This window comes from Anopheles gambiae, chromosome 2 (genome assembly GCF_943734735.2).
Source record: "Anopheles gambiae chromosome 2, idAnoGambNW_F1_1, whole genome shotgun sequence".
In the NCBI taxonomy this organism is placed as follows: Eukaryota; Metazoa; Arthropoda; class Insecta; order Diptera; family Culicidae; genus Anopheles; species Anopheles gambiae.
The window spans coordinates 48,263,712-48,497,581 of NC_064601.1; the positions used below are offsets into that span (position 1 = coordinate 48,263,712).

The 233,870-nt window shown below is 43.4% G+C and overlaps 21 protein-coding genes and 4 non-coding genes across 40 annotated transcripts; 11 read left to right on the forward strand and 14 right to left on the reverse strand.

Moving 5' to 3' along the window:
* Positions 1-5,578: 5,578 nt before the first annotated feature.
* LOC11175992 (uncharacterized) lies at positions 5,579-55,408 on the forward strand. The gene is made up of 10 exons (XM_061652470.1): positions 5,579-6,459; positions 16,364-16,384; positions 24,912-24,959; positions 31,753-31,826; positions 34,638-34,840; positions 43,153-43,180; positions 45,135-45,219; positions 45,313-45,519; positions 50,574-51,003; positions 51,343-55,408. Exons 1-9 carry the CDS (start codon positions 6,390-6,392, stop codon positions 50,768-50,770), a joined length of 933 nt encoding a protein of 310 aa, XP_061508454.1. The 5' UTR covers positions 5,579-6,389; the 3' UTR covers positions 50,771-51,003; positions 51,343-55,408.
* On the forward strand, positions 38,764-42,646 carry LOC1270869 (uncharacterized). Its single transcript, XM_309621.2, has 2 exons — positions 38,764-41,923; positions 41,984-42,646. Exons 1-2 carry the CDS (start codon positions 40,973-40,975, stop codon positions 42,242-42,244), a joined length of 1,212 nt encoding a protein of 403 aa, XP_309621.2. The 5' UTR covers positions 38,764-40,972; the 3' UTR covers positions 42,245-42,646.
* A 4,150-nt stretch (positions 55,409-59,558) lies between the features above and the next one.
* LOC3290956 (uncharacterized protein DDB_G0271670) lies at positions 59,559-75,250 on the forward strand. Of its 3 annotated transcripts, XM_560072.5 has the most exons (6): positions 59,559-60,223; positions 62,325-62,452; positions 72,178-72,750; positions 73,062-73,158; positions 73,661-73,863; positions 73,953-75,250. In XM_560072.5, the coding sequence occupies exons 2-6, from the start codon at positions 62,369-62,371 to the stop codon at positions 74,643-74,645; spliced, it is 1,650 nt and encodes a 549-aa protein (XP_560072.5). In that variant the 5' UTR covers positions 59,559-60,223; positions 62,325-62,368; the 3' UTR covers positions 74,646-75,250. The 3 variants fall into 3 exon arrangements, with proteins under 3 accessions (XP_560072.5, XP_061500460.1, XP_061500461.1); XM_061644476.1 differs by lacking the exons at positions 59,559-60,223; positions 62,325-62,452 and adding an exon at positions 70,187-70,813; XM_061644477.1 differs by lacking the exons at positions 59,559-60,223; positions 62,325-62,452 and adding an exon at positions 71,426-72,040.
* Positions 74,704-77,607, reverse strand: LOC1270872 (dipeptidase 2). The gene is made up of 2 exons (XM_309624.5): positions 76,683-77,607; positions 74,704-76,610 (listed from the first exon to the last, which is right to left on the reverse strand). The coding sequence occupies exons 1-2, from the start codon at positions 77,490-77,492 to the stop codon at positions 76,089-76,091; spliced, it is 1,332 nt and encodes a 443-aa protein (XP_309624.4). The 5' UTR covers positions 77,493-77,607; the 3' UTR covers positions 74,704-76,088.
* Positions 77,608-78,080: 473 nt separating this feature from the next.
* On the reverse strand, positions 78,081-80,451 carry LOC1270873 (THO complex subunit 1). Its single transcript, XM_309625.5, has 2 exons — positions 80,328-80,451; positions 78,081-80,240 (listed from the first exon to the last, which is right to left on the reverse strand). The coding sequence occupies exons 1-2, from the start codon at positions 80,373-80,375 to the stop codon at positions 78,156-78,158; spliced, it is 2,133 nt and encodes a 710-aa protein (XP_309625.5). The 5' UTR covers positions 80,376-80,451; the 3' UTR covers positions 78,081-78,155.
* Positions 80,452-81,075: 624 nt separating this feature from the next.
* LOC1270874 (plastin-1) lies at positions 81,076-109,641 on the forward strand. 8 transcript variants are annotated; one of them, XM_309626.5, is made up of 6 exons: positions 81,076-81,184; positions 82,001-82,425; positions 104,867-105,766; positions 105,841-106,051; positions 106,139-106,417; positions 106,505-109,641. In XM_309626.5, exons 2-6 carry the CDS (start codon positions 82,342-82,344, stop codon positions 107,203-107,205), a joined length of 2,175 nt encoding a protein of 724 aa, XP_309626.5. In that variant the 5' UTR covers positions 81,076-81,184; positions 82,001-82,341; the 3' UTR covers positions 107,206-109,641. The 8 variants fall into 8 exon arrangements, with proteins under 8 accessions (XP_309626.5, XP_061500467.1, XP_003436705.2 ...); XM_061644483.1 differs by having other exon boundaries at positions 81,081-81,184; positions 82,004-82,425; XM_003436657.2 differs by having other exon boundaries at positions 81,150-81,259.
* Positions 95,949-96,070, reverse strand: Trnal-caa (transfer RNA leucine (anticodon CAA)). The gene is made up of 2 exons: positions 96,033-96,070; positions 95,949-95,993 (listed from the first exon to the last, which is right to left on the reverse strand). It is a non-coding gene; the product is annotated as a tRNA-Leu (tRNA).
* Trnak-uuu (transfer RNA lysine (anticodon UUU)) lies at positions 96,492-96,564 on the forward strand. The gene has a single exon. It is a non-coding gene; the product is annotated as a tRNA-Lys (tRNA).
* Positions 97,644-97,716, forward strand: Trnak-uuu (transfer RNA lysine (anticodon UUU)). Its single transcript has one exon. It is a non-coding gene; the product is annotated as a tRNA-Lys (tRNA).
* On the reverse strand, positions 98,469-98,585 carry Trnal-caa (transfer RNA leucine (anticodon CAA)). Its single transcript has 2 exons — positions 98,548-98,585; positions 98,469-98,513 (listed from the first exon to the last, which is right to left on the reverse strand). It is a non-coding gene; the product is annotated as a tRNA-Leu (tRNA).
* On the reverse strand, positions 107,891-110,642 carry LOC5667617 (uncharacterized). The gene is made up of 2 exons (XM_001688148.3): positions 110,159-110,642; positions 107,891-110,087 (listed from the first exon to the last, which is right to left on the reverse strand). Exons 1-2 carry the CDS (start codon positions 110,251-110,253, stop codon positions 109,820-109,822), a joined length of 363 nt encoding a protein of 120 aa, XP_001688200.2. The 5' UTR covers positions 110,254-110,642; the 3' UTR covers positions 107,891-109,819.
* Positions 110,643-112,119: 1,477 nt separating this feature from the next.
* On the forward strand, positions 112,120-114,531 carry LOC5667618 (coiled-coil domain-containing protein 96). 2 transcript variants are annotated; one of them, XM_061644489.1, is made up of 2 exons: positions 112,120-113,968; positions 114,056-114,531. In XM_061644489.1, the coding sequence occupies exons 1-2, from the start codon at positions 112,657-112,659 to the stop codon at positions 114,388-114,390; spliced, it is 1,647 nt and encodes a 548-aa protein (XP_061500473.1). In that variant the 5' UTR covers positions 112,120-112,656; the 3' UTR covers positions 114,391-114,531. The 2 variants fall into 2 exon arrangements, with proteins under 2 accessions (XP_061500473.1, XP_001688201.3); XM_001688149.3 differs by having other exon boundaries at positions 112,126-114,531.
* Positions 114,532-114,774: 243 nt separating this feature from the next.
* On the reverse strand, positions 114,775-125,276 carry LOC1270877 (DNA topoisomerase 1). 3 transcript variants are annotated; one of them, XM_309629.6, is made up of 8 exons: positions 125,083-125,276; positions 122,007-122,272; positions 120,739-121,915; positions 120,493-120,617; positions 118,670-119,799; positions 118,337-118,587; positions 118,069-118,250; positions 114,775-117,979 (listed from the first exon to the last, which is right to left on the reverse strand). In XM_309629.6, exons 1-8 carry the CDS (start codon positions 125,113-125,115, stop codon positions 117,877-117,879), a joined length of 3,267 nt encoding a protein of 1,088 aa, XP_309629.6. In that variant the 5' UTR covers positions 125,116-125,276; the 3' UTR covers positions 114,775-117,876. The 3 variants fall into 3 exon arrangements, with proteins under 3 accessions (XP_309629.6, XP_003436707.2, XP_061500463.1); XM_003436659.2 differs by lacking the exons at positions 120,493-120,617; positions 120,739-121,915; positions 122,007-122,272; positions 125,083-125,276 and adding an exon at positions 119,909-120,198; XM_061644479.1 differs by lacking the exons at positions 120,493-120,617; positions 120,739-121,915; positions 122,007-122,272; positions 125,083-125,276 and adding an exon at positions 119,891-120,172.
* Positions 125,277-125,459: 183 nt separating this feature from the next.
* LOC1270878 (low molecular weight phosphotyrosine protein phosphatase 1) lies at positions 125,460-126,470 on the reverse strand. The gene is made up of 2 exons (XM_309631.6): positions 126,343-126,470; positions 125,460-126,036 (listed from the first exon to the last, which is right to left on the reverse strand). Exons 1-2 carry the CDS (start codon positions 126,377-126,379, stop codon positions 125,588-125,590), a joined length of 486 nt encoding a protein of 161 aa, XP_309631.5. The 5' UTR covers positions 126,380-126,470; the 3' UTR covers positions 125,460-125,587.
* Positions 126,471-126,676: 206 nt separating this feature from the next.
* Positions 126,677-130,594, reverse strand: LOC1270879 (RUN domain-containing protein 1). The gene is made up of 3 exons (XM_309632.6): positions 127,500-130,594; positions 127,334-127,431; positions 126,677-127,254 (listed from the first exon to the last, which is right to left on the reverse strand). Exons 1-3 carry the CDS (start codon positions 129,375-129,377, stop codon positions 127,050-127,052), a joined length of 2,181 nt encoding a protein of 726 aa, XP_309632.6. The 5' UTR covers positions 129,378-130,594; the 3' UTR covers positions 126,677-127,049.
* A 113-nt stretch (positions 130,595-130,707) lies between these two features.
* On the reverse strand, positions 130,708-132,660 carry LOC1270880 (zinc finger protein 595). Its single transcript, XM_309633.6, has 2 exons — positions 131,029-132,660; positions 130,708-130,955 (listed from the first exon to the last, which is right to left on the reverse strand). Exons 1-2 carry the CDS (start codon positions 132,348-132,350, stop codon positions 130,844-130,846), a joined length of 1,434 nt encoding a protein of 477 aa, XP_309633.6. The 5' UTR covers positions 132,351-132,660; the 3' UTR covers positions 130,708-130,843.
* Positions 132,661-132,682: 22 nt separating this feature from the next.
* On the forward strand, positions 132,683-135,056 carry LOC1270881 (DNA-dependent metalloprotease dvc-1). Its single transcript, XM_309634.6, has 2 exons — positions 132,683-133,221; positions 133,301-135,056. Exons 1-2 carry the CDS (start codon positions 132,820-132,822, stop codon positions 135,011-135,013), a joined length of 2,115 nt encoding a protein of 704 aa, XP_309634.6. The 5' UTR covers positions 132,683-132,819; the 3' UTR covers positions 135,014-135,056.
* LOC3290957 (uncharacterized) lies at positions 135,056-142,351 on the reverse strand. The gene is made up of 6 exons (XM_560082.4): positions 141,213-142,351; positions 140,957-141,082; positions 137,462-137,553; positions 136,976-137,235; positions 136,715-136,899; positions 135,056-136,642 (listed from the first exon to the last, which is right to left on the reverse strand). Exons 1-6 carry the CDS (start codon positions 142,082-142,084, stop codon positions 135,196-135,198), a joined length of 2,982 nt encoding a protein of 993 aa, XP_560082.4. The 5' UTR covers positions 142,085-142,351; the 3' UTR covers positions 135,056-135,195.
* Positions 139,794-140,875, forward strand: LOC3290958 (aprataxin). The gene is made up of 3 exons (XM_061644491.1): positions 139,794-140,080; positions 140,177-140,402; positions 140,497-140,875. Exons 1-3 carry the CDS (start codon positions 139,868-139,870, stop codon positions 140,697-140,699), a joined length of 642 nt encoding a protein of 213 aa, XP_061500475.1. The 5' UTR covers positions 139,794-139,867; the 3' UTR covers positions 140,700-140,875.
* Positions 142,352-142,467: 116 nt separating the features above from the next.
* LOC1270883 (CAAX prenyl protease 2) lies at positions 142,468-144,338 on the reverse strand. The gene is made up of 2 exons (XM_309636.6): positions 143,885-144,338; positions 142,468-143,769 (listed from the first exon to the last, which is right to left on the reverse strand). The coding sequence occupies exons 1-2, from the start codon at positions 144,283-144,285 to the stop codon at positions 143,016-143,018; spliced, it is 1,155 nt and encodes a 384-aa protein (XP_309636.6). The 5' UTR covers positions 144,286-144,338; the 3' UTR covers positions 142,468-143,015.
* On the forward strand, positions 144,336-149,699 carry LOC1270884 (SH3KBP1-binding protein 1). 2 transcript variants are annotated; one of them, XM_061644481.1, is made up of 7 exons: positions 144,374-145,046; positions 145,127-145,362; positions 145,430-146,545; positions 146,628-146,747; positions 147,540-147,560; positions 148,190-148,458; positions 148,551-149,699. In XM_061644481.1, exons 1-7 carry the CDS (start codon positions 144,913-144,915, stop codon positions 149,232-149,234), a joined length of 2,580 nt encoding a protein of 859 aa, XP_061500465.1. In that variant the 5' UTR covers positions 144,374-144,912; the 3' UTR covers positions 149,235-149,699. The 2 variants fall into 2 exon arrangements, with proteins under 2 accessions (XP_309637.5, XP_061500465.1); XM_309637.6 differs by lacking the exon at positions 147,540-147,560 and having other exon boundaries at positions 144,336-145,046.
* On the reverse strand, positions 149,535-154,016 carry LOC1270885 (uncharacterized). Its single transcript, XM_309639.4, has 2 exons — positions 153,446-154,016; positions 149,535-153,369 (listed from the first exon to the last, which is right to left on the reverse strand). The coding sequence occupies exons 1-2, from the start codon at positions 153,514-153,516 to the stop codon at positions 149,739-149,741; spliced, it is 3,702 nt and encodes a 1,233-aa protein (XP_309639.4). The 5' UTR covers positions 153,517-154,016; the 3' UTR covers positions 149,535-149,738.
* A 1-nt stretch (position 154,017) lies between these two features.
* Positions 154,018-156,409, reverse strand: LOC1270886 (transmembrane and ubiquitin-like domain-containing protein 2). Of its 3 annotated transcripts, none has more exons than XM_003436660.2 (3): positions 155,796-156,409; positions 155,392-155,699; positions 154,018-155,316 (listed from the first exon to the last, which is right to left on the reverse strand). In XM_003436660.2, exons 2-3 carry the CDS (start codon positions 155,585-155,587, stop codon positions 154,277-154,279), a joined length of 1,236 nt encoding a protein of 411 aa, XP_003436708.2. In that variant the 5' UTR covers positions 155,588-155,699; positions 155,796-156,409; the 3' UTR covers positions 154,018-154,276. The 3 variants fall into 3 exon arrangements, with proteins under 3 accessions (XP_003436708.2, XP_309640.6, XP_061500474.1); XM_309640.6 differs by having other exon boundaries at positions 155,847-156,238; XM_061644490.1 differs by having other exon boundaries at positions 154,018-155,699; positions 155,796-156,250.
* Positions 156,410-156,646: 237 nt separating this feature from the next.
* On the forward strand, positions 156,647-166,186 carry LOC1270887 (5'-3' exoribonuclease 2 homolog). Its single transcript, XM_061644480.1, has 3 exons — positions 156,647-156,874; positions 157,001-159,479; positions 164,854-166,186. Exons 1-3 carry the CDS (start codon positions 156,800-156,802, stop codon positions 165,444-165,446), a joined length of 3,147 nt encoding a protein of 1,048 aa, XP_061500464.1. The 5' UTR covers positions 156,647-156,799; the 3' UTR covers positions 165,447-166,186.
* A 29,713-nt stretch (positions 166,187-195,899) lies between these two features.
* Positions 195,900-223,949, reverse strand: LOC11175880 (thyroid transcription factor 1). The gene is made up of 6 exons (XM_061644655.1): positions 222,398-223,949; positions 221,238-221,479; positions 214,816-214,970; positions 210,530-210,625; positions 199,205-199,291; positions 195,900-198,791 (listed from the first exon to the last, which is right to left on the reverse strand). Exons 1-6 carry the CDS (start codon positions 222,694-222,696, stop codon positions 198,099-198,101), a joined length of 1,572 nt encoding a protein of 523 aa, XP_061500639.1. The 5' UTR covers positions 222,697-223,949; the 3' UTR covers positions 195,900-198,098.
* Between the last annotated feature and the right edge of the window lie 9,921 nt (positions 223,950-233,870).

The window sequence follows — 233,870 nt, forward strand, 5'->3', positions numbered from 1 at the left end:
GCAGGTTACTCTCGCGAATGATTGGGGAATGTTTTCGTTCGCCGTCATCAAAATGAGGCACCGATCTTTTTTTCCAAACCGACTCTCACCGTGAAGCGCCTTATTGAGTGCACTACATTTTCCTTGGCAATGGAATGTGTGGGAGCTTTTTCCTCGCGCAGATGAGTTCCATTCCAACCGGCGTGGGAGGCATGCGAATGGAGGTTCACTGTAAAATGTCCGATAAACCGAAAGCAACAAAACACCGACTTTGAATACGGTTATTGACAGCAAAATAAATTGAACCGACGAATGGGTTGATAGTCGCTCCAATGTCATTGAGTGAAGGTGGTTAACGCTGCTCAACTGTTGTACCATTTCTACTTTTGAACTAATGCAGCAGAGTCAAGGGAATGTCGCCGTAGAGCGATTGCAAGTGAAAGTCGTTCAAAAAACATTTAAAACGGGTCAAATCGACCATGAACTTGTTAATTTACCTAAATGATATTTCATTCGTATGTATTTGATTGGGAAGAAGTATGTTGTGAAGTTCCAGCTACACATACTTCCAATGTGAAAGAAATAATTTGTAATTAAGGAAAATATGGTTTGTACAATTTTTAATAATTTGTAAATGTAACGATCAAAAGGTAAACCGTTCTTCAGTACAAGGATCGATAACTTGCCTAAATATGCTTCTAACAAAAATGCGTTGCAAAAAGCGGTACAAAACGACATTAAATAATATTTTACCTCTTTTTCTTCTTTGGCACAACAACCGCTGTCGGTCAAGGCCTGCCTGTACCCACTAGTGTAGTGAGCTTATTTTAACCATAGCAGGATAGTCATTCCTACGTATGGGGGCACGGTCTATTCGGGACTTGAACCCATGACAGGCATGTTGTTACGTCGTACGAGTTGACGATTGTACCACCAGACTGGCAAATATTTTACTATTATATATTTATATTTTACCTGAATATTATACTATTTACGTATAAAACATTACTACAAGTAGAATTCAATCCGACATAAATGAATCAAAAATATTTTTTTAAGAAGGCCACACTGAATCACCTTGTGTTTGCCTATTCGAAATTGCATACATGCTATTGACATTTGGTGACACTCAGAACCATTCGTTTGCTCTCCACCAGAGAAAAAGCCAAACCGAGAACTTTTCCCACGCACTCAAAACATAGTGGAAAATGGACGCATGTGCAGTAGATTACCCTGTAGCTGAACCTTTCAATCCGGCCGCTACCGATAAGTGGACAACTTTCCCCTTTTACGGAGCACGCTGTCCGTAGTAACATACATCGTTTCGCAGCTGACAAAGAGCCATACAAATACACCCACACGCCAAGTCTGAAGCGTGCATTCACACGCGGAGTCTGCCATCTCGGTCGCGCTTCAACGTATGCTGGCAGTCTCTATCGCACTCTTTCTCCCTCGAACTGTGAATTGAAGAGGAGTGCTGCATTTTTGGCACAACCGTATCGATTCGAGGCGGTTGCGTGTAAAGCTCAGTAAATGCATTTGTAAAAGCTCGTGCACTAGTGCACTTCGTCATTCGCAAGCGCACTTCATCCTTACTGCATTGTTACCGTTTTCTGGGTGGATTTTGATGAATCAACCACCTCGTAAAAGCTCTTTGCTCATCTAGCCCAAGCAGATTTTTTCTTTACAATTTCGCTTGTTTCCAACTATTTCGGTGTCTATCTGTTTTATCTGTTAATGACTTGAGGTTTGAAAAGTTGTACGACCGCCGTTGGTAACTTTTGTTACTATAATTTCTTGCATAACTTTACAACGATTGCAATCATGGTATGATGATTTTCTATCTTTTTCTGCTACTCCATGATGCATTTTTCCCAAATTTGATAAGAAATGACAATAACGAGACGCCATGAAAGGGTATGCATTTATAAAGCGCACACAACACCATACAGACACACACACTCACCGACGTATGGGAAGCATCATCAGTAATGTCGTAGAGTTTTATATTCCATGCTCGCAGTGAGCCGATATTTTGCTTCCATTCGCTGAAAACGACAAAACTCAACTACGCTAATAATCGTTGCGCCAGCCGGCAACCACAAAGCAATAACCGACGGAAATGTTTAATGGAACAGGCGAGGGCTGAAGCAGAACGCTTATGGCATTCCCGCTCGATACAAACCCCCTTCTTATACCCAATCCCACCTCGGTAAATATGGATTCGCCAAACGATTCACTTCGATCGTCTTTGGAGAACACTTCACTTCAACTTTACTCCTGCACTATTCTCTCGTGCAAGTGCAAACATTTGAAAGGAAATGTTTTGGAAAGAACTAAAATAAAACACTTCAGAGTTGAAGGAGCACGTCGAGGAAAATCAAAATCACTCCACAAGCAAATGGCCGCCTGCCGGGCTCTTCACGATCCGGTTTTGATAGCGAACAATCTCTTCAAGGTTTTCCGTCTGTTAATTGATCATAAGCTTAACAGTAAAAAATGCTTTCTTCCTTACTGAAGTGGAACCTTCTTTTGCCTAGTAATTATATGTTGCAAGGCTTTGATAAGCGCATTGTTAAAGAAGGAAAATGCAAACCGGAGGTTAACCGTATGAAGGGAAATGTGTTATAGAAAATTTTAAAAAACATATTAACTGTCATAATCTCCTTTGCAGTAATGGAATTTGAAAACATTTCACACAAATTTAGGTCACCAAATCTTGCGCCAAAGTTAGACACTCTATAAACGATCTACATAAAACAGTGGCCATTGAACTGTCGAAAGGCAGCCTATTCATGTAAATCCATACACCACTAGACCTGAACCATATACAATATTTGTCATTCTGCACTAACCCAATTCACTCACAATGTGATGGTAAGATGGCATGAAAAAGAAATCGTGTGCAACACGGTTCTCGTTTAGGATGGAAAGCATGTCTACTGCATGTCATTTTCATGGAAACACGCTTTAGAACACGTAACATGTCTGCATCAAACATTTTTCCCTCAATAAGTAAGACATCTTGAAGAGTTTGCTGTCTATAAACAATTGCAAATATAAGGGGGTTTTACGACACTAGCCAGCTGTTGTATATAGAGTTTGACACTTGGCGGCTGAAATCATATCATAACTCCATGCAAAACTACCCTCAGATTTTCAGTCTAGATTATTTCAGTCTCAAAAATATATAAACAATCGCCGATTCGTGACAAGCTCGATTAGGTTGATCAGGTTGAGCCCAGGAATAATTGATTTTTGTTTGCTGAAACATAAACATTGTGTCAATAAAGGTTATAAATTGTTTGGATCGATATTCTAAAATTTATTAAAAGTACTATAACACATTTCAAACCCAAACCTCATTGTAAGCATCTTGCCAGTTTTTTTTAAAACTATTAATTGAGCTCCTTGTAACCTGCAAGTACTAAAATCCTAATGCACTTAATAATACATCAATACTTTTCAATCATGCCTTTATACATTTTATCGAACTATCATTTTAAGAGCCAGTCTCGTAGTACAATCGTCAACTCGTACGACTTTAACAACATGCCTGTCATGGGTTCAAGCCCCAAATTGACCGTGCCACCATACGTAGGACTGACTATCCTGCTATGGGGGGATCAAAAAGTCACTGAAAGCCAAGCTCACAGGTAGCGGTACTGGCAGGCCTTGACCGACAACGGTTGTTGAGCCAAAAGAAGAAGAAGAAGATCATTTTAAGAATTAATTAGGCTTGTTACAAAAAATTACATTAAATATACGAATAAAGGTCGCTGGAATGAAATATTCTCTATTATGACTACACATCTAGACACGAGCAAATGTATATTAATAGTATATTAATGTCTTCGTTAACATTGAATAATATTGAAGAAAATTCATTCTATTTTATATACATGATTTAAGAAGGCTAATGACGCGATTTTGTCCAAACCTGCCATGTACCTTGCTAATAGGTGGTTCTGCTGCCTTCTGTTTCTCTTCTGTCTAATTTCAAACAATGTACCAATGGACCTTTAGCATTCCACAGCTAATGATGCCGTTGTTTTGTAGGTCAGTCGTGTTTCATTCTCCAGACGTCTTGTACCCAATTTAAATGTCCTCGCTATTCGAATCCTTTCCAATCAATGGCAATATAAATGTCCTCGCACAAGTTTAAGCTGTTTTTCGACACAACATCGTAATGGAAGATAACGGAAGATGTCGCCACCGAAGCGCGACGCGAAGTTCAAACATCAAAAAGCTTCAAGTGTGCTTTTGAAACGATGCTTTTAAAAGCACTATCATGTCCCAAGTGCTTTATAAAATGGCAACATTTGATAGTATTGAAAATTACTTATTGCAGCTGTTGCAGACAATTTACCTTAATGTACCATTAAATGTAAATTTATTTATTTGTGTTATGTTTTTATCGCCCGTAATTCATCCGCCAGACTTCATAATCATAATCCTAAAACATGCAAATAAATTTCAAGCTTTTGCCTTAACTGGTATCTTATATAATCGCATTATCTCACTGACTTGCATAAATCTTCTCTAACCCCTGACTGTGCCCTGCCTGTTCCATTGACCTACAAAAATGTGGCATTGCGCGGCTGCAGCCTGATTCCAGCATTCCAGCCAATGGGCAAATGACCTCGTTTCATTGATAAAAATCCACCACCGAAGCAAACACCCGAAGTGCACCGAGACGAACACCGTCCGAATGTACTTCCTGCTAATGGGTTGGGAGAAGGGCTGTTTTTGCGATAGCACCGGGCCTGAACGGGGAAAAGGATGCATTTCTCCGGTGCTCTTGTATCTGATGCACGCCCTGCATCAACGAACCAGACACCCGACCCGAGTCGATTAAATGAACAAGGCGGAGCCGTTTCTAAGCAGTTATCTTATATTCTGATGAAACGAATGAATTATGCAAATGTTCATTCGTTGATGGAGGCGCATGCGTTCTAGTTTGAGGTGTGCTCACAGTGAACATGGGAAGGGAAGTGTTGCCAACTCGGTTGTATTTCATTAAACAAGCAAATCGATTAAACGATTTAAAAAAAATTAAAGCGATTTTCTTTTATTATTTTTTGGATTGTTATATTTCGGGTTAAAATGAACAGTCCAATTCAATTAAAATGTATGTTAATTGTATTTGTTATAATTTTTTTATAGTTGTTAAATTAGCATAACTTGCTTGAATTCTCATTTTCCATGATAATTGTGTTTATTGCTGTTATGCATAGGGAGGAGATAAAAAATATCGATAAAGTACTATGGCGATGTATGATATTCAAACAAACAAAAAAAGCTCACTTCATTTAAAATTTCTGCTGTCCGCGATTTACTGACATGTACTGTACATACGTGCAAAAAATTTTTCATATTTGTTTGATTTGATGTACATTTAAAAAAATCAACGTATTTTAGTTTTTGAAACATTCCACAAACTTATTGTTAAAAAATACTTCATTCATGAAAATTACCAGACACTCCCTAATGTTGTCACTTCTCTCGCGTATGAGAGTTTCTCGCAAGTCATCTGGACGGTTGCGTGTTCATTTCAGATTCCTTCACAGTATTAGCCAATCCACGCCACAAAAAAGCGTACCGATCTCGGAGGCACCCAATCATCCTGTCAGTCTAGTTTCGGCCGGCAGCAACGAAACAGCAAATGGATCAGGGAGCCGACAGACTGACCGTAACCTGCAGTACCGTATCACGCAGCACGGCTGCCCATCACTGTAAAGAGTGTTGCAGAGCGTAAAAGGTGAACGAAGGAGTTTGGGAAAACCAACAGACCAGCGCATTGAATCAGTCCCAATTATTGGAACCCAACAAGCTCCAGTGCAGTTAGTGTTCGTATGTGTGTGTGTGTGATGCTGCCGGATAGTTGGTTGATTGCGTTTCACTAGCACGCTCTAGACTACTATCTACAACTCTCAGCTGTTCGCATCCTATCCTTACCGCACAAAGTTGACAATTTGTTGCGCTTCTACTAAATCGTGTGATGCTCTAACCTGACACGTTATCTGCTTCATTGGTGCTCGATAAATCAAAGCAAGTCGCTGTATATGCTCACTGATGTGCACTGTTGTGTTAAAAGGCGTCAAGCATACAAATATATCGAATGCGACACTTTACGCATAGTGCTTATACTTTGAGGCTCATTGAACCCACTCCGCTAGATATACATAATTAGAAACAGGGAATAAAACATCAAAGTGTTGCCGTTAGTATTATTAACACCATATTCAGTGATCGTGCGTGATCGACAGTGTTTATTTGTTCGTCTCAAAAGCACATAAAACGTGTTGTTTGCGCCTCTGGAAAATTGTGTTCTATTACATCGCCCTATCCGTTAAACGGGGCGTAAAAAAGGCCTTCGTATCTTATCGGACAGCCAGCACCATCTAGCCATGTTTTCCCTGTGCGCTAAACCTGCCAGTGGCAACGGTTCCTCCAGGACGTCCCAACAGCTACAGCAAGGTAAGCATCGTGATAAACGATCTTACGCTTAAAATTAAACAGGTTTACGCCCTATCCTTCCCACATTCCCTTCATGCTTGAGCCACTGCTGCTTCCAGTTGCGTTTTCGTAACAGCAAATAACAGCACACTTCAATCACCCCCAAGGTACAATTAATCCGGGCCTTTCATAGCAGTCCATCTGCTTGTCATCGGCTGGTTCATCCATCACAGGTACGGGTGTACGTGCGCTCCCTCCATCTACAAATTGAGTGTTTCCGCGTGCTTAGTAGATCAGTTTAAAAAAAAATCAAGCAAAAGATGCAAAACGACCCACCGAGCCACACGATTCTTGTGTCTCAGGAAGCTAGAAAATCTGCATACTCGCTTCCTACCCTCAGGATCTCTATCCTTCCCTCTCTCTCTCGCTGTGCTTTATCCGTACGATGTTTTATGATGCCGTGATTTATGGATGTGATTATGAGTTCATTACGTTCGCGAATTGCCTTTTAAGCGGGCCCGATTTGCTGCCTTACCTTTATAATATCCTACCGCCATAGTGAACGCCTTCGCAAAGTGGAATGCCACACGGTGCCCCATTTTACTTTAAACTCACTACCCTTCGTTCTTTATAGATCAACAGGGAAATGATGCAAATAATGATGATTATAACAGGGCAATCCTTCCCAGCCTTCCCGGCACACCTTGGGGATTATCAGCTTCACCTTGATGCTATTCGGAAACAGGACGGGCACCTTCAGGGCGAATGCGGTGCCAAATTATGCGTGTGATCAATGGCAGTGATTAGAATTAACGACGTTTAATCCGTGCACAACGAAGAAGAAGGAAAAAATAACTGCAAAAAAGAAGAAGAAAGCATTAACAAGATCTCGTTACACAAATCAAGGGAAGCTGGCAAACGGGTAGGGACGCAGCAACAAGAAAACAGAAGGCACACATAATAAAACGCCTTCACGCTTTATCTAACCACCCGTGACCGGTCTGGTAATGTGCATAAATCCTTCACCCGTTCCCGATACTCACCATCGCGCGTTTCGCGCGTTCCGGATCGATGACACCGGCCAAACTCTTGGACCATCTAGATTCTGAATGAGCTTTAATCCTTTTGCAACCTGGTGGTGGTGCTGCTGCTGCCGTGTCGGTGGCATGTTTAGCGTCCACGCGACCACCCTGTTCCGGCTCAGTGCGCCAACTTTTGAGAACGTTCATTAAAATTCATTTTAACTATCAAACGCTACCATAACTTACCCACATCATGGTGCCGTTCGGGGTGAGAAAGCACTTCCGATCTTGTTAGTGGATCGTATTTTCGTTTCCCGTCTCCCGTGCTTGTACGCACGTGAACGTAATCGTTGTTTCACATGCGCACGATTCTATAATCGCTTGGTCGCCATCTTGCCTGTGACCGAGCGTGGGCGATGGTCCGTAACAGCAAGGATTGGTTATAAAATTGCACTTATAATTTTCGTCCCAGCATCGCAAAGGTTTTCTTTTTTCCTGCTGCGCAAGAAACAAACAACGACGAAATGTTTACCTTGATGTATCAAATAATGGCACTTGCGAAAAAAAACAAAGTGTCCGCTGCACTTGCAATACAAAACTTGTTGCACTGGTTTTGTCTAGTTTGCTGCTTTCTAGCACCATTTAGTCTCCTTTTGCTTAACTACTATACACTCACACAAATGCGCTTTTCGATTCTCTTTTTTCGTAGCTGTGCCATTTCATGTCCTTGCGGACGCAAAAAAGCAGTAACAAAAAAAACTGACATTGTCATTATTTTGTCATCCATTAGAGATGTTTTGTTCTGCCGTCTCGTGCTCTAAACATGCGACAAAGAATCATTTCCGCTTGCTTCCTGCTATCCATTCCTTGATCGAAAGCAAGCGTTCCTTTACAGCCGCGTGCAGGAAATACGATGAAAAGCTAGCACATTTCTAGATGTACTGGCAAACTGTCGCAAACCGTTAATGGAACAGAACGTGAATGTTGTGCCAACTTTTCAATGAAATCCCTGTTTTTGCTGTTGTTGATTTCTGTTTTCATTTTGTTTTGCAGTTTTTCAGGCTGCCGGTAAAAGGCAAATCGTTCCAAAACGATTTGATTTTTCGTTGCTATTTTTTCCATTTCTCTCTTTCTCTCTCGCTCTCTCTCTCTCTCTCTCTCTCTCTCTCTCTCTCTTGCTCTCTCTCTCTCTTTCTCTCTCTCTCTTTCTCATTCATTCAATATGCATGAAAAGCACACTATTCTTACATTGAGTAAATGTTTTCTTTGCTTTCTTCATTCGCTTTCCGAGTTGCATTGGATTAAAAACATTTTCCAATAACTTCAACGCAGCGCAAAAATAAAACAAAGCTGTCCTTCGGGATGGGATGGCAAGGCAACAAGCCAAGCTCGACGGCCAAAGCTGCCCTAGGGACCAATGAGGGGCCAAAAACTTTTACTAGCATTTTCGCAAAGCACTCTCGGGAACACAATGCATTATTTGCTGAATATGAGATACCAAAAAAAAATCTTTTCCTCTTTCTTAAAGGCAACGATTCTTATGACTTTAAACCGAGAAACAAAAAAAAAACAACCGAGAAGCACGGCCAAGAATTTATACTCTCATTAATATTTCCTAAGATTTTGTCTTTTATTTGATCAGAGCTTTCGGCGGAAAAGAAAAGCCTTTTACAGCCACCTTTTACCGGGCAGGTCGATAGCTGAAAGCGAACCCGGCACGCATCCCAAGAGTAACAGCGGTCATACCGCTCACGCGAGCAACCAGTTTTTTTATACCAGCTCGGAACCAAAGCATAAACACTTAAACGGACGACTACGGTGCGAAAAGCAAAACAAAAAAATGCTCAACGGTTAAGGGTATGAAAAAGGGACGTTTTAGATACACCTGCGTTTTGAGCAAAACAATCAGGCTTTGCTTTTGTTGTAAACGATACAAAATTACATTTTTGACTTCGCATCTTATGAACATTAAGAAATACATACAAACTCACTCACTCACGCACACGGAATACGGTTCGCGGTTTAAAAATGTTTTTTTTTTGTAATGTGAATCATGAAAATGTTCCACATACCTGTGTGGCCCGTCGTCCGTTGGTCTGCCGTTGAAAACATGGGCTGGCAAGCAGATTACAAAACTTTCATCTTTACGATGGCGTTGATTTTTACAACAGTATCCTCCGATGAGCAGAAGATAATGAAAGTTAGGGGAAAGCGGGGCAAAATGGGCATGTTAAGCAATTTACTGAATATTCCTTTGAATATTCCACAAAACACAATTTTTGTTTCATTATGGTATACCTCCACCATTTATCTATGGATTAAAATTGCCACATATAATGAAAACAACTTAAAAACAATAAAATAATGTAAAATAAAAGTTGATGTTTTACGAGAAGCTATTTTGACACACGGGGTAAAATGGGCATAGCCCTGGGGCAAAATGGGCATATGTAAACAAACTGTGAAACGTCAAAACACTGGGGCAATATGGGCCACAACAACTGCGCTTAGGTAATGGTCTATGCTTTTGCGCACGTTTCGTGAAATGTATTTTTCGTTCTATCTTTTGATTTGCTGGTCAGAAAAGCCCTTGAAATTCTTCCAAAAATATGTTATCAAAATTATAACAGTTTTTACACGTTTAAATCTACAAAATCGAATGTTTTGAAGCTGTGCCTGTTATCATTATTGAGGCGACAAATACAACACCATAGCCTCACCACGCGCCGTATGTCAAAAGCATCTGCCCATTTTGCCCCAAGCGTAACTGCCCATTTTGCCCCACGTGAAGCATTTTTGTACTTTTTATTATATTAGTAAAAATACGCATTCAATCGCCTTGCTTTCTTCAGACAAATTGTAAAGAAATATCATATCTTTAAAAATATATCATGAAAAACTTCAACGCATCCCTGTGACACACGTTTAAGCTTATTTTCGAAGTGGCAAAAATTACATCAATATGCTGCTAAACCTTATTTTGCATTTTTCTTAGTTATTTGTTATGTAAGGGTTATGAAACTTACATGGTGTTCATAGAACACTCTAATGAATACATTTTGAGCATTGGAAAGCATCTTTGTAGTCAAATAATGCTTAAATAGAGGGTGCCCATTTTGCCCCACATGCCCATTTTGCCCCGCTTTCCCCTACTTTTTTCTATGGTGTTTGTTTTTTTTTGCATAAGCTTCCTCTGCATGCGCACACAGAGATGGCGAGTGTACGTCAAACAGTTCGCCAACAAAAAGTCCCGCTACTAACCAACGGACGAAACAAAAAAAAAACAATATCCACCACCACATCATTGAGTTTCCACGAGACCATTTGTTTCCACCTTTCTCCCGGGGCGGTAAGAATTCATACGGCCGCAGAACAGCAGGGCGTAGAAGCCAAATCATGTTTAAAATGTCCACGGGCCGGCCATTTCTGCACTGTACGCAGCCAGAAATAATTGCTATGAATCAGCAAAGTCGGCCGGTGTTATTAGCTTACGTTGACCGCGTTGCGTTTCCCACTTCCCTGCGGTATAAAGTCCCAAAATGGACAGCATTGTATAATAGGGTGTTTTTTGCTGGTTATTGTTCTCAGACACCACAATACATCATGCTGGGCCACTTTAGCGTTGCATTTTTTTCGGAAAAAATCCTACTCGCTTGGGCAGCAACGACATTTCTAAGCTCCTGAGCGGAAAAGAATGGAAAAAAGGAATCACAGCGAGAAAGAGGGACTGAAGGACTAACATGTTTTGATAACTACTCACAGAAAACGTCTTTCCGCTTCCAGCTCGGACGGTGACACATTGAAAAGGACCGTACAAAGCTTTGTAAAATATTATGTATGAGCTTCCGCTGTACGCTCGAAAGTGGCTTCGATTTCTTCTTCTGCCGGGCGCAACACGAATGCCATTATTCAGTTCTACCTTAACATCTTCCTTGGCATCTTCTGTCCATTTTGATCCCTTTCTGTTGAATGTTTTCAGCAGTTCATTACGTGCAATTGTTTCACTCCGTTGCCACCGATTGTGCTGGATTGATTTCCGAGTGTGCTTTGCCGCCCGGCCACGTGCCTTCCAGTGAGTACGGCATTAAAATCGTTTTATCGAGCCGCGCTCGTAGCCCAACCCGCTTTCCATCATTTCAGGCAACGTACTTTGACAATGGGAAAAAACTTTTGCACAACGAACTTTGGAGCTGAGCGCACTTTCCCTACCCTGACCTACTTCCAGCTCGGTAAGCAGCCTCAATGATGCTGACATTTGCGGAAGCTACGTTGATTCAAGCAGCCGGTTTTCACGGAGGACGCATAAGAAGATGCATGCATGCAACCACAGCGAGGATACAACTTTTCCAACGGGTAACAAACATGCAGTTCGAATTGCCTTGAATCTTCTGAAGACACACGCACGCATACACAAACGCACGGGTTAGCATAATGCCGTCTCAAGCAGGATGGCAAGCAATCGTCAGGAACCATCCAAGCGAGGGTCATTTTACGCTCCAGTGGCTAAAAGAGTAGCAAAAACGGCATCTCATCTCGTTTTTTCTCCAAGCTACTTCTTGTGGGTGCAAACGAGCATACAGTCCTGCATGCTAGGGCGGCCTAGACTGAAAAGTACGGCAGCATATTAGCATAGAACCGCAAGCGCAAATCTAAACATACTTTTATCCAACCACATACCAATAGCGAATTGCTGTGCTGTAAAAGAAGGATCAGCAAAAGCTTTAATGCCACATTTGGTGGTGTATTGAAAATTAGTGGTTGATGCATTTTGCTTCCTTCTTCCCGAGTGACCACTGCCTTTCATATCGTCGGATTTTGAATCAATCAATACACAGCAAACGCACTCGGCTTTTATTATTTGCCGCCGGGATGATTGCATTATCTGTCCAGAGCATCCATTACCTCTCCACCCAACCACTTTAGTATGAGACAATCTGTTTCGTCAAGCACCGCCACACACAACGTTGTGGTTAACCGCGGTGTAATATGTAACGTGTAACCGATCCTTTCATATAGCCTCCCAGCGGTGGTGGGATAATTGTGGTTCGGAATCTCGACAAGGTTTCTCAGGACTTTTAGCTAATTTTTTGTCCGAAAATCGCCGTGTCGTTCGTAACATTATCATGTTTCTTGGAAACCTCACAACATAACATATGCTTACTAAATTGTCTCGTTAGCCATATCCTCATCCTTTTCAATGTTTCCACCAGCCCCGCACAAATGATATAATGGTGTGAAAATGATAGGCATAAGCTTGCTCAGACTGTTACCTTACCTGGAACTACTTTAGGACATGGGTGAAAATCCGTGCTTTCTGGGAACGAACCTGAACCTTGGAAGTATTTCCAAATGCTACCGATACAGGTGTGTCGATCAGTAAAACAAATCTGTTTCCGATTGCCCGATACCGAATCGTAGCCCAATCGCCGCCGGTAGCGTTTGGGTGCTCGCTGCTTTGAAACGACGAAACGACCACTTTTCGGATGAGCGACTCTGAATGAAGTAATTACAGCTCAGCCACCAGTATCCCTCCCGTGTTGGGCTGCAAATCCGAAGCCATGGGCTGTGGTGGAGCCAAAGCTCTCCGACTTTGCTACGAGCGATTGGCTCGCAGGCTGACCCGAGAAGTACTAACCAGGAATGCAGGGTTGCCGATGGCTGGTTGATTGGTTTTGCATAATCAACCAGCGCAACCGAAGGCATTTCAAAAGGAATGGACCAATCCAACCTCACTGTGTCAGTAAAGCGATCTTTACTACGATCTTCACACAAACGCACACACACCATCACCATCCAGCCATCGATTGATGTTCAAAGTATGAGAATGTTAATGAACTGAGCGGTATAGGAAAACAGGAATATCTTTAAACAGAAACCACGTTACGGAGCGTATTGGGGAGAGCAGATGCCAGCAGCTTTCCCTCCGTCCGAAGAGCCGGATATACGGATATTCGTTTCCCGTATCACACAGTAGCCTATCAGAGCAGGTTCAGTTGATTACGATCTGTCGATTGTTTTTCGAGTAGCTTTTGAACAATCTCTTGCTAGCTGTTGAACAGTTGGGCCATGCTTGAGGACCAAACACACAGCCAGTCCGTTGTGTAGGGGATGCGTACAAACTACACAATCACTTACAAAGCAATTTTTCGAACAAAGCTACCACTCATGCTGGAAACCCGCTTTGATAGCTTGCAATATGCTAATGAACACAGTACTTGCACCTCGAACTCTCGCTGATTTTGAAGCATGGCTGTGCTTTACAAAAGTATATCGCAGCTAGATCTTTTCTCGGTCTTTTCGAAGTGGAGATCTTTAGGTGAACTAGTACCGTGACCGAAGCTTTACTTTTATAAGAAGGAAAGACTTGAGGATGTCGTGCCTAAGTAGCACACTCAATTTATTACATTATCGGTTTATCGATAACACTGCATCGTGTAAGTAATTGTTAATGTGGTCAAGGCAGCCATCGAAAGTTTTGTTGTATCGCAGATTTCGATTTCGAACTTATTTTGCAGAAATTAATGACGGCCATACTTAAACATAAATATGGTCCATTCATATATTGAGTACAAAATGCCAATATTTCCATGTCTATTCCACGTCTGCGTTTAATGCAAAATAGTTACGGTTGCTTTTTAGTCATCGTAATCATCTTCATTGTTTTGATAAGTTTCTTAAACTATATCCCAAAATTTATCCAATAATATCAAAATTTGCTTATAAATCGACATAACGATTGTAGTTTTGACATTTATTTATTGATAATCAAATTATTGATTCCTCTTATTTCTGGCGTAATGACACCTTCGATTTAGCCAGTCTACACAAACTTCTTATTAGTACTCCACAATTGATTTATTAGTCCACGTTGCAGGGTCCTAACGGAAATTAAACTCGTGTGGACACATGATGTACAAGTGATACACAGGATAAACAAAGCTGCAAATTAAGATTAAATAAATAGCATGAAGGTAAAACGTTCCACAACGCCCATACAAAAAGGGCCACAGCATAAATTGTGTGAAGATATATGTTTTGAGAAGAAAAAATACAAATAAATTTAGTAAAAAACATTTAAAATGTTCACCTCATCTTCAGCAAGGATATCGTGTGATATACATTTTTGGATAACTGGTTGCTTTTAGAGCAACATGCAACAAACCATATTAATCCTAGATAGAAAGCCCTATGATTTTTTGCCCTTTTAAATTAACCTCAAACACTCAATACCTCACACTAGTGGCATTTCCCTATCAACGTATCGTTCTAGGCGTGGCGGGCTGATGCTTATTTTACGGTAAAATAAAGATTTCAATTTTTCACTTGTTTGCTAAGGTACGCTCGGATCGTACGGCTTTGACCTTGTCAAAAATTCCTAACGGAACGCTTTCTACCGGTTCTTTCACCCCTGACCAACTCTTCAATGATCAAGCTCATTCGTAACATTTTTTGTTTGGTTTTTTCTTACGCGTTTCTTGTACATTTTTCCAAAAAAAAAACCCGAAAGAAGCACGCAAAATATTTGCCAAGAACTAAGGGAAAGCTTGCCCCGAAAGCTTTACCTTTTTGCTCAGGCACGCTCTTGTTCATGCTCAAAGCCGAACCGAGGAAAACAGGCGTCGAAATGGAAAAACGGGTCTTCCGAGGGTACGCACAAAAAAACAGTAGCAGTACGAACAGTACGAAAATTTCAAAATGATACCCATTTCCCATCCTGCATACTAAAACAGTGCCAAATGTTTACCGAGTGTTTTGCCACTTCTAAACGGTACCGTCGCCACGTTGAATATCTTCACCAGCCCTTCCTATAGCGCTCGAGCGTGGCTGAGAATTATTCCTTGCGCGAAAAGGAAAAGAGTTTCGATTGGACGACACTGTTTGCAATGAATGAAACGGCGCGAACGCGACTGTTGGTCATTTTTTATTCCACACAATCGCAACAACGCCCACAACGGTCCTTCGCCTTCGCTCGCGTAAGTTCGCTTGTTTCAAGAAACTTCCGGAGACAGTGTAGTGTACGCAAGGCTTTCCTAAATTGGCTACGCACGTCTTTGGAGTCGTGTATTTTGTGCATATTTTGTGTATTTTAGACGTTGTAGTATATTTGAGGAACAATTTGATTGCAAATATTTCACATTCCAGCCGCGCCTTGGTATGCATATTTATAGCACAACACACGCTGTCTCCGGGGTCATAGGATGCTCCGCTGGAGAACACAAGCGTCAAATAGCCTATAATATGTAATGGGCCATGGTCATAACAGCTAACGAATTCAGCCATGTTTTCAAAAGCATCACTCCCCCCTCGCCGCACCATATTGCAGACAAATCGGGTACAACAAATGATGACACTTTTCCCTACATTTTCCCTTCTCCTGCCAATCCCATTACGGTTCCATCCCGTGCACTGAAACGGGTGAGATAGCTCATTTGCATTTGTTTGCTGCCGGTTTATGTTACGCTTTACCACATTTCGGGGACATGAAGATACGACTTTTCCTGCGGCCGAACAGACATTATGTCGCCGCATAATGTTTTACTGCGTTAGCAAACTATCAAAACGGATCAGTAGCAACTTTAGACCAAAACGAACCCGCTAAAAAGCGACGTGCGACCAAAGTTTTAGTCCTACGATTTAATTACACCGTTGAAGCAGCATTTGGATCCAAACTGATTCGGAATGTGTGCAAAAAAAAGAGTGGGGAGATGTAGGATTTGGAAGTGGGTGTTTACCCCAAATTAGCCGAATTTATCCTGGTTTAGCTATAGTTGGACCATCTGTTTCATCCCCGTCGAACAAGCATGGCCTGATGAACCAACTTACGTTAGCTTTCAACCATAACTGTAATCAATCTTGAATGTCACGTATAACAGTTTTTTTGTCTTCTTTTTCTCTCTTTTCAGTAACCTGCAAAAGTTGCAACTGTAAGTATAAAAAAGTTTTTGAATTTTATTTTTCCTTTTATGATTATGTCTCTGCTACAACGGTGTACCTCTTTTGAACAGAAGTTATTATTTATGGCATAAACCAAAATTCGTAAATAACGTGTCACAAAATACAATAGCACATACTGCATAACTGTAGTTATTTTTTGCATTTAGTTTTATAATGGGCCGTTCTTTAGGCTTATAAAGCATTTTTGAAGTTGTTTTTCATTAACACATTTCAGTAAGAAAGGTTTTACAGGGTTGCGAATCATATGATGGAATAGTTCAATCGCTTAGGACAACGATCGGCAGTATGTATTAATTACATTATTTCTAGACGATGATAAGAAAAGCATTTGAAAACAGACTAGAATATTAAAAAATAGCTTTTTCATAAGAAATCCGTTATCGATTTATCTGTCATGACATTATTTCATCGTAAAGCATTTTGAAACTATTTCAATGTACATTTGATCCCTACTGAATAAAAAAAGTACGTTTGTTTCGATTTATTTTTAAGCCGTTAAGAACCCCATTTCAAACCCCCATTTTTTTCGACATGGGAGGAGGACCTAATTAATATTGCGATATTGCTCTTTCTTTGTTGTTTTGACTGATCACACATTCGCGCGCACTTTTTCCGATCCCAGACTGATGAATCATTACAATTAGTTTTAATAATATGAATTACCAATTATGCGAAAGCACCTGCTTCCTAAAAAAAAAATTAATCTTAATGCGGTTTTCGTGGCTGTTATGAGTCATATGACACACAATTCGCATTATTCCGTGTTTTTTCTTGAAAGAGGCCAAAGAGCGTCTCTCGCCTATATTTATAGTTTTCCTTCATCCTTTCGCCATCGCGATACTTCCACCTTCGCATACCACACTCGAACGCGCTATACGCATTTCGCTATAAGCCTACATTCACTACAACCAATGCTGAACCATGCTTAAATGATATAATCACTTCGAATCATTAACCAATTTTTTTGATTATAATTTTTTTAATGTTATAAGTTATGCGGAAACTATAAAAAATACATTTTTCTGGTCCGTGGCTCGAGTTCATTCACTGAATTTGGTCCTTTACCTCAAAAGTTTTCCAACCGGTGGCTTAGGGAATGTTGCAAATCGATAGTGAAACAGTGAATTTGTGCAAGCATACTGTGGAGGTTTGCAATCATATAATGGAATGTTTCAACCGAATAGGGGTATTTTGAAATCATGCTAAGGAGCTGTCATTAGATTCTGGTAGCTGCTGTAAATATCCCAACACATTTTAGTTTAATTTTAATTATGACTAAGCTGCAGGACTAATTTAGTTTATCATATATACAGATGAATGCCACGCAAACACAACTGAAAAAGATGTTGTTTTAGAAATCACCATCACTTAGAAGCTGTTTCGAGAGGCTACCACAGTCCAATGGCAGCTCTACTGTATGCTCGCAAAATTCCACTATTCGGTTAAAACATTCCCCTAAGCAATTTAACTATTCCATTATTTGTTGGAACCCTGTATGTTTCAAAAGTACGATTGTTCCATGCTAAAGCTAGAATGTTTTTAGCCATAACAATGGCTAAATGTAAATATTCACCTGCCTTAGCTCACTAACCTCGGACATGGGTTAATAAACTTTTCAAATTTCCGCTGATGAGGTACCCATTGATGCTGCACAATAAAATGAAACAGAAATTCAAGAAAACTTCCGTGTAACTAGTTTTTGCAAACTGCTGAAAGCAATCCACTTTCATCAAGGTTCCATTTTCCATTTTCCAATTTTTCTTATTTTTCATTTGATCTACTTACAGCTTCTTTAACGTTTACCGTTGCTATCAGCATCGTTAGCCCTCGTGATGGAAGTCTTTTTTTCATCTTTTCCTTTTTTGCATTATCCCTTTCCATACCGCCCTGTCACGCCATACCGAATTACACGGTGCATAAGGCTCAGAACGATGTGGTAGATCATGCTGGAGTCTGAAAATGGACTGTAAAGCAGATAAATAGAACATGAAAATTGCATTTTTTAACTGCACGTCATTCCCTTCGTTCCGTTCTTTTCCCATATGCAGAGTGACGGTCGCTTTGACATTAAGCATTCAAAGCATTTTCCAGTTCCAGCCCTAATAGCAAAACAAGATTAAATCGTCAGGGCCAAATAGGACTAACAACGCGCCTCCTGCTCTTTTCACCAATCAAACGGAAAGTGTTGCATGACGCGGCAGCACTGTTACATTTAATCGCATGTTTTCAGATAAATTGAATCGCAGAAACAAAAGTATCCTACAAACTTCATTTTGCACAGCTGAACCATTTTCCGGATAAATAACTACTACATTTGTCGAGCAATTTTCCATTCCATTTTCTTTTTTTCCATTTTCCACCATACAGCTACCTGCATAACTCGTAAACTATTTATCATTATCCATTTGAAGTGGAATTTTGAAATTTGAAATACAGTGACACCATTTTATAAATTATACACTTTTCGATGCTATTTAGCAGGTATGTCAAACAACGTTGCGGGCCTTTTGTCAGTTATCTTTGATGTTCACCATGGCGGAGACATGCGTGTAGGCATGTTTTTAAGATCTGCCTTTGATTTTTGTCAGTTCCTTCTCATTTTTTGTGACAAAATTTTTGATATAGAGCTTTTGCATCATATTGGTATAAAAAATTTCGATGGGACGCAGCTGAGGGATTTGGAAGTTAGCGTATTATGGTGGCCTTTCGAAATTCCGTCGAAATTTCCTTAAAATTATCGCATTGAGTTTTGGGGTCATTGCTTGAAACTGTTAAGCCGATTCGCGCCATTTTTGCTTCCTGACATGTATGCTTATGTTACGCAGGTACTATTTCACTGTTTGGCCGGTTGCATCCCGACCAAACGAACGCAGCGATGTAGTGACATCGGTCTTCATTTCCAGTACCATTTGTTACTTCTTGTCGTTCGGGGTCGTAGGCCATTTGAAAAAAATGTTGATCTACCTTTTTGGACATCACAGTTCGAGTTCGACCGATAGAGGTGTCTAATTTTGTATGCTAACTCATGGAATACTATTATTAAAAGTGCTATTAATGTTTCGTAAGTGCGGGTGTTATTTGCCAACGTAATGCAGTTCTTAGCATGAACTATAAATAGATTGTAGGTTATGAGATTATAAAAACGGGTGTGCTTATGTTGATCCACTTAAAGAGGAGGTTTCAACTTTCAGTTTTAGTAGTTCGATTAGCGGAGACTGGAAAAAATTACTAATAGGGACTTCTTTGGTTAGGTAATCGTAAAGATGGCATGTAGCATGTGTTGTCATTAGTTCATTTGCGGCGACACTGTAAAGTCAATGTTCTCATATTTTCACCCATTTTCAGACTTTAGGGCTTTCTAGACAAATGACAAATGCAAAACATGTATCAAAATATCACTTTCAACAAAACATCAGGTAATTTTTTTAATGTGAATTTTGTGAAATCGACTGAAAGACGGATATTCTCTTTGAACAAAATAGCCACATAGCTAGCTTATATTGGTCGATGTAGTGCTATAATTATGAGCTATAATCATATAAAAAATCTGGTGTCACGGTGTTTGTTGCCAGCAACCTCCAAAACGGCTGGACCATTTTCAACGAAACTTTGCACACACCTTATGGTGGCATGAGATTAGGTTTTAACGCTTACAACATTTTCAGATATTACACTAAACATATTTTAATTACAATTTTCTAACTCCCATACAAAGGACAAGATTGTTGTTGTTGTATACAGCACTTTGACACTCGATGTGAAGTGCAGTTTACACTGGCGTTGAAAACCCGCAAAACAAATTCGAGCAGTTTGCAAGCTCGCATGAGGCCTCGCAATCGCGATAGCGTTATAGCGCCAGTGACCTCGCATGAAAGCAGGTTGTGAGAGTAAGAAGTTTTTTCGACCATAGTTTAGCAGTTATAATAAGAGCACACCATATTATATCCTGCATTAGAGCAAATTATAGCCTGCTAATGACTATAAATGTTATATTTTTCCTTGCAAAATCCGCAAAAAGGCTGTTAGTAATTATTTAGATAAAAAATAAATAAAAGTTAAAACTTGAAAAAATTCGAGGAGGACATACTACTCGCAACCCTTACGATAATCAGCGGGAAGCCTTGCGGTGTACGATGCTGTCACAAATATCCCAAGTGAAAAAGCAGAGATGGTATATTTTAGTTATCTGAGAATAATGAATACAAAAAAGATTTGTTATTTCGCTTTGACATATTTGAACTTTTACGTTTCAAACGAGCAAGTTTACTTGCTTCGATATTCGTATTATAAAATACCGTTCACATTTTTGGTTACTGAAATTTACCGTTCATCTCGCAAGTGTAAACGACGTTTTTCATTACAGCGTTTTTTCGGTGCTATTGAATGACGAACAGTTTTTTATCTACACAGTCTGAACTCACTGGTTGAGTTTCGATTCCCTACCGATTATTGGATATGTGCTTTTTAGATGGCATGTTTCTTCATACAACAAATTTCTGAAATTTTTCTCGGCAGGATTTTTGTGAATTTTTCAAAAACCGGGTTTTCCATACAAACGCACGCTTTTTAATTGAACTCTCAGCCAATTATCGAGCGTTGAACTTAAAAGCATGCCAACTAAAAAGCGTTCAACTGTTGAATTCTATATATGGTATATGGGTCCAATAAACTCCGTGCTAAACCAAAACCTCAGTGGTATCCAAACGGATGATTGCCTTAACAGATCTTAATTACCTACGCTTATTACGACAGTTAAGAAGAATCGAAGATAAAATCACTGTAATCATTGTAATCATTGGTTTTGTACTCCTCGGATTGCATATTCTTCTATTTTTAATGAAAACGAGATATCAATTTTATCCCGTGTGAAACCGGGTAAATCAGCTAGTTTGTTTGATAAAAGTCAATGATATGAACACATACAAAAAAATAAATGTGTATTCAAATACCTGTATTTACAACTTGTAATACTTAATCGTCAACTAATACTATGTTGGGTAAAACAAGGTTTACTAGGCCAGCTAGTTTCCCATATTGTTTACATGTTTTCTTACGTCACGTTTGTTACTCAAGCTCTACCAACTCCTCACTCTCATCCCTATGCTCAACTGCGGCCCACGGGAATATTTTTAATCGTAAACCGGCCCGCGACCCCAAAACAAGTTTGGCATCACTGCTATTGTAGTCACAGTTGCTAAGTAGTTCGATCACGTTTCATATTAGGTTGTCAAACGAAAACGTGATTACCTAATGGGAAGCGAAAGCAACAGCTTGATAAATCATAAAACATCCCATGATGCACATCTTAAATAAAGGTTTGATGTTTTGACGTTCGTACTTTGAGTTTTTCATAAATCATTCCAACCCAGCAAATTAGGACTAATTATTATTTTGACTATGTTATGTTTATAAACATATAAATAGATTAAATAAGATATAATACATAAAAAAGAAACAATTAAATTAATCCATTCTTTGCTATGCATTGGGTTAACTTACTTCTGAAATATTTCATATATTTATGTGGGGAAGATAGTTCGTTTTTTGTAAGTTCAATGTAGATTGTACAAGTATATGTGTTCGCACTGATCGTAACTCATTATGCCGATCTTTATAGCATTATATCTCTTGCTCGAGCTTCTCTTGAAAGATCTTCTCTCTCCTACTACCATCGGACCCGCTCACGCTCACATTTATATTACAATATCGATAGACGGGCCTGTTTCTACAACACAGGACGGATTCAATTCCTTTACAGACCCAAGCTAGAAAAGAACATTTAGTGGTGTGGTACATAGTATAGGAAGCTTGATTTGACTACGTTGGTTCTTTACACTAAGCATAAGAAGCAATAACACAAATAGCAGGATTGATAACACAAATAAAAATATGAAATCTTTTGTTAAAAGCAATGGAATTTTTCATCGGGAGAAAGTCAAAAAAGTTTTTGAAGCTTGTGCAACTGCCCATTTATCATTCCATTTCATTTTATAAAACATTTTCACAAGCCATATAATTCATGTGACTCTTTCAATACCAATAATGCCGCCCAGCTCAGACCGCGCAGGCAAGTCGAAGTCCCCGCGCAAGCACACGTTAAAAATATGTGAAAAGTTCATATCTAATTAATGTAAATTGAACTGCCCTCGTTTCATTCCTCCGGCGCGCTATCCATCACGGTCCGTGAAGGACACGAAACAGTGTTATGAAAATATTATGAGCGAACGTACATCAACTGGCGAACACGGACAACTACCAAACCTTCACCATATCGAGCGGAATGAGTGAACACCGACGCTTGACCGTTACAACTGCGTGACGAAACGATGTGTCCCAAACTTGACCGAGGACTTTGCTACAACATTTTCGCAATTTTCAATAGCAAACTGGGGCCCTTTCCTATACCACTAAGCTGCTGATGGAAGGGAAGGATGGGAATTTCACCTCACTTGAATAATGTTTTTTGCGTTTTGGTTTTAGTAAAATTGTACGAATTCACTTTGTTTTGTTTTTGCGTTTGGTTTGGTAATGGTGCTGCCAACGCCTCTGCGTTTTGCCATCTCATTTGAAACATTTTTATTCATTTGTTGGCAACATTGCTAGTATCGCTGCCGTTGACATCCTAAGCCACGAAGCTTAAAGGAGAGCTACCAACTTTAATGAGATTGTTTGTGGCGTTGGTGATTTACAGACTCCCACAGGACGCCACCCGCAATGGTGCGCGTTTTATTCCCACCTTTTTGCTGCGCTACGCTTTGTTTTGCTTTTCATTTTTTCGTCAAAAATTAATTATTACGTTACCTGTGATAATAAGCGCAAAAAATACGGACCAACATGATTGACGGAATAAGTATGTAATATTCGAAGGCGTAGAAAGAAATCAGAAATGCTTCAAATTACGCAAAATCAATTACGATCAATATTTCATCGAGTTTCGTGGAAATCAAACACTCCGGAAATTGTTCGATTTATACCTTGTTCCAATACACGTTTAACAAGTATTGCTAAAATTAGCAATACTGTGCATTTCTTGCAATGGCACTTATATCATAATTATTTCGTGGGAATCAATCAATAAAATCAATTGATTTCTTATTGGATTAAATTACACATTTTCGTTTTAATTGCAAATAAAGCTACACAGCACAGCACAAGCAATCAACGATTGAATCTAAATTTTAATTAATAATCTTTTTTTTTACATCAAATATGTCTTACTTTGCTTAAACTAATCATTGTTCCGTTTATTTTCCAGCCATTTTTGTAATTATATTACAACGTTTAATTGTAATTATAACGTTGATGATTGGAGAGTAATTTTTTATAACTAACATGTTTTTGTTTTCTAAAATTTGAACATATACGAGCAGATTACTAGGAATCAATTATATTTTCTAATTGGAAGACAAAATACATGTTATCTTTAGCTTTATCGTATTTTATAAACTTAAATTCGACAAATAATCTAAAAATAACTTTTTTATAAATATTGTACTTCGGAAGTTTACAGTTGCATGAAAATGGGACTCGGACTGGGAGAATTTAGCATTTCTTTAACCATTTCCAGCCCATTTGTTCATTTATTTGATAACTATTAAGACTTAACAAGACGAGATAGAGGCAAGATTTTCGGTTATAGTTATTTTAACATAATAGTCGTTTAGAAAGTAACCTAAATTATATAGTTTAGAAGATAATCTCTGCCATGAACTTGATTGATTAGAAATTTGAGAGATTTGAAAAAATGAAAAGTTTTCATAGTAATTACTATAGTGAAAAGCATAGTAAAATGCGTAGACCATGATATTTTCATCTTTAAAACAAAACATGTGTAATTGATGTATGTTCTGAATTCACAACATGATACTAAAGACTAATATTGACACACAGCAACACACCGGATAATCCCACTGAACCATTGGCCACTGAAGCTTCCTCTATTGATGCTCCCGATTTGCTTGCCTCTATTTGTCCATATGTACCTTTCCGTGGCCTCCGTCGCCGTCCTCCTCTAGACGTGGAAACACGACATACATCGTATTGTCATAATGAACCTTTTCTATCCTGTTTCAGATGGTTTAACTACTATCATGATCTTTTCGATTTCAACTCCTCCTTTAGTTCTTTCCGCTCTGGTGCTCTTACATTGCATCCGGCTTCCTAATATTCCTTTTTACTTCATTGTGTTTTCTTCCTGCTTATCAAAGTTTATGAATTTATTTCAGCCCCAAATCTTTTTTATATTGTTTTTTCATGATTTGCATTCTGGAACTCCGGAACTTTCTGGGCCGGTTTCGTGGAACAGTCGTCAACTCGATAGATGTAGTAGTGGATTTATTAAATAGGAATCGGAACTATCTGCTGGTAAAAGCCTTCTTCACGATGGCTATGTATTTATTTTCATAATTTTTTTTTCAATCATTTATGATACTAGAATAAATTTATAAATTTGTATCATACGCTTTCACGCATGTTATTTCTCTATCTACATTACAGCTACCGTGGGGAAACAGATCAAAGGAGGATATTTACTGCGCTACAAAAGTGAGTATTTAATATTCACCTCTACTACTACCCTTTATCTTACGGTTGCATTGTATTCCACATACTAGGGACAAACCCGGCTCATGCTGGAAAATTCCAACTTTTATATATCAAATGTGCCCAAGCACTTTGTTCACACTCTTCCAAACAATCCCGTAAGCCCTTGCATGCATGACATTTCATTGCAAAAATGTTCCGTTAAAAAAAAAACAAAATTCCATTTCTTGCGTTCAATATTCTTCTTTGGAAGCATGGCGCTGAATTTTTCGCAAAAAATGTAGTCCAAGACATCATCCGACCGAGACCGGGGCAAAGCGAAACTTCGCTAGATCGATAGTACAGCCTTTCAATCAACCGGCATACCTGTGTTAGTTACGGTGTACGAAGACTCATTCTTCGAAGTATTCAAGTGCCCTCGTAGTACAATCTGAAACTATCCGTGTGTGTGTGTGCGTGTGTAGGTGTATGTGGATGCAATGGTGCAGCATAACGTACACCATGAATCTTCTACGACTTGGCCGTTGGCGTAGCAGACACCCACCATCAATCACCATTTTTATCCCGAAGAATGATGATGCGCTCCACATGCCGAGCCATCACGAGCGCTTCCTATGGAATATCAATGTGATTGTGTGGGGAAGCTTGTGCAGAAAATTTTAGGTAGTTGAATATCAATTTCCAGAAGGACGGTCAGATACCGTCACAAGTTGTCACATAGGAAGGTGCTCTTATTGCACGAAACACGTGGTAAAATGGGCCTAGCTTTACTCAGTAAGAAAAGTCGTTCATTAAGCGGTCTAAAAGACATATAGTTGTTAAACAATCGTCGAATATAAAAAGCTGCAATTTTAATTGTCTTCAAGGAGACACAATTTCCAGTTGTACAGCGATTAGATGACATGACCATCGCTCATTACACTTTGCTGCTGCCATTGCTGTCAAGCCCTGGCGTATCGTTTGCATCCATGTACAGCTTGCCTTCTGCGTGGTCGTATGAATAATAGTTTCCATTTGAGCCAGCCCATTTCATGGCCTTAACAAGTCGACCCAACCTCCCCTCATATTCATTCCCTATAAGCTAGACGGAGCGCGTTCGGGTGGATTTATGCGAGCGACCAAATTAAGATAAAACATCTCTTGGTTGCCAGCGTTATTGTGCTGCAGCGAAACTGGTAAGTGTGAGCATCTTCCAGCCATCGCACTGGAAGAACATGAACCTGTCATCAACACAGATTCCCTTTCTCTCTGCGTCAGTACAACATTGTACGGATGTGCATCGCTTGAGAGGCAGCTGTTTCCCTTCCTTGCTCTGTAAACTCCCTCCAACCCAAGATACAAGATAGAATGACAGTTACCGACCCTAGACACGGTTGAGCAAGCGATTGTTCTTGCTTTCATACTGTCACTGTCCCTATCGAGCACGGGTTGAATCTTCATGCCCCTGATTCAGTACAACAGTGATTTTTTTTTTTGTTTAGGTCTTTTCCTTGCCTACCGATTTCTACCCTGCTCGGAAACAAGCTCGGGAAGAAAAAGGACGAGGCAGCAACCGGAAGCCGGTGCCGGAAGAAAGAATGAACCATCCATTTACGCCGCCAGTCAGCCATACCATCCGGGGGCTGAGGGGGCTTTACCACCAGGCAATGAATTCGCGTCTTCGCCGCGGTGCACATTTTCCCGGGGGCGTTTATGATATAATTTGATTGTCGCAAAGTTTACGCCTGAACCACCACCGCGCCACGCGTCGGCGAAAAGACACTGATGGATGGTTGCATGGATGGGCAAGTGTGTACGGGTGGTGAGGTGAAAAACATGTAATTGATTGTACAGCAAAGGCATGACGTGCGCAATACCGGCAACGGTGCTGACGCTAGTGCCTTTAAAACTATATCGAAGGGTTGTCGCGCCAACACACCTGCTCCTGGGCATTTAGGAATGTATGGAATGTATTTAGCACACCGTTGATGTTCTCGAAACGTACAATCCATTACGTTCACCTGGAGCACTTGGGGGAATACCCGATAAGAACGAATATTTTGCACTAAACTTTCCAGCTAATGAAGTTAGATGGGTCTTTTCGCAGAAGCGCACTAATCCCGAGAGGCTCCCGACGGCAAGCGCACGAACAAACAACCAACAAACTATTGACTAAATAACTTCCAGCGAGTCAAGCTCATTATTCAACGAAGCATCATACAAACCGACGCGAATCAGGTCAAGATAATCCGGGCTAGCGAAACATCTACCTCGCATGATTCCAGTGTTCCAACTGGTACTTAACTGTTTGTCAAAGTTCAACCAATATCAATCTTCCACGTATCGCGGAAATGGGAACGATGGCAGGCACCACTACCTGTCAACAATCCGGCCAGACGCGCAATTCTAGACACTCCCTAAGCCATCCAACAGAACGTTCTATCACGATAGGTTAATGCTGTGGAATTAACTCATCAGCTGGGTAAAGCGCTGTACATACACCGATTATGTGTTCCGATGTACATTCGCCATTTCTCCCGGTTCCTACAAGACTCCCCTACAAAGACACACTCCATCCAGGCTCACATATTGCGAGATGTGAAAAAGTTCTCACGAAAAGTAACACAAATATTGATGCAGGAGACTTTGCACACAAAAGCGGTACGATAAGCCTCGAACAAGTTGGGCTCCGTAAGATCTCGGTTTTTTATTGTACAAACAGCAAGTATACGTTATGATCCTAGCGTGTGCAATAATTTCGAGTCCAAACATACTTGAACTGTTTTTGAGTTTGATTTTTGGATTCTGGTCCCACGATCCCTGAACCCTCACACACCAAACATTTCCCTCCACTCCCTCGGTGAAGTGATGCTGAAAATTCAACGAAACGTTTGAATAATCGAAAAATCCATGACACCTTTTCTGGAAACAACTCTGCCAGGTGATAACGACAACAGTCCAAATGCCCAGCATCATATCATCCACTCGACATATCGTGCGTGTTGGAGTGGAACTAAATTCTATGAACGCACCACCGATGAAAGCAGGCGCCTTATCATTCCGCGTGGGGCAATGATGGTTGTACCGGCTACGTAGAAAAATAAAACGAAAAACAAGGCAGCACAATCCTGAGTGTGCGCGTGCGACAATGCAACCGTCGTCTTCGTCTAACCGTCAGTTCGTGAGACACCAAACAGTAACACTAATTGACAACCGAAAGCGAATGCTTGTCAAAAAACAATGTAAACATAAGACGATTCCCACAAAAGCATCACACCATAAAATGTGTACTCCACCGGTACTACAATGTTTTTTTTTTTGTATTCTTTATTCAGATGGTTTCAAGTTCGTTGTGTTCAAGCTTTATTTTTGCTGTTACTTTTACGCTTTTGCACCAACACTCAACACTCTCATCGCGATGATTAATGCAGACGCGCAATATTTTATGCAAAACTTCCAATGTGTATTCGTATTGACAAGTCCCTTATCTACCTTTATGATTTGTGTGAGGTTATAGTTATTGTTTTCCTTTCTACTAAAATTGTAGATTTTTAGAGTAAAGTTGTGTTAGAGATTTTTAGAGTAAACCAATGTAGAACATTATAGTTAAGCCATCGTATGATGAATCAATGTTTTTTATTATTTTTTTTGTCTTGGCTAACACTAAGACTAGACATGAGAAGATTATGTTGAGTAGTAAATGTAAAGAGTTACCTTTTCCAATATTAGTCACTAGTAGGAATTAATTAAATTAATTAGAGTTAATTTGGCTTGAAGTTTTATTTTATAACCATTATACTTATATTTTTCTTTTGTCTTTTAACTCAGTTCCTCATACACTTCATCAGTTTTAACTTCATATTTTGTAAATACTTACATAACTTAACGTAAAATTAATTTTATGTCTCTAGTTACTAATTTAATATTAACTTATGGAGATATTTTTACTTTTATTGGGCATTTATACACTACTATTTACCATGATCATTACAATTTTCTATATAAATCAGGACTTTATCAGGACTCTCACCTACTAAACCGTACTACTGATGACTTTTATGACTCTTGAAACTTTATATTTCCTCCTTATCTTTAATGGCCTTTATTTTGACGCTCTAACTATTAGTATTATTGAAAGATTGTTTCTTGTTTGTTATAAGTAAACAATTTTGCCAGTTCTTTACTTCTTTTTTCTCTAGTTGCATGTTTTCTGAAAAATGATTTGGTATTAAACATAGTTTCTCCGGTCTCAAAAGAAATTTGCCATCACAAATATACTGCTATATCTTTGTTATATCTTTTCCAACATAGAGCTAAAAATCATGTTTTGAATTGGCCATTCATTAACATGATGAAAATATTTATATAGAACACTATTTGCAATGATTGATCCTTTCTTGTCGTATTTGTTAAATTTTCCTTTTATAACTCGCCTTATTTTTTCAATGACTATTTCGTTATCTTTCGATAAATTGGCTTCTGTCCAGAATTATTAATACAGTGACGCGCAATCTGAACCAAGCGAAACGATCCTCTGGCATATTTTTCATTGAAGGGCCAATTGCACTCACAGCAGCATGATTGATGGTACTTTCCCCGATTTGTGTGGTTCTTCATGTCACGTCCAAACCTTATGGATAATGCGCTCTTCTTTTTCCCTGCCACTAATCTCAACTCACTAAATGCATCAACTCGGTCCCCTGTCCGAAACACGGCACTCCTCCATGTGGACCGCCCTACAATCTGCCCAGTGAGTGGAACAAAAGCAAATCATACAAACCCTTTTCTTGGTGCAGCTGACTGCTGCTGTCCAGCGTCATCATTAACATCATCGATCCAATGCTATGATTAATGAGGGAAGCTACCTTTACTTTGCATCCAAGTTGACGGTCTAGCGAAGACGGAACAGTGCGCTTGTCACCTCAACACACTGGACACCTACATCCAGCCTCTGTAGCTTGAACTTCTTTTTATTCCACCTTCGGGCATACCTTTTTGCCGAGCCCCGAGCATAGCACAAAAACTCGTTTCCAAAGATTTACCATAAAACCGGTGTCAATTTTCATTTCCCAAAGGATATGGCATCCTAATGACATGCGGTGCCGGAAGCCATCTTCTCCGAAGTCACGTCTGGGGTTCGTCGTTTCGCCAAAGCTCAGAGCCCGTCTGTCGCAAGCGCAAAGCTTCTCCGTTTGCTACGGAGCGTTCGCATCCCATTCCTGTGGATGGTGTATGCCGCTAGTTGATGAGAGCGAAGTGATAATAAATTTAATTAAACATCAGGTAAAGAGAACCAACCGTGCCCTGCACACCGACATGCTCACTAACGCACCGTTGGCTACCGAAAGATTGACGCGATCGAACGACATCGGCAGCGTGTGTGGTTGTGTACGTGTAAAAAACGAATTTTTCCTTCCGATTAAAGGTTAAAGTGTTTTGACCTCAAAAATTGACATTCACCTTATGGCATGGAAGCGCGGAGGAAAATTGGCCTCACGAAAGATTAATTGGTTTCCTCCTCAGTAGCAACTAGTCAAGCGCCGATTGCAGCTTTCAAGACCTCACATTTGTCTCAAAAGTACTTAAAGTTTGAAAACATGGAAGGAAATTAAACAGGATGTGATTACCATTCTGTTGAGACAGTTTTATATGCTCTCAATGTTTCTACAAAACATTAAAATCATCCAACACGGTTATTGTCAGACTGACAGAGAAGATGGACAGCCCGGCGGCAAGAAAGTTCCCTCGGTCAGGAGTTATGATTATACTCCGCCTCTCTGCCACGAACAAATTAAAGTAATTTTCGAAAAATTTCAGTTCTCCGCAATCTTAATGGGCAAAGTGTTGATGAGAAATGTGTGGCAAACGGAAGTCACTCTTTCTCTCCTAGGGCTTTTGTGGTGTACCGACTCCGGCTAATTCCATCGTGTCGATACACGCGACCTGCCGCAAAGAAGCTGCCATGTTCTTATTCTTCCGACGAAGCAACGCAAATGCAAACTCGTTCAAAGAAAGAAGTGACCTTGAAACCAGGATAAACTTCGTTCCGATTTGCTAAGGGTCCTGCACTGAAACAATCGACCTTCCCGATCCCACAGCTCTCTTTCCGTCCTGTTTGCCACTTACTGAAACACATTTTCTTTTGTTATCTTTCTGTAAGGAGAGGAAAACCTCTTCAATGTTCAAGGAAGGCAACCTATCACTGGTCTGTAGGCGCGTGTGTGTGTGTGTTTTTTTTACAAATCATGTATCCTTTGTGTTGCATCATGTATCTAAGCGATGTTGAAATCAATTGCACAACACCCATTCCCGATCACCAACACAGTGACACAACCACAACGAGGCTTTATGAGTTTCCAATATAGATGATGTATGTATGCGCTTCCTCATCGTGTACCATCATCGGAAAGCATCAGGCAGTACTGACCAGCATAAACTGTAGGGTTCAGAGCGACATACCCTTTTGCTTTCTTTTCAGGTTGTTGGGAATTCTTATTTAATTGAATATTTCAGCAGCACCGTAAACATGAGTCAGTAGAAAACTCATCCCCCACTGGGTTCGCCATTGGGCTTTTGTTTTTGGGGTTTGTTTTGCTTCATTGATACATTGAGCCGACGGAATCGGGTTAAATTGTTGTCCGCCTTCTATGAAAACATTCTGATCCGGTATATCTTTTGTTCAAAACAGTGACAAAAGTTTCCTTTCAATGAAATCCTTTTTCTTTCCATTCTTGGCTCGTCTTTAATGGGTACACTTTGTTACAGAAGGGTAAAAAGATTAAAAGATATTTGTTGTCTTCATTCTATTCATTCACAGAACAAGTCCTATGGAGCCGCTGGTCGGAGGAATGGGTTGTGCTGTACGATGACTCCACCATGGCCTGGTTTACGGTAAGTTCTTCCCGTAGTCAGACGATGTTTGTGCTCCGCCTATCAGATGCTGAATACCGCGCGTTCGGATGGAATCACCCAAATCTTCTGGTGTTAATATAATAAAAGAAAATGCCACTAGCTAACAGAATTGTATTACAATAATCATTTTGTAGTTCTTACTCCTCCAAAGGGAAAGTAAAAACTCGACATAGGACAAACAAGTCTACCATTACAGCGCCCAAAAGTAATGCCATTTCACCAACCGTATAATGGTTTCCTTTTCCCGAGTGAACACCCGCACGCAACAAGCAGCCATTTCAAACGGATAAATCAAATCCACTCACTCCCAGCCACTATTCCTGTGAAGCTGGCGAAACCCGTCGCATATTTTCTCACGTTCGAGGTTTTTTGTTTGCTGTCTGTTTTCTCTTCATACATGCTTTTCTGGCTTCTATTAAGCTTATTTCACGTGGAACTAACTTCAACAAGGATTGTTTTCGCAGGTACCAATAGCTGGACACGGGCACGTGCCAAAGCACAGCATCGTAAGGGTGTTGGTTGGATGGTTCACTTCTTTTCAACCACATGCGTGTTGACAATTTCATTTCCAGCTGCCGCTATTAATTTCGTCTCCATTGTTTGCACTCTAACCGTAGAGCTTTAAGTTATCATAGCCTGGTCAGGATGTTATAGTGAGCATAAAGCTTGGCATTGCTTGAGTATGATTCAAATGGTTGGCTCTTGTTTGATCAAGTTTGTTCAATGTTAGACACGAGCAATAAAAACTGCTCCTGCTCATCGTAAGCACTAGTTCTGTAACATTGTTTCTTGGTGGTTGAGTTAAACCTAAGAATACATTTTATTTGTGCTGATCATACAAAACATATTCAAATAACACTACATAACTGTTGCGAGTGCATTTCAGTTGGCTGAATATTTTATGAACCATCCAACCAGTGTATAAAAAAAAATGGACATGTTTCATGGGGTTTTTTTTAACTCGAGTCCTTACTAAGCAAATGTAGCCTGACTGCTTGATGCTTTTACTAGCAAAACCGGTCAAACAATAAACTGTAAGCCGCTGCATATTTATAGCTCCCGGTGTACCGAAACACGGCTGGCCACCAACCTCCCGTGCATGCAAGCACTAACCACACCAGCCTCTCCATCGTTAGAAGCTTGTGTAATGCGAGCAAGGAATAGGAAATAAATTTCAATTCCTCACCAACCACCGGATAAGATTGTACCACGGCCGGGATTCCGCATTTTTCTACGTTGCATCAGGCAACACACAAGCAAGTTGAAATTTGTACTGCCTAGACCTAACTCGACACGACGCTTTCCGCGCCGATGGTGGTCCGTTGGTGGGTAGTAACTATGTAACGCTCAAATCACCAACAGCGAAAGTCTTCCTCGGGTCTGACTCAACCAAAACTGCTTTCTGGCGGGTGTGGATCAGGAAAAGATAGTACGATGCATCCGCTGTGGAAAAGTGAAAAACTTGCTCTTAGATTAAATTACATGCATTAAACATGCACGTGTACTCGGTTCGTTTGTCGTAGCTGGGAAGCCTTGCCTGTGCGTCAAGCCACCGACGCGTATACTACCTTACCAATTCCTCCACCAAAGGTGCTGAAAGGGATTGCACAAGATTTGCTCAACAAGAATCAAGCCAAAAAAAGTGTGGCTTTGAATTAGATTAACAAATTATTCGACATGCGATCTGAGAATGAAGAAACACAGCATTTCTGTTGAAAGGCCAAACTTTACCGGATATCTTTGCTCTTAAGTCTTGTTTACATTAAGATACACGAGATCATCACCACATCGAGCGTCGTTGTATAGTTTTGTAATAATTCTTAAATCTAAATTCCGAACATGGCAGTTTTTATACAAAATTTGCTATAAAAACACCATTTTTTATTTCTTTTTAACAAACATTCAATTAGAACTGCTCAAGCCTAAGACTAATATGCATCGACACAATGATTATAAAAAATTTATTCGGTAATGTTAAATAATTAGCACTGGCCCGTTCAAGCCTATTTGCCCTAGTTCAGCCACACGGATGAGTTATGGTTATGTAATATCTCCAAGTTAATATCATAGTCTTAAAGTGACTTATAGTGACTAAAAAATGCTGATTTATTTTACAACTAGAATGATCGAAAAATAATACATAATTTTCTCAGCGAAATATTGGTTTCAACGGTTGACTTGCAGCATGAGAAAAAGGGCGAGCGTGGCATTGTCCTTTTTGAAAATCAAGATTGTCCAGTGAACATACTGCGGTATAATCAAAATAGAACTCGATACAAGTAACATAGGGAATGGAATCAACTTGTCTCAGTTCATACACTCCAGCTTCTCAAACATGCTTCAATAGCGGAAGCAATGCCATACATCATAATTAATAATTGGCTCAAAGTCTCTATAAAAATAAACAAAAAAATCAAAATGAATGCATTTCTTGACCAAGTGGTACTAATGTGTGCCTGGCATAAGTCAACACACGTTTTTAAATTTTTCTATGTACTAAAAAGCACTTTAAAATCAATAGAGCTTCTGCTTTCCCTCCTCATCGTTTTCATCCTGACTGTCTGATGGCTCTTCAACTGCATCGAGAATTGATTCGATTCATAGAAATATAAAGCCGGAAATCCTTTCGAACCATTCCCCATTATCGACCGTTCACTATCCTCGCGCTCGAAACGATTTTGCAAATGAACTACCCGAACCACGTCCTTCTTTTGCCAGTGAAAACCCAATTAATCATGATTTCATTTTCCACTTTTCACATGTACATCTCTTTCCTTTTCCCTCCCCCAGGAACCGGGCCGCTCGTCACCTGCCGGCAAAATTCTAGTCAAAGAGGCACCGGAAATGCTTGCAATCGCACACTGGACCGGTCAGATACCTCGGCGGCCACCTCTCCCGGATGGCGTCAGTGTGTCGCAGTTGATAGCGCTCGGGTCGCGCCGGAAGCGTTCCAAAGTGTACTGGATGATTGCAAAATCGGAAGAGGAAGTTAGGTAAGCGTGGAACGGTGGTTTGGTTGCGCCCTTCAAGAATGGGTTTGTGTCGTGGAAAATCTCCGCTTTATGTTTGATGAAAATGAAGAAAAAAAATCGCCCATTCAATTAAACTAAGGCAAACGGGTAAAGAGGCGAAGAGGGAAGAGTATGATCAAACACACGTGTCACATTTCAGACCGTTACATGAAACGGGATATTCAGTAAGGTTACTCCAAAGTAGATCCGGATAACTCAAGATTTTATAGATTTTGAATCTCCTTGGATGTGATACATTGTTTATCAAAAAAATGTTGATTATGTTGCCTGATTGACAATCTCAGTTCGATCTCTGTGAAATTATCGCATCGAAATGCATCGTGTCTGAGTTCCACCACCATTACCCTCAGTGGCGGATTAACATGAGTGTAGGCCCTAAGCAGTCCCATGAATATAGGCATTTCTGAAGTGTGAAGTAAGAAGTTGTATGAGTAATTCTAAACTAGAGAATGATTGTGAGGCAAATTTACTTGTGGGAGGGGGGTGGGTCCTTTTTTGGGGCCCCTTGTGGCCTTGGACCCCCTCGCGGTCGCTTAGTTTACTTAGAGCTTTATCCGCCCCTGACTACACTACCTCTAAGCGACACTGATGAAGCAAGACCGAATTCACGCGGTACATTATCAATTTAAATGACTGTCCAGTCGATCAACAACACGCCCATCACATTGAAGAAACTACAAATGCTGCTCTACCTACCACAGAAACAATTAGCTGCACAAAACCGACCGATGATGATCTATTGTAATATTTCGCCAAAACTAATCTAAACTGCAGGAAAACCCCGTCCTGAATAGTTATGATACAAACACAAACACAACCACAAACACCAATATGAAAGTATGGCTTTACTTTTCTATTATCAAACCGCATGTAACTACAAAAAACATGCTCGTGTTGCTTAAATCTATGCTTCCTACCGATAATATTACTGTTCATCGCCTCACGAAGCGAGATGCAAATATGGATAAGATATCATTCATATCATTCAAAGCGGGCATTCCAATTTCGCTAAAAGATGTCGAGTTCCAATCTACTACTTGGCCTTCCACATAAACCGTCCGCAAGATCGTTGATTACGAATTATAGAAGATCTCGTTTCGATTCTGCCCAGTTTGGATCAAGTACTTCATGTCATGCACCTATTCCTGATTCTGAATCGTTGTCGACCTCAACGTCTAATTTTTTGGCAAATCAACACCGGTATCCTTTGGACGGATCCTTTGGACCGTTTCTCCTGAATAAAACAAAACACAGTCTCCTCTTGGAGGAACTCTTCCGGTGTCACAGATGACGGAACTCCTCGAAGCGATCCAAATAGAGTTTCCAGTCACACCACCGCAGCTTTCGCCTTTGATAGACCATCAATCCCTGCCTGGCTCACCCCAAATCAGCTCTTTGGTCAAAATGTTATCAACCTGCTGCCAGTAGAGCACTTTGTGGTTTACTATCAAAATGTTCATTGTCTTCGTATCAAATTAAATGAGCTACGGCTCTCTACTGAAGAAATGGAGTTTAAATTGATAGCCCTAACTGAAATGTGGCTTAATGAGCCAATACCTTGAAGCCTCTTCATTGACTGTGAAGCTTATAGTGTCTATCGCTGCGATCGAAATATCCTTACCAACGACCGTTCCCGTAGAGGGGATGTTTTACTTACTTGCTGCAACCGTTTCCCCTCCATTGCACTTAACACCAATCAATCCGCTCTCGAAGCACTTTGGATGCGTGTATCAATTTCGCGATTTCATCTATATGTTGGGATATTCCGCCATATTTAAGCACTGATGGTGAACACCTTGAAACGTTATCTGATTTTATGCATATGTATGCACGAATGGAACCAAATGATCTACTTCTTCTGCTTGGAGATTTTATCGAACCGGCCTTGACATGGTCATTGATTAACACTAACTGCTTAAACAACTGTTCTATCATGCTGGATCCTGCTTCCTGGGTGTTATTTTTACATGATCTTTACCAACGTAATGGTGTGCATAATCGGATGAATCATTATCTGGACCTGGTGTTTACCAACCCTACTGCCGCTGTTTGCTGTTTATTGTTTTATTCTATAATAACTTCTGCTCTTCTTTCTTGCACTTCTGTTTTCCGCTGTACTCCTAAACCCTCTCAGTCTGATACCCTCGTACCCTTCGCCGTCTGAAACAGGATAGAAAAAGGTATCTTTTTGTTTATCGTCGTAATCCAACCATCCATAATCAGCGTTTATTCAAAAATGCAGCATCAGCCCATCGGTTATAGAATAGGGCTCAATACGAGTCGTATATGTATGTACTTGCAATTGCGATTTCGTTCAGATCCTTCTGCGTTTTGGCGGTTTGTTAAGTCTCGCAGGAAATGTAATACGTTACCGAACGAAGTGTACCTAACTTCTCAGACTACCAACAATAGTGCTGACATCTGCGAACTTTTTACCACACATTTTTCTAATATGTTCGAAGAGCCTATTGATAACCCTAACCTCATGGTAAATGCCCTCACCCCTACTCCCGAAAGCGTTTTAAGTTTTCCAAGCATAGTTGTTATTAATGAAATGGTTGAACAAGCTTTATCAAAGCTAAAAAAAATCTTACTGCCCTAGTCCTGATGGTATTCCTGCCTTTGTACCATTGCATTGCATGGATACACTTGTTCCATACCTTGCAAAGATTTTTAACCTTTCTTTTTCGTCAGGAATTTTCCCAGCCCTATGGAAATTTTATTGGTTTTTTCCCGGCGTTAAAAAAGGGTTGCAAAAATTCAATTTCTAATTACAGAGGCATTACTCAAACATGTGCGATAGCTAAGGCCTTCGAGTTAAGTATTTATCCTTGTTTGTTTCATAGTTGACGTTTCGCTATAAGCATGAAGTTCCATGGTTTTATGCCCAACAGATCAACCTCAACTAGTCTCATGTGCCTTGTGTCTAAAATATTTCATAATTTTGAAGCAAATTAACAACTGGACACAACATACAAAGACTTTAGAGCTGCTTTTGATAGTATACAACACACTGTTAGCTAAATTACTCGGGTTTGGGGCATATTTAATTGCATGGCTTAGTTCTTATTGAAAAGGTCGAAACCTCAAAGTCAAACTAAATTCATATTTTTCTACGATTTTCTGATGTACTTTAGGTGTTCCACAAGGTGATGTTTTAAGTTCTTTATATGTTTGCTTCATTCATTAATGATATGTGTTGTTATTTCTTTCTCTCATGCTCGTTGTTTTATTTACAAGCTCTTAAATGTTTCTGTGTCTCGTGTTACGTCTATTCGTGACATTGGGGAAACATTTGATAGCCGCATAAATTTCAAACAACATTTGGATGAACTATTAGCGAAAGCCTATCGAACCCTGGAGTTCATTCTCCGGACACTGTCCGATTTTAGGGATCCTTCTCGCTCCAACGTCCAATTTTGGAATATGCTAGTATTGTATTTATTCTTTCTAGCATTGGGGTATATACTAGAATTGAGAATGTCTAAACACATTTCACTAGAGTAGCTTTTTGACGAATGTTTCATCACACACATGTGATGAAACCTATGAAACAAGTTTACAACTGTTTGACTTACAAACTTTATGTCATCGGCGCCATGTTAGTCAAGCCTGTTTTATTGATGGCCTGCTTACATCCTCTATCGATGCACCCGATTTGCTTGCTTCTGTTTGCTTGTCCCGCTGAGAGACGGAGACGTCGTTGACATCCGTTATCTGTGGAAGCACGTCATACGTTATATTGTCATGATGACCCTTTCCTGTGCTGTTTCAAATAGCTCAAACACTTTAACTTTGATTTAAACTCTTCTTTAAATTCTTATTAATTTAATAAATGAATGAGTTTTAATTAAGTGAAATAAAAGTTTTTGAGTTGTCCATTCGTCAAATCCACTGTCTCTCGACCTGCATAAAAGTTAAAAAAAGAAAAATGTTTCATTCAATCAGCTTCGACTCTTTAAACAAAAGGTTTTCTCCTACAATCTACAAACGTTTAGTCAACGCTGCACACGCAATTCCTAAATCCGTTTCTTCGTTTAAAAGTATCTCTGACTTGTTGAACTGCTGACGGTGTTGTTGCCGAACGAAATCGTATCGTTCAGCTCAAACCAGCATCAGCAACCGTTTGCTAAGCACATAGTCTACCACATCTTTTGCCGTTTTCTTTCTCTCTCGCTCAATATAAATAGCTATTTTCCTAATCACAACGCGTCCTACGCAAACAAAACTTGCGAAACGGAAACGTCGGATACGAAACTAAATATTCATCGCATCCTGTGCAAACTGACTCTAATTCAACTCGTCGACTGCTATGTGCCTGTAGCATGACTGAAACAGCCACCTGGTCGGAAGGTAGCTGTTGGAAAAATGTACGCCAATGTTAAATCTTTCTCTCCTAACACCTAAGCTCCAAGTGCTCGAGCGTAGATTAATTTTCATACGATATACCTGCGTATATGAAATGTCTTTTAACAAACAGTGGCCTGCATTGAAACCTCCTCAGTTCACGATGAAGCATTTCTGGCGAGGCTACGAACAGAAAAATCTTCTAACAATACAATGGAGATTACACCCCACGAGGCGCAATCAGGAAGCTTCGCCCAGTCAGTGTGCGATCGATGTTTGAGTTTTGCGCCGACGAGGTTCCGAAGGGGATTTGGCTCATGACGCAGCAGGGTCCGGACGAATTTGTTGACATAAATTAGCGATAACATGTTCGTCCGGCAGCGTTGTCATTTCAGCACGGCGACGGCAAACAAGCCAAACAAATAGCCCCGCCGTTGGAGATGACACCCTGGGTTCGGTGTCGTCAATGGTGACGATGGAAACAAATATGCGAAAATTGGAGCGCAGAGACAATACTTTGCACGCTGTAAATACAAACGATGATGGTGCCGGGCAAACTTCGATTGCTATTTGCACGATGACCTTGCTGCTAGGTAGTCAGGGAATAGTGAATTGCCATGGCTCTGCTTCATGATGAGCTAAATGTTCATCTTGAAAATGGACGATAAAAACCATTCTCTTCTCCACGCATGAATTGCGAAACAAAACGATTAAACTTACCATGCAGTCGTGATAACAAACTCAATCAAAATTCCCTACGTGCATTTTGCATGTATGATTGTTATCGCATGATGTGTGCATTTGTGTGTGTATCAATAACATATGTGCAAATGAATTAGAGATTGTTGGCAATTTACACGAATATATTACACATGAACTTCTAAAGAAAAAAAATCTCTGAAAGTATAATTAAAAGGTAATTTGTTGATTAAAACACAATCACAGAATTAACTTAACTTACCTTAACAAAAAAGTAAAATGTAATCATATTGCTAGATTATGTCAATAATATAAAGCTGGGCTGGATTATAACTGGTCAAAGTCACATTTAAAATGGATAGGATGCTACGGCTATATCCTTCGTGGAATCTTCAATCAATCACATTTAAAACACAACTTGCTACCGCACTAACTTTGACACTAAGTAAAATAAGGGTTTCTTTTCTCGGAAGAAATGTATTAATCCTTTTTGCACATTATACCTTGCCAAACAGCAAGGATTCAACAGGGCAACGATTTAAGGCTATCGATACGTAATAGATACGACAAAATTTAATAACATACCTCCTGCTGTTGGGTTCCTCACATTGTCAACGTCCTTACAATGCTGACGTGACGCACATAAAAGCAATGGAGCGCACAGGTTGGAGAAGCAATTAACTTCCAGCCGTTCGCCTTCCAGCCTACAACTGTCACTCACTCCGCCTATAAGCTCAATGGAGAAAAGGAAAAGTTTTAATTTCCTCTATCTGATCAATCTGCCACCAGGTTGAGTTTCGATGCGCTTGGTCACAATTATCCAATTCAAACTTGGAAAGAAAGTAAAAAGTTGCTCGTAGCTAAATGTGACTTTTCTCACACTTGCTTGGAACTTTGCACCGCGCGCAGGCAATATAATTTCGCTGTCACAATAACATCCCTATCAAAACATTGAACCAGCACGTTCATTCGCTCGCAAGTAGCGCCGGCCTTTGGACCATTGAAAGTATCGGTTGATCTGTGTCAAATAACAAGAACCACCACACCATGTCCGCTTTGGTGCATCTAGCAAAGGATCACATTCAACGCATCGCCGATGGTGGCCAGTTTGTGATCGTCAACGGTATGGATCGGTTTATCGGATTTTTTGCGTGGGATGTGAAACTAAACGCAACCTGGCTGAAGATGACGCTGATTGTGTTTGCCGTTGGGTACGAAATCACCGCCATAGCTGCCATGGCGCTGGCCTCAGTAAAAGGCGTCTTTACGGAGAGAAGCTTCACTATGAGCTTCGTCACAATGACTGGGGCCATGTGTATCGTGATTTGGTTGTCGCTGGCCGCCTTCCGTCGCGATCTGACCGGAACAGTCAAGTTTCTACAGCATCGTCAGTGTACTATTCACAGACAGAGCGCAGCTCGCAAAGCTCTGATGGACCGTGTCAACCGGTATCTGTGGCTGTTCTATCTGCAGAACATAGCGCAAGTATTTTTTTGGATCAACCTCCTAAGGAACTGCAGCCCGTTGGCGGTGTTCGAGCTGTCGCTGCTGGACAGTGTAAATGTGCTGTTGTACCCACTGGCAATGACACTTATGTCATTGATGTTCATTCACACAATAATGATCGTGTCTACGTTGCTAAGTGCCCTAACGCTTGAGTTCTACTGGTTGGGACAAGAGTTTGAGCAGGTGTTTGCCCAGTGCAATACGTTTGCCGCTACCGCACGGAAGCGTTACTGGGATGGGCTAAAACGAAGGATCGACACTTGCGTTATTGAGCATCAGCGACTGCTGGGACAGATCAGCACACTGCGCAACAATTTGAAACTTTATCTGCTGCTGAATCTCGTTGCCGATTTTTCGCTCATTACGTTTGCCGGCTGCCAGATGGTCATCTCCAGCGAAGGAGATCAGCATCTGTACAGTATTCTTGCTGCGTTGACCGCATGCCTGAATATGCTCAATTTCGGTGGGTTGTGTGATTTGCTCAAGATTCAGGTACGTTGTGCGGTGCGGGAGCTTTCGCTATTCCGGAATACAACTTTCCACATTTTACAGGTGCATGCAATCAAGTTTCGCTTGTACAGCTCCCAGTGGACGGACTACTTGCGCCCCGTATCGGGGCCCCTCTATCCGCGCTGCCGACGCATCCGGTCCAGCATACTCATCGTGATGACCCGGGCCGAGCACGAGCTGCGCATCAGTTGTGGCAGCGTCTACGACATGTCCCTTGCTACTTGCTGGGCCGTGCTACAGTTCAGCTATTCCGTGTTTACCCTTCTGCTAAGCTTCTTCGAAAACGAACCGAGAGTCCAGTGAGAGAGGTTCCCAGGTTCGAACACATCGCACTACCTGCTAGCTGGGAAGTGTTCATGCATCCGCATAATGAGCCCATTATTGTTCTGTATTTTTAGTAAAAGTGTTTTTAAGTGACGGTGTCCAAAAATAAACACACAATCACACACACACCACCGGAAGCTGATCGAGGTCGTAGCACGTGCGTCCATGGTGAGGCACGTGCTAGAAACACGTCGCGTTGAATATAAATTGAAATTTTATCCTTGGCAGCTTGTAGTGCAGCGAAAGTTGTATGGGTTAGTTTTCATTCATGCAACAGTCCCCAAATAAACGTGAGATGTATTCACCACGAATACCTAGTAGCGAGGTTGAGCGATAAGAGTTACGAAATAAAGGAAAACTTATATTTTTGCCATACTGTAACTATACTCGGACCAAAAGAAGCTTTTGAATAGACTTCAAATAGATTTTTCCCCTTTTTTTAATTTTGATGAATATCCGAATGGTTGAATATTGCACAAATATTCATCAAAATCCATCGCCCGCATCGGACTGGAAAGTGTCCGTCCTTTCCTAGGTCCATCTCTCCCCGAACATTTCGCAAAGCTACTGTTGTTGTTCTTCAAACTAGTCATCTTAACTTTTTCGACAAGAAATCCAAGACGACAAGAAATCCATTTTGTCTCGGGTAAACAATTCTTGGTCCCAAAGTTTCCTCTTCGCTAAACCGCCATACCGCCAGCGGGAACGGCCAAGCAATGAATCTGGTGAAAAATCAAACCAGCTTTGTTGACTTTCCCTTTGCCCATTTTGCTCCTAGGTTTTACTCCCTTGTAGTCCCATTTACAATGTCTGTGCCGCAACATTATCCGTACTCGGAATCGGCATCTTATTTCACTCATCGCATCTTTCCTATCTTGTTTTCACAGCGACTGGATTGCTGCCATCACAAAGACGGTAAGTTTGAAAGCTTTTTAAATATTATTTCGTTTTAATTTTATTCCAGATTTTCATATCAGATAATCTTGGCAAACGGTCCTCCAACTGCTTTCGAGTTCTAATAATTAATTCACCTTAAAGGCTAAAGTGTCAACTCAAGTCGCTCTTTTTTCCTCGTTGGAAAGCTCTCGTCCTAAGCTGATAATTTGCTACAAAAACCTTACTATCATACTATCGACCGTATTGTATTTACTCGTATGAATCGTATGTTAGTTCACATAATCTCTGAACTCTCGGTTAACCTTCACCGTGAACGATTGGATAAGATACCTTCCAAAAGTGTACTAATCCAGTTAAAGGTACATGCCAAATCACCGCATAAAACGGAAAAAGAGAGATCAAGAAGGCCATCACGCTTCATATCGAATAAATCTATTTCGTTTCATTCAATTCCAACATTCGTACACTGGACGCTTCATCGATCTGCCTCCAGCATCCAGCATCACATTCAATTTTGGTTGAACTCACCACTAATAGTTCTACCGCATAGCGTTGTTGTACGGTAGTTCGTTCTGGCCTTTTTGGAATCATTGCTAATCTCGGTCCAAAATCTCTGTGCAAAGTGGACCACTAGGATTTCCTTTAGTAGATACACGGAACCGTGCTGCACAGCAGCGAATTGAATACCACAACATTTATTTTATTTTATCTAGCTACGAGATTAGCTATGTCTAAAGACAATGTTACAAAGAATCTTAAGGTTAAGAGCGTTGTTTATATATCCTTTGTTTCCTTCGCTAAAAGATTACACGGTTTTTGGTATCAGACGAAATAATCACTAGTTTTGTTAATTCAGCGTGTTTAGTTTCAATGTGTTTTTTATTAATCCACTCTCATTTTTTTATGTAATACATATTAATACCCTTCTAGTTGATATTTTACATGAAATTATACTACCAAAACTACTCATTAAGTTATCTACGGTTTCATCATAAAGCTTATTATTCATAATTTTCAAACTGTCCTCGTGCTCTGCCCCTTTTTTTAAATGACCAACAAAGGTTATGATGAAAATTTAACTCAATTTCAGTACAAATTTTTTAACTCAATATTTGTTATCACTTTTCAAACCGTTCATTCAATACTCTTAAGGTATTGTTATACACACGCATAACTACATCGTCTTTCGTCTTTACAAAAAACAACACTTTAGCAAAGGATTAAAGACAAAAAACACTCCCCTTGCGATGATGCTGGTACTGGTTGATGGGTTTGTTGGAGATGGTATACCCGTGGTGTGGCTAATACAAAAAAGTGGAAAATACGATTTGATGTAACCAGATACCAGCTTTTACCATTACTTGGTCGTTTCATCTTATTTGTATTCTTGGCAAACGATTCAACAATGGAAAAAGCACGGGAAAGTACGCGCGTAATCAGGATTTACTTGCAAGTCGAACTGGTTTTTTGATAAAGCTTCAGCTTCAGCTTTTCGAAGCGAATGCCTTAAATGGAAAGCACGCCCAGTAGCTGACCCAAACCTACATTCTTTCCGCCCATTTCTTTCCCTTTTATCCACTAATAGGCTCAACTACGCTCATAGGTTCGGAGCACCAATCTTCGTTAATTCCTAATTGAATTTTTCCTTTATCTTTCGTATCAGTCCGGGTTTTTGTTGTTTTCCAAACACCCTACCTGGGTTACTGTTTTCCATTTCAAACCTAATTTTCTACGATTGTCTAATTTTTCAATTGAAGTAAATGAAAACACGCTGTCGTTTTGATATTAATCATTCTCCTTATTCTCATTCTCATCATTCTCCATTCTCTATTCTCCTTCAGTCTGGATTTTTCATTTAATAATAGAGGTTATTTTTGTGTCATTTATAGATGACTTTAACCTTACTAAAACTCATTTCACATCTTATCTTCATGTATACATTAATACGTATTATGGTTGGTTTCTTGTGCAGCTTCCCCCACCGCCACAAATTGAGCTGGTTGTCGATAAACCACATCTGATGGGCGTTTTACGAAGACCTATTGTACGGATACGACGTGAGTTGCGCCTAATAGGGTCCCCAGATACCATCGCTTGGTCCTACTGATGCTCAATGATATTTGTTTTACCTTTTTTTGCAATACTTACAGCTGCAACCAGCTCAGAAGTGTCTGCCCGGCGGAAAAATCGCCATACAATCGAACATAACACGACCAAGGTGAAGGGTGAGGCAGCAGTTGCAATCATCAAGAAAAACGCACAGGATACGACCGATCCGAAAGGATCGCTGGCTTGTGCTTTGCCCTGGGGCCATGGTTGGGGTTGGGCGACCCTACCCAATGGTATCTGGAGCGGTGGTAAGTAGCCGATTTGATTTTATTGTACGCCATATAGGCTGTCTAGGTCATCGTATCCGTTGATATCTTAAATAATTCTAACTGGACCAATTAAAAAAGTTTCCAAGATAATAATAGTTCGATAACAATTCTGACAAAATCGCGCCACAAATATGCCAGAACAGGAATTTTGATTTTCTTTTCTATTTGTATGCATACTTAAATATCTTAGCATCTTGTTTGCATAGTTAAATATTTGAGCATAACAGATCATTCACATAACAAGCACCAAGCATAACACTGTTGTAATTTAAAGGTTATGGTACGAACATCAAATCTACCTTGAGAGGTTTGCCTCCATTAAAATAAATACTATCCAAAAACACAAGTTTGTGACCAAATTGTTATTTTAAACTGTTTAAACCAGAAAACTATATGTCCTTATTTGTATAATTCTAGGCTCCCTGTATATCTTTAGGTGACGATTTTTTATAAAGCTTGTCTAGAACTCTTATGTACACTGTTTTATCTGGAAAATATAATAGAATTCTCCCTATTGTTTATTCACCTACACATCCATCACAAATAATGCATCCATTCCTTTGTATTAAATCGATTTGTCACTCAATTGAGCAACAACAGCTAACCTAGAATCCGGCCAGCGCTAGACGACCACAAAATCACACCTTCAAAAGCGTTTCCGTTCCGTTCGCAAAAGCGGATTTAGCCTTCCTAGGTCAGCACAGGCCCACATCGTGGCGATCACGACCCATCGTATCAAAGTCATCGATGTATGAAAATTGATTTCTACCACAGAAAAGAAAGTAAATTGAATTCGTGATGCTTATATTCTCTCTCGATCGAACTACCTTCAGCAGTCCGTTGTTTCTTCACGGGCTGTTTGCTCCCGCTCACAGTCAATCCTTATTCCAATCGTCCCAAAAATTGAAACATCGTTTGATCAAAAGCAAAACATATGGGTGATGATGATGAATGATGCTCCTGCTCCCATGCCAGGACTACAAAACCTTCATCTTTCTACAAATCACATCAATTTGTTTTCTTGTGCACAGAGTAAAAAAAGCAAACTGATTGAAAAGTGGAATTGCCCGTGGAACACGAGCAACCCATGAAAGCAGAAGCATATTGAACTGTGGTGTAGAGCACTTCCGAAAGAGCTCGTTCAATCAACAAAACAGCCAAATCAACGCTCCTGGCGAAAGAGTAAAAAACACATACACGAAAGGTCTAATATTTTTTATGTATTCACTCGTTCACATTTTGATCGAACCAGGCAGAAGAAATTGCGTAAATCATCCCTATAGATGTACAAAAATTAATGCAACCATTGGACGCATCGAAAATAACTGCCTTGCTTGTTCTCTAATGACATGGCAATAATTGTCAATCAGTGCAGAGTTTGTGCTATCAATATCGATTTTTTTAAATCAAGAAGATATTGATTTTCATTACAAGAACGCTTTTTTATGAATATCCGATTCGCTCGATTTCCACAGCTTTACATATAAAACAACTAATAGGTGTAGATAAAAAAAACACATGTCCATTGCTCAAAACAAAGGGTAAATGCAACCAATGTGGAAAGAGTCCATTGCGGAAGAATAAGATTGAACCTTGTTTTCACATGATTTATTGATTTGTATGTAACAATTTGGCTTGATACAACATCTACAGCAGAACTTAAAGATGTATTAAAATAATGAAAAAACATTAATGCTCTGGCGATATAACATAACGTAAAATAAAATTTGGTACCTTTTCAAAAGGTAAGATAAAATTAAATCAAGCTTTTCGTCATGTATTAGGAAAAACAGTCAGAACAGTGCAAGTAGACAAAAATGTAAAAGAAATTAAGAAAATGAACATTGTTTTCAATTTCCACTATTTTTAATAATCATTTTAACATCCTTCAAAATGCCGCAAGATCAGCTAGCAGTTTCCATTATTTTTTACTTTTAAAATAACTTACATCCTTGCTCAATCAAGAAAAGCCACAGTCACACCCAACAATAGGAACGATCCTCCTATTTAAGAAACAAATGCTGCACCCAAGTAATTACATTGCCACGCGTTAATAACAAGTCAATCTGGATTAATGTTTGTTCGCTCGGTATCATTTCACGCACCGTCAATTTATGCTATTGATGAAAATGAAGCTAATACCATCCACTGTCCCTAAATCCGTTGGATTAACTAACCGAAAACTTTTCCTCCATGCTCTGTGCTTCCGACACCGTTTGCATCGACACATTTCTTACTTTTGCCATTCGGACGGCAAACTGTCAGCCGAACAGAAAGGAAAGTTTGATTGAATTCCGACCATCCCCAGCACCAGGCTAGTGCACCAAACTTTTCGAACCGCATCATGATTCTTCTTGCAGCGGCGACCAACGGACACCGATCCACTGTTCGTGCAATTAGTGGCAGAAAGCAGCATATTAATCATCAAACAAAGCTATAGGCTGCTTAATACCCCTCAGTCCGTCTTTCCCGGAATGTCCTTGTTTTTTGTGCGTTCGGCTATGAGAGGTTCGCGCATCATGCGATTGAGAAGAGCAAGAAAAGAAAAACAAATGGGAGTAGATTTCGTAACAAACATGATAAAAACAGACTGTTTCTCATTATTGTTTTTACCTCTATTCCTTCCTATTCTAAGACACAACGGTGTCCGACCTACTCCTTGCGGCATTTTCCATCCTACCAGCCACGTGTGATCTATGTTCCAGTTTCATCCACGCTAAAGGAGGTGAAAAAAAGTTTTACCCTAAAGCAGCGCTCTCACGCGCCAAATCCTTCGGAGCGATGAAGAGCTCAAAACTTTGCTCACACCACCAACATCACCCACTCGAAAGCTGCGTGATAAAATGCAATGGTGATGAAACCGCGAAGCGATTATGGTGATCCGCTGACGATGACAACGCTACAAACAACAGGAGGAGAAAACCCAGCATAGACACGTTTTTCCCGCATTCTAATGTGTTTCTATGTCTCAAGTCTTTCACTGTCTCCGGCTTATGGCACACGCAAGTGCAAATGAGGCAGAGCACGCAACCGAAGGATAAGATCTGTACGATGAGTGGAAGAATAGAAGAAACCCCCGATGAAGATGATGTGGATGATGGGGATGATGACGGTGATGATGATTATCATGTTTCATGGGTTGACTTTGATTACACTCCTTTGGCAATGTTGTTGTTTTTTTTTGCGTTAACAATCTACGAAAGGTGGTGAGCAGTTAATAGATGAGAAGATGAGATGGTAAAGATGGGCTGAGCTTGTGCAAAGAAGGCGCAGGTCCATCAAGACATATTACCCGGCCGGGGAGCACAACAAGTATACCCAAAGTTTGATTACTCTGGCACACCAACAATCGTTTTACATGCGAAGGATTTCATTCCTCTCGGTGACTTATTCTCGCATAGAGTGTTACTGTGTTTCCTTTTTTCAGTGCAATCAATGGTCATGTTTACTGTTTTGTGAACATTGAGTCCAATCGAATGTAAACAAAACACATTGTATGGAAGGTCGTAATAGATCAAACGCAAATGGGACCAAGGTTAGGCAAATTTACATTCACATAAAATAAATGGATCAAATTACATCGATAAGGATACCGATGAATGTTTAACCGGCTAATTGATATGCTCGGATAGACTTGCCGAGAGACCGATGGATCCCACTGGTCCACAAAAATGGGCCGCTTAACAACAACCCTCGAGACTTCAAGTGGAGGTAGCATGCTTTTTTGCTCAAGAAACAGAATTCAAGAGCAGCCTAGTAAACTACGCTCCGGGTTTTGAGCTAAAATGTGGTTTTCCCTGGAGAGACAATAAAGAAGGACGACAAAGAAACGTTGATCAAGGATTTTTGTTCAGATGTTTTACTCAATCGCATACCGTCTACATGATCCAGAGCACGGACAGAGAGAAAATTCAAACTGAACGCTCCATAAGAACGATACTGTTCAGGGCATGTGATTGACAAATTTATTAGAAAACTTTTTACACGTTTTTCCTGGTTGGTTCCATTTGAAACCGATAGAGTGGGATTACGTGAAAATGGATAAGGGGGTTTTCTTTCTTATTTGCGTCTTTTTTCTTTTATTGCGGTATAACGAGTACCTCAAGCTAGAGCGACTCGTCTGCATTCAACTTCATCAATCAGAAAACTTTGACAAATATTAGCTGATTTATTGAGTCTGAGCAACAAAAATGTTTAAAAACAATAGCTGCAAAACACAGATAAATCTTTTACATTCGCGCCGAATTTGTCGCTGTTTTAGATGATTTTATCGAAGTTCATTTTAATAGAAATTGTGAAGTTCATTTTATAGTCATCTTAACATCGCATATCATTGAGTGTGCACTATTTCTGGTCAACTTTGTGCTCAATCTTCTCAATCTTCCATCTTTAAACATTGAAATGAGTAGCTTAACGTGAATGCGAATAGACCAAATCACCTCTCATTTGTACGTAATTTTTTATAAAATAAGTAAAACTAAAAGCACAAGTCGTCATACTTTAAATTAATAAAGTAAATAAAACTTAAATTATCTCAAGGGACTTTCCACATATATTAATCTTACTGTTTGTTTTCGGGTTTTATTTATTAGATTTTATTAGGGTTTATTTAGGTTTATTTCATAGCCTAAGTTCGTACAGTTTTTCTGCAATTAATTATAATACAAACTGAAAATGTGCAAATATCTTACAAACTGTTGCATGATTCTCAGAATCTTGGTAGTATAGAGGCTTTATGAATTTTAAAGAAGTGCAGACCGACGAACCATTTTTTTTAAATAATCAGGCTAAAGTTACTATATTACCAGTCATATTCGCGTATTACCAAATCTCAAAATCTTCTCATAATATCCAGCATTTCGAGAAAAATCAAGTGGTTACTATTCCCCTCTAAATTTTGGGTAACTTCTAAAGCCAATTAAGTACTCTAACTGATATATTTCTACCAATAAAATAATAGTATTTAAAAAAAATGATTAATCAAACTAATCCATCTCATTTGCTCCCATACTCTTGCTTTTGAATCTCTCCAGCACTAACCTGGTCGCAGTGCGACGATTCGATTACTCTACACGCGCTACCGACGACTCACTGTACCAACATGATAGAAACACCGTGCGCCGGCGGAATTTACCACACCGACATCGGGCCATTCGATTTCCACGGCATCGAGGACGTCGGCGGTGAAGACTTTGACTATGCGATGGACTGTGGAGATTTCATATTTTAAGCTCATTTCCGAGCATCTTTGCGACAGAAAAGATTGCTAGACGTGAGCGCGTCTAACGTCGAATGCCCCCAGTCCAGGCAGCATCTAGCATCTTTCCCACATGGATCTGTCATTAATAGTATATGAACCAGATGTTTTACAGTGTGTTAAATTAGATGTACATCAACAAAAATCAACAAGGATTCTCCATGTTCCCAAACTACCCATATTGCCTATTAGGGGGGTGTGAAAAGGTATGTAGAATTATCTAAAACACTGTTAGTAGTGTATCACGGACCTATTTACATTTTAACCCTTTTTCAGTTGAAAAAGCACTCTTAGGCAGCTTTATTTTCTTAAGATTAAGTGTTTAAAAATCATTCAGCACAGAGTGAAGCACCGATGGATACTAAATGTATTATTGTTGACTTTGTCAACAAAAACCATACAAACTTAATTTAATGATCATCAACTGTTAATGGAATAATGCACTTTTGGCACATTTTTTGCATTTCTGTGTTGCATACAATTTTGCGTAGCTCGAATCTCTGTCTGTTGCTCATCCTAATATTCACCCTTATCTTCCCTTGCAGCTTACTCACAACAATAAAACATTTCTGGTGCCCAGTTTCAATGTATCCACCGATAGTGTGTAGTTAGTACTGCCGAATGTATGCAACAAAGTACACAATCACATGATACCAACGGCCCACGTAAAGGTACTGCCGAATTCGATCGAATGTTAGAACAAGGATGAGCGATAATCACCAATAGAGTTATGTCGTTCGTAACTGCAAATCTCATCATTGTAGCTTTGCCGGAGAAGGAGGAAGCAAAGTAGGGAGATTCCCTCCGTGGCCGTGTTTAAAACCACTCCACACGAACCTGCAGAGCCTATTGTCCCACGTAGACTGTATATGCTTGTAACGTCATTGTATAGGGTGAACAGAATCGGTGTATTATGTAGACATCCTTGGCCCGGTGTCGTGTTTCGTACAACAGTTACTGAGTGTATGTATGATGGAGTGATAATGATTGATGTTACTGCCTGCACTTCCCTCCCATCCCACCGTGTGCAAATACGTTGCGACACTCCATCACATCTCAACGCAACGGGAATTGTAAGGGTTAGCGGGATTTATGAACAAGAAGAAGAAGAAAACATCAAAATCAAACTGCGTCATCTTAACGCAGCGGGAATGTAAGGGTTAATGGGATTTATGAAGAAGAAGAAGAAAATGTCAAAATCAAACAGCGTATTTGAAGACGCGAACGGTTTGTAATAAATTTTGAAGAAATATAACACCGAATCCAAAAAGCATCTAAATTTAACATAAAACAGTATTGCCTTCCCAAAAAAACAATTAGATAATTCCTGTTTAGAAGTATTGATAAAAGATGCAAACGATCGTTTGATACTTAGCATTCAAATAATAGCAACATTCTATATGCAAAACTGTTGGGCGCAAATGAACCACATACGAGCGGAAGCGTAGCAAAAGTGGAGAAACAAATCAAAAGTAGGTTTAAATGGCTCCTTTCACCCTGACGTTGATAGGATGCGACATATTATTTACCACTCTTGAAATATTCCCGTTTTTGCGATACTCTGCAAAAGAGCGTTCTACCGAAGATAAAGATTTAAACATTGTTGCTGATGAGATGAGATGATTTTTATAACAGAATTACACTTACAAAGAAGTCATTATTTACCATTAGTTCACTCTCTCAGAATGGCGGTGTAATGCACTGCTCGCGGGGAGATTTGTCTAGTGTTTAGAGTTAAGCGATTTTGCTGGGTGGTAAGAAATGCTTATGAAGCAGATCGACAAACAACGCGTACAACAAATCCAAAGACCAATTAATTCTTTCTACCTGTTTTTTGTGAGATCGTTACTCTACCTACTACCTACTCCTAGCAGCTAGTTCGTACAGATGCGTAAGGAGATACGCCACGCAAGCGCGTCCTTATGTCAGACAATTTGTGGTAAAGCTTAATTCTACATTAACTTAACATGGGCCGGTGCCTGTCCAGCCTTTGACCGGACCGGGCAGACCGCAATCGATTGCAGTGGATAACATTAATTCATAACTTGGGAAACTAGAAGCAAAGTGCAAATTTAAAACACACACTTATATGCATCGATCGGGATGTAAGAATTGAAGATTTTTAAACAAACACTCCCACACACATACGTTAGTAAGACTGGCAAGCAGGCGCTGGAAGCGCTTTTTCAACTAACAAAGAAAGAAAAATAACCAAGCTATGCAAGCAATGTGTCAGTTCGAGATATATGTAAGTTTCATTAGATGCAGAGTTTCCAAAAATGTGTAGACATGCTAACGTGCACCAGAAGACTGCTGTCCTCCAATTGGGATGAGGCCATCAGTCTTCGGAAATCGCGTAGTATATTTTAACTCCGAACAATACAATATACTCCCGAAAATCAGTCCCCTCCCCCTGCTCCTAACTAGGTGATAGACAACCTCGGGATGTGTCGAGCTAGCAAGAGGTAGCCAGCAGCTTAATTAAGATTATATTTAAACAAAATACACACACAAAATACGGGTAGAACCTAGCAATCCACTAAACTCCGAACATGGTAGATCGGAAATCATTTTTGAGTACCATTTTTATTGCGATCGCGGATGCAAAATGCGTCGGGTAATTATTGCTAGGAAAACGGGCAACATACAGAGAGTATCCAGCTCACTCACATAATCAAGCTCCAAGCTCCAAGCTCTGACAATTCAGCTCAAAGACCCAGAAACAATAATAGTTGTTAGAGACGCTATTCCAGTATATATAGGAGCAGCGTCGATTTAGAGGTCCTATAGGAGGAACGTATTACAGTAGCATTACAACTAGCCTAAGTAAATGTGTCACCAAAACCATGGAAAACCATATACCAGGAGCAAGTGCGTTGTAAACCAGCCGCTACCGTACCATCCAACCAAATGCATGTAAGCCTAATCAACAAAATACACGGTGTGATATGCAGCATAACAAAAGAAATACGTTGACAATGTAGATTACGATACAATCATGACAAGAGGTATGTGTGTATTTTTGTGTGTAGTCGTCGTGCCTGGTGGCAACCATTAGGTGATGCGAATGGAAGGAAACGAACAAAATCCCTCTCGTATGGAAATTGAAGTGTAGAACACTGCATTAGCAAACACAAAGGTAATTGTAAATGTTTTAGGCATGTTTCAATCGATGTTTAAAACTTATCGACCTTTTAAAGAAACCAGATCGCTAGACGGTAGCGGGTGCGTGACGCATCAATAAAGTGCAGCCCAATCGTATATGCCACATTAAAGCCCATTAACCATATAAACAGCATTAACGCTACTTAAACCACACATAGATTTATATATTTGCCTGCAGAGGAAGCGAGCTCAATTATAAGCATTCAATGTAATAGAAAAGAGAAAAAAATGAGCAAGTGTGCGTTTCCCTTTCCGTGCTAGAGATCCCGCGTGATCAAGCCCCTAAAACGATCGCTGGACGATCGGAGTAAGGTTAGGCGATAGGGTTTGTTGATTGTCGTTAACACTTGATGTTTGTGAGATGTCTTGTACTAGCACATACACGTACACACTAATCATCGATGTCACATTACAGATTCCGGTGCTCTTAACCATACTGGATATTCGGGAAGATTTAAAGAAACCCAAAAAATTCACCACAATTTCTTAGCCTTTGGAAGCCACCGTGCCGGGCGGAGGAAAGGTGTGCAATAAAGCAGTATGTTTTAAGAACGATAAAACTTTGATGAACTTTGATGAAACCGATGAAAAAAACGGATTACTCCAGCACACCCTCCATTTTGATGCCCATTTTGCACTTCTTTAGAACACTCGGCGCTGTTGAGCAGCGTGGCATGTAAAGGAGATGTCGCACTCCTTCCCCATTCCAAACCCCCTTCTAACCCGTTCTTACACCCTTCCCAAGGTTGAACCGTAATTTCGTTGAGTTAGCCAATGTGTTTCGCCCATCGCACCTTTGTGCGCTGCGGATGGCTCATTTTACCTCCAATAACACCCCAATTGCCTGCAGTGGAAACTTTCAAACTTGCTATCTAGCTCACTGGGCTGTAATGCACTCCTCGTTGTAAGTGTAGATCGAACAGGGCAAACTATATTCACAACCGTTTATTTTCATTTCTACAAAGCGTAGGTAGAATAGGAACAAAATGTCATCCATCCCCAACAAGTTCTCAGTTGGTAGTGTTCAAATAACATGCTCCCATTAGTTTGTTAGTATGCCATAACAATTGACTGCCCCTCTATTTTGTGAAATAAACCCAAGTTATAAATTAGCAGAAAAACCCCCATCAGTTTTTTTGAGTGAGTGAAATATACGAAAAACGCAAATTATGCGCCAAAACTTCACGAACGGGTAAGTTTATCTAAAAAAAAATTGTTCATTTTAGAGAGGTTCAATGTTCGTAATTCGAGAAAGAGCATCGATTTTCTTCCAGACCATCCAGAGTTAATATATAAACAGTGCTGCAAAATGTCATGAGCATCGCGTGATGATCACCACCGACAACAATAAACACATCCGTGGCAACTTAATGCTCATTTCTGATACTCAATTAAAGTGCGTCATGACATGCCGAACACAACATGCCAGTGCTTGAGTCAAACGCGATACTCTGACTAACACGCTGAGCTTAATACCGTCACAAGCATAATGAACAGTGGCCTTTTCTGGCAATAAACAGTGCTGCCAAATGCCACTGTTTCAGTCACTTCAACAACCATGACATACACTCTCACATACACAACTGTGATGATCAGGGGTGAGACTCAAACAGTTGGTGCGACCATCACATGCTTGGTGACATTTTCAACTCTTGGTCACTCACTTGATCATGACATTTTCTCCCATGACAATCACGACATTCTTGGAACATACTTGGCGAATGGTCCCAAACAACATAATGCAAATGAGCATGCTTTCTCGCTCTGTCTGCTTTGATGTCTGATGGTGCATGTCTGATGGTCTGTTAGGTAGAACCAAAGTGAGTTGATATATCAGGTGGGCTTATCCAGTGCAATTTGACGTCTAAAAACGAAAATAGGAAGAAAACCTGGTTTGACAGTTAGATCCATAACAAACTGGGTGCTTTGATGATTCCGTGCACTTTTTTCTACGTTTTATCCCAAGTTTTCACAATTTTATACGATATTTGAGAACAATCAGAGGTCTGTTAAATGAAACAAAATGATATATTCAATAGCACTGTGATAAGTTCCTTACTTTAAGTATGATACCGTATTTGGTCCGATTGGTACACTGCTCCTTGCTTGCTGACTGAACGGATTCAATAATTGTTTCCTATATATCAGATTTTGCTATGGAAATGTGTTGTTGTAATCCAGTAACCTTCAGATCATCATTTTAATCCAAGAACTGGCCGTCACGTAAGTTTTTTTAGCTTCTTTCTTCGTACTACGCCTGAGTAAAACCACATACCATTTCTGCGAGATACTGTTAAAACTTCAAGACATACTATATTTTGTTATGGAACAAATTGTCTAATTGTGTGTCGATGTATTGGTGAGGAAGAACACTATAAGCCCACCTGATATGTACACTCACTTTGGGTAGAACAGTAAAACATTTGAGCGAAAAAGCATGCTCATTTTGTTTCTTGGAACCTCTCTCACGCATCGCAGATCTCCCATGACTACCGTAATGACCACCGACAGAAAAGGCCGTGACCAAGTGACTAGCCAAGAGATGGTTGCACAAAATGTCACCAAGCATGTTGTTGTGATTAGAAAAATGAATTAAAAGCTTGCTTAATGTAAATTAGCACCTTGATGAGTACAAAGCTGGAAATGTGTTATTAATAGCTTAGGCCAAAACAATTTGATAAAATTGCCAGATAAATTGTTATTTGCAGAAAAATAAGAGACCATTTCAACGGGAGAAGACGTATTAAGACGTGTTTCCAACCATTTCCACCTCGGATTGACCGTCGTAAGACGCACCGTACTCGCCGGACATGATTTATTAAGCATTATTATCATCCTTCCCCGTCTGGAAAGTCCCATCATATTGTTTAGCCAAATCGAAGCAGCAGGCTTAACTAACAAGTCTCGAGGATAATATAATGTAGAGCGTGTGTACCAATCAGGTTATATATGGATATGTTGAATATCTATGTCATCTATATACTATGTCATCAAGATACCGACAAATACAAATACTAATTGCATTTCAAGGTACCAATTATGTCTACAGTGTCCCTAACAATTTACCATAGCTGAACTAATTGTGTGTATAGGCCTATTATATATTTACACCAACAATCATTTCTGACATGTGATGTGGTTAATCACTCTGAAGTGTTACTTTCTTAATCAACTGGTAACACAAGGACTATTCATGCTAGAATACATTCAATATTACCTGGCATTCCTTCATATCGCCGGGAAGCTACAAGAGACGTAGAGGTGGACAAAATAGGATCCAGTGCTTGAATCGCTTTAAATAAAGAATCGTAGCCATTATTCAATATGTAACACTTTAGGCTTCGAAAATAACAACGAGAAACGCGCTACATGTGGGTCCTTAGCTATAATTTTGTAAGACATGATGAATGGGGATTTCTATGGAGATTGGCAGGTAGAGAGTTCTGGTTTCTAAGGATTTTGTATAAAATTTTGAACTCCCTAGCTGTTAATTGAAGATTTGTCAAAGAACACTGGAAAGACCGACCTGCTGTAACTTATCGACGTTCAGACATACTAAAAAAAGGCACATTTTCGATTAATTGTAGTTAAATTTTGATGTTGTTTAATAACTAACATTTTGTTGACCAAAATGATGTTTTCAGATAATATGATGGTTAGATGTCTTAAAACCTTTAATCTCTTACGGTGCTGCTTTTAGCAAAAACGTAAAAGATGCCAAACATTTTGGATACACATTTTAAAAGGATGGTATTTTACAAACGGATGTGGTCAGTACAGAACCAAATGACCAAAGCTCAAATATTTTTAAACATTCACATTTGATTTTAAAAATCAATCCGTTACGTTGGAACATAACTTGACTATTTTAGAGCGAAAATATAGTTTTTTTTTTATAGCAAAAATTGTGATATTGCCACATTTGGTACACTAACCCTATTTGTTTTCTTGAGATAAGCTACTTTTTCAGTAAGATCCTTGTTAAAATAAACGTACCCTAGTTTATTTTCCTTTCTCCTGATTTTCGTACTGAAATATACATTTACTATTGCCCTTCAGTAATGTAATTCCATGTCTGAGTCTTGAATATCTCGAGTAGGAGATTCTTTATCCAAGCTTCGTTCAATGCCTCTCTTTATGTTCCTTCCTTTTCCTTAATACTCGGCGTTCTTTATATATCCCAACTGGTTGTACGACTATTGGTCCTATTGATGCACTAGTACGCGCAGTGAGTATTTTCAACAGCTTGTCCAACCATTTTGACCATCGACTAAAATCCTATTATTTTTATAATTTTTTCCTATTAGTATTATTTTTGTATGTGTTTGTTGTATTATTTATTTTTTTGTCCTTGTGTAGCTGTCAGTTAAGTTTAAGATTATTGCAACTTTTTTCTTTTTCTTTTAATTTATTCGTTTTTTCATAAATATTTTTTTAAAATTTTAAGAAATAATATTTAGTTGTATAGCAAATTACTTGAAAGCCCTTATAGTAAAACATACATACATAAAATACACTGAAAAAAAACGAACATTTAAATGTAATATTAAATAAAATAAATATATTATAAATATAGGTTTTTCATACTAACGACGTTTTTTTATAAATTAAAAAATCTTCTAAAAATACAAATAACATATTTTAGGAAAGTGTTACAGGAATACACTTTTAAAATCGTTAAAAAAAATGTATTTCTGTGAAACCTTCCTAAAATATGTTATTTGTATTTTTGGACGATTGTTAAATGTATTTGTTAGTACAAACAACCTTTTTTTCGAAATGTCTATAGCTATGATTTGTCCCTAAATTCGTTTTTGTGAGTCATGTGGTCCTAAAGTTTTGAAAAAAAATATACAAAGATGTGAAATAGTTTAGCACAATTCATACATTCACTGTTTTTATCTATCTCCTCCGGATTTTACACAAATCACGAAAAACAACTGTCCATATAATTATGATAGGCGCTGTATAGTGCCTGGTTTGCTTTATTCGCATGGATAAGAATATGTTGATTTTTACTTGTTATTTATTATATTCTTGGAAGTCTATCTTTGTATTGACTGCCTTTCTTTTAATAAATAATTGCATTATTAATTCATTCATAAACAGTAGCACGGGACTAACACATGTAATTCTTGTCAGAAACTAAGCGATTTAAAAACAATCAACTTATTCGCATGTGTTTCATTAAGTGTTTTGCGTAAAAGGGCATCAGTTGGTATTGTCAGAGTTCGATTGAAATGGGACAGACTCTTTCAAATCGTCTTTCGCACCATTTACACACACATACACTTAGCAGAAAGTGATCTATCCGGGCTAATCGATTGATCGCAGAGTGCTTCTTGCTTGATCTTTACGCCCGGTTGCCGGTACACAGACGGCAGCGAGAGCGGGCAGATCACCCACACGCATGCAAAACACACCCCACCGAGGAATGGACGAAGGGTGAACCGGGACTCGGTGAGTAAATTCCAACCCCAACGCTGCGAAACACGTCGCGAACCCCCGGTACGCGAGAGCGCTGCCAACGCTGGTACAAATGGGCGCGAGAGCGCGAACACTACCACCCCACTGTCGTTCGGAAAGGTATGGCAAAAGAGAGCGAACACAAACAGAATCATAAAGCAAAAACAAAAACCAAACTAAGTAGGCGCAGTGTGCAGAGCTCTGTGTTGTCGCTGTTGCGTGCCAGCCAGTCCCATTTCTGTTCTGTGTTCACCAACTTCGTAGCTTTCCGTGGTCGTTCGAGATAGTTTGACGGCGACAGTGAAGAGGTAAAGTTCTTGGCGTGCTCGTGCAGTTTCCGTCATTTCGTATTTGTACTTTTTCGTTCGTTCACACAATCTCTACTACCCGTCTAGCTGTGCGGCAGATCGGTGGTAGTACATCGAGTGTCATCTTAGAAAAAAAACAAGTTTCACCATTCGATCCGCATCGTAACCTCCTAAACCACGGGTAATTGGAGGCTGCCAGTGAAGAAACCACAAATACTGATCACTGCGCAAAGATTTTGGGGCATTTTTTTACTTTGGTGTATAGCAGTGTGCTTGTGTTAGGGTGTGATCAATCTAGTGACAACCGGGGAGAATCGAAGAAAGTGTGTGATCGTGTGTGCTTGTGTATATGTGTATGAGTGTGTTTACTTTTACGGAATCCGATACGCATCTTCGAGAGCGTTCGTGAAATCGCAAAGAACGTCATCGCCGCCGCCAAAGCTGACTCATCATCCTCCAGCCAAAGTTGAAACGCGTTTCATTTGAGGTATGTCCAACAGCGCCCAACATGCATTTCAAAACAAAATGGTTGGGGTTAGTTGATTGGTATATGATTAATTACAGCGAAAATCTTAATTACACCGTCCTTACGATCGCGTAGTCGCGTGGTCTTAAGTATACTTGAGTCCAGCTAGTACAACGTTAGATTCGAAGGTTTCTACATATGAGTGCGACTTAAGCATTATTGAAACCATGACGCATTGATAAGAAGATGATATTATACTGTAATAATAAACCCAACGAAATATCGATTGCTTTTATGCACCCTGAATCATCGTCGGTCCTTCAGCGCAATACATTTATATTCCAGGTCAACGTCTCTCTTTCGACAGTGACAGCGACCATGGCTCCACCGAGAACCCGTCGCTGCAAGGACTGTTGTTGGTTTTGACAGTATGCTCGGGGGACTGCCACAAAGGTAAACGATGACACCTAGCCCCGAAACGAAATACCGAAAGCGCCACAGTCCACAGCAGAGTTTCAGGAACAAGTACCTTAGCTTCTGGGTGCAAGGACGATGGATGCACACTTTGCCGGTTGTTGAAAATGAGTTTACATAGTGTCACCGGTGTGTTTGCAGCGCTCCACGCCTACGCCAACTGCTGTACCTGTGGGTGTAGCTCGTCCTTGCACCGACAGCTTCGACGGAGAGGCCATCGCACTGCCTTTTTTCTCTCCACCCGTGTGCCTTTCACACGCGGAAGTCTGGACTGAGCAATAGCAAAAAATAAGTATAATGTCAGTCTCACCCACGCCCATACAAAACTCGGTTCCGTAGCGGCATTCCGTCAGGTACGGCTCACTGGCTGGGGATTGGATGTGGACCGTTTTTATGTGAAGCTCTTTTCCTATCTTTATTACTCTGCTATTGGCAGGTATGAGCTCACTTGCTTATCTCACAAGTGTGCCAGAGTTTCGCTAAATGTCAAACAAATCTTGAAAAGCAATATTTTCGTTTTGCGATTAGTATGATGCGCCTTTTTTAATTGCTTTCATTTCACACCCGCCGTTAATCCTGTTAACCGGCTTATGAAAACAGCTTTACCCGTTTTGGTACGCAATTGAGAGCAGACCTTATGGCTGGCATGATGTCAGAATCGTTTGTCACAAATGACCAATACGCCTCTCCAACACGTTTCTCACTTATTTGTGCCCTTATATGCAAGGCCAATTTATTACGGAACTCCTGCCATTGGATGTTCCAGCCCCCACGCCGTAAGTTCAAGCAACATGTAAAAAAACCGACCAGATTAAACATGAACAATCCATATAAAATGCGATGTGATCTGCACCAACGACCGACGAATGAAATAAGCCTTAGTCTCTTTCTTCCGCCTTGATGACACACGATTGTTGTCGGGAGAGGCCTCCAGTAATGCGCCCCCAACAGAAACGTCGCAAGCAAGGCGTTGGCGGCCACCAGTTACCTATTTCGGCGTCGCACCGTCCGAAACCATAAACGGACTATAAAATACGCTCCGCTCTTCGAACCAAATCGAACCCGGCCGACCGACGCAAAGTCGTGCGCTCGCATAGCCCCGCACATTGGGTAACATTGGGCCTCTTCGGCCTCCTCCTCCTCATCCTCCTCCTTCGATGATTCACAATAATAATGTTTAACGTGACATCATTTGCATCCGAAGGTGTGTTGTGGATCCCGGTTCGATTGTGTTTTCATTTTTCGTTTACCGGCTTTCATCGAATGTACGCGAAGACTTAATTACTGAACACCCCTAAGAGCATCAAGTAAAGCCGGGTCGAACAAAAAGGCTCTCACGCAACGCTACGCTAGGATATGTAGGTTTGGGTGTCAACCACCCCACCCGCTGGTCGAAAGTTTCGGTTGTCCTAATTATTCGACTCCCTTGGCCGTTGTAGCGAATCTGCTTACTTTATTTTCCCTTTTCAAGGACAGCCCTTTTCTCTCACCCTGCTCTGTGGAGTAGGATCACAATATTGGTCACAATGTCGATGGAGCGTTTGGAGAGGGGTTAAGGGCGCCTGGCATGCGACCCTTCCGGTTTTGATTACCATTACAACGATGAACGCCCAACTAACACGCACTTTAATTTTGTTCACCTTTCCAGCGAACAGTACATAAAGGACTCCGCTTCCCGGAAACGCACCCAACATGGATAGCCGCGGCCCGACGACAACGGCTCGAGCCGGTGCACCCACCGCCGTCGGCGGTACGTCAAGGCTAGCACAGATGCAGGTAAGCGGTATTGTGGTCCCACGTGGCCCTAAAACGGCTTGCAGGTCACCAGTGGCAGCACTAATAAATTCATAAGCGTCAATAAACTGCCTTTTGGTTATCGCTACAGCCCTATCTCCTGACAAATGTGGGACAGCTTTTGATCTACTTTAGGGCTGTTTGTACTTTTTGAATATATCAAATCATTGTCCGTTATACAGATGGTAACGAGTGTTTGAGTTACTACTACGGAATGGTGTCTTGGCATAAATTGTACCGGCAACATGTCCTGAATGCAATTCTCGAATAGACGAACGTGCGTAAACTCGACTGAATACTATGTATAAAAGAAACTCTACATTTCACAATTATGGACTTGTTTAGAGTTGGCTTATGGATTTTTTTCTAAGATTTTGCGGTAAAAACCTTCATGGAGATTGGTTCAATAAATGAACAAATATGCCAAAGATCACTAATACATTAAGTATTACTTATGTTTTACTGTATGCAGTGTGCATCTCGCTCCTTTCTATTTTTCTGGGCCCTTCTGAAAAGGAGTTATGTTTTGTTTAGATTTTATCCATAGCTCTAGAGTCTCTTCTACCGTTGGGATAGGTGATTTGGATGAGAAGCGGTCCATTTACCTTACAAAAGTCTATGTTTTTCACATAAAACCATATGGACTAAACAACAAAGTCAACGAACACAGAATTCTTATAAGCAGAAATGTCAAACATACGGGCCGCGGACTAAGGTTTCAATCCAGCCCACGAAGAACTTTGGTTGTTATTTGAATTTATTAGAATTAGATTATAAGACAAGAAAAACGGGAGTGTGAATTTTGATCCACTCAGGAAGAATGTTTCAAGATTCAGTCTTAGTAGTCTGATGGTCTCTCGAACAAAATGGCTACATAACTTGCATTTCAATATTAGCCGATGTAATGCTATAATTATGAGCTATTGTTATAAGTCACTACCGTTGTGAAAAGGTTGCATTTGCACTTCGTGTGCCTATTAAATGGCTTAAGTTTAGCACACAAGCTCTAAATATTAATATAATGGTTATGTTTGGTTTTCCATGAGTTTATTTTCACACTGATCGGATTTTTCACACTAGCATTACCGAAGAATATCTTCATCGATGTTCCAAGGCGATATTCTGATGCGTGGTTTAAATAACTGTTCAGGAAGCCTCATATTTAAAGTTATGCATTAAAATGATTAAATTTCCGAGCTAGAGCGATGAAGATAATAGTAAATATCATGAACTTTGCTAAGTATAATTTTATTTTCATGTTCTCTACATTTCTACATAATCAATTATGTATGGTGAAGAATTTGCCGTTCATGGATTTGTTAGAGGCTACAAAAAATGCAGGCATGATTCTAGATTTGTTTGATGCTACAAAAAATGCAGACATAATACTAGATCCAAGAATAAGTCTTTAATGAATTTTATCGATCGAAAGCACCATGTGGTTGTAGTGGGTGAAAGAGAAACCGACATTTGACCATAAACTAAACATTATTATAATTTTTAGAAACAATTTTTAAAATCTTTAAAACAATTACGGTCGGTTTGCATCCTTCCACAACTGACACACTGGAATACCCAAACTGCACAAAGCCACCCGTTCAACCTGTTGCAGTCCGCGGGAAAGTTTTTACAGTAAACCGGCCCGCCACCAAAAAGAGTTTGACATAACTGGCTTATAATAAACAAAACCTTTAACAAATCAGAAATATGTGAAAATATGTGGAAGAAGTGTTATATGTGGATGCGTATGAAAAAAAGTTCTTTATTTTCATAGAGACTTTAAACCGATTGGCATCGTTCGCCTCTTTTAATAATTTAATTAATTATATACTTAACTTAACGTTGTTCTTAGCAAGCCATTTGTGGCTTGTAAATTACCTTATACTGGGTATCAAAATAATGTACAACATGTTTGCAACGATTCCTATCTAAACATGCGTAAGCGATTCGATTGTTACTTGCAAAATAAAATTTATCCATAAAAATGTTACAATTTTGACCTCAGCCACCTAAAATATACTGCTGCTATACGCTACATGCGCTGTAACAGCTGAACACAACCATCCCACCGTCCTTGGCAGCCAGTTAGATGGATCGCAGCCGTGCCTGTTTAATGTAGGATCCTCCTACGTAACAGCGTTGTAGACCGTTGCTCGAAAGCATTCCGGTTCCGTTTAGACCCCGCTTAGCTTCCAGTCCCGCGTCCTCCCTTGAGCCCCTAACTCCCTCGGTCGAAAGCCGCATGTAGCCGCCGTGAACGTGTATCGCCCTGGGGGTTGACTCAACTTGTTGCCCGGTTTAAGCCCGACCTTACATCCAAACGTGGAACGACAAATGGTTGCATTTGATGGTTGCATGTACCGTGCCGCCAACCGAACGCTGGTGATTCACGCGCCTCACAGTGTGAGCCGAAATGGTCAGTGTCTGGACATAAAACACTGGCGGCAATTCTGCACTCCAATATTAACATCGTCCAAGCACTGTACTGTACTGCCAAAAACGATTATGAACACTTCTTGGGCTGGCAGTAAAAAGGCAGTATTCAGCTTTCACACATCGAGCGAATGCGCGGGAGCATAGATTGATTGAGATGGGTTGCATACGGTGCTGTATTGAAGGGCCGTACCGTAGCCCGTATTAACAGTGAATATTCCAAACAAAAACTATTTCAAGTGATCGCAAGCTAGTCGGACCCCGTGCTGTAGGCGGAAGCTTTATACGGAAGTATGTGAGCTACAGATTCTACGCATTGCAAAACACGGTTCGCTCGAGTGAACACCAGAAGTGTTGCTTATTTCGTCTTATTTTGAATCGTTTTCAGTCGATGCAGTCGACTGTTTCTGTCCCGCATTGTACACTCGTTCACCCTCGCCTATTACGAATGCGTTTAATGGGCAGGTTAAATGACAAATCGACATTGATTTTCGCTCCATCGAATCAGTCTTCCGTGAAGATGATGGTAAGCAGCGATCGTTATGTATTTTGTGCACGTGTGACGTACTTTGAAGCTGTACAACTGAAATCAATACCAAAATTATTAAATAAAAAAAAGAATCACAACAGTGCGTGCGAGTTCTTGCTGAGTGTCGATGCAAGCAGAGTAATGAAAAGCTGCATTGTTTGCAGCTGTTGCGCTCACACAGAACACGGAACCTATTAAGTTAACGCAATGCAATGTAATACTTCTCCTTGAAAATCCATGGCAACGTCTCGTAAATTGACCCATTGCACAGTACTAGCAACAGAAAACATGACACAAAACAGCGTCCGCCTTGCAGTAAATCATATGCATTTTATCGCTCACATAAAACCTACCCTCGTGCAACTGCACTCACCGAAGCTTCCGAAACCGTCTGGCCAGACAAGAATTGAGCTGCCGATGAGTATATGTGCATGTCATGTGCGGTCCAGTCTTTTATCCATCGCTTAATATAGCGCGAAAAAGATTTCCGATGGCTCTAGCGCTTTTAGCCCCACTGACCTTGGCATCTGCTGTCGGTGTAATTGTGTTTGCACTATACGCACTTAAACATCCCAAAGACATAAAGGGCTCTTGTGCGTTTTTGCTTTCCCGTTACGTACCATGAAAACGCTATCATTCTGCGGTGTGACAGGGTTCGACAAACATTTGATAAAATGCGCCTGATTGTAGCTAAATTAAACAGACTGTGGCTTACTTTTCTGAAATACTCCCTCATTATTTTTAAAAAATATTACGATCGATTAAAAAAATGTTTCTTCACGGAAACTCAATATTCAATACCACAATCCCTTTCCTAGATGACTGAATCGTGCAGTGACAGCACTTGGCCCGCGGTGCCACACTTTGCCGACCCCTGATATACAGTAAAAGAGGAAAAACACAAACCTCGCGCCCGTCGGTCGTAGAAATATTGATATCAAACATGTTATAAAAACACCATACGTCTACGCACACACACATACACACCATAGTACCCTATTCGAGATAGTCTAGTCTCATAGTCATAATTGTCTTGGCTAATGGAGCCACTTGGTGGTTAGTGGAACATCTTCAGCCTCGACTGGAACGAGCTGCGATATTTTATCGGGTCATCAATTTGTTCAAGTTGTGTGAAGGATCGATGCTGGCCAGCATACCATTTAATGGGTTGTTGGTCGGTACAAGCCAGAATCTTTATGGATACATTTTTCGGGCTGTGGGTGAACGCTGTTCGAATTTTATTTAGTAACACTCCGGAGCAATTTTTATTACGTTACAAGGTCATTTCACAGCTTAAGTGATTCTTTGCGATATTGTTTCCTTGCTGCATTTCTTACCGTGTATTACGGTAAATTGAATGCTGAATGCTATTTTATGATACTTTCATTTAATAGTGGATCTTGCGTTGATCTAAGCTAAACGAGGCGGATTGAAGTTTTCCTAACAATAATGATGGATTTGAAGCGATTACGGCGTATTCCGTGACAACTGTGCCACAGAACAGAACAGAACAGATTCTTCATTGTGGAATTTATCTTTATTCTTCATTTTTTTCAAATTTTGCCTCTGGCATTATTATTGAAGTATCATCTTTAAACAATCAACATGACTTCTCACACTAAAATGCAACGAAATAAACAGCACTACACGCAATGCGGCATAGCCGTGAACGCTCTTTGTCAAACAATCGCTACCGGAACGGAGATATGCAGCTGGAACAAACCATGCGATTGTGCGCCTTCAAGGTCTAATCGAACAAGCAATATGACGCTTCTCACCATTCGTTGGCCATAAATTGACAACGATGCGGTGCGGAAGAAAGCTAGGGTGCAAGGGGAATAACGAAGACACGCTCTTCCCGTGCCGCTGTAATCATCACCATTCAGCTAAATATGGTAAACGATGATCAATGGCCATTACACGGAGGAGGCAGCCTCCAAAAGGAATGCCATATATGAGAGAATAATTAATTTAAACAAGTGTCATTGAAGCAGCTTATTCACTTCGTAAACTTTGCAGCTGACACCAAAAGACCAAAACTGATTTTTTTCCAGCTGCTGGTTATGGCAGCCCACTTTGCCCACTTATGAATTCCAATCTTTGGCTATGCAGTGTAAAGTTGAAATGGGGATTACCGTGAGTTTGGCAGCTAGTTTTGCCTAAGGCTGGGTGTGCGTTGACCACCATGGAACCCGCCTACGCCTACGGGACTACTGGATGAAGTCTAGTTTGTGCGGCTATTATTGCAATCTAGACCAGTCAAGCAAGCTAGAAAACGAACGTTGTATACTTTCCCGTACACATCGATAGCATTACCTATAACAACCGTTTCCATACTACAGTGTCTACCACAACTATATGGACAGTCGTTTTTCGCGATTTGCGAAAATCCATATAAGCTAGATAAAAACAGTAAATGTACAAGTTGTGCTGAATACTATTTAACATCTTCGTATTTTTTTTTTTTTTTTTTACACATTTTTACACGACTTATGACGAAAAAACAAATTTATGGTCGTACCACAACTATAAAGATACTCCGAAAAAAAGGTTTTATGTGCTAACTAACGCATTTAAAAATCGTTCAAAAATTTAAATAACATATTCTAGAAAAGTTTTAAAGAAATACATTTTTGAACGATTTTTAAAAAGTGTTTTTGTAACTTTTTTTAAGCCTTTATAAATTTTATAAGAGTAATTATCTTTTTTTTTAATATAAAAAAATCACTAAAAAATTTTGTTTCGCCCGCAATATTTTTTTTTATGTATGTATGTATGTATGTAAAAAGATTTTTAAACATTATTTTGAAATTGCCATGAGAACCTTATCAATTTTGTGATCAACGGTTCAAAACAGATCCGATCAAACAAAAGCGACATAAAAACCTCAACAACGATTTTTTAGCATAATCTAAATAACTACTGTTGTTACATACATAGTTAAGGAATATAATCCTAGCCTGATATATTTTTCCTCGCACCACCCACTTCACCATCGATGTTCTCTTAGACCACTACAAAGTCGCCGGTACCCGTCTGCTTGTAGAGTATAGTCGTGAATTCGTTAGGTAGTTTATGATCCTAAATAAGAACTGGCAGAATTAGTAATGTGGTATTTACATGTATTAGATAAGCATTTGTAATGCCGGTAAGAATATGTGCAAAGAGTAATACTCTAGGCCCATTGCAATTGAAAATCGTGTTCGTCTGCACTTCCTCCATAACATTTACGGGCACCTGTTGAAAAGCAACAAAGATGCGTTTTATTTTAATTGTTCGATTCTTTTTCAAATTGACATGAATTTGCGTTGGCGAAAATCGTATACAAAACATTATATAAAATACCTGGATTCTTACTTTACTGTATTTCTTCTATACAAAATTTCGTACGCGATTTCCACCATTCCGAAAGTTTGGCGGCTAGAAATAATGTAAGATATTTGATCTCGGGTTTTACCATAATTGGATTGGACATTGAACCATCAAAAGATTTTTACGAAAATGAAAGTTGTAAGAATACGGTGTTATGAATTATCATACTAAGAGATGTTCAATAATTTCTATACGAATAGGTAGTTTATTCCCATCTTTCAAAATTAGCCAAATCCTTTCGCTGGCCGGAATGAATGTTGCTGGACTATACGGTCAAAAGCGGAATCATCAATTTTATCATTTAATATTTATTAGTGTTTTCTAATATTCATATTTATATATGCGTTCAGTGCTGTTCAGTGTAACAAGCTGTTTCACTGATGTGTTATTGCTTTTGTTGCTTACTATATCTACTCCCAACAAAAATTAATCAATTAAAGTAAGACAATTTTAAAATTATATGTATAAAAAATAGAAATGTGTTGACGTAATTCATGACAGAGTGTTGGGAAAACTACTCCAAATATCTTACCCCTATGCAAAACCCATCTTGTTTGATTTGCGCGATATAAACATTCAAGCAATATCTGATCGCAGCTCATTTACCACCAGCAAACTGTACGATGCGTTCATTATTAAAATTACACTGCAGAAGCGCGGATGCGTCTTTGTCGGTGGAGATTTCTTGTCCGATGATTGTTTGACATCATTAAAATAAATATGCTGTGTAAACTCTAAAGTGGATGTCTATCCATACAACATTACATTCTTCCATTGAAGGCTTGAAATAAAGTAGTATACCTGTTCTCTTGGGGAAAATTGCTGTGCTAAGGTCAGGCAGGATGTCATTACATGACTTGTTAGCACCTGATCCAAATAATGAAGCCGATGTACCTTGTGATCAAATAGACTCCAAACCGCTCAAAGGACAATATTCAAAAGCCGGCTACGTACACTCCGCCATTAATGTAGACCAAGTGACTAAAGAAGTGCCAGCCAGACTTCAAACGCTGAAGAGCAATGAATCCACATTGAAATCTGATACCTTGAAGGATATCAATCACTTTCATCCAATTAAAATAAACAGGTATCTGGACCGTGGGCCGTATCACAGGTATTTCAGAACGGTTTAAATAAATTTGTAAGATTAATTTCGAACGCTTTCCAACGACTTCACCTGTTCGTTCATCGAGTAATTGATGTTCGCTTCTCGTTAGACAAGTATCATTTTAAAGAAGAAAAAGCAATTTTGATAAAAAATTGAATTACAAATTCGTCTGAGGGTTATTGTTTTTACTAATTTCCTAATCTTGCAATGTGTAAATCTACATTTTTCCGGCTCCGAACGGTACAGAATTAATCATAAATGAGTTCTGTACACCTTGTTCCCTCATGATAAATGCCTTGCCTCCATTGGATCAATCGATATTTAAATCGTCTATATACCTCGTATGCAGTTGCTTTCGCCTCACTCATGCTGTCACTCATTAATGATTCAGTGTTGTGCTCTGCTCCACCCCGACCACCATTTCACCGTAACACAACCCATCCAACACACCACTATCAGTGGACACGATTTCAGTCCTTTGTCCATGCCAAATCGACTGACATGTACTTGCAATCGGGCGTCCTTTTCCCGGCTCCCATGCCCGTAATCTCACATGCCGAAGGGAGTTAAGCAGTTAAAGGTTCAAGTAAAAACCAAACAACTACAACAAAAACTAGAGACCCGGAAAAGGCCCACCATTCACAGACGACCGTTGACCGTGAACAGGTGGCCTCCGGCAGTATTGCTCCGAGTGTCGTGGGAGCGCCACTATCTCTCTCGTACGGTCGCGCGCACTCCGATTGACGCGCTCATGCCAAACGGCGGAAGTGTGAACAAGTCCGATCCCTTGCTGACGCGTGGAACAATCGTTAGCGGTGCGGTAAGCGTGAGCTTGGACGATTCCTGGACTGGCCGCAGTTTGCTGGAAGCACTGGGACGCCTGCCGCTGCGTGCGTTCGATGTAAGTGCACTGTAGCTTTTCTCTTTTCGGAAGCCTAATCCCTTATAAAAAAGTAGCTTAAAATAATTGTCTGCTATTGTTTTTTATGGCACCTCATGGTTCCCGCTCGAAATAAATTCTAATTCCGAGCTTATTCTATACTAAGAACCAAGGCTGTATTGTATTGTAGGTTGTTTCGTCTAATGCTTCAACAGCTGTTGATACCAATCATTTTAAAAGGATAATAATCTATCATCCTGTGGGGTGGGCGAAACTTGAACCTACCACTTGCCTTCCCACGTCTTTGCCCACATCAGTCCACCAAACCAAAGCCACGGATTTTCATTACCCAAACCCTGAACAACAATCAAACTGCCCTCACCGAAGGCCAACGCCGAGGTTGTTGTACAGCACGGGATCCATTATCTACCCCCTCTAGAGCGGTGTCATCATGATTTCGTATGTTTCCAGCTCGAACATGATGTCCTTTTTTATTGTTTGAAACACCTACAAACAAACGCTAAACAACGCCATCGTTTGCTGTCGTGCTCTACCATTTTCCCCCTAACCAATGCCCCGCACCTTCGCCCCCCCCCCCCCCCCCCACCCCTTCCCAGTCAGTCGCTTTCGATTTCTGTCGATCCACGTGCACTTGTGTAGCTTTTATTTTGTAAACGAGTCCTCCAATCGCGAGCGCGCACACGCCTCGCTATTGTCGGCCACCCGCGCTAGGAGGGCGATCGAAACACGGGAGAAACCCCCGAGCAGATGCTCGGAGGCCTCCTTGGTGCATAAATGGTCCAAATGTTTCGTGCTTCTCGGTTGCCCGGCAAGACTCGGTTGGTAGGTTGCTATAAATAAATCTACCCCAGTTTTCGACAGGGCTGCGACCACCCGACGTTCGGAAAATGTGCAGCCTGAGAATCGTTTTAGGCGAGGCTCCGGCGTCGCAGCCGCGTATGCAACCTACAAACCCTGTCGGGAATTCGATGCCTGCGCACATGACAGCTCCTCGACCACAGGGAAGTTTTGTTTTGAAGACCCGTTGCTCAGACGCGGATGTACTCTGCAGGAAAGTGAACGCTCGTAAACGCGCCACCATACGTTGTGCGCTCGGGAGCAGCAGTGCAGCTGAAAACACATCACAGCTAAAGTGTACAGCAAGTGGCGAACATGAAGTTGAAATCGCTAGATTACGGTGATATTATAGAAAGCTTCACCAATCGATATGAGAATATAGTGAAAAAGGTTAGCGCGTGGCCCAGGCCTGTGCGAGGGCATCACTAATAGTTGGGCTGGGAGGGTTGCTTGTTATGTTATCGCTGCCTTACCAGAAACGTGCGCTTATTGTTTCGTCCCGTCCATGTTCCGTTTTCCATTCCCAGATGCGCTTCCAGCAGCGCCAGCAGCAGGAACGTGACCAGCGGAAGATAGAGCAAATCGCCACGAGAACGACCGCCGCTGTGGGAACGGTGGCCATCGCGTCGTCGAACGGCGGTCGCACGACCACGACCACCACAACGACCACGAGCAGCAGTGCAGTGAGCGCAACGGTGGAGCTGGCCGAGCGGCTCAATGCCACAACCCTCTCGTCCTCGCTGGGTGCTGGCAAGGTGCGCCAAATGTTCGACGAACGGCGCCACCGGGTGGCCGGCATCGACAAAAGCTACCCACTGCAGCCGATCCAATCGACTGCCACCGTACCGGTCGCCCATGGTAACCACCCCGTCAACGGCAACAACAACAGCAACAGTAACGGCAGCACCACGAATGGCAGCAGCACCAGCGGTAACGATGGTGGCGGCAGTGGTTCTCTCGCCCGTGGTATGGCCAAGGCAGGGCTGAACAACAAACCACGCGTGCCCCCAATCTCGGCCAGCTCCCGGACCCGCCTGATGCAGCAGCAGTCGCAAGCGCGTGGACCCAACCTACGCCAGGACAGTCTCGTGGCGATGCAGGTGTGTGTAAAGGCAGGTACGATGGATCAAGGGAAGAGAGTGTTTCTTGGTTGCAAGGGTGCTTGTGGTAGAAACACTGCCATCCAGGCTATGCTAAAGAACGCGGGTAACTATGGCGAACTGTTACGTTGCGTTAGCGCTGCCTCCGCCAAATGGGGCTAAAACCGCAAACTGGCGCGCATCGAAAGGGCACACTCTCTTCCAGCTATCCATCGAGCCTAATAATGCATCGAAACAAACGAACGAACGAACGGCTTCATCGTTGGTGGGCACACTTCAATAACTTTCCGATCCGATCGCACCTTTTCCAGACTATTCGTGGTGGAGACGCCGCCCCGATGCCGATGACGGACGCCAACGGTGGCTATGATGACAACGATAATTTTCTGGAGCAGGAAAAGTTTCCAGGTAAGTAACAATCGATCCCCGTCCAATTACCGCCCGCCCACCTGGTTGGTCCCACCCAAACAGTAAACAGCGACAGGACACGTGCATGTTTCACAAATATCGATTATTCTATCCTGTCGTAGGATGAGAATGAGCACAATTTGTCCAGCGCCGCGGAACGAGTCTCCTTTCTGGAGCAAAAGGGTTACGGGGTTTTGGTGTTGTTGTTTTTTGTTTCTACTATCTGTCTGCTGGAACCTTACTTCCAATGGGAGGGGTACATTTCCATAATTTATGACAGCCAGACATAAACCACAGGATTATATAGTTATAAAAAATTAACTTTCGATTGATTGTTTATTTGAAGGTACAGGAGATTTCATTTGTAGTTTGGCCAAACCATTTTATCGATTTTTGTTGCATGAAAATTTTGTTATTTTCTATAGGGGAAATGAATAAATTCCATGCGTCGAATCAATAGAAAAAAAATTAACGAACACTTCATATGCTTTTTTAATTACAGATGCCACATCGTTCGATGAAGATGCGTTTGATGCCAGCAGCGATCGCGCAAACTCTCTCAACGGCAACGTGGCGATGGGCACAAAATCGGCAAAATCAAACGGTTCCACAGCAAAGGCTGCAGCTAGCCAAAAGGCAACAAAAAAAGTCCCGACTACTCCGTCCAACACGGTAGCAACGCGTTCGCCGAACGGATCCGCTAAAGTAAGCCATGAGCGTGTTTGACAACTTACTTAGCCCAACCAAGCGTTTTTTTAATCACTTTATCCGTTTTTATTTCTCACAAATTGTAGTCCGGCATGGCCACGCAACGTACCGGTCCATCGGTGAAATCGAACGGCCCTTCGCGAGCAGTCACCCAACCCAGTCCAGCCAGTTCGGCAGGCTCGGTACGCCGTGCCGGCAGTGGTGCGGCCGCACCGAACACGCTCGCCCTAGCCAACGAGCCCGTCCCGGACGGGTTGACGCGGTGCGATATCTGCAGCCGGAACTTTGCCACCGAACGCATCGACAAGCACCGGCAGATCTGCCAGAAGACGAAGACGAAAAAGCGCAAGGTGTTTGACATTACCAAGCATCGCGTGCAGGGCACGGACGCGGAAAGCTACGTGCTGAAGGGCAAAAAGTCCTCCGTCGCCCATGGAGTGGCCTCCGTCGCTAGGAAACAATCTAGTCAGCCGTCGACGGGTGCAGCTGCCGCTGCTGCGGCCGGTGGCAAGCAGAGCAACTGGCGCAAGAAGCACGAAGAGTTTATCGCCACCATTCGTGCTGCCAAGGAGATGAAGGCCCATCTTGCCCGGGGCGGCAAGTTGTCCGATCTGCCCCCACCGCCACCGTCGGAAAATCCGGACTACATCCAGTGTCCGCACTGTTCGCGTCGATTCAATCAAACTGCTGCCGAAAGGCACATTCCCAAGTGTGCCACGATGTTGCACAACAAACCGAAACCGAAGCCCAAGGCAGCATCCAGCATTCGAAGATACTGAGCAGTGGCAAGAAGGCGTCACAGAACACATTGATATATTTATGGATGCCCTTTTTGCCTTTTTTGTTGTTTCTGGCTTTATTTAGTAACATTTATCCTTTTCCTGAATGATACCGGAAGCTGCTGTTATCTATTTGGATTTGACGAACAAAATTCCCATGCGCAAACCACTCCGCGAGGCGCTTGTAGAAGAGTGCAAGCAATCTGAACGCATGTACAAACTAACGAAAAGCTCTCTCATTTTCCACCCCTTTTAAATTGCCTAACAACAATATATCATATGCAATGAGACAATGCTACGATAATCATTATGATGCCATGCAATGCCATAACTTTTTTCCACCCTACTGTTGCGTACATCGAAAAGGAAAACATACATTTACAAAACATGTCGCAGGCACAGAAACGTGGTTGAGCACGTGGCGATCTGGCACAATAACTAAAACGATACGAAATATGGCTGTGTGTGTAAGTGTGCGTGTCGTGTTACAGAGTGCCTAATCGAAACATAACAAAAAACTACAACACGATAAAACCGATATGTAACGGAATTGGATGTATCTCCTTTGAGCAAGTGAATAAAATAATGAAGAGAAAATCAAAAAACTTTATAGGATGTGAAACTCATCTCGAAAGAGTGTTGTTTTGTTAAAACATTTATTTATTATTTATATTCTCTTTCTAGAGGGACATTAACTTCTTCCCGGCGCGTAGAGTAGAACTCGCCTCAACCGAGCCGTGGAAATGTGTAATCGAATGTATACACACTAATAGTGCTCAGCATATAAACGAAAGCTTCATGATAAATGATGCCTTGTTTTAGTAGAAGATACGATGATTGCCGGGCTCATTCCCCGTATTAAGTTATAATAAATTTTGTTTTCCCATCAACAACCATTCAACTAGTGAACTACTGTCTGTATAGCAGGGTTCTATTTGAAAAGCATAGCTTTTGTGACCATGTTCAAATTTTGAACACACTGTATCTACGCAGCTACAAAATTATTGCAATATAGCCCCCCTCTGGTTGACGCTCTGTGTTCACCCCTTCTACACGTTGCAGTAATTCCAACACTTTCAAACAATGTACAACAAACGAGAGAGAGAGAGAGAGAGAAAGATAAGGGAGGTTTAGTAAATTAGATTTCATCTGGAAGAATTGATATGCGATAATATTTGTCTGGTTTCTTTCTTTTTACTCTATAACATATTGTTCTATACCGAGCTAGGAGCGGAGCTGTCGCATCAAAGCGCGCAACACGCTGCTCTTGCTAGATTCGCTAGATAATGTTTTGTTTTGTTATATGCGTTTTGTGCTGCTGCTCCCTCCAACCTTCCCCCAAATCCCGGTGCCCGGTGCAGATGTGGAAGATAATACTTGTTGCACGGTAGCCCAGAACACTCCCATCCCGGACATTACGCTCACAAACCCCGGAGGACAACTTTACGTTTCCGGGTATCGGCAATAAGCGTTCATCTCGATCGCCTCCAGCGGTATCCAGTCCTCGGACAGCGGCAAACGGTTCTTGTTCGTTTCGACCTCACGCAGCACGCGCACGATGTTACCGCCCACCAGCTTCTTAATGGCGACCGAGCCCCACAACCGATCGCGGGCCAACTCCGCCAGCAGCAAGGGATAATTTTTCGGCGACCCGCTGAGCCCCACGTGGTCCACGCCGGCAATCGCTCGGATGTAGTTGATCGCGGTGATAGCATCCTTCAGCGACATCGGCTTATCGCCGCACCGTTCGACGTTCAGCATCAGGACGCCCCCGTTCTGGGACAGTGCGCTTAGGATGTGGTCCGGGACGGCGGCCGTCGTACCATTGCAAGCCATCGACGAGGGCAGTGCGTTGGACAGCAGCAGTGGCGCTTTGGCCACGTTCAGCGCCACCATCATGGCCGGTTCGGAGAGGCGCGATATTTCCACCAGCATGCCCAATCGATTCATCTCCTGAATTATGATCTGCAACGAACAACGAAGCAACGGTCGGTCAGCCGGTGTCGTCGGTTGCCGAAACGTAGCAATAATACCTACCTCACCGAAGTTGGTCAAGGTGGAGGGAAGATTTTCGTCGAAGAAATCGTTCCGTATCGAGGCGCTGGCCCACGGTGTCGTACAGCCCACGCCCGTCAGCGAAACAAATCGTGCACCGAGCGAATACATCGAGCGAAGCACCGCCAAACTCGAGCCCAACGTGTGGCCCCCTTCCAGCCCGAACAGTATCGCCAGCTTGCCCTCCGTATGCGCTTGTTCCATCTCGTCCGCGTTCGCTACCACCGCCATATCGCGGTTCTTGCTCACCAGCCTCCGCGCATCGTCCAAACCCTCCAGCGTGAGCTGCACCGCGTCCAGATACTGTGCCGCACACGGCACCGCAATGGGCCACAGCAGTGCGCCAACCATGCCGCTCTTTACCTCCGCAAAGCTTTTGCTAAAGTTGGCCCCCATCGGTGGTGCCCAGTAGCCTTCCACGAGCGGTGACTCCACCAGCAGCCGCCGGATGAACGCTAGCCGAGCTTCCAGCAGGGAGGACGATCGGAGCTGCAAACCGAGCGGGATGCCTGCGGCCAACGCTACACACACGAGCAGCCCGGACACGAGCGCTATTATCTTCCGGCTGCGACGGTCCTTGGCCAGCTTCGGCGGTGGCGGTGAGATGCTCTCCTTCGTGTACGAATGGATGCTGCCGTTCTTGATCTTTTCCGGATACTTGGTGATTTCGGGCGGCAGCTCTATGTCCGCTATCTCGGTGAACACGAAGCAGTGCTGCTTGCAGCCCGCCGGATGCTGGTGCACCGGATGCAGCTCCATGAAATCATGGTTTGGTATCGGCGTTGGGTTCATCCTTAAGGAGGGGTGGGGACCGTTTTCCGCCTTTTTTTCTTAAAAGGTGCCCTCCACAACACACTCTTGGTTGTTGGCTTTAGAAACGTGGTCGATATAGGGATGGGAAAAAAAACCTTTCACTCGTAGCTTTGGTTAACCTTCACCGTAAGCACAATGCATTTTACTGCAAAACGTGGATCAGGCCCTCCGTCAATACTGAACAAAGCAATGGAACGACTTTTTGGAGTGTAAAAATGTTTGGAAAGATATTGGAGCACAATTTTTTTTATTTAACATAATACGCAAGCAAAACAGCCTTTGTGCTGATGGTTGAAGGAAAGGCACAGGACATGCGCAGAACAGTTAACGTTCTGGCAGTCTGACTGATGAATTTGAAGGATATCATGCACCAAACATTAAAAAGGACACGTGTTCAAATCGTTCGTTGGTGTAATTATTACAACCTATAGTTGCCGAATAAGCCCGACACTAAGTACCTTATCTTAAACTCCCATACATGGCTTGGTGATAAATACGTCGTGTGCTCAAATGGCTGCCCCATCATTACATTGTCTATTACCTCGTGCTATGAAACAAAGCCAACCATTTCCGTACCATTAGTCGTACCTTATACTTTATTTTCAAAACCGTTCGGAACATCGTGATCATGTGTCCCTGAACTTATTCCGACACCTCTTCCACCTTGTCCGAGAGCAGGGCAATCATCTGTTTCACTGCATCGGCCGCTGGTATCATGTCCAAGCCTTCCAGTATGTAGGCCAAATTGTCTAAACTTGCATCCATATCGTCGTCGAACCATAGCGTCAGCAGGTGGCAGCACTGGTCCGCAACGGTCGCGTGCTCCGACTCAAAGTACTGTATCTCATCCGCGCTGTAGCCAAGCTTCGTCGCCAACTTCTTCCAGTCCCGCCCGATGCTCGGCGCCAACTCGGACAGCTGCGCCTTCGTCACGGCGAGCGTTTTGTGCGTGTTTTTGTCCTCCGGCGTAAGCTGCTCCGTCTTCAGCAGCTCCGTATCCATCTGCTCGTGCTCCTCCTCACCGACGAGACCCTCACCCTCCGCCTCTGGCTGTTCGGCGTTGGTCGGTGCCGTTTCCTCCTGGATCGCATGCTCCAGCTTGATGTCCAGCTTGTCCTTCTGGATCTTCTTCCGCACGCTCTCCAGATAGTCGGCCACCTTGTACGAGGGAGAGTTAAAGAGCGTAAAGAAGTGGGGTGACTGCCGGGCTAGCAAGCGCAGCGCGCGCCACTCGAACGACGGGTCCTGCTTTTCCTTCGGATTCTCCAGGTACGTCTCAAGCGACGGCAGGAAGTTACGATCCGTGCCCTTGCAGGCCTGCAAGTTGTCGGGACAAAGGTTCCACAGGCGCGTAATCTCCGAATTGCCCATGTAGAACTTGCCCTGCTTGGTCGCATCGCGGATCAGATCGCCCAGCGGTTTGCGCGGTCGCTTTGCCGGTGGACGACCACTTCCTGCCGAGGTAGCAGCACCGCCCGCCGCGGCACCACCGGCCACCGCAGCAGTCGACGAGCTTGTGTCCTCGAGTGCGGCCTCTGGGCGCTTGAACTCCTTGCAGCCCTCGTTCTTCCAGCTATTCCACAGCTCCTCGCGCAACAGCATGTGGCGCGCCGTGTTAGCGAACTTCTTCCCATTCGGGGGCGATTCCTCGATCAGGTGGTAGACCTGCGTTTCCGTTTCCTTCAACCAATCGCTCTGCGCCTGTGTCAGGACGTGCGTCTCCGCCTTGAACTTTACCGTGGAGTTGAGGTACTGGAACAGTATCAGGAACTGCACCAGCACCGAGCGCCGGAAGTTGGAATCGGAAAGCTGCAGCGAAAGCAGTTTCGGGTTGGTGAGAAATTTGGCGAAAAAGTGTCCCGACTCCCGAATCTGATCCTCCTCCATCGGGCAGTTGTTTGCGGCGGCGGCGGCGGCAGTGGCAGAGCCTCCTACATCTGACGGCTTCGTGGCAGGGCCGCTGCTGGTAGACGAAGCACGGTGCTCCTCCAGCTTGAAGCTGCTAAACGCCGACAGCACACTTTTGGCATGCGTTTCAAACGTTTTCCACTGAACCTTGTTGTAGCACTGGTTCGGATTGCGGAAAAAGTCTTGCAGCGCCCAAAACTTGCAGTACAAATTGTAGTCAATCTTCAGCTTGTTTTCCTCCGCTGGCTCTCCGTCCACCTCCGGATCTGCGCCTCCGGACAGCTGGTCCACGGCCATCTCGTTTCCGTCCATGCCGTACTCGGTGATGTTTTCCAGGTTGAACTCCGAGATGATGTTCAGCCCACTGCGCTCCGAGAATGGGAAAAACTTGGCCAAAAACAGCAGTATCCGACCGCAGAAGACCGTGTTCTGGGAGCGGGAAAGCCGGCGCAGCAGATCGTTGCACATGCGAAGCAGATTGTGTTTGCAGGCGGTGAAGAAGCACTCCTCCTTCCAGATGGCCACATTGTTCTCCACGTACGTGAAGATCTGCTCGGCCCGATCTAACGTGACCGCGTCGAAGATGTCCCCGAGCAGCACGACCGGCATCGTGGCGACGGTCATATCCTTGCGGCAGGAGTTCACCGCAAAACTGATGAACCGCTCGATCGCTGGAATGTCCTCCGTCTTCGTGAGCAGCATGTCGCGGAACGCTTGATGCAGCGCCGTCTTTTTGTCGTTGTCGCTGGCCCGCGCAGCATCGTAATCGGCTTTCAGCACCTCTATGTCATTCGCCGCAAATGCACGCTCCAGCGATTCCTGCAAAAATATAACACAACAAAACCAGATGTGAGCAGTGGAGAGGGAGTATTGGTGAAGCTGCTACACGGTCAATTATGAGCTTACAGTAAACGTTTTTAGTAACACGAGAAAATTGGATGAATTTGAGCTCATTTTTCCCTCGCGCTTCGCTTTGCTGTTGCGGATTCTGTTTTGACATGTAAACAAAATGCGACCATACCAAGGTGCCTGGAGTAAACATTCAACTTGTACTTATATACCTTGAGCGTGTTCGGGCGAACTGCAAAAAGGCCTATTCAAACACGACAGCGCTGTTCCAAATTTGTATCGTTAATTTTTGCATTTCTTCCACAAATTATATTTTTGAGAAACTTAAATACTTTCTGACATGGATATAATCCACCTAAATATAAAACAATTCCTTCTATCAGCTCTTGGCAATCTCATTGGAATTGAGCCAGTCTTTATTGCCTCTGATCAGTGCTGCCAAACACTACATTCTACGCCTAGGAACGAACATAACTTATTATTGTTTAGTTTTCTATTTTTTCGGTTCTAAGTTCATTGGTACATTATGGGAAAAGATTAAAGATTTCAACAACTAATAAATATTCAATTGTGTATAAAAACTTATAGATAAATTACCAAATATTATATTGTAACAGTTGTTTCTTCGTAGGCTGAACAAATTATTTAAATGACAATTTACAACTGCGAAACTTACTGAAATCTAAAAAGTTCATCAGTAATGTGTGTGTGGGAGAGAGAAAGATAATGTTTTTTTTCTATTTTGTGTCCGATTTATGTTTACCGTATTTATTACTTTTAAAACTTTAACCTTCGCTGTTCGCGCAAACGACCAGTGTGCACACTTGGCTCACTCCCTTGCGGCGTTATTTTTCGCGTCGTCGGCTTCGCAAGCAGTCATCAAATTCTCCTCGAGAGTCTTTAGCCAACAAACGGTAACTGAACACGTTTCACGCTGTGCGTTTTTACGATCTAAGAACTAGCAAACAAACGCTGGTGTGTTACAAAAAGTGCGACAGCAAAACTGTTTTGCATCACTGTTGACGAACAGAAGCACCGCATTTCGGGCTTATTTGTTGCGTGATTTGATCGAAAACATCAGTTTTAGTTTATGAATCCCTTCTTTAAGGGCAAGGGGGAAAGGGGCAAGATATCCGGGAGAGAAAGAAAGAAAGAAAGAAAGAGAGGGAGCAAAAGAATGAAGGAGGATGTGGTGGTGTTGTGTAGAATTTTAGTGGTTATATCGTGTTGTTAGTACCGTTCAAGTGTGTGTGTGTGTGTGTGTGTGTTTTGGTCGAAGGTGCCGAAAGGGTGTGATTGTTCTTCCATTTTTCTTCCAGTTGCCAACAACTAGTCCAATTGGATTGAATGAGAGAACGAAAGCATTCCTTTCGGCTCGCGGCTTGCTGCTTTGATTCATTGACAAAAAAAGCCAGTTGTCAAAAAGTTCTCAACGTTAAAATATCGCAAACTCCCTGGGGTTGGGAGGAACGGCAACAAAGCAGCATTTTTCTTAAGGAATATTCAGCGGTTGTACGGTGTGCTGAGTCAGTGTTGTTTTTTTTGTATGTTTTCTCTTCCGATGGCCACGGCATCACAACGAGCCACAAATAAAGCCACACGCTCCTCTTCCGTCTCGCTTGTTGGAAGGTTTGGTCGGAGCTAGGCCGGTGGGGTGCGGGGCGAACGACCAACGATGATTGTATATTATAAGTAGAATGGCAAGTAAGATGATTTTGTTTCATTTCCAGCAGCATCAAAATTTACAGTGCAATTCGTCAGATGGCATATGAGTGAGTTGTTGTTTTAAAAAGAAAAAAAAGAAGCAATAAGGCAAATAACGTAAATAAAGTTGTGTACGCGCAATACTACACACGCCACCAAACCTCGGAGGCACAACACATAAGCAGTAGTATAAAAATAAAAGCGATCGCCGAGTGCGTGTGTGTGCGAGAGTGATTGTTAGTGTGGTGTGTGTGCCTGTGTGTGTTTACTGAGAGTACCAGCGGCTAGTGGAGAAGTGAAGCAGACGGGATCATCGATCGCGAAGCCAGCAGTGCAGTGGTGCGAAAGAGCGCGAGATACAACAAAAATGGCTTCTTTCCGAAATGCCGCACATCACCAGAAGAGCCTGTCGGTGGAGGAGCGGGCAGAGATGCGGGAAAAGTTTGAGGAGGTAAGTGTGGAAAAACGTGCGAAGAGACGTTTCATCATGTTGCATCCTCCCGAAGGGGTGAGGGGGGAGGGGGGAGGGGGGGGTAAGAATGTTCTAACCTCCCTCCCTCCACTTCGCATAATGCCTCCATGCCTGCCGGCAGAAAGCCTCGTACATAGCGGGACCTTTGTGTCCGTACGGCGCCGTTCACTTCTTTGCGTTGCGGGTGGTGACCATTGGGGTGGTAACTGCGGTCTCAGCCACGCATCGAGATGCCTCCCGCTGGGGGAGGTGAGCAACACTGTTTGCTGTGAAATTGTCACAAATCTTAAGAAAAACCTTATTCTACCCAATATAACTGTGTATATTGATTAAATCTTCGTCTCTTGGTTGAATTAGAACTAACCCTTCCTACGCCATTTTGCGTACACGAAAAAAAACGCCCCTTCAAACACGACGGGGTGGCATTTGCATGTGCGGTTTTAATAATATTCACCCTCCCAACGAGGGTGGTGAGTGTGTCCTGTATGGAATGGTGTCCATTTACATGATTAAATACTGTCGTACTGGGGGTGGTTGTGTGGGAGTGAAAATTGTTCCCGATTCACATACACAGCTAGCGCCATGGGCAGCCCTTCTAGCTGGAACTTCATTTCTTTTTCTACTGCCCTTACGAGCGAACGGTTTACCACCACCCCCTGCTGTGGGTACGTGAAAGCAGTACGCTTGTTTCTAGTTTAATTAATTTCCAATTGATTTACGATGACTCATTGCCGGCTTTAGACGTGTAGGGGCGCATGGAGCTCTTTACCGTGGAAATCCCTATCGATTGTGATGAAGAACCTACCCGGAAGGGTTCACCGTTTTTTTTTTTTTTTGCTCCTCTCTAAAGTCGTTCTTATGAGCCGTTCAATGGTATCGCCCTACTCTGTACTCAGCCCTGGCGCCGCCTTACACATCCTCGGCTGTATGTGTGAGTGTGTGCGTTGTTAGCCATATTCCCGTTGCTATAGCATAATTGTATGCCGGTACGGCGCGCGTCTCTAGTGCGCTTCTCATTCAGATCCGACCGAGCAAACCAGACGTTTGACCTCATTTCGGTCGGACGAAGTCGTCGTCGTCGTCGTCGTCGTCTCCGTTGCCGGCATTCCGGCTCCCGGCAAAATTTGCCGAACGAACCCGTCTCCGATAACACGCCACTGCTCCGGCCGAAGCCGCCGGGCGAAGGTTGCGTACGCGCATGCCACGACACTCCCAGCGTTTGCTTCCCGTGGGGCGTGAGAGGCACCAACCGGGGGGTGTCCGGGATGGTTTTCGGTTTTTCCCTCGCCGCGTTTAAGATTTTTCCGGTGCTCTCATGTTCTGTTCATGTTGTCTGCTCCACCGTTTCAGTCCCCTTCCGCCTCCTAGCACTACAAATTCCAAGGGTGCGGCATGACCACCTTTTCTTCCCGCATCCCGGATGCGCGTATACGCGCGCCGGTCGTTGATTTTGTTTGCATCCGGAAGCTGCCACCCGAGCCCACACACCGTCCGGAGCTTCCTGTGTGTTTGTGTGTGTGTGTGTTCTGGATTGAATTTCTTCTGGCATTTTTTCATCCGGTCGATGCCTTTTGGTGGATTCCGCGCAGGCGGACTTACTGCTAACGGGCGGACTGTCTGGAACACGTGTACATACGCCCGGTGCATTGAGTTATAAATTGCACGGTCTGCGTCTTGATTGAATTGATCATAGGTTCTTAAAATAATTGTTCACATTTTTCCTACTTTCACTCTGGAGGAACGGTCCAGAAAGGCCGTATTACTCCTCAGAATATTAATAATCTATTCTGTAGGCATCTGCTTTGTACGTAGTCAGTGGAACATTTGCTGATGTTTCATTCCCGTCGGGGGCAAGCCGACATTTCGTCTAATAAATTCCAGGCGTAAGATTTAGTTCCTTTCTGAGGAATTGGGAGAAATTAAAACCCCGTTTTGCAGATGTCGAAACCCCGTTGAGATAAGAGTGTACTTCTTCATGCCAAGTACACAGCGTCTATGAACATATATATTTTCGCCAACGCCCCAAATGCTTGAAACCATTCATGAAATCTCTTACCCATGAAGCGTGTACAAGCGTTCATCAATTTTAAGGCAAAAGTGGGAGAAAAGTTTTGTTGTCAAAGCCTTCACGAAACATTTCCGTACAATGGCCATATATCTTGCCCATATATATACTACCCTGGCCATGTTTAGTGCCATAAACTACCACTCGAAAGTGGACTGCAAAGCCTACACAAAACAGACAGTCCTGTTTTTACATATACACACAGTTACACCCACGCCATGATACCACTATGGGGGAGTACTCGGACGTCAGTAAGGACCTATTCAGATCGGAGGTCAGCTTCCAAGCCGAAGGTGATACAACACGGCACAAAGTGTTTTCTGGAGCTTCACTACAAGAAGGCATTAATTTCGCCCAAAGAGCACAGCAGCAGCATGTCTTTCTGTGTCGGTACTTGTGTGAATGTGTGTGGGAAATCGTTCAACATGCTTTGCATATATTTTCAACCGAGAAGAGGGACGGTGTGTTTGTTGGCGATTGAAATCGCTCAAAGCTTTCTCACTTTTGGTGGTTGGAGGGGGGCCTTAGGCTTGTGTTTTTATTTTGAAGATAACTTTCACCTCAACCATTCCTCCGAGAGGATGGCACGATGATCGCCCCGAAAGTCCGCCACCCTGTCCCCCTGAGCCATTGGATCGCGGATGCTTCACTTATCAGTGTGCGTTTTCCCACTCCGCTGAAGGTCACGCGCATATTTTATGCTTCCGCATCATTCCGGCACCGTTTTTAGGGGTGTGGAGGTGGTGTGGGGTCGCCAGGGGGTGTTTCTCAAAGTAGCTTATCGTGCCGCATTCCGAAGCGCACTGCCTCGCACAAACACACACATAAAAACACTCATAGCAAAACGAGAGCTCTGCTGGGAGTGTGCCCAACCGGATAAACACGTTCCATTCCAACCCGTCTGCACATGAGGCTGGGAGGGGTGGGGAAGCCACCTAGATACTGATACAGCCCGCCCGCCCCGTGGAACAATGGTCCATTGCAATGTTGGGTGCATTCCCGAGATTCAGCAGATCCCTTCGACACACGACCATAGAGCCATATTCTTCCTTGTCAGCAAAGTAACGCTGTGTGACTAATTTGCACACACACACACAAACGCGGGGCACTTACTTTTACGATCAGTGTGGGAGACAAAGGAGACACATCGCACTGCAGAGAACGCGATCGTGACATCACCTGCCAGCCAGGGCCGCTACACCCGCCAACCCGCCAATGCTGTGTTGCACTATGTATGGCTATGTATGATCGCGACGCTACGACGCAATTTGAATATTGCCTCTTAAAGATCAGCTGGGAGGGAGAGGCAGAGTATGCGTGTGTGTGTGTGTGTGTCAGCGAGAGTTAGCACACTACAGGCGCACTTCCGTGTGCTTGAGCTATTATGGAGAACGAAGCTTTAAAGTGTTCGGACTCTTGTTGTCGCTGACGGCCTGCGTGGAATAGAAAAAGGAACAAAGGCAAACACACACATACACACAGAGAGTTTATGTCTCATCAACAGTTATGAGTCAGGGGTATGAATCGACAGCGCCGGCTCCAATCAATTCTTTTATTGACTTTTCTATCACGTTCGCTCGTTGTGCGCAGCAGCGCCGTTGCCTTTAAGGTGCAAAGGTTGTGCATATGATTGTTGTTCCGCGGCTCGGAGGAATGCAGGGAGTGACAGGAACTGCCAGCAGCAAACGTTGCCGTGTGGCCTTCGTCCTACAGCTGCACAATCGCGGAGAGTTACCGCTGTGTGGGCGAAAGATCAATGGACACAGTACTCCAAAGCTCGATGGAACTCCTCCACGTCCACGTACGCCGCCATCTGCCTGGCTGGTCTGATTTTGGGAGTGGATTGTATTTCGTGCATACGCAATGTCCTTACAGCGCGTACCAAAAGCGCTTACAGCGTTACATCACGCTGCGCTGGCTAGATGGTGGATCTGTACAAACATGACATCAGCGGCGTGCTCCAAATAGAGTCACCGCTTACTGAAGTTTGGGGACAAAAGAGGAACATTATGCCATTCAAAGATCGGTACCGTCTTGGCCTTCTTTGAAATGGAAAGCACAACAATCGGGGGCAAGCCCACAGTTTCGTCACTTGGCGCGATCGTGTGCACGATCATTACGGGGAGGGTAGCGAAAGTAAGCAACTTAGGCTCAGCAGCTGCCAAAAGCTCCAAATGAACTGCGTGACTCCAAGGGTAACGTGCACTGTTCAATTACCACGCCGAAAGAGAGTTCCTTACAACTCGCCTCGTTATGACATTGGCGATTCAATCGCGACCACGCTAGATGAACCCGATCGAGGAAACGCTCACCCATTCCCGCGCGTGTTGGCCACTGTGGTGTGTGTGTGTGTACCGGAAAAACGGTTCCATCGCCGCAATGCTAAACAATAACGTCCCACTCACCTCTCTTTCACCGTGTTTTCAGGGTGGCCACGGGCCCAAACGGGCAGTGTCGAAATTGATAATGCGAAAGACTTCGTGCCACTATGCCCACAACTGCAGCTGCTGTCCAGCTCGAGCATCCGAAAAATGTGCAAACACTGCAGCCGGAATGTTCGTTTTGTGTCTGTGCAACGGTAGCTTTTTTTTTGTGTGCTGAATTTTCGGGGTCACCCGCCGGGGCATGTACGGGGAAAAATTAGGTAATGAATTGAGCTCGTCGGTTGGGGAGAAACCGATTTTTTGTAGCAACAAAAAAAAAGTCTAGATCCATTCGCAAACACACGAATTCAAACTAAACAGGTTAAAAAAAAGCTTTAACTCACAGCAAAAAAGCTGCTGGAACTTACGCTCCTGTGTAAGTTCTTCAAAAAAGCTTTTATACAGGCCCGCGAACACATGGCAAAGAAAATGGTACGCTGTTTTTGAATGGCTTGGCGCGTGTATGAGTGTGTTTGTGTTTATTTTGCTGCTCCCGAGGCCAAACATATCATTATCTCGATTCATTATCTAATTTACATGGAATTGGTGTTTACCCACCAACCACCACCCGAGGGGGCCAATTGCTTTGTAGGAGCGATAGTGCGGCTGATCGAGTGGCTGGGTGGGAAAACGGGGTCAGTTCGATCGATTGCAGTTTTCTCCGCGGTGCAGCCGCTGCACTGGTGGCCATCGCACGATGCTGCCGCGCTGCTGCACCTTGAGAATGAATTTGAACTCTATGGTATTATAATTGCACATAAATCTCTGCGTCTAGAAATGGATGAAAACCCCGCACAAGGTTGTTTGGGAAAGGCATGCAATTGAGAGCGGGTGCCGGTTGAGATCAAGCGATTGAATTTGTCATTGAAGTGTGACTTGAAAGGGAATAATAAAATGATTTCTCTTGCCGTTCTCTGCAAAGAATTCGTAGATGAAAGTGTTATTATTTGAACCATGCCCATTAAATTCAAAGACTATTAAACTGTGAGCTTTTTACAAAAACTGTAGAATAGAGCAGTAGGAAGCTTCCTGCAACTTTCCAGTTAATGTAACAATTATTCTGAGCGTTGATAATTTATCTTGCCATATACTATTCATACGAGTCATGGCGCATCTGTATTGTCAGACACTAGACTCGTTGGGCTGCAGTGAGCAGGTCACGTAATTGCAATTTATTTATTTATTGAATTGATTGATTGATTGAATTGAATCGACTGGCGGCACAAAGACAGTATGGATATTATTCCATCGTAGACAATTTCAGGGACTTGCATCTCAAGACACCGTCAATGGAAGACCAAGACAATACAGGAAGATTGTATTTACATATCCCATTACCTACCAACAATTCCCATTAGTCCCATATTTGAATGACAAAGAAAGCCGATGAGACAAAGAAAAAAATATTGAAAATTGATAACATCGTTCTAAAGAACCGATATCATACTATCTAAAAATGTAATTAGATAGTAATGCTATAAGAAAATTAAAATAATACTATATGAAAATAAAACTGATTGCAAACTAAACTCCAAACTGAACTCCAACAATGTCATGCTCTTTAATAAAAGGGCACCCGTTGTACAATTTTTAACACCCTTTGCGGGTGGGCCTTTGCGATACTCCCGGCAATTTATCGACCACACTTGAAATTATCAATCACACCGACGTGAAAGAATTGCCCTCCGCCAGCTTACAAGCAACACACACGGCACACACACCCCTATGGGATGTAACTTGCTGCCAACAAAATGTGCGCACCATATGTTGTTTGTCGACCAACGGAGCTCCGGGCGGGAGCGATAAGGCGCAACATGCTGTCTCTGTGGCTGTGTTGGTGGTACTATTTGCATACGCGCATCGTTCCAACCGCGAATATGCGTGCGTGTGTGCATGTCTCTATTTTCAGCGTGGCTCTGCCCGCTGCGGATTCTCCCCCATCGAATCAGCGGCGTCGCGTTCTGTCGCGTTTATTTTCGCGTTTATTTACGCACCATGGTGCAGCAGTAGCTTGGCCGATGGAAATGGAGATGGATGGAAAAATAATTTCACAGTCACTCGGTGGTCTCCATCGACCACAATCGTCGGTTGTGGCCATAACAGCACGACGACGAGTGTGGTGTGCTGCGCTAAAGAAGCAAATAAAGAAACCGCTCGCGTCTTTGGGCAATAGGCAGCCGATAATGTATGTTTGTGTGTGTGTCTGTCTGTGTGGTGTAAAGCCTGGATGATGATGATCATAATGAAGATGGGGGATGTGATGAAAAGTGGTACGTACGAGCGAGGATGACGCTATACCGACGAACCAGGCACAGCACCCATGCTCAGGAGGGGTCAAGAAACTTCGATGCCACGTTAAGAACGGGGCACACACCGCACCGTTCTGCCCAAACTAACGCTTAGGGTGTTGGGAGTTTTGTGGGCCGATTTGTTGTATGTGTGTGTTGTTGTTGTTGTTACACTGTGTTAATTGGAATCTTTCGGCAGAAGCGTGCCTACAGACGATCAACTATGCGTGTTTTTTTTTTTTTGTAATCACGATCTTTTGAAGCTTATGAAAATGGATGATCAAACTGGTTATTACGTGCGCGATCTGTGGCTGTGGGTTTCGTTGACTTTTGAAGGAGAAAAAAACAAACAAAACGTGGAAAATCCTAACCTGTATTGTTCCATTCGTTTGCAGGTTCTCGAAGCTGTGCGCAGAAATAATTCACAGCTGCCTGAGAATAAAGCATAAATTGATTTTTACTACCAATTTACAACACATTTGCCTGCATACGATTTGTGTACGCGTAAAGGCTCGCTTAAAATAACCCTTAAAACAGGAGGACGAACGTCAACTATTAGTTTAAGATTGTGCATTTAGCTTATGAACGTGTTGAACACACTCTTTGTGCAATTAATCCCAAGTGCTACTGTAAAAACAAATCGTTCATTTTTTGTTAGTTGAATAAACACAAACAGCTACCAATACTGTTCTGTTACAGATTCAGATAACACCGCGTTTAATTAGCGAGAAAGGTCATCCGGTAGATAAGCCACGTCGCCAAGACGCAAACATTCATTCGCATTGCTAAACATTGCAACAAGGCCCACCGCCACTCTACCTTCCTTTCCCATGATGCCGTCTCGGTGCATTGACGCTTCAAACCCTGAACGGCGAAACGATTCATTTGGATGCAAAATTTCTTCATCAACATTCATCATCTGCTGCTGCTGCTGCTGCGGTGTATTGCAAACTGCTGCTGCTGTTATTGCTCCCGCGACAAGCCCGACTGCACGCAAGCTCTAATAGCTGCAATTCTACTGGATGGGGCCCGCACACAACACACACACACACAATGGCCCGCATTATTCTCACAGCAGTGCGCGACGCAATGCACCACTTCGGGGATCGTTGATGGACAGCTTCTCATGTTGCTTCATCCGCCCGTAGCGATCATTCGGTTTCTCTGATTACACAGTTGATTAAGCATCTTTTTTTATTGTAGTTTCTCCGGTGTTCTCTGGTCAGCATCAACCGGATCAGTGGGACGATCGTAAGCTAGAGTCCGGCAGTGATACTAAAAGCTCTAACAGTGAGAAGAAGTGACTGCTATAGGAACCAAACGTACAAACTCCCGTTGATCAACGTTAGGGGGCAGTATTTGAAGTATCTCAATGTTCCGGGAATGTATGTTAGTAGCAGCAGGTTTTTTTTCTGTGATTCCGGGTATAGAAATCCGGTTTGACGACTGGGAAAGAACCTTAGAGCGAGGCTGGAGGGAACGATCTTCTCCCTTCATCGCACCCGGACATGTGTTCGACGATCGATTTGTCGCCCGATCAAGCACGAATTACGTCCGCACCCGCGGGTTCTTCTTGTCAGTGGAGACGCTGACGGAGCACAACACCGTCACGATAATGTACCGAGAGTGTGCTGCAACGATCGTATCTTCTAACCACAAAGCCATTGGTTGGCCGTGAAAATCGAGACACGTTACACGGAAGCGCAAAACCACAAACCGCCGATGCACCACTGCACCAGTCACTCTATCCTGCCTCACCTTGCATAATTGATTGTGATTGTCACCGATGGGTAAAGATATGGCCCAACCATGTGTCTCGCAATATAAGTGATCGTATCTAATTAAAATTCCGGGTTTGCTGGGGACTTGCAGTTACTTTGCTGTGCGTGTTTGCACCTTAAGTAATTGAAAACAGGTTGATGATGCATCCTTTTCCTATCTTTTTGTTTTATAGTATGCTGCAACGAGGTTGCAGGAGGTGTGTGAGCGCTTGCATAAGAGGAAGCCACATACACATGGTTTCGGTGTCGTATGGCTTTGGTTTACGATTGGTTTTCTTTTCGCACTCTGTCTGTGGCGGGTATAGGCGGCGCATCCGTGTACAATGGAGTACAGCATTATGGAATCGTGCTTTGCGGCGCTAAACACAGCACACACACGCACGTATATAGTGTAAAATAGTAATAGGAAGTTACGTTTGCTGCCCGCCCAGACGCCCATTGAATGTTCGATCGATTCGAAAGAAACAATGCACTAACAGTCATGCATTGAGTCTGGAAGACGAGCCGTTTTTGTTTGATTGCAATCAGGTGGTGAAAGGAGCTATGGCACCATTATTTGCAAATTAGATAAACATTGATTTGGTGGAACATGACGTGGGCAGACAGGGTGAGCCTTACAAGGTTTTCTAGGAGTTTTCATAGCTGTGGGACACTTTTATTGACTTTTTCTTCTGTGAAATGAACTTAATGTGATAGGAATTGGATTCTATAGCACCCTTGTTTGACAAATCCAATAGGAACTTTCAAAGAGCCTGCCGAACAAGGATCCCGTAGAGTCCAATTTCCTACATATGAAGTTCACTTCCCACAAGAAAGAGTCAAGAAAGTGTCCCACAACTATGAGAATCTCTAGAAAACCCTGTAACATCCGTGTTTAAGATTTTGGCTGATCACTGAGTCTTCGATTAAACGGATTGTTAACGATTACAGTTGTAGCTCTCATCGTATATGATAAGATGAACAATAATTAGAACAGAACATGCATTTTATCCAATCTTTAATTATATCCATTAAATTTGAGCAGTTCTATTCTTACGATTATTGGCCTCAAATTCATCTTTCGTACGTTACAGCGCTCGTTCGCGTCATTTCCCAGCGCATTATGGTAGCGTGTCGTAACTAAATACAATCGTCGGTGTTTTTTGCGCACCCAAAAGAATAGAAAGGGCCGAAAAAGTAACTAGCAAAGGAAAACACTTTCCCGTCCCGCTTCCTCTGTGTTGGTCGTTGGTCATATGATTGAAAGCGGCGATCAATCTTGCTGCGGCTACATGTACCTGCTGCATAGCAGCTGGACGCTGTGGACCCCAATCACAGATTCGAGGATTTTGAAAGCGTGAGTAAAAGTACAAAAACAGTGTAAAGCCAGTGTATCGGCATCAGAATGGTAGTGGTGGTAGTAGTAAATCGACCGTGGAAACGTCTTGGGGCACGAAATTTCGCCCTCTTCCGGTTGGTTTGCAACGGCAGCGGCGGCGCCTGTGATTCCCTCTCTAAGTGAACCAATCAGTGCTGCGCCACTGGGGGAGCCGCTCGGAAGAGAAGGGCGAGCCAACGCGCGGCGTTCTCCCCAACAAATTTCCGATGTGTGAACCGCGCCGTTCCAATTTCCACCCGACAAATGCTGCCCCGTCCGTCCCGGTGGGAAAAGATCGGTACAATCTGTACGCTAACGCGCACACGAACCAAAACAACCTTGAGCGTGAGGCGTGTGATGCGAGTTTTGTCTTAGATTTTGTGGATGACTGCACAAAGCCACCCCCCTCCCCCTCACCCTTTGGTATGTTCTCTGCCGGCGCTGTGGCGCATTTTAGTTCCTTTCGCTTGATCGGGAAGGGGCAGAAAAGCGAATTGGGAAAACGATCGTACGAGAAAAACGAAATGAGCGGATGGAAGCAGCGGTCTGTTCAATTGTTGCTCGATATTCGTTTGTTTCTGTGTGTATGTGTGTTGTTTCAAATCACGTGAGCTGCACCGATTGTGTGGTATGCGGTAAAACTGTTTTCCTGCCAACGTTTAGTTTATGATGCGTTTAATGCTTTGGCGCTTTTATCTCACCACTTGACTTGAACTGTCAAGTGCTAGGAGCAGTAGAAGTAGTAATAGATATTTCAAAATTATCAATTGAGATATCTCAACTTACTCTAAAACTCAACGAAGGAATTGCCGCCACTTGACGCCAAAGGCGCAAGGAATGTGTCGAGTGGTTGCCGGTCGGGAAAGCAAGAGGTTGATTTTTATGATGGAATACGAACAACTGAATGGTGTTAAAGAAATGCATTTACACACTTCATATTTCGTTTGTGACACGTAATCAAAGTGATTGCATAAGGGAAGATGAATTATGAACAATAGATCAAATACACTACCCTCGCACTCAAGTCTATTACGCTGCGCCTTGATTGAATTATTTTTTGGGATATGAAGGTTTAATTGTGTTAGATTCAACTTTCTAAAATTTGTAGTAGGATAAAGCGAAGGGTTGATCAGCTGGTAGATGGATGAACACATTTTAACATTTATAAGTTTGGGTCGACCCTCTAACACACGCCCTAGCTGGGCAAGCTGGGTTCAATTAAACATTGCTCTCCGCTCTTCTTTTAATGGCTGGTGTTGGTTTGTTGTAGTTTTCGTTACTGAGAGTTGAATTAGACTTCAAAAATGGTCGATTTTTTCCCGCGCCTACAACAACCTTAAGCATTGTGAACTGCAATCCAATCCCTTCCTGATGATTCCATTCACTTCTGATAGTGCTGATGCTGGATTTTTGCTGCTGCCATTAGAGTTGGTAGTCCACACCTAAATTGAACGGAACGCGTCAAGCTGACGGTGCGGGGAATTCAAGAGAGTCCGCCACATGGTTAATAGCTCACAAATTGCAATCATTAACATTTCTCTCGACTGGTGCCCGCGGGCCCCGACAAACGGGAGGGTGTATTTGGGGCCCCTTTGAGACCTTCTGCAACGCTTGGTGTGGTATACTGTGCAGTTGAAAATGAGTCCAAAGCGCATGGAAAGTGGAATATTACGGTACACTCCAACACACACACACAGGCCAGGAAATCGTCAATTTACCTGAGCTTGGGAGGTTGCTAACGACCTTGCTCCAGGAGGGTGGAGTGCTGTTGCTGCATACCATTCCCGAACTGGAAACATCAATGAGTTTTACCGTAAGGAATTCCGACCATAGCCAAACCGTCGATACTGGGTATTAGTGATGGGTAATCCGGAGCGGAGTCATGGATCAACTCCGACTCCGGTGCGCAAAATATGACTCAGGCTCCGGATCATAACTAGATTCGACTCCGGATCAGTCCGGATCACTCCGGATTACTCCGGATCACTCCGGATTACTCCGGATTACTCCGGGTCACTCCGTATTACTCCGGATCACTCCGGATCGCTCCGGATCACTCCGGATCACTCTGGATCGCTCCGGATCACTCCGGATCGCTCCGAATCACTCCGAATCACTCCGGGTCACTCCAGATCACTCCGGATCACTTCGGATCAGTCCGGATCAGTTTTCGTAGATATTCGATGTACGACTTGAAAGTAAATGAACTCATCAAGAATTGTCTAAACGATAATGGACAGTCATTCCGGATCCGGAGTGATCTGGAGTGATCCGGAGTGATCCGGAGTGATCCGGAGTGATCCGGAATAATCCGGAGTAATCCGGAGTGATCCGGAGCGATCCGGAGTGACCCGGAGTGATCCGGAGTGATCCGGAGTGATCCGGAGTAATCCGGAGTGATCCGGAGCGATCCGGAGTGACCCGGAGTGATCCGGAGTGATCCGGACTCGGAGTCGATGAGTCCGAGGGTTTTCCCGTACGCACCCCCCCCCCCCCCCCTCCTGCTAAACAGTCCGGAGCAACTCCGAGTCCGACTCCAAGGGGTGCCGGAGTCAGATCAATCCGACTCCCGAAAAAAATTGTATTTACCCATCACTACTGGGTATCATTCGTTTCCTGCCCAAGCAGTGAGTAACACTCTTCAGAAACATGTCTACATAGTATTGCTTTCCCACTAGATACCACAGTATGAATAGTGAACCATAACTTGTTCTGAAATATCTAGAGCCTACCTTAACATAATCTGCGTGATTGTAGTGGTTTGTTGATGTGTCCCGAAACGTACCTGGTTGAACCTGTCACTATTCTGACACCCTTTACCGATTCTTTGGTGCTCGATGATCAATCACCGTGTCGTTGGTGTGATGTGTAGCATGTTAGCATTCAAATGTACGCTGGCGAAGCAGCTGACATCATACGCACACATATCGCGCACCGATCCCGCGCTATTGGAACCGGCCGTGCTAGAAGAAGCTACATATATATCCGCCTGGAAATAACAGCTCATATCGCAAACATCGCGAGACACTATCGCGACATCGAATCTCCATTTGTGTGAGACAAAATAGATGGAATGTTTCACTGTTCCCGCCCCGTATGTTGAAGTGTTGTGTTTTGCAGATGTGTGTCACATCACGCCGGTTGCCCCACATGTTCCTTCAGCCTCCTCCATCGCCCACCAACCACAGTATGTGCTGAACGAAATCGATTTTACACATGAATTTCGTTTGGTACATTTCGTCTGCTGCGACGGACGGTGATTGGTATGTTGGCTGTCTACCCTCGTTGAACGAAGGGCGCAGATTGTATCGATTTTGTGTATGAATTATTAGCACCGATAAGCTTTGTTGGCTTCAGGCAATAAATGTGTTTGTAGTTGTTACACGCTCAAGGTTATGGGCTGCAATAGTTGAATACACGATAGCGAGATATCGATTTGCATTTTATTCGTTGCTTACGTTCCATACGCTTTAATAATGCGTGTATGTAAAGGAAACAATTATTTAAATTGCTTGCGGTAGTTGATAAAGTATCTGTAGTATGATTGATAACACCAGTGCAATTGTGTCAGCAAAAAAGTATTGGTTCTGTCAGAAGTGGGATTCGAACCCACGCCCTCAGAGAGGACCAGAACGCTCGGGAGAGACCCGCATGAAGGCGGGCAAGATTGCTCTTGAGTCTGGCGCCTTAGACCGCTCGGCCATCCTGACATGTTGAGAGGGGCGTGCTAGAACAGAAAGTGCACCCATACGCCGTTAGAACACGTAATAGATGTGATTAACTAAGACAGTTCAGTAATTATTAGTGCTTATTTCAATTTTTGTTTCATTCCTTGTGTGCGCAATATTATCGATGGAGGAATCGTTAAATTACAGGATTAAAGCTTCATAGCAACTTTTTTTTTTAATTGGGAGCATGTAATTCTAGTGCAATGTTTATTTGTATTATGTGAGTGATGTAAAGTTACTGTTGTTAACGAGTTGATATGGTGAAGTGCGTCTTATTGGATAAGAACAGTGCGACGAGCGTAACGTGAAGATGTATCTATCTCTCTCTGTGTGTTGGTTGCAATATGGTGGGACTCAGCGCGCACTGAGTATAAATATGTGTGTAGCAGGGTACGGGAGTATGGCCCGGATAGCTCAGTCGGTAGAGCGTTGGACTTTTAATCCAACGGTCTAGGGTTCAAGTCCCTATTCGGGCGGTGAGATTGTTTTTTGTGGGTGCTTTGATTGCGTGTGTTGCTTTGTTCTCAATCTTAGTATAGTTTTACTTACTTGTTTTCATAATATTTTTTACTTTGTTGTTGAACATAAACGGGATTTATATTGTATATTTAACGTATCTAGCACTCTATTCTAAACATAACACATTTTCTTCAAAAACGCTTCAGATACGAGGCCTGAAGCTACAGTACAATATTTGCAGTCAATTTTACATTGCTTTCGTTTTCCTAATATCGCATGACTAAGCTGTATAATTTTTAATAAATTTAGCACCATATGAAAAGGACAATTATGTAAAATATGCTATGAAACTATGAAAATATATTTCAGTTTAGCCTTAAATAATATTTCATTCTTAGATTAAATCTATTTTAGCATATAGAAACAACGTTTATTGTTGCACTATGTATAAATAAACAGCATATGTTCATGTTCTAATAAAAATTTAAATTATTTTTTTCTAAGTCATTAGAAATGGCTCAGTTAGGGCAATATAACCCAGTGTTCGGCAAACTTTCTGACAGAAAGTGAACAATTGTTTAAAATGATCATTGATGCTAAAATGTAAACAGTTAAATTTATGTACAAAATATAAAATTGTGGGAAAGCTCTATAGAACATGGGAAGGGAAAAGAATCACCATCTAGACAACAAAGTGCCACATGCGGCACGTGAACCGTACTTTGCCGTATCACTGTCCAAACTAACGACAATTGCCACATTTTTACGACCTGGTGGTGTTCTTAAATTCATAATTTTGGACTGTTTTCTGTGATGACACAATGCTAAAATAAATAATATGTATTAAATAATTTTAACAATAAATTACAATTTAGAACAGTGTTTTAGATACTTTGTATTTATATTTTCAAACCCGGGTTTAGCTGACTGAAATACTTATATTCAAGACGAAAAAATGGGGCAAGAATGAATAATACGGAATCACAAAAATTTGGTTGATCTAACTGTCGTCTCTGTAGTTGATGGTATGTTTGAAAGACCGACGGAAAAATGTGGGTTGTGTTAATATGGTGCATTGGCGTGGGGGCTGGTAAGAGCCCGGGTAGCTCAGTCGGTAGAGCGTTGGACTTTTAATCCAACGGTCTAGGGTTCAAGTCCCTATTCGGGCGGGCGAGTTTTTTTGCGGTTCGTTTTTTTGTAGTGCGGTATGTCTATGAATTATACTTGGCAGTATTTTGTACAAGTCTCTGGGATTGATTCATGGTGTTGATAATAACAATATTAATAACCTAATAGTAATACAGTCAGAACTCTATAGTTGAACGCTTTATAGTTGGCATGCTTCTTCATTGAACGCTCGATATTCAATAGCATGCGTTTGTATAGAAAACCCAGTATTGAAAAATTTACAAAAATCTCATGGCTTGAAGGAAAAAAAGATTTATTTGTATGGGAAACGTACCAACTAAACAGCACATATTCAATAGTTGGCAGGGAATCGATGTTCAACCAGTGAGTTCATATTGTAGTAAGTTTGTATTAATGCATATTCGCTGCTACTTAAACCATCGCAATTTTAATGTAAGTGCTCTCCGGAATAATACCTAAGCATATTAAAATATATATGAATCGTAAGGTTCTAATTAATGTCGTCTTGTTATGTTGTTCATAACCTAATTCTTGCTGTAAAGGTCGGATGCCACTACAGCATATAATTATAGAACACTTAGTTATAATTCTGAATTCATACAATTTGCACCTGTGTTAAACTATTTCTTTATGAATCAACTCATTGAACTCAAGTAAACATTTAAGAGTAGCTTTATATATTATCAGTGTATAGTATATTAATTAACAATTGTAAATGATGCTTCTTTACATCATAAATATCAGCATGTTCATGAGCAAAACAGATTTTCTTTGTCAGAAGTGGGATTCGAACCCACGCCCTCAGAGAGGACCAGAACGCTCGGACCCGCTTAGTAGCGGGCAAGATTGCTCTTGAGTCTGGCGCCTTAGACCGCTCGGCCATCCTGACATGTTGCGTGGTGCGTGCTCAAAGCCGTACAAAAACCGGTCAATACTTTCCACCGCAAAATGAACAAAACAAACGGCCACGTTGTTAACATCGAAAACATCGCATGACGCATGTTTCACTCTCTTTCCATGCAGCGCTCTCGCAACTGGCACGCACTACTGATATTTGCAATTCGCGCCAAAACTTCGCCAGATCGTTTCCGCAGCCGAAATTTGCTGAATGAATTAATCATGAACGGCTACTTAACTCCTTCTTCTGCTGTTTTTGCCCTCAGTAATATGGATGTGCATGGTCCAGCCAAAGAGAGGTGGTGGGAGCACGTATCACGAGCTATTTTGGTACGTGTAGCTGGCATGGATGGACCGTCGAGATATAACACACGTGCAGTAGTGGTATAATCGTATAGGAACAATAAACGAACAATAATGAATTCAAACGTTAAAGACTGATCATTGGTATTGGTTAGGAAAATAGTTTCGCTATTTACAGATAATTTTCGTCGCTACGTCTGTGTAGCCACCACTGAGGGAAAGCGATTGCACGGGTTGATGAGAGTTGACTGGGGCAGATGATAAACTCCAATCGAAAGTTTTATTTGTGCCAATTTTTATAGTAGGGCCAATAGCCAATTGCTTCGTCGGCTGTGCTGATGAACCATGCTGGCAGTTATCAGTAAAATGAACCATCAACCTGGCTATTTTTCGTCGTTTTCCTTTTCCCCTGGTTCCCTTGCCGTCGTACGCGTGAATGCCGCAAGCAAAGCGTGATTGCAGAGGACGAAAAGGGGACCGTAAAACTAATATGTATTTACTCAACCAACAATGCACAACAACGCACAATGGAGATAGGCCACAACCAGGGTACAGTAGAGAGAGAGAGAGAGACAGAGAGAGAGAGAAAAAAGAAGATGCGATCTATTGGTAATGGTAAAAAGCAACTCTTCCCGCTGTACCTCCTCCACGGTCAACACTCCAATGCATTCGCATGCTGGTGTACACGGGTGATATGCAAGACCGCGGGTGACATTGTACGGGCTCGTTATCGGTGCCTCCCGCCCAAGGGATGCAGCAAGCGGTGAACTAGATGAACAACCGGGGAAGCGGAGGTGCATGCGCGCACCCCGGGAAGTTAAGTTTCTTGGCCACGGGAATCGGCCCTACTGATTGGGGCTGCTCCCCATACATCGCCCGAGCCGATAAGCCAAGGCATACACGCACACATACGAAACAGAAGAAGTGATAGAAAAAAGAGAGAGAGAGAGGGAATCGAGGGAGAGAAAAAGCGAGAAAAGGAAAAAAATCGCTGCAAAAGGGAGAAAACGTAACGTGGCGCTGGCCGAAACCAAAAGAGGAAACGAAACAGAACGACAATCGCATACCAAGTGTAACCGTTCGTGACCGTTTCGCGGTTCGCAGGCTTTGCCTTGGGGCCAAAAGTGCAGCGGGCCGGTCGGACAGTCTGATGTCAACATTTGCCCACAAGCGGTCGCTGCTGTTTCCATTCCATTCCGAGCTCGCGGTATCGGTATCGGTCCCCGTCGTCGTCCGCCATTCCTTACCCTTTTGAAACCTTGTGGCGCGCTCTGCACCCAACCCCTCCGGACCAGAAGGGAGGGAACAGTTTGGATTCGTTTGTTTATGCTGTCGCGTGTATCGTGTGGGCATTAATCATCACAGGACGCACGTATCGGCCGTTCGAAGGATCGTTGCGCAAAGTGCCCTGTGGACACACAGTGACTACTACTATCGTGCCTTGATTTGCAGTGTTTTGAGTGTGTTTAGTTTTTAGGTCGTTTGAAACACAAACAAGTGATCAATCGTCATGGATATACATCAGATCGCCAAGGAAGATGAGCTACTGGAATTCCGCCGCATCTTCACGCCGGAGCTGTATGATCAAGTAAGACAAGATCGAACCGAGCATCTGCCGAGTTTTAATATATCGTTTGCAAGGTATTGGTTTTGTTGCGGGTCAGAATAACTGGAGATGTATTCCTAAGATGACCGGCAACCTTCCGATGAGCTCACTTATTGTAAATGAGTCATAATATGGACCTAAAAGACAGACAAAAAACAACACTGATCGAATTCCATCCTGTTCCTCACACCAAAAAGGTTCGAACATCAGTAGATGGTTGCAATATTGATTCAACCCCCATGGGCGTGACTCATCGCTTTGCGTTGGGAATGCCGCAATATCCCTCCAAAACGACTTCCCGACCAGCGCCCAACCTGATTTGCAACTTATCAAAGCTGTCATTAGTCACACCGGAAGCCGAAATAGCCGAAGATATGATGCTTGGACGGATCGAACCATTTCAGTGCAACCGGCCAACAGAAGGTTGCAGTTAAAATATTGTTTTCGCTTTCCACCCATTCGCGCACTCATTTCGCATTTTTAGGGGAAGAGCTAGGTCCTCCAATTGTACGGAAAGGAAGAAACCACATTGCAGTATGAATTCTTCTTTTTACGTTGCTGACAAACGGTTTCTGTTTTTGCCTACTACAAGCACGATAACAGGATTAATTTGTCGTTACGTACGTCGGTTATTGTTTATCATGCGTCATTGGCACTGGGCTTTTTGGGTACGCGGGCGTCCTTGTGGGGCGGGTTTTGGAATTGGAAGAATTATATTGCTTTGCCACACCGTGGCAAAGCACAGCGGAGAGAGTATAGGCGCGCCTTTAGTGTGGCATAAAGCAGGGAAAGGTAGTTTCACCTCCACCAGTGCTTCAAACAGATATTTGTAGTTTGGGGCGAATCAGTCTTTACAGCCCTCTTATCAGGACCGTTCAAATGCTTTTAACCGTACCATTTTTGATCAGGTGTCTTATCGTTTGATTGGCTTCGGCGCTGTACTCGAAATGGGAAACCTCTGGACTCTGGTGGCTAACATTTTGTTACGAAGCAACTATTCTGGGAACTTTTCATAACCATCACCCAGTAACCTTGGTCGGTGAAGCGGCGATAATCCTATATCGAAATGGGAAGTGATAAAATCCTTCCTGAAAAGCTCTTACTATACATGTGTAGGGTTGCGGATGGTCGATTCTGCCGCTGACCAAAACATTGACCGGCAGCATATCTTATCAAACATTCCTTGGTAATGTAATAATATGTTTGTTCCCTTGTTTGCGATGAATCTATGAACCAAAAAAGCCTTCAGAAACATTTCAATTTTATGTTATTGTTCATCATTCGTACATACAGCATATGACCCCCTGGAATTATTCAACCTTAAGTATATTGTAGCTTCATACATGTTTCACTTACTCATGTTGGAAAATCTTATTAAAATACTTGTTTTTTAATACCGTAAAGAGTTATTCTGTACAGTTGTGTTATTTAAAAAAAAACATAAAAAATACGACAAAGAGTATTGCTCATTCTAATTCCAACAGTGCAAACCCAAGGACATGTTCAATCCCTGCATATGCGTAGCCGAACGAATGTTAAATTCTTTATGTATTTGTATGCTTAAATGTATGCGTAATTGGACATTGACATAGTTGAAAGATAAGATTAGGCCCCAAAAACTCTCCAGCAGGGCAAGTCTACCAGTTCCACCTGTTTGTTTCCTGCTGTGTTCAGCGCGTGTTCCTAAACCGCAACCTGATAATGTGTGTGCGCGGATGGTCGTTGAGTTCTATCGTGAAGTTTGTGCATTGGACGTGGTGCTTCAAAGCAAACGGCCCGGACCTACATCGCCCGAACCACGGCGATGCTTCTTTTCCCCATTTCCTTCTGCATCACACTGTTGTCCATGCACGCCGCCGACCCCTGAACAGCTGAACACATCACAGTCCTCATCATGCGCGATCAACACTTATCAGGGAGCGCTAGAACCGACAGGCCAGAGATAACTTCAGTTGCGAACCACTCGCGTCACACGAAGTGGTCTTTCGAGTCACAAGTATCTACTACCGGAGTGTGTGTATGTGTTTGTGCGCATGAAGGAGGGCACTTTTCGGTCAGGGGCGAATGATAGAATCTTCATGATCGCACACCGCACAATTTGTCAATCGTTTCATGATAACACACAAACACACTTACTGGGAACCAGAGTGCTTGCGACAGAGGAGGGTGCTGTAATTTCGCAATCTGCAACGATAGGCTTGGCCGCCGGTGGCACTGCACGTTAGCTAAAAAAATGGAGCAATTGTCCTCGCCGCGATTGAAGCCACCCCCACGATGAAGTGTCACAGGGTCGGTCGATAAGCAGAGAGGGGATTCGTAAAGGGAATTCGCAAATTATCGCACAGAGCAAAAGTTAATTGCCCTTAATGCGCGAGGATCACCAACAAGAAGCATGCACATGCGTCAGTACCGAGAGAGAGAAGGGGAGAGAGAGAGATTGTGAGAGCAATAGAGATCCGTTTCACCCCGTTGTACATGGAGCTGGATGCACTTTTTACTTATTATTTTGGCAATATAATCGAAAATGACTTGAACGCCGCACCATGAAGGGAGGGAAAACGCGCAAGGAAAAGCTAAAGAGAAAGGAAATTTTCTAACCGCACTGACTACGCTTTATGGGGTGAAAACTCAACGAACTGTTAAAAGGACACACATACACTCACACACATACATCTGTAAGCGAGTATCACAAGGGATTTTCGCTCGGGTCACGATCAAAAGCTGACGCGTGCCAACGCGATCGTACGAGATGGGCGTGAAAATTGTGTCGCTTTTTAATTTATTTCACTCAATATTCATTGCATATGTTCAAGGGTGTCTTTGGGGGAAGTTTTTCGATACCTTCCGGTGTGCTGTTGTTGTTGTTGTCCGGTCGGATGTCAAGGTCTGGTTGGCAAAATTGCAGAAGAGAGGCGCAGGTGCGTGATAGCGAAGTGATAAATATTAAACGCACGAAAGTGGTGGCAATGTGGCGCAGGGAAAATCGTCCATCCACCCCTCCCCCTCCTCCTCCTCTCTCCCATCGGGGTCATTTATTTGAACTGCGCGGTTGAGATTTTTATCATCGCTTTGTGCGGCCTCCTTCTCCACCTTTCTTCCGAATGGAAAAGCCAGGTTGCTGATGCTATCGGTATCAGTTCCTACTGCAGAAACTGAAACGGAAAGCTCGAAGCATTTTGTTGTATTTATTCCAGTTTTTTTGTTTTGTGATTTAAATGTAAAGAAAATCAAAAGTGGTACCGAAAAACGGTGCGTTTGCTGTGGTGTAAATCGGATAATAAAACACCTGATTTACAGCACATTCCCTTTCGTTGAAGCTTGCTGATCGATTAGCCTGCCTTTATTGATAAAACATTCACTTGACTTTCGTTTGCCGTCGAACCGTCGAAAAATGAAAAGTCAGTCAACCGTTTCGCAGCCGACGTAAAAGCCCGGACGCGCCCCGGACGATATGTAAATTCACAAGTTCTACACTCATTTCCGGGCTCGAATGCTAGAACCATTATGACTCCATCCACGATGAGTAAGCGCCAACGGGTGTGAGACCTTACGGCGAATGCGCCATCCCTTCGTTCCTCGGAAGCTTTGCCTACGGCGCACGGCGTAGCACAAGCCAGGAAACTAAGCGACCGTAAACGAGGAAAGAAAGTCAGCCTTCGGCAAGGTCGATGCACGCGCCCCTTGCTCCATTATAACCCATTTTACCACTTTGCCACCCATTATCAAGGTTTATTGTTTGTTTTGTTTCACTTTCTATCGCTTGTTCTGTGTTCCTCGTGCCGGAAGTGTGTGCCAACTTCGATAGCAGTGCATGACCAGCGCATGAGAAGCATAATTTCCCAAGAAATGTCGTTACAGGAGCCGTGGCCTGTGGTGGTGCCGTACTGGGGCTGGCGATAATATTGTTGTCTTCTCTCCACGTTAAACGCGGAATGACTCATTGTGAATTCTTGAAGCGCACCCTTCGCGTGCGCACGTACACCGTCGTCCGCCGGTTAAATAATCATCGGGCGACGGTTCGTCTGGGGTGTGTGCTTGACAGGAAAGATGCGTAAAAGAGTGTTAAAAAGATCGTCTTTAACAAATCACGCTATACGCACGAAACTGAGTCTATTTTTGCAGTGCTCAACAACATCTCTTTATTGCTTGAGCTAATCTTCGGTAGAGCTTGTTGATGACAAATACTCGTAGCTTAATCCTATCGCCGGTATTGAACAGATGTTTAATATGATTCATGATTCATTGGGATTTCCGATGGAGACAGCACATGACTTAGCGTGGATAAATGGATACTTATCACCTGTACCTACACGTCATGTTCGGTTATTCATACATTTTCTCCTACGCTTTCTTTCCTCCGACAGATCGACACCAACAAAGACGGCTTCATCGAGCTGAAGGAGCTAAAGGATGCACTCGACCAGGTGGGCTTCAAGCTGCCCGGCTACCAGGTACGCCTGATGATCGACGAGTACTCGAACAAGCAGCGATCGCAACACGTCGGCAAGCTGTCGTACGACGAGTTCGAGTCACTATGCATGGACCTGAAGGCGAAGGATGTGGCGAGCACGTTCAAGAAGGTGGTCTCGAAGAAGGAAAACCTAGAAACGCTGGGCGGCATGTCGGACTCGTCCGCCGCCGGTACGACACATTCGGTGCGCGTCGAGGAGCAGCTAGCGTTTAGCGACTGGATCAACTCGAACCTGGTGCACGATCCGGATCTGAAGCACCTGCTGCCGCTCGATTCGGAGGGCAAGCTGCTGTACGACAAGATGAAGGACGGCATACTGCTGTGCAAGATCGTCAACCACTCCTGCCCGGACACGATCGATGAGCGGGCGATCAACAAGAAAAATTTGACCGTGTACACCAAGTTCGAGAACCTGACGCTGGCGTTGGTGTCCTCGCAGGCCATCGGCTGCAACATCGTCAACATTGATGCGCACGATCTCGCCAAAGGCAAGCCGCACCTGGTGCTCGGTCTGCTCTGGCAGATTATTCGCATCGGGCTGTTCAGCCACATCACGCTAGACAGCTGTCCGGGGCTTGCCACGCTGCTCTCCGATGGTGAGCGGCTCGAGGATCTGATGAAGCTGTCACCCGAAGCGATCTTGCTGCGCTGGGTCAACCACCATCTCGAGCGGGCCGGCATTGCCCGACGCTGCACAAACTTCCAGAGCGACATCTCCGACTCGGAGGTGTACTCGTACCTGCTGAATCAAATCGCTCCCAAGGATGCCGGTGTGAACGTGGAAGCGCTCAGAGTAGGTGTCGGTGATGTGGGCGACAAAACGGCAGGATTGCTCAAGCATCTAATTCTCGTGTTTGTGATTTGCAGGAACAAAACGCCTTAAACCGTGCCGAAATGATGCTGCAACAAGCGGCCAAGCTGAACTGCCGATCGTTTGTCACCCCGCAGGACGTCGTCAACGGAGTCTACAAGCTCAATTTGGCCTTTGTAGCTAATCTGTTCAACAATCATCCGGGACTGGACCAGCCGGAAGAGATCGAAGGGCTAGAGTCGATCGAGGAGACGCGCGAAGAGAAAAGTAGGGGAAGCGAGATCAAATACAAGTCATTTTTCAATGTACGTGGCATATAACGAGCGTCATAAATTCGCTTATCTGTCTCTGCAGCTTATCGCAACTGGATGAATTCGATGGGTGTCAAACCGCACGTGAACTGGCTGTACTCGGATCTGGCGGACGGACTCATCATCTTCCAGCTGTTCGACATTATTCAGCCGGGCAGTGTGCAGTGGAAGCGGGTGCATCAAAAATTCACACCGTTACGGAAGTTCATGGAAAAGCTGGAGAACTGCAACTATGCGGTTGAGCTAGGCAAGCAGCAAAAGTTTTCGCTGGTCGGCATTGCCGGACAGGATCTGAGCGATGGCAATGCGACGCTCACGCTGGGTAGGTGAAAATAATTTGTGTCTCTGCGTACGGGCTTACATAGAGAACGTATTGTAATGGATGTTTTAACCACCATTTTATCGACAGCACTTATCTGGCAGCTGATGAGAGCTTACACGCTTTCGATTCTGTCCCGCTTGGCCAACACCGGCAATCCGATCATCGAGAAGGAAATTGTCCAGTGGGTGAACTCCAAGCTGCAGAGCGCAGGCAAACGGACGAGCCTGAAAAGCTTCCAGGATCCGGCGATCGCTGATGGCAAAATCATTATCGATCTGATCGATACGATCAAACCCGGCAGCATCAACTACGACAACGTCCGCGACGGTGGCAACCCGGAGGAGAACTTGGAGAACGCCAAGTACGCGGTGTCAATGGCACGTAAGATCGGTGCACGTGTTTACGCCCTGCCGGAGGATATCACCGAGGTGAAGGCAAAGATGATCATGACCGTGTTCGCCTGCCTGATGGCGATGGACTACGTGCCAAACATGGACAGTGCGAAATCGGCACCACCGGTCGCTGCAGTCGTGCAGGCTCCGGTTCCCCAGCAGCTTCCACAGCCACCCGTGGACAACGAACCGACGGTAGCAGCTCCAGCAGCGGTCGTAACCAACGGCACGAACGGGAACGGTACCGTCGGTGACGACGAAGAGGAGCATCATCTGCAAGAGGAGCCGCAGGAAGCATCAGAGGAATCCACCACCGTACCGGCGACCACGGTCAGCGAAACGATACCATCCACCTCACCTACACCGCCGCAAACCAACGATGAGTTCGCCGATTGAACGCCTCACGCCGTCCAGGGTGTGTTGGAAATTAAGCATAGATCATCGTAGGGATGGGGTGATATGCAACGGATTTGTGGCAGGAGCAACGCAACATAGTGGCCACAACAGTCAATATAATACCAGGTTATATAACGGGGGACAAAGTGATGCAGTGTAGAGAGAGAATTATACCTTTCCACGCATGTCTATCGTGAGAATGTGCGTTTGTTTGTATGTATGATCATGTAATGTATGTATGCATGTATGTGTGTATGTATGGATGTGTGTATGCATGCAAGCAAACAACGGTTGGCCGGATGGCTAAAGCTCGTAGCTACAGGTTTGTGTGCACGTGGATGTAAAGTAAACAGGGCTAACGATCGTGTAATCAAACTTCTTAGTTCTGAAGTGTAAGAACAACATATACAAGCATATAACGCGTATGGATGTAATTGGTTTCGGAGGTAATGCAATAACAATTAGCTATAATTACATTCATAACTTTCGTAATAATTGTAGGGATAAGCAGGCAAGATCATCTACCAACCGTCTAAACCCCCACACACATATACACACACACACAAGTAATGTGTGACAAGAGATATCAGCTTCAAGCGTTTGAATTATTATTAACTATGTGGCCATGATGCGAGTAGCCCAAACATATTTGCATAGGTCGCACGTAAGTCAACGTTGTTTGGAATGTTTTTTGAGTTGTATATTTGATTTCCTTCTTTAATTGATTTAAACTGAACATTTTCATGCAACTAACCATTAGGCGCGGGCAACGAGAAATTACGAATAGCCTTCTTGACAGTCGCTGCAAAACAAAACACGTGTAAAGTACCAATTTAAAATGTATAACTTAGGCTCAGATTAACTTGCGCTACCGGCGTGGAGGGACATAGGAGAACAGGATTTTTAGATAATTTAATTTCAGAAATAGTACTACGATTGTTTAGGCAATCACATAGTTGTCACAAAATGTTGTCGAAAAGAAGATAGAGATCCACAACTGTTCGAGGACGGTATAAAATGAATCCACTTTCTGAACCAAAACATCAATGGAAGAAGGAATTGCACAGCACCAGGGAATTTAAAAGTAGAAACTTTTAAAGAATGATTGATTGCAATAACACATCCTTTCGCGCAATCGTTTGTGGCAATATTTTTACCCTTTTGTTTTCGAAACTTGTTCGCTGAACAATGGGCCATGGGTCCATTTGTTTCATTAAACCAAAAGACAGAATATTAAAAACGTAAACAAAACAAAGCAAAAATTAGCAGTTATGTGCCAAACTGAAATTAAATTGTTCACCCCTTCACATAATTTACGACACGGTGGCACATTATATGCTTAGCAATGCTTGCAAGTGACACAATGTTGCGCCCCATTAAATGCACCACGTTTCCAGTCGTTCCTTTGCGCACCCGATTAACGCTCTAAATGGTTAAAGAATTACTATCAACTATTGGAACAACATTGCAATAATTTAGGGACGGGAAAGAAATTCCTATAGGAATAGGAAGGAACAACTAACACATGGTTATATTGCTTTGCAAATTTGCAATTTGATTGAAATAGGTTCTTAAATTTTATTTCACTTCACTGCAATTAGTACATGCGAATATAATGCAGAGAATTGTGTTCTCCCATTTATTCATGTACAGCTAGCATAACAATGGCGGGGAAGGGGAGGGGAAGATTTATGTTAAGCGTAAAAGAAACGCTAAACCATGTAAAGGGCGAATAATTAGCGTAAAAAGGATGACTAAACCATTCAGAATGAAAAATCTATCTGTAAAATGCAGTATTAGGTTCATTGTATTGTTCGTGAGCGTGCATGTATGTGTTTGTGTGTATTGCATCATTCATACCGATGATGTTTTATCCGCGCACGCTCACACATAAACACATAAACACAGATGTGCATATCGAACCACGTGGATTGAAAAGCTTATGTTTGATGCTTCTTTGAATTATTTTATTAGTGTTTGTTTTACCAGTAGAATAAGAAACCGGAATACGAAGAAACATCTAAACTTTGGACGTAAGGTGTAGAAAGCATTACGGAAACCAGCCCGCAACTCAATCGATTGATACTACAGTCCGAATGCACTGAATGAACTTCGATTGCAACTATTGAATTTGTGCCAGTTAATTGGCACGCTTTTTTTCAAACAGAAAACATCCAGATTTTGTTCTTGATACGTCTTCTAAAATGCAAACTATTTAATTGTGTCTGTATTGCTTAAAATAATAATTATTCAATCATACCTCACCCAGACAAACTGCACCAACTATTGCAAATATGCGATTTTTCTCCCAATAGGAAATGACAATTGTATCAAGAGTGTAGATCAAAAGACGTAACCGGGCGGCTTTGCATTATAACACAGACAGTGGATTAACTTACAATGAAATAAAATCAAACATCATCCGATTAAAAAAAACAGGCTTGTTGTACATGTTGTAGGTTTGAGTGATGCAGTTCGTTTGTGTTTGCATAGGTCCACACATATCACTTCTTGCCATACTGCTTGAACGCGTTAAAACTGTTAAACTGTTTGGTGAATTGTGTTTGAATAATTTTATAATATTTCCACTATCATCCTCCAAAGAGCAACCTCATTATTTATCCTTTTTGTTGTCGGCTTCACACTCCACCGCATCATTTTCTCCCTTCTCTTCCATAATTGTCTCGCTCGTTGGGCCATCATCTAAACAACGTTCCTTATTGGTACATTCAGCAGACGTGTGGTCACGTGCTTTTGAGCTGGTCTTCACTCTATCAACTTCCTCGTCGGGCAACATTCTCGATCGTTCTTCGACCCGGCGATACAGTTGTTCCTGATTCTTTTCCAAATAGCCCGGTAGCCAGAAAATGGCCTGTACTAGTCTGCAATGTGTAAAGATTTGTTACATTTCGGTGCGGTATGAGAAGAAAGGAGAGGGAATAACAAAACTTACTTAAATAGTACCCATCCGGAAAATACCAAGCAGAGACACGTGCCGGAAGTTTTCACCATGGCCGCATAGTCCGGTACCACTTGTTGATGCTTCATAGTAGCAACACGGCGGCGAGCAAGAGGCGGATTTGTCGTGTGTGCTTTTGATAAGCTTGCGAACAATCCAAAGGCGGCTAGCGAGTTGTCTGGACACTTCAGCAACTGTGTGCAGCAGGAACGTCCTCACACACGCTGCTGTATCTATCGATTGATCTTTGGTGCAATTGAACAACTATTCAAGCACAGCTAAATGACACACACGACGCAACACGGATGTTCGGCGAGTGGGTGTTTTGGTACATCATCGTCATGGAGACCGAATGGTGTCCTGAGGTTCACGTGTCTTAACTCACCTAGCTGTAATTGCTTGCATGTTATTGTATGGAAAAATGATTCATTTCAGTTTTTTATTTTATTTTCTCAGTAGATTCTTTATCAGTGACTTACACTGCTAAACATAACTTGGAGCTGATTGTTAGTGGACTTAACATGCCTTGGAAGCATTTTAAATACTACTTTTGTTTTGTAGAATTATCTGAAAACGACTTGTAGGAAATAAAGCGAATATCTGTCGCACAAATTTTATACACACATGAACCAATATAGATTTTCGCTTTCTCCTTCACAAGCAAAACAGGAAAGATGTTCGTACACAAGAGATCTTTTGGTACACAAACGAAGTTATCAGATCACAGCAACCATAGCAACAAATAGTACATTCTCTTTCCAGTTTTTGCAGCTGCTCATTATTCTTCACCATTGGAATGCTCAAGATACAAGTGATAGATAATAATGTGTGTGTGTGTGTTTCATTTTTAACTACTTTCTGGCGCAATATAGGACGTAGTAACTGATCAAGACCTTCAAGCAGGCCGTTAATCTCCCGGAATTTCTGGTAATAGTCCCGGAAACCCGCACGACTTAACAACATGCCCGTCATGGGTTAAAGCCTTATATCGACCGGACCGTCCCATCGTAGCAAAGTCGTCACGTAAAAAAGAATAAAAAAGAAGGTAACTACTAATATGAAGAAATGTAAAAAATGAAATTTTGACCTAAGTGAAATTCTTCTTCTACTTTTACTTTAGTCGGTTGGAATTAAAGTTATTTTAAAATCTATTCCGCTTTTTTGCCTCGAGCAACGATTCTAGGCTTATTGGAAGCAATATTTTTACCTTTTATACATAATCGTAATGAAGTAATGAAATGCAACCTCCCCTCAACCACCTACTTCTAGATCTGTTGGAATAAAGCCGACAACATAGCACTGGAGCCGGGAGAAATATGCCAAGCACATAGCTCGATACAAAAAATTACACACTTTCAATTTCATCGCAATCAGTGCGTAAAGGAAAACGAAAAGACATTCGTGGGAAGGGGTTCAAAAACCAAAGGTACTGGGGCTGTACCCTACACCATTACATCTGTTTGCGCCCCTTTCCCCCATTTTCCTTACAGTTACAATTAGCACCGTTTAGGTGGCACCGATTTGCATAGTGTGAACATGCACACCACCCCCGATCGCGATGCTGCTAGTAGCTGGGAGTGCATTCGGTGCAACACCAACCGTCCACCACCACTCACCGACCTGTTGATGCGGAACGTTCTTCCCGGCTCGTTCAACCGCACGCGGCGTTCCCCATTGTCATGCGATCGATTCGCGAACATGCGTGATCAAATCGATTCGACACCAAATCAATTCGCGCCGCACGATACTAGCTACAAGCTCTGGGCTCGGTTTGTGGAAGGATACGGTTGATCAGTTTCGAAACCCCATGTCGTATGGGTCTTAGGGAAGTGAGGAAGCAAGGGAATTGACTGTGTCGGTAACCGAAAATACCACGCGGGCGTCAAATCGCTTCTCTCTGTGTCAATGCTCTGTTACGCAGAGACATGCGACTTTTTCCAATAAGATCGTTTTTTTTTCTAATAGAAATTCTTCTACTATTGGAAATTATTTAGTAATATATTTATTTTTCTGGTATCCAATTTGACTTTCTCAACCTTAGCGACCATTCCCCATTCCTTCGGGCAAGAATGGTATCACCAATGTTCGACACACCTGCCCACCAAATCTTGAATAATCCATCGCGAATATCGCAACGGTTGGCAGCCAAAACCACCTACTTTCTGGTGAAGTTTTTCACTGCACTTTTTGTCGCGCAGCCAGCTCTGTGTGCATGCCAGAGAGTGATCGATTATTCAACACCGGACAATGACAACAGTCTGTGCTTTGGTACGATTGGTTCGAGCTGGCTGAAAATGGTAGGACAATTTTCGACACCACGCTTATAAAATTCCCTATCCCCGGCACTATCCGGAGTCAGTTGGAAAATGGCCTTCGAGCGTTGAAGGCAATCGGCAGTGTAGCTAGGTAACGGTAGCTGGTGGAATCGAGGACAGTTTTCTAGGGGACATTAAACCTGCCAGTGAAAACCAATCGTTCGCGATCTTTTAATAATGGCTTCTGCCACAAGTGTACGGTCCTTTTCGGGACAGGAGTGGTTTGCGACAGTGTTTCTGCTAATTGTGCTTAGCAGCAGTGGTGTGCAGTGCTTCGAACGTTTCTCTCCCATAAATGAGCTTCTGTTATCCGAGTTTGAATACGACACCAATATCGATCGCGATCTGTTGCCACTCGACGAACGATCGTACTTTTCTTACGATGAGCCGCATGAGTCAACTTTTCACACCGACTACAATCTGGCTAATCTGAAGCCGATTTCACCAACGCCTGGTTTTACGCTCGATCCCTCCTACATATCGCCCGAGGATATCGTTCCGGCCCGAGCCAAACGTGCCAATCTAAGGGAACGAAGGAAACCATCGACGCACCGCAAACGCGAGCAGGAAAAGGAACTGCTCACCGATGAGCACGAGGAAGATCTGGATGAAGATGATGCGGATGAAAAGGCCAGCGAGCCGGAGGAGAGTACGGACGTGGACGATTATGCCGCACGGTACGAGCAGTTTATTGCGAAACATTTCGAAGATCTGGAAAGCAAGCGGAAAAAGTCCGCTCCTCAGCGTAAAGCACCTAAGCCGACCGACAAAGAGGACGACGACGACGGCGAGGAGGAAGAAGAGCAGGACGGTGATTACCGGTTTGATCGGGGCGACTACTCCTCCTCGGAGGATTACGAGCGAATAAAGGCAGAGTCTGAGGAGCAAAGCCGGCGGTTGGCGAAGGACCCCAGGAACTGCCGCACGTACGAGAAGGACGGTATGGTGTGTAGCGTGTGTCACGATCCGGCCAGCGACAGTGCGTCGGAGAGCTGTGCGTACGCTACCGAGCCCCACCATCGTAAGTATGCGTACGTGAAGGAACGAAACTACGACAGCAAGAAGGATGCCGATCCGAACCGTGCAAAGGCAGAAGTGGACGAGGAGGAGGAGGAGGACGGTGATGAGGAGCCGGAGCACGCCAGTGCCGAAACACGCCCCGAGCGGCAGACAGATGGTGCGGGAGACGGGATTGTAGGTTCCGCCGTACCCACCACACCCTCCAGACGGCGGCTCCCTGCGCATCCACTGCGCAAGCCGACCCTGCGCTCGAAACCGCACCAGTCGGCGACCAACGGTGGCGGGTATCGCTACCAGCCGACCGATCTTCGCTCGAACCGGGCCAGCATGAAGCTGAAACTAGCAGAGGGCAGTGGGCCGGCTGCCGATGATGCCAACATTTACGTGATGAACTACGACAACGAGCCGGAGGAGGTGGCAAAGGTGCTGGCCGAGTTTAAGGCGCGCGACTGGTCCAACTGTCGCACGGGTAAGCGGATGGAGGACGGCGAGCTGACCTGCTACCAGTGCACGGATGCGGCCGGCGTTAATCACGAGGAGTGTATGTACGTTTCAGAGTCCCGCCCGATCGCGTCCGAACCGGTGCGACCACCGCCCTCGATGACCGGGAAGCTGCAGCTGCAGCGGCAAGCACACAAGCGCAAGAAGGTTGTGGCACTGTCGCGCAAGGAGCTGGCGGCACTCGAACCATCGGCAACCAGCGCAGCCGTTGGTGGGCCGGTAAAGGAGAAGCAAACGGTCAAGCGGACGGTTTCGTTCCGCAGCTTCATCACTGGGTCGGGACGGGGAGCCCCGGGGTCATCTTCTTCAGCGTATGTGGCGCATGCAGGATCTGACGGTGACGAGCGCGTGATTCACTACGAGCATCACATTTCTCACGAAGTTCCTTGAGGGACGAAGGTGCAAGGAGGACGGATGGGTATAGGGAGCCGTAATGTTTCGCAAATAATGTTCAATGCGCAATTTAAGTGTTTCTTTTTAAGCCCGAATATTTGAAGAATGTTCTAAAGGAAGAGGCCCGCACATTGGGAGATCCGTTTAAATTATCCCTTTTTGCTCGTTAACCTACTGAAGGATCGATAACTACGTATGTACTATTGCAGCAGTATTCTTTTGTGCTCCGAATAAACAGGCCGTTCTAATAATGATCAATAATTATGTCGACGAATAGAAGAACATAAACGCAGGTTATAAATGATATAGGCTAACATGAATCACAACAGGATGACACATACTTGCTGAACTTGACGACGGCGAGAAACACAGAAATGATAATGGATTTTCACTTAAAGTTATTTATTTAAATCATGTATTATCTGCATCATATCATCAATTCGTCAGCCCTTCGCACTTCTCTCTCCTCAATATGTTTTTTTTTCTATGTAATTTGTTTTTAGTTCCGTTTCAAATTCCCTCCCAGCCACTACTTACTGTTTACAGTAGTTGCGTTGCTGCTGTCTTTGCACATGCATTTTGCCTTCCATGTGAACTCGAACCTTGTCTCCCTCACTCGTCTCGAGCGAATTGGGCTTCGTGTGCCCCACCCCTCCTCCCCAGGTGCATCGATGTGTGCAGGAGGATCATCTGCTTCCCTTTTTCCATGGCATACACGCTTGACCATTTGTCTCCCTTGCTTCATTCATAGTTTCGGCGGTACGCAAATGTTTTAATGGTGGTTTTCTGTGTGTGTGTGTGTGTTTTGCTTTCCTTTCCTTTGCTACTGCTGTAACGCTGGTTCAGCTCGGCCTTCTGTCCTGTTAACATCACGCGAATTTTCGTACAATTTTCGTCGTACCTGAATTGAAGGTCTAGTAATTGCATGAATCATTCTCTACTCTATATAACGCCATTCTAATGGCATTCGTCATCGCAAAGGGGCATTCACACTGAAAGCGTTTTAAAATTAAGTATTGCAAATAAAACGGCTTTGAGATGAAGGTGATCGATCGATATGAGATGATGGGTTTCGGTGAGATGATTCAAAGTAGACCCCTCTTGCATCGGTAGCGCAGCTCTGATCGCTCTTTCTTATCACGTTTGTTGTTATATATGAGTGTGCTATTTTTTTTTTACGAAACCCAAAACGTTTCGCCTTTCTATAGTTTAGTTTACTCGATCATTATCCACTATCAAGTCAAGATGCTTAGATGTGTATGTAGATAGAGCGACGTAACGGTAAATGGGGTATGCAACTGTTGTTAACGGATGTCCCATCCCATGAAACACTCGTGTCTTGCGCTTCATAGGTTTCCGGAGTAAAACAAACCAAAACTACCGTTCGTAAACGTACAAACAGCGAGCCCCCCTTCCTCCTTCCTTCCTTCCTTCTTCTGATCCATCGATAGTCTTTAATGTTAGGCATTACACTTCCAGTGCTTGTATTACACCACCCCCCTAAATACCAAATTGATCCTTTGCTGTTGTGTTGTGTAATGTACTCTTTGCTTAAAAGTTACCATCCCCCTCCCCTACACGATTGTTAGTCGATGCTTTCCACACAAACATGTCTCCTCTTACAATCAGATGCGATCCATTAGTGTATCATATGGGTGTGTTTGTGTTGTTTTTTGTTTTAAATATATATGCATATATTTTGTTTTTTGAGTCATCTTTAAATCCTATCAAAGTATTTTACACTGATTTCTGTTTTGCTTCAGCAGAGTGCACTCCTAGTAACATCGTGTCACGAACCAAATAAATCATCTACGCACCTAAATACTACAACTTAACATATCAGATGATTGTGCAGAGTTTGAAAACAATGTCAGTGTGTGTGTGAGTGTGTTTATGTGTACACAGGAGCACAAACAATATACACTGGCTGGTTTATCTGCCGGAAGAACGGGTGTGCCAAGTACGACCTTATTGCCTTTATCGTGGTGTAATAGAGAGAACATTCCTGCTGCTAGCCCTCTCCCCGCCCGAAAACCCTCGCGTGAAATTTGCGAGCTTTACGCGCTTCATCAATGCGTAATTACTAACTAAACACACGCACTCACGTTATGCGAATCCAATACTATTATACACGATCATGTTCTTCTTCTTTTTTTTCTTCTTGGCGTAACGACCATCGCGGTCATGCCGGCCCGATACAAAGGGCTTGCGGGACTTATTATAGTACCACGCAGCCGGAAATAGTCAGTCCTTGCTATGGGGCGACGGTCCATATAAGGTTTGAACCCACGACGGGCATTGGTTGGCTTGATAAGTCGTGCGAGTTGACGACTGGCCCACGAGACCACCCCGATCATGTTAATTTATCTAATTGTTTGTGTTTTGCTAAGAAAATATAAAACTATGTCCGAAACATCACTAACTTCACACACTTTAGCAGTTTTTTTGTTGTTGTAACGGAGAGGAAACAATGAACCTTCACTACGCACGTAACTAACAACCCTCGCCATACATGAGAGAAGCAGGCTAAAGCGAATAAAGGATAAAATCAGAGTGGGACGATCCTTTTCCAATCGAATTTGTAAATTAACGTTGTTGGGCTTTCTAAAACCACTGTAGCCCTTCTTTCTACTGATGTGCGGAGAGATAGTCTCGAGCAGTTTGATTGATGGAATTTTACTAAAATAAATTAAACCTTTCTACATATCTCTCTCTCTTTTTCTTCTTCTTCTTTCTCTCTTGCTCTTTCTCTCTCTCTGCCACGTTTAGTTCTACGCCTTAACACTGTCGCACTGAATTTCACAAAAATTTCAAACATACGACTACGCTTAGGTCTGACCAATGTTTTGTTCTAGTTATATGCGTGTAGTTGCCTACAATGCATGCACATATACAATAGGAAAGTAGCCCTTGTAATGGAAACCGCACATCAAGGGTACAATGCTGTCATTTTCTTCTTCAACCATATCATTTTATTCTAACAAGGTTGGACATCATAATCGGTCGTCTTGCGTTTTTCTACCCCGAAACGTTATATCTTAAAATGAAAGATAATCGACATACTTGCACAGAACGTGTGGTCTCTCTAAACGTCATACCAAAGAGTGCTTTACGCTACGGGCACGCGTAAAACGGTCTCCTCAAGAGATGCGTTCAAATCTTAACAAATAAAACTCTAAATGTATATTAGAATTGCGTACGGTTTGCGAATCTTTCATTGCAAAAGTGCATCGCGGCTGGATCGATTATGACCAAGCTGTCGCGAAACTGATCCTTTCCTAGGTATCTAAAGGAAGTTCAATACCACTGCATCGTGGTTACCTCACAGCTGAATATGATAAATGGTGAACAAAATGATGTTTTTCATTCGACACGCATAGTACGAGTGTCCATGTAGGACGACAGCTTGGGTGGTTTGCTGTATTTGCAAAAACCACCGCAACGCGCGTCCATAATGTCCCGTTGTTTTTTTCTTTCTTTCTTTTAAAATACGTAGTTTTCGTCGGCCATATCTATTGCCCATCGGAATTTGTCACGCTGTGTCTTGTTGAAAATCTTCTCAATCGGTACTCCGAACTTCTTACACCTGCAGAGGGAGTAGAGGGGTAAGCAACGGCAATTATAGATAAGCGCACATCATTCGTTAGACACTCTCAGCGCAGGTGTAAAACTTACCAAGCCACGGAGATACGGGGATCCAGATAGTTCAGCTTGGATGTGCCCAGAGCGATCGTTTTATTTTCATCCCTATCCGTTTCCTGGAGCTCCAACTTCTTCAGCTGCTCCTTTAGCCTTTCCAACTGTTTGCTCTTCTTGTCAAACGCGCTCGGATCACGAACATTACTTTTCTTGAGATCCTGAAATGGTGTAAACCAAAACCAAACGATTGAAATTTCCGTCGCATCTCTTGCAAAGCGCCCCCCGAAGGTCTTCTTTGCCGTACCTTGAATTCCTTTTGACACTGTTCAACCTGTTCGCGCTTCACGCGAATCTTTTCCTTCAGATTGCCCATACTTTTCTCGTGCGTTTTCGGGACGGCCCGCTGATGGTTACACAAAATAGCGACCGCACGATTTGCACGATTGTAAGCAAGCAGCTTTTCCGGTACGGACATGTTAGGATCCGTCAATTCTTCCAACTGCTTTTGCAATGTGTAAGATGCGTTGAAAGTACGGAACACTTTGGCAGTGAGCCCTGAAATGAAATGGAGCAAGTAGTGACGAATTAGTAAGCGAAACAATGCATACACGCAATAGCACTTTTCTTCTATACGCACCATCCATCAATCCCTTCAGATATTCGTTCACTACGGACGTATTTAACCGGTCAAACAGATCGTCGCCCGGCTTTTTGTTTTCTTTAAACAGCTCCAAGTTCTTGAAGACACGCTTCTCCACCTCCACCTCATTGTAGTAGCGGATGGAATCCTTACCGAGGAAATCGAACACAACCACGTTCTCTTTACCGTTCAGCTCCTTGTGCAACGCTATGTGCTCGTAACGCAGCGAACAGCAACCGACCGTATCGGCCTGATCGTCGTCCTTTTCATTGCCCGCTCTCAGCGCAAGCTTATCGATAAAGTACATCGCTACCGCGCGCTGTCGGATACGCATCTCCTTGCTCTTCCACTCGTCGCGGTACGTGTCTCGAATTTTATCGATGTGCTTCAGCAACCGACGCGCCGTTTCGTACTTCTGCCAATCCTTTTCGCCCTTCAGCTTGGAGCTGGGATTCAGCATGATGTACTTCACCTGCCCCTGCACATTTTCGACCCAGGAAGCTAGCCACGATACAGTGTTGTCGTGGCGCACCTCCTTCCATCGGCGACCTGGCGGTGGGGACGGTATTTTGCTGTCCTGCGAGCAATTGATGATGACGTCCTCGGGCATAACGCGCCTCTTCACCAGGCCCATCTTCGGATGCTCGCCACGGCCGCGGAACAAACCGGGCGGTTCTATTTTGAAGTTTCCAATCTTTTCCTTATGCCCATCGATAACGCAAATGCCGTACTCCTTCGTCAGCTGCTCGTTCGCCGCCTTCAGTGCAGCCTTCTCCTCTTTGCTGCGATTCCGGTTCTGCTCGGCTATTTCCGCGAAGTACGCTGCCATAGGACGGAAGTTACACTTTTCCAAGTCGGTGATGCGCTCCCGCTCGTGGGGCGTCATCGTTTTGCGCCAATCCTTGAAGAAGTTGTCATTGAACGCTTGCTTGGATGTGTAGTCGTGTTCCAGCATGCGCGCGTAGAAGCCTGCCACTTCCTCCGCATCCTGCGAGAGCTTCATTTCTTTGCCATCGTACATGAACTTCACGTGCGAAGGAAGTGGATCGTACGGTGGTGCAAATACAGGCCCCTTGTGCTCCAAATACTTCCATTTGACGCCGTCGTCGCGCTTTTCCTCCTCCCACCTGAATTTGGAGAAGAAAATAAGCAAAACAAAAATCACGGCATTAGCGTATTTCGCTAGCTATGAGAGAGCTCTCCGTATTCTTCGCACACCGGATAAGTGTTCTCGACCTATTCGTTAAATGTAAACGTTTTGGCACCCGGTGCAAGAGGTTTGCACTGTTGTGGAAAAGAAGCCGGGAATCACCATTAACGAGCGCACATGTAATCCGTGTCAGTATTCGTTTTGATTGATAGCACATATTGTATCCATTGCGATGCCCCGCAAGTGATCGGAAAACGGAACGAAAAACCGACAACATTCACTTGTTACGAGTGGAAAATTTCATCCAGCACACACTTTTTCATTGGACGAGCACGACTGTGCATGCACAGCCCCCAGCTGTCACCTGGTCTGACAGCTCACTACAAAAGCGCCATTCCGCATACGGCGGTCAGTGTATGAACTATCGTAAAATGTTGCCACAGCCAACCAACACATATGCACCAAACACGCATACAGCCACACTGCGTTTCACTTCCTCATCTCACAAGTCTTGCGCACTCTTCCACCAACGTGCAATGCTCCTCATGGAACCACCACCGGTATACCCAGTGATTTGCCGGTCTGATGTTTTCAAAACATTCCATTTCTTCTGCATTAACCACACACACACGCATACAAACTCGGATGCTAACCAAATACATCCACTTACCATTTCCATACTTCTTGCTCTTCTTCTTCCTTCTTTACCCGAGCTCGTCCAGTCTTGCCGGTTCCAGCCTGATCGCCGGTTCTTGCCTGATTGTTTCCAGGCATTGGGGGGGCAGCCTTAGCATTCTGTATTCGAGTGAGCAAAGAAATGAAACAAACATTGGCGTAAATCGGGCCTGCTTCGCAATGCTGCCATAGGTTGACGCAACGCATATACAATCATTGCCCGTCGTTAGTGCATATTTACCTTCTTCGCTTGTTGGGTGGGTGGTTCTACTCCTGGCTCCTTTTTTATTTTAGTCTTCTTCGGTTTCTTCTTGCTGCTATTGACATCATCGCCGTTTTCGTTGGCATCATCGGAATCATGCGAGCGCTTTTTGTTTTTCTTATCCTTTTTCTCCGTCTTAATCTTCTTCTTTCTACCATCTTCATCGTAGCCTTCTTCAGCCTCGCGTTTCTTCCGCTTTGATAGTGGTATATCGTCCTCGGACTCTTCCTCCCCCTCCTGGCCAGATTGCGGTTCATCTTTGATATCTAGCGGCTCCATCTTGATAGCGGCCTGAACGTTCGCCTGATACTGTTCGTGCTGCTGTTGCATGCCACCAAAATATCCTTGCTGCTGGTGTTGCTGCTGCTGGTACATATGGGGCTGTTGTTCATGGTGATGACCATTCTCAGTGTTAAAATCATTATAACGACTTGCGTCATCTCCCTCCTCGTCATCGTTATTCTGATAATCGTCGCCCTGGTTGGAAGTGTTTTGGTCCATCGTTTCATTTTGCTTCAACGCAAATGGTGTCTCGTCGGCGCGGAACTGCGACATCGAGTAATCGCACGAACTTGCCTGGGAAATGTCCAACTTTCCTCCCACAGGTCCTGCGTGGTTTTCCACCATCGCGTCATTCTGCTGGGGTATATACCCTTCTCCGTTTAAGAATTCCGTCGGAACAGGCTCCGGTTCTTCCTTCACCTTCACCTCGCCCGAAGCTACTTTCTCATCTCGGTGCCGATCCTTATGTTTGGAGGATGACGACGACGAGGAGTGCTTATCCTTGTCCCTTCTCGAGCTGGAATGTTTGTTCTTGTCCTTATCCTTGTCGCGGCTAGAGCTGCTGCTGCTACTCTTATGCTTATCCCGATCCTTGTCTTTGTTCGACGAGGACGAGGATGACGATTTGTGCTTGTCCTTGTCTTTATCGCTTCGACTGCTTTTGTCGCGATCCTTCTTGTCGCGATCACGGTCACGATCCTTGCCATCTTCGCGGCTTCGATGTTTGTCTTTGTCCCGTTCCTTATCCTTCGACCGATCCTTATCGCTTTTGGAACTTTTGTGCGTCGACGAGCTACTGTGGTGGCTTTTTTCCTTATCCTTGTTGCTGCTACTACTAGAGCTATGTTTCTCCTTGTCAGACTTCTCTTTATCCCTAAAAAGATTACAAACATACATCAAAATCGTCAAATCAAGATTCACAAGCAAAACATTACTAATCGGCGAGCTCTTTGCATCACACTCACTTCGATGAGCTGCTACCACTTTTCGAAGAAGACGAATGGCTGCTGCTCTTGTGCTTATCGCGATTCTTGTCCTTCTCTCGATCGCGATCTTTATCGCGATGCTTGTCCTTATCCCGATTTTTGTCACGATCTTTGTCACGATGCTTGTCCTTGCTAGAGCTTTTGTGGCTTTTATGACGATCGCCGTTTTCACCTCCACCGCCCGAGTGACCGTTGCTTACGCCGTTCGGCCGTTCCATCATGCCATTCATCACCTTGGAGGAATCCTTTGGAAAAGATAAAGTATCAATAATACAGTTAGTTAATACATCATCGCATACATCATACAGGAAGCGGCAAGTACTAGATAACGATATCTTATCCCACGAAGGATTGTTCAATATACACCATTTGCAATACAAACAAGAATAGCAATGTTTAAAAATAAAACCTCCTTTTAACGCGTGCCTCGTTCGCCTCAATTTGCCAAGCTAATCACGCAATGAAAACGTTGAATCAAGTAAAAAAATATATACCCGCGTACTATTGAAATGGCATCAATCAACAGATACGTAAACTTTTTCTATTATATTTCATTTGATAATACCAATAATAAAAGCATTTGTAGCAAAGATATATAAAATATTATAACAAAGCTACACACACTATCCAAACAGTCAAAGGCCATTCTTATTTACAATATAACTACGCATAAGTGCGCAACAGGCAACAGTTACTGAATTTCATACTCAACGAATCGTAAACTGTTTTGTCATTGTGTGCATGCTGCTTTAGATTGTCAACGCGTAGCATAGTAAATTGCTTCTTTACTCTCCCAAAATCCGTTAAAATAATACTAATACTATGATACGGCTATGCGAGCATTACCATCACCTTCAACTTAACCCACAAGATGCTTCGACGATCGATTAGCATTTGCAACACCAGAAATGCGGTCATTGTCCATGTGTTCGCTTCGCCACGCAACATTTTACCAATCAGAATTGGGTTATGCTGCCCTAAGACTGGGCTGCGAATCCAACATGAACATGGTGCGGTGCCACTATCTATGACGATGATGGTGGTGTTAACGTTTTCCGCCATGTGCCATACATTTCAGTGTATGCGCACCATACTTGTTATGCTAATACCCAAGCACATGTTCCCTACACCGCATGCAGCTAACCAGCTGATCTCCCAAGTCTTCCCCTTAGTCAAATAATACATGATAATGCCGAACGGTAGCGAGGTAGAGGAGGGGAGAAGACTAGAAGATGAAAATAAAAATAAAAAGAGATTGGCTAGCGCAAACGAGGTTAGAACGATTTCATGTCAATTATAAGAATCAACGTGTTCTCATACAAAAATCGGGGTTATCGTATTCCGGTTTAAGCCGACCGGAAAAACCCATCCGGTGTGGTGTTAAATTAAATAAAGGTAAATTAAAATATGAAAACATTTGCATCGTGTAAATAAGTGGTAACGATGATTTTGCCTGCACATATTGCCCTCCAATTTCTATAAAACATTGTTTATAAAAATGTTATTATGTTTGATTTGGACAATGTTATTTAATTTAGATTTAATTACATCTCCAATCAATTGCTGAATCAACAGAATCCTTTACGCAGGACTTGATATCCGGCCACGTTGCATACTTTCAATTTCACCATAATACATGCAGCACACACTAAATTTCCTCCCCGTGCTACCATACATATAGCCGCAATATACACGTAGTGCTTTTATTCCATTCACCTTGATTGAACGTTTGCTGTGTGCTGAATTTCGTGTGTTCATGTGCGACCGTGTGTTAATGCGCCTCTCATGTTGCAAATACTTCCTCTTCCATTCAAGCGACGAGAAAACGTTCGTTCGGCTGATAGTGAAATGCACCGCCGACTTCGTTCACGCGAACAAGTTTCACGCAAAGAGACAAAACCAGCCACCGACTGTGTCTTTTCTGTGTCGAAAGAGGACCGATGTTGGGTGCATTGCGCGTTTTAAAATACATTTCACTCTTGTTCTCTTGTGTTGGCAAAGGCACAGACACCAATAGTCTGGCCCGACACCGCACATCTTGAGTGCGTCACTGAAGTGAGGTAAAAATTGGATAAAAAAAATATGTTTCATCCTTAGCAAATCTAGAGAACACCTATTTCATCTCCACATGCTCATGACCTTTCCGTGTCAGGCACAGAGAATGCGTAGCCCTAGTCACATTATCACTTTTCATGCAATGCCATGTCTGTGCCGCACACCACACCAATTCCAAGCGAAGGTGCGCCGTACATATAACAAGGGCAAGCAGTGAAAAATTTTCTAAGTCCCAAAAAAAGTTGGGACTTAGACGAAAATTGACGAAAAAATCAACCCACTCTGGAATGATAGCATTTTCGCTGAAACGCGTTTTGCGCCAACTCCCAGCACGATACGACCAACCAAATTGAAGATATTCGATTTTTAACTTTCCTTCACTGAAGGCAGCGACGTGGGACTTAGTCTCCGGACGCCATTTTCCTCGCTGGTTCGGTCGGCTACGCTCTAACATCAGCGAACATAGCCGCCGTACACACACTTGTGCTCGAATAGACAGACCCGCACCGCACCGAACGCGACCGAGAGCCCGTTCGATGGACAGCGCTTGAATATCTCGGAAACACGTTTGGTAGATAAAAAATGTCACAAAAAGCTATTCTTTTGCTACTTTCACTAATCATTTCATCGAATGTGACACCAATTATGATTGCTTTTGAAGGACTTTACATTTGCGAGCCGAGGACGTCGTTTTCGCAGAGTGCGAGTGTGACACAAGCACGAGCGCACTGTGTTCTTTGTTAAGGGGCTGATTCTATATCAAACGATAGCGAATCCAGACCCTCAAACCAGGGATTATTCATCTATTACGACGAACCACAAAGGCCATACAGGCCCGGTGCAAAGGGCCCAATTGCGAACGAGGCAGTACATGGCACATACAATGAGAAAACTTCGAGAACGATTTCTACACCGTCGCCGAAAGGGACAAGTGTAAATGTTGCGCACAATTTGAGAACAATCTCCTTTCCATTATCATTGACACGGCCGGGTCACTTACCGCGGGTTGAGGAACGGCAGCGTCGACACTCATGTTGGCACCTTTTCCACAGCTTTTGGATTCCGGAAAGCAATGATTTTTCGACGACGGAAAACTACGGCGACCACAACGACAACGGTGTTCGCGATACGGAAGAAGAGCTTCACACCAGCACCTCGGTTGTTCGAACAGCACGGATTATCCCGCATGCCCCAGTGACGGACGGGTTTGTAAACAATGCTCCGTTTATTACCTGTTGTTCAGTGTTCACCTAACCTTGTTGATCCTGTGCAAGAAAGATATCATTTTATCTATTCTTTCGTTGATTAGACCTATTCAATGATCGATTTTGATACATTGCATCAGTTCTTGCTAGGTCAAATTGTGTGCAGGGTAAATTACTTTCTCATATCGTACTGTTATTTTTATTCACCATCTCTTGAAAGGGTCATCACAATGCATTTTACTTCCCATTTCAGTAATGTTGAATGCTTTAATTTGCTAAATTAAATCATCAACTTACAATTCATATTTCACCCTTTTGAGCCTTGGACAAAAAAGCATCACAACAACGCACACACTGCACGTAGCACTGCTCGAACCCTTCCGAGCCGCTATCATAGTACGGATCGCGTATGATAGCACCAGGCTGTTGCGGATCGAAATCACCCAGCAGTAGTATTTTCGCTTTGCTGTCTCCCTTGGGCGCGCGTTCCTTCAAATCAGCAATGTTCTCCCCGTCCATTCCGAAAATGTAATCGTAATGCTCAAAGTCCGCCTTTTTAATCTGCCTAGCTTTGTTGCTGTACGGTAGATCGTGCTTTTTCATTGTTGCCAGAGCCCGATGGTCAGGGCTTCGTCCAACGTGCCACGATCCTATGGCCGCACTGTCTACTTCCCACTGATCTGCTACGCCAGCTGTGTCGATTGCTTTTAAGAACACCGCCTCGGCGATAGGTGATCGGCAGATGTTTCCTGGGGGTGATGAATTCCATATTGATTAATTATTTCACATCTATTTAAACAACAGGCGGCGGTGGTATATCAGAATACTCAAATCGAAGATGCACAACTTGCCGGAGCAATTGAAAAACACATCAAACGTCGTGCAAAAAGTATGTTGTTTTCTGCAATACTGCAGCAAAATGACACCAACCAACATCGGACCTTACCGATGCCGGCGGTTTGATTACACTCTAGTTTTCAATGATTTTGCGCATCGTATGCATCGCGAAGACGATCACAAACTTAATTATAAATATTATCAAGAAGTTAGCTTACCCAGGCAAATAAAAAGTGCTTTCTTTTTCTCACTCATGTTGCTCGCGGTTCTTGTAAATAAATGTGAATGTTTTGATTTAATTTACACCTTGCTGATCTGTCAATAACAGGGTGGTCCAAAAGAAACACCAAAACAGCTTCTAAAATATTTTTTAAATTAATCGCGTGATTAGCAAAGCATGGATTGAGGATTGAATTAAACACGTTGCAGGCCTGGGTTATGAAAATGGGTACATAAAATCATAATATGCTTAATGAAACAAAACCAATTAATTGCTTCGAAAGCTAGAAATGCATGTTTCGGATGTTTTTGCAGACTAATAGCAAAAGGTAGTTGCATAGTGATAAGGTCCGTTTTAATGATATTTTCTAACAACTCTTCTTCCACCATTTGCTCCTCCATTTTGATACACGACCATGCCATAAGCGGATCTGTTGATGTAATTTGGATACGTATATTACAATACTCCTCACATCCAGAAGATATATTTTTACTTTCTTGGTACGTAACGAGTGAATAACGAGCTTGAAAGTGCAAAACTTTCGGTGGAAGGTTTAAGGGACAGAGAGAAAAATCGAGATGTTGACGGTTGTTGTTGGACAGGCTTGTTAAGGTACCGGAAGGTTATTTAGCAAACATATTTTAACTGGTGACTGTTGTTTCGTCGTAGGGCATCCGAATAGCTGCTGTGCTAGAGTTTGGATAACTACATAAAAACGTCTTTGATGTTTTTAAACTGACGAATTGATAAATCGACTGGAAGATCAAACCGGTACTGTGTCAAGCAATCCAACGTTTTTAGAGCGTCGCGAAATCCGGTGTTGGCCACATAGCTCCAGCTGGCATAATGCGAGCTAACCAGCTCTTTGCACTGGAATATAAGGTACAGCCATTGTGTTAACTTCTGGGCACTGGTGGAGAGAGAAATAAATATAACCAACATTGATTACTCAGGACCTTATACAACGATCTTATACAGCGGCTACTTACTTCAATCCGGCACATACGAATGCCTTAAACTGTGAATCGTAGCTTCTCTTGTAGGGACTGTGTAATGCTATGATCGACCCAATAGCACTGAGAAGACTCTGTAAAGAAGCAGGACGAAAGTGTAAAAAGTGTGCACAAACTACACAATATGTGTACAGAATAATACCTGCTTGTTCGACAACGGTCTACCGTCCACGATGTCCAGGTTGAAGCTTTCTGACAACTTTCTAGCCGGCGTCGAGTTGTAACGATCACCATTTTTTATATTGTAATACACCAGCAGCAACTCCCAGACATGCATTTCGTCCTTGTTATTGCTATCGAATTGTGGTTCCATATCCTCTTCTTCATCGTCATCTAACTGAGAAAACAGATTCTCCTCCGTAACGGCCGCATTCGACGCATCCTCCTCCACATACGACGATTGTTTCTTCGGCGCAGTAGTCGTTGCCCCGGTACTCTTTCGTCTAACTTCCGAGCGGTAGAAACTTTCATTTGCACGACCGCTCATGCTGGAATGATTAGTACCACTATGGCCGCTGCCCGTAGTAGAAAAGCACCCGGAAATGAATGGTACAAGGCTGTGGCTCGCACTCTCGGAAATGCTCCGCAAACCGTGCTGCATTAACCGTTGGATAGTTTTCGCCAAACGCTTGCGAACAAGCAGCGTCAACTCGTAATTCTTCCTATTGTCACGGCCAGGACGGTTCGAGTCCTCGTCTTCCTCGTCGTTGTGGTCCGCTTCCTTGGGTGATATTTCATTTTGCATTGTTAGCGCCAAAGACGCTATCTCCTGCACGTCGTACTCCAGTCTTGCTCGAATATCGCCCCAACAGTTTTGTCGCGTGCGGGTCATCATCTTGGTTTGATAGTTTGTCTCGCTGTTTCGATGCTCACTTCCACAGTTGAACTGCGACAGGGCGAACATTTGCAGCAGCGTTCCGGCCTTATCCATCAAACCAAACGCTTTGCTATTGAACGATTCCCGTTTCGCAGCAGCCTGGCTTGCACTGGTGCCGTTACTCGGGTGAGCGGACATAGGCTTTGAAAGAGTGTGACGGTCCGACGAACGTTGCGATCGGTCCTCGTTTCCCTTGGATGCCTCGGCTCTCTGTTCCTGTTGCTTCTGCTGCTCCAGGAAACGTTTTTTGATTTCCGCTTTCTCGTTTGTCTGCAGGAAGCTGATGAACCGCTCGAGATCCTGAATTTGCGTTTTCAGCTGCGTCACTAACTGTTCCTTCATCTTCAGTGGATTCACTAGCTCATCGAGAGCGCTGTCTACTTGTTGGCGCAGATCTTCCGATGTCAGCTGTGGCAAGTCGAGCTCGTTCAAGTTAAGGTTGATTTTCTTCTTTATTTCCTCGATGATTACTTTCTGCTTTTCCAGAAGAATCGTTTGTGGCAGGATGCCCGCCCCAGACTCGTATGCGTATCGCTCCAGGTCCATTAGCTGCGACTTCAGCTGCCCGATAAGCTCCTGTTGTTTTTCGCGCAAATTTTCCACCGATTCGGGGCTCTTGTCGAGATTGGCCACAATTTCGGGAATGTTTTGCTTCACCGGATTCTGTTGTATTTCCGGTATGCCAAGGAAGGCAAACTCTTCCAGATTTTTCAGCAAAGTATCCCGCTCCTGCGGTGGCGCTTCCACTATTTGCCTCAGTCGTAGCTGCACCTGGGCAAAATGTGATGTCAGTGCAATCAAATTCGACGAAAGGATTTCATGTTCGTCTTCCAGGGATTTGAGCCGCTCCCGTTCTACTGCACCATCTGGCAGCATTCTGTCGTCCAGGTGGTCAATCGTACTTTCATCGGTGAGCCCTTGGTTCGATTCGGAACTGAAAGCGGAATCAAAATCGAACTCCTCTTCCGATACATTCCGAGGCATCGAACGATCAGTATCCACGAACAAACCAAATTTCATGTCCACCTCCACATCGCCATCGTCACGACACGCTTCCTCACACGTCGTCTGTCCATCGCAACCTTGTTGGTCATGTTGGTCCCCAAGGGAGCGAGCCTCATCGATGCGTATATTTACAGACATATTTGTCGTGCTCCTCACTTCGATGACGCTTTGCCTGCGTGTCGAATGAATTCACATTCACAGATCGCTTCGAGTAATTGAACCTTCTGCGGGATTGTTTCTTTAGCACACCTGTGACGTTCGCGGAAAATGCTCTTTCGTGTGGGCGCTAGTATGACGTGTAGCCAAACTGTATTTTTTCTTCTTTGACTGCTGCACCATATGCAATCACTGAACGAAAGCCTTACTCAAGCGCGTAATAAGGCGATATGCGAGCACGGACAGTAGCTTACTACCCGTAGCGAGTAACTCATTAATTAAGTGCAGACTATTGTTTATTTGTACAATGCGTAACGTTTCACTGCCCGCCTATAGTTCTGTACTTGGGGCACTTGTATAATAGAGCTGTCCTTCTCCACGTCCTACCATTTTTACTGTGCTTATTGACATTTTACAAAAGCTTTTATGCTTCGCAAGTGTTGGTAAAATGCTTCTGCTATGTTTATCTCTCTGTATCTATGCTTACATGAGGCGCATGCGCACGAGACAAAAACGTGAACCGTTTCGAACCACGTGCGAGCAATCGAGGAAATGGGAATGAAAGCTCTATTCGGAATTTATGTTTCGATACATTTTTTACAGATATTTTTTCTTTACAAATCTAAAATGTCCAGCTATCTTAGAACGAATAGTTACCCAACCGTTTGATAATTATTGTTTTTAATTTTATACTTTTTTCAATTTTATCGCAAATCCATCAAGAATAATTAACGTTTCTTATGAGAATATGTAACGTATATACAAAGTTAAAGTTAAATTGGTTAAACTTACCGTAATGATTGAATTACTCTTCATTCTTCTTCTTGAATTGAAGCCATTAATTGGGATTGGCTATCGATGAATTAATTATCCGACAAAAAGAATAAACCACTTTTCTGATGGTTCCGATATTTAAAAACGCCGCAACAACCGTAGTTGGATTAAGTTTGCCACAAGACGCTTATGTTCTTGGCTGTCTATAACCTATTGGGTTATCTATAGCAGTACAGTCAGTCTTACACACGGGAGCTAGGTCCGTGTAGGGCTAAAACCCATAACGGACATGTTTTAAGGTCGTGCAACATACACCACGTGTCCGACACTTCGAATTGGAGATTGGAGAATATAACAGAATCAATCTCACTACGTTCGTTAAGTACAACGTTATCACTGAAAGTGAAATTCCTCGTGTTTTTCAATATTGCACGACTGTTTTCCTATTTTGAATATGTTTGAACAGAACAAACTGAATACACACTTCTCAATTTCATTTAAAAGCGCAATCAACCTTCATGATCTCCATCGATCCTCGTTATAGTTTCTGAACGATTATATTTCGTTTCATCAAACAACGCACTGGTTTGAAGATAAGACTGATGAGTGGTGGTATCGTTTTGTCGATCAAAGTGTTTTCGTTTGATTTGTTTCGTTACCCATTCCGCTGGAGTTCATTTTTTACGGTCACCCAACCTTTTTTGCTTTGGTGTTGAATAAAGCTTGACGCCCTCGATCACCATATTGTGCACGCGTATTTTGTGTTGCGTCAACATGTAGTTAAACCTGGAATAAACAGGACATACAATTGTGCGTTCCTTTAACACTTTCCATTATGAGCAATAGAAAATACACTTACCTGTATCCCTTGCCGCAGAATTCACAGTGAATCCGGTCGCCTGTGTGCAGCATCATGTGCAGCTTCAGCTTGTGAGGTACGGGAAATGCTTTACCGCACACTTTACACACATGCTTCAGTGTGTTTCCTTTGTGGGTATTCATGTGACGCTGCAATCCTTTTTTCCAGCTGTACGGCATGCCGCATATTTTACACGGAAAGGTTTTGCGCTCGTGTTTCGACTCGATGTGCTCCACCAGCGCCCGACGCTGCTTAAACTCGTGGCCACATATAGTGCACTGGTGATCGCGACGCTCACTGTGCACGAGTAGGTGTGCTTTAAGCCCGTTAAGCGATTTAAATGCATTGCCGCACACTTCACAAATGTGTTTGGTTTCTGTAATTGGTGTTGTGGCATCCTTTTTAACTGGAGCACGATACTCGCCCCTGTCTGATGATGACAGGTTGCCCGTAAACTCTTCAGAAGAGGAATCGTCTCCGTAGTCAATCGAATAGTCGTCCGAAATGAGCTGATTGTCGGGTTCGGTTAGTTCGATAACTTCTTCGGACTCCTCCGCAGTACCAGCCGGTAGCTCCTCGCAGTACGATTCAAACTCGTACTCGTTGGCAAATTGCTCTTCCGTGACCTGCGTTGATGTCGTGTCGATCACGATTTCTTCACATTCAGCCGGAAAAGATTCTTTGGTTGCGAAGATGCCCCCTTCCAGATTGCTGCTTTCTTGGATAGATTTCGTTGCAATAGCTGCCTCCGTGGGCTCGGGACATTTTGCCACACGTGGCTTGCTGAAAATTGCCTTTAAAGTTTCCTGCGCTTGGGTACACGTCTTCCAGAATGCTTGGATCCCGTTGGCCGTTTCTTTGCAGCTATAGCAAACACCGACTGGTAGCTTGGAGGAATCGGAAAGATGTAACTGATGTTGAAATATCTTATCGAGCTTCAATAACAAATCCGGTTCATTCGAAATGTGGGTGGTTTGAGCTTGCCCGCACAACCGGCAGTAGGATTCTCTCTTCACGTTCTGCGCATTGTTTTGTGTAGCTCCATCGCTTGAAGGATTCGCTGTATTGGCTGGACATTCAACGTTGCGCGTAGGTAAAGCTCCTAGGGCAAGCCTCGGCACCTTATACCGCCTGTTGATGAGATCCTTTTCGAAGTGCTCCTCACATATCAATATTTTGCTCGGCAGCTTGCTGAGGGGGATCGCATTTACCCAGCCTGACTTAATCCACCAGTTCTCGAATTCTCGCGTACGAGTGAAAGGAAACACCACGAAGTCGCGAATTTTCGGCACACACTTGGGGAAAAAGCAAATGCTTCCCATAATTGCTGTAAAAAGACGCTATTGTTGCGCGTCGCTCTCCGTACAGTGGATGTTATTGAGGTATTGACCTAATGTTGGACATATGTCTATTGGTTGTTGACAATTAATTGTCTTGTCAGTATGGACTATGGACGAAGGAAAGGGACATTTTAAACATTTTCTTGGTCCAACACAATTATTTTTTTTCACTTTTTAATGATTGCATTGCAAAGATGTGTTATTATATATTTAAAATTATATGTTATTCAAATAAATGCGGTGTCTAAGAGTTTATGTTTGGAAAATCTCACATCCAGTGATTAGCACTTCTGTGCTGCACACTGTGATCTGGCAGGTAAATAAACCACGCAATTGTCAATCCATCTAGTGTCGGCAGGTCTGTTGCTCACCAGGAGCTGCGGAATGTTTGGTGAAATACGTTGCATTTGAGCAAAAAGAGAACTCAGCACCAACGGAGAAACGCACCGCCATGGGAAAGGACGTGAATCTTGACTGTACGCAAAATCTGGTACATCCCGACTGGGAAATACTAGATCCAACGCCAGACATTTTCGCCCTCTTCCCGCTGTTCGATCGGAAGTTCTTCCAGGGCCGACTGTCTTGTGTACAACTGGAGTGGAGTAAGAAAATGTACAACTGTGCTGGAATATGCTATCAACGCTCAAATCGACTGGGGAAAAGCTGCATTATAAGACTGAGCGAGCCGCTGCTCAAGCTGCGGCCACGGAAGGATTTGATCCAAACGCTTCTGCATGAAATGATACACGCCTACTGCTTTGTGTTGGGAATCCGCGAAGGAAATGGGGGGCACGGGCCGACGTTTAAAAAAATAATGAATGGCATCAACAAAATAGCAGGCACTAACATTACGGTAAGCATTGCTTGACGAAAATACAATGAAGCAATTCGGTCATTGTCCTAACCACTAACTCCATCCATACCCATTGCAGGTTTACCACAGCTTCCACGACGAAGTTGACCTGTACAAGACGCATTGGTGGAAGTGTAACGGCCCATGCCAGCATCGGCATCCGTTTTATGGGCTGGTGAAGCGCACAACCAACCGCAAACCGGGTACGTACGACTTTTGGTGGCAAGAGCATCAAAATACGTGTGGCGGTGAATTCATCAAAATACGCGAACCCTCCCCTAAGCGGAAGCGAGCCGTAACCAACAAGGAAAACATAATGGGATCTCAGACGCCCAGTCAGCCACGCCGGTCGCAGGATTCGAAACCGAGAGCTACTCCAAATAATCAGAAAAATGTTATATCTAATTACTTCAACAACTCTACCACCGTCAGTATTCCCACGAAAAAACCGACCTACACGACTGGAGCAAAGCCAAACTTTGGCGGGGGTACGTTAGTGATTAGAAAACCGCCGACGACGCAGACGCGTCCCGTAGTCCCAAAAAAAGAAAAGCCTCCTTCGCCCATTCTTAAGGAACCACCTCCTGTCCAGAAACTCCCAGCGGAAGGTAACCTACGTAACGTGAGGCAGTTTAAAGACCTATCGAGCGACGAGGAAGGTCCGCCAAAAGCAAAGAAACCTCCAGTTCCGATATTTTCGGGTACGGGATTCGTGCTAGGGACAGCTTCCACCGACAGTACTGGTGCGCGAAGAAGTCGACTTTTGGACAAATTTTCTTCAACCAGCGGCGGTGCCAAACCATCTTCGACTAAAAAACCGCGAATCGAGCGAACAGACCCCAAGCCTAGTAGCAGCAACGCGGTAGAATCCATCCTGCTATCCGACGACTCAGATGGCGTATTCGAGGAGATAGATTTAACCGAGGTTGGGCGAACGGTAGAAAACATCAAAAAGGAACGGCAAGATGCGATCAAGAAGGAAATTGTTGATTCGCTCACAAACGATGATATGGATGAGATTTACCTCATTGACGACGACTACGATGACGAGCTGGCGGATGAAGAGCTCTCTTCGATCGACGATACTCTGCTCGACCGATCGGTTATTGATGAACTGTTTAACGATAGCGATGCGCTGATAGAGGACTTCAATCGTACGAATGCACAAATCAAGATCGAAAAGCCGGACGACGAAATCGTTTCGTGTCCGATGTGTCTGAAAAAAGTGACTCGCGGTAAGATCGGTGATCATCTCGAAGACTGCTATGCGCATATTTCCGGTGAGCCGAGGACAGTCACCAAGAAAAAACCGCCTGCGACAAGGGAGCAAACACCGAGCGCTACATTGTCTGGAACGAGCCGGGATGGGAGCCGGCCATCAACATCGCGGGCAACGAGCAACGATGAAAGCCGACCGTCTACATCGGGGGCAACGCCTGCCAGAAGAGCATCAGCTGCGTCGAAGAAAGCGGATGATATGGTTACGGCTCACCAGCAACTTCTGCGTGATTGTGGGTACGGAGAGGCAGACATCACAGCTGTGCTGCAGGACATCAGTATGGAGGAAATGCCTGCACCAACCATGACGTCTTTGAGACAGCAAGTCCTACGGGACTGTGGCTACTCGGAAGAAGACATATTACGCGTGCTCGATGACGCATCGCCCGAGGAGTTGCAGGACAACGACGTGGAATTTATCTCTGCAGTGGAAAGCTGTGACTGCCCTATCTGCGGTAAGAAGGTGGCACTCAACTTAATAAACCAACACCTCGACCAGTGTCTCATGAAGTAAGGTTGGAATGTTATGTTTGAATAAAAAATAACTCATTTCGAAACTGTTTCTAAGTATCTGGGGACGTGGATCTGTAAATTTGCGAATATTACGCTTCTAATAAGGAGCATAATTGATGTTGGTAGAAACGAAACGAAACGGTTTTTTCTTACGTGTGTTTATCTCGATCATTTCGTAGATTCTCAACTATCACCGGCATTGTTCTGTGCTATTGTTTCGATCTCTATGCACGCTTCGGGAGGGTATTCCTGCACGACAGTCTGGCGATCGTTGGTGGTACCATCATTCGCATCCTCAATTTCCCGTTTGTGGGACTTTAAATGGATGCGCAAATTGTTCTTGGTGGAAAAACATTTTCCGCAATGTTGACACATTTCCGATTTTTCACCGGTGTGTGTAGTGTAATGCGCCCGCAGCTGCTTTGCCGTCGCAAACAACCGTTTGCACTGATCACACTCATACTCCTTAAAGTGTGCCTGCAGATGGGAGATCATATTGTTGACCTTATCGGTGCTGTACCTGTCACAGTGATTGCATTTGTACTGCAGCGGATCGCGGCTCAGTATCGTGTAGTGCTCGACCCACGATTTGGCCGGCCTGTAGTTGTAGTTTTTGGCGTGCACCTTCAGGTGCAGTATCAGATTAAACGACGTATTAAACTTTTTCGGACACAGCGTACACGGATAGCTCCGCTCCTGCGAGTGCTTCTTCAGATGCACGTCGTACGATTCGATCGTTTGGAGTACCTTTTTGCAAACGACACACTCATACCCCCGGTCCTCGTTGTGCGTCAGCTCGTGATTGCGCCGCTTGTTGGGATGGTTGAACACCATGTCACACTTGCTACATTTCAGCATGGTGGTGTGGTACTTCATGTGCTGCTTAAGTGCAGCCTCCGAGCCGTACTGCTTCCCACATATCTCACAGTGCACGATGCAGGGTGCCCCACCAGCCAGATGGTACGTCTGCGTGTGGTAATATTTTCCCGCCGCATTGCTATAGCGCCGATCGCAGTAGTCACATTTAATCGGCTGTTCGTGCATCTTCATGTGCGTGTTCAAGGTGCGCACCCGTGTTAATACGATCGTCTCCATGACGCACTGCTTGCAGGTGTACGGAAGGTAATCAACGTGGGTAGCTAAATGTTCTATCAGCGCCTTCCGTGAGCCTAATGGTTCGCTGCTACAAATGTAGCACTTAAAATCGTGCAGCGTAGGCACCGGTTCTGCTTTGTCTTTCAAGTTTCGTTTCTTCGGCTGCTTTGAAGAGGCTGTCTGCTGTCGTGCCGATGTTACAGTCTCCATGCACATATCCTCAGTCGTTGTAGAGTTTTGATTCATTTGACAGTCTGTAGAGGAACTTTCTACTGGGATATACGATCGATCCACACTATCATTGTCGCAATCGAAGTCTTCACTCGATTGTGGCTCATCATGTGTTCCCGTGTTGTACTCAGTGGTAACGGCTAACCGCTTACTTTGAGTGCGAATACGTTTCGATCTACGGGTTGGTTCGGGTTCCGTCCGATTCTCCTTTTGGAATTTATACTTAACTACCTCTGCATTGTTGCTCATATGGGAGCTTTCCAAGGCGGTTGCCGGGGCCTCCAAATTGGATACTTCATTAGAACTGCAAAATGAACGGATTATTTCAGTTAATCTATTTCCTAGCGAAGGTGGGATTCATGATCCGTTTACTTACTGTGGCCCAGCGTCTGGCAGCGTATGATTGGCAGAATCTTTTCCATTGTCGTTCAACCGGGTTGTAATAGCATCTCGAAGCTTACGGTCAGATTCACGAAACAACTGTACATGTTGCTCGATCGTTCTTAGCTTTGCGATGCACGTGTCACATACCATTTTGGAAAATGGATCATCCGCTGCAATCTGGAAAGAGCAAACTCTTTTCACTCCACTGCATCGATTACCGTGCCGTGCATTTGTGCTTGCCCACATCACATACCTCCAATCCTACATTGTTGCGTATGATGGTTAGCAGTTCCCGATCTACGCTAGAACCAAACAGGGAACACACATCTTTCGAGGAGCCGAGACACAATCGGCAAGTACAGTTTTCCGATTCCATTTGGATTTGGATCGGCTGCTGCGAGCAGCAAGAGTTGGCATAAACTGTAAACATAAACAAATGGTTGAAGTTCCGCTCACCTCGTTCCAACAACAGCTTTGACAGCTTCTCTCTCTCTTTCGTGAGAGCGGTGTTTACTTCTCATTCTCACATTGCCGCGCTGGTGAGACGATTTGGCGGGCTCCAAATACTTTCATGAGGCAAACAGCCACATCACGTTGTCTCCAATGCACGTTAGCAATCGGATGAACAATTTCGTCATTTTTTTATGCGTATTCCAGCTACGCGGGTAAGAAATTTGAATTCCTATGCAGGAGCCGGCTGTTCGTGTTGAGGATCGTAAACGGCTACCAACGCCCTTACGCGTGTGGTAGGAAATTTGAATTCCTATGCAGGAGCCGGCTGCTCGTGTTGAGGATCGTAAACTGCTACCAATGCCCTTACGCGTGTGGTGGCTGGATGAAACAGAAAGATCAGCGCATCAGCAGCTTTTGCGATTGATGAGTAATCTGTTTGTGTACGCTTTGCGCAGAGAACATGCTTCGCAAGGCACAACTGTGAAAGGAGTACATACACATCTCGCTATCGCATCGATGCCTCTGACTAGGCATGTGTAAAATGAACGAGAATCGCACCGTTCGAACAGTTCGGTAAAGTGCACGAACGAACGAGGTTCTTAACAAAAAGAACGACCAGGACTTTTGGAAGAAACTGACTACACCGAACGCGTTCGAACGTTCCGTTCAGTGTTCGACGGCACACATAAATGTGGTAATAAAACGTGCAAAATCATTTTGCTTTCTCGCTCTTTCTCGCACCGTGCGAACGGGTCGTCAGAGATCAAAATGTACCCTGTTGGTGTTGAAATCGTACCCATACAACTCAATTCCTCGAACGCCGTCGAATTTGTCCAGCAGTGTTCGATACGTGTGCTGTTGGTGTGGAAATCGTATCTATACGACTGAATTCATCGAACGCGTTCGAATTGGTGTTCGATCTGTGTTCTGTTGGTGTATAAATCGTACCTACACAACTGAATTCATCGAACGCGTTCGAACTGGTGTTCGATCTGTGTTCTGTTGGTGTGTAAATCGTACCTACACAACTGAATTCATCGAACACGTTCGAACTGGTGTTCGATCTGTGTTCTGTTGGTGTATAAATCGTACCTACACAACTGAATTCATCGAACGCGTTCGAACTGGTGTTCGATCTGTGTTCTGTTGGTGTGTAAATCGTACCTACACAACTGAATTCATCGAACGCGTTCGAACTGGTGTTCGATCTGTGTTCTGTTGGTATGGAAATTATACCTATACAATTCAAAAGATCGAGCCCGTTCAAACGGATTAGTCATTGTTCGCGAATGAACTGAACTGAATTGATTGCGCTCATCATGTTGATCCATATTTAAGTAGTTTTTTTAAATAGAATCCTTAAGTGTGTATAAGGCATGGGGTACAATATATGCAGGAGACATTTTTGCTCGTATTAGTTTTTTACATGCTAGTTTTTGGTCGGTTTTGCGATGGATTGTGTTGACCAGACAGCCGAGTGTTTAATGTTTTTAAATGATTGGTTTTAACCGCAGAATGAGTACTTCTTTGGCTACAGTATGCGTCTATGGTGGGTAAATGAAAAAGATAACGAGCGTTCTTTGTGAATAAAAACCTCATGAAACAAAGAACGAAAGAATCGTCGTTCGCGTTCGGTTCTTTTTGGTGAGCGAACTAGTTCGTTCGCGTTCGGTGAAAAGAATCGTTTTGCCCATGCCTACCTCTGACCCTACCCAACGCTGCTTCACGTTGTTCTTTAAAAAAAAGCGACAACACAGCGAACGCGTATTTGAAAGAGTGTATGATGTGTGGCTTTCAGTTGTACTTACGTGCCTTTTCTGCAATGCTTGTAAGATTGTTGGAGAATTTTCTTATTTAGAAGGATTCCACCCACACATTATGCTTACAATTCAATGCTCGCCCAAACTCAAATGCAATTATGATTTGTTTACTTATCAACGACAATGTATCAGCCATTACCATGCTTTCAAACAAATTGCTAACGCAGTAATGCAAAGACGAAACAATCATTCTTCTCGCCTTACCTAAAGAAGAACGAACGAACGAAGGGATATGGAAAAAGTCCACACCCAGATAACAGTATTGGCTGTGCTGTTGTCTCAACAATGCCTGAACAGTCAGCACTGAACACTGTTTCTAGACAATAGCGCGGCTCTCGCATTTTGCTTTATTGTAGAACTTTATATAGAAAAAATGGAATCGACTCGTCGTGTAGAAACAAAAACGTTAACGCCTGAGGTCTAGAAAAGGTTGTGGCTTCTTCTTCTTTTGGCTCAACAACCGTTATGTTCTTTAGGCTCAACAACTACTTGTGGGCCCCGATCCATTCGGGGCTTGAACCCATGTCGGACATGTTGTTATGTCGTAGCTGTATGTAGCACATTTTGTAAATGTGGATTTTTTGCCAAACAATTTACAAACGATCTACCAGAATGTGCGTATCTCTAATAAACTGTGATACGAAAACATAGCCGTGGTTCCCTCCAAGCACACGAAATCCAAAACGAATCTCAACGTCAACGAAAGAGACGGTAGCACAAGCCGAGAAAAAGAGAAGAAAACATATATTAGAATTTGTCTCATGGGTACTGCGTTGCGATGATAGGCTCCCACAGTCCTGAACAACCGCTAGCAGTTGCCACCAGCAGTCTAGTTTAGTATTCAATTCTCAGTACTGGTGGACTAACGGGCGATGGAAACTGTACCATGCACCATGGCTAATTCCGAGCCAGAAACTGCCCAACTTGTGCCCGAACATTGGTCGTATCAATTAGTGCGCGAATTAAACGATGAAAGTCTACATTTAAAAAGTACCAGCAAATCCATCGCCATGCGTGATTTATATCCTAAGGCTCGCTATCACTTTCTAGTGCTGCCAAGAAAGAATATTAATACGTTGCACGAGGTAATGATAGGCACGCTGTTTGGTGGATTTTTTTTGGTTCGAAACACTAATCTCTGTTTACTACAACCCCACCGTTTGACTTACGGTTGGATGCAGCTCACAATTGACGACGTTGCGCTGCTGAAGGACATGTACGGGCTGGCACAAAGTGTGATCAAAGAAGGCGGACTGGATACGAAACAGTTCAACTTTGGATACCACCTAAAGCCGCACATTAAACGGTTGCATCTGCATGTGATTTCGAAGGACTTTGATTCGCCGTGCTTGAAGCGAAGACATCACTGGACAATTTTCAATTCAGACATTTTCCAGTCGCACGATGGTAGGTTTGGTTTTTCTTTCTCTCTCTCCTCGGTAAGGATTTTCTAAGCTGATTTAAATATTTTAATGACCTGGGTGTGTTTTTTTCCTATTAGCGGTATTGGCTGAGCTGAAAATGCATGGAAAGATATACGAACGTCCGGATGCCTACATTGCAGCATTACGCAATGGGCCACTTAAGTGTAACGTCTGTTTGTATGAAACAGACAATTTACAGACGATGAAAAAACATATCGCCGTTCATACCAAACCGCATCTTATGTTACCGGCTTTTCCAACCAATACGACAATAATGTAGTGTACAGAACATTCAGTGAAGCGTTTAGTTTCCCTAACCTTTGATTTGGTGTATCGCACCCAAGATACAAAGGAGCTGTTGAGTACAAAATATTTACAAATGTTCTTCTCAAAAAGAATAAGTTTATAAAAATAAACTTTTCAGAAAGCCTTTAAGTTCATACGTATCGGTAAATATTTATTACTGTTCACATCAAACTATTAAACAAATATGTGTAATTCAAAGCTGTACAGCTACGTAATTCGTATAATTAATGCTATGAAAGCTGGCTTGAAATGCGCTCTATGTTCATCGAGTACACCGAGTGCGAGGATATTAAATTCCGATCTTGCAATGCTCTATATAGCTCTAAGGCGTTTATCTTGCGGCTGACACTAGGATACCTGTAATCAGGAAACACAAAAAAAACATATATTAATTTTCTGTCGTGCACAAAAATCGATGCTAATTGTATGTTATAATAGATGGCGTGACCGCGTAAATTATACGCGACATACGTGTTGCATGACTTACAAGTTTTCACAGCTCGCCAAAAAGGTGGAATCCGTTGGTGGCGTTTTCACGTAACACAGAATTTCCCTGTCCAGTTCCATCGGTTCGTCATCGATTTTGGTTTTGGTGACTGTGTTCCGCACATCCATAGGATCCATCCCACGACCCACGTCATAGTAGAACGTCCCGTTAGCAGTGACGCGGTAATGCTTGCGCGCCATAATCACGGCGGAAAGAATGTTTTTCAGCAACACTTGCACCGAGCTTACGATAAGCTCGACCGCAGCATCATCGGCACTGGCTAGCCCGTGCTCCCACGCACCTACGAGGAGACGACCGAGCACCAGCCCATTATCTGGCAGAAACAGCTCCTGTGCGGCGTAGCGCATCGTTGGAAGCGTTGCGCCACACTGCGTGGAAGAGCCGTGCTCCTGATCTGGACCAGCGGGTTCGCGTGGAATGTAATCATACGGTGACATGGGTTCGAAGGTCGATCGATCAGATGACGATTTGGAGGAGCGTTTGCGCTTCTTGCTGCTGCGCCCGTCCGCCTGCTGCATCGATGACAGACAACTGTAGCCCGTTCCGTCACCGGCGGCACCGTACACACTGGACGGTGAAACCATTTGCGCTCCATCGAAATGATTGGCGGACGATTGGGGTACGGAAACGGCATCGATTTTGTTCAGGATTGCCAACAGGAAGCGGTTGTGCAAGTGCAGCTGATTCGGGCTGAACAGTTTGCGGCATTCGAGGTCGAACTCCTCTTTGGAGTGTTTCTTGCGGAACCAGAGCTTCATGTTGGTCAAGTACATCGTCCACTTGTCGCCCAATGCCAACATGAGCGCTTGTTTGGCGCTGTCCACTTCGGTGCTTTCGACGCTAGAGCTCATTTTATTGCATAGCACTGAAAACAGGGGGAAATATTAAGCACAATTTTCTCTACGAACAAAAACAGTCCTTCGCAGCACTCTTGTTTACAAAATGTTGCGGCTGTCAAAGGCCCCACAAGCTAAAGCCGCGTATAAACGTGTGTCGCCGAATGCACAGTAAGAAACATTTGTAGGGTTCTGAAGGCGGTTTCCATGGTAATTGGGAAAACTTACGATCACCGTTGGGCTTCTGGTAGCAATAATAATTGTAAAGAGGTCGATCGCCTCTACAAAAAAAGATTTTGAAATAATTTTACAACAATTATGATGATGATGATTTTACAACAATTATTGACTATTTGGGAATGTTGTGGTTCAGAAGATTGCATTGGAACTACAATCAGTTTTAGCTAATTACCATACTTTATTACAACACAAAACATTTCTCAAAACAGTCTTTCTCACAATGTGATGTGACTCGTGTTCATGCTTTTCGGATTCGAAGTGCACTCGGGTGTTCATTTTAATGTTTCCCCCCTACTATTTCCTAACAGCACAATTTGTTGGTATGTACCATCTGTATGTGGTTGTAATTGTAAATGTTGTAACTCGAGCGAGTTCTGGGATGGGATTGAATAAATTATTCTAGATAAGAAATAGTAGCGCGCGGGATGGCTCGTTTCATTCATCGATGTATCCATCTCACTATTTTGAACAGATCGCTTTGTTTCAACTGAAATCGTAATGCAGATTGAGTTTTCTTATACAGCTTATTTTGAGGCAGAAAGCCTATAATAACACACGTACGGTACGAGGGAAACAATTAGGATAACACTTAGTCACACTAGGATGGATCGAGTTTTGTTAAACAAGCAAGACATAGAACACATACGTACGTTAAGGGACCAACCAGGCAAGTAGCGCAATGGCACAATCGTCTCTTCTCGTAAAGTTATAGTTCACCAGCCCAGAACAAATTGTTAGTGTACCAGCTTGGCGTTGTTAGCGTAGGCAGTAGGACAATCCACCCGACCAGCCCGAGCACATAAAATCCAATGAACAGATACTTTTTACGTTGCGGTTGCGATTGCACCTCCTGGACGTCGGGAAATCCCATATGGTTGCAGAAGGCATGCACAACGAACGGTGCGACAAAATGTCCCGACCGCACGAATAGATGTGCCGAGTAGATGCCAAAGATGGTGGTGTAGAAAAATTGGAAGAACGATATTATCAGCACCTCCCGCAGTGGGCGCCCGTTCTGCAGGCGCTCCTTAATATGGTGCAGATGCGCCAGCCCGAACAGAAGCGGTGTGATCAGCATTGCGATTGATGGTCGAAACGTTTGCAGCAGCAGGGGCAACATACAGGCACGAAAGGTGAATTCCTCCGACAGTGGCGCCACGAGGTGGTTCCGCAGCCACACCAGATTGCGCACCGCATTCATCCAGTACATCGGCTCGGAGTAGATGCGCCAGATGCCGTTCGATAGCTGTACGCTGAGCGGACCGAGAAACAGAACCATCGTGAGGAGCAGGGGAACGAACGTGGCGGTAAACAGCCCTTCCTTCCGGAAGCCCATTATCTGCCACATCGTGTACCGCTGGAACACATCCTTGCTGGTAAGGGTTAGCACGAAAAATGGAGCTACGAGCATTACCACAAACACGCTAAAAAACCGTCGCTTTATGGTTGAAGGATGATCGCTAAAATGGGACGGATATTAACACAGGCGTTGGTTACCGTTGGTCGGATAGGGATGAAGCGTAGACCTCGGGGTTGGGGATGTTGATGTATTGCCAGCAGTGGGAAGCATCTTACCGGTCGTGTTTGGAGTTCCATACGTACAAGCTAGCGACATAAATTACGGATATCACAAAACAGGCCCCAACCGACACGAAGGGCGATAGGTAAACGGTCACTGTGCCCGTGGCCTCCGGATGCTGTTCCGTGGTTATCTCGTTTGCCATACCGGCAGACCAAATCCTCACGAACAGATCCCAGCGCTGCAAAATCGGTACCAGCTGTTCCACTTTGGCATTCGTTTGGCAAGCTGGTGATGCGGTATGGCAGGTACCGCCAGGGAGTTCGAACGCAGGACCGAGGGGGAAGCAAATGAGCAAAAAATAACCGCAACGTTTGAATAATGCTCTCCACCGATCGCTTGGTGCGGAGAAAAAGTTATGCACATCCGTAAATAGTGCACCAAAGACAACAAACATCAATAATAACAACACCTCCCCCCGAGCAGCTGAACAGCTGTCATTGTGCTGCTGTTTTGAGCTGCCCGTTCGCTTGAAGGGTTAATTCAGCAGCTCAGCAACTGCTTGTGAAAACAATAACAAATCAATGCAAATTTGCTCCAAGTTCATGGCGATAATTTAGTGAGCGAGAAATTGCTTTCATTCACATTTTTGGCATAAAACAGTACAAAAACGAATCCATTTGAGTGTAGTAATGCAATTATGCTACGAAACAGCACAAATGCGCTGAATGTCAAGGAATTGACAGCAGCGCTGCGTTCGAGCGAGCCGTCAACAAACTCCCCCCCCCCCACCCTGCAAGAACATTTCCGTTCACTTTTGTTGTGAAAATTTTCGTGTTCGTAGAAAGTTTACCGTAGGTGGAAAATATGGTGCGTAAAGTGTCGCTAAGTTAATGAAGTAAAAAGTGGAACGATCGGCAATGTGATTCGATTTTGGGAAGAAGGGACAGGACTTTGCGTTGTGCTGTGCATACACGGTGGCATAAATCTGTTCCATAGCATCGCAAAGGGAGGCAGGGAGCTGCTCCAACATTGGTCTGCACTCTGATCGATTGTGGGAAATCCCACTTTGTCGTCAGGAAAAATGGCCTACACGAACAACGTTGGAGATATAGTGCACCTGAACGTTGGCGGTACAAGATTTTCCACTTCGAGACAAACGCTAACTTGGGTTCCGGACACCTTCTTCACCTCCCTGTTGAATGGGCGCATATCTAGGTGAGTGTTGAGCGGCCACGCAAACAAGCTGCACGAGACGAGACATAAAAAAAACATGTCCCTTATGCTACTCCATGCAGTTTGCGAGATGAAACGGACGCTATTTTCATCGATCGGGATCCGAAGCTATTTAGCTTGGTACTGAACTACCTGCGAACGAAGGAAATCGATATCAAGTCGGTCGACATTCGGGTGCTTCGCCATGAGGCCGAGTTTTACAATATTGCCCCCCTGATCAAACGGCTGATGCTGTGCGAAGAGATGGATCAGTCTAGTTGCGGTGATGTTCTGTTCTATGGCTATCTTCCCGCTCCAAGTAAGTTGTTCGGGCGGTTTTGATTTGAAGTTTGATCCATTAAAATGGCATTATTTTTGACTTGCAGATATTCCCATTCAAGAAATTTCCAACGGCTCATCCGGCTCGTCCGGTAGCTCGATCAGTGCGGGAACAGCCACCACAGGCTCGTACACGTCGGCCACAAGCTCTTCAACGCAGCAGGGCAAATCGGATTCGATGCCGGGTCCGTCGAGCAGTCAGCAGAGACATCAGCAACCAAATTCAAATGCAACAGCTCCGCCATCCTACAACCCCACAGGGTCGGCCGCCGGTCCCGGCAGCATTTGTCAATCCAATCCGCGCCCCGGATCGATGGTTCGGGTTCCGGAACTATCCCAAGGCGCACCGGGTCCCTCCACCAGCGGCAGTGGCGGAAATGGCGGCGTAGGAGCAGCAGGCACATCTGGCAGTAGCGGAGGAGGCGGGAATGGTGGAGCCGGTAGTGGGGGCAGTGGCTCTTCGCGGCATGCCGGTCACTCGCGCAATTCGTCCTGGGATTTGCGCGTTTCCTACAGCGGCAATGGCAACCGCAACTCCCAGTGGATGCCAGGCCATTCGCGCACGGCCTCGCTTGATATGATGCGCCATTCGCGCAACTCATCCGTCGACCTGAACAAATACATACGGAACGAGGTGGGCCTGCTCTTTGGCCCCGGCACTACGGGCGCGGGCTGGGCCGATCCGATGCGGGTGCAGATCATCAAGGCGCACCACAACTGGATCTCCGTAGCGTACGCACACTTCGTGACGTGCTATCGGTTGAAGGATTATTCCGGCTGGCAGCAGATCTTCGTGTCGCCGTACATCGAAACTACGATCGAGCGGATCGCAATCAACGCGAAGATGAATCTGGCCACTTCTGCGGGCGAACAGTCACACAGCAAGATGGTAGCAATCTCGTACGGCAGCCAAATTCGGCTGTGGGGAATCTCGGAGGACGGCAGCAAGGCCGAGGTGGGCACGTTTAATTTGCATGTGCGCGTGGAGTATTTGTTCTTCATTGGCAGTCAGCTGGTTGCGTTGTCGTCGTCCGGCAAGATCGGCGTTTGGCATGCGATGACGCAGCACTGGCAGATACAGGATCTCGTTCCGATACTTTCGTTCGATACGGCCGGTTCCTTTTTACTGCTGGGCTGCAACAACGGTTCGATCTACTACATCGGTAAGCATCTGTCGGGAATGAAGCAAATTGGGGAAGCTGCTGCTAGTGCAAGACTAATGTGTCGCTTTTATAATGTTTTAAGATATGCAAAAATTCCCACTGCGTATGAAGGACAACGATCTACTGGTGACAGAGCTGTACAAGGACCCTTCGAACGATCACATCACCGCCATCTCGGTGTATCTAACTCCGAAAACAACAAGTAAGTGCTGGAAGTACCAAAGCTGTTGTTTCCCCCTTTGTGTAGACAGTTGTCTTCGTCCAACGCACGCCGTAACGCAGATTAGTTTGCCGCTAACCACATTCGTGTTCTGTTTGTAGCGCTATTGGCTTACCTCTCCCCCTTACCACGTTAGACCACCTTTTACCCTCTGTCGCCCACATTTTCATCGGAAACTGTACGCAAGTTTTGCACGTTTACTCACAATTATATATTAAACACCACCACCACCACCATCACAGCCGCTGCGTTTCCGCGTCGTGGCACCAGGAAATCACGTTTACACAAACATACAAACGCTCACACTTTCCACCGATTGCGTTGATTTTGCCGGAAATTAACATGCTTGTTAGTGTTGTTTTCCGACCTCACGCTCCATTTAAACGGTTTATACATTATTTTCTCTCTCTTGCATTGCTTGAACTTTCATCATCTCTTTTCGAATCGGAATTGGCTTAGTTTGTGTGTTTTTGTTATACGATTTTTGTTCCTGAATTTAAACGCAAGATGAAAAAGCAGCATCGAGAACCGTTAAAGACTAAACTAAAAAAGGAAAACATATATATGTGTGTGTGTGTGAGTTCGAGTCGCGGGAAAAACGAATTAGCTCCTGTATCACACATGAACAAATACTTTGCAAATGCGATACCGTTTCCGTTACGTACACTTATTCTCTTTCTCTCTTTTATTTCCCTTCCTATCGCCGTGCGTGTGCAATCGGTATTTGGCAATTGCATTGTGATTGCATTAACTTATGGTTTCGGCTCGCGTTAGCCGCGGATCGGGTGAAGGAAGGTAAACTGTCCCTGTTTGAAGCAGCGAAAGATAGAACTTCAGCAACAGCTGGAAGGAGCTGGCCAACATTTCGCTTTTTGTTGTTGTGGACGTTCTTTTTTCTTTCGTTTCTGGGCCACCGTGGCTGGCGCCAGACATAATTGTTTCGTTTTGCTATTTTTCCTATTTTCGTTGCCCTTCTTGATCTGTCGTGTTTCACCTTATTGTTTCGCATTCGCCAACCGATTGATCAACATATCATACCCATAATACGTGTACCCATACCCATCCACCATGGCGCATGTGAATGATTTGTTTTGCGTGTTTTTTCGTACCGTGTTCGTGTTGCGTTACACTTTTTCGGTTGTTTTGTGTTGTTAAACGTTGGTTGTACTCTCATTGAGTGAACGTGGTTTTAGTATCTTCCGGGGTGAAACGCTGGTGGTGGTACTAACTTTTGTTTGTACTATGTCGTTTAACATGTCGTCGTAATGCACATTATTTCATTTGGTCCATCGTCTATGTATGTTTGCAACGTGTGCGTTTTTAGTTCCATTTTGGCGGATCCTTTTGCTTGTCGTTTTTCCTAATGCCTAAAGTTATATTCAACGCTAATGTATTGTTTGTGTATTCCTGTGTTGATTCGATAGGCCTTTCGGGGAACTGGATCGAAATTGCGTACGGTACGCGATCCGGCTCGGTGCGTGTCATTGTTCAGCATCCCGAAACGGTCGGGCACGGGCCTCAGCTATTTCAAACATTCACCGTACACCAAAGCCCGGTGACGAAGGTGACTCTGTCGGAGAAGTTTTTAATTTCGGTATGCAGCGAGTACAATCACGTGCGTACCTGGCAGGTGCCCCGGTTTCGAGGCATGATCTCCACTCAACCCGGCTCGACACCAGAAGCATCGTTTAAGGTAAAATCGATCTGATTCCGAACGACAAATTGGTTTATTTTACTTTTTACTTTTATCTTCTTGTAATACACCCATCAACTCTGTTATTGTAGATCGTTTCACTGGAAGCCGTTGATTCGACGTTTAGCTATTCGGCCGGGAACGATTTCGGCCCGTTCGGCGAACAGGACGACGAACAGATATTCGTGCAAAAGGTCGTCCCCGACACGGACCAACTGTACGTACGGCTGGCCTCGAATGGTGATCGCGTTTGTTTGATCAGATCCGTGGACGGTACCACAATAACATCGTTCTGCGTGCATGAATGCGAGGGATCGCGGATGGGTTCGAGACCGCGCCGGTTCATCCTATCCGGCCACTGTAACGGTGCAATACAGATGTGGGATCTCACGACTGCGCTGGAAATTTCGAAAAAGAAGGATCAACCCAAGCGCACCATCGGTGGACCGACGGCCGACGAGCTGATCCGAGAGTTGGACCAGTGCGACCTAAGCAATAGCCACTGCTCGACGCCCTGCATGTCACCCTGCCCGTCAGCATTTTCGGGCAGCATGATGGAGGCGAACACTGTCGGACGACTGAAACCGTTCAATGTGGCTTTCTTGAATCAGTCAGCTGCAGCGGCAGCCGCAGCCATGGGACTCGGTGGACCACAGGCTGTGCCGGCGCAGGGTCCGGGAGCGATGGGAGCGGCTGGTGCTGGAGCGGCTGCTGGTGCGGCTGCTGCTCCGCAACAACCGGCATTGGCTGCTCAGCAACCTAATCAACCAAACTGATCTCTATTCCGCCGGCGGAGGGACATTTGAGAGTGGTTCCTGTGTTGTTATCTCGAGGTGGAATTTTAGCCGAGGGATGGAAGGTGGCGAATGGTAAAGCCTCACCCCGTCCTTCCAGCCCAAACGCAGTGTTTAAGCTATGCAAGAAATCCTTATAGCTAATAGATAATTTTCTCCCATTCTCAGATCTACAAAACTCTCACGCGATAAACGTTGTGCGTTCAAGTTCATGTTCTATGAGTCAGTGGAAGGATTTTTTTTCTCAGCACACGCTCTTGCCCAACTGGGGCACTAGCATGCTTTCCGTTGCAAATCTATTGTTTATTGTGCTGTTTAACGCATAATGTCAAATATCGCCTGTTTAGAGGTTCGATTACAACTATGTTTAAACTAATGAAGCGAGTTAGGCCGAGCAGGTGAACGGATATATTTTTGTATAATAAATTTTACTGCAATATAACTGAACATTCCACCATGGTTCGCTGGCCGTTGTTGCCGTAGCAATCATTTGTAAAGTAAACGGAATAAGTTACAGGTAGCAGAATCATGCGGTAAGTGTTGGGCGACCTGTACTGCCGTTAAACCTTCACTGTCGGGAACATTACACAAATCTTGGCGATACTTTAAAAGCAATCGAACTATTGGACAATTGTCTGCCTCCACCGCGTAGTGTAAGGGTAAACGGCCACGTGCATCGGTGTGTGATTGGGGAACTTGCAAGGTTTGAAGCAGAAATTCAATTTCGGCCCGGGCAAAGAAGCTATTTTTAATTACCCGGTGATGTAGCACGGTTTGGCCATTATTGTCCGCAGCACATGGATCGAACTGATACCGCTCGATTAGCCAACGGTACAGTTCCGACCTTACCGGCATGTAGAAACTAATCGTTCGGCCCCGTTCATCGCGCGTGTTAACATCATATCCGTACACGTCGAGAAGTTGTTCGATGATTTCCCTCTCAGCGCTTCCCATAATGGCGAAGTGCAGCGTTGTAAGCCCATGCCGAAGCGATTTCGCGTAGATATCGGCACCAGACTCGAGCAATATTTCTCGGCACCGTTTGTTTCCGCTCTGATATGCCAGATGCAGCGGAGTTTCTCCGCATCGCAGTTCGCACGATGCGTCCGTTCGAATGTCGACGTTATCGTATTGGGCTAGCAGAAACCGGAAAGTATCCTCATCCGGTTCGTCCACGTAGCGTATGTAGCAATGGAGCAGTAATTCACCACTCTCGTAACGATTATAATCGATGCTTAATCGTGCTAACCTTTCCCGATCGCATGCTATCAGCGCAAGGAAATCTTCGGTATCAATTTCGCTATCGTCCACTGCGCTTACGTTTGAAGATTGTTGCATCCAGGAAGGATTCACCGTCGCATTATGTTTGCGCAGATAAAGAACAATCGGCTGATGGCCCTGAACCATCGCTTGCCGCATTGCCGTAAAGCCGTGCTCATCGCGATCATCGATCCGGGCGAGGAAACCGTGCGTCTCGCAAAGGTACTGTACCAGTTCCAGATTGCCGCTGGATGCTGCTTGAATGAATATGTTGCTACCATCGTACTCTTGCTGTGCATCGAGACATTTTTCTTCGATCATCTGTCGTACCATGGCAAATTCTCCGTCCCTGCACAAGCTATGCAGCCGTTTGTAGTCGTTGAACTGTGGGTTCTGCTCATACTGTTGGCGCAGTTCGTTAAATTCATCCGTCGCATCAAAGTGAAGTCGTTCCACAAGAAACCTGGCCAGTTCGAAACGCTCATCTTCGACGGCATTGTCCAGCGCGCTATTGTCGAAAATGTACCGATACGGATCCGTACCGCTCAGCCCTTGCTGCTCGGCAAACGTTAGCAGACGAAAGAGCAGATCAACATCGAATTCTTCGTACACCGATAAGGTGTACACGTTTTGCTGGGTTATTCGGTAATCGGGACGATTTTCCAATATCCACACGATCAACGTTGTGCAATTTTCGGCAATACAGTCACAAATCAATTCCTCCAATTCAGAGACGGGCATGGTGTGCAGCTTTGTTTGACCGGTGGACAGCTTGGCGCCTTTTGCCAGCAACCGATCTACGAGCGGCCAATCCTTACGCTCTATCGCCGCCAGGATCGGTGTCCAATGGTTCAGCTGGCCAACACATTGTTGCTCCAGGGATACTTCCGCCGACAGCAATAGGTCGGCTATCTCTTTCGAACCGTGTACCACGTGCAGCAGGTTACGCTGCAGGCAATCGGTAACGGAACGCAGCTCCTCCACACTGCTTTGACGTACCGGGTCCAGATCATGGTGCAGCACGGCAATTCCGACCGTGCTGTGTCGGAATAGTAAAAGATCGATTATATCGTGCCCGACGCGCTGGAAATGTGCTAACTTTATCAGTTCGGGATGTTTAACAAGATGTTGCACTGCCTGCAGTGTTTGAAGCGTACGATGCTTTATACGACTGTGCGAGGAAAAGTGTTTCGTATGGTCAGTGGAAGGCAGAAACACGCGCTCGTAACAGTACTCCTCTAGTTGCTGCAATTCGTTGCTTCCGGCTGGAGCGATATGGTTCCATACGTAATGCTCCATTGCATCAATCCACCAGCAGCACAGCTTCCCGTTCACCATATCATCCGCACGATCGGTAATGTATTCCGCTAGGACTGTGCATGTAAAAATGGTACCAAAACAGGGCAAACCATCCAGGGGACCGTTATTAGCGGTAATGTTTTGTAGAGCCAGTTTTGCGTTTACCTTGGAATCTTTCGGTAGCATCCGAGATAACCACTTCTGCCATTGCTCGTCGTCATTCAGCTTGGGCATGGTATACTTCATGGCTGCATGCTTACAATTTGCTGCAAATCGTGTCCACAGCACATCGTCACCTGCAATCCATACGGTTACCCGACGTTGAATGGTGCTATCGTTTAGAGCATTGAAAAATTGAACGAACGTTTCCGCCAAACGGTCTGACCCATCGTCCGCTATTGCGTGGTCCACAAGCAGAATCAGAGGTACTGTATCCACCACGTGTCGTGTATGTTCGCTTTGTCGCGCATCGATTAATTGACATAATTTATCAAACCAGGACAATGATGGTTGCAGTAATACTTCCATCATATCGATTGCTTGCAAAAGTATGATGCTTTGAAACGGGTTCGTGCGTTTTGCGCTTGCAGCTAGATGCTCCAGATAGGTGGTGCTACCATCGGAACTATTTGACACCAGAACATTCAACCAACCCGGTGCTGGTGGTACTGCATCATACTCGTCCCAGCAGCTCACCGTAAAGTGGGTTGCAACGGGTGTCGGTGGTCCTCGGCTCCGCAACCAAAACACCATTCCGTAATCGGTCACGTATGCTACCTCGTGCACTGTTGCGTGGTCGGGAAAGTTGGTCTCGAACGGAACAGTTTCACTCACCAGGAACCAAGTACTGTGCGTAACATCCTTCAGCTGATCCACGCAGCATTTTTTCACATACAGCCTAATAGCTTCCAAATTCGCCTGCCGTACCAGGAAAAGCCCCAAAGGAGGTGGCCCCCCTCGTCCCTCGTTGGCGTTAAGCAGGGCAGTTAAATCTTGCAGTTTGATACCATTCATGGATCTCGCATCGTATGGGAAGTGTGCCGGCGTGTGTGGTGAATCTGCTTGCGGTACCATCGTACCGGATTTGGACAGAACTTGCTGCAACACCTGCCGGATCGTATGACCAGAACACGATCCAACGTCAAGCACGTTTCTGTTTCTTGCATCAGATAGTTCCCGTGAGGCACTTATGGTGCAAAGATCGCTTGTTGTAATGGACGATATGTCGAACGAATGTAGATCGCTATTTCGCAACAGGATCATAGGCGAAGCTACACTCTGCAGCGTTGGCCAATCGTTGGCAATGTGGAGGTAATATTGGACGGAGCACTGTGAAGATGGCACGTTTGAAAAATGCACCATCCGATCGATCGTCTCTTTTCGTGCATCTTCTGGCACCGCTTCAAATTGAGCTTTGGTCAGATGGTGCTCCAAAATTGCGAGTTCAAGAATTCCATTGTTTTCAGTTCGTGTAAGTGCCACCATGTAGTTGCATAAGTCCGGATGAACATTTTTCCCGTGTATGAGATTAACAGTTGCTGCTGACGTTGCTGCATGCCTGCAAAGACACCAATTGGGGGTTAAAATAATGATTCATGTTATTTGCGGTGGCAATCAGCGCCACAACGGCTTACCGCAAGAGTATCCATACGGAAAATCTATCGAATGCGTTTCGCAATTCTCGCAATTCCGACGCTCGGCTCATGTTTTTTCAGGGACTAGCAGGTTGAGAGGTTTTAGTCATACGACGTTTTAGTCTTGTGTCTTCGTTGCTTTTTGAAGCACTCGTACCCAATCGAAGTACGATGGGGGGGTTTTGTGCGGTTTTAGATAAACACTGCTGACAGAATGCAAGTCACAGTAAGTAGGCGCATGACGTCATCCACATACACTGAAGAGCAAATGTGCATCATGTTATAGGCTATGGCGCTTTTTTCGTCTTTTAAAAAGCCTTGAAAATTGCTTAAATGATAAGGATACTCCTTGAGTAAACAATTAACATGTAGCAATGAACTGATAACGATTAATGATACCTGCAACTACTTTGGCAACGCGAACTCAGCATTAATTTCAGTTTTGAGAATATATTTTTACCTTTGGTGGAATTTTTGCTCCCATGCACTTTTTTGTCATGCACACACACACACATATACACAACATTTAACGGTTGGATAGTTCAGTAGTTTTGTAATTTTCTAACCTTTACTTTTGATTACGTTCGTTTAGGAGTACCTTTTATTGGATGATCACATTATGTACAAAACAATCAGCATGTAGAGATATCAAATAACATAGAAAATTGATAAATAAACACGTGTCTGTGGGGGTTCAGTAAGCGACCGTGCAATAGATGTGCACGGCTTACGTCGAGAAAACGAATATGTTCCGGGAGGGGGGGGGGGAGTCCCCGGGCAACGGTCGGTAGATTTTGAGTTTAAGTTTGTAGTTTTTTTCTCTCTCTCTGTTTAATTCGGTGTATTACTGTCGGCGAGAATAATGGTCGGCATCATGATCAGGAACGTGGTGGTCGTTACGATCAGCCCAATAGTGGAGTTCAAATTGAACAAGTGTCCGTAATGAAAGCGACAGTACCATCCGTACAGTATGACCGCAGTAACTGCTAGCGTGCCAATGTAGATGAAGTAAGTTCCATACCGCGTGCCGGATCGATTGTTGCCCATATCCGTGTTACGGCGTCCATCGGCTATCCCATCGGGGTCGGTTCCATCGCCATGTTCCATCCCACTGATTGGGCCGTGCTCGTGGTTGTGGTTCTCCCCGATCGTACCCTCCGTGGTGGGCCGCTCGGTACTGGCACCATTGAGGGCCGACTTTTGGTTGTGTATCAAGCAATGGACAACACAATTATCAAACAGACCACATGCGGCCAGCGTCTTACTATCGGGTTGCAACACGTGCCCGTTGAATACTAATCGAACGAGTTTATGGGCAGCCAGCTCGAGGGTAAAATTGCGTCGCTTAAACTCACCGACACCCTCGTTCAGATTTCCTTCCACAAGCTTCGAATCGTCATTCAGATATTTCAGCTTGATTCGAATAGGTTTGGTCGGTAAAGGCGGCTCCGCTAAACTGCTGCCCGATGAGCTTGGCTTATCAGTGCTGCTGTCAACGGGGCTGGAGGATTTTACCTTCTCGTGCGAGTCATTGCTGCTGACGGTGGCGTTAGTCCGCTGTCTTAATCCGGTCGCTTCAACCGATGGACCGACCTGCGGGGCTTGCGCGCTAGGTTCGCTTTCTGTGGCGTCCATCTGTCGAATAATTTCCTCCGGTCCGTTGTCGTGAAACGTGTCCACAACGGGGGTACTGACAACGCCCGGGTATCCTTCGGTGTCGCTTAAATCAAGCCCAGTAGCAGACTCGGACGCTTCCGTTAGAATAGACTGCGTGATGTTATCGATCGAGGAGGCTATGCTGTCGTTCTCGAGATCTAGCTCTTCTGTTTCGGTTACATTCGATATATTGGACTGCTGTGAGGAGCTGCGCACTGCAAACAAGATGATCGTGTGCTTTAGAAAAGACAGATAGTTCGACAACACCCGTCCCCTTGCTCTACACTTACGTATGATCGTCGTGACGCTATGTGGCTGAATGCTATTCAAACGTCCTAAATTGTTTTCAATCACGAGTACTGCTGCATTCGGGCGATCTTCCCGGACGTAAGTCGATCGCCACGCGAAATAGATAACGATCAGCACCAGTAGCCTTAGAATCCAGTAGTTGAACAACTCGTCAGTCTCATCCAGAAACGGCAACATCTCCTCGCGATACTTTTTCTGTTGCCAGGGTAACCCGGCACGAATGGTGGTCCAGCAATCGTGCGTTTAACAAGCAATCCGTTCCTGGTGTATCCAAGCCAATGGGCACATGCTGCGAAACAGAAAAAGGGAACAATTTTCACTACAACATGATGCCATCACGGACGGAATGTAAACAACAACAAGTCGCCAACAGATTATTCCTTACATAAGCTGGATCCTATGTGTGTGTCTCTATCCTGTCGAGCGCACCACTTACTCGGGCTAGAGGACCGTCTCCCTGGGAAATTGCACACACGGAACAATGTGTTGGTGGTTTCCTTTTGCTTAAAGCAACTTTCCACTGCAGCTGTGCTGTCCGATTCACAGATGACCTTTAGTTTCCTCGGTACGTTGGACACGCACCGTAGATACGAGCTATGCGACTACTTATTTGATGCACTGACATAAAACCATGGAAAGCAGATTCCGATGACCAGAAAACACTCTGTACTGCCGTGAAAACCAAGTTTTCACAAAATAGGTTTTGCCCCGATGTGTTGTGATGACGAAAATTTTGACGTAGTTTTATTTTCCTTTCTAAATTCCAGTTCTGCCTTCCACTGTTTATGATGTCTACAGGTTGGTAAATGGTCTTGCGTCTCTAGAAACGGAAGTCTCGTTTATTTACAGTTCAAAATATTGATTGGCACTTTATCAAACCAGCAATCATATGTACACAAACTATCATATAAAATCAAGATAAAAACATAAAATTGCAACTTTACGTATAATGAAATTGCCAAATATTTATTTAAAACCATTTTTTGAGTAAAAGGTACCCTTATGTCAGACAAAGGTACTGTCAATCACGGCGAGATGTACGAACCAGGCCTACTGTCGTTGTACCATTTTAAAAATGTTTTTTGTTAATGAATGATCCATTATCGGCTTTTTTCGTACTTCTTTGAGACAAAAATCCATGGATTTTTTTTCGAATGTATTCCTACGATTTTCCATTCTATTTAAAAAAAAATGCGGTGCTTTCAAATGACAAGTGCTTGACAGCTGAATTGTGACAGGCCGAAAACGCGAGGCGTTGACAGCAACAGATTCCCGTGGGAAAGGTTTGCAAGTGCGTAAACACGAAAAGGGCACTGATAGTGAAGAGATTGTGAATAAATTAGGAGCTAAACATTATCCTACCAAAACCACCGCAAATTCGTCCGCATCATGGGAGTACCAGCATTTTTCCGCTGGTTGTCGCGTAAATATCCGTCCGTGATAATCGAATGTGTCGAGCAGAAGGTGAGTGGAATTGCGTTTGGGTGGGGAGTGAGGTGGAAGGCTAATGTGTAAACCGCATTGTTTTCCCCGGAGGATAATTGAACGATAGAGTTATCTGTTCTCCGTTCCATGCGTTTTTCTTTGCAGGCTGTTGACGATCAGGGAAATGTCGTCTACGAAAATCTATCCGATCCGAACCCGAACCGGGTGGAGTTCGACAATCTGTACCTGGACATGAATGGTATTATTCATCCGTGCACCCATCCGGAAGATAAACCGGCCCCGAAGAACGAGGATGAGATGATGATCGCCATCTTCGAGTGCATCGATCGACTGATGAACATCGTCCGGCCGCGCAAGGTACTGTATATGGCGATTGATGGTGTAGCACCGCGCGCCAAAATGAACCAACAGCGATCGCGTCGTTTCCGGGCGTCGAAGGAGACGGCCGAGAAGGCGGCCGAGATGGCCCGTATCCGCGAGGAGCTCGCGGCCAAGGGTGCCATTCTGCCGCCCGAGAAGGAAAAGGGTAGCCACTTCGATTCGAACTGTATTACACCCGGCACCCCGTTCATGGACCGGCTGAGCAGGTGTCTGCAGTACTACGTGCACGACCGAATGAACAACAATCCGGGATGGAAGAATTTGAAGGTGATCCTATCGGACGCTAATGTACCCGGCGAGGGCGAGCACAAGATCATGGACTACATCCGCAAGCAGCGTGTGCAGCCGGACTACGACCCAAACACGCACCACGTGCTGTGTGGTGCTGATGCGGATCTGATCATGTTGGGACTGGCGACACACGAAACGCACTTCACGATCATCCGCGAGGAGTTTTTACCGAACAAGGACCGACCGTGCGATATTTGCCAGCAGATCGGGCACGAGATGAAGTCCTGCACCGGGCTGCAGTCGGAGCGCGAGCTAGCCGACAAGCCACCGCCGATGCCGGGCAAGGAGACGCAGTTCATTTTCGTGCGATTGAACGTGCTGAAGGAGTATTTGCAAAAGGAGCTGGACATGCCGAATTTGCCCTTCCCGTACGATTTCGAGCGTGTGGTGGACGACTGGGTGTTTATGTGTTTCTTCGTCGGCAACGACTTTCTGCCTCATCTGCCCAGCCTGGAGATTCGCGAAAATGCAATCGACCGTCTGGTGACGCTGTACAAAAAGTGTGTGTACAAAACGCGCGGCTACCTGACCGACTCGGGAAGCGTGTTGCTCGACCGGGTCGAGATGATCATGACGGATCTCGGATTCGCGGAGGACGAAATCTTTCGGCAGCGTAAGGTGAGCGAGGATCGCTTCAAGGAGCGCAACAAGCGGATGCGAATGCAGAACGAGCGCCAGCGGCGTCCCAATTTCGAGCAGTACAACAACTCCCAGTTTGCTCCGACTCCGCTTGGCCGAGGCGTGCAGCCGCAAGCCGTTGTGAATGCCCGCAAGGAGGCGGCCCACTTTCGGATGCTTGGACAGGGTGGAAACGATAACGAGCGAGTGGCGGCCGGCAACAACAGCGCCAACGATCCGAGTCCGCGGGGCACCAAGCGGAAAGCGGAAGAACCGCTCGCGGTAACCGTGACGGAAGACGAGGAAAAGGAGACACCGGATGAGGTACGGCTGTGGGAGGACGGTTTCAAGGATCGGTACTACGAGTCGAAGTTTGACGTAATGCCGCAGAACATAAAGTTTCGTCAAACTGTCGCCTGGGAGTACGTGCGAGGACTGTGCTGGGTGCTGCGATACTACTATCAGGGCTGTGCGTCCTGGGAGTGGTACTTCCCGTATCACTATGCACCATTTGCGTCGGACTTTAAGCATCTGGAAAACGTGAACACCCACTTCGATCGTGGCACACCGTTCAAGCCGCTCCAGCAGCTGATGGGTGTGTTCCCGGCAGCCAGTCGCAGCCACGTTCCGCCGGCGTTCGCCGAACTGATGGTTGATCCGCGCAGTCCCATCATAGACTTCTACCCGATCGACTTCCGCATCGATCTAAATGGTAAAAAGTTCGCCTGGCAGGGTGTAGCTCTGCTCCCGTTCGTAGACGAAAAGCGACTGTTCAAGGCGACAGATCCGAAGGTACCGTTGCTGACGGAAGAGGAACGATTGCGGAATGAGAACGGCGATGCGAAGCTGTTCGTTCTACCCGGGTCTGCCGGCTACCGTACGCTGGCCGGTCTTTACGGTGGCGATGACGTGGATTACAACCGAGAGGTCCCAGTCACTGTAGACTATGTGGAGGGTTTTGTTGTTCCCACCAAGGAAAATGTACCACGAGAGGGTATGCTTCCTTCGCCCATCCCCGGCCTGCCGGCTGTGACGGAGAATCAAGTGTTGACGGTGCGCTTCCAGGACCCAAAGTATGCGGACGATTTTGTGTTCCCGGCACGCCGACTGGACAATGCAAAGGAACAACCGAAGGTGTTGGGCGCGAACGAAGGTCCGGTGATTGGGTTCGGCCAGCGCACGGATCGTGCGGGGCTCGGAGCGGCCGGCCATCGGATGCTTGGACACGCGGGAGGTGGCGGAGGCCGCGGCAGAGGATTCCAGGGCAATAACAATAACTTCCAGGGACGAGGAGGCGGTTACGGTGGCAACAATCGTTTTAATGATCGCGGAGGTAAGATTACGATTTTTTGTTTATCCTAGACGGTCATCAGTGATGGAGGGATTTGTTTTAACAAAATTTAACATTTCTGTTCGACACAAACTCTGTAGAAGAATTCGTTTGGAGATTTCCACGCTCGGGCAGATGTAGCGTGCTGTAAACTGCCTGGCAAAAACTCGGATGATTTCGAACAACAGCACCAGAAGAAGAATAGGAACGTTTCATATCTGACGATCAAGTGTAGCAAAATTATAAGTGAGGTTTGCACATGGCCCGGCTAGTCCGTGTTTCCGGACGTATCTGACAAACAGCAACGCTAGCATCAATTAGGAAACGATTGGAAGTCAGAATACAGATAATGATGAATTAGCGATGCCAATGGTAGACAGCGGGATGGTTTAGAAGTCCGTGTTTTCCCCTGCTCCATCGCCTGGTCGGAAAGGCGAAATGAACGATAAGTGTCCTCTCTTGAGAGAATCGCTCATTGTCGGTGAGGCTTTTGTTTCTTCCGGTGGGCGAGACGTTACTCCATTTCCCGGACCCGGGATTGCCACTTTGGCACGTTTTTTACCTCTCCATTCTGCTTCCTCCCTCCGGATGCTCCTACTACAGAATGCTCCGGGCGCGACAAATGCGTGCCTGTGTTGCCCATTTCTTCAACCGGCTCATCCATCTCGGTCCAACGGCAGCAGGGTTGATATGGTTTGGTTAATTAGTTGTGACTGTGGTTTGTGGCAGTACTGGGAGGGTGTTTTTTTGTCTCGTTTGGTTCGTGGACCGGCTTGAATATATTTCACTAATGAGTGTGCATGCATGGACGGAGCGGCTCATTTGGATGGTATTGCGGCTTAATAATGATGGCGTTTTGGTTTGTGGGTTTCTACTACTTTTTTCATTGCGCTGCTGGGGATGGGGTATGCTGCTGTATAGGTAGCTAAGCGTATGCAATCAACGTCAACAATCGCAAACGCACGTACACACGGTTTGCATTGTCGCATACGGCTGGGGTACTTTTGGGACCATTTGGCAAATGATTCACGTTCCACCCGCAGCTATTTGGGTTTAAGTAGCTTCCCTCATGGGCGAAAGATACTTGCCTGTGTTGCTTTATAATCCTGCAACGGAAGGTGTTACTCCCCGAAGAAATGATGCTGTTAAGGAGAAAGATGCAGCTGTTTTGGATGAAAGTATATCCTTTATAATACGAAGCTGCTATTGCATTCTACGCATAAAATTGTCAGAATCCAATGTATAATGCATTTATTGATGATTTACGCGTTATTCTAGGCCACTAGGCAAAGCATTTCTGGTTTGCTACTGGAATGTTAGATCTTGTATTGTGCTGTTATGTTGAAACCATCAACGATATTCAACCAACATCCTTTTCTCTATTTTTTCTCAAAATACACGGGCATCCGTAGTTTTTATTTATTTTTAGGCTTAACAAAACATCAAGACCTATTTTTCAAGTGCAAAGGGTTTGCAAGTGCATGGTAAAGCACGGCCACACAGAAAAGGCTCACAGGCGCAAGGAAAACGAATGATGATTTGTTTCTAATAAGGATATCTTATTGAGCTTCTTTTTTCTCCACCATCCGTGTTAGCGGTGCTGCTGCGTGTGGAAGAAAGACAAACAAAAGGCAAAAGACGTTGCAGATAAAATGGAAAGGAGAAAGATTCCTTGCTTTTGTGTGGTGTGTGGATCCCACAGTACTCGGAATTCCCAGGAATAATGCGTGGTTTTTATATATGCGTGGACACAGCTCATGCATGCTTGGGGTAAATCTCATAACCAAAGCACATGAGGCATGGCTGAATGTTGGAGTGTTTTTGGATGAAATAATCGAAGTGTACGATCAAAAAATAACGCTCCAAGATGCAGGTTGAAAGCATCAATATTTATTAATGGGACCGAATCGGTTCCCTCCCCGGAACTCGTGGAATATTTGTCAACTAACACACCTAACGCAGGGATGTAAAAATATATTTTACAAAATGCAAGATTGCTACCAGCAGTGCTCCATGTTAAAGACGTTCGCCGTGCGTTGATAGCAAAATAGGAAGCAATGTTTACTCCTGGATTTGCTTCAAAGCAAATCTCATAATCAGAAAATAATGGAGGATAATGGTAGGTTTTCCGGGCATTAGTCACAGTGCAACAAACACAATGCCGCTGCATAATGTCGAAACGAGATCGGATCGATAGCACCCGCGTGACTTGTCTGCATTGTGAGGACGCCGTACAACGGATAGAACAATTGGATTACGGCAAGCGTTAGCCAAGAAGAAAGGACCAACATTGATCCGGTATGACAATTGGTTTGAGAATGTGCCCATCCCGGAGAGAATGCTACCGGTGTAAGCTGATCCTATCCCGGGCTTGCGCCACGTATTCTTTCTTTTTAAGTGTGTTAAGCTTTTATCGTGGCCCAAAAAATATATATATTTTCTCTTTTTTTCCTTTCCGTTCCACTTTCTTCGTATAATGTCAGTAATTAAATTTTAACTTTGTTGAGTTAGGAAATAAATAGAGATTGATGAGTCAACTTTCGACAGCAAATGCAGACACGATGTCGGCACACTGCTGGAGGCTTGCTGGACAAAAAGATCGGTTTGAATCACTTCTGTTTTTCACGTGCATTTGTGCTTGGTTTTGTTAACCCAAAACAAATGCAACGGTGCATCACTTTTCCTTTTACCTGGTTTTTGTTGTTGGCAGCTTGGGCCGTTTGAGTAAGACTCGTCCTTCGAGTAAGTGCGATGCTACCGTGTTTTGGGTTGATTTCAGATTCTCTGGATCAAATTACACACTCTCACTGTTCCAAGAAACGAAGATCAACTGCATGGAAGGGCAGTGTAGCGTGTAGCCAGAGTTGAAGAAGAATTTGCCATGTTTGCCGCGGTAAAATATGTGTTTTGTGTTGTGATCTTTGTTGCTCGTAATCCGATAACGATCGCTGCTCGGTGCGAAAATCGAACAGCGTGTTGGACGTTTTGAACAATTTCTATTCATAATATTAATTATTAGGGATGATGAGGCTGTACAGCAAAGAGGTCGGTTACTCTTTGATTGCGATTTGACTTATTTTGTCACCGGAATGCTATTGAAGCGGTAATAAGCACGTACAAATGGATCAATGATCAGTTCGCGATTCTCCGATGTTTGCACATAATATCTCTTTGTAACGAGTGTTTCATATAAACAAATATTCATTTGAAATCATCTCCCCAGGACCACTATTTGTCCTTATATATTAAATATGTCCTGCTTTTGAATATGTCCTTATGAAGCAGCATAGGCTGCATACAACATACAATATTACTATACATTTTACTCCTAAAAAATGAAGAAAAAACTCACATACTCAAACAATCTCAAAGGATTTGGAGTATATTTTGTAAAAGCATAAATCAATGGTTCCAACCAGGTTAATTTATTCTCTTCGATCTTTCTACTATGATCAAATGTGTTCCTCGTTTTTTTTAACCAAAATTCTTCAACTGCTACAAATTTTCAACGTTCACTATCACCTACTATGCGCCTGTTATTCTCATTCACCTTACCTCACGGGCGACAATCGGACAATAAATTGCACATTGATCTCGAGTGCGGCTTATTGCTCTAGGCTGGGCGCATTTAAGCGGCGAAAAGTGTACTCTTCAAACTCCCTTTTCCTGGAGCACGCTTGGTAAATTCGAAACTCCGTTCGTGGTAAAGCTAACCCTCGGCTATCGTCCAATCCGGTATCTATTTGACTGTGCTTTACCTATAGAATTTGCTGACGATTTTCGCTACACTCGTGTCGGTACGGCTGTGCTCGGTGTGTTCGTGTGATACGGCAATTCAAATGAGAAAAAGGAGGCGATGTAAGTCGAGTGATTTCCGGCACCCTGATGATGATCGGTGCAACAACGGTGCAGCATCAGTATTTGCATAGGCACACGGCAGGCTGCAATGAAAACGGTGGGTGCATCATGTCCGATGGTTCATTGCACCACTTTTGTCCTACTAATAATGATGCACAGCTTTCACAGCATTACCTATAAAGGATGTGACGATTGTGGTGTTCATTTTAATAAAAGTAAAATCATTCACATTGAAAATAATATATTTGAACGAACAAACATTGTGTCTTAGGCATTCCCAGCAAATATTATTTAAATATTAGCGTGCTGGTGCGTATTCAATTACATTCGTTTTATTTTCTAACAATAGTCTCATTAATACCCATCTTCTTCTTACGACACGGATAATTGAAAACTGAACAAACGAAATCGAACGCCGGTCGGATGATGGGGCCCCATGCTGCTTCTGCTGCTGCTGTTGGGAAGATATAAAAACGAGGGACGAAGAACATAATAAAGCAAAGGCTTGCCACCATCGCCAAAACCCACAACCGCTCCTGGGAAATGGGTTTGAAATAGGGAAATTCGGAACAAATACAAATTGTCAGCAGTGGCTGTGGTTTGGCCACTTAACTCTCGATGCGCGTGCTATTGTTGGAGCCGTAGTTTTCCAACCGGTCGATTGTCAGGGGCTATCTGGAGGCGCAAAACACGGGCCCTGTCAGGATCTTCTTTTGTCTGCTCGGTGCTCGGTGTGCCCAATCTGTGGTGTGGAAATGTTCGGCACTTGAACATTTTCCACTCCATGCATCCTCGTTGTGTGTGTGTGTGTGTGTGTGTGTGTGTGTGTGTGTGTGTGTGTGTGTGTGTGTGTGTGTGTGTGTGTGTGTGTGTGTGTGTGTGTGTGTGTGTGTATGTGTGAGCTTCGTTTCTAACCAAACGGCATGTCGTGCGATACAAAAGTTTGACGGCAACACTGTTCGATCTGATTCCAGGGAGGAAGTGGCAAGGATTGGAGAGGATGCGATCCGTAGTTGCATATGGAACGGAACAATGGGGAGGGGAGGGGAGTGGCGAGGTGCTCCTTAGTTGGGCGAATTGACCTTTATTCTTTGTTGGTCGAGGTGTGCATAAAGCATATTGGTCGTAATTATGCGACGAGTGCAGTTTGAAGTGGGTGGTTCTAGAGTCGACGAACCGAAGCGTGGTGTGCCTGGTCGCTGCAGCATTATTTTCGTTTATTCAAATCTTCGAACAAGCAGAGCAAGAGTTGCCACTCGAAAATTACGGGATCAGTTCGCATATGTGTGTCCACCGAAGCTCAAGTGAGATGTAATCGTCCCAGGCACACGGAGGTGTACTACTGGTAATCGATGAACGTTGTCAGTGTGGGTTAGGGTTGTTAAAGGGGTGTAGCCGTGAACATGATTTCCGCATTGGTAGAGCCATTTGAATCTAGGAAAACTAGTTGCCATAATTATAAGCTGCGAACGGTTGTATCAAATATTAATAAGCGCTTTATCTCCATTTATTCTACCAGCTACACACAACAACTACTCCGGCGGCTACCAGAGTAATGATGGCAACAGCGGCAGTCCGTACGGCAGTGGTGGCAACCAGCAGCAGCAGTACAACCGTCAGGGAGGAGGTCGTCAGGGGGGAAGTAGTAACGCGTCGGAAGATTCGAGCGTCACAACATCCGCGACATCCGGACCGCCCGCCGGTGCCAACCGGAGCGTGTTCGAGCAGCTTAGCAGCCAGATACAGCAGTACCAGCAGCAGATGATGAACGAAATTTCGCGCAATACTTCCCAATCCTCCCCGAACCAGTTCGCCAATCAGGTCCAGTACGACTATAACAATCACCGTGCAGGCGGCAACAACTGGACCAACAACAACGGTGGCCGCAACGCTAACTATAACAATAACCGGGGCGGCGGCGGTGGTGGTGGCGGTGGGTACAATCGTGGCGGTGGAAACGGAGGAAGACAGTTCCAGCAGGGAAATGGGGGAGGTGGCCAACGCAATAACAATAACAACAACAACCGCTACGGGCAGAACAATTATGGATCGGCGGGAGGCGGCGGTGGTGGCGGAAATAATCGGTTTAACAATCAGCGAAGACAGTACTAATCGCGGGCAAATCGGACGTGTGTCGTTCCCTTCCGAGTTGCATTTTTCTTTTAAATTCAATTACAACGTTCGGGAGACGCACAACCATCCCCGGGTAGTAGTGGTGGGAGTAGTAACAGAAGTAGCTGTGGATAAATGATACGTAGGATGGGCAACCGGAGGCGACCATATAATGCCGCCAAGACAAGGAAGCATCAATCACGATCATTTACTATTGAGACTCCCCCCGAACGTGTGGTACAAATTGGAATATTTCGTATGGATGAAAGCGGTTCACCAGAAAGGGTTTGTACTGTAAAACGAGAAAAACAACCAATTCTCGATTTTCTTTACAAACATGTTTAGGGAATACGTACATTTTTTCTTAGATCAAGAAAAATATTCAAGGATTTATAAATGTAGGCGCAAGCAGCATAGGAACTTAGGAATCACACTACCACAGATGAGGATCGTTACCATACAAACAGTGCATTTGTATGGATCGAAAAGCTCTTTTTCCGTACGTTAAGATATGCGTTAGTTGCAATTTTTACAGGACCTATCCTGTGCTGGTAAGTGGTACCCGCCGCCCCTCACACATCTTGCGTGAGAACTTTGGTAAGAGTTGTCTTAAGCTAGTTAAGAAGTGTGTGAATATGTCAAACATTTGCTGATTAGTTAACACATGTTAACGGAAGGAAAACAGGACCATTTTGTTTGCTCAAATGAATAAAATGGTTGACGCAACTTTTATCATGCAACGCGTTCTGGAAAATGTGTTTTATTTCTCTTCCGAAAGTAGTGTTTGTAACGTTTGCGTTTCAGCGTTCAGTTTGCTTTAAGATACGAGCAGAAATCTACCACAAAATAAAGTAGAAGTGGAAGCGTTATCGATTTGAACTGCTCTGCCTTATAGTAGTACACTTATCTTAACACATAACTAAGCTAAGGGCAAGTGTGCAAGTGCCACTAAATCTGTCCTTGAAACAGGGATAATTTCCATTCCCAAAACATCATTCAGCTGACCCACCAATATTTACCATATTAACGATCTTTCAACGAAATGTTTCAAACCACATTCTCAAGAGCGATTTCTCACGGTCCGTTTCCAACGAAACGGGTGCTCAGTAGGCGGTGTAGTCGAAGTGGTTAAAACAGCAAGGAAGTTTCAACCGATTGCGCGATTCCATGAGAAAATCCACGATCTCTGCCAGTGGAACGATTTCCGATAGCGGCAGCGGGACGACGAATCGACAATCGGATTTTCTCGCGATCTTTTGACACTTATTATTCTGGCCAGTGATGTGAAGTAAAACAGTTCCCAGCCCAAAATGTGCTCCTTCCTGTCCGAACTCACAACGGTGCACTCACTCACTTGCTGTGCGGCTCAAGAACAATCGAGTGGTAAAGGTCATCCTATTGTTTTGCTGAAGAATGTTTTTTTTCTCTTCTTTCTTCAAGAAAGTAATGGCATAACGGCGACTCCTATAGCTGAAGGCGCGCCCCGCGCACGAATATGCTGCATTATGCGCTGCGGGTGCACCATCCGGGTGTCGCTTCGGTGCGCCCAACGACATAAAGGTAAGGAATTTTCTTTTCCGCTTGTAAATGGCCCTCTTTCTGCTCTGCATTGATTAGGGTAGGGGAATTAGCGAAAGCAACAACAATCGTTACGCTGTGCAATGTTTCTTATCGGTCAGATATTCGTCCCTTAATGCGATACAATCTCGAGTGTTGAATTATGCGACTATGGGGATGTTAGAGTATGTGTCGAATTGCTTGCTAAGCAAATTATATTTCAAAATACATGTTTCATTTTTACTACAATTCGCTTGTGAGTTGTAGTAGTTTTTGTAGGATGCAGCAAAATATTGTTGGATTGTTAAGTTGAAGAATCGTGGGGAAAATGATTGTAACTTACCAAAATTTCAAATTGTGCTAGGCAATGTCCAACTGATTTAAACTATTAAACACGAATTGCTTTGGTACAGTCTTTCATCACTATCTTTGATGGGCAACATCGTTTACTACCCTAAACCATCAACGAAGCACGTTCGATGTTTTTTTTTTCGGAGGATCCACTACTCTTAGTTTGTCAATTTCTTAAACTAGTCCAATCGCTTTGGAAGACAAACGACATGCTCACGGTATCGTGTAAGAAAGCAAATCGCACAAGACCACCCGTCCTGTTTGGCCGACCACCATGTGCGACTGAAAATGAGACATCAATTAGCGAATAAGAATGGTATACAAAAAAAAAGAACCAGTAGCAGACGACAGGCCGGGGAAAAGAACACCGGTCGCATGGTCTTGGCGTTTCCCTAGCAACGGGGGCTTTTTATTTCGGGACAGGAACAGGGAATCTTAACATTGCGCTGGTTGCTAACAAAGCCGGCGCCACCAACTGGGCAGTCACACGACATTTGAAGCCACGTTCCCCATGGCCTTCGAGCGTTTGTCGGCTGGTAAGGATAGTAACGACGTTTCCTGCCACCAAGAAGTGTGCCTATTGTGTCGTAGATTAGTGTAAAAAGTGGGACTCAACAATTATATCTCAACGAGAATGGTTTCAGGAAGCAGATTTCTTTTCGTCGCGCTTGGATTATGAATATATCGATACTTTAGGGCGTTTCTTTTAATAGATAACTATATTGCTTTGCAGCATTAGATCTTTTAGGTAGATTTTGAATTATTTAAAGTAAAGACGGACACATTATAGAAAATATAGATATTTATATAAATGTAGCGACCATGACCAATGTGCAGACGTTATGTTACACTCATATTTTATCAGAAAATGTGACGACACTTTTAAGTTTCTCTCAAATGTGTTTTTGCCATCAATTAAAAACATAGTTTTAATATTTAGTATATATAGTTTCTGGTCAGTTTTGGAATGTTCTGGTCAGACATGATATGGGCAATAAGGACACTATGAATGGGGGTGAACACACAAAAACGATACAAATTTAAGTTCCACCTCCTGTTACTTGTGTAAAACAAATCTAGGTAATTTGCATCGATGGGCCTGTTATGGGTTAAGTCCCGAATAGACCGTGCCCCCATACGTAGGACTGACTATCCTGCTATGGTAAAAATTAGTCATTGAAAGCCAAGCTCACTTCACTAGTGGGTACAGGCAGGCCATGACCGACAGCGGTGGTTGTGCCAAAGAAGAAGAAGAAGAATTTGCATCGATATGTTTCTTCTGACGCGAAATAATTAATTATACGCGTCGCGTACAACACATCGTAGAATGCAGAATCTGAGGCATTATTGAAACATCGTGCATTAGCAGCTGACGTTGCTACAGAAAAAAAACAGTTTAGGAATTCTCTTTAGAAATTTATGTAAATCCGCAACCCCAGTTGTATTGTTTCCTTATAGGCTTTTCAGGACATTCTTTCCATCAAGTCAACATTCAACTTTATGATTTTTGAAATCCTATAGAATCTGTTATCTTTTACTGAATGATATCGTATTAATGCATTTTCTTCTTGTTGATTAAACACAAAAGCAGGTGGTCTAAGCGGTGACATGATTTTGGTTTTCGTGAGATGCCTCATCCGCCTCGAGCGAGTAATAGAATAACGCATGGCTATTTTGACCGGTGATCCGTTTTCCACAAATTTCTATGCTTTCTCTACATATACGTTGTTGTTGAATTTCATTTTCGTTTTGTTTCAAATATTCTTAAACAAACAAACAGTAAACAAACAATTTCAGGTCCCTAGACGATCTGTTATTTTACTACCGACAAAACAACCCATTGCACTCATCTAAACCGTATGGTGAAAAAATTTATTAATTGCCGTAAATAACCGTGCCCTTTACGTACGGAGACAAGGCGCTCACTAATGAAATTGCATTGCGCGTTAATTCGTACAGGTGAGCCAAAACGGAAGAAACCGTACTAAGCACGTGAACGAATATTTTCCTCACTAACACTTGTAACGGTCATTTTGTTTGAGCTGGGCACAATCTAGCCAGAGTTCTGGGCTAGTCGGTCGGGAAAATGATTACTTGGTGTAGCTAATAGGATTTACCGACTGACGGTACCGATGACGATGACGGCGATGAGGGTTGTTGTTATGGAAGCAGTGAAAGATATTAGAAATTTTAGACCTTCCTAAGCTGTGCATCGAGATTAAAATTCTTCCGAAAGGATGTGGCGATGGTGGTATAACTGAGGCCAGTAAGCTTAATTTGGAATGAAACTATGGGGATGGTCTTTTTTAGAAAAAGGAGGATAGCTGAGTATCGTGTACCTCAATCATATTATCTGCTCACATCGAGATATGTACAGGCGGTCTCAGAGATACACTATGAATAGGGACCAAAAACGGCTGAAAAATACCGCGTATCTTGAATTTCCGCGTAAATCGAATTTCACGGTTTCAAGCCAAAATATCACTAATTTTCGTGTAATTTTGCTTGAAGTAATTAGCTTTAGCCAATAAATTAATTATTTGATACAATTCTGACAGGATATTACAGTTTTAAATCTCGTCGAAAGAATTATTAAGAATTAAGATTTGTGTCCGCGTAGGACTTTACGCCAAAAAGAAGAAATGAGGAATAATAATTTTTTGAATGCTAATTGTACCTCCCGAGTTTACTTACAGTTTCTTGGTGTTTTACTTAGTGTTACTTAGGATTCACTTAGTGTTTAATCAGGCAGTTTTTGTTTACATAATAAAATTATTCTTTGTCACTTTAATTCTAACAATACTCACCAAACCGATGTACAAAACACAATCGCAGAAGTGCATTTCACAGTCAGCTAGTATATCCCAGTGTTGACCGATGAGCAGAGAGGGGAAATTGCTGCCGAGGAAACTCTCAAATTTCTACGGCGCCTACTTGGCAGCCGCCAACGCGCTTCCATCACCGGTTGACAGGTGGAGCACGCCATCTTGATTGTACGGCGTTTTGCTTCCATTCACTACGCGCACCAAACGGGTTGATATCTTCTCTTCAACCTGAAGGGGCAACCGAGCGTGTCCAGCGGAATGGACAAATGGCGCCTTGGAGTGTTTCAAGAAGCTACAATGAGGCGCACACATTCAGAAGAGGTGGCTGGCCGTGGGCCTTGCGTTGTTGGGGTAGGATTTTTGGGGCGCTTCTTCAAAGGCGCATGGAGTTGGATCTTAAATGTCTGGTTGAGGAAAACAAAATTTCTAGCCTCTTCTGCTCGGTGCAGGTAATCAATAAGATGGGTCTGTTTGTGGTGGCTGGAGTCACAGGAGCTGGTGACGGGGGATTGAAAGCCTCATTGTATGGCAAGAGAAGTCCACGCTTAGTGGTAATTAGTGTGAAGATGAAGGAAATCTTTCAACTAAAGTGAAGCTTAAACGCCATACTGATGGGTGTGTTTGGTCATTTCATTTAATCGGTTTGTAAAAGATGTTTACATGTTCAAATATTAGAATATCTGCCACTCTTATGTTTTAGCGATGATAAACAATATTTAAATAGTTCTAACAAGTTGTTATTACTTGTAGTAATTTGTTTCTTTTTTGAATTTGTCCTTTTTTGATACCTTATCCACATTATTGGTTTGCATTCGAGAATTGCGATTTACTCCAGGGTGTGTTGTTAATGCGTTACGTTTAACGAACAATTCAAGAGACTGGTTAATTAATTTAATTGTGTATTTACTTTTATTTTATTGTCTTTCTCCTTACCTTTTGATTACCCTGTTAAAATGCTATAAAAATATTCTACTTCTGCAGGAGTAGAAAATCAAATATTATTTACCTTCACTTAAGTTATGCTTAAGCGAATCAAAAATGAGCTATAGATCCTCATCTCTTTCATGAACTTCCACGAAATACCCTTCTTTGCCGTAGACGTAGAGCAAAGAAGATCGAGCTGATTTCTCCTCGCGCTGTGCCATGCCGTCTGTGTCATTTTCCACAGCATCCTGTTCTGCCATATACAAAACGCATCAAACAACTAGCTTGATCATTATGGCAGGATTGACAGTTGATTTCCGCCAAAGATATCCAGACCTGTCGACACGAACGCGGTTAGCTGTGAAGGTGCAGAAATGATGAAGTAGAAAGGAGACAACACATCGGTAAAGAAATCCAGCTATGGCCATTACAAACGGCGATCTGAAAACAACACACGTCGACGGAACGTCATCAAGTGCGCTGTTCACCGTTTGCCACTCGAAAGTAGGAAAAACTACTAACTTTTCTTCAAGCTCTGCATGCCATTAGCTGCTTACCGCGCCTCACTTCTAGCTGATGAGTACCTTTGCTATCTTTTTCTGCTTCTTATTTTACATTTGTGTGTTCCACACTCGGTGGGTGTTGATTGGAAGTGTTTAGATGAGAAGAGAGTGTGTTTTTTGTATGCTTTCTGTCGCCCAGGAGTCTGTTTTGCATATCGTTACTGAGGCTTTTGTTTCAAGCTGCGCTAGTGCTATTTTGTATGCAATCTTGACTAAATTTTCAATTAGTTTTCTAGCATGAGCACTTAAGTTTGTAAAGTTTCATTGAACTTTCGTTTTCGAGGTGTGATTCCAGTTGTTATTGCGGTTGAATAGCGACTCGTTTCGATGAGGATAATAGTGATGAATGGTAATGGATGGTATGTGCATGTTTGACCTAATTGTACCTTAATTACTGAATAGCGTCAGGTTGTTGTGCTATACATGAAGAACCATTCTTAATTGTACGAATGATCATGTAACAATATTTTGATTAAAATGGTGTAGAATTAATGGAGGGATTCTTTTTGTTAAGTTTACGTTTTGGTTGTATTAGAACCGGGAAAACTATTGTTTAGGACTTTGGATCCTTTGTTATCAGTGTCTGTAATTTTGGCCCATAATTAAAACGAATTGAAGATCGTTTAAAACGAAAACAATGCAAACGAACAGTACGTTGATACTAGCACAATTTGCATTCACGGTTGTGAGTTGAAGGCTGGTTTATGCATAATTGTTTGCCTCATACCATATGCTTCATGACGTTTATTTTTATATATGTTTACTACTTATGCTACATGAACATCGCGGTGCCTAGTGACAGTGCTATATAAAAGAGATATTGATAGCAGATGGCATCTGAACGTTTACATGTATTGTAACCACAAGATGTATTGATCTTGGCGTTGAGAGCTGATCAAGAAATCTTTTAATTGTAGGCCATTTTAATGTTCCTTAACTACATAAATATGCTGTCAGCAATTCATCCTCTAAGGAGACATTTTAGGAGATAACTAAGGAGAGATTCAGCTCGAATGACCAACACGTCATGCATGTTGCTGAGGAAGGTTCTCTTGGGAGGACTGGGGGATCTGGATTCACTCGTTCTCAATTAGAACAACATGAAACAAACACATATTTCGTGGGTAATGTTTAAACGCTCTCTAAAATCATAACTCTGTATTCGTTTTACATTACATATGAATAGCAATTAGCTATGCCTACAACATTAGAAGTAATTTTATATGGCTCTGCAACATGGCTTTCCGAAAGTGTGGCCAAACCCCATAAGCCCAAACAACGCAACAAACATACCATCTTTAAAGGATCCTTGTCAAATCCATATCATTTATTGATTTCTTGATTGCTGGAACCTGTTATTCATTAACATTTGGAGCCTTTGTTGCGTGAACAACAAACTTTACTCATCGCACACACACATACACACATTAACATTAAGTAAAAACCTACAATCATCACTCATATAATCCACACGGAATCCTTTCGGAGTCCCGTTGGATCTCCTCTGCCCGCTTGTATGCTGACCGGGAAAAGCGTTTTAGCTACGATTCGCCCCGCTAACGCCTGAAACCGGAAACAGCCCGTCAAGGGGCTCGATGTGTGTGTGTGTGTGTGTGCGATTGTGGGGTGGATTTTTTTCTCCACTTCGCCGGCGCATACAATGCGCACATGGCGCAAAGCAGGGGCATATGCTGCGCTACGGCGAGCGCTGCAGCAACGGTGAGATCGCGCTCCTTCAGAAACAAAATCTTCGAGTGGCCACTCATGATCGAACAATCGATGAACAACGAGAACAAGACCGGGACGGCTCGTTCGGCGGTGGCCTCATATGGTGCGTGTAGCGACGCACGGTACCCACCCGTTGGTAGCATGCACAACCTCCGTGCGTTGAAAGGAAAGATGGCGGGATGTACCGTACGTGAGGAGCGATGGGGTGTTTGGGGCAATGGTAAGGACTCTTCACGTTTTCATATGCCGTTGGCCGTTAGTACCGAGGAAAATGGAGAAAAATGGAAATTGAGTCCGAGTCGAGTTCTCGCGCTGTGGTAAATGCAGGAACAAAAAAAAAATGTCAAAAGCAACGGAACAACGAAAAATATGTGTGTACATCCGCTCGAAAAACAATGCACACTTGGATTCAGTAGCAGCAACCGTAGTTAACCGATATAAAAGCGATGGGAATGAATAAAGAAGAAAAAAAAAGCAGAAAGGAAGGTGATCGCAATTGCTGCAGACGTTTGACAGCTTGAAGATAGGAATGCCAGCATGTCACAAAAGGTGTCCATACCTTTATCAAAAGGATTACTAGCCGATAGGGGTAGGTGCTCGGATGAGGGTGAGTAGTGGTAGGGAGAGAATTTTGTGCTGTTTTAGAGTGCTGTTTTAGATGCTGTTTTAGAATGAACTGCAGTTAAAATGCTGTTTTAGAGTGAACTGCAGTTAAATTGTGGCTTTTGGAAAAAAACTAATACCTTACGACCAGTGTATACACTTTTTACATTAATACGTGTTTTAAATCAAACACATTTTTATCTAACAAACAGAATAACAATGGATATTTAAAATTGTTTATTTGTTGAGGATCGGTAATTAGTGTACGAATACAAAACAGATAGAGTGAACAGCTTATAACAACAACAGCAAGTGATGTACTCTACGCGCTTGTGTTTAATACATAAAACCGTGTGTTTTGATTGCCGGTGTGTAGTATTTTACCATAATATACCCCACTCCTCCCCTTTCATCTCGACTGCATACTAGTCATACTTTTCTTCTATACACAAAACCAGCGCCACTAAAAGCTTGTTCCTGAGGCTTTGCTGTAAAATCGACTATTAATAAATACTGCCCTGAAGCATCATCGAGATGATGTTTGTGGCGGTTCATTTGAATACGTGTTTAATTGTAGGAAACGGTGCATAATAAAATACGTCCAACACATCCTGCACCTATATTTTGAGCGACTTCGTTAGCGATTCTATGTGGTTGAGTCGAGTGCCGCTTGTTTTGCCCGGTGGGTTTTCTCTTCTTTTTTGCCTTTTTTCAACAACTGTGGTACAAATTATCGTTGGCTCTAAAATTGGTTCAGTGTGTTGTGCGGGGATTTAGAAATTGCCTTGTCAATGCAATGCAAAACCATAAGTGCTGCACTACATTTTTACAGATAATACATTAGCGCTGGCATTTAGACCATGTAAGCTGCACGGACACGACCACCGGTACATACTGGTGATGATTTTGAAACGAGGGCTTTGTGGTTTTAATAGCACTCATATTCATACATACATTTGGCAATAGGATGCATAGAAAACTGAATCCTGGTAGATTTGTGCATTTATACCATTTAAATATTAGTGCATGGAATGTGTATATGTATTGTGCAATATGTTTTTACGCAATTTGTAACACTAATCGTGTAGTCGTTGGAAAGTGTAATATCTTTTTGTAAAGAATAATAATTTTCTTTTTGTGTGTTTTTTTATTCAATTGTTATTGTTACCGTTGTGCCGTATACTAATAGGAGGATAGACCGTCCTTGATACGAGGGGACGGTCCTTATTGGACTTGAACCTACGAAGGGCATGTTGATAAGTCGTAAACTGTATTGATGATGCCCCCAACTCATTAGTTGTTCTCCATTAACTTCAAATACATACAATACTACAATACATTACGCAAGACTTGTCTATACACTACAAAGGGAGAGAAAGCAGTTGTAAAATAAATTCGAATCTATTCTGCAGCTACTGAATGTTTTATTACTACATTTATGATTTTCATTTTGAGCTTGACAGCTCTTTTGGGCTTGAGCCTATGTGATTATTTGTTCTGTAAAGTGAACACTTAGAACAGACTTATGTAAAGTGTTAAGCGTATCGGGACAATCTGGATAGGAATAAACCCAAGTCTATCTTTGTTGGAGCATAGACGAGTTAAACTACCAGGATGCCATGCCGGAGGCTCTTGTATTTAAAATTTGTTTCATTGTGATAGAACAAAAAAAGGAGTAAATGTGGCATCATACAAAAATTCCGTCGTTCTTAGTTAATTATTCTCACAAAACTTCAAAAGATTTCAAAACAGTGCTGAATGTTTTTGTTCTCTTTTCTCTTTCGTTTAATGGAACAGTACGGATGTTGGCCTCAAAACAATTTAACAACATTGTTCCATCGGTTTTGTTCCGGCTAGTGTGCGCCAAGCACTCTACGCTACTCCGCTTTCCCGGGTAGAAACTCCGAGACGCTGCGTACCGGAAGACAGGCTCGATTTCACGCTCGCCTCAATAGCGCTGTAAATTGTGGCTTGTTTGAATGTGCACTCAAAGCTGCACTGCGGAAGTGAAAGGAATCGTCTAAAAGGCTGAAGCAACCATACGGCCTCAGCGATACGGCTCACAGGCGGGAGCGTTGGGTCTGCCGAACCGGGTTGAGAGTTGCATTTTACCAGAGTGATGTTTCCTCACCGCTGCTACATGCCGGCTTACAAGAAGAAAGGAAATGTATCGCATTTAAAAGGCACATTTGGGATATGCACATTTGTATGAATAACGCGAAAGAAAAGCTGCCGGAACGTTGTGAGGCCGGAAAAACGATAGAGGGGACTCCATTTGCTCTGTGGCTACATTAAAGGGATAGCGATTATTGAAGTTGTATCATGTAGTGCTCAATTGGGAATGTATTTTTTGTTTTTGTTTGCTTTGTGTTGATTTTAGTGTTAGAAGTAATGGAGTATCATATAATTTATTTCATTGTTTATTTGATTGATCGTTGATAAAAATTAATAAAAATTTAAATGCCGACTACTTGCAAATACAATTTATCGATTTTTTGATAATAAACCTTAGATTATTTTCAAAATGAGTTTTTTTTAACAATAATGGTGCCCTGTGTTGCCAAAAATTTCACTAATTATCTAGGTATTGCTTACATACTTACTTACATACCTACTACTCCAAAGCACAATTGAAATGTTTTATAGCCTCTGCTTTAATTGATTATAAGCTATCCTCCAAATAAAGGAGGTACCACAACAATAAAAGTGCACAAATACTGCCAACAATACATAAAACATGTCTAAAAAAAGCATCTAAATAATCAGCACTTAAATATACTTTTAAAATTCGTAATTACATCATGCTTTCCAAGAACTGCTGAGGTACAAGTTGCCAAAAATTCCAAGAAAACTCTATTCACAATTTCAGTGAAAAACATACATGACTTTCACCGATTTCATGTGTTCTTATCAGGAATGTTTAGCTAAAACGTCACGCATCTTAGATCAACTTAGAAGAGCAGTCCGAATGTCTCAGTAAATAGTATGAGTTTTCAAGAACGATAATGTTGTGATGAGTATGAGTCTTGATGCCTTGTTATATGGTGCATCAATTGTAGTATAGGTCTAGGTCTGCTTTAAGCAACACTAATGGGTTTGGCAACCGGTGACTTTCAGAGGTTCTAGTTTCTTGGGTTGACGACCACCAAACCAGTTTATCCGTCTAAAATTGTTTTCTATTTCCATGTCGTTGTCCTGGTTCGAAGATTTCTCCAATACTTAAATGTCTGTGTATAATACGTTTCGCATAACATCTCCAGGTCCCTGCAAGAAATATTTGCAACAGTCAGTTCTAGTTTAGCTCTACGCGTATTTATTAACAACGTAAATTGTTAATGTTTGTGTTTTTGATTATATCAAGTAAATATTCTATTGCTCACTCTTGGCATCAAAAGTGGTTTTCTATGGATGTACTTCTCTGTGGCTAACACTAACACTACTTGTCGTAGCAGAACCCATTGAGCTATTTTTCATGTCAATGTGTGCCGATTCGCTCGGCCCGTAAAATCAATAAAATCCCAATTCCATCGTGCTATCGTGCAATTGCATGTTTTTAATACAACTCACCTTTGCTGCCATCCTTTGCTGTCGTGATTTTGAAATGCAAATTTCTTTTCCACGCGTCCCGTTGGAGTCAGAAACAAATAAACAAATGAAAAATAAAAATAACGCATACTACTTCACAATCTATAATGCTCCCGCAACGTCACATCGGCGGGAATGGTCCGTAAAGGGGGATATCTCATCAAGTGGAGCGCATGCTCACGATCCGAAGGTATCGAAACTGTGTTCATTCTGCGTCCATCTTCAGCCTGCGCTCGGTCGTTTGCGTTTGTTTCTGCCGGATGAAGAGGGACCGCAAATGGGGACACGCTAAAGGGACCATAGTAGCGGGGCATGCCGTTGGGCGGATGCTGTTTGACAACAACTGGTTTACGGGACCGAATTCGAAATTCACCTCGTATCGAACCGAAAACAGTCCCATGCTTAAGTGTGTGAGTTCTTTTGTGCGTTCGATTTGGTAGTAGTGGTGCAAGCTGATTGTATTGGATGTTACAAAATGTTGCCTTTTTGACTTCCTCCATTTTGTCATTGTGCATCTCTTTCGAACCTTCGCTACCGTTCGGGGCATCTGCCTTCTCGCTCTTCCTTATGTTTTGCTCCTTTCTCGTACCTGGTCATACAATCGCAGAAAACATTACGCTATTTTCCACTGCTGTTAAATACGATGGGGAAATATTTTGATTTGTTGACTACATTCCGTTGCTATTAAGAGCATCGTTTTTTGAAAATAAAAAGTTCTTGTTTAAATCTCTACACAGGACGAATAAATTATATTCGAAAACGTTGTATAAAACTGTAAACTTTTCAAATGCTTGTTTTTGACATAAATACTTATGCTTTAATTTATAATTTGGGAGCATTTAACACCATTTTACTTACTTTAATAATTTAATGCGGTCTCGTGGTATAGTCGTCAACTCGTAAGACTCAACAACATGCCCGTCATGGGTTGAAGCCCCTAATGAAACTTGGTCCCATACGTAGGACTGACTATCCTACCATCGTAATAAATAAGTCACTGAAAACCTAGCCCACAAGTGATACAGGCAGGCCTTGACCGACCGCCGTTATTGTGCCAAAGAAGAAGAAGAAGAATCATTTAATCCTACTTTTCTTAAACATACAAATATGCACATGTTTTAGTACGTTCAAATATTTTATTACGTACTGTTCCATACGGTCTACCTTTTTTATTATTGTAATAAATTCACTTTCTTTTTAATAGCAGCAGTAGTATGATTTAAATGAGGAAAATAGGAAACCTGACGAAAACGAATATAGTTTTAATTTAACAATTTTCTTCGTCCACTATAAACGCTATTGCCCTTTCAAAATTTTTTTGTAAAAAATAAGATAGGTCTTTCCTGAGCATGAGCCAAAATATACCTCAAATGAATTAACAACAACGAGTGAAAGGCGCACAAATGGAATGTGGTCCGTTTCATTACTGACCACTGGGCATGAAAAGAAATGCGAAAGATTGTGCTTAAACGAAAACATCGGTAATGTTTATGCTGCCAGAAGGATGTGGCTGTGGTTCTCCCCGGTCATCCTTCCTCTGCCATCACTGCCGTTCGGTTCCTTACCGGATTCGGCCGGCCTAGCATTCGCTGCCTGACAACCTTCATTTGTAAAGTCAATATTATTTGTGAAAATAACCGAATATTTTCACTGGCCTTCTGCGTTGTTCCTCTCTTCTTCCTCCCTCTACATTGCTGATCGGTTTGATTCGTGCCTGTCAAGGTTTCGATTTCCTGGCAGTGCTTGCTGATGGTGGCGGTGGTGGTTTCGTTATGCAGCCTCATGGGATGCATTATGGTCGTGCAGAGCCGTGCGAACAAAAAGACACGAAAATCCCGAAGAAACGAACACTGTAGTTGTGGGACGAAAAAGCTAGAGTTAAAAAATAACATTTCGTCCATTGTCCTGCGACGGTAGGGCCGTAGGAGTCCGGACGTCTGAGATTTCATAAGGCAAGAAACTTTAGCTCACTTTCTCGCGCAGTGTTTATCTTTGACTGCTATTGTGTTGCGATGGTTCCGTTGAGGCTTTTCCCTAAAAAGCTACTATGAAACATGCACAGGTTGTATTAAAAATTATCTAAACAGGATGCTCCTTCAAAATGTGTGCAACATCGGGCGAGTTGTGTTATTTTCATCACGTTCGTATTTTAACAATGCATTTTTAGATTTCATTGTTTCGTGCGTAACTTGAATCCAGTTGAATACATTAGCCGCTAGATAAACATTACTTTTCCTAGGAAGTTATTTCAAAAAGTATTTTATTTATAGTTAAGAATATAACACCGAAAGTAACTACAGAAAAACTTCAAGGCAAATATTTTAGAACGTTTTAATACTGTTTCAATTAAAAGGATTAAAGTATAAAGCTGTTCTGTTTGTAAAAAAAACCACATGCCTGTCATAATCTACACTAGGCTTGAAACATGATCACATCCCTTATCTTACAACGGGGTCACAAAGCGGGCTCATTGAACTTCATCAACAACGGACAGCATTTCCTGTCTAGTACTAATTGAAGTTTGAGCAAAGTCCTGAAAGTTTTTCAGAGGCTTGTTACAAATACTAAAAAAAGATAAAAAATATAGTTTTTTAAAGTACAAAAGATAGTATGAGAGGTTTCGAATCTTCTTTTTCTTTTTCTTCTTTGCTACAACAAACGCGGCTTTTAGTGAGTTATTGATTACCCATAGCTGGGTAGTCAGTTTTACTGACTTAAATGGTGGTACGGTCCATTCAGAGATTCGACTCTATTTCAATATAATTTTTCTATTACAACACTCTTGCTATGATATTCAAACATTTTTAACATTGTAATGAATCTGGTTTCTCTTGTTTTGTTTTTGTACGTTTCTGATTTTTCAATTCGGTTTTGTTATAAAGTCCGGATGCAGGATACTTGACACTTCACTTTGGAAATCGATCGTTCCGGGTTTGCAGTGCTCAGTTTCGCATTCAACTGCTGCCACGTGCCGCAGTAGATGCGTCACTGGTGCATTATTCTGGCAACCTGCTATACACATTGCTTAACCGTATAAGGTTCCTTGCTGTCCTGTAATGAAACCGATCGCTTTTCGTAGCGTGACGAACTTAAAACTCACCCACATAGGACGAAGGGAGAATTGATTCTGCTGCTCGCTATCGTGGTATCATGTGTGGTTTCGTATGTCTCACGTGTGCCTAAGTGTCCTGCATATATCCCTGTAAGCGATTCTTCATGACAAATGTGTTCATGTGTGTATGTGTTGGTTGTGCTATGACATTCCATTTCACGCCACATCCACAACAGAAGTCGGCAATGTCCAGCGTTAATGCGTTTGCCCGTGATGAGTTTTTTTTTGCGACACCCATTAGGGCGTGGGCATGATAGGTTCATTTGTCCAGAAGCGGCTAGTTTTCTATAGCGTGATTTGAAAGCGAGCCGTTAGAGCGTACTGTAGTAGTTGTCTGTATTACTGAAAGCGTTAATAACAAAGAAGTAGTTTCGTAGGTCAATCAAGTAACGAAATAGTTATTGTTATATTCCTGTGGCTATACCAGTTTTTTATTGTATTTAAACATTTGAATTATTATTTTAATCGTCTGAGTTTACACAATCACACTTAAACCATAGAATAGTGTAATATTGTTCAACTGCAGCCCTGTTTTCAAGGAAGATCTCGTGCGTAGGTAAAACTTACTTATTCATCTAGTGATGCTGTCCATCGTTCGCAGAAGAAATTCACAGAGAAATCGACCAGAATGACCAGTTACGGACAAATGACTAACCCACCATATCCATCCTATACGACTCGTCGATCTCTCTCCCCCTTGCAGCTTGTCCACAAAACCCCACCAGGAAATTGAAAACCGTCGGTCAGTGGAAAACCTGTCATCGGCAGATTCAGCTGGATTTAGCAGATTTTTCACCGGAGCGAACCCACCGTTCCGCTTCCGATGATGCTCCGGTGATGGTTGACTGTGACCTAACCTTCGTTATGTGGCATTTAGCTTTTTTTGCTTTTTCGGATGTGTATTCCCCCAATTGCTGTCCAGAGCGTGTCACTCCACCGGCAGTGAGGGAATGTTTTATGGCAATTTTATTTTTACGAGAAAAAGGGAAATTTTGTACCATTCTTGATAAGAGGGAGTTTGTGAGATTATGGATGGAATCTGCGAGCCGAGTTTTGCCGGTATTTATGTAGATTTTTGAGGTGCTTTTATGCATATTAACCGAATGCGAGTTATGGTTTATGATACAAAACAGTGGAATATAGTACGAATAATTTAAGATTTACTACCTCAGAAGTGATAAAATGGAAAGAGTTTGAATGCTGGAAACTAAACACATAGGTTCCAGTGTACATTTCAATTTATGAGAAGTTCATGTTTCAATTCAGCAGTCTAGTTGTAAAATGTGTGCTATTGACAATAATTTTCTGACACAATTACTAGCACATTGACGTCAGGTATGCATTGGATAGAGTTAGCTTTTCATACGCATGTCTGAACTGCCGGCGATACCAATTACATGTGTATGGAGCTACAAATGAGTATCTTTTTTCAACTAGTCAAAAAAACATGGAAAGCCTGACGCATTTCGAGGATCTGGACCGAGAACCGGACGACGAACGCCAGAGCCATCCGGGGTTCCCGGGTTAGGAGAAGGAGCATCGGTTCGGTTTGAGAATTTTCAATGGGTGAATGCCAATTCGGGTTCGACCACTAATTTCAGCCTGAAGCACCCATAAAACCAGGCAACCAAGCAGACCGCATCGCCACCCCTTTGCCCTCACAATTGCCAGCGTTTCCGGTCATCCGAACCGTTGGTGGACCGATTAGGGTACCGACTGATGGAAATTGATGAGAAATTTCGGGTGCTTGTGGATTTGGTTGGAATCCATCGAACCGATACGATGGGGCGCCGATGGGACTATGAATCGGAGAGAAAGGTTCAGTTGGATGGTTTGATTGGTGGCTTTCCTGGATGAAAATTCGGTCCAGTAAATAAGTGTACAGTTCGTTAAGTGTGCGTTTTTGCGAGCGTGATGGGTGACGGGAGCCGGTGTGGAAAGGAAGAAGAAATTGTTTTACATGATATTGCGAAGCGAATGGTTCACTAGTACGGTTATTGTGGTTGAACTCAATGTTGGAATTTGTAGAACGAGATTTATTTTGAAATACTCGTATTATTGCTCTGAAATGGAAGAACATATGAATATTGCCAGTAGATAACACATTCATCTAGTTGCTATTTTGAATGAACTGTGATGTAGAACGATTGTCAAAAGAGGTGGTTTTAATTCTTATTTTATCTTTTGTATAACGCTTTGAATGTGTTGTAAAATTTACTGTTTCCAGCGTTACACGCTAGCATGAAACAGATTCCGTTATCTTTATTGCAGTAGATTTATATGAAGTATGCATTAACGTTTTGTTTCTGAAATTGAAAGATATGGCCAATTGTAATAGAATGTTTATACAGCCCCGTCTCATCCCTATTTCTATGCAAGTTTGTCTTATAAAAAATCTTTTTACAATTGTGATGATGTATAAGGGTACGAATGGTGCAAGATCACTGACAGTCTCTATCCTAGTGTGTTGGCTCTGGTATATTTCTATTTCTATTCAGATTACGGGTAAAAGAAGAGGTCTCAGTAATTTCCGTTATCTTACCTTAGTCCTAGGAAGGATGTCGTTCTATTGTTTTTTAATCTTCCTGAACATTTTGCCATTTTATCTTGGAACAAACTATCCAGCTGTGGGTAAAATTAGGTACCATAGATAGTCACATAGGATGATCCCGTGATATAGTCGTGAGCTCGCATAGGTTAACATCATGCCCGTCGTGGGTTCCAGCCTCATATGGACCGTTGTTTTGTAGCAAGGACTTGACTGTATATCCGGCTGCGTAGTACTAAATAAGTCTATGCCTGTATTGGTTTTCTTGACCGCGTAGGACGTTACGCTTAACAGATGAAGATGAAGATAGCAGTAACACAATAACAGTTCTTTCAGGATAGAAAAGAGCTTAGCAGAACTTTTACTATACTATACAAGTTGATGAAAATTTAAAACATATTTCAGTGAACAATAACAGAGGGTCTAACTAGTGTCACTTAAGTTATTTAACAATTAATGCTAGAAACTTGTTGTTCCTCCCCACTCTCGACCTCACTGCTACTTGTATCGAATACTATGCTTTTGTCCCATTGCAAACGCTTTTGTTGTTCTACAAAGAGGCTCGAAACGGTGAACGGAAGCACCCTGGAAGCCACAGTTGGCCAAGTTCAAGTGCAGAATACATTTATTTCTCTTTGCAAGTGTCGTGAGCAGGTTTTTTTGTACCGTCTCCCTACTCCCGATGTCTCGGTACGTAGCAGCTATAGCAAAATGGAAATAAACAACAAATCACTTCATAGATCAATAGATAGAGAAGGTAGCTAGGACGGTTCATTTACCACTAAGGGCGAGCGTGCATGTGTGTATGTGTGTGGTGTATTTTGTTTTTATTTTTCGCTTTGTAAGATGGCCAACAGCAAGCCAAGCAAAGGCGGTAGAAGAGTGCACTTGAGCGATTAGCGTAGCGCAACGCGAGAGGTCATCGATTTTCCCACCAGGAAGGGAATGCTTCTGTTGACCAGATTGTGCTCATTAGCACGGAGACCGGGGAAGAGAAGCTGGTAGAGAGAAGAGGAAGGAAGGGACGAGCGAGGCGACCGTTCAAGAGGTGCGAAAGGAAGAAAGAATTTGAATTTCCAAACCTCCCCATGGCCAGTGCCAACAGTGGCCAATGGAAATCAAACTCATCAGCGCTATTGTGATTGTGATTCGTTGTTTTAACGAACGGTCGAGCGGACGAATTTGTGTGGCAGCTGGTGTACGATGGCCTGTAAGGCCAGCATTTGGTCTGCACTGATGTGTAGAGGCTATGGGATGGGATGGACGAGGGTGGCAGGGATGCCAGTTTGCGTGCGCACGTTAGTTAGCAAAACACTTCAATTGTTACGTAAGGAGTGTATATTTCTAACGTTGGAACACTGAAGGGAAGAAGAAAAAAAATCAAAAGAAGAAGCAGAAACGCTTCCTTGGTCCATCGTGCAGCGCTAAACGTAAGGCGCTCCACGATGCTTGAATGTTTATGCTGCGTATGCAAAGTAGACGAGGGTCAGTATGGAGAATTTGTTTCTTTTCTCCTTTTCTCGCTTGCCCATTGCGAGAAAACAACACACTGCATCTTCTTGCTGTAGCTGTTGTTATTGTTTTGCTAGCAGCATCTTGATCGTTTTCTTAGTATTTTCGTAGAGCTTTTTCCCTCCCTTTTCCCAGCCCTTGCCGTCACCGTCACCGTCAATGCACGAACGGCAAAGGTACAAAACGAACGAGCGAACTAACGAACGAACGAACGTACGAATGAATGAGTGATGGATTGATGAATTTGTGTGTAAATTAATTTCGATGGTTTTCTAAGTAGAATCCACTTGGGACCGATTCGTGATGGTGCAGTGCACCACTAGTGTGGCTGGCGTCGCCGTTTTGGGGTGGTGCGCTAGGTCACGCTGGCTGTCCTGGAACAGCAAATGGACCCCTAGGATTTTTTTTTCTTCATATTTTATTTTATTTCGTATAGCCCGTCTGCCGTCTTTCAAAAAGCGCTGAGGGCAAATATTTGTTCGGCGCTTGTCCGAGCAAACGATATCATCACTGAGGCTGTAGCAGGTAGAGGAGTAAAAAAATATATCTAAATTTATTAAAAATACAACCTCTCACTGAGATGAAGTTCTATGCTCGGTACGTATGGTAAGCACAGTGCAAACAAACTTTTATGGCATTCTACGTAATAGCCTAAACATGACGAACATCATTGTACGTAGAATTCGTTCCTACACTTCCTACGCTCCTATTTTTCTTAATAAAAATGAGAACTGTTCTATAATTTACGTGTACAGAATTCTTCTTCTTCTTTGACTCAACCAACCGTTGTCGGTTAAGGCCTGCGTGTACTATTTGTGGGCTTGGCTTTGAGTGACTTATGGATTTCCCCCCATAGCAAGATAGTCTGTCCTACGCGTATGGTTGAACGGTCCATTCGAAGTTTGAACCCATGACGGGCATGTTGTTAAGTCGTAGGAGTAGACGACTGTACCACGAGACCGCCTTAAACAATTATCACGAGAGTGCTTAATTCATACGGCATTAAATATGTTTAAACACTAATTGTCAGATTGATTTAATGTGTATTCACCAAGCGTAAATAAGAAGATCCTTTTTTAATATGTAATGAAAAATGCAATTGAGTTGCAATCTCACCTAAATTGAGGATATGAAATCTTTTTATATTGGGCTATTTAGAGCATACACCATCTCACCGCAACAACACATATATAAATTAGGTAAATGTCGAAACATAGCAGACTTGTTGTATGCAAAATGAGTTTGCTAAATATTTTGGTTAAATCCCTGGTTAATCCCTGTGTGAAATGGTTTGAACAGGTTTAAGTTGGTCTAATTCTTAAACATCCCTTTCATAAAACTGTAATCACACAAAATAATTTACTCATTTCGTCCCATCTTGTAATACACATATTGTCCCATTCATAGCGTTTTCCTGCGTTTTTTGATGTAAAATCTTGGAGAAGCATTACATTTCTGGTTTTTTTAAAAGAAAACAAATTTGAAATTGAAGCGTATTTATACATTTCTTAGATCCAAGGTGACAACAATATTTCAATGAACAGATCTTGACTCGTTACTCCGCACACCACTAATTTTGCCATTTTTGGAAGGATGAATTACTTTTTCAAGAACTACGCGGTAATGTCATTGCTTTTTGGCAAAATATTTATTTTTTCTATGATTTAACAACAGTCAACTAATACACGCCAACTTTTTCTCACGATAACTCACGATTCTCATTATAAAACAATACACCCGAAGCGAAATAAAAACAAGCTCTATCATGGTAAAACACCTTTACCCATATCATATCCATGGATTCCTATTATTCTCAACACAATACTGAAAGCATCTTTCATTCAAATTTCCTCCCGCATTTCCCGTAAGGTGCAACGCTTGCTCCGAACGGCGTTTTAACACGTTCTGCATCCCAGGATGCACGGTGGCAGCGTGTCAATTAATACGGTGTGGCCACCGTCCGCTGCTGCACTCGGGGATGCCGCATGTCACACGGAAAAGGTGTGGCCGGGTGGGTGTGTGTGTGTGGTTGTGTGCAGGCGCACTAGGGAAGCAATTATTTTTTAATAATCAACCACTTGCCCCGGACGTCCGGGGATTGGTTGATGGGATGGGAACAAGGGAATGAAAGGGTGAACAAAAAAGAAAAGAAAAGAAAAACTGTATGCCGTCCTTTGCAGAGAAAAACAAGCGGAAACATTCAGCCTTGTTGAACGCGCTCATCGGAAAACAATTAGGAAATCATAATTTGTTTTCCCAAAAATATGACATTTGCCTCCGAGATTGGAGGTCGACTGTGACCGGCTTTACCGGCACGTGCCGGGCATCAAAACCCCGAACACCACCGCGTTGACATACGCGTCGCCCTCAACGCGCCGAAGGGAAACCCCGCCGTACGGCCAAACGGGAAATCTTTGGGAACAATTTGCACGACACGTGCATACTATTTCAAAAGTCAGGTTAATCGCTGCGGATGAACCATTCGCCAGGAAAGAGTACCGGGTATAAGAAATGAATGAAAATAGTATGAAAAATGTACACATATTAATGCAATATTATTTCTCTTTTTTATCAATTCTACCTATGTACGAATGCGAGTAAAGTCGTGTTCGTCAAATTTACAATTTCTATAGAAACGGTAGAACAACGGAACAATCTCAAAATAAGCTATTTGTAGTTACGTTTTTGTTTAATCGCTTTATATTGAAAAAACTTACCTTTGCTAGCGTAATCTGACCTTTACTACCGAGAGTCGTCCCACAGGGGCGATAAAGGAGGCCGCAATAGCTATTACAAAACGGCATACACACACACACTCATCTCGGAACACGTGATGAAACATGGTTCGCTTTACAAAATCACTTTATTAAATTGCCGTTTCAATCGCAAAATCACCCGTGGCACAATCTGCTTTTCCGCCGTACGGTGAGCCGGTGAGAATTGCATTCTTGAAGTGAGTCAAACGGTTCTGAAAGTGAGTAAGGCATCGCTGAGGGTTCATCTTCGCACCACCAACAACGAGTGAAGAAGCGTTTTTGGGTGAGAATTTAAGGGGAACTTCAGGGCCGGCGTTGTGCGGCCCCTTATGTCCTGATAGCAATACGCATGCCTGCGCCTGTACCACCAGCAGAGGGGTGCTGCCTGTGTGCGGGGCAAACACACCAAATCAATCAAGCAGTCCTTTTCGAAGCGGGAGTCGTGGTTCGTTTATCGCTGATAATTTGTTTCATATGTTCGGATTAAGCTAGAACGGTTGCTGAAACTAGGCGGCCTCGGTTACGGGTCGTCACGGGCATGATTTGAGTATGGGCACGGTATGCGTTATTGCCCGGTCCTTGCAGTTATCAGTTCGAAGGGTGTAACAAATTGAACTGGTTTGTGGCCCCTTTGAATTTGTGGCCACTTGCTGTTCAGTAAGAAACTGGCTAGTGCAAGGGGGAGTGATGGAAATGTTTTGTGATGTAATTATTGTAACTGTCAATTATCGTATCGTTAAGCGCAACAAGAAATGTAAATCAGGTGCTCTGAGGATATCAACAAAATGTTAGCGAGTTGCAGTTCAAGAGTGCAGATTTTGATTGCATGGCCTATAAAATTCATTTCAAATTGTTCATTGCTTTTCGTCAACTCATTTTTGCAATTTATCAATCATAATTTCTAAAATGTTATAAATATCGTAGTTGCTCATGCTTGGGATGGACTATTCTTATATCATTACCATTTTTTCTTATTACCTCAAGCTATCTTCCTTAAAGTTAATGCTTCTGCAGAAATGCAAGTCCACAGTTGAGTAGTTCAATGCGCTTTTGGCAATACTACGCACAATTAAACGGAATAATTCCATGCACAGTGTGTGATAGAAGGGAGCGTGAGATTTCGTTCTGCCACCAGGGCAGCAGACACCTTCCCGAACACACTCCGATCGAAAACGGAGGGGAAAATCAAAGCCCGCGGGCAGATATGATGGCCTACTGTGGTGCAGAAACAAACATCACATTAAAATCGGCTAATCCCTCTTTAGTAAATGCTGCTGTTGCTGTGGGAACCCTTTTCGACTGTTTGATGGCACGGGTTGATTGGGAATTGAGGAAGGAACGGGCGAATAAATCGGGGACTCGAGATGTGTACAAGCACTACACGCTTGTTCGTGATTTACATTTGAGGTGTCCAATATGCCTTGGGCTGTCTAAAAAAAAAGATAAACCTGCTAAAGTTACAACAACAGAAAGTAAAACATCCAATGGGATTTTCGACACTTTCATCGTCGTTGAAGGCATTTAGCATAGCGTAGGATCACCCTGAGGATGACGCTGCTAGCATAGGAAGAGCTGACGAAACTGATATCAACCGACGACCGCACACAAGCGCAATTTGACTCTTAGCTTAACACCTTTGCTCGACACGTTTTGTTCGGGGGAAAAGACACGATTGACGTATCGAAAGGCGCACATAAAGGGAGAAGAAAGAAGAAAAAAGTGACTCCATTGTCCAGCGCCAGATTCTGAGAAGAATGAAGCCGAAAAGATAGCTCGGAGGATAAAAATAATAAGACAGAGTACACTAAAGCCACACATCTTCCGGCCACACGGCCGACTCCAGAGTGGACCAACCGACTATACAACGGAACCTGTCAAGATGCGCAGACGAAAGTCCTGGGTGGCCTGTGCCTCGCCAGTCAGCGAACAGCGTTAGAACACGGAAAGAAGGGACGAAACCGGTCAACCATTGGACCGGCGCGTAGTGGAGCGTTGGCGATGATGAGAAGCCAGAAATGTTGACGACGATTAGTCAGCGAAAAATGGCGCCCTAATCACACATCCCGACCCTTCATCGCCCACCGCACCGATTGTCGATTGTCGTACCGTGCGCATTTCTTCAGAATCGGTCGTGTTTAATATTCGCAGAAAATCTTCAACACGACAGCGTACGACCGCCCTGGTAGGAGGGAGGCCCACACTGTGCGCACTGAGGAAGGGGATCAACACAATCAAATTCGGGCCTGACAACTACTGTCATGGCAACGGCTTTTTGGCCCTCTTTAGCCTTCCCCGTTCCGGTGGTGTGTTGTGCGATAATTAAATAATTATGGGATACTTTCCTTTGCTTCGACTCGAACCAGCTCACGGCTCGTGCCTTGCTGCTCTTTGCTGGAGGTGGCGGGCGCGTCATCGTCGTGGATCGTTAGTAAAAATAAAGCCTTTCTGATTCGTTGGATGTTTCATTAGAATCATCTCCATTTGTCGGATGGTGCCGGTGATGTTCGGTCGAGTCGGGAGTGGGGGTGGGTATGGTACAAATTATTCATCACCTCATTTGCACCGAATGAACCGTTGATTTCAGTGAAAAGTTTTCCGATTTCCCTTCGCCCTAGAAAGACCCTCATCGCGACCAGATCGCGACAAGACAACAAGATAATCAATGGCAGAGAGAGAGAGAGAGAGAAAGAAAAAGAGAGAGAGAGAGAAAGAAAAAGAGAGAGAGAGAGAGAGAGAGAGAGAGAGAGAGAGAGAGAGAGAGTGAGAGCGCAACGTTCGCCTGTCAAACGGGAATACCGCGGCCGCGTGTGCTGTCAAACAGGCATAATCGATTCTAATGTAATTGCTGGCGCAATCGCTTACAATAGTGTCTCGTGCTTTGTCTGCCCACTTTTCCGTACTTTCCAAGTATTTGTCCGCGCCGGTTTTCCCTTTCTCTTTCGAAACGGATTAGGTACTGGTGGAGACCGAGACAGATTTCATATATTTTTGGCTTTCTGTTTGTGCTCGTGCTTGGTTTATGTTATTATTATTATTATTATTATTATTATTATTATTTTTTGGGGATTTGGAGTTTCGTCTGATCATCATTTATTCAAACGTTAATTTTACGCAGAACATGTCACGATTGCCGACGCTAATCACTTGACAGTGATCCGTGATCGTTGCCCGGCGCTGATGTGATCCGTCGTCACGATGCCAAGCGTAAAGGTACGCACCAAACTCCCCAGGATGAGATATGACTTCGTATAGCGTGTGTACACATTTTGCCTGGCGTCATTGAATTATTATTATTTTTTATGTGCTTTTTGTTGGGGTTGAAGCGTGGCACGATTTTTAATATTATTATATTGTACCGGAACGTGCCAACGTCAAGAAGTCTAATTTGTTTTGTTGCCGGAACAAGTGCTTGATTGAATAGTTTAGTGATGGAAGAGAAAATAAGAAGATGGAGCCGAAATATTGCTCACTCAATTATCATCCTGTTAGCAAAACTGTTAGTTCTGCGTGTTTCCCTTCATTTTTGTTTTTGTCTTCAATTTTGTGGATTATAACAAGATTAGGACCTGAAGAGCCTTAGGAATTACTTACAAGATGATCCTTAGTTTGCTTTTCCACATTAATTGTAATATAACAGTTCTATTGTTTTATAAGGGAAATGATTTAAATGGGTCAATTTCTTCAGCAAAAGAAGGGGTCACTTCTTCAATTTTATTATATTTTACTTGTATCCTGAAGTAAAAGATACGATTGTTTGTATGAAAATCGCGTTCTAAGTTTGTATAAATAATAAATAAATACAAGTTTACTATTTATCGCTCATAATTGTGTTACAATTTTATAAAAGTTTACGAAAAAGCGATTCGATATTTTCAAATTGTTGAAAACAAGGGCAAAAAGAAAAAAGATTTTATAATAGCAGACATTTGTAGAAGTAAGAGAAAGATAAAACATGTATGTTTTAGCAGAAATAACGACTAATACAACTGCCGAAAGTTAGAATACCCATCACCTCAAACCCCACCAGCTCCATTCCCTCTCCCTTCTTTAAAACGTTCTTTAGACATGGGCCAGGGGCCCAAGCCGACTACCGAGTTCAATTGTCTAAGTCACGTACCAGAGTTTTCCTGCCTTCGTTAAATTACCCCTCGCCATGTGGCTTGCTTCCTTCGGGAAAAGGATCCGGTACACAGGAACAATAGGATCAACACGGAAGCAGCAATAGCTGCGGGTCTTTCCAGAGCAAAACGTAAGACAATGTCACGATTGTTCGGAAACATCAAGATTGCAGATCGTCTCCCATTCCGCCATTCCGGTGCTTCCTTCTCCTTTCGCTCCTCCCTATCTACGTCCTACCACCGGGTGCGGAAATTGCGGTCTATCTCTTTGGTTCATCAACTGGATACTTCCCCCGTGCTGGCAGCCGGTAGCATGGGGCCTGGAACGTGCCTTTCCGGTTGTTTCTTGCAAACTCTTTCACACACGCACGCATGCACGCACGCACTCACGCACGCACGCAAATTGCACGGAAAGTTCGTGGAAGCGACAGGGCCGCCGTTAATGTGGTTGTGATTGTGGGACTGCTGACGTTGGCAGCATTTGTCGCTGTCGAGTTGAAATCCTGGCACGGGCCAAGGGGACAAGTTCGTTAAGGTCCTTTGCCAAAAGCGGGAGGCAGTTGTGATAGACATTAATAGCTGTCTACGGCTGAAAGGATATGCCCAAAATTTCTCTTCAATTATTGCATTGGTTTGGGCAGGTAGGGTGGTTTGAATTTTACACGTGACTTTTGGACGATGAGCGATGGTTTCCACAAGCAGTTGATCACAATCAGCACTTCAAGCAAGAAAACAGATTGAGAGTTTCATATTTTGTGTTATGCAACTGTTAGCTTTACTCATAACTTTATACTTTCTCTATTGATATACTTTGATTTGGATAAATAAAGAAAACACTAAATAATTTATACTCGTACGTCTCATCAACATGACCGTCATGGGATCCAGCCTCATATGGTCAGTCTTCTTATAGCAAGGGCTGACTATCTGGCTACGTGGTACTGCATAAGTCTCAAATGCCTATATAGGCCGGCATATCATTGATTTGAACTATACGATTTTTTTAATCATTTTTTTAGGTTTTTTTTTTAGTTTTGCGGTTTTATATTCATGGCTAGATATACTACTTAAAGCATTATTTCGTGATAATGTGTGATATGAAATATACTGGGTACAATTTTTCCAAATTATCATAGAATCATCTAATAACCATGGATACTTTATTCTTTCATACATTCTTTTGAAAAACAAAGCTTATAAAAAAGAAAATACACGAATCGGAATTTCGCGGGCAAGAAATTCCGCCTGCCTAAAACCTATGTGAAACTGTGAACTGTAAAGTTTACCAATTTGGCTTTTAACAGTGATGTTTGTTTTATCGTAATGTCTGTTGAAGACCTTTGAATTTGGATTACAAATGTATAATTATGAAACTTTATCCAAAATTTCGATGTATGTACGTGTACGGTTCGAAAATTACAGAAGATTTCTTTCAATGTTACCATTTACACATTTTTGTATCCTATGTTTGAAGCTTTATCAATTTCAGCGCCATGACTTTTATTCTGGCCATGGACATTTTCTGCGGGGCCTAACGATTTTATATAATAGCCAGGGATTACTCATTTGCAAGAGTTTTAAGCGAAATCAAAAGAACTTTATTCCCACCTTGATATTGCATATTATAAAATATTACTATATAATTAGCTATCTGTATTGCAAGATCCGAGCTTCAGAGGCTAGTTGAGATTAAAAAGGAATTGGGGATTAAATATGAGCCAGTTCGTTCAACCGGCGTATCTGCAAGATCCAGTTGTATAGATTAAATTTACTGTCTGCTTATTGTTACTAGAACACTAAATTCTTATCATTTCTACAAATATTATAAAATGGTGAAACGGAATTGAATGATTAGCGATTTCAACCTGACCAACCTGACAATCGCTGCAAATGTTCGCCACGTTTGAACAACTGTGAAATTCATGCGCACGGTTAAGCCGCCCGCCGGTTATTATGTCCCCGGATAATCAACGTTCTACTATTATAGTACATTGCTTGCTGTAAGACGTGAGATGTTTTTTCAAAAGTTCTCAGATATGCGTGACATCTGTTGCAGTTGAACAACATTTCTCAAGCGGTGCATAATGTTTTTCCTATTGCAAACTGGCTCGGAAAACTTTGTAAAAACTAGCATCACTATATTTTTAAAGAAAATAATTTTAACTCAATATTAACTACCTCCAGTCTTCCATTTCTTGTCCGTTTAAAGCAGAAGAAAGACTTATTTATTCGGCTTATTGCTTTATTTTATTTTTAACAAATGCTCCAAAGCAATATGGTCTTATCTTTTTTTATTGAATATATGAAAAACTGAAAACAAATTGATTGTACAATTGAATAATCGTGCGCACGCAAATGTACAATTTGTTTCTTCACCAATTTCCTCATTTGCTAATCATTTGTTCTTAATCCAAGTAACGATTGTTTTATCCTTGCACGTCAAAATAAACAATTTTATAGAAGCCCGAAAAATCTAATCTGACCGGATAATCGAATAAAATGCAAGGATAAATTTTAGTATAGGTCAGTATTAGGCCATGCTATCAACAAAAGAATGATTCAAACGCAAAAGTTCTTGAAGTTGGATACCTTTCTTCAACATTCGAAATAAGAAAGGGACTCTGTGTAAGACAAGGGCTCTGGGTAAAACAGGGGAAATTTTCGAACTAAACACTCCCTTCCGACTACATAGGCTTCCCAACCATTGGATTAGAAGCAACTTGTGGAAAGCACTGGTTAGTAGGCAAAGTGTGAAAGCCTCTGTCCAAAAATGCGCTGTTTGTTTCTGCTCCTCTGCGACCTCTGCTCAATCCTTCGCGTGGCCTGTCGGATAAGCTCACTACGTAACAAAGCCTATGCTCCATTGTTCAACTTATTTTTAAAGCTATCTTAACGAAAACAAATAAATTGATTATGAATATATTATTGCTAAAACATAGAAATCACGTAGTACCTTTAATGGTGAAACCTGCCAAATTTGAAGAATGTTATGATAAATGACATCGATATGGTGTAAAATACATCCCCCTTTTATCTTGATGTTTATTGTACTTGAAATGTCAAACCCCTTCGTTTGACTTGTTGAGATGGGAGGATGACATCAATCATAGCTTACAGCATACTACAACAGTACGACCATCTTCTGTTTTGGCGAGATGCTGTTAGATTAAAATATTCATAACCGACCGCCTGTTTCAACACTTCTTCCTGTCTTCGGAGACGATAAATCTTTACCCGCGCTTCCTGTTTTGCGCTCCGAGCAGTTTGCATCATCAACGTCTTACTACCGTCAAAACACATAGACAAAGCTCAAACCAGACCGGTCGCCATCATCACCATACTCGCGATGCTGCTGCCCTTCCGGTGCCCTACGCCAGCAAACAGTCCGATAACGATCAGGGGGGCAGAATTTCAGGCCATTTCCTTCGAACTCTTTCAGCTGCGCGCCTGTAATGGGGGATGGGCTTTCGTTTAGGACTATTCAAAATAAAATACCCCAAACCGGGCAAAAGATTCCCGTTTTGTAAGACGAGCTCACCGACCATGCGGGAGGCCGTTGCTTTGCAAAATTCATCCCCAATTTTAACGAATATAAAATGCACACACAACAGCAGCTAAGAAACGATGATGGTCGGCACGTTTCTGTCTTTTGTACCGCCTTCTCCAAGTTTCTTAGCAAGGAAAAAAAGAAAAATGCCCCAGAACCCCTTTTTCTTTCGGTTACGTTTACGATATGATTTTCAATGTCTTATTCTTTATCATCCCCCGAAAATCAAACTAACCCACACATAGAAGCAGGAAAATCTCGTCATCAGTATAGTATGAATACTAATATTGCTGATGTTCTCTCATACTTTTCGGCGATAGTGTAGAACGTTACGTTTCTTGAATGATGTTAAGAGTTGGCAAATTGTTTTTTTTTGCCTTTCGGCTTTGGCCTGTTGCCCACGCCAAAGCGTTGAAAGACGTTTTCCTATGGTTAAGAATTAAGAATAAAGATTATATCGCACAGTGTTGAAGCAGTCATCAATGTGTCGCAAATGAGGTCAGTGGTTAGTTTTTTAAAAGCTTTTATATCATTTTCGTGTAAAGAAACTTTGAAGATGTAAGGAAAATATGGAATGATCTTTTGAATTCTAACATTTCACAAGACTGATAATTTCTTTCTTAAAAACGTATTTATATGGTACAGGTAAAGGTTATTAAATACGTTTGAAAAAGTTTGATGGTTTAAAAAATGTTATAAAAAAAAGAAAAAAAAAACACTCTGCTTGGGCACATTTTACTTCCGTATATTTATTTTCGCAGATTTATACTTTCTTTTACAGTTTTCCTCGTCTATTTTCTTTTCATTTCATTCGTATTGGATTCCATTTTTCTCACCTGCGGCTGCATGTAGTTGTGCTTCGTGTGCTATTGGCACAAGAGCCCACCTACTCCATAATTTCCATACGAGCGTGTTGCAAACCTTTGCCGTCTATTTTATAATCGCTTACACAGCGTTCCTCCTTCCTGCAGTTCCGATCGTACATTGGCTAATCATTTGAAGTAGCAAAATGATTAAAAAAACCCTTTTCAGTTTTACTTCCAACAAAATGTTCCAAACTGTGACTAATTGCCCAAATCGGGCTTAGCAGAATTCCTTCAGTGAATGTATAGTAAAATTGCAGAAGTTAACGAATGATACAAATGTTTTTGCTTTGCTTTTTTAATAACGTTACATGATCGTGTTGAAAGTAAACAAAATTATTCCATTATTCTTCTCATCTTTTGCCACCATTTGTGAAGCTGATCGTGTTCGTTTGCCACTCTGTAGAAACTGTCTTTGCACTTTTTAGCTGTGTACCAATAGTTTATTACATTATGTACCGTCGTTGAAATATTTCTATTATACTTATCTGCTGATATTCAACGGTAGCCGAATCATACTCAATCAATCACCGTGCTCAATCTGATGCCTCGAACATACGTTCACTTCCTGTGCTTCATATTTGATTTGGAAATTTTATTCCATTCCCCTATTTCGGATCTTGCCACTTCCACTTTATAGTTTGTAGGTATGTGCTACTTGTGTTTAGATCGTTTGACACTTTGTTTTATCCTTCTTACCCAAGACGAGTCGAAGCGAAATTGGTTGGTTGTTGCCGTTTTGTGTTTTATTTTTATCATTTACTCAATACTACCGTGCTTAAATCAAATGCTCGATAAAACAGCTATATACAATCGTGTACTTTTTGTGTCTGAAGTGTATCTAAGCTTTTGTGTTTTGTGTAATTTGCTTGATAAATTCCGGAGATAGATACACGTGGAACATGATCTTCTTTGCATGGTTTTTTTTCTCTTTTCTCTCCCTTAATATAAAGCTAAACCGTTCAACTTGTATAAAAACCAATGACCGGAGCCTGATTTGGCAAATCAGAATAAAACAAATGCAGTCCAATTGCCACACTTTCCAGGGGGGAACACACCTAACATTACCATGTCGAACTGAATGGTCAAATTCATGCGTTTTCGTAACACAAAACCACTTTTGTGAGGGCATGCTTCAACTGAACAATCTTAAGCCAAATTTGATTAGTTTGCATGTTCGCTACCCTCTACTTACTTCGATCATATTGCTGTCTTTATGATCCCCTTTCCTTCTAATTTCCAACACAAAGTACCTAGCCTCCCCACTCCTCCCATGACATGGGCATGCGATTGCTGGTTTTATATTAAAGTCTTCTGGTTGCTATTAAAACAAATCTATACGTATAATACACAAAATGGGTTCGATCGTGTCGTGCAAACGATCGTGCTACAATTCCTTTACACCACCGGTCCAAGCTTACTCGGTTATCTACTTGCTGCCCTAATCCTGACACTTGCAGCGCCTCGAGTTTGAGTTAGCTACAATCGCGCTACTGGCGTTATCCAGTTCCGTTTGTTTTGATTTGTGTGAAGACTGCCTGTGAAATGATTACTGTACTTATTCAAACTAATTTCCTTGCAGCGAAAAAGGCTAAAAAGATGCTCCGCGTCTGTCATACTACAGTGAGAATTTTAACAAAACAGATGAAGAGGGAACAAAGTAGTGCTTGTACTGCTGGTACACTTTGCGGGCTATATACAGGTATGTTTGACCCGGGTCATCAGACCGTTAAAGGGAGCTCACTCCGACGCCCTTCTTGCTGCGCGAAACACTCAGTCAGCATCACAAAATACACGCGCACACACACAAACAACGTAAACGCATAGCCCGAGCGCTCTAAATTCACCATGGAAAATAGGAAAAAATGCGTCCAGAAGCACACACCGCTCGGACGATTGGCAAAGGGAAACAAACAGCCCGTTTTGTCCTACGGCAAACCAGCTCGTGGCAAAACGTTCTCTAAAAACAAAGCTCTTTGCTAAAACTAAACGCAACTAACACCGGCCTCTTAACAGATCACACCCGCCGACCGGTCGGCACGGAACCGGGCCCACTAATATTACCAGGCGCGCGTCTGCAGTGGCAGGTAGCCGCCGCACTGCTGCTGGTGGCTGTTCGTCATGAAGTTGTTCTGGTTGCGGTAAGCCATCGCCAGGCTGTTCGACATGAGCGCATTATTGCACGGCTGCTGCAGCATCTGGTGTTGGTGGGCCGCCGCCCCATTGTACGACGACAGCAGTGCGGCCGTCGCCGTATCGGGCGAGTGGGCGTTCGAGTCGTTCAGCAGCACGATGCTGCCGACACTGGCTGGACCGCCGCTACCGTTGCTGGTGCCTGAGCTGCCTCCGCCGGCACTGCTGCTACCGTTCGAGCCGGGCCCACTCGCTCCACTGCCGTTCGAGCCCCCGCCGGACCCGCCGGTCGATCCCGCCCCACTCCCACCTACGGTCGACTGCTGTTGATGCGTGTGTTGCTGCTGCTGCTGCTGATGGTGCTGTGCTGGATGCTGCCCATGCTGGGACGGATGCTGCCCATGCTGCTGGTGCTGCTGCTGCTGTTGATGGTGCTGCTGCTGAACAGCGGCAGCGGCGGCGGCCGCCGCTGCAGCAGCTGCGGCAGCTGCAGCACTGCTCCCGCTACTGCCGCCGCTACCGTTGTTGTTGTTGTTGGCGCTCGCGTTCGAACCGCCGGAGCAGGGTTTGCCATCTTTAACTAGTACTGGTACGGCCACACGTCGTGGTGAGCTGGCTGACTGGGATGAAAAACAAACCGCGCATTAGTCGGACGAAGCGGTGCGGGGGACGTTCCCGGGGGCAGCAGCGGCGGCATCATGCCGACCAGCATCGTGGCACCGGGTCCGTAGTGCGCCCCCGGAAGCAGCTCGTCCGGCTCCGGCTCGAGCAGCTCGTGGTCCGACACGCGAAGCTGTTCATGGTGCGCTTGCTGTTGCTGCTGCTGCTGCTGGTGGTGGTGCTGGTGCGGTTGCTGGTGTTCGTGCGGGGCATGAGGCAAATCGGTCGGTGTGGTGCTGGATTCCGCCAGAATGGTCATGGCACTGGCAGCGGCAGCAGCAGCCCCACCAGCACCAGCAGCAGACGCGCCGGAACCAGTGGAAACAGTTCGACCGATCGTACGCACGGCGTGGTGCTGAGCACGATTACTAACCTGATTATGTTGGTTCTGCTCCGCCATTGCCTTTTCCTTAGCCTGCCGCTTGCACTTGTATCGATGGTTTTGAAACCAAATTTTAACCTGAAAAAAAAGTACAATGGTAAAGAAAACCTGTTGAGAATTTTTGCTACTGCACTCGGGCTCCATTCGTAAGACAAAGGGTCGATTGTTTTGCACAAAATTCGTTTGGCTATTTTAAACAAATTTTAGTGTCGTCTCTATGAGTCTATGAGAAACCAGATATTGTTTACGGCTTTCAACCATGTTTGCTAGCGGAGGAGTGTATACTTGACACGCAAGAAATTTAACGCATCTTAGCGTTTGAGACGGTTTGTTATTTCCTTCTCCTTTGCTGCGACGCCGTATCGCCGAGGCGGCTCAAGCGATGCGGTAGGTTTCCTAGCCGACCACACGTCCCAGTAGGCATGGGAGTAAAAAAAAAAAAAGAACCATCAGCGCAACAACACGCTCGTTGTAGTTCGTAGCATAGATGAGACGCGATTTAAACCGTGACCGAGCCGCGAAGCGATAGAAACTTGTCGTGTAAGGATAGGGTAATATGATTTAATATCACCGCGACACAGCGCAGGAAGTTGCTGCGAATGCGGATGCAGGAAGTACGTTCGTGAGCAAATCTTCCCGGCGACGACAGTCGGTGGTCTGATGCCACACACATTCTTCAAAGAGTGTGCGGTCTCCATCCCCAAACCTTGCAATCTGACCTCCGCCGGCTGCAAGAAGCCAGAAAGCACCCGTCGTTAAGGGAACCATTTCTGCGCAGGCTAGATCGCGCGATTTTTTGCCTTGCCTTCCTGCATGGGCGTTAGCCCGCCGCTTTGATGATAGTTTGTGCTTCTGCATGCTGCGTGTGCTCCCGTCGGATGGCACGTCTCATGTGTGTGTGTGTATGTGCGCTCTAAAGTGTGTTGAGTAAAATTACACATAAGAGTGCACTGGGCTTTGCCACTGAGGACCCTTGTGCTAAAGACCCCGAAATAAGTGATGCAGTTTTACACTGCGATACACACACAGGACGTTCGGGGTGGAACGGTTGTGGGGTTACAAATTAGTCTCGATTTGAGAGGAATTGCGTAACGGTTCTATGGGCAAGGTTTCCCGTGTGCTAGGTTGTTTTTCAGTTTTTCCACTATTTTTTTATCTGGGAAATTCAAACATTCTTTTTAAAGCTTTGTAGTATCAGACGAATTGTACTTGTGGAAACTGTAAGTCATATTTTTTGGATAATGTTGTCTTTTAATTTGAACATATCACTTGTTTACTTCGGTTTAGTTCTTATGATACTTATGTTCCTACCGTAGCCGCGCGGTGAAATATACAGCTAAATGAACTATTTCACTGGTAAAATATCTGTCAGATAACGCATTACAGCAACCAGCTGATGTGCAATGTAAACAAATAACGTGAATAAAATTGCAACTAAATCCATTAAATAGCTTCAATATCAAGTATTTCGTCAATCAACCTCCAATCAATCTCCAGTCCAGTCAACCATTCTACATTTCTTCCAATTAGAGAATGATCTGATTAAAAAGATATTTTTTTCAAGTGAATTTCAAAAGCGAATGTTATATCTCCACCAACCCTTTAGCTGTATCTGTCAGATATTTCACCTCGTGTAGCCGCGCGATGACCAATGTAATTTGACCCAACCCTTCTGCCTAAATTACTAGCCATTACTAGATGTATTGGTTCTTCCTTTTTTTATTTGTTGGAAATTAAATCACTCGGTCTGTTAAATTTACCATTCCGTTAGGAATTTCAAATCGGTGTTACTAACATGACCAAACGAAGATAGAGGGTCACTCATTCATTGCTGCGTTCGTTTGCATAAATTATTCAATATTAAGAATAATAAGTATAAACATTCAGAATTATTAAAAAAAGTTGGTTGAAAGGTTCTATGGTTTTTGAATCTTGCTTTATACAATTCATCGCTTATTGCATTCATTTTCGTGATTTGAATATTCATACTCAATGTAAAAATTAAAAAATGTCTTCTTTGTTCCCATCTTCACATTTGCCTTCATTTGAAACATTAAGCCACTAATGAAATGTACAGTATGTTAGCGATGCAATTGCATTACCTATTAGCAACAAAACAGAACCTCCATTGCCATCATACATGTTAACCCAATGGACGAACGGCATGCAAAGAAAACACCTGAAATGCATCTACTGACCGCACTACATACTGCACTACTACATCTTTCCTATTCGGTGTCTGGATGACAGGCTGCAGTACTGCTTAGCTAGCCGGAACCGTACCGGCAAAGTTCGGCATCGTCGAGAGACTCTTTTGTTGCGCTGAAAAGGCTGCAAGTATTGCCGCGGGGAAAAAGTACGCCACACCGTTAGGCAAAGCACCTACTGGATGCAGTCGCAACACATGCTCGTCAACGTGTAAACATTCATTTAGTATTCTCTTTGAGTAAATAAAAAAAATACCTCACCATCGAAAGAAGCGTTACACTACATGGGACTGACCGACTTGCCGCAGTGAAGCATTTGCCAATGGACTAAGAAAAAGGCTTTCCCCCACACATAAATACTTTTCTTTGCATAATCAAACATTAACCATAGACGATGAGCTTGTGTTGGTATATTTTCGCGTGTAAACCCGTGAAAAGATGCAGGAAATTGGAAAAGTGAATGATAAAGGCCCACGGTGCACGGTCGAAGCGCTGTTGAGATTAGGTACATTTGGGCGATTTGTTGGCCTTCTATCAAAGTAACCATTGTGTTATTGTGCGATCCAGGAGCGTTTTTTTTGCTCAAGGGTCAAACCTTTCGGCTTGATGCATAGAAGACAACATTGGTGGAGGCTGTACCATGATGGCCTATACCACCACCGGCCGATGAATAGTGTGTGCTGCATTTAACACACGCGTAAACATAGAAAACTGCAGGCATGCAGGCAACCAGCCACTTTCTTGCTTTTTAATTACGAGCAAAATCAACCACTACATTCAACCAATTCATCCTCGCGAACGTCGTGACGGCGGGCTGTTCGGTGAAGGAATAGGAGAGCGCTTTTTGTCCGTTTCGGGGCACTGGCCTCGGACGTGCGGGAGGCGAGAATGTGTCTATTTTAGTGCCTAGCCAACGATAGAATATCCTAAGGCTTTGCACGTGTGTGTGTGTGTGTGTATGTGTAAATGGAAAAGGCGAGAACAACAACCGTGTGCTGACGGTGCTGTATGCAAACAGCTTCTTCAATTCAATCCCTTCCCGAAGTGGTTGAGATGTGTCTGCCTGTTCGCTTCACTACCGCAAGGGACGAAATCGGGACAGAAGCTTTTCTGCGCAAGATGAGTGTAATATTATCTCATCAGCAGCTTTCTCGTGGCGCAATTAGTAGCGTAATCAAGCAGCACCCGCGCATCGCGCCCCTGCCAAGCCACGTGGGCTTGGTTGGTCTGACGATGGCAGTGAAAATCCTCGGACAGAAAGAAAAGGACACTCGAATGAAGGCAAACACTACACATACTTGCGCACCCTCCGACGGCCTATCCATCAGCGGGTGTGAGGTAGCATTTTTTCGCAATTTTGTAAAAACCCATCCTTCATTCATTCAGGGTACGCAGCGTAGTAGCGCATAAACCTATTATAGCAACGACCAGCCGTGGGAATGTGCGCCAAGAGGGGCAATGTGTGAGGTGCCCTTTTCCTCCCCCCCCCCCCCCACACACACACACACACACACACATACACACACACACACACACGGGAGAAAACGTTGATTATGCCAGCTATTGTGGAATGCTCGGAACTCTAGTGAAAGGTATGGGAAGCAATCTCACTCAATTAAATTCCGCTGCATTTGTTTCAGAGGTCGCTTTCATTTGCAAAAAAAAACAATATCTAATTGCATGTTTATGTGTGTGTGTGTGTGTATCTCGATTTCCAAACAAGAAGTTGTACTGTGTGTATGCTCGAATTGCTGTGCTTTGCTACAAGCTAGAGTCATTCTGGCTTGCGCACTCCAAATGGATGTAGCATAATTTGTATCTGTTTGTAACATCGTAATTAAATAAGTAGAAAGATGCTATGCTCTCTTTTCACCTGTCCGCCTCGGCAGAACAATTAGCCAAATGGTGCAGCAAATGTATAATTCCCCCCGGCGTACAGCGAGGCGGGTAAACGACTAAAGAGGATTGCAATGACATTTTATTATAAAACGCATACAATTTTAATTGGATTCTATAGATGTGGGAATAAATGCACTAAATGCATTCATTTTGTAAAATCTCTGCTTCTCGGCTCTTAATTATGCGACGCGTGCGACGGTGTGGAGCTGAATAATTATGTTATTACTAATTTTCAAATAACTGTTACCCTACTGTCCGAGAAATACATAATGAAGTAGGCCATGTGTTTACGAGTTTTTTTCCTTTTATTTACCTACAATATTGTGGGTTTTTGTTACTGTTCAGAGCTAGCTTTTGATTTAGTTGAAAAGGCGATTCGCTAACCCTCTGCACGTACCATTATGCGCACCCAACCGTGCTTGCAACCGAGAAAAATGATCCCATCAGCGGATCGTTTTCATCGCTTCTAATGATTCCCATTGATGATCATAATCTATATCGAAGCACTTGCTAATTAGGGTAGGGTAGGGTGTAAGCTGCGTGGGAAGCGATGCGTCTACTTCTAGCCATACAGGATGGAACCAGACCGGAAGTGGAAGGAAGGAAGAATCTGAGAAGGTTCACGCATTCGCTCGGACTGCGGGTTAAGGGGGGCCGAACGATGTAGATACTGGGTACCTGACCAGCAACCGCAGGCACCCTGGGCACGGTCTGTTTATTTTAGATTCAACCGCTACGCCGCATCACTCACCACCTCCACTGGGTAGACCTGTGAGCACGCTATCCTTGAACTCCTTCGGTTTTTGCCTAGGTTGGGCAAGGGATTAAAAAGGTAGCAATATTTGCGGAACAACAGGGCGTGAAGGGAGGATGCAGAAATAGTTGGGTTTTTTTTTCGACGAATCATCTCACATTCTTTACCCCGCCCGTGTGTGGAACGTTTCTGTTCGTCAAGTTGTAGTTGGTGGGTGCGAAAACATTGTAAGTTCGTGTTAAAAAAAAGCTCCCAGTGCAACGTCTCAATCATCGGATAGAAGAGAGATTAGGCAAATTTATGAAAAATATAAACCAGAAAAGGCAAAAATAACAATTACAAAGCTTTGCGTTAATCAGTCACATCCGGAATGATGTCGATTCGTGTTCGAACGATGATGGGAGTAAAGAGGGAAAAGGGTTTTTCCCCTTTGGGCAGAAGAAGGATATCCGTAGCGTTTTGCAGCATTCGCGCGAATAGTCGAACTCGAAGGAGCAAAAATAACACGCAAACAAACATGCCCGGGCAGGGTTAATCTCCTTTCGAAAGAATGGAATGAAGACGATGTTCCACGGATGGAAATTCCATGGATAGCTTGATCAATGAAGCAACCCACCGGAACAGAGCAAAGGGTTGTAAGTTTTAGGGAATTTCCCGTGCCAAGCAACCAAAACATTCCGATGTGGTTTAGTGTAAATAAACGCGTGCAAGTTATTTTATGAGCTTTTAAAACATTCCAGTCAACATGTCAGTTGAGTTAGTTTGGTTTTTGGAGATTTAAAATAAAGTTGATGCACAACTTTTGTTTATATCTTGTATGAAATATTAGTAAAACATAAAATCAATAAATCTTGGTGTAAAGTTAATGGTAAAGTTAAAACAGCGTTCATTGTTAAAGGAATTTACACATACCAGCAACAATCAAAACAAATTAGGTATCTATCACAACTAAAATGGATCATCATCGAACGGCAAATAGCAATTAATGACCAATAATAATACTTACAAGATCATACTGGTTATAACAAATCAAGCTTAGTATATGATTTTAGTTAGGAAATTCTGTTGGCACATTTTTTCAAAAAAATTCATAATTAAAAAAACGTCATGACAAATGCACTGCAAGACAACCATTTTTCCGTCGGGTTCCGTCGGGGCCACGCAACCCGTGTGTCTCTGTTACTCTCATGTACCGGTTGACAGTGTTTTTACATGCATCATTTTTCGTTATTATTTTTGCACTGTGTTCCTGTGCTCCATCTGCCCGCCGTGTCATGGACTCTCGAATCCATCCAATAGGACGCCGTTTGCAGTCGCTTTCCAAATCCGTTCCATTACCACCGCCTCATCCGGCAATTGTATTGTATTTAAGGTTACCTTTCCAAACAACGAGCTGCTGCTTTACCTTGTCCGTAGCGCAATGCATCACATCACAGCCACGCTAAATAAGTATGTATGTCTAACACAGGGACGCTCGGAGTACGAGACAAATGAAAAAAAGGAAAGAGAGGAAAAAAACAGCAAGCTTGAACCTAAATCCGTAGGGTCATGATTACCAGATGTTTAAGTGAAGCCCCGAACGCGTCAAGCACCTCCGGCTGAACCTTGACGGCTCGAGAGGTTTGTGGAATCGCAAACTTTAGTGCGTTTGTATGTGCACGTACGCGTCTGTTACGAAACCCGCCGGAAAACGGGGAACGGTTTATTCGTACAATCAGGGCGAGTACGGGCATCAACAACAACAACCGCAACAACAGCAACGACGACGACAGCACCATTCCAAGTCCGAGTGTGGAAAGAGTGAAAAAAAAAGAATAATAAAGAATAAAACGTAATGCGCACGAAGAAAATAAGAAGCGAATCCACTTGAACTGCTTTCAAACCACTTCACCGCACGCTGGCTTAGCGTTCGATTTCGTCCTGATTTTCGTCCTGATCCTGATGGGGAGCGAACTGCAGCCCAGCCACATCCGCATCTGCGCTCGATCGATAATAAACCGCACGCAAATATTATGTTCACGTCCGGAACAGCGCTATACTGCATGGTGGCCACCACTGCTACTGCATTCGTTGTAGTTTGAGCCAGGGGAAACAGGGAGAGCCAGCGGCAGAACATGCGCGGCGGGTGAACAAAATGGATTCTTCCCCATTTGCCAATTCGCAACATATTGTTGTCGATAAACAACGTCCCAGCATCATGCATCTGATTGTGCCATTAATCGTTTTTGTGGCAGAATGGATTTGTTTTTAAAGCTGTCTCCAAGCTAACGCTGCGGATGCGTATCTAAACGTCTACAGGCGATCAACCATCTTTTTATATGTTTTCAAAACATAATAATCGCAGCAATTGGCGTTTGAATTATGATTGTTGCGGCGGGGCATTGATTTTTAAATGAAAATTTGATTGATTGCTTATCGTAATGCATTATTACTTTCTCCATCTCTGCCTGCTACAACAAAAAATAACAACATGGCTTCTTCTTTCTAACATTCTTCTCCTATACCTTCCGTAGAAAAATGTTCTTCCTCATCCGATCATCTTATCCGGCGTAATGTTTATTGTTACAGCGTGCCAAATCTGCTCTGCCAGCGTGGTTACCATGGAGCTTCTACCGATGTTTACGTACGCTAATCCAAGGACTCTTTTGCATGGCAAGACACGCTGCGCGACTGCCGGGGATTGAGAATTTCCGAACCAGCTTCCGGCGGTAGCGAATGACTTTTGACACTTGCCCCTAGGCGGGTGAAAATTTCCCGCCCGGAAAATCCCATTCTGAAATTCCCATTTCTAAGGAATGGTTTGTTTTTACTTGTGATGTTTTGTTTTTGTATAGGCTCTGCTGGAAACCTGATTGCAGCTTATGCTTTGCGGGGTTAATCTTTTACTGAACGTTTACCATACCGTTGCTGAACAATGACTGTGTTTTGATAAATTTCATTGCCAGAAAAGATTGTCAATGATAACAATTCAAAATAAATGCCTTTGCAAGTTTGATCTAGGATAGTAAATTGATACAATTCTCGGCGTTTTGCCAGGATTTTGTATTCAAACATCATACATATAGCTTAATTGATTTAAATCGCAAGAATTGAAGTTGCAGAATTGAGAATGATTAAGAATGATTGTAGATATTTATCCGCCAAATTGAAGGTAACTTAGGCCACTATCACTATTAATTAGCATTAAGTGTAGAGTAAATCACGAATCCGTATTCTAATCTAACCTAAGCACGTTATTGAACGATGGTAGCAAAGACGTGTGGTATTGCAAAACGTACGAATGATTTTTCGATTTTATCGTCGACAACGATTTAGATTTTTCAATGAATTTACCGTCGTTGCGATTTTCATTTGTATCTCTCTTTCACGATACAATTTATGCGATCTAGCTGTACACGAAAAAGGAAACGAGAGAATTTGAGTGAAAGAGGCAAAGCCAATTTCCATACACTGCAAACATCGATTGGCACTCCAGAGTACCGGTAGTCACACATTTATTCTATTTTTTTGTCAACATTCATTCACCACTTGAACGATACATCAAGCACCGCAGCCATCGCACGCTGCCTGAAGCGCCCAATAAAAAGATAATAGAGCCGACCTCGAACGCCCAGAATCTGACACCCAAATGTCCAGTTCCGGTTTCAAAGCAGACGCACATACGCAAGGCTACGAGATCGGATCGTTTGGAGCTTGGCTAGAATTCGCTTGCTTTGTTAATGCCCTTTTTTACGCTTGTGCGCAGTGTCGCATGTCATGGCGTTAGTGTGCTGGTGTGCCAGCTCGCCAGTAGCTCCGAAAGTGACGTTTTAGTATCGGAACAGACAATTTAGGCTGCCATTACTCTCTATCTATCTCTCTTTCTCTCTCGCTCTCTCTCTCTCTCTCTCTCTCTCTTTTGCTCGCTCTCTCTCTCCCTCTCTCACAACTTTCTCTTTCCTTTTCCATGCTATGTGTGGGTACTTTCGGGGAAATGATTTTTGCAAAGAGCACTCCTGCCTCGGTGGAGGTGAGAAGCCGGACGCCATCTACTACAATGACACACTTGACGCTTGTGCTCCCACATCACCGCGGCGCATTTCCGCTCGCCGGCTGCTTCGATTTCAATTGACAGTCTCGTTTGTCAAATTGAATTTCTAAAACGAAGTGTCACTTGAACCGTTAATCAAAAGTGACATCGTCAGAAAAGGGAAGAGCGGCGATTCAATTCGAAACGGAACGCGTGTATATGCGTGTGTGTTTGTTTGCCAAAAACAGGCATGTGTACATGTGGATGTGTCTGCACATGAATTTGGAGCAGCAGGAGCAATACAAAGCAAGAGCTTTTTTGGAGCATGATAGATATTCCAAGCCCAAAACATAAGCCCATTTCGTAGCCGTGGAGCGATTGAGCGATGCAATGGATGACATTTATGCATTCAAACGAAGCTTTACATGGAAAAAAGATGTGCCAGTTTTCCATTTTAACGCCGCGCGCTAGCCATACCAACGAATCCAATGTAGCGCGAGTTTTATGTGCAGATAAAAACCCTCTCCAAAGCGAGGATCACAGTTGGCGAGAAGCACCGGATGAGTGGTATCAGTCCAAACAGGAGCACGAAACCCCCGAAAATGTATCTTTATCGAGTGAACGGGTGAGTGCGAAAGCTGCTCTAAATTTATGGTACATATAATAAAAAAAAACCCCATCAGGTGCTATAATCCTTTCCACTTCAGATTACATTGGAAAAATAACACCTTTTTTTAACGGTCGGGTGTACCATGCCACTCGTGAACTCGTGCTCAACGAAACCGTCTTACAGAGTGGCACCCTCTTTTGTGATGAGATTTAAGTTCAGTTTCAAAGCTGACCCAAGCTGATGTTGTTTTTATAACAAATTATCAATCTTAAATATTAGCTGTTCGCATCGTCTAGCGACGGTATTCGACGCTTCTCGAAAACTGCACAGCGTAAAGTTACGTTTTTTTTATTGTGTGCACCCACTCAGCGGGTTGTTTTTGATCCGATCTGCAGGAGCAAGCAATACAACAACAATTTCTCGTTTGCTGGGTAGGGTTTTTTTTAATGCGAAAAAGGGACCTGTGGCCAATTTTTGTTCTGCCTCGCTTGTCCGGCGTAAGGATTTTCTCGCATATTGTTCATCGATTCCACAGGAGAGCCTTTCCGCTCGCATCCCGTCGGTAATCTGATTAATGTGCTGTTATGTTTTGTTGTACCACTGCAGGGCACATACTTGAAAATACTTGCACAATGTTCAGAAGAAAAAGGATAAAATGTATTTTTTTTTCCACCGAATTTACACACTACCAAGTGATGCGGTGGGACTCCTGCTGGGATGTTTGTTGGGAGGGAGATGGTTCTATTGTTGGTTGGCGATTGGCCTAAAAACCATGTTACGCTGGTTTTGGTAGGTCTGTGGCAGCAATGGGAAAGGGATTTTTGCGCCTACAACAATAACAATGAGTGTGATGTAATATAACATGATAATGATCAGAAAGACGTCGTAGGAACGGGTTTTCCTTTTAGAACTGGGTTAAATTAAGATTTTCGTTGATAATAATTAATATGCACTTGGGTTGTGGGCCCATTTTGCTATCCTGTCGACCTAATTTGGTAATTACCGATGAATGTGTTTATTTGACAACCACGAGAATTATGCCGCGAAACGAATTATTCCAAACACAATACTGCCCACGATGGTACTGATTCCGAACGACTTTTCACACATCTTCTTCACAGCGCCCCGGCTCGAAACTCACTCGAAATGTCCGCGGACCGTTTTATTTCGCCCGTCGCACGTGAACGGGGCGCGCCCGGGCACAAGGGGCGCGCGGGTTTGTTTATATGGACGCTTCCAGGACGCGGTGTGCGTTCGATTGCGAAAGGGCAAACAGATGCAAACGGCAGCCAGGAAGCGATTAGAATCGATTAACCCACCGTCCAAACAAACTGTCACCGGCAGGAAGTACCGGGCGACAGCATCCAATATAAAACCAACCGGAACGGAATTCGGTGGCTGTCATAATCGCACGGACTATTAAGAATCAGGTCCCTTCGGTACGCGCACGCACGCACGCACGCCCAAAGGAAACATCACGCGCGCGTGTGCTGTGCTGTGTCGAAGCTTTCGGGTTGTTTCTCTGTTCGCCAAGGGGATAACTGTCAAATTCAAACGGGCAACGGGGTTTTCTTATCCCTGCTGTTGGAAAAATAAATGACACTCACGGCGGACGCACAAGTAGGCGCCTGGACGCGCACACACTGTCAACGACACGCGCATCGAATTGGATGGGCATATTCGTATTGGATGGAATTGTTTATTTTTACACTCACACGACCGCTTGCTATTTATTGTCATAAGTGTGAAAATAAAAACACTGCCCGACAGACTGTTGTTCACAGTCGTCGCGTTCTCCCTGATAGCGTTGATGCAATGCTCTCCGGGCGCTGCTTACCTGGGTTGGTGTGAGATGTATTAAGCTGGCTAGGTGTTCACGTTCCGGGGCGGATAGGTATTTCTGCTGCTTAAATCTTCGCTCAAGCTCGTAGACCTAGAAGCGCAGAAAAAGGGGTTAGAATTAATTATCGTTCTTACTCAAACAGGCTACCCGTTTCATCTGAATAATGAACAGTGAAGTAATCTTTGTGATCGTTAGCTTAAATGTGCTTCGGCGAAAAGTATAACGTTGTTTTATGTATTATCTTCGATTAACCTTATCTGATTATTTTAGCATTTTATAGTTGCTTATCGCTGTTTAAGACGACAATTGTGAGTTGCAACAAATTTTGATATGATGCCAGAATATGAACCGAATTCGTTACAATAATTTCCGAGTTTGAATACATGTAATGATTGAATTGGATGAAAATAATAGTTCTAAATTTATATCCAATATGTCGTTAAATTAACCGCTGTAGAAGGAATTCTTTACGATTCAGATTATGATAGATTGTTTGTTTTACGCTTTAGACCCATTAATTGATAACTTAATTGCCAATCTCAATTATTCTTTCAGTCCTACCTCTGGCCATTCGTTACATTAGTTTTAGGGTTAATCAAAATTCACATAAACTTTACGACCTCGTTGCCAAACATAATCCCAAAAACAATCAAAAAATGAAACAACGCGTAAGGCAAATAGTATTCAATTACATTTAGTGCAGCTTTCAAGCAGCCGCACGCACAGCATGAAGGCTACAAAACGCTTCTTCCCACTTGACCTTCTTCATCAAACGCGGGTAGGATTCATCTGGCTGAAATTGCATTTCGACAAACCAAACAACGGAAAACGGGCTGATCTCCCACTCTCTCGCTGCTCGGTATTATTTATCCTTTTTTTTTCTACAGTAGCACACAGGGCACGGGTAGTCCCTTTAATGGTCCCCGGGCACGCACGCCCAACCAGGACGCCAAATCAAACTTGCCGGGTAGGTTGCCCCCAGCTCCTCCGACCCAGAGCAGTCAGTGCCGTTAAAGTGCCTAGAAATTCTCCCGTGTGCTTCTCTCGTACAATGTACATCTTGGTCGAGCAAATATTTGCCCTTTCGGTAGGCAACGGCCGGGCAACGAACATGAAACATGCATAAAAGTATTGACAAACAACAGCATGCCGCTGCTGCTGCTGCTGCTGCTGCGGCGCACGGTTTGGAGCAAAAGGACAGAAGCCGAACCGATATACCGGTAGCATAAAACGGGATACTCCCTAGGACCGTGACCGATAGGACAACGTTATGATAATCCCTTTTCCCTTTCACTCAACAGCCTCCCTTTCTTCGTCCTACAGCGTGACCGCTTAAGTCGTTGATTGTTTTGTAGTTAATCGTACTCGTTTTTATCCCGAAGCGAATTACAAAACGATCTCACCATCGAAGAAGGCCACGCAAATGGTACACGAATGCTACGATAGCGAAGTAAGGATGAAATTTTGGTAAAACCTAGCAACGAGTTACTAATCGTCTCGGTTCCGGAGATTTCATCACCAAGCGACAAACCCCCTGCATCACCATATCAGACAGACAGACAGACAGACAGACAGTACAGACCGCTGCAGTGAGAAAGTTAATCAAATATTGAAACGAACTCAAGCTAGAAAGCGAGACCACGGGGTTAAGCTGGGTTCCATTGGGACGATTATTCTTTCTTACCCCTTGTGCAGCGTCAGCAAAATTATTATCCATTGAATAATGAAGCTAAAGTTGTTGATTTTCTCTAATCCACCCACTAAGCGCGCAAGGAACCGTTTTGTCGAGTTTTATTGCAGACACAGCCAGCCCCAGCTAAACGATTCAAGTGGCAAAATATTGACAAATCGATCACGACCCACGACGTTGTGACGTTATGCTGTGTTGTTGTGCCTAAAAATGGGTGATTATTTAACATATTTCCAGTTACTCGGACGGCCGGGGGCTGATGCTGGATCTGTACGTGGAAGCGGAGCAGAAACAACACATAAAGGCAGCAAAGGAGGGGAGACGGATGGCAAAACAGGTTGACGATGGGAGTGAGTCCTGTGGCGTACTTTCGGTGACAACCACTTAAAATTAAAACTGAAGTAAATATTTGAACCACGGGCCGTGCTCCGACGCATTTTGCTTGCCATCAACCCCTCCCCCCTTCCCCCTTTGATCGGTGTGTTTTGACATCTTTGTTTTTCGTCAGTGGGCTACCGATCCGGGTGCCAGACAGTCCGGGCCGGATAAACTGGCAAACTTTTCGGCTTCAAAGCATGTTTGGATTTGGCTGCTTGTTGACAGTTGTTGAAAGCGCTTGTTCGACGGCACGTCCGTGCGTTGTCGAGTGGTTTTGATCGTGATCATGCTCGACCTTGAAATCTTGAGATTGAGGTTTTTGTTGTAGTTTTTCGATATCGGCGTTTGTTTTTTTTTAATACACCCTTTAATTCATTCAATACTCTGCAGCAAAACGGTTCTCGCAACAATTAACGGGGATGAAATGGTTTGAAAATGTTGTTCAATAACATACATCATCATCATACAAAGCATTAGAAAGAGTATTTTTGGCAAATAAACGGGACGGAATCATAAATATTTCGCTCTGCTTCACACGAGCCCAAAGTCCAATAAAAAAGCAATTTAATAGCAATAAAACACCGAAATGAACAAACTGCAAATTGTACTATAAAATTTATTACTTTTCTACACCCATTTCTTTTCATCGCACCGCAGTTGGAGAAGAAAAACTCATTACAATAATTATTTGCGCTGGAAGAAAAATAATTCTTCCCCATTAACAGTGCGCACCAGTATACGCCTGGCATGGACTCGGGTCACAAAACTTTGACTTTGTGCAAGCTGTGGCAGCCGAGGTTTGCTGGTCAGCTCGAGTTCATCCGTCCCCTCCCTCCCGCCCCCCACTCTACTTCCCATTCAACCAGTTGGCTGCAGGCCGTTCTTAAACTCTAAACAAAAATCTAAGTAAAATATTTGACCGCCCGCTGACTGCCATTTATATTTGTGTAAGCGCACAAGAGAAAGAAAAGCTTGCAACACACAGCGGTGCACAGGGAAAACGGGATTGGAAATAACTACAACCCCGGTAACGCACGCGGGAGCAGCAAAGTCGAAGGCAGTTCGTTCCTTGCACGGCGGGACAGAACGGTGGGCTCCGGAGGCGAAAGGTGGCCGGTGTGCGAGGAGAAGGTGCAGGTTAAGAATGCTGCTGCTGTTACGTTTTATATAAACACAATGTTAGATCCCTGGTGGACTGGCGGGCTGGCGTGACGGGAAGGAAAAACCGTCCGCCAGGAATATCTATTTACAAAGCACTTGAAATGAAATGCCAAGTTTCATCAGCAAACTAATATAGGAAGAGACCGGTAGCAAACCGGTGGCCGCAGTCAGTGGAGTCCCGTTTTGCCCCCACACGCACACACACACAATCACACATACACGGTAGCCGAATGTGACGACAATGGGATCGACAGACCTGCAGGGACTGCAGGGACTTTGCTCTGTGTGTGTGTGTGTGTGTGTGTGGATGGCACCAACACTACTAAAGGCGGATGTTGTTTACTAACGCGCAGGATGGGTGTTTGGCTGACTTCCTCCGATTTGCCTAAGGTATTGTGTCCTGGGTGTGTTCATTCTTACGGGCTTTGTTAACTGCATACCCCATGTGTCTGGTTAGTTGTAGGTCGTCAACTGTCAAAGCCTCGGTAGCTTTCTGACGCAATGTGTTTGACATGCCCACACAATAAAGATATCGAGCTGGGGACAAGGATAACATTGTAAACACAAAAAATACCGTCTCAATGAAGAATTTTTGCATCAATATATTGCTCCTGTTCATGACCGATCTTGTTAACAGTTAAAAAAGGAATTGATTTACCGTACATACCACCATTCGATCGATTGCTGAGCGATTCCATTAAACATCGGCATGCACAAACCCTCGTAGGTTTCATAATCACCTCCCATCACGTTGCGACACGGATGTAAATAGTGACGCACCATGTAGAGACGGTATGCGAAAGCATTTTCTGTTGCGATCATTAGCAAATGTCTGGCACTGTGGTGCAGGCGCTGTTTTTCTTGCGGTTCAGCTTAATCTACGTAATAGCTAGCGTAAACTACGTAATGCAACGGTAGCTAACAAGAGATCGAAGACGACAACGACGACGACAACGTTCGATCTGCAATTCCTTACGCGAGATCATCCGTGATCAAGGTCGTGTATGATTGCACTGTGGGCATGGGGCCACACACATACACGATTACTCACCTGGGCCTGTGTGAAGAGTACGCGCCGCTTTCGTCGCTGGGCAAGCGGGAACTGCATCGGTTTGGTGTCGGACACGCTGCACGCTGCCAGGCTGCCCATGTTGGACATGGCGTGGCCCATCGTACCGCCAGCCGAGCCTCCCATCAATCGGGATACTGAAACGATAGTGACAGAGAAGAACGAGGTTTGTGCAAATGGAACTTTCAAATTGAGTTTCGCTTTCGATTATGTACATTCCCCGCTATTCAGGAAACCCTTGTTTTAGTATAGCTTAATTCTATTTTTATTAAAAAAAAAACTTATATACATAATTCAGTGATTTATCATCAATCTTGCATAATATGGCAAAACTGCTTACGACTGGGATCTGTGCGGGATCATTTGCATAATAGTGTGATTCCAAGTGCTTGGCAAACGCGCTTGCATCCATTCAGAACAGTACGAACGCCAGCAACATGTAAGCGAACCAAGCTGACATCAAACCCCCGGAACGGAATGTATTGCCTACTCGCCAAGGAATGTGCTACATGCTGTGCTAGAAGGAATAAATCAATGCTCAAATTGAGCTGGGGGCGGGAAACGAACGAAGAAGAATGGTTTGATAAATATTGATTTGCAGCACTGCACACATTAAACACAGCGCGTGGCCAAAACTTATCCCGACTGAGCCCATGCGCTGTAAGATGGGAAGACAATCACAGCGTTCTTAATGAGCCGATATCGTTTCGGTCATTCTCACTCAGTGTCAGCACTGTCAGCACCTTCTCCAATTACCAGCCTTTCTAATACTATCCAGCATCATTATAGGGAGAGAGCAAAACCTAAAACAACTACCCCAAGTCGTTTCCATTCCATTCTGCCGCGTGCTTTCTTCTTGCATTGGTCCCCTTTCCATCCAAATGCCAAATTCAAACCCACTCTAGCGAACACTCACGTGCGATTAGTTTAAGTAGCTTCATGGCTCACGTTCTACCATCGGTGGTTGAAAAGGATACACGAGCTGGACGTAAAAAGAAAAAGGCTCCAAACCACAACTATTCCCAGAGCGGGTTTAGGGAAACCCCATTCAAACATTTCTTCCGGAGCATTCAGGCCTGCATTGTCCTGTGGGCCGATATGGTCGGATTTAATCACCACAAAAGGCACGCCAGCAAAGGCACGGTAAGGCTCGGGCGATGGAAAGGCTCATGTTTCATGTGTATGTACCGAAACACCGAAATCACACCAACTAATGGACCTTTTTCTTAAGGAAATTAGCTGAAAATTTGACTTCCTAATGTTGAGTGCCAAGTATGGTGTGGCTTTTGTGAGAGCAGGACGCATGTGTGTATGTGTGTGTGTGTAAGTTTTCCCCGCGAACAAGAAACCAGAGGAAAAAGCAAAGGATCGGTAATGTAATCGGATACGATCCACCTCGGCAAGTGTGGGCTTTTGTGACTGGCTTTCACCTTCACGTGGGGTTTGTGTGCGTACGTACGTGTGTGTGTGGGTCGAGTGCTTCGCTCTGTATCGCTTTCATTCCCTCATGCAGTACAGTAACAAGAGCATCCCCGTGTCAACACCATCAACACTTTCTTGAGGCAATAAAATTCTCCAATTTCAGGTCAACATTCTTCCGCACTTTCCTCAGCTTCGTGGTATGTACCCTCAACTATGTAGTGTTGGGGGTGGCTGTGGCAATGATGCGGCGATAAGTGTGATTAATTTTTTTCTTTACATTCGTTTGGAACAATAGAGGGATGACTTTGCTTTTTCCTGCACGCCACACGGACTGCAAATGATCCTCGTAATCACGTCAGAATAGGGTTTTATTATGCACGAATCACGATGTTGAGCGCCAGTTTCGTGATACAGTCGTTAACTGGTACGACTTAACAACACGCCCGTCATGGGTTCAAGCCCTGAATGGATCGTTCCCTCATGCGTAGCGCTGACTATCCTGCTTTAGTTAATAAAAATAAGGTCTTTGAAAGCCAAGTCCACTAATGTGTGGAAGAAGAAGAAGAAGACAGTGATGATTAGAGCACTCGTTAATTGAAGATTATATCGTATGGTTGGTAATGGTGATTCTTAAAAGACAATACATTTTAATAGGACTGTTTTACAATTTATATAAAGAAAAAATTACCCAGCCGTCGCGACACCTTTCAGAGCGCCGGTTTCAATGCTAGTGCTTTCATCAGTTCCTAAATTAGAAAGAGCGCTAAAGTGATAGTCGAATAGTTTTGCATTTTCGATAAATATCCTTGTCATAAAATTCCCACCGTGCGTAGAGCATCGATTTGTACAAGCTTGTATGAGGTTGAGAGAGGGAGTTTCGCAGTATAGTCGTTAACTGGTACGTCTTAATAACATGCCCGGCATGGGTTTAAGCGTTATATGGACCGTCTTCCCGTTCCAACTAACTAACTATCCGGATGCGTGGTATTTCATTATCTCGTATTTCATTGAATGTAATAACATCGACGCAAACATCCTTCAGCAATAAATAAAAATACAAACTTAATTGCAAATTAATACATAACTGAAGATGATAAGCGATTGATTGGATTACTCATAACAGGTAGCAATATTCATATTCACTGCGCACAAACCAATCAATATCATACGACAACACCGAACGAGGGATGTCAGATGTCGTCGGCTTCCTTTTGCATCCCATCGATACCGTTTTCAATTCCCCATTAAGCACGTATGTAAACGCCAAACATTCCTGCCAGCAAATATCGATTACTTTTCAATTTCCGTCCATAAATCCCTTGACCATGAGGGATTCATCTGGGCGCTTGTGTGACTCGAAAAGCCATCCCCGCGAGCCAATAACATTTGCCATCCTGATCAAACACTGTCCCGGCTCTACCTATCTTAGCGACAATCCGCTTACCTTTGGACCCAAACTCCTCACACTACGTGCCAATCTACGTAACGATCTGCTAAAAATCCACCTGCAAGCAAGCCACGTTCAGCGCAAAAAATAAGAGGGATTTTACCAGAGCACGATGCCATCACGAAGAATGTAATCCTATTTTCTAGTGCAGATGACCTCTCGTTTTCTGTCTTGTTTCTACAGTGGTGGCTAGGTGTGATCGATAGAAACGACCAGGCGCAGGTAAGACAAGAATAATCCATTCAAAAACGGACACGATGTTAGTTTCAGATTGTGCCGCTTCAATGGTTTGTGTATAAAAAAGCTCCAATCAAAATCACGTAAAACTCACACTAGTGTACGAAGAACGAACGATAAAGAGGGGATTGATCAGCACTATGGGGGTTTTCTCCTACCGGACAAAAAAGGCTATGACAGCATATCACCTTTTGTGAGACTAGTACACCATACGTTCGATATGCAAAAGGACAGAGGAATAGACTAGCCCCGGTTCACGTTCGGACACTCGAATGTAGAACTTGTGACATGGGCGGTGAATGTGTCGAACGATTTTCCCCTGTCAACCATCCGTTATTATTCAACCAATTTGCACCCGCAGCAAAGAGATCAGGGTTCCCATTAGTTTTTCCTCCCATCGCTCGTACGACCGTTTGGTCGGCCACAAACACAATCAGACCCTCATCTTTTCTGGTGGCGCACATTCACTCAACCGCAACCAGAAGCAGACGATGATGCGAAAGCCGCCGCCCCTAACGAAACCACTTCAAAGCGGGTTGCACTTAATCGAAAATTTATTGTTTCCATTTTCCGGTTTCCCCGGGCTCCGGGAGGGATCTGCGTGTTTTTCCACCCAGTCCGAGGGCTCCGGGAATCAAAGCCATTACGGCCTTCCTTCGTACACGCATAATTTCATTCCGGTAATAAACTGTCATCCGAGCGACCGAGAAGGCTGGCGGACAGAACGAGATGAGAAGAGTATCCGTGTGGTATGGTCCCTAGTACCAAACGGAAAAAAGTACGCCTCCTCTCGGTTTCAATTTGTACAGAGTTTTTTTTTTCGTTCTCTTTTCCAAACAAAAAAAAACCAACGGGAAAATGGTTCAGAATCTGATTCGCCTCCGGGCAGCTTGGAAATTGATCACTTCCGTCTGAGGTTGCTGCTTTTGTTATGGCAATACGTGTAAGTATCCTGGTATACACCCTTCGGCACACTATCGCAGGATCTCAGGAGCAAGGGAGATATCGGTGGCCATTGTTCGGCGTGAAACAACGCGTGAAATAACAACACCCGCACACGCCAGCGCTCCGCATTCGGTCGACCATTGCTACTGGGTCTTCCTCAGAAGTGAAACACAGATGGAAGTGTTGTTTGAATTGATAAGTTCAGTGGTGTTTCACAATTTATTCTGAGCATTTCAATGCAGTTCATGGTAATATGTAGTTTCTTGCAATGTTGCAATCAATCCAATAATGTTGTTTGCAAGACCCTCGCTAAGATTGAAACAAAACTGTTAAAACATAGTTCAAATCTCTCTTTGTTAAGGGAAAGTGTGGTTCTTATTGAACGACGACACTCTTCCTGAAACTTTTCAATCAATCCCTTCATTTCACGTCTGTTTCCCCTACTGGGGCTGTCCCTAGGATAGCTGTCATAGCAAAGCGCCCAAAACACTAACGCCCCTCGCCCTATTATGCTGTACCGCATCATCCAATAATTATTATTCTAACCCAAAAATCTAATTTTCACTTCACGCACCCTTCATTTCCTCTACGTTTACACTACTACGTATCCCCTCTCTTGTAGCCGCCGCAGACTCGCCCCATACACATCTCACTTTAACGCCGACTGAATGATCCATGGTCGCATAATTGTGCGGCAAATTGGTTGTCAAAATATTGCCTCAACAAGCCATATCCAAGCAGGCGGGGAAAAAATTCACTTGTTGGGATGGAGGAGTCTTGTCCAAAGTGAAACCAGCTAAGGGATAACGAAGGAGGTGGGGCAGGGATATGCTAGGAGCAACCCCGGGGCACTGTGCTGGTCGAGCGTTTAAATGGGGCTCTCTGGCAGGGCTACTTTGATTAGTTTCAGCTGCGACGCTGCTACGTGTGAGCCGGGTAATTCGGTAATTCGATAGTGGTGGATGAGGAGGAGGTGACTTTACTTGCTCGTTCTCTGTGTGTGTGTGTGTGTGCCTGTGAGAGGGGTGTGGTTTTCGACTGGAAACGTTGCACGCGCGGTATGTCCCACAGCTTTTGTGGTGATGATATTGTGCGGTTATATAAATCAATCAACCTGTTACCATATTTGGGGTACTACAATAGAGCAATTACGTGTACATGTGCGTGTGCCATGATCGTGCTTTTAGTTCTGTGCTACTTTCGCGTACATGATCAAGCATTTTGGTCAAGGATGGTATTAATGAACACTGTAAAAGATATGTAATATCCACTTGGTATAATTCATCAAAATATATCTAAAAAATAGTGATCAATTTCACAAAAAAAAATATAAATAATTTACACAAACTCATATTCCTTTCCTTAGTGTAAGTCTGCTTTCAAATGCAAAAATAAAATATAGCAGACACACAAACTAACTGCACTAAAATGCAGTTGCAGCACCACAGATGGTGAGCGATCAACAAAGACAAAAAAACAAGCCAGCTATGGCAAAACTCGAATGTGCCAGCGTCAATCAACAACCCCCTCCCCCAAAAGCATCACGGTTGATTGTTGTCAGTTTTATTTTCCTTTTCGTCGATTACTCTTTTGCACACATACACACACACACAACATGAGGGGCACGGACACACACATTCTCCTGCACTACAAACAGTGCTGCGGTCTTCCACAATGTTTGCACCACTCTTGGAGTTTCAGCCAAATCCAACCTCACCGACTCGTTATGCACCGAATGTGCAGCGAATGTGCATCACGATGCACCTACTACCAATCCCCGCAGTTGCCTGGGGATGTGAAACTTGGCCCACCTGCATTCGCTTCGTCAGTTACCGTTTTGTCAACATGGCCCACCGTGCTAAGGTCTGTTTACGCTTGCAAAACGATGCAGTCCGCAATATCGATTGCGGCGGATCCGGCGGAACCGGAGGCGCGGAAGGTGTTTGGTTAAATACAGTTAAAATGCACATATTTTGAGTTGAAATTGCACACGGCCATCGTCGTTACCGAGGAGTGGATTAAATCCATTTAAAACTCCATCGTTTGCAGAAGAGTTTTTGTTTTACAAATGGGAAGAGAGAAAGAGAGAGAGAGAGAGAGTGCTGTGAGTTCGAGGGCTCTGTGCGTGCGGTGTGTCATACAAACGATCAACTTTAAAATTTCCTATGCACGCAACTTTCTCATATCTTTAGCATCGTAAATGTTTCGTGCGGAGATTGTACAGGAGGAGGTGATCCTGTGCTATGTTACACTAAATTCATTTTTTTATGCGAGAAACATTCACAGTAAAACCACTTGCTGCAGCAAGTTTCGGTAGTAACTATAGAGGGAAGTTTAAGCAATTTTAACTTACTCGCAAAGCGTGGATCACTGGCGGTGGAACCGTACCAACCGGCGGCAGCCGAGTTGCGCATATCGGTATAGTGACCGGCCAGTGAAAGGTTGTCCGTCGGCGCACAGTAGCTCTGAACGCCGGGACTGTGGTACAGGGGACCCATTGCGTACGGGTTCGCCATGCTACTGCTGCCGGTCGTTGTGCTGCCGGTGGTCGTGTTAGGCCCAAGGGCACTCGGTGAATTAACGCTACTGCCGCCGCTGCAAAAATAAAGCGAAAATACGAATTTTTGTGAATGTTTTCAAACAACTTTGTATTGGGATTTAAAGGCAGTGGTTTATAGAAGCATGTATTAAAATAAAAAGCATTTCACATTGTTTTGCAAAGAATGCTTTAAATAAACTCTCGTTGCAGTGCAATTTATTCAATTTACAATTGTGGTACAAATGACTAATAAAAGCATACAAAAAACTTAATACAACCAAGTAATAGTTCATGGAATTTGTTGATTACACAAACAATATTGATAGGAAGATATCTTGTTTGAAGCAAACAGAAATTCATTTGAAATACATTGCAAATTTCAAACAGATAAATATTATTTCAAATTACAAACATGAAACTGTAAAGAGTTATGTAAAAACATATGCTTATTTATCACATTAGTATCCTTCACAGCCCATCGTGCATCGTCAACAGAATGTTGGGCTACCGGTTTGTTTTATCAGTTGTCACACTTTCTTTGCCCATGTTGATGTAGCGTTATTATGAGTTATAGCTGAAAACTAAGCACGATCGTGCTATTTCTGTTAAAGACTGGCCAGAAAGTTTGCCAACTGCATGATGCTAAGTGATTAGTCCCGTAAATGGTGCATTGACTATTGCCTTGACGCACGAGCGGCTATCAAACACTCTTAAATCAATTGTAGTAAATAAATTACGTGAGTTATTACTTCATACAATAATGCTGAACTATAAGAGAAATGGACATGTGTCATTTGTGTTCTAGTGCTGATCATTTTGAGTTGAGTTGAGGTTTAACATGATTTAAAGTTTAAATCGTTCCTGCAGTATAAATTAAGCTGTCCCAATCATTTCAGATGATAGTGTAAGCAAATGTGTAATATTTTTAATCGCTAGGAGAAAAAAACCCCAACGATCATGCAAAATGTGTTTACCTATACGGTGAGGGTGGATTCGCAGTCAGTTCCAGCTTGCGGTACTCCTCGATCGGGCTCAGTATGTCGGTGACGCTAAACGGTGTCGAGTGGCTGTGGAGGGCCGAGTTGTGCTGCAGGTTCTGCAGATGCTGCAGGCTGGTCAGATGGTGATGATGGTGATGGTGGTGATGGTGGTTTGGCGCCTTGGGCGACAAGCTCATAACCAGATCGACACCATTCAGATCCGGTAACAGTCCATGCTCTTGCTCGGAATCGTCTGGATACACTCCAGAGACACTCGATAGCGTGGTGGACATGTACCCGAATTCGCTTGCAGCGCCCCAACCGACAGGATAAGAGAGAGGGAGATATTTGAATCGCCGTCAACTGACCTCAGCACCGGCACACGTTTGTTTTATTTTATCTAGTTCCCCTGTGGGTCGATCCTAGTGTTTGCTTCTGGCTTACTGTGCACCGCTTGCTACCACTGTTGTTTCATTGCGCTTAGCCGCGGGGGGTTTCACTAACACTCTCACTAATTTTCTCGTTTTGGTACAATCACACTCACTCTTCAGACAATATTTGACTCAAACTCACATTGTTTCTTTCCAACAACGATGATATCGAGAAGCAGCAACATTAAGCCTTGATTTATGTTTTAATCCAACAGTATCGAACGCTGACAAAACAATTCACCGAAGTAGAAAATACTTCATTTAGCACAGACGTAAGACGTAATAACGCGTAAGATTTTCCTAACAGAGGAATGTTCCTTCACACGTTCACAAATGCACACATCGATGCAAAGGGGGCAGGGAAAGTTTCGATACTTATTTGCCAAAGGTAACCAGGGCAACCATTCGCCATAAATACCACTATCAAGAGGGCTTTTGTTTTCAATCACTAATCACTTCCTTAAAAGATCTTTTGATGATTCAAGCTAAAACTTTTCCGCATCCGTATCAAAATCTTTTTGTTCTTCTAATGTATCACACACTACGGGTGGAACTATCGGCACATCACACATTTCCGCAAAACCGTGTCAATCGCGACCGTTGGTTTGTTTGTATCTGCTTCTTATCTACGCCACTTCACACTGCTTCGCCGTTTCTTAACCGTTTTTCCTATTCTTCTTGTTTTTTTTTTCTCCAATAATTTTTCTCTCTCTCGTACAGACCCCCTCTCCTTTGTGCCGTGCGGCCGAGGTACGAGCCGGTGGTCACTTTGCGTTCCGCGGTGTGTTTACACAAAATTAGACTCTTATCTCTCGACGACGCACTCTGGCCACTACTACTACACACTCTGGCGTACACGGGCCCGAGAAGCTACCGGGTAGCACCTAAAGGGAGTTTGCATCGGTACGGGTACGGCGGTAGGAGAAAAAAAAGGACGCACCACTCGAGACGACGCACGGCGAGAATGTGTCCGTCAAAAGCGGCTGAAGAGGTCTGTCTGCCAGAAACGGAACGAACGTACTGCTGCCATTCGGTGCGATACAGCTTCCTTCATCCCTACTACAGCGGGATTCCAACTGCACGCGTCACGGTGAGCGCTACGCTGCGTGTCTCATCGTGGTGAGAAGCGGTGAGAAATGTAGGCGGAGCTAGAATGCGATTGTGGCCGTGTTGCGATTGTGTAAGCGCGTTGTCGGCGGCGGTACGGGCAAACGGGCGAAGCGGACGGTGGCAGCAGCACGCCCACTTTACAATCACCATTTTTTTACCGTTCGCCATCATCACCATCTGATTGGTTCTCGAGTGCTCTTGAAAGGCGTGTCTTTCATCGGAAAATTGTTATTGTGTTTTTTTACATCCTTTCTTTTCCGCGGGCAAGTGGTCGTGTGGGGTAGTAAGGGGGTGAGGGAATGGCTTTTTTTTGTGCTGTATTGCCCGCTATTTGCTATTATAGTTTATATTATTCGCTCTTTACAGTCGCGCTCTTTGTCATCCTTCGTGCTCTCGTGAGGCACTTTTGCTCATCGTTCGTGCAGTAGTTTGGCTGCCTGCTACGGCCCACAGCTAATCCTAAGGTGAAACAAAACGCGCCCCGCAGTACCGGGACGCTTCCATTCGATGCCGTCCATAAGCGGTACGTTTCGACGGGACCTGCCGTTTCATTGCACACGAACACGCATGCCCGCACGTGGGAGAAGGGATGCGGAGCTGTGGCAGCTTTCCCGAAATGCCGTTTACTCTCCGGGGCCGGGTTCGGCATTCGGCACGCATGAGGATACGCCAGGATATCGCCGTCCCAGTGAATGTTGGGGTTTTGTTGTTTTCCCTTTCTTTTGGTTGGAGTTTTTTTTTGCCCCGTTTCATGTTCTGCTTCTCATTTTTGATGCTACCACCACTCTGTCATCCCGTAAAGGGCAAAGGAGATGAGAAGCACCCGCGGTTAAAGGGAACAAAAGGGAACTGACGACGTGAAGGACGTTAAATCAATAGGCAAGAGGTTCGTGCCTTGTGTGTGTGTGTGAGTATATGTTGGAAAACCCCGCTCCCCACTTCACTCATGACAAGGATGCGTGGCAAAGACGAAGCATGGTAGCACAGCACGCAACGCAAGAACAAAGGCATCCTATTGTTCCGTGCTCCTCGCACAAAGAGTACCGGCCTACTGATGCTGCCAGTAGTGCGCACTGTGTGTTGGAAGATTTTCCGCTAAGAAAATTAGCGTTGGCATGGTTGCACGACACAGCGAGAGAGGCTATGTGTGTGTGTGTGTGTGTGTGTGTGTGTGTGTGTGTGTGAGTACGTATGATTGAGAGCACAAACAGCGGCACGAGAAAAGTACGATCGAACGCAAAGGACGTACTAGCGTTGGATAGGGCGCACGCGGGCTACTGTGCCCGGATGTGATGGAATCACAATTAAATGTTCATCAAACAGCTCAGCTGCATGAGAATGGATCGGGGGAATGCGCACCGGTCAGGGGTAGACATTTTGTGAAGCACGCCGCAGGAAGAATCAGATTTATGAAACATTTCATCTGGAAGAAGGGAGTATTTCCTTCGTTTTAACAACATTACCAAACGATCGAATGTATGAGGAACCATTCAATTTAATATTGTTATTTTATGCCATAAAATTAAATATTACCTATTCAGATAACACAAATAATATTTTATTTAAAATAAAATATTTTCCAAATAATGAGCAAGGGAAGAAACATCTCTGACTGCAATTGCTTATAAATGTGTCCTTGCTCGGATTCTAACCGCACCGGAAATGGGAACTCTTTTGCATCTCTCTCCCACTTACACACATACAGTATGCCAATCGATGCGGGCTTAGCGTGTAATGAAATAAAAACAAACCGCTTTAAAGACGGGTCAAAAAGACAAAACGAACACACTGGAAAAGGAAAAACAACACAAGCTAGCAAACACATAGAGCAGGACAGATGCGCACAAAGTGATAAAAGAACGAGATGGTGCATTGAGTGAGAAGCAGACCCCATTGGTGTGGCTGAAATGGAAAGAAACTTCACCCAGAACTATGAGCCAGTGTCCTTAGTAATGATGATGGACGATAGTTGTGCGACGAAAGAGTTGACCAGAAAGAGCAGTGTGGGGAGGGGGCAATAAAAAAAACAACATCCTCTGTAATAGTATTAGAGGATCGCTGGTGGTAGCTGGCGTTAGTTTTGCTGCTCTTGCTACTACTAACACTGCCACAGCCATTAGCAGTAGTAGTAGTGGTAGTGGTAGTGGTAGCAGAAGTTGTAATGGCAGGTTTTGAAGTTAGTGCCTGACCTGGCACCAGTAGCAGGACCAGCAAACAGCACCAGGAGCAGCGGCAGCATAGATACGGTACGAAAACTAGGTGTCAATAAAGTACGCTTGAGCGCGGTCTAGCGAACTTTGGAGTGGCCACTTTAATGCCGCTCGAATGCTGAATCTGGCGTAGTTGATTTTACCCACTACTTGCGACTGCCGGTCGTGGCGGTGGTGCTGGTGTCCTGGCAGTTGTTGTTTGTTGGTGCTACGGATTTTATTACTAGCCCTTGGCTTTTTTTTCCTCTCCCACTCTCTCTCTCTCTCTCTCTCCCTCTCTCAAAGTTGGGTTTTTGTTTTTGTGCATCCTCCACCAAACTACGCCAAAGCTTGGTTTTACGCTATTGCTCGAACGCGCTTTGCACTGCAGCTTCACTGCGATGCGGCTCTCGGTTCAGTTTAGAGCAAGAGACAAATTTTCCTATTTATGTGCAAGTGCAACTCAATAAACGCATTGCAGACGTCCGTGTGTTTGATTGCATGCCTGAATGGCCAACGGGGCTTATGAAGGCTTTTCGTGAATGTTGTTGGATGCAGTATTTCTGCAGAAAACAAAACCACCTCCATTCATTTGAGCCGCAACGTTGTTGATTTAAGCCATTTCAGCTTACACACAGAAAAACGACGAACCATTTTATAGACCCCGAGTATACCCCTCCCGTTGGCCTCCAAAGCTGTAACCGGTGTTATGATTGTACACTGCTGAATAACATCCTTCAAGCCCACTCACAGACACACCGCCAACACCGCACATCATCCAGCCAGCTAGGAGTGTTTGTATCGGTAACACGTCGAGCACACCTTAACAGGCTGCTCCGTCTTACCTCACCACGGTTTCGCTTAACAGGCCGTAAAAGTAGCCAATTCTAATGCACTTCGGTCCGGTTCTGGGCCGATGCGCCAACCACCGAAATGCAAACTCGCTCTGATTAATACCTCTTAACATACGCTTCGAAAGCCACTCGTCCAGGCTCGCGAACGCCCTAGCAGCCAACTCTTCCAACCTCACCCGGGTGCCATTTTTGTTGCCTCCACCACTGTTTCCACTACTCCCCACTCCTGGGCCGGGTGTCAAAACACACACACACAGACACACACCACTCCCGGGATGGCCCAAAAGTGCTCTTCATATTGTTCCCTGTGCGCTCTGTGGAGGAAAAATTCAACAACCAGCGCAAAAGTCAGCACGGAGCACGCTGGTGCGCGATTCGTTCTCTTCGAAGCGTCCCCTCTCTCTCACCGCGCAGAATAAGTGCAGAAGCGACGTGGAGTGTGCTAGGTGTCATTGGAAGAAACTTCAACTGCGAGCGGAGGAACTAGACCCGTATTCCCCCCACCCTTCACTAATCAGGTCACGGAGGTTTCGGAAGTCGTAGAGGTAAGGAAGCTAGGGCGAAGAGAAAGTGGAAGTGTGCTACTTTCAATTGATGAGACCCACGTTTAAAGCCCTAGTTCTGTATACTCGTTAAATGGTCCTGTTCTTATGTTGTTTAAAGTAATGTATGCTTTAGTGTGTAATTAATTTGAAAGTATGTTTCCACATACTCAGAATGGGGAGAAAAACACATGTTGAGCTCGTCTGAAGAACCGATCTGCTACTACCAAAGATCTGCTGCTGCTGCTGCTGCTGGAGGCGACGGTGGTGCTTGTGCGGGCTTGCGCTCGCGCTGACCATTTTCCCACCGTTGACAGCACTTGATTCGCCCCTTGACATCCGCCCAAGAGTGTCCTCCAAGGATCTCTCGAGCATCATACAGGGAGGTTTTCGTGATCGTACTGATCCTTGCAATTCAAACGATCTTCAAACTTCAAGCCACCACTTGTCACACGTGGTGCGTGTGCATGTGTGTGTGTGTGTGTGTGTAGCCGACCAAAGAAGAGGAAGAAGAAGAAGCAACAGAAACGCACAACGTTAGCAAAATGGTCTTTCGCTCGCTTTTACAACAAAATCGTACTCCTTCAGGATGAGTACTGTTGACCGAAAGAGTGCCTCTTACCGCTTACACAATCGGGTAGGGAAGCAAGTGAAGGGCAACCTGTCCCCACGGGTGTAGGGGTTAACCTTGAAAATGCACCACGGCAGCCAAAGGAGGACAAGCAAAACAGGATTTTATGTTGTACGAGATCTTGTTTTGCCTTCTTTTTTTCTGTCTGCATTAGAGCTATGTTGCATTTGAGCTTTTTTTCGGAGCTGGACGAAATGCTCTCCCAGGACGAGGAATTTCTCGGCTCGTGTACAAACAAACTTGAGATTAGAATCGACTACCTTGCACCAATGGGTTAATGGAGCAAAAGGGTGAGGGACGGTGGAGTGATTTAGTGATAGAAGGTGAGTGGAGAGGAAAGACTCAGGGTTTTTTTCCCTAGATCACACTTTCCAGCGGGCCGGGACGATACATTTCCTACGAATCGTGCACACACACAAGATCTATCACGGGCGAATGTGACGATGGTGATGATGATGATGATGATGATGATGAGTGGATGCGATTGGAAAGGAATTCGTTTCCAATTGCTCGCAATGATGTGCTTTCACCTGAAGGACTCAGTGAGTGTGAAGAATGGGATTTTTCATTTGTTTTGGTTTTTGTATTCCCTGCTTTTCTCCTTTGTTTAGGAGATGTGTTTATTTAGGACGACATTTTTTGAAGCATTTTTATAAAGCTCGATTTTGGTGCACCCCTACTGTATAGAACTGTGTGGTTTGATACGACATTGGAATGCGTGATAGTGGCACCCGAACTAGATCTTGTTGTGTGTGGTCATGCATTTTTAAAGTGTAAATATTGAAGCAATGAAGCTTTTGTTTTGATTAAAAATATCATTTCAATAAAGTTTTCGATTGCTTTATAAAACATAGAAGACTACATCCTGCTCCACAAAAGAAGAAGAAGAAGAAGAAGTTTTCGATTACATACGATAATCGGTTTTGTCTTAAAGAATAGTTTTGTGTTATAACACGATATCATGTGTGCACTTGATTTTTTGGCATCCTGGGTATAGTACCAATTTAACAACAGTACTGTTGCTCTGTCTGTTTCAATTATTTACCGTGTATTTGTATAATTCCAAACATATATCACACAACTGTTTTAAGGCTTGAATCATCATGTATCACATAATTTGCAAAGTTGTTTGCTTACATAGAAATGCTGTATGGTCTTTTTAATGTAACACCATAAGTGTAACCGTATTTCATAATAAAATGTGTTATACAGTGGTTGCCGCTTAATTTTGACCCTAATTCACCTGTTTTCGTGTCACAGGCACCAATTTTTGACAGCATGTCACAATTTTTGTCTCTAAGGCATCAATTTTTGACTGTGAGTCAATCGCTTTACAAAAATTTACAAAAATTTTACGTAATTTTTGAAACTGTGTGTTTTGAAATTGTTAAAATTAAGTTAAAAATTGAATAATTTTATTGATAGAATTTAAAATAGAACAATTGTTTTGCCAATTTTTGAAGTTTTAATGGAGTGAAAAAATTGGCATGTATATTCAGCTGCAAACAAAAGCTTTAGAATTTCTAAATTCCATCATTTTTTCTCAATAAACAATCAATTTACACAGTTTTTGTATTTTTTATGAGATGTGGAATAACAATTGTTAAAAATCTGCTCAAATACCTTGTAAAATTGGCATGAAACCTACAGGAGTCAAAAATTTATGACTTACAGACAAAAATAGGCGCGCTAGTGTCAACAATTGAAGCGCACTGTCAAAAAATGATACCTTCGAGGCGAAAATTGATGCGCACTGTCAAAAACCGATACCTTAGAGCCAAAATTTGGGCGCAACGACTGTAAAAGTACAGCATTTTAATTGAAATAATGTTATTTCATTATAAACACAATTCGTCCTCGATCTTTAGGTCAATTATGAAATGATATCATCGTGTAGTGCAGTGGTTTTTAACCTTTTTGCAGCTTTTCCCCCATATAGGGTACATGTAGGATTTCATTTCCCCCTACCAAGTAAATCAGGGGTTTCCAAACTTTTCAGTTCGCTGGCCGCATTGCTTCACAATTAACGTTGTTGAGGGCCATTTTGACGCTACTTTTACAATAGGTGAAATTTCAAATCTCGTTTTAATTAGAAAATATAAATTGAGTGTATCCAATTTCTACAGCTTTCTTTTATTCAAATTTAATTTTCGACTTTCAGAAGTAAATATTTGAATTTTGATGAATAAAATAAGCTATTTATTTTAACATTTACAAAGTCATCGCGGGCCGCATTTCAAGCCCTTGAGGGCCGCATGCGGCCCGCGGGCCGTAGTTTGGAGACCCCTGAAGTAAATGAACGGGGGAGAGCGTGGCAACCCATAGTATTTAGCGAAATTTTGATCAAAATATCCCTTCCAATAAATTAAAAACTCCCTCCTTAGAGGAAACTCCCCATCGGTTGAAAACCGCTGGTGTAGTGAGTCAGAAATCTACTTTCTCATGAATTCTTACAGCATATAAAGGATCACTTAAGTTTGAACAAATTGTAAGGCTTGTTTTCATTAATACTTAATATGCTTTTTTTAATAAAGTTTAGAATTTTGATCGAGGTTAGGTTACTGAATGGAGCCAGACAATTAAATCTTTCGAAAAAGGACGAACAGTACCGTCATTCGTCTAAGTTGGATTCTAGAATGAATAGACGAACTTTACAAGGGTAAGAGGAATTAGTAAACTGAAGGGAATAGGAGGTTCTTGTTAATTTTCTATGAACTGTTAGTAGAATGTTTCTTCTTTGCTACTGATACTATGAAATGAGTCACATAAACTCATTTTAGACGTTAGACATTTATTTTTATGAATAAGTATTAAAAATTAATAATGCAAAATCAAGCTGTAAAAGTGCTGCAAAAGTCTGCAATAATTTATGAAGAGCACATGCGAATGACGAACACTAATCATACTAAATGAGCATTTGAGCAATCAAAATTTAAAATCATATACAGTTGTCCCTCTCTGGTTGGCTCGGTTTTAGTTGAGTTATTCATTGTTTGACATCTCAGTAGTTGAGTCGTAGTGTCAAACAACGAGGTAACTTTGAAGGAACGATTTGGTGAAACTATGCAAGAGGATTAATGCAGCCAGAAACTATAACTAAATCACTTGTGTGGATATAAAAACAGATCTTGCACAACCTAGTAAATTCACATAATTCCAAACAGCACACTGCTAGATTGTGCTGATTTAAGCCATAATGCTCGTTGAAAAAATGGAACCATTCCTCCTCCCGTCACTTGATTAACAAACATATACTAACAACATTTCGATACGACCCCCCATTTCGGCTTAATGACTACCCTTTACCCTTATAGTAGCATTACTTCCCTTTCAACATTTCGCACAATTTAGACTTCAAAAGCTGCATTACTGTGCGTAATTTTACACATTATCAACCTATTCGTACGGCTAACTTCTTGCCTGGTAAAATACATCGCACAAATAAAACCAACTAAAGCTTACGCGCTTTCCTGCACGTTTGTTCTGCAAACAAAAATAGGTACAAAAACACTCAAAACAGTAGAACAGGAAACGCAGCGTATGCAGTGAAAAATATGCTTTTTTAAACAGAAGGAAGGGACTTCAAACCTTTGAAAACACACACACACACATACACACATACATATGCACATACAATTCAACGATACCTTCGCTAAACGGTTCGGCGATTGAAAGATGAAGATTAGCGCACTTGAGGACAGGATTTTAGCCTCCCTCCATGGAACACACGAGCACGATTGTAGCATGCACAACGTAGAAAAAACAACAACATGGGGAAAACCATTACAGTGAAAAGGAAACACACACACAGACACACAAACATGTTCACTTACTCCTTCCTGCCAGGTCGGAAAAGGAACAAATGAAGCCCGCCCGGCTTGGCGGCTGCAAAGGGTCACTAAAGCCGTTTTTGGTTAGCGAGGAAAATGTGTTCCTTTTTTATTACTATTCGGAAAAGCGACCGTTAGCACACCGTCCTGATAAAAGTATTAAAAGAAACGGTAAGGGATAGGTAAAACGCCGAATTATGTTACAAATAGCGCCATAACACTTCGCCGCGACACTCCCGTGCCACAGGACAGGGGCGTTGTTGACCCTCTCGCGGTGGGATGGAAGAGTGGAGCAGTTCCGCGGGGATGGATTATCGGCGCCATTGCTATGACGTTTCGGGGAAGAGCAAACGAACGATACAAGTAGCATGAGCATAAGAGAGAGAGAGATAGAAATGATCGATTTGGCGATGGTGTTGGGGTCCCTTTTTTAGCCCTTAGCATAGCATCAGCGTTTGTGATGTGCAGCTTTTGAAGGATTAAACGTTTTTGGGGTTTCGGAGCTTTTGTGTTTCTATCTTTTCTAAGCTTCGGCGCTGGTCAAGCGTTAATGGTTTCAAGTATCACACCACAAAACACTTGTGCTGCGTCGATAAAGTTGCGTCGTGTTTCGCTGCACTCAAGCACAGAATGATACTTTGCGGGGAAAAGATCGACTTGAAGGTTTAAAAATACTAGCCGAATGGTTTTAATCGAACGGCATAAGCTTATTAGTAAGCTAAGTTTATTCCCCCAAAGAGAAATACGTGTATGTGTTTGTGGCGAAGGTAAAGTGCTGCTGGTTTTCTCTGCATTGCAGTTATTTGATCACTTGAAGGCTTATGGTCAGGTGCCAGTAACAGTTGGATTAGTTCTAGATTGATCAAAGACAGAATTCTAAATGTTGTCCCCTTACAAACATTTTAATTTTAGTTAATTTGTATTTCAGTTTAATCTACATTGCTTTCTTATTTAGATATTTCTTCGGCAGATGATGGTTTTTGTTACTTTAGTTCAATCAATCTGTAGGTCAATTCTGAGTAAACAAAAATAGAAAATTTATTGGATTGCAATGTACAGTCCATTACCGAGATACTCGGTTTATACGTTTCGCGTTATTCGAATATCCGCGTAATATAGTAAGTACGTTACGTTGCTTAGCCTAAACATATTTGATAAATAAGTTATTTTGATTAAATTTAGTATTTGTATATACTTAACCATTTATTTAATACAAAAACTTATTTCTAAAAAACAATTTGACAGTTCTTGGGGCAAATTGTACAGATTTGACCCAAGAACTGTCAAATTTAATAATCCCCCGTGTCTCCAAATCCGTAAATGTCGAGAACCGCATAACTCGGGAATTGACTGTATTGGTGGAACTTATGAATTGGTACCTATCACTTCATTCTAGTCTTGATCAGTAGAAAACAAAAGTAGAAAACTGGGAAAATCAAAACCAATACTATTTATTCATTTAACAAACTCCTATTTTGAGCGTGGATTTTTAAAGAGTTATTTTTGTCCTAACTTTCGAAAAAATAGCTTTCCATTTTAAAAGGTCACTGAAGTTTATATACCTTAACAATCACTCAATCTTTCCAGATACGTATACAGAGCCAGTTAACACCATTTCAGCACAGCAGGACAATTCCGAGCGATTTCGCGTACATAAAGACACAATTCTTCAAACAGGGACGCATTAAAAAGCCGCGAGCCTATCGCCTTAGCAAATCAGATTTATTCCCATAATCCGGTAGCAAATAGCACAACAAAAACATATCCTTCTGCTAGAGTAAGTGCATCACCAGCACCGACAATTGCAATTTGTTTTACTTCAGCTTTCCAACCCAATGCCTTTCGCTAATTGTAGATCAATCTTTCTCCTTTCCCCTTTT

What these genes read in the sequence shown, in the direction of transcription:
- LOC11175992 (XM_061652470.1), top strand. Translation starts at nt 6,390, where the DNA reads ATGTTTTCCCTGTGCGCTAAACCTGCCAGTGGCAACGGTTCCTCCAGG. An exon ending in CCACCATGGCCTGGTTTACG is followed by an intron (nt 31,827 to 34,637) that starts GTAAGTTCTTCC and finishes TCCCTCCCCCAG; the next exon opens with GAACCGGGCCGCTCGTCACC. An exon ending in TTGCTGCCATCACAAAGACG is followed by an intron (nt 43,181 to 45,134) that starts GTAAGTTTGAAA and finishes TTTCTTGTGCAG; the next exon opens with CTTCCCCCACCGCCACAAAT.
- LOC1270869 (XM_309621.2), top strand. Translation starts at nt 40,973, where the DNA reads ATGTCCGCTTTGGTGCATCTAGCAAAGGATCACATTCAACGCATCGCC. An exon ending in GTGATTTGCTCAAGATTCAG is followed by an intron (nt 41,924 to 41,983) that starts GTACGTTGTGCG and finishes CACATTTTACAG; the next exon opens with GTGCATGCAATCAAGTTTCG.
- LOC3290956 (XM_061644476.1), top strand. Translation starts at nt 70,466, where the DNA reads ATGCCGAAGGGAGTTAAGCAGTTAAAGGTTCAAGTAAAAACCAAACAA. An exon ending in ACAGTCTCGTGGCGATGCAG is followed by an intron (nt 72,751 to 73,061) that starts GTGTGTGTAAAG and finishes CACCTTTTCCAG; the next exon opens with ACTATTCGTGGTGGAGACGC. An exon ending in GGAGCAGGAAAAGTTTCCAG is followed by an intron (nt 73,159 to 73,660) that starts GTAAGTAACAAT and finishes TTTTAATTACAG; the next exon opens with ATGCCACATCGTTCGATGAA.
- LOC1270872 (XM_309624.5), bottom strand. Translation starts at nt 77,492, where the DNA reads ATGAACCCAACGCCGATACCAAACCATGATTTCATGGAGCTGCATCCG. An exon ending in CCTTGACCAACTTCGGTGAG is followed by an intron (nt 76,611 to 76,682) that starts GTAGGTATTATT and finishes TGTTCGTTGCAG; the next exon opens with ATCATAATTCAGGAGATGAA.
- LOC1270873 (XM_309625.5), bottom strand. Translation starts at nt 80,375, where the DNA reads ATGAGCTCAAATTCATCCAATTTTCTCGTGTTACTAAAAACGTTTACT. An exon ending in TGTTACTAAAAACGTTTACT is followed by an intron (nt 80,241 to 80,327) that starts GTAAGCTCATAA and finishes ATATTTTTGCAG; the next exon opens with GAATCGCTGGAGCGTGCATT.
- LOC1270874 (XM_309626.5), top strand. Translation starts at nt 82,342, where the DNA reads ATGGCTTCTTTCCGAAATGCCGCACATCACCAGAAGAGCCTGTCGGTG. An exon ending in TGCGGGAAAAGTTTGAGGAG is followed by an intron (nt 82,426 to 104,866) that starts GTAAGTGTGGAA and finishes TTCCTCCGACAG; the next exon opens with ATCGACACCAACAAAGACGG. An exon ending in TGAACGTGGAAGCGCTCAGA is followed by an intron (nt 105,767 to 105,840) that starts GTAGGTGTCGGT and finishes TGTGATTTGCAG; the next exon opens with GAACAAAACGCCTTAAACCG.
- LOC5667617 (XM_001688148.3), bottom strand. Translation starts at nt 110,253, where the DNA reads ATGAAGCATCAACAAGTGGTACCGGACTATGCGGCCATGGTGAAAACT. An exon ending in TCCGGATGGGTACTATTTAA is followed by an intron (nt 110,088 to 110,158) that starts GTAAGTTTTGTT and finishes TACACATTGCAG; the next exon opens with ACTAGTACAGGCCATTTTCT.
- LOC5667618 (XM_001688149.3), top strand. Translation starts at nt 112,657, where the DNA reads ATGGCTTCTGCCACAAGTGTACGGTCCTTTTCGGGACAGGAGTGGTTT.
- LOC1270877 (XM_309629.6), bottom strand. Translation starts at nt 125,115, where the DNA reads ATGAGTGTCGACGCTGCCGTTCCTCAACCCGCG. An exon ending in CCACCCAACAAGCGAAGAAG is followed by an intron (nt 120,618 to 120,738) that starts GTAAATATGCAC and finishes ACTCGAATACAG; the next exon opens with AATGCTAAGGCTGCCCCCCC. An exon ending in AGTGTCAAAAGGAATTCAAG is followed by an intron (nt 118,251 to 118,336) that starts GTACGGCAAAGA and finishes ACACCATTTCAG; the next exon opens with GATCTCAAGAAAAGTAATGT.
- LOC1270878 (XM_309631.6), bottom strand. Translation starts at nt 126,379, where the DNA reads ATGAGTGAGAAAAAGAAAGCACTTTTTATTTGCCTGG. An exon ending in AGCACTTTTTATTTGCCTGG is followed by an intron (nt 126,037 to 126,342) that starts GTAAGCTAACTT and finishes CATCACCCCCAG; the next exon opens with GAAACATCTGCCGATCACCT.
- LOC1270879 (XM_309632.6), bottom strand. Translation starts at nt 129,377, where the DNA reads ATGTCTGTAAATATACGCATCGATGAGGCTCGCTCCCTTGGGGACCAA. An exon ending in GACCGTTGTCGAACAAGCAG is followed by an intron (nt 127,432 to 127,499) that starts GTATTATTCTGT and finishes GCTTCTTTACAG; the next exon opens with AGTCTTCTCAGTGCTATTGG. An exon ending in TTCGTATGTGCCGGATTGAA is followed by an intron (nt 127,255 to 127,333) that starts GTAAGTAGCCGC and finishes TCTCTCCACCAG; the next exon opens with TGCCCAGAAGTTAACACAAT.
- LOC1270880 (XM_309633.6), bottom strand. Translation starts at nt 132,350, where the DNA reads ATGGGAAGCATTTGCTTTTTCCCCAAGTGTGTGCCGAAAATTCGCGAC. An exon ending in TTCTGCGGCAAGGGATACAG is followed by an intron (nt 130,956 to 131,028) that starts GTAAGTGTATTT and finishes TGTTTATTCCAG; the next exon opens with GTTTAACTACATGTTGACGC.
- LOC1270881 (XM_309634.6), top strand. Translation starts at nt 132,820, where the DNA reads ATGGGAAAGGACGTGAATCTTGACTGTACGCAAAATCTGGTACATCCC. An exon ending in TAGCAGGCACTAACATTACG is followed by an intron (nt 133,222 to 133,300) that starts GTAAGCATTGCT and finishes TACCCATTGCAG; the next exon opens with GTTTACCACAGCTTCCACGA.
- LOC3290958 (XM_061644491.1), top strand. Translation starts at nt 139,868, where the DNA reads ATGGAAACTGTACCATGCACCATGGCTAATTCCGAGCCAGAAACTGCC. An exon ending in ATATTAATACGTTGCACGAG is followed by an intron (nt 140,081 to 140,176) that starts GTAATGATAGGC and finishes GGTTGGATGCAG; the next exon opens with CTCACAATTGACGACGTTGC. An exon ending in CATTTTCCAGTCGCACGATG is followed by an intron (nt 140,403 to 140,496) that starts GTAGGTTTGGTT and finishes TTTTCCTATTAG; the next exon opens with CGGTATTGGCTGAGCTGAAA.
- LOC3290957 (XM_560082.4), bottom strand. Translation starts at nt 142,084, where the DNA reads ATGAGCTCTAGCGTCGAAAGCACCGAAGTGGACAGCGCCAAACAAGCG. An exon ending in ATTTCAAGCCAGCTTTCATA is followed by an intron (nt 137,554 to 140,956) that starts GCATTAATTATA and finishes TGTTTCATCCAG; the next exon opens with CCACCACACGCGTAAGGGCA. An exon ending in GCAACAATGTAGGATTGGAG is followed by an intron (nt 136,900 to 136,975) that starts GTATGTGATGTG and finishes TGCTCTTTCCAG; the next exon opens with ATTGCAGCGGATGATCCATT.
- LOC1270883 (XM_309636.6), bottom strand. Translation starts at nt 144,285, where the DNA reads ATGTTTGTTGTCTTTGGTGCACTATTTACGGATGTGCATAACTTTTTC. An exon ending in TGGAACTCCAAACACGACCG is followed by an intron (nt 143,770 to 143,884) that starts GTAAGATGCTTC and finishes GTCCCATTTTAG; the next exon opens with CGATCATCCTTCAACCATAA.
- LOC1270884 (XM_061644481.1), top strand. Translation starts at nt 144,913, where the DNA reads ATGGCCTACACGAACAACGTTGGAGATATAGTGCACCTGAACGTTGGC. An exon ending in TGGCTATCTTCCCGCTCCAA is followed by an intron (nt 145,363 to 145,429) that starts GTAAGTTGTTCG and finishes TTTGACTTGCAG; the next exon opens with ATATTCCCATTCAAGAAATT. An exon ending in TCTAACTCCGAAAACAACAA is followed by an intron (nt 146,748 to 147,539) that starts GTAAGTGCTGGA and finishes GGCTCGCGTTAG; the next exon opens with CCGCGGATCGGGTGAAGGAA.
- LOC1270885 (XM_309639.4), bottom strand. Translation starts at nt 153,516, where the DNA reads ATGAGCCGAGCGTCGGAATTGCGAGAATTGCGAAACGCATTCGATAGA. An exon ending in TCCGTATGGATACTCTTGCG is followed by an intron (nt 153,370 to 153,445) that starts GTAAGCCGTTGT and finishes GTGTCTTTGCAG; the next exon opens with GCATGCAGCAACGTCAGCAG.
- LOC1270886 (XM_061644490.1), bottom strand. Translation starts at nt 155,587, where the DNA reads ATGTTGCCGTTTCTGGATGAGACTGACGAGTTGTTCAACTACTGGATT.
- LOC1270887 (XM_061644480.1), top strand. Translation starts at nt 156,800, where the DNA reads ATGGGAGTACCAGCATTTTTCCGCTGGTTGTCGCGTAAATATCCGTCC. An exon ending in TCGAATGTGTCGAGCAGAAG is followed by an intron (nt 156,875 to 157,000) that starts GTGAGTGGAATT and finishes TTTTCTTTGCAG; the next exon opens with GCTGTTGACGATCAGGGAAA. An exon ending in TCGTTTTAATGATCGCGGAG is followed by an intron (nt 159,480 to 164,853) that starts GTAAGATTACGA and finishes TTATTCTACCAG; the next exon opens with CTACACACAACAACTACTCC.
- LOC11175880 (XM_061644655.1), bottom strand. Translation starts at nt 222,696, where the DNA reads ATGTCCACCACGCTATCGAGTGTCTCTGGAGTGTATCCAGACGATTCC. An exon ending in CAGTGATCCACGCTTTGCGA is followed by an intron (nt 214,971 to 221,237) that starts GTAAGTTAAAAT and finishes CTATCGTTTCAG; the next exon opens with TATCCCGATTGATGGGAGGC. An exon ending in AGCAGAACCAACATAATCAG is followed by an intron (nt 198,792 to 199,204) that starts GTTAGTAATCGT and finishes TTTTCATCCCAG; the next exon opens with TCAGCCAGCTCACCACGACG.